Source organism: Salmo trutta, chromosome 12 (assembly GCF_901001165.1).
Source record: "Salmo trutta chromosome 12, fSalTru1.1, whole genome shotgun sequence".
Taxonomy (NCBI): Eukaryota; Metazoa; Chordata; class Actinopteri; order Salmoniformes; family Salmonidae; genus Salmo; species Salmo trutta.
The window spans coordinates 34,993,222-35,250,721 of NC_042968.1; the positions used below are offsets into that span (position 1 = coordinate 34,993,222).

At 42.9% G+C, this 257,500-nt stretch overlaps 7 protein-coding genes and 2 pseudogenes across 11 annotated transcripts in view; 4 read left to right on the forward strand and 5 right to left on the reverse strand.

The window, feature by feature from the left end:
• Positions 1 to 13,294: 13,294 nt before the first annotated feature.
• On the forward strand, positions 13,295 to 36,483 carry LOC115202527 (major histocompatibility complex class I-related gene protein-like; annotated as a pseudogene).
• Positions 36,484 to 40,698: 4,215 nt separating this feature from the next.
• LOC115202528 (macrophage-expressed gene 1 protein-like) lies at positions 40,699 to 42,870 on the reverse strand (annotated as a pseudogene).
• Positions 42,871 to 52,497: 9,627 nt separating this feature from the next.
• Positions 52,498 to 54,961, reverse strand: LOC115202529 (macrophage-expressed gene 1 protein-like). Its single transcript, XM_029766654.1, has 2 exons — positions 54,867 to 54,961; positions 52,498 to 52,984 (listed from the first exon to the last, which is right to left on the reverse strand). The coding sequence occupies exons 1-2, from the start codon at positions 54,959 to 54,961 to the stop codon at positions 52,519 to 52,521; spliced, it is 561 nt and encodes a 186-aa protein (XP_029622514.1). The 3' UTR covers positions 52,498 to 52,518.
• A 31,894-nt stretch (positions 54,962 to 86,855) lies between these two features.
• On the forward strand, positions 86,856 to 130,824 carry LOC115203451 (transmembrane channel-like protein 3). Its single transcript, XM_029768138.1, has 22 exons — positions 86,856 to 87,322; positions 93,819 to 93,965; positions 98,179 to 98,254; positions 100,020 to 100,101; positions 102,360 to 102,466; positions 103,872 to 103,970; positions 105,342 to 105,484; positions 105,926 to 106,073; positions 106,934 to 106,977; positions 112,521 to 112,668; positions 113,837 to 113,946; positions 114,153 to 114,246; positions 114,720 to 114,998; positions 118,414 to 118,542; positions 119,003 to 119,070; positions 121,388 to 121,516; positions 125,257 to 125,367; positions 125,869 to 125,994; positions 126,796 to 126,874; positions 127,092 to 127,134; positions 128,883 to 129,162; positions 129,695 to 130,824. The coding sequence occupies exons 1-22, from the start codon at positions 87,204 to 87,206 to the stop codon at positions 130,716 to 130,718; spliced, it is 3,585 nt and encodes a 1,194-aa protein (XP_029623998.1). The 5' UTR covers positions 86,856 to 87,203; the 3' UTR covers positions 130,719 to 130,824.
• A 3,865-nt stretch (positions 130,825 to 134,689) lies between these two features.
• On the forward strand, positions 134,690 to 146,152 carry LOC115203448 (stAR-related lipid transfer protein 5). The gene is made up of 6 exons (XM_029768135.1): positions 134,690 to 135,266; positions 135,455 to 135,504; positions 137,768 to 137,900; positions 138,645 to 138,762; positions 140,714 to 140,807; positions 142,816 to 146,152. The coding sequence occupies exons 1-6, from the start codon at positions 135,177 to 135,179 to the stop codon at positions 142,964 to 142,966; spliced, it is 636 nt and encodes a 211-aa protein (XP_029623995.1). The 5' UTR covers positions 134,690 to 135,176; the 3' UTR covers positions 142,967 to 146,152.
• A 405-nt stretch (positions 146,153 to 146,557) lies between these two features.
• On the reverse strand, positions 146,558 to 193,539 carry LOC115203424 (pro-interleukin-16). Of its 5 annotated transcripts, XM_029768115.1 has the most exons (26): positions 193,383 to 193,539; positions 187,087 to 187,229; positions 185,021 to 185,189; positions 182,474 to 182,620; positions 181,888 to 181,993; positions 181,135 to 181,283; positions 180,403 to 180,513; positions 179,922 to 180,036; positions 172,371 to 172,444; positions 171,505 to 171,766; positions 171,176 to 171,293; positions 168,663 to 168,795; positions 164,796 to 164,883; positions 163,416 to 163,693; positions 161,958 to 162,104; positions 161,646 to 161,804; positions 159,262 to 159,628; positions 158,314 to 158,887; positions 157,240 to 158,023; positions 153,880 to 154,067; positions 152,890 to 153,058; positions 150,323 to 150,424; positions 149,665 to 149,929; positions 149,249 to 149,348; positions 149,114 to 149,195; positions 146,558 to 148,554 (listed from the first exon to the last, which is right to left on the reverse strand). In XM_029768115.1, the coding sequence occupies exons 1-26, from the start codon at positions 193,476 to 193,478 to the stop codon at positions 148,477 to 148,479; spliced, it is 5,004 nt and encodes a 1,667-aa protein (XP_029623975.1). In that variant the 5' UTR covers positions 193,479 to 193,539; the 3' UTR covers positions 146,558 to 148,476. The 5 variants fall into 5 exon arrangements, with proteins under 5 accessions (XP_029623975.1, XP_029623974.1, XP_029623976.1 ...); XM_029768114.1 differs by lacking the exon at positions 149,114 to 149,195 and having other exon boundaries at positions 149,220 to 149,348; positions 171,505 to 171,763; XM_029768116.1 differs by lacking the exon at positions 149,114 to 149,195 and having other exon boundaries at positions 149,220 to 149,348; positions 159,478 to 159,628.
• A 36,872-nt stretch (positions 193,540 to 230,411) lies between these two features.
• On the reverse strand, positions 230,412 to 235,501 carry LOC115203442 (talin rod domain-containing protein 1). The gene has a single exon (XM_029768128.1). The coding sequence runs from the start codon at positions 233,496 to 233,498 to the stop codon at positions 232,434 to 232,436; it is 1,065 nt and encodes a 354-aa protein (XP_029623988.1). The 5' UTR covers positions 233,499 to 235,501; the 3' UTR covers positions 230,412 to 232,433.
• A 5,708-nt stretch (positions 235,502 to 241,209) lies between these two features.
• On the forward strand, positions 241,210 to 248,671 carry LOC115203445 (LRP chaperone MESD). The gene is made up of 3 exons (XM_029768130.1): positions 241,210 to 241,405; positions 242,033 to 242,265; positions 247,484 to 248,671. Exons 1-3 carry the CDS (start codon positions 241,247 to 241,249, stop codon positions 247,752 to 247,754), a joined length of 663 nt encoding a protein of 220 aa, XP_029623990.1. The 5' UTR covers positions 241,210 to 241,246; the 3' UTR covers positions 247,755 to 248,671.
• Positions 248,672 to 250,431: 1,760 nt separating this feature from the next.
• Positions 250,432 to 257,500, reverse strand: part of LOC115203425 (cell migration-inducing and hyaluronan-binding protein) — a gene marked incomplete in the record, with an annotated part of 60,087 nt that continues 53,018 nt past the window's right edge. The window contains 6 exon segments of the mRNA XM_029768118.1: positions 250,432 to 252,444; positions 254,122 to 254,222; positions 254,390 to 254,547; positions 254,652 to 254,738; positions 255,215 to 255,419; positions 255,585 to 255,770. Coding sequence (XP_029623978.1) covers positions 252,317 to 252,444; positions 254,122 to 254,222; positions 254,390 to 254,547; positions 254,652 to 254,738; positions 255,215 to 255,419; positions 255,585 to 255,770 — 865 coding nt within the window.

Here is a 257,500-nt window from a genome sequence, read left to right on the forward strand (position 1 = left end):
ACTCAGATGAATGAGCACCAACCGCTGAGTGCAGGGAGTCTGGACTGATACTTAGTGGCTAGCAGCTGGAGACAAGTGATAGACAGGTGAAACAACTGACACACACACACACACACACACACACACACACACACACACACACACACACACACACACACACACACACACACACACACACACACACACACACACACACACACACACACAGTTGATCATCACTTTACCTGCAGCTTAAAACCTTCAATCCCTTAAAACCTTAACCTTCAATCCCCATCTAACCAGGTGTCAGGAATTGACATATTCAGATGCAGATGAGGTGGGTGTCAAATCCTCTACAGTACATATGCAGATGATGCATATTTAAAACGCACAGGAATGACATACACAGAAGTAGTTACACGTTCTCATATTGAGGCAGTTTTATCTGCGCCAGCCCTCCCAATAGGCAAAAAAGTCATAATAATCAACTGATTTCTCGAGTATAAACCCTTTTCTGACCTGTAAGGACCAGACATTGAGGAAAGGTAGCAGGTTTTACCGTGTTTTTGTTGTCTTTCAGAATCCAGCCCCAATTTTGCGACCGCTGCTGTTTACAGTATAGAGACACAACATGGTGTAGAACACAGGTGGGTAGTCACTAGATCACATCTATACTAGGTACAGTATCTCACCCCCATAAGATACATAACACGTTTACTCCATTTATTATTATCATACAAGACTAGTCTACTGTACATTCAAAGAAAAAAGGGTTCTAAAGGGCTTCTTCTGCAATCCCCCTAGGAGAACCCTTTGAATAACTATTTTTGGTTCCAGGTAAACCCTTTTTGGTTCCAGGTAAACCCTTTTTGGTTCCAGGTAGAACCCTTTTGGGTTCCATGTAGAACCCTCGATTGAAAGGGTTGAACCAAAAAGGTTCTACCTGGAACCAAAAAGGGTTCTTCAAAGGGTTCTCCTATGCGGACAGCCGAAGAACCCTTTTAGGTTTTAGATAGCAACTTTTTTCTAAGAGTGTACGGAACACGTTCTCTCTCTAAGGACTCTGGCTGAACGCCTGTTAGGGTTGACCATCATCAACTGCATTATCTTCCTTTGTATCCAGGTGTATCTATAAGCATTGACTAGGCTTGAAAGACTGTGTTTCAAGTCGGTGTGTCAGATTGAGGTGTTCAAATGGAAGTAGGCTTTGATGCTGAAATATAGGAAGTGCTCAATCAAGCAATACTATGAAATCACTTTCTCCTGCACACTGGGTCAGCATAGATATGTTAGGAAAGCATACAAACAGAACCAAGGGCCAAACAGATTCCTCCTTCACACAAAACACACAGCTGTTTCCTCCTCTGACTCCCCTGAGTGTGTGTGTGTGTGTGTGTGTGTGTATGTGTGTGCATGCGTGCACTCTCTGGTTCCTGGAAAAGTGAGGGATTGAGTTACACTCTGTGGCGAGGCAAGATGCTGACAACGTCAATTCGTTTTCCATTCAACTCTCTCTCTCTCTCTCTCTCTCTCTCTCTCTCTCAGCCTATTGGCACTCACTACAAAGACCTGTGTTTGTTACAGGTAGAGTTGTCTCATCAGACTTTAACAGGTAGAGTTGTCTCATTAGACTGGTACAGGTAGAGTTGTCTCATCAGACTGTTACAGGTAGAGTTGTCTCATCAGACTGTAACAGGTAGAGTTGTCTCATCAGACTGTTATAGGTAGAGTTGTCTCATCAGACTGTTACAGGTATAGATGTCTCATCAGACTGTAACAGGTAGAGTTGTCTCAACAGACTGTTACAGGTAGAGTTGTCTCATCAGACTGTTACAGCTAGAGTTGTCTCATCAGACTGTTAGAGGTAGAGTTGTCTCATCAGACTGTAACAGGTAGAGTTGTCTCATCAGACTGTTACAGGTAGAGTTGTCTCATCAGACTGTAACAGGTAGAGTTGTCTCATCAGACTGTAACAGGTAGAGTTGTCTCATCAGACTGTTACAGGTAGAGTTGTCTCATCAGACTGTAACAGGTAGAGTTGTGTCATCAGACTGTTACAGGTAGAGTTGTGTCATCAGACTGTAACAGGTAGAGTTGTCTCATCAGACTGTTAGAGGTAGAGTTGTCTCATCAGACTGTAACAGGTAGAGTTGTCTCATCAGACTGTAACAGGTAGAGCTGTCTCATCAGACTGTTACAGGTAGAGTTGTCTCATCAGACTGTAACAGGTAGAGTTGTGTCATCAGACTGTTACAGGTAGAGTTGTGTCATCAGACGGTAACAGGTAGAGTTGTCTCATCAGACTGTTACAGGTAGAGTTGTCTCATCAGACTGTTACAGGTAGAGTTGTCTCATCAGACTGTAACAGGTAGAGTTGTGTCATCAGACTGTTACAGGTAGAGTTGTGTCATCAGACTGTAACAGGTAGAGTTGTGTCATCAGACTGTAACAGGTAGAGTTGTCTCATCAGACTGTTACAGGTAGAGTTGTCTCATCAGACTGTTAAAGGTAGAGTTGTCTCATCAGACTGTAACAGGTAGAGTTGTCTCTTCAGACTGTTACAGGTAGAGTTGTCTCATCAGACTGTTACAGGTATAGATGTCTCATCAGACTGTAACAGGTAGAGTTGTCTCAACAGACTGTTACAGGTAGAGTTGTCTCATCAGACTGTTACAGGTAGAGTTGTGTCATCAGACTGTTACAGGTAGAGTTGTCTCATCAGACTGTTACAGGTAGAGTTGTCTCATCAGACTGTAACAGGTAGAGTTGTCTCATCAGACTGTTACAGGTAGAGTTGTCTCATCAGACTGTTACAGGTAGAGTTGTCTCATCAGACTGTTACAGGTAGAGTTGTCTCATCAGACTGTAACAGGTAGAGTTGTCTCATCAGACTGTAACAGGTAGAGCTGTCTCATCAGACTGTTACAGGTAGAGTTGTCTCATCAGACTGTAACAGGTAGAGTTGTGTCATCAGACTGTTACAGGTAGAGTTGTGTCATCAGACGGTAACAGGTAGAGTTGTCTCATCAGACTGTTACAGGTAGAGTTGTCTCATCAGACTGTTACAGGTAGAGTTGTCTCATCAGACTGTTACAGGTAGAGTTGTCTCATCAGACTGTTACAGGTAGAGTTGTCTCATCAGACTGTTACAGGTAGAGTTGTCTTATCAGACTGTTACAGGTAGAGTTGTCTCATCAGACTGTAACAGGTAGAGTTGTGTCATCAGACTGTTACAGGTAGAGTTGTCTCATCAGACTGTTACAGGTAGAGTTGTGTCATCAGACTGTAACAGGTAGAGTTGTCTCATCAGACTGTTAGAGGTAGAGTTGTCTCATCAGACTGTTACAGGTAGAGTTGTCTTATCAGACTGTTACAGGTAGAGGTGTCTCATCAGACTGTAACAGGTAGAGTTGTGTCATCAGACTGTTAGAGGTAGAGTTGTCTCATCAGACTGTAACAGGTTGAGTTGTCTCATCAGACTGTTACAGGTAGAGTTGTCTCATCAGACTGTTACAGGTAGAGTTGTCTCATCAGACTGTTACAGGTAGAGTTGTCTCATCAGACTGTTACAGGTAGAGTTGTCTCATCAGACTGTTACAGGTAGAGATGTCTCATCAGACTGTTACAGGTAGAGTTGTCTCATCAGACTGTTACAGGTAGAGTTGTCTCATCAGACTGTTACAGGTAGAGTTGTCTCATCAGACTGTAACAGGTAGAGTTTGTCATCAGACTGTTACAGGTAGAGTTGTGTCATCAGACTGTAACAGGTAGAGTTGTCTCATCAGACTGTTAGAGGTAGAGTTGTCTCATCAGACTGTTACAGGTAGAGCCTTCTCACTGCAATTCAGTTGACATGGAATAGCAACTTTTACTATATCTGCAGCAGCCTCACTAGCAGTTCTCTCACGTGTTTGATATTGGCTGAGGCTAAGACAGAGATTTTTTTTTTTAACCTTTATTTAACTATCAATCCAAGATGGCGTAGCAGTTCAGACGTCCTGTCGTGTCCCGTGTATATATATATATATTTACATATTTTTTCATCACTTATCTTTTTACATTTTTTTTAATTCTAAATACTCAACCTCAAAGCACTCTCCTGCAACCCGCCTCATCAATTTAAAAAAAAAAGAAAGTATTACTTACCTCATCTGAATTCCACGACAGAAGCTAGCCAGAGGTTAGCCATTTTCACTGGCTAACGTTGAAGTTCAGCTAGCTACGGTTAGCTGTCCTCAGCTATCCATTAGCTCGAAAAGCTATCGCCAGTTTTTGTATAGCGCGACTCAGACCAGAGCATATCGGACCTATTCTCTCTCCTTTCCTCGATTTCTACCGCAGGCTCTGGACATTTACACCTGGATCTTGCAGCTAACTAGCTGCTACCTGAGTGACTATTGGCAACGTCGGTCACGGAATTTAACACACACTATTACGGAGCTTGCTAGCTAGCCAGCTGAAGAGTTCCGTCAGCCACTCGTGGGCTATTCCTGAGCTAGCCAGCTGAAGTGTCTCCTGGGCTACAACTCACCTATCCTGACCCGTTTTACTGCCGATGCGGAGCCCCATTGGGTCTTCACGACTGGATCACCGACGTTATCTGCCCGAGGGAGTTGTCCAACTGGCCCCTCCGTCGCGACGTAACCTGATCGCCCATCTGCGGCCAGCTAATCGTTAGCTGTCTTTTCGGCTGCGATCTGAATAGGTCTGTCGGACACTTTTCTTGGGCCACTATAACTAACTATTTTGCCAACTTGGACAGGTCCCCCCTTCCACACGGAACCCCACTAACCCACAGACGGAAACGCACGAGGCGGCTAAAAACAGACCTCCCTCCCATCTTCCACCAGCTTGCTACCTATGGCCCGGCTAGCTGTCTGAATCTCACTGGACCCTCTGATCACTCGGCTAAGCATGCCTCTCCTTAATGTCAATATGCCTTGTCCATTGCTGTTCTGGTTAGTGTTTATTGGCTTATTTCACTGTAGAGCCTCTAGCCCTGCTCATTATACCTTATCCAACCTCTCAGTTCCTCCACCCACACATGCTATGACATCTTCTGGTTTCAATGATGTTTCTAGAGACAATATCTCTCTCATAATCACTAAATGCCTAGGTTTACCTCCTCTGTACTCACATCCCACCATACCTTTGTCTGTACATTATACCTTGAAGCTATTTTATCGCCCCCAGACACCTGCTCCTTTTTCTCTCTATTCTGGACGTCACAGACGACCAATTCTTATAGCTTTTAGCCGTACCCTCATACTTATTCTTCTCTGCTCCGCTGGGGATGTAGAGGTGAATCCAGGCCCTGCAGTGCCTGGCTCCACACCTACTCCCCAGGCGCTCTCTTTTGATGACTTCTGTAACCGTAATAGCCTTGGTTTCATGCATGTTAACATTAGAAGCCTCCTCCCTAAGTTTGTTTTATTCACTGCTTTAGCACACTCTGCCAACCCGGATGTCCTAGCTGTATCTGAATCTTGGCTTAGGAAGTCCACCAAAAACTGTGAAATCTTCATCCCTAACTACAACGTTTTCAGACAAGATAGAACGACCAAAGGGGGCGGTGTTGCAATCTACTGCAGAGATAGCTTGCAGAGTTCTGTCCTGCTATCCAGGTCTGTACCCAAACAATTTGAACTTCTACTTTTAAAAATCCACCTCTCCAAAAACAAGTCTCTCACCGTTGCCGCCTGCTATAGACCCCCCTCGGCCCCTAGCTGTGCTCTGGACACCATATGTGAACTGATTGCCCCCCATCTATCTTCAGAGCTCGTGCTACTAGGCGACCTAAACTGGGACATGCTTAACACCCCAGCCATTCTACAATCCAAGCTTGATGCCCTCAATCTCACACAAATTATTAATGAACCCACCAGGTACAACCCCAAAGCCGCAAACACTGGCACCCTCATAGATATCATCCTAACCAATGTGCCCTCTAATTACACCTCTGCTGTTTTCAACCAAGATCTCAGCGATCACTGCCTCATTGCCTGCACCCGTAATGGGTCAGCGGTCAAACAACCTCCACTCATCACTGTCAAACGCTCCCTGAAACATTTTAACGAGCAAGCCTTTCTAATCGACCTGGCCCTGGTATCCTGGAAGGATATTGACCTCATCCCGTCAGTAGAGGATGCCTGGTTATTTTTTAAAAATGCCTTCCTCTCCATCTTAAATAAGCATGCCCCTTTCAAGAAATTTAGAACCAGGAACAGATATAGCCCTTGGTTCTCCCCAGACCTGACTGCCCTTAACCAACACAAAAATATCCTGTGGCGTTCTGCATTAGCATCGAACTGCCCCCGCGATATGCAACTTTTTAGGGAAGTTAGAAACCAATACACACAGGCAGTTAGAAACGCCAAGGCTAGCTTTTTCAAACAGAAATTTGCTTCGTGCAACTCCAACTCTAAAAAGTTCTGGGACATTGTAAAGTCCATGGAGAATAAGAACACCTCCTCCCAACTGCCCACTGCACTGAGGATAGGAAACTCTGTCACCACCGATAAGCCCACTATAATTGAGAATTTCAATAAGCATTTCTCTACGGCTGGCCATGCTTTCCACCTAACTACCCCTACTGCATTCAACAGCACTGCACCCCCCACAGCTACTCGCCCAAGCCTCCCCCATTTCTCCTTCTCCCAAATCCATTCAGCTGATGTTCTGAAAGAGCTGCAAAATCTGGACCCCTACAAATCAGCTGGGCTTGACAATCTGGACCCTTTCTTTCTAAAATTATCTGCCGAAATTATTGCAACCCCTATTACTAGCCTGTTCAACCTCTCTTTCGTGTCGTCTGAGATTCCCATAGATTGGAAAGCAGCTGCTGTCATCCCCCTCTTCAAAGGAGGTGACACTCTTGACCCAAATTGCTACAGACCTATATCCATCCTACCCTGCCTTTCTAAGGTCTTCGAAAGCCAAGTCAACAAACAGATTACCGACTATTTTGAATCCCACCGCACCCTCTCCGCTATGCAATCTGGTTTCAGAGCTGGTCATGGGTGCACCTCAGCAACGCTCAAGGTCCTAAACGACATCGTAACCGCCTTCGATAAGAAACATTACTGTGCTGCCGTATTCATTGACCTGGCCAAAGCTTTTGACTCTGTTAATCACCACATCCTCATCGGCAGACAGTAGCCTTGGTTTCTCAAACGATTGCGTCGCCTGATTCACCAACTACTTCTCTGACAGAGTTCAGTGTGTCAAATCGGAGGGCCTACTGTCTGGACCTCTGGCAGTCTCTATGGGGGTACCACAGGGTTCAATTCTTGGGCCAACTCTTTTCTCTGTATACATAAATGATGTCGCTCTTGCTGCTGGTGAATCTCTGATCCACCTCTACGCAGACGACACCATTCTGTATACTTCTGGCCCTTCTTTGGACACTGTGTTAACAACCCTCCAGACGAGCTTCAATGCCATTCAACTCTCCTTCCGTGGTCTCCAACTGCTCCTAAACACAAGTAAAACTAAATGCATGCTCTTCAACCGATCGCTGCCTGCACCTGCCCGCCCATCCAGCATAACTTCTCTGGACGGTTCTAACTTAGAATTTGTGGACAACTACAAATACCTAGGTGTCTGGTTAGACTGTAAACTCTCCTTCCAGACTCACATCAATCATCTCCAATCCAAAGTGAAATCTAGAATTGGCTTCCTATTTCGCAACAAAGCATCCTTCACTCATGCTGCCAAACATACCCTCGTAAAACTGACCATCCTACCAATCCTCGACTTCGGCGATGTCATTTACAAAATAGCCTCCAATACCCTACTCAACAAGCTGGATGCAGTCTATCACAGTGCCATCCGTTTTGTCACCAAAGCCCCATATACAACCCACCACTGCGACCTGTATGCTCTCGTTGGCTGGCCTTCACTTCATAATCGTCGCCAAACACATTGGCTCCAGGTCATCTACAAGACCCTGCTATGTAAAGTCCCCCCTTATCTCCGCTCACTGGTCACCATAGCAGCACCCACCTGTAGCACGCGCTCCAGCAGGTATATCTCTCTGGTCACCCCTAAAGCCAACTCCTCCTTTGGTCGTCTCTCCTTCCAGTTCTCAGCTGCCAATGACTGGAACGAACTACAAAAATCTCTAAAACTGGAAACACTTATCTCCCTCACTAGCTTTAAGCACCAGCTGTCAGAGCAGCTCACAGATCTCTGCACCTGTACATAGCCCATCTTTAATTGAGCCCAAACTACTACCTTTTCCCCTACTGTATTTATTTATTTTATTTATTTTGCTCCTTTGCACCATATTATTTATATTTTAACTTTCAACTTTCTTCAAACTACAAATCTACCTTTCCAGTGTTTTTCTTGCCATACTTTATTTACTCTGCCACCATGGCATTTTTTTTGCCTTTACCTCCATTATCTCACATCATTTGCTCACATTGTATATAGTCTTATTTTTTTCTACTGCATCATTGATTGTATGTTGTTTTACTCCATGTGTAACTCTGTGTTTTTGTATGTTGTCGAACTGCTTTGCTTTATCTTGGCCAGGTCGCAATTGTAAATGAGAACTTGTTCTCAACTTGCCTACCTGGTTAAATAAAGGTGAAATAAAATAAATAAAATAAACTAGGCAAGTCAGTTAAGAACAAATTCTTATTTACATTGACGGCTATCGGGGAACAGTGGGTTAACTGCCTTGTTCAGGAGCAGAACGACAGATTTTTACCCGGTGAGCTCGGAGATTCGATCTAGCAACCTTTCAGTTACTGGTCCAACACTCTAACCACTAGGCTACCTGCTGGTTACTGGTCCAACACTCTAACCACTCGGCTACCTGCTGGTTATTGGTCCAACGCTCTAACCACTAGGCTACATGCTGGTTACTGGTCCAAAGCTCTAACCACTAGGCTACCTGCTGGTTACTGGTCCAACGCTCTAACCACTAGGCTACCTGCTGGTTACTGGTCCAACGCTCTAACCACTAGGCTACCTGCTGGTTACTGGTCCAACGCTCTAACCACTAGGCTACATGCTGGTTACTGGTCCAAAGCTCTAACCACTAGGCTACCTGCTGGTTACTGGCCTAACGCTCTAACCACTAGGCTACATGCTGGTTACTGGTCCAACACTCTAACCACTAGGCTACCTGCTGGTTACTGGTCCAACGCTCTAACCAGTAGGCTACCTGCTGGTTACTGGCCTAACGCTCTAACCACTAGGCTACCTGCTGGTTACTGGCCCAAAGCTCTAACCACTAGGCTACCTGCTGGTTACTGGTCCAACGCTCTAACCAGTAGGCTACCTGCTGGTTACTGGCCTAACGCTCTAACCACTAGGCTACCTGCTGCATGTGTAAATACCTCTACTATAGTAGATCCTTTCTCATATCAAGGTTGGGACATTTACAGTATAATAAACTCATTATTATTGGATTTATTGCTGTCTACAGCTTTGTTCTTTTAATAATGTTGCCACTGCCAGTCAATACAAAAATCCCCTTTCATTCGTATCAATCTCATTTCAATCTAATTGCCAAGACTAAATGAAGTCCTTTGTTTGAGTCTCTATTGAATAGTAAGGTTTCTTGTTAAGCAATTTTTCCAGGAGGGTTTTTTCAGCTCTATTGGCTACAATCCCCTTCTATGGGGATCATGAAAGGCAATAGTGACTTAAAATTCTGTGAGTGTGTGGTGTGTGTGTAAGCGCGTAAGTTTGTGCGTGTCTATATGTGTGTGTAACCTTGCCCTGAGGCATTACTATTGTATTAGCAGTTGGAACATGTAGCCTTCACCTTTACTCTCGACTCAACGTCCAACATAACACAGACATACTTATAATATACTGCTTCAACTCTCGGTCACTGTCACACCAGCCTTCGCTTTGGCTCCCCCTACTGTCCAGCTCAGGCGTTCTAGTAGCTGCCGAACCTACTGCTGGCAAACACCCTTCACTCATCAACCCTCGAGAGCGAAAGTTGTTGGGTTGGTCACAGGAAAGTCAGGGGAGGTATCTCTCTGTGTCAATCTGTGCCACCTCCGTGGAAAGTCCGGACCAGGCCACCCACGTCCCTATTCCGGAGGAAAACCGAAACCAATGGTGGACTTTTCGAAGACTCGTGCCACGTGCTTGCCCCCTCACCGCCCATGGCACTGCACTATCGATCTACTGTCTGGTTCTGCCCTCCCACGGGGGCACATCTACCCTCTCTCGCATGCAGAGACCGAAGCCATAGAGGCCTCCGTCCAGGAGGCGCTGGCCCAAGGATTCATCTGTCTGTCCACCTCTCTGTCCACCTCTCTGGCCACCAGCTTATTTTTCATGAAGGAAGGAAGTCTCCGCCCCTGTATCGATCACACTGAATAAGGCTACTGTTAAATTCAGTTATCCCTGCCTCTCATACCCACTGTAATCGAACAGATGCACAGTGCTAAGTACTTTACTAAATTGGATTTACGCAGCGCCTACAACCTGGTGCGCATTAGAGAGGAGGATGAATGGAAGACCGCCTTCAGCACCAGCACCGGGCACTGCGAATACAGGGTAATGCCTGACAAATGCACCCTCGGTGTTTCAATCCTTCCTAACGAGATGTTTAGAGATATGTTTGGTCGCTGTGTAGTGGTGTACATAGACGACATCTTGGTGTACTCCACTACACGCGAGCAACATGTCTCTCATGTCAGGTCCGGAGAGGTTGATGGGGCATCACCTGTACGCCAAGACGAAGATGTGCCTTTTCTTTCAGCAGGCAGTCTCCTTCCTAGGCTATCGGATATCCACAGCGGGAGTGGAGATGTAAGAGCAGAGGGTCAGTGCAGTACAGTCGTGGCCTGTTCCAGCCAACATCAAGGCGATGCAGCACTTCCTTGGTTTTTCCAACTATTTCAGGCACTTCATTAGGGGTTTCAGCACAGTAGTGGCCCCTCTCACCTCCCTCCTGAAGGGAGGTCCTCGACAGCTGTGCTGGACTGGGTAGGCCAACAAAGCCTTCCATACGCTCAAGGAACTTTTTACTAACCCACCTGTTCTGGCTCACCCTGACCCGTCTCTGCCCTTCATCATGGAGGTGGACGCCTCCGAGGTTGGAGTAGGGGCTGTTCTCTCCCAACGCACTGGATCGCCACCTAAACTCCATCCATGCGCCTTCTACTCACGGAAGCTGTCTCCTTCGGAGCTGAATTACGACGTGGGCGATCGTGAGTTGTTGGCCATCAAGAAGGCGCTAAAGCATGGCGGTACTGGCTGGACGGTGCTAAACACCCATTCCTTGTCTGGATGGACCACAGGAACTTGGTGTACTGAGGCTGAACCCGCGTCAGGCCAGGTGGGCCCTATTCTTTGCCATGTTTGACTTTACCCTCTCCTACCGGCCGGGATCAAAGAACATTAGGCTGATGCGTTGTCCCGGGTGCATGACACAGATGATCGACGGGAAAAAGTGTCACCCATTATTCCTGTCCTGCATTGTGGCTCCTGTTGTGTGGAATGTGGACGCGGACATCCGTCAAGCCCTACAACAGAAGCTCTCACCTGCCCACTGTCCCAAGGGGCGTATCTACGTTTCCTCTGATGTGTGGGACCGTCTCCTCGCCTGGGCACACACAGCACCTGTGTCGGGGCACCCGGGTATAGCCCGTACTTTCGACTGTCTCTCCGCCAAGTACTGGTGGCCCACCTTGGCCCGGGACGTCCCTGTTTACGTCTCTTCCTGCCCTACCTGCGCACAGAGCAAGACACATAGACACCTCCCTATTGCAAACTCCACCTGCTGCCAGTTCCACATTGACCCTGGTCCCATCTCTCCGTGGACTTTGTCACAGACCTTCCCCCTCGGAGGGGCACACCACCATCCTGGTCATTGTGGACTGGTTTTCCAAAGCCTGTTTGATTCCTCTGCCTGGTCTCCCTAAGGCCCTGCAGACCGCGGAGTCTCTCTTCTCTCACGTCTTCTGGCACTACAGGATCCAGGAGGACATGTCTGACCGTGGTCCTCAGTTCACCTCCCGTGTCTGGAAGACCTTCATGGAACGACTGGGGGTTACGGTCAGTCACACCTCCGGGTACCGTCCCCAATCAAATGGGCAGGTGGAAAGGGTAAATCAGGAACTGGGTAGGTACCTTCGTAGTTACTGTCAGGACCGGCCGGGGGAGTGGGCTACGGAGCTGCCCGCAAGGAGCTGCCCCCAATATGCACAAAACTCCCTCCGTCACTCCTCCACTCACCTCACACCCTTTCAGTGTGTTCTAGGCTATCAGCCGGCCCTGGCACCCTGGCACCGGAGTCAGAACGAGGCTCATGCAGTGGACGATTGGTTCCGGCGTGCCGAGGAGGTATGGAACACCACGCACACCCATCTCCAGCGCATCGTCCTCCGGCAGAAGGCGCAGGCCGATCGTCACCGCAGTGTTGCCCCGGTCTTTCACCCCAATGACGTGGTCTGTCTTTCTACGAAGGACCTGCCCCTCCGCCTGCCCTGCCGGAAGCTGAGCCCGCGGTTTGTGGGGCCGTTCAAAGTCCTGAGGAGAGTCAATGAGGTGACGTACAGATTACAGCTCCCCGTCAAATACCGTATCTCACCCTCATTTCATGTATCTCCCCTCAGGCCGGTAGCAGCTGGTCCCTTGGCTAGTGCTGGACCCCAAGACGCACCTCCCACTCCCTTGGATGTCGAGGGGGCCCCGGCGTACTCCGTCCGTAACCTGTTGGACTCATGGCATCGTGGGGGGCTTCTCCAGTACCTGGTCGACTGGGAGGGTTTTGGTCCTGAAGAGCGGCACTGGGTTCTAGAGCGGGAGGTCCTGGATCATTCTCTCAAATAGGGCTTTGACAGGCATCGTCCCGACCGACCCGCACCGCATCTCCGGGGTCGTCCCCAATCGTCGGCGGTGTCCCACTCCTGGAGCAGCGCCTCAGAGTGGGGTACTGTCACACCAGCCTTCGCTTTGGCTCCCCCTCCTGTCCAGCTCAGGCGTTCGGGATCGCCGGCCTTCTAGCTACTGCCGAACATACTGCTGGCAAATGCCCTTTCACTCATCAACCCTGGACTTGTCTCGTCGTCATTACACACTCCTGGTTCCAATCCCCACTCTATCACTGTATATATGCTCCCTCTGCCATTTGTCTTAGTCGGTCATTGTAAATATTACTTGTTTTCCTGAGAGGAACCTCTCCTACTATTTCCTGAGTACTTTATATTTTTCACTTTGGGTTCGCCCTGTGCCTCTATGGTGCTTAAATAAATTCAGTAGTTCTAAACCTGCTTCCTGCCTACTCCTCTCTACACTAGTGACAGTAACTGGGAGAAAACAACCTTAGGATATCAAAATGGAGGTAAGTAATTTATCAAAATGAATTCTTAGAGAATAAAATAAAATAAAAATATTCTCAGAGAATAAAATGTTTCTTTATAGTCCGCATTGGTGTGTCAAGATAATGGTCAAAATAAAAAAGTTGACCTATCAAAGAATGGAATAAAGTGAAGCGTAAGATAACTCAAAGGGCTAGTTTATATCAGTTTAATCTGGGGATAATGTGAGTGCGCATTATGACTGACCAGGTTTCAAACTTGGCTCATATCCAAAACACAAGCCTGCAGTGTTAAAGCCAAGGTAGTAGCTCTAACATGAGTCTTCAGTGGCTGTATCACTTAGTTATCACTTTTGCCTTATTGGCAAAGTGCTCCATCATGCTGGAAAAGGCATTGTTCGTCACCAAACTGTTCCTGGATGGTTGGGAGAAGTTGCTCTCGGAGGATGTGTTGGTACCATTCTTTATTCATGGCAGTGTTCTTAGGCAAAATTGTGAGTGAGCCCACTCCATTGGCTGAGAAGCAACCCCATACATGAATTGTCTCCGGATGCTCTACTTTTGGCATGACACATGAACTGATGGGTGCGCTCACCTTGTCTTCTCCGGACAAGCTTCTTTCCGGATGCCCCAAACAATCGGAAAGGGGATTTATCAGAGAAAATGACTTTACCCCAGTCCTCAGCAGACCTGTACCTTTCGCAGAATATCAGTCTGTCCCTGATGTTTTTCCTGGAAGAGTAGTGGCTTCTTTGCTGCCCTTCTTGACACCAGGCCATCCTCCAAAAGTATTCGCCTCACTGTGTGTGCAGCTGCACTCACACCTGCCTGCTGCCATTCCTGAGCAAGCTCTGTACTGGTGGTGCCCCGATCCCACAGCTGAATCAACTTTAGGAGACGGTCCTGGCGCTTGCTGGACTTTCTTGGGCGCCCTGAATACTACTACTACTATTACTATTACTACTACTATCACTACTACGACTACTACTACTACCACTACGACTACTACGACTACTACTACTATTACTATTACTACTACTACTACTACTATTACCACTACAACTACTACTACTATTACTATTACTACTACTACTACTACTACCACTACAACTACTACTACTATTACTATTACTACTACTACTACTACTACCACTACGACTACTACAACTACTACTACTACTATTACCACTACGACTACTACTACAATTACTATTACTACTACTACTACTACCACTACGACTACTATTACTATTACTACTACTATCACTACTACGACTACTACTACCACTATGACTACTACGACTACTACTACTACTACTACTACTACTACTACTACCACTACGACTACTACTACTACCACTACGACTACTACCACTACTACTATTAATATTACTACTATGACTACTACTACTACGATGACTATGACTACGACTATTACTATTAATATGACTACTACAATGGCAACGACTATGACTACTACTACTGTTACTACTATTACTATTACTATTACTACTACTACTACTACCACTACGACTACTACGACTACTACTACTATTACTACTACTATCACTACTACTACTATTACTATTACTACTACTATCACTACTACGACTACTAATATTACTATTACTATTACTATGACTACTACAACAGCAACGCCTACGACTACTACTACTGTTACTACTATTACTATTACTACTACTACTACAACGGCAATGACTACGACTACAACTACTACTACTGTTACTACTATTACTATTACTACTACAACGACTACGACTACTACGACTACGACTATTACCATTACTATTACTACGACTACTACAACGGCAACGACTACTACTACTACTACTACTACTATTACTACTATTACTATTACTACTACAACAACTACAACTACTACTACCACTACTACGACTACTACAACGACAACGACTACTACTACTACTACTACTGTTACTACTATTACTATTACTACTACAACAACTACGACTACTACTACCACTACTACGACTACTACAACGACAACGACTACTACTACTACTACTGTTACTACTATTACTATTACTACTACAACAACTACGAATACTACTACCATTACTACTAGTAGTAGTAGTTGGTGGTTGGAGACATCCCTCTAGTGGTGTGGGGGCTGTGCTTTGGCAAAGTGGGTGGGGTTATATCCTGCCTGTTTGGCCCTGTCCGGGGGTATCATCGGATGGGGCCACAGTGTCTTCTGATCCCTCCTGTCTCAGCCTCCAGTATTTATGCTGCAGTAGTTTATGTGTCGGGGGGCTAGGGTCAGTCTGTTACATCTGGAGTATTTCTCTTGTCTTATCCGGTGTCCTGTGTGAATCTAAATATGCTCTCTCTAATTCTCTCTTTCTCTCTTTCTTTCTTTCTCTCAGAGGACCTGAGCCCTAGGACCATGCCTCAGGACTACCTGGCATGATGACTCCTTGCTGTCCCCAGTCCACCTGGCCGTGCTGCTGCTCCAGTTTCAACTGTTCTGCCTGCGGCTATGGAACCCTGACCTGTTCACCGGACGTGCTTGTTGCACCCTCAACAACTACTATGATTATTATTATTTGACCATGCTGGTCATTTATGAACATTTTAACATCTTGACCATGTTCTGTTATAATATCCACCCGGCACAGCCAGAAGAGGACTGGCCACCCCTCATAGCCTGGTTCCTCTCTAGGTTTCTTCCTAGGTTTTTGGCCTTTCTAGGGAGTTTTTCCTAGGGAGTTTTTCCTAGCCACCGTGCTTCTTTCACATGCATTGCTTGCTGTTTGGGGTTTTAGGCTGGGTTTCTGTACAGCACTTTGAGATATCAGCTGATGTACGAAGGGCTATATAAATACATTTTATTTGATTTGATTTACTACGACTACTACAACGACTACTACTACCACTACTACTACTACTATGACTACTAATACTACTCTCTACATTGACCATGTTTTTCTTGATGGACATGAGACACAGCTGATACACTCCCACTGTTCTCAATGTAGCGTGCTACATCGGCCATCCAAGCAGCATGTTAGTGAGGCAGCAACATGCAAGCCTGGTGTATTTAGAACTTTCCATACAATTTGAGTCTTCTTCCAAGAAAAACCTGGTAATGGGTGTACTAAGGTAGCTACTAGGAGTTGAGGTAGCTGTGCAGTATACCACACCTCTCCATGTTATGCGCATGTTTCCTGTTTCACTGGTCAGGTTAAGAATGGCCCATTCATTCATGTAGTCTGCTGGGCTTTCATGTGGCTCTGAAACACGGACCAGGCAAATATTCATAACATCCCATGTTAACAGAGCCTGTCTGTGTGTGCTCCAGCCCTCCGACGTGCAGGCTCACGCACGGTGCTCATGCACGCACGCACGCACGGTGCTCACGCACGGTGCTCACGCACGCACGGTGCTCACGCACGCACGGTGCTCACGCACGCACGGTGCTCACGCACGACCAGGGAAATAATCAGGAATGGCACCCCACCTCTGGCTTTGAAAAAGGTTAGCCAGCTACCATTCCCCCATCAACTCTGAAGGCTTACAACAATAATGTACACACGTGTGGGCGCGCGCACACACACACACACACACACACACTCCCCATTCTTCTATCACCAGTACCGTTAAGTATGAGAGTTTTACATAAATAAACCCAGATCTTTTCCTGTAGCTCCAGTTACATGGGGAGGATAGAGGGGGTTAAAGTGCTGGAAGATGGTTTGATTTAGATATAGTTGGAAAGGGGTGAGGAAGGAGAGTATTGTTTAGATAGATGGTATTTTGGGGATTGACCAAGGGAAGTATTGCTTAAACAGTGCATTCGGAAAGTATTCAGACCCCCTTTTTCCACATTTTGTTATGTTACAGCCTTATTCTAAAATGGATTAAATAAAAAATGTTCCTCACCAATCTACACACAATACCCCATAATGACAAACCGAAAACAGGTTTCTTAGAAATGTATAAAAAAAACTGAAATACCTTATTTACATAAGTATTCAGACCCTTTGCAATGAGACTCAAAATTGAGCTCAGGTGCACCCTGTTTCCATTGATCATTCTTGAGATGTTTCTACAACTTGATTGGAGTCCACCTGTGGCAAATTCAATTGATTGGACGTAATTTGGAAAGGCACACACCTGTCTATATAAGGTCCCATAGTTGACAGCGCATGTCAGAGCAAAAAACAAGCCATGATGTTGAAGGAATTGTCCGTAGAGCTCCAAGACAGGATTGAGTCGAGGGACAGACCTGGGAAGGGTACCAAAACATTTCTGCAGCGTTGAAGGTCCCCAAGAACATAGTGGCCTCCAACATTCTTAAATGGAAGAAGTTTGTAACCACCAAGACTCCGCCCGGCCAAACTGAGCAATCGGGGGAGAAGGGCCTTGGTCAGGGAGGTACATAACTTCAGAGTTCCCCTGTGGAGATGGGAGAACCTTCCAGAAGGGCAACCATCTCTGCAGCACTCCACCAATCAGGACTTTATGGTAGAGTGGCCAGATGGAAGCCACTCCTCAGTGAAAGACACATGACAGCCTGCTTACAGTTTGCCAAAAGGCACCTAAAGACACTCAGACCATGAGAAACAAGAATATCTGGTCTGATGAAACCAAGATTGAACTCTTTGGCCTGAATGCCAAGCGTCCCATCTGGAGGAAACTTGGCACCATCCCTACCTACGGTGATGGGCTTTGCAGAGAAGAATGGGAGAAACTCCCCAAAAACAGGTGTGCCAAGCTTGTAGCGTCATACTCAAGAGTCAAGACTGTAATCGCTGCCAAAGGTGCTTCAACAAAGTACTGAGTAAAGGGTCTGAATACTTATGTAAATGTGATATTTCAGGTTATTATTTTTAATACATTTTTTAAAAAATCTTAAAACCAGTTTTTTGCTTCATCATTGTGGGATATTATGTGTAGATTGACAAGGAAAAAAACTATTTGGAATAGAATAAGTCTATAACGTAACAAAATGTGGGAAAAGAATGCACTGTATATAGTTTTAGGGGATTGAGAAGGGCAACGAGAGCTCGGCATGGAAGAGATAAAAGACAAGAAGCAAAGAATAGGGCTCTGGTCCAAAGTTTTTAAATCTGTAACATTTCAGTCATACAGTCATCTCAAGGCAGCTGTCACGTCCTGACCATGGTAAGCTGTTATTTTCTATGGTAGAGTAGGTCAGGGCGTGACAGGGGGGTTTTCTAGTTTAGTTTTTTCTATGTTATGTTCTAGTTTTTGTATTTCCGGCCCACAGTCCGGAACCTCCTGAGACGGCCCACAGTCCGGAACCTCCAGAGACGGCCCACAGTCCGGAACCTCCAGCGACGGCTCCCAGTCCGGAGCCTCCAGCGACGTCCTCCAGTCCGGAGCTTCCATCGACGTCCTCCAGTCCGGAGCCTCCAGCGACGGTCTGCAGTCCGGAGCTTCCATCGACGTCCTCCAGTCCGGAGCCTCCAGCGACGGTCTGCAGTCCAGAGCCTCCAGCGACGGTCTGCAGTCCGGAGTCTTCAGCGGGGGTCTGCAGTCCGGAACCTCTAGTGGGGGCCTGCAGTCCAGAATTTCCAGCGGGGGTCTGCAGTTCAGAACCTCCAGCGGCGGTCTGCAGTCTAGAACCTCTGGTGATGATCCCCGGTCCGGGGATGCAAAAGTGGAGGGATCAGCGGGTGGAGCGGGGGTTACACCCCGAACCAGAGCCGCCTCCTCTACTGGAGGATTCGCTGGATGATAAGGTTCTGTGTACTGCACCAGAGCCGCCATAGACACTTGTTACCCTCCCTACCCTCCGTTTAGTTTTTTTGTTTTGTTGTTTAGTTGCATTCGGAGTCTGCACCTTTGGGGGGGGGGGGGGGTACTGTCACGTCCTGTCCATGACCATGGTAAGCTGTTATTTTCTATGGTAGAGTAGGTCAGGGCGTGACAGGGGGGTTTTCTAGTTTAGTTTTTTCTATGTTCTAGTTTTTGTATTTCTATGTTGGGCTTTGTTTGAGATTATCTCCAATTAGAGGCAGCTGGTCATCGTTGTCTCTAATTGGAGGTCATATTTAAATAGGTGTTTGTCCCACCTGGTTTTGTGGGAGATTAATTTTGAGTAGTGTATGTTTCACGTCTGCGTCACGGTTTGTTGTTTTTTGTCATTCAGTTTATTTATGTATTGCATAATTTCACAGTATAAATAAAATGTGGAGCGATACACACGCTGCACTTTGGTCCTCTCATTCCTACGACAGTCGTGACAGCAGCTAGGTAATACAACTGCACATCAGTCATAGTAAGTCAAACTTTCCTCAATAAAGCAGCTATCAGCCAAGTCAGTGTTACTAAGGGAAGAAAAGTGCTAGTGTTAGTGCAAGAAAGGCAAGTATAACTTTAAGTTGTTATTTTCTAAAAATGTTTGGTGCACAATATAGGGAATAGGGGTGCCGTTGAGATTCATGTGTTCTTTCTCGTGAATCCAGTATTCCAGGTGATAGAAATGAAATATTATTCTGATTAACTGACTCAGTGAGGTGTTGTGACTGGTTTTGTACCCTGGAACACAACGTGAGGCAGTGGTACAGTGATAAATGACGTCCTCCTGTGATTACCTGTTCCCGTCAGGTGAGTCCCCTGAGATCGGTCTGAGAAAATACCAGCTGTTGTAGTGACTTTCCTCTCTGTGTGTGTCCATGTATTTTATTAATGTCAATGCATATTAAGCCTATTCAGACATCCATAACTACATAATTATATTGTATCCTGTCATTAATTTGATCCATCCATATTCATACATTGTAACATCTGCTTTAACAGCTGCCAAACACTACTGGTTGGTTGCTTTCTTTGGATGATTATAGTAAGCTTAGGCCGCTCTAATGCTTCTTGATGCCTCTTCTTAGCTCTAAGTACATTTCTGAAAACTACTAGTATGTTAAACTTATGACACAAACTAAGGAATATTGGGATGTTAGCTCCAGGTAGAAGTTTCCTTTCTCTAAAAAGTTGCCCTTAGGCATAGATCTAGGATCAGTTTACCTATTTCCCACAAAACTGACCTAAGATCAGAATCAAGGGTTACCCAGATAGCACATAATGTTCTGAGAACCATATATATCTTAGAGCGTGGTTGTCCTATCGTTATTTTGCATACAACCTTCCCACATATTTCTGGGAATGGCGCAGGATAGTTGCTTGGCATTGGTACATTCTTAGCACATTTATACGGAACTTGACAAGAAAACGTTACATTCTTGGTATTTTATTACTTTAACATGGTTACATGTAATTTAAATTTTATTAATGTTCTATGAACATTCTCCAACTGGTTTGACATTGGGAATGTTCTAAATTAGTTCAGAGAACGTTAAGAAACAACGTTCTTCTGTAGGAATTTCAGTACTTCAACGTAACGTTTCCTACAGGTTTCCTTGTGGTTCTATTTAAAGTCATGTTCTCAAATTGTTCTGAGAACATTACGAAAACTTTCCATAAAAAACATAAGAAAACTTTAGTAACGTTCTAAGAATGTTATTTAAAAGAGAGTGGCTCGTAATCCGTGACCAGATCTTTTATTTCTGAGGCTTCATGTCCGGGAGTGAGCAAATTCTCACAGTATATTGCAGGAATTTGATTTCATGCCAAAACCGGATTAGATACATAGCTCGTTAAATCAGAGTTCAATGCCAAAAAAAATTAAATTCCCAAAGTCACCAAAAAAAATAAAATAAATATTTTGTCATGAGTTCAGTACCATTTGCTTGATTTTTGCAGACCCTTGACTATGGTGTATCTTCATTAGCTAGCTAGCTAACGTTAGCATGCTAGCTAGTGTTAGCTAGCTAGCCAGCGCTAGCTACCTAGCTAGCAAGCTCCAGTCTAGTCCAATGGAAATCAATGGAAAATGCTGGCTGCGTAGATGACCAAATCAAATCAAACATTATGTCACATGCGCCGAGTACAACAAGTGTCGACCTTACCTTGAAATGCTTACTTACAAGCCCTTAACCAACAGTCAAGTTCAAGAAGAGTTAAGAAAATATTTACCAAATAAACTAAAGCAAAAAATAATAAAAAGTAACACAATAACATAACAGTAACGAGGCTATATATAGGGGGTACCGGTACCGAGTCAGTGTACGGGAGTACAGGTTAGAGGTAATTTGTACATGTAGGTAGGGGTGAAGTGACTATGCATAGATAATAAACAGTGAGTAGCAGCAGTGTGGAGGGGGGGGTCAATGTAACATTTGATTAATTGTTCTGCAGTCTTATGGCTTGGAGGTAGAAGCTGTTAAGGATCCTTTTGGTCCTAGACTTGGCACTCCAGTACTGCTTGCAGTGCGGTAGCAGAGAAAACAGTCTATGACTGGTGACTGGAGTCTTGACAATTTTATGGGCTTTCCTCTGTATGCGAATTGGAGTGGGTCTAGGGTATCCGGGAGGATGCTGTTGATGTGAGCCATGACCAGCCTTTCAAAGCACTTCATGGCTACAGACGTGAGTGCTACGGGCGGTAATCATTTAGGCAGGTTACCTTTGCTTCCTTGGGCACAAGGACTATGGTGGTCTGCTTGGAACATGTAGGTATTGTAGACTCAGTCTGGGAGAGGTTGAAAATGTCAGTGAAGACACTTGCCAGTTGGTCAACGCATGCTTTGATTACATGTCCTGGTGATCCATCTGGTCCCGCGGCTTTGTGAATGTTGACCTGTTTAAAAGTCTTGCTCACATCCGCTACCAAGAGCGTTATCACACAGTCAATTGCTTACCTCGAAGCGAGCATAAAAGGCATTTAGGTCATCTGGTAGGCTCACATCACTGGACAGCTCGTGTCTGGGTTTCCCTTTGTAGTCCGTAATAGTTTTCAAGCCCTGCCACATCCGACGAGCTTCAGAGCCGGTGTAGTAGGATTCAATCTTAATCCTGTACTGACACTTGTTTGTTTGGTTCGTCTGAGGGCATAGCAGGATTTCTTATAGGCGTCCAGATTAGTGTCCCGGTCCTTGAAAGCGGTAGCTCTAGCCTTTAGCTCAATGCGGATGTTGCCTGTAATCCATAACCTCTGGTTTGGATATGTATGTATGTTCACTGTGGGGACGACGTCGTCGATGCACTTATTGATGAAGTGTCACGTTCATTTGTAGAAACAGACCAAGGCGCAGCGTATGTTGAGTTCCACATAATTTATTAATAGTGAAACTTAAGCAAAGACGAAACAAATAAAGAATAAACAAACTGTGATGACAATGCAGTGCTAACAGGCAACTAAACATAAACAAACAATATCCCATAACCCACAGGTGGAAAAAATGCTACTTAAGTATGATCCCCAATTAGAGACAACGATACCCAGCTGCCTCTAATTGGGAATCATACAAATCACCAACATAGAAAATGAACCTAGAACCCCACATCGAAAATATAAACTAGAACAACCCCCCAGTCAGGCCCTGACCTACTCTACCATAGAAAAAAAAAGCTTTCTATGGTCAGGACTTAACATGAAGCCAATGGCTAAGATGGTATACTCCTCAAAGCCATTGAATGAATCCCAGAACATATTCCAGTCTGTGCTTGCAAAACAGTGCTGTTGCATAGCATCCTCATCATCTGACCACTTCCATATTGAGTGAGTCACTGGTACTTCCTGCTTTAGTTTTTGCTTGTAAGCAGGAATCAGGAGGATATAATAATGGTCAGATTTGCCAAATGGGGGGCGGGGGAGAGCTTTGTATGCATCTCTGTGTGTGGAGTAAAGGTGGTCTAGGTTTTTTTTTCCTCTGGTTGAACAAAAATTTGGTAAAACTGATTTAAGTTTGCATGCATTAAAGTCCCCGGCCACTAGGAGCACCTCTTCTGGGTGAGAATTTTCTTGTTTGCTTATGGCCTTATAGAGTTGGTTGAGTGCGGTCTTAGTGCCAGCATCAGTCTGTGGTGGTAAATAGATGGTTATGAATAATATAGTTGAGAGCTCTCTTGGTAGATAGTGTGGTCTACAGCTTATCATAAGGTAATCTACCTCAGGCGAGCAATACCTCAAGACTTCTTTAATATTAGACATCACACACCAGCTGTTATTGACAAATAGATACACACCCCCACCCCTCATCTTACCAGAAGTAGATACTCTGTTCTGCCAGAGCATTGAAAATTCCTCCAGCTCTATATTATCTGTGTTGTTGTTCAGCCAATACTTGGTGAAACATAAGATATTAGAGTTTTTAATGTCCTGTTGGTAGGATAATCGTAATCATAGGTCATCAATTTTATTTTCCAATGATTGCATGTAAGCAAGTAGATTTGATGGCAGTGGGAGTTTACTCGCTCGCCTACGGATTCTCAAAAGGCAGCCCAATCCTCTTTCCTCCGTCTTTTCATCTCGCAAATGACGGGGATCTGGGCTTGTTACTGCGAGAGCAGAATATTATTCTCGTCGGACTCATTAAAGGAAAAAGCTACTTCCAGTTCTTGGTGAGTAATCCCAGTTCTGATGTAGAGAAGTTATTTTCAGTCATAAGCAGCAACATCATGTACAAAATAAGTTTAAATAATCAAGTTAGCACAATTGGTTACGGGCATGTAAAACATCAGCCATCCTCTTCGGGCGCCACTTTAAGTGGCGCAGTGGTGACAGTGACGTCCATATGAGATTAATATTAAATCAAATCAAGTTGTATTTGTCACACGTGTCAGATATAACAGGTGTAGTAGACCTTACTGTGAAATGCTTATTTACAAGACCTTAACCAACAATGCAGAGATTTATTTATTTGTAAGAAAATATTTGCTACTAAAATAAATGCAAAATTATATAAACTTAAGTTTTTAAAAAGTTATGGGGGTACGGGGGTACGGGCAAAAGTCAAAGTTCAAGGGTACAGGTTAGTCGAGGTAATTGAGGTCATATGTACATGTAGATACAGGTAAAGTGACTATGCATTGATAATAAACAGCAAGTAGCATTAGCGTAAAAAAAGGGGGTCAATACAAATATTCTGGGTAGCCATTTGATTAACTGTTTTGCTTGGGGGTAGAATCTGTTAAGGAGCCTTTTGGACCTAGACTTGGATCTCCGGTACCGCTTGCAATGTGGTAGCAGAGAGAACAGTCTATGACTAGGGTGGCTGGAGTCTTTGACAATTTTTAGGGCCTTCCTCTGACACCACCTGGTATAGAGGTGCTGGATGGCAGGAAGCTTGGCCCCAGTGATGTACTGGTCCGTACTCACTACCCTTTGGAGCTACCCTCTGGAGTCAGATGCTGTGCAGTTGCCATACCAAGCTGTAATGCAATCATTCAGGATGCTGTGGCCTTGTGAATGTTAACCTGTCTAAAGGTCTTACTCACATCGGCTATGGAGAGCGTGCTCACACAGTCATCCGGAACAGCTGGTGCTCTCATGTATGGTTCAGTGTTGCTTGCCTCGAAGCGAGCATACTAGACATGTAACTCATCTGGTAGGCTCACGTCACTGGGCAGCTTGCGGCTGGGTTTCCCTTCGTAATCCATAATAGTTTGCAAGCCCTGCCACATCCAACGAGTGTCAGAGCCATCGTTCAGAAATACCAAAGAAAATACTGTTTGATAAGCTAGCTTAGTTAGCTAGCAAGGTATACCAGTTATCAGAGAAGGCTAGCTAGCTTTGCATGCATGGCAGGACCAGTGTTGTCAAAGATGATAGACTGTCTGGTGTGTTCACATTACAACCAGGATGGACTGCTCTATGGGATACAAAAACATCGGAACATACACAGATGCAGCTCTCATGCAATGATCTTTTATTAGTTGTAGTTAATAACACTAAGTACACATAAATTCACATAGCTATGAGCGAGCATGTTGTAAACTGTAAAGTAGCTAGCTTGTCACGTCCTGACCATAGTAAGAGGTTATTTTCTATGGTAGAGTAGGTCAGGGCGTGACAGGGTGTGTTTTGTGTTTTTCTATGTTTTCTATTTCTATGTTTAAGTTCTAGTTTTTCTATTTCTATGTTGGGGTTTTTGGGGTTGATCTCCAATTGGAGGCAGCTGGTCCTCGTTGTCTCTAATTGGAGATCATATTTAAGTAGGGGTTTTTCTTCCTGGGTTTTGTGGGTTATTATATTTTGAGTAGTGTTTGTTTCTCTCTGCGTCACAGTTTGTTGTTTTTGTCATATTAGTTATTTATGTTTTGCAAAGTTTCACGGATTAAATCAAATGTGGAACTACAACCACACTGCACTTTGGTCTGCTCCTTTCGACAGCCGTGACATAGCTAGATGTGTCATCTCCATTAGCTATACATCCTGCTATCGCATAAAAAATGCATATGACAAAAAATCTCTCAATACATTGCATATTTAAGTGATAATGACAGAGAAGTCAGTGTTTTGAGGATATATTGGTATGGGTGTTGTTAGGAAGTTGAGAGCCGGCAGACCGTGCCAATATATCCTCCAAACACCGGCTTCAAGGGCATTATCACTTTTATGCAATGGCTTACCAACATATTCAAATAATGATTGACATATTTTCATAAAAAATTTATTTTGATGAATTTATTCATACTATTTCATCCTTCCAGAAGATATAGTCCCAACACAAAGCCCAAGCCAGCTGGTCGTCCTTCTATTATCGGTTTGATCGCCAGAGATGCAACCCAGTAGCTCTGTTTTTTTGTTCTGTATCTACGGTATGGACGCGACCCAGTCGTTCGTTCTAAATGTTCCATTGCCATACTGGCTGGCAATGTTCTTATCCCTTGCTTGCTAGCTAGCCAACTACGGCTAATTTATAGTCACATCAAAAAGAGCAGGCAGAATAATAGCAAAGTAGCTGCATTTGCACTTGTTTAAGCTGTTTTCTAGTGACATTTATTTGGATACATCCATAACAATGCGCTAACGAGGCGTGATTTCACCTGGCATAGAAAATTTGCTCACTCGTCAGGACACTGTTGTTCAGAGGAGCTAACCAACAACACAGCTAACAGTCACTTCAAACTGAAGCTGGAAAGACTGCAAACTAGCTGCACTTTGTTTAGTTTTACCTTTTTTCAATTTACGTTTCTTTGTTTATATCCATAAAAACGCCAGCTGATTCATGATTTTGACTGACTGAGAAACGCTGCCAGTCGTCCAGACTCACGACATGTTCATTACTATGGGACAGCTGGAGATAGAATTGGAATATTGAAACAATGTTGCAAATGTTGGAGTCAGACAGCAAGGTTTATACAAATCTCAGCTGTTGAAAACTAAATGTTAGTCTAAAAGAAATGTGAGGTAATGTCTTGATGCTTTTTATAGTACAGATTAAGTTTATAAATAGCATAGCTGGGTTGATGAGACAGTGGATTGCACAGTCAGATGGAACAGAGTAAATAGGCATTTTAACATCACAGATTTAGCCGGTGGTAACTTGTGGAATAGACACCACCTGGAATGCAGTTTTAACCAATCAGCATTCAGGATTAGACACACCCGTTGTATAATAGTCCACATTTTCTCTGACATTTGGCTTGTAGTTCTGGCACAGGAAAAAAGTGGAGACTGTTTTCAGGGACCTACCAGATCACAACAAACAGTGAACAATGAGGGGGATATAAAAATGATGGTTATGGAGAAATCAACCATACAACCACTAGGTGTCATCGTATACCCAGAGATCAAATTGATTTCAAGGGTACTTGATAGAGTCCACTAAAATCAAATCAAATGTTATTCGTGACATGCTTCGTAAACAACAGGTGGAGTAGTTTTTAGGATGATGCTAAGACACTGCCCAAACAAAGTCTGAGCCAGGAGTAAAATCAACTCATAAAAGTTTGCCTCAGCTGGTAATCACGACAGCTTGGTACCGCAAAGAAAAATAGTGAAGATGCTCAATGACATTGTTGCAAATGATGGGGAATAACCTATCGTGATGAGGCATCAACAGTTGTGCACGCTTTAGTCAAAAACAGGGAATATGACTGTACATCAAATATTGCAATGGTAAAACGTTTGACATAATTTTTGCCTGACACGATCACTAATTCTTTGCTAAAATGTTGGCATGCATAAAGTTATTTTTTTTACCAATTCTAATGGTTGTTAAAAGCATAATTTGTATAATATTAGCGTTATATCAACACACTCCTCACTCCCGTTTAACATCTCTAAATCACTTTGGCAGAGTTCGAACCAAATCACTTGCATAAAACGTTTGAAAGGTCTATCATTTTCATCAAACACAATCAAAGTTTAACATGGGCCCTAGATGCCTTCAATTGCCCAACTTTTTTTAGTGTGTTATTGTGCACCAAAGACATAACTTGAAACAACATGATGTAGGTTAATTAAATAATCAAAAGAAAAATGTGATTATTTATTACCCTATGTGGTTATAAGTATTTAGGCATATCATGTGAAATATAGGTCATGTTAAATCATTTTCAAAAGCGCAAGAAATACTGTTGCATGTACAGTAGGTCTAGATTATTTATGGGTTGATCACATAGAAATATCAAAACATTCTTTCAACAACTCCAAAGCAATTGCATGTGGCGAGGGAACCATTGACTCACTGCTTTTTTCTACTATCAAGACACCTGCTGGCAACTCTTAACTGGTTAGATCACCTCATGATATGTTCTAAATATCTGTCGACTAGTTGGGTCTCTTATGACTAAAGGCTTCATGCATAGCTTACATTTTTCCCCATAAGAGTAGGAGACGGAGTAAATGTCTCTATTCTCAGCACTTACGCCAAATGTTCTACTCTGAGACACTTTGTGAATACGGGCCATGGGTCCCTATCCATAAAGCATCTCAGAAAATGTCCAAGGCATCCTTTTCTAAGACTTAAACTTTCACAGGAAAGACTGTGAAGATGCTCAGTAGGCAGGTTTCCATTGACCCAGGTTTATTCAACAAAAGCAATGATGCAATAAAAAAATATTGCGACATGTGTAATGAAAACGGCAGATATAGGATACATTTTCTAAAGATCGACACCATTTTTATCCCTTTCGAAAGGGGTGGATTTTTCTTCTGTCCAACTTTCTTTATTGCGAGAAATGAAGATGGAAACAGTGTTTTCGAATAAATGATGACTGCCAAATCATTTTGAAGGTACGTGGGGAACGTGATGTCACCTCAATTGATTGGACATGATTTGTAAAGGCACACGCCTGTCTATATCAGGTCCCACAGTTGACAGTGCATGTCAGAGCAAAAAGAAGCCATGAGGTCAAAGGAATTGTCCGTACAGCTCCGAGACAAGATTGTGCCGAGGCACAGATCTGGGAAAGGCTGCCAAAACATTTCTGCACCATTGAAGGTCCCCTTTATGGTAGAGTGGCCAGATGGAAGCCACTGCTCAGCAAAAGGCATATGACAGCCTGCTTAGAGTTTGCCAAAAGGCACCTAAATACTCTCAGACCATGAGAAACAAGATTCTCTGGTCTGATGAAACCAAGATTGAACTCTTTGGCCTGAATGCCAGCGTCACGCCTGCAGGAAACCTTGCACCATCCCTACGGTGAAGCATGGAGGTGGCAGCATCATGCTGTGGGGATGTCTAGATCGAGGCAAAGTTGAATGGAACAAAGTACAGAGAGATCCTTGATGGAAACCTGCTCCAGAGTGTTCAGGACCTTAGACTGGGGCAAAGGCTCACCTTCCAACAGGACAACGACCCTAAGCACACAACCAAGATAACGCAGGAGTGGCTTCAGGTCAAGTCTCTGAATGTCCTTGAGTGACCCAGCCCTAGCCCGGACTTGAACCCGATCTAACATCTCTTGAGAGACCTGGAAATAGCTGTGCAGCAACACTCCAATCTAACCTGACAGAGCTTGAGACGATTTACAGAAAATAATGGGAAACACTCCCCAAACACAGGTGTGCCAAGCTTGTAGCATCATACCCAAGAAGACGATGCTGTGATCATGTAGTACCCAAAAAAGTGTTATACAAGTCAAAATATATTTTAGATTTTAGATTCTTCAAAGTGGCCACACTTTGCCACGATGTAGTGTACATGCAAAAATGTTCTGTATTAGCTGATATCCAGTATCTTAACCAGAAGGAGAATCTAGTGACCATGTGTATGAGGTCTATTTATTATTGAAAAGACTTTACAGTGTCTGTGTTGTATTGTAAGTAGTGTATGTTACCCCCAGGCTGTACAATAATACCTTTATTACAGAATATAAAATGTAGCCTAATCGATTAATGCTTTGATTCATGTTAACTACAACATTAACTAAAGCAATGTCAAGTATACCTTAACTTCTCTCAGGAACTTGTTTATCACTGTGGAAGAGAGAGAAATCTGACTCTATTTCACTCCATTTAAGACTGGCATGAGTATTAAACTAAGGTGAATGTTGTATGTATTATAAACAATGAAACAGTTTTAGGATAGGAAGCCTTTCGTGGGTAATGAATCTGTTGGATTGTAGTCAGTACCATGAAAGTCCTGTTCTGTTTAATGTACACGGCTTGTTTTAAACATCGTTTCTTTGTGTCACTTTTCCCCAGTCAAATATTCAGGAAAAAATGTCCACTTCAAGGCTGGACCACAGCATATGGTTTTTTGGTAACTGCGTTCCAAATTGCACCCTATTCCCTAAATAGTGCACTATGAGCCCTGGCTAAAAGTAGTGCCCTATATAGACAATAGGGTGCAATTTGGGATGCAGGTATAATCACTGGCTTAAGTCAATTAAGAATAGGGTGTAATATGAGGTGGCTCTGGTTAAAATGTAATACACCATACAAGGAATAGGGCATAATTTCAGATGGCCCTGGTCAAGAGTATTTCATTTTTACATTCAGTCATACAGCAGACACTCTTATCCAAACATCATGGCTTGGTTTTTTTCTCTTACATGCACTGTCAACTGTGGGACCTTATATAGACAGGTGTGTGCCTTTCCAAATCATGTCCAATCAATTGAATTTACCACAGGTGAACTCCAATCAAGTTGTAGGAACATCTCAAGGATGATCAATTGAAACAGGATGCACCTAAAATCAATTTCAAGTCTCATAGCAAAGGGTCTGAAAACTTATGTAAATAAGGTATTTCTGTTTTTTATTTTGTATAATTTTGCAAAGAATTCTAAAAACCTGTTTTCGCTTTCTCATTATGCGGTATTGTGTATAGAGGGATGAGGAAAAAACATTGTTTTATCCATTTTAGAATAAGGCTGTAAAGTCAAGGGGTCTGAGTACTTTCTGAATGCACTGTATGTATTTTTTTGACTGACAAATAAAAACTGTACAGCGGCAATATGATGAATGGAAAGAGACATTGTTACAAAACACCAAAAAGTTGAATGACATTTGGAGATTGCCAAACCTTTGATACTGGCTAAGCCTACAATGTAGGGAAGGATGAGTTTTCTGTTTGTTGAGATTGGCATAGTCTATTTATTGTGGGGTTGAAAACGCAAACCATGATATTGAAGTGCCCGAAGTCGGTATGTTTTGTTTATTGGTTGTGTGGAGCATTGGCACTGAAATATTGTTGGTGGATTTTAGTTTTTTGCATATATTTTATCTAATTATAAATATGGCATCAAAATGTTGAAAATCTGATTTCCCCTGTCTGATCATTGTCTGCAACCGGCTGTCTTAGTGGAGTAATCAAACAGGCAGGGAGGGTGAGCTTGTCTGTGGAGGTTGGCGAACCATCTGGCCCATAGCCCTGCTATGGGCCAAGTCAAAGTCAATATCCACGTTTATAAACACAGAGTCACTACAGTTAGTTATTTGTGGGTGTAAACATTATTATGAGTTAATTCTATGAGGGGGGAAGGTGTTACATTTATTTTACAGAACAAAGGGGAGGGTCATGAGTTGGACCACCTTGAGTTGGACCAGCCCCTCCCTCCAGTAAATTTCAATCTGTCTCTAATATACTTTTTGGACAATGATGGAACTTTGTCAATTTAGCTCAATTCACAATGAAAATATAACTGCTGGAGCACCTACAGTATGAGGGCATACACAAAATGTGTGAGTATTCAGTTACCCAGCTAGCACATAATGTTCTGAGAACCATATGTTTCTTAGGTGGGAATTTCAGTACTTCAGCATAACGTTTTCTAATGGTTTCCTCATGGCTCTATTTAAAGGTATGTTCTCAGAATGTTCAGAGAACATTAAGAAAGAATGTTCTTCTGTGGGAATTTCAGTACTTCGGCATAACATTTTCTGCATGTTTCCTCATGGTTCTATTTAAAGTCATGCTGTTCAAAAATGTTCTAATAATGTTATTTAAAAACAAATTCTGTTCTCAGCCTCAACAAAACTCTCTCTATCCTCTATCTTGATAAGTGTGTTCAGGTATCTGAGCATTAGGCATTGGTCCAGATTTGCATTTATATACAGTATGTGCTACAAATTTGCATATACCAGTGAGTGAAGTGGGTGAGAAAAGAAAGGTGGTTCCTTGCTGTACTGAAGATTTTACTGTGGCTATTCAAGAAAGAAGTAGGGCCTAGTATCGAGTATGATGCAGGACTTTGATTCCTGAAAATCAAGTTGATTTCCAATGGAAGAGAGCTTTGGTGTGTAGGGTCGTTTAAGTTTTGGTTGATGGTGATAATCTGTCTGTATCAGATAATGAAAGAGCTGACCTGTTGGGGAAGACATTTGCTAATGTACATAGAGGGGTAACTTTGAACAAAGTGTACAAGCAAAGGAGGCGTGAGGTTTGAAATGCTCATACTAATGTGTATAAGAAGAGGGATATTGTTGACTCTTCTTTGGATGCTGATTTTACTTTGCATGAGATGTGATTAGCCCTAATAAATAGACTGTGAATGTATAGCACCAGGTTATGATAAATTATGTTATGCAATGTTTAAATCCTAAATATTCTCCTGGGATTATTTAATAAGTGAAAGGGTTATTTATACCTTCTGGATGGGAACATGCAGTTATATGACCTTTTCTAAAGCCTTGGATCCTTTGAGATGTGGAGATATGTCGAAGACTAACAGATGAACTCTTAGTATACTCTGTTGAACTGTTGGCGATAGTAGCTGCCCTCCAGTGGCTGGAGGAAATTCAACCAGTCAGAATTGTTGTATGCTCAGATTCCCTGTCTGTATTGAATAGTTTATCATCTGGCAAATCTAATAGGAGTTACCTAGTGTTGGAGGCATTAATGTTGTTATGGAGAATCGAGAGATAATTCTGGGCATTTCTGCTGGGTCCCAGCCCCTTCGGGAGTGGGCAGGAAGGAAATAGTAGATCAGGTAGACAAAAGAAAACAAGATATTGATATTTATGTGCCACTGGGTAGAGGTGAGGCCAAATGTAAGATTAGAGACATTATGATAGAAGAGGTGGGACTCATCTATATGCCTCACAAAGAAAGCTTGGTGGTCCAAGATTAGGAAGGAAGAGGTGTTTTTTGCTCAGTTGCATCTTGGACATTGTACTCATCATTATATCTGGTTGGCAAGTACACACATGGATTGTGTATGGTTGATGAAACAGTGAAGCATGTGTTACATTTACATTTTAGTCATTTAGCAGACACTCTTATCCAGACTGACTTACAGTAGTGAATGCATACATTCATTTTTTATTTTTTTTATTTTCATACTGGCCCCCCGTGGGAATCAAACGCACAACCCTGTTGTTGCAAACACCATGCTCTACCAACTGAGCCACACGGGTGTTGATGTATTGTTGTAAAGTACTGGTTTGTGGAAGACAGGGAAAGATTGATGTGTAGAGTTATTGAGGTAGGACGGGAGTGGGGATGTGAAATGGGTTTTGGGGAAAGGGGGCGGTTTTATAATAGTTAGTAGAGCTCTAGTACAGGATTAGATAGGAGGGTTGAGTTTCACGTAATGTTTGTTTCTTTATTCATTTAGTCTGTAAACTGTGATTGACTACACACTCCAGTACAGTACATGGTGGCATGCACCTCTAACGTTTGTTTGCAGACCACCATAATATTAAAGAAGAAGGTAAGCGAAAGGAAAAGTGTCAGACTCACTTGAGAGTTGGGAACTGCTACACGAGGCTACTGCAAAAGTAGTGAACATTTCTAGATCATCGACAAACTGTCTATCTTTTTGTTTGTTCTTTCGTTTTCCACCATTGTCAATGCAGGTAAAATGGACAATCTACTTTCTCTCATTGAAGATAAATGATGTCATAAAATGTTAAATCTAGAGTTTGGGACTATAAGGTTCTTTCTGCATTTTTGTCGAAATGTAGTTATTGGCATAGACTTGTTATGTTCAATGTTCTCTACTTAGATAGTACTCTAAATATCCTAATTCATGATGTTGAGTTCAAAAGAATACAAGATCAGAATTGATGACACCAGGCAGCTGCACAGATAGGGCTCTATCTGTGCAGAGCACATGCCCCTTTGCCCTTCCAGTGTCCTTTTGGGTGGTGGTATAATTTCCCCAAAAATGTTAATTTTTTATTTTTCAAGTTTTGTCATCCCACTGCCCGCAAGCTGGTTGTGCCTGTTGATCTGCCCTGTACAGAGCTCAGCTCGCATGTGTGATCGGTTGAATCTTTTCTCAAGTCTGCCCTGTACAGATATTGCCACATCCGGTATCCAAACATGCATGGCTTGAGAAATACGGTCACCGGTCGATATCAGCAGTACTGCCATATCAGCATAACATTTCATTATCACTTGATAAAATGTTTTATGTTTTATTTCTTTAACCTTTATTTAACTAGGCAAGTCAGTTAAGAAAGAAATTCTGATTTACAATGACGGCCTGCACTGGCCAAACTCTGGGCCAATTGTGTGCCGCCCTATGGGACTCCCAATCATGGCTGGTTGGGATACAGTCTGGATTCAAACCAGGTTGTCTGTAGTGACGCCTCTATCACTGAGATGCAGTGTCTTAGACCAAATCAAAGTAGATTTGTCACGTGCGCCGAATACAACTTACAGTGAAATGCTTACTTACAGGCTCTAACCAACAGTGCAAAAAAAAGGTATTAGCTGCGCCACTTGGGAGCCCATATTTGATTTAGCCTACATCAATATTCAGTCTGGTTGGCTGATACTCACAGCAGAGAGAGGCAGAAAGAAAGAGTTAAATCACAATCAGTGTAAAATAAATGGAGCTAGCTAGCTAGCAGAATAACATCAATGATCCGCTGATAGCCCACCCTCTTTCCTCATGTCAATCACGTCTTTAGGAGGCACTAACTAGCTTAATTACATTTTGTGATGATGAGTGAGTGTGTTTTTTCATTTGGAGCATGTGCCCCTGAAAAGTCTGTGCATGGCCCTCGCTGACACCATTCAAACCAATGAGGGTTTGGAGCTTTAAAGACAATTATCTCAGAATCATCTTTTTGCAGATAGAACCTTATAGTCCCAAGAGCTCAATGTCCATAACTGTTCATAATATCACTCCTCTCTCAGGTCTAGGATCACATTCTCTGTGAGCACTTGCGACATACATCATCGGAGAGACGCCTTTCCCTGAGTTTACGGTTGTGGTGATGTTGGATGATGTTCAAGTGGGTTACTATGACTCCAAAGATAAACTGTCTGTCTACAGGGGATTTAACCCAACAAACAAAATATATGATGACCTAGCTCAGGAAGGACATTCTGTATTTCAAACTATGTACCACGGTATGAAAGAGAGAGCCTTTCAGCTAAAACACCACTATAATCTCACAGGGGGTGTTCAAGTTCAGCAAAGAATGGCTGGCTGTGAGATGTTAGACAATGGTGAACCAGCCATGATCATGTATAAGGAAACTTTCAATGCCATTTATACAGATCAAACAGTAATTTCTAACACAACACATTTTACATATGATTCTGGGAAACTACTACTAGGATGGGATGATGCAAGATTTCAAAAGAACACTTTCTATTAATGTTCACCTTCCCAGGTGCATCAGAACACAGAAGACTCTCCTGAAGAGAGAGAAGAACATTGTGATGCATAAAGTTCCTCCCAGACTCAGGTTGATAAAGAAAGAGGTTTCTGGAGGGTTTCAAGTGAGCTGCCTGGCGTTTGGTTTCTACCCCCGCCACATCAACCTGACCCTGCTGAGAGACGGCCAGCCAGTGGCAGAACAGGAGCTGACAGGGGGGGAGGTGCTGCCTAGTGGAGATGGGACCTTCCAGCTGAGGAAGAGTCTGGAGGTCAGTACTGAGGAGCTAAAGAAGAGACACAACTACACCTGTACTGCCTCTCACCTCAGTCTGGACAACAAGCTGGATGTCAGTTGGGAGTCTGGGGCAGAGAGAGTTCACCTGTCCACCCTCTCAGTTCTACTGATGATGCTGCTGATTCTTATTCTATTGGTCATATTCATTTGTGTCAAAAGGAGGAGACGCACCGCATCAAAGGCATTGTCACAACTTGCAAACGTTGATGCAAAAGTGGCGGAGGAAATGAACCTTTCTTCAGATTCTGCAACATAAAGGGACATATCATAATTTACTGGGTGGAGGGAGGGGATCCAAAAGGGAGGGTTGTCAAACTTCTTATTTTTTGCTTTGGGGAGGTTTTTTTATTGGGCACAGGGGGGGATATGCTCTATTGGGTAAGTAAAGGAAACGAGCTCTAGTAAACTAATATTGTTTGGACTGCGGACTGTATTACTGTATTGTATTGTATGGACTGGAATTACGCACCTTTTTCAAACCATGAACCTAGGAGAGAACATGCATTTCCGGTGCAGGACATGCGGCCTGCAAAGTTATAATTATAGGCTATCAATTTGATTTTAATGTTGAACTATAATAGGGCCTGTTTTACATTTTTATAATTAGTAGGCTGATGCATGCATACCTTTCATAATGTTTCCCCTAATGTTGTGCAACATGCCGACCTTTCATAATGTTTCCCCTAATGTTGTGCAACATGCCGACCTTTCATAATGTTTCCCCTAATGTTGTGCAACATGCCGACCTTTCATAATGTTTCCCCTAATGTTGTGCAACATGCCGACCTTTCATAATGTTTCCCCTAATGTTGTACAACATGCCGACCTTTCATAATGTTTCCCCTAATGTTGTGCAACATGCCGACCTTTCATAATGTTTCCCCTAATGTTGTGCAACATGCCGACCTTTCATAATGTTTCCCCTAATGTTGTGCAACATGCATATTAGCCTGTGTTCTTTTTCCTCGCTTTCAACAGTTAAATATTTAGTTGTCCTGAACTTCATCATTGTAATGACATGATTGAATAATACAGGACTAGATTAAGATGCAGATGGCTTTCTTTTCTCTTCATGAAGATTGGCTGGTTACGGGTCTGAACAAATAACTGCTATAGCCTACAGCCACCCCGAGTTCTCTCTTCTTTCAAACTCCCCAGCCTGTGGCCGTGAGTTCTATTGGCTGCTGTATTTAACATTCAGCCAACAAGAGCTTGCATCCATCCAGCTTCCAATAATGTATTAGTATAAGAAATGCTAAAAATGAATTATTCCCGCAAGCTATTCTGGTCAAGATTTTCCTGGGAGTCCAAGAGCTAAGAAGCGTTTTTGAAGTAGAGGGGCCAACGGAGTGCATGGTGCGTATTGCGCAAGAAACAGGCTATAAGTTGGAACCTTACGCATAGGCCATCATTCATTAGCTACATATAAGGATAATAACTACATTGAGGTGACGCCCAAAGCCACATGGAGATGTGTAAATTAGAGGCCATTTAGTCCTTACATTACTGTAGCATATGCTGCAGCAAATAGTGACCACAATGAAAATAAGTCCCGACTTCATTGTGCAGTCCCAGTCATATACAGTGTAAATAAGGTATTTCTGTTTTTAATTTTGTTTAAATTTGCAAGAAAATGTTGCTTTGTCATTATGGTGTATTGTGTGTAGATTTGTATTTATTTAATCCATTTTAGAATAAGGCTGTAAAGTAACAAATGTGGAAAAAGTCAAGGGGTCTGAATACTTTTTGAATGCACTGTATATATATTTTTTACTGTAAAATAAAATCAATCAATTGATCAATCAATCCAAACTGTACAACGGCAATTTGATGAATGGAAAGAGACATCTGTTACAAAACACCAAAGAGTTTAAAGACAAGGTAGGGAAGGATGTGTTTTCTGTTTGTTGAGATTGGCATACTCTATTTATTGTGGTGTTGAAAAAACGCCAACCATGATATTGAAGTGCACGAATTCGGTATCTTTTGTTTATTGGTTGTGGGGTGCATTGGCACAGAAACCTGTTGGTGGATTTTTTTGTGTGCATATATTTGATATAATTATTGTCTGCAACAGGCTGTCATTATTTTTATGACACCTTGAGTTGGACCAGCCCCTCTCCCCAGTAAATGTAGTCTCTAATATTATTTTATGACACCTTGAGTTGGACCAGCCCCTCTCCCCAGTAAATGTAGTCTCTAATATTATTTTATGACACCTTGAGTTGGACCAGCCCCTCTCCCCAGTAAATGTAGTCTCTAATATTATTTTTGGACAATGACAAAACTTTGTCAATTTAGCTCAATTCACAATGAAAAGATGACTGCTGGAGCAGCTATGAGGGCAGACACAAAATGTGTGAGTGATTCAGTTACCCAGCAAGCACATAATGTTCTGAGAACCATATGTTTCTTAGAGCTTGGTGAGAGCATGGTTGTCCTATGGTTATATTGCATACAACCTCCCACAATGTCCTGGGAATGGTGCAGGATACTCAGCTAGCACATAACGTTCTGAGAACCATATGTTTCTTAGGTGGGAATTTCAGTTCTTCAGCATAACGTTTTCTAATGGTTTCCTCATGGTTCTATTTAAAGTAATGTTCTCAGAACGTTCAGACAACATTAGGAAACAATGTTTTTCTGTGGGAATTTCAGTACTTCAGCATAACATTTTCTGCAGGTTCCCTCATGGTTCTATTTAAAGTCATGATGTTCAAAGAACATTCTAAAAATGTTATTTAAAAACCTATACATTCTGTTCTCAGCATCAAAAAACTCTCTATCCTCTATCTTGTTAATTTTAAGTGTATTCAGATATCTGAGCATAAGGCATTCGACATTAGTCCAGATTTGCATTTATACACAGTTTTTCATATGCTGGTTTAGCTTCCTGGGCCTGCATCCACAAAACGTTCCAGAGAAGAACATTGGTCGTATGTGCTGACAATAGAGACATTTTACTCCTACTCTTTAGTCTTAAGAGTCACTCCTAACCGACCACATGAGCTGTCCTAACCACTTAAGAGTTGCCAGCAGGTGTCTTGATAATAGAAAAATGCAGTGAGTCAGTGGTTCCTTCATCACATGCAACTGCATTTGAGTAGTTAAAATAATGTTTTGATATTTCATCAATCCATAAAAAATCTAGACCTACATGTAACAGTATGAGTACCTCTTGCACTTATGACAATTTCACAAGGCATGATATGCCTAAATACTTATAACCACTAGGCTAATAAATAAGCATGTTTTTCATTAGATTATTTAATTACCTACGTCGTGTTATTTCAAGTTATCCATTTTGAAAGCAAAATATCACAATGTTAAAGAATATCTCTAAATTGGGCATGCCTATAAATTGTGCAATGGAAGGCATCTATAGTGGTTATGATAACTTTGATAGTGTTTGATGAAAATGATAGACCTTTCAAAACGTTGTATGCAGTGCTGTATGCAACATCATAGGCAAGTGACTTGATGCCTACTATGCTAAAGTGATTTAGAGTTGTTAAACGGGAGTGACGACGAGTGTGTTGATAACAGCAATGTTGTGAAAATTCAGCATTTAACAACCAACAAAATGTGATAAATAAAGGTTATGCATGTGATATAGAATTTTGTTATCAATGTTCATAAACTCCAATTAATCTACTCAGTCTGCAACCCAGAGTTTGTAAAGTTCTGGTTAAAATGAAACAGACAGAATTCCCAGCTTACAATAGTCAAAATGTTTATTCACGAGTGCACTCTCCAGTTCATATACAAAGACCTCTATTTTATACCAGGCTCCTTATTCACACACACACACACACACAAACCTTTAGGAGAGTTATCTCCTACTCCAGAGTTCTCAACACTGTATATCACTACCCAGCCGACAGTTCCATTCCCCCAAGATTAGAGAAACCTTGAGGGTTACTCCCTCTCATATCATAAACTCTCAGAGTTCTAGCTAGGTCGGGTCAAACACAGTTTAATGGTTCTCGGTGTTTCCTTAAACACACACACATGCATTCCTCTCTTTCCCAGTCCAACCTAGTTAGACTTATGTTTAACATTTTAATTACTCATTATACATGCTGCATAAACTATATCACTAATAGTTAGGTTTCAGGGTAGAATTATTTAATCATTTATCTTTAAACATATAAATTATTTTTTCAGCATGCCAACATATTAGTCAATAAATACGATTAGGCAAAGTGATTGTGTCAGGCGAAAATGATATCAAACGTTTTACCATTACAACATTTGATGCAAGCATTTCGCTACACCCACAATACCATCTTCTAAATATGTGTATGTGACCAATAAAAAAATGTATTTGATGTACAACCACATTCTGTAGCGATACATCATCATGATTGGTTATTCCTCATCATTTGCAACACACATTTGCAGTTGCTACATGCGTATTTTTGGACTTACAAAATAATGAAATGTACTGATTTGATTCTGGAAGAATATAACTTATAAATGCCTCATGAGCTTAGTCCAACTGTCATACCCCATCAGAACCCCAAATATATAATCTTGTTTTACTCTAATCCCAGCTAGTATAAAACATTCTGAGAGCTTGGTGAGAGTGTTTTTAGTCCTATGGTTATCTTGCATACAACCTTCCCACAACATTCTGGGAATGGTGCATGATAGTTGCTTGGCTTTAGAACATTCTCAGCACGTTTAAGGAACATAAAAAAAATCGATATTTTCTTGATTTTTCATTACTTCAACATAACCTTTCCTAAAAGTTCACACAAGGTTACATTTAATTACATTTTTGGTAATGTCCTAGAAACATTCTCCAACTGGTTTGACATTGGGAATGTTATAAAATAGTTCAGAGAACATTAAACAACTTTCTTTGTGGGAATTTCAGCACTTCAGCATAAGTTTCCTACAGTTTTACTCATGGTTCTATTTAAAGTCATGTTCTCAAAGTGCTTTGCTCAGGTTGATAATCAGGCCGTTGGACAGTAGTTCGGGGGACAGCTCTTGGTTTTGGTCGGAGGGTTCAGTAGAGATGGGCTATAGAGGCTCTGGGGTCACCTCATTGGTGGAGCACCAATAGCTGTCAATTCGAGTGGAGCGGACATGGAAGACGTCTACACACACTCTGTCGCAGCATTTATCGCAAAACATCCTCAATAAACAGTTACACTCATTGCAAATGTCATAGCACTCAATCTTGTTATTGTTCTGATTTAATACCTCACCACGCAACAGGGTGTGTGTGTAGGGATCACGACATGAGTAAGAGCCTGTGTCGGGGTTCATCTGAGCCAGGTTCTGGCAGATTGGGTCTGCATCGTCAGTGTCCAACAATGGCTGCCACCGCTAGCGGAACCATTCATTTCAATGGGATGTTGGTTGGCGAGCCATCGTATCTGGTTGGCGAGCGACGTTAACTGTAAGATGCTGAAACTTGCTAAATAATAAGCCTATGTCTGGTTGAATCAACAATATAGCTGTCCCTAAATCAGGCACATTCAGCATGACGTCAGCGTGCTAGCTCATTTACAACTGGCAGAAATGTCCAAGTGATTCGCAATTGCTGCATCACAATACATGCTGTTCTGGTCCAAGATCTTGGGCCCGCCACTCGGGCAGGTCTAGGCACTCACAAAAGGTGAGGTTGGTGGCCGGACCCTTGCAGCAGTTGTCTTCCACATTGGCTTGAAAGTTGAAGTTCGTGGAGTCTGGGTTGACGCAGCCGGGCGGGTGTTGTTGGTATAATGGCAATGTATGGCTTCACTCACAAACAGTGACAGTTTGCCTACTGTTGGTTCAGGAGGATCAGGCAAGGTCAACCGGTTGAGGAAGTAGTGCAGTGGCACGACTGGTCGATGCCTACCAGGTTGTTCTTGGTGCTCTCCTGCTATTTCTGCAGAGTGATGCCCGGGTAGAAGGGTGCCCCACCATGAAGTAGGTGATGTTGCCCTGATAACTGAGTGAGTCAGATGTCTCTTGTGCACCATTGCTGCCAATGTCAAACTTGAGTTTATCAGAGAAGTTTAGACCTGCCAATGCCTTGACAGAGAACTTGTCTGTCGTGGACACGTAACTGGCACTGAGATAGTCCTCTTGCACTAAGGAGGCACCTGCATTGATGCTGGTTATCACATGGGTGCCATAGCCAAGCACCATCTTCTCAGATAAATACGCTGCCTTGTTTTCTATTGCATCTGCGATCTCCTCAGCCTGGCGGACAAAGCGGCCATCCAGAGTGAAGTCAGGCTGAGCCTGTACAGTGTAGAGGAAGTTGCGCCGCTGGGGGGGAAAGGAGAGGAATTCATCTTTGGCTTGGTGTCATTAGTTCCCTGTGGCTCAGTTGGTAGAGCATGGTGTTTGCAATGCCAGCATGGTGTGTGCAATGCCAGGGTTGTGGGTTTGATTCCCACGGGGGGCCAGTACAAAAAATAAAATGCATGGAATGTATGAAATGTATGCATTCACTACTGTAAGTTGCTCTGGATAAGAGTGTCTGCTAAATTACTAAAATGTAAATGTAAAAATTAGTTGCTGGGGCAGCTGATGCTAAGGCATGTTACAACAGCGCACTAAAATAATATTCAAAAGGCTAAATAAACTACAAACTGAGTATGCCGAAACCCCAATTATATTTAAAGGCATATTATATAGAAATTGCTCCGCTATTATTTGGTTGCTAACATTCTGAAATGTTAGCCTAATTTCAGTTTATGTACAAAACAAGCAATGTATAGTGTAGAGAATCATTGTACAATGTAAACCACTTAGAAATATATTTTCAACAAGCAAAAATGAAACTTAAGGAGGGGAAGCGCAGGTAGAACAGAAATAGAGCACATAGAACAGATCTACCACTTGCTTTCAATCAGAATGGCAAATCTACAACTAACATTTATTTTAGAATTCAGGTTACACACAAAGCTACATAATGCAGCTTCTAAATACTGTAGATATAAACTAAATAGGTTTAACTATATATCTACCTAAAACATATTTTTAATATAAATAACTATTGGGTGATCTGAGTGCACCTTGTCAATCCCCCATTTCACTATGTTCTCCCCAGGCCCCCAATGTAGCAGCTCACCGGTACCTCTCTGATTCAGAGGGGTTGGGTTAAAAGCAAAAGTCAAGTTTTGGTAGGACCTTGTGTACAAATGACGATGAAAATAAATGTAGATGTATGTATTTTCTGACAGCACTAATTCAACAATTCATACTGTATTTCTACATATGCTTGAATGTGATGCAAATGTTAAGTCTGACTCTCAATCAAAAATCAAAAGGAGCAACTCACCTGCACACGAGTAGCGACAGACCTGCTGGCAGTCTTGGACCTGCTGGCTCTTCTATAAGGAAAATCACTGGAGGTGTCTTAGTCTGCCTCCCAAATGTCACCCTACTTCCTATTTAGTGCACTACTTTTAACAAGGACCCCTAGGGCCATTGTATGTCAATATTCCCTAATTTCTTTCATCTCAGTCGTCTGTAAACTACAGGTTTCTGATTAACACAAACGTTCCTGTGAAATGTCAAGTCTCAGTCATCTGTAAATTACTGGTTTCTGACTAACGCAAACGTTCCTGTGAAATGTCAAGTCTCAGTCATCTGTAAACTACTGGTTTCTGACTAACGCAAACGTTCCTGTGAAATGTCAAGTCTCAGTCATCTGTAAATTACTGGTTTCTGATTAACACAAACGTTCCTGTGAAATGTCAAGTCTCAGTCATCTGTAAACTACTGGTTTACGATTTAACACAAATGTTCATGTGAAATGTCAAGTCTCAGTCATCTGTAAACTACTGGTTTCTGATTAACACAAACGTTCCTGTGAAATGACAAGTCTGTCATCTGTAAATTACTGGTTTCTGATTAACACAAACGGTCCTGTGAAATGACAAGTCTGTCATCTGTAAACTACTGGTTTCTGATTAACACAAACGTTCCTGTGAAATGTCAAGTCTCAGTCATCTGTAAACTACTGGTTTACGATTTAACACAAATGTTCATGTGAAATGTCAAGTCTCAGTCATCTGTAAACTACTGGTTTCTGATTAACACAAACGTTCCTGTGAAATGACAAGTCTCAGTCATCTGTAAACTACTGGTTTACGATTTAACACAAATGTTCATGTGAAATGTCAAGTCTCAGTCATCTGTAAACTACTGGTTTCTGATTAACACAAATGTTCCTGTGAAATGTCAAGTCTCAGTCATCTGTAAACTACTGGTTTACGATTTAACACAAATGTTCATGTGAAATGTCAAGTCTCAGTCATCTGTAAACTACTGGTTTCTGATTAACACAAACGTTCCTGTGAAATGACAAGTCTGTCATCTGTAAACTACTGGTTTCTGATTAACACAAACGTTCCTGTGAAATGTCAAGACTCAGTCATCTGTAAACTACTGGTTTCTGATTAACACAAACGTTCCTGTGAAATGTCAAGTCTCAGTCATCTGTAAACTACTGGTTTACGATTTAACACAAATGTTCATGTGAAATGTCAAGTCTTAGTCATCTGTAAACTACTGGTTTCTGATTAACACAAACGTTCCTGTGAAATGACAAGTCTGTCATCTGTAAACTACTGGTTTCTGATTAACACAAACGTTCCTGTGAAATGTCAAGACTCAGTCATCTGTAAACTACTGGTTTCTGATTAACACAAACGTTCCTGTGAAATGTCAAGTCTCAGTCATCTGTAAACTACTGGTTTACGATTTAACACAAATGTTCATGTGAAATGTCAAGTCTCAGTCATCTGTAAACTACTGGTTTCTGATTAACACAAACGTTCCTGTGAAATGTCAAGTCTCAGTCATCTGTAAACTACTGTTCATGTGAAATGACAAGGAGAAACATTCTCATAAAAGTCACATTTACAGATTGTTAAATGAATCTGCAAGTTTCACAAATTTCAACTAAAAACATATAAATATAATCAGTTATTCTTATTTATCCTGCAAAACAAGACTGCTTAGACTGGATTACAGTACCATGTGGCAGACATCATTTTTTTATGTTTTCCAATCAGCTCTGAATTGCTTAGCCCACACAGTCTTAGCAGGATAAATCCACTATTATGATGTTCTATTTGCTTCACACAACCACAACAAAAACAACAAGCAGCATCCTCTATCCAAAGCCGCCAGCACTATTTTACCTCATGTATGCGAGATGCACACTCATAAGCTAGAAACCGTACATCTTTTCAACCATGTGGCATGCAACTGTCAGATCAAAATCATGCTTTGCAAAATGAACATTCTTACAGGAAAGAGTTCACATCAGTCTCTGCTTCTACTCATGAAGGCTTGAATAATAACAGCACAGGAGGTTGGTGGCACCTTAATTGGGGAGGACGGGCTCATGGTAATGACTGGTGTGAAATAGTGCAGTGGTATCAAATAGATAAAACACCCTTTCTCTTTCACTGCTGCTCTTCTTACTCAGAGATGAGTCCAAGTAGACAATCTAAAATTGAGACCCTCGGGTCATTGCAGTTCATCCGACCATTCCCAACAGCATTTCCAACAGCATTTGCAGCAGTAGTCCCATCCACTGGGCACAGTCAGTTCCAGCTAAGGCATGGTTCAACAGAGAAGATCAGAAGGGTACATTGTGTTACATAAGGACATTTGGTCATTATTTAAAGACGAAATCTGTGATATTTACAGACATTTTTGGTCATTTGAACATTTATGTACAGTATAGATTTTTGAAGAGTATAAATAGGCCCCAACAAACTGTCTGTTTGTTGTCTTGCAAGTTAAACTGAAAAAGTTATAGATTTCCTTCCTTTCAAATTAAGGATTGGGCCTTTAATAGAAGTATGAGAATACAATGTTCGCTACAAATCTTTCAAAGAAACTCACCGCCCTCTAAAGTCTATTCCCAGAATGGTCTCTTGTAATGAATGAATGATTCATGTCGTTGTTGTCACCTGACGTCAACAGATCCGACATTTCCTCCACAGGTCTACTTGTGTTGTGATGGAGTGAGGTGCTGATAGGAGTCAACAGTCATTAGCTGTGATGAAGTACCATGGAAACAGCTGGGAAAATATGCAGGTTAAATATAGACTAACCTCGACGCAGGTGTACACACACACACACAAACAATTGTAGCACATACTCACTTACACACACACACACACACACACACACACACACACACACACACACACACACACACACACACACACACACACACACACACACACACACACACACACACACACAAACAGACTATATAGGCTTACTTTATTGAGTTAGGTGTCCTTTTTCAAAGTCTTCCTGACCCAGTGTGTAATAACTACATGTTTCAAGCAGACCACCAACGTCCCTGTGCCCATAAATGGCAAGGTAACCTATCTAAATGACTTTCCCTCCATAGCGCTCACATATGTAGCAATGAAATGATTTTAAAGGCTGGTCATGGCTCACATCAACACCATCATCCCAGACACCCTGGACCCACTCCAATTCGTATACAGCCCCAACAGATCCACAGATGGTGAAATCTCTGTTGCAATCTGCACTGCTCTTTCCCACTTGGGCATAAGGAACACCTACGTGAGAATGCTGTTCATTAACTACAGTTCAGCGTTCAAAACCATAGTGCCCTCTAAGCTCATCACTAAGCTAAGGACCCTGGGACTGAACACCTACCTCTGCAACTGGATCCTTGACTTCCTGACAAGATGCCCCCAGGGGGTGAGGGTAGGCAACAACACAGTCACCACAGTAACCCTTAACACCGGGCCCCTCAGGGGTGCGTGCTTAGTGCCCTCCTGTACATGCTGTTCAACCCCGACTCCAACACCATCATTAAGTTTGTCGACAACACGACGGTGGTAGACCTGATCACCGCCAACGATGATTCAGCCAATAGGGAGGAGGTCAGAGTACTGGCAGTGTGGTGCCAGGACAACATCTCCCTCAACGTCAGCAAGACAAAGGAGCTGATAGTGGACTACAGAAAACAGAGAGTCTAGCACGCCCCCATTCACATTGAGAGCTTCAAGTTCCTTGGTGTCCACATCACTAAGGATCCATCATGGTCCAAACACACCGACTCAGTCGTGAAGAGGGCACGACAGGAGGCTGAAAATATTTGGCATGGGTCCTCAGATCCTCAAAAAGTTCTACAACTGAACCATTGAGATTATCTTGACTGGCTACATCACCCTGTTTGGGATAGGCGTCCCGCTAGCGACAACTTCCGGTGAAACTGGATGGCGCGCAATTAAATAAATAATCATAAAAATTATGAATATTAAACATTTAGGTACATATGCAGTCTCATATCAGCTGAAAGCTTAAATTCTTGTTAATCTAACTGCACTATCCGATTTACAGTAGCTATTACAGCGAAAACATGCCATGTGATTGTTTGAGGACGGCGCCCCACATCAAAATATTTTTCCACCGGCACAGGTTTCATACATTCACAAATAACGATTAAATATTCACTTACTTTTTGAAAATCTTCCTCTGATTAGTCATCCAAAGGGTCCCAGCTATAATATGTAGTGTCGTTTTGTTAGAATATAAAGAAGATTCTGAGCAACAGGCAATTTACTTTGGGCACGTCATTCAGGCGGAAATGGAGAAAAAAGGGGCCCAGCCCTAAGAAATATATATATTATGGCAACTGCTTGGCATCCGACCGCAAGGTGCTACAGAGGGTAGTGCGTACGGCCCAGTACATCACTGGGGAAGAGCTCCCTGCCATCCAGGATCTCTATAGCAGGCAGTGTCAGAGGAAGGCCCTAAAATTGTCAAAGACTCCAGCCACCCAAGTCATAGACTGTTCTCTCTGCTACTGCATGTCAAGTGGTTACTATTGTAAAGTGGTTGTTCCACTGGATATCATAAGGTGAATGCAGCAATTTGTAAGTCGCTCTGGATAAGAGCGTCTGCTAAATGACGTAAATGTAAATGTACCAATGCACCAAGTCTGGAACCAACAGGACCCTGAACAGCTTCTACCCTCAAGCCATAAGACCCTTTTTGCACAATATTTTTTTGACGCATCACATACACTGCTGCTACTGTTTATTATCTGTCACTTTATTCCTAGTTATATGTACCTATCTACCTCAATTACCTATTACCCCTGCACATCAACTCAGTACTGATACCTCTTGTATATAGCCAAGTTATTACCTCATACCCCTGCACATCAACTCAGTACTGGTACCTCTTGTATATAGCCAAGTTATTACCTCATACCCCTGCACATCAACTCAGTACTGGTACCTCTTGTATATAGCCAAGTTATTACCTCATACCCCTGCACATCAACTCAGTACTGGTACCTCTTGTATATAGCCAAGTTATTACCTCATACCCCTGCACATCAACTCAGTACTGGTACCTCTTGTATATAGCCAAGTTATTACCTCATACCCCTGCACATCAACTCAGTACTGGTACCTCTTGTATATAGCCAAGTTATTACCTCATATCCCTGCACATCAACTCAGTACTGGTACCTCTTGTATATAGACAAGTTATTACCTCATATCCCTGCACATCAACTCAGTACTGGTACCTCTTGTATATAGCCAAGTTATTACCTCATACCCCTGCACATCAACTCAGTACTGGTACCTCTTGTATATAGCCAAGTTATTACCTCATACCCCTGCACATCAACTCAGTACTGGTACCTCTTGTATATAGCCAAGTTATTACCTCATACCCCTGCACATCAACTCAGTACTGGTACCTCTTGTATATAGACAAGTTATTACCTCATATCCCTGCACATCAACTCAGTACTGGTACCTCTTGTATATAGACAAGTTATTACCTCATACCCCTGCACATCAACTCAGTACTGGTACCTCTTGTATATAGACAAGTTATTACCTCATACCCCTGCACATCAACTCAGTACTGGTACCTCTTGTATATAGCCAAGTTATTACCTCATACCCCTGCACATCAACCTAGTACTGGTACCTCTTGTATATAGACAAGTCATCATTACTCACTGTGTATCTATTATGACTTTATTATTACACGTTTTACTTTTTACTCAATGCAGGTTAGGAATAAAGAAAGATCTGCATTCTGAGGTAACGTGTTTCTGTACACGGTGAGCTACGTTTTCTATTTGTTGGCTGAGTCCCCTACATAGTTCATCAACAGAGTGGTCAGGTATTGTACTGTATGTCTATCTCTCTCATGTTCTGTTTTAAACATACAGAACAGACATGGACTGAGTCACAAAAGGCACCCATTTCCCTATTTAGTGCACAACTTTTGACCACAGACCGTGGTCAAATGTAGTGCACATTTGGGATACAGGCATGGGCAAAGAGAGAGCAAATGTTCTTGTATTCGTATGTCACAGAAGCAATGGAGATAATAAATAAAGTAATAAAGTAAGTATGAGAATTTCTACAGTATCAGGCTACGATAGAAAGAGCACTAAAGGACGATTTGGTCATTTGACTACAAGAAAGGGTCTTCATTCTTCTTGTGTTTTCATTGAGTGGAGCCTGGCCTGTAATGTCTAAATAGATTTTATTTGTTTCTAGTCTTTTTTCTAGTTTTTCTAGTTTTTTTCCAAAGCGTTCCCCAGAACTGTAGCTGCCTGTCAACTCTAACACAGCTGACTCTACGTTCTGTATCAGTAGCTTATTACTCTCATGTTTGTGTATAGGGCAGGAGAAGAAACCTGCACACACAGTAGCTCTCTATGCAGCAGGCTTGGCCACCCCTACTACAAAGGGGTGTTGGCTTCTCTATTTGTCTACCATTATAGTTTTCATCCCAAACTATAGTGGATTATGAGCTAGCCTAGGGTTTATGTAATTTTTAAGTGACATGATGCCAAGTCGATGTCAACTCAAATCACATTTTATTTGTCACCTACACAGTAAAAGTTGTAGCACAATGCTTGTGTGCTTGCTCACTCAATATTGCAGTACAAGTCAAAAAGAACAAGAAGTATGTATAGTACATTTTAGTAATTTAGCAGACACTCTTATTCAGAGCAATTAGGGTTAAGTGCCTAGCTCAAGGGCACATTGGCAGAACTTACATATAGTCAGCTCAGGGATTCAAACCAGCAACCTTGTGGTTACTGGACAATAATCTTAACCGCTGGGCTACCTGCCGCTAGACTACCTGATATGTACAGTCGTGGCCAAATATTTTGAGAATGACACAAATATTAATTTTCACAAAGTCTGCTGACTCTGTTTGTATGATGGCAATTTGCATATACTCCATAATGTTATGAAGAGTGATCAGATGATTTGCAATTAATTACATAGTCCCTCTTTGCCATGCAAATGAACTCAACTCCAAAAAAAAACAATTTCCACTGTATTTCAGCCCTGCCACAAAAGGACCAGCTGACATCCTGTCAGTGATTCTCTCATTAACACAGGTGTGAGTGTTGACGAGGACAAGGCTGGAGATCACTCTGTCATGCTGATTGAGTTCGAATAACAGACTGGAAGCTTCAAAAGGAGGGTGGTGCTTGGAATCATTGTTCTTCCTCTGTCAACCATGGTTACCTGCAAGGAAACACGTGCCGTCATCATTGCATTGCACAAAAAGGGCTTCACAGGCAAGGATATTGCTGCCAGTAAGATTGCACCTAAATCAACCATTTATCGGATCATCAAGAACTTCAAGGAGAGCGGTTCAATTGTTGTGAAAAAGGCTTCAGGGCGCCCAAGAAAGTCCAGCAAGCGCCAGGACCGTCTCCTAAAGTTGATTCAGCTGTGGGATCGGGGCACCACCAGTACAGAGCTTGCTCAGGAATGGCAGCAGGCAGGTGTGAGTGCAGCTGCACGCACAATGAGGCAAATTCTTTTGGAGGATGGCCTGGTGTCAAGAAGGGCAGCAAAGAAGCCACTTCTCTCCAGGAAAAACATCTGGGACAGACTGATATTCTGCAAAAGGTACAGGGATTGGACTGCTGAGGACTGGGGTAAAGTCATTTTCTCTGATAAATCCCCTTTCCGATTGTTTGGGGCATCCGGAAAGAAGCTTGTCCGGAGAAGACAAGGTGAGCGCTACCATCAGTCCTGTGTCATGCCAACAGTAAAGAGTCCTGAGACCATTCATGTGTGGGATTGCTTCTCAGCCAAGGCATTGGGCTCACTCACAATTTTGCCTAAAAACACAGCCATGAATAAAGAATGGTACCAGCACATCCTCCGAGAGCAACTTCTCCCAACCATCCAGGAACAGTTTGGTGACGAACAATGCCTTTTCCAGCATGATGGAGGACTTTGCCATAAGGCAAAAGTGATAACTAAGTGGCTCGGGGAACAAAACATAGATATTTTGGGTCCATGGCCAGGAAACTCCCCAGACCTTAATTCCATTGAGATCTTGTGGTCAATCCTCAAGAGGCGGGTTGACAAACAAAACCCACAAATTCTGACAAACTCCAAGCATTGATTATGCAAGAATGGGCTGCCGTCAGTCAGCCCAGAAGTTAATTGACAGCATGCCATGGCGGATTGCAGAGGTCTTAAAAAAGAAGGGTCAACACTGCAAATATTGACTATTTGCATCAACTTCATGTAATTGTCAATAAAAGCCTTTGACACTTATGAAATGCTTGCAATTATACTTCAGTATTCCATAGTAACATCTGACAAAAATATCTAAAGACACTAAAGCAGCAAAATTTGCGCAAATTTATATTTGTGTCATTTTCAAAACTTTTGACCACGACTGTACAAGTACACACTGGGACAAAAGGCTGTGGTGCAACATAAAAACAGACACTGAACAATAGACATGTAAATTACACTTCCACTAGGGGCAATGAGTGTGCCTGTTAACATCTAGATTCCTAGTGATGAGCAATGGTGTGGTGGGTGGGCTTGAAGACGAGCTGAACCATGAGCTACGGCCCTAAGCTTTGCTTGTTCAATCCCAGTGTTAGGAACAATTTTTGTTTTTGTTCTATTTAATCCTAACCATAACCACTTGCCTAAAACTTAACCCTCAAAGTTCTTGCATTCTAAAAGTGATAGTTTCGAGGAGTTAATTTTGAATGACAGCACTGTTGGTGCGTGGCTTGACTGACGGCTGACAGAACATGTTGACATGTCGTATTTGGTTTGACTTGGGGGTTCGTATTTACAACAGGAGTATAGCCTACCTGGCTGGCATGAAAATGAACCACAGGAAAAGCATCCTCCATTCGTCCTCCATTCACTAAGTGCATAGATTACATATTTTTTCCCATGTCCCTGTTCAAGACAGGAGCATTATAATGGTCCATTCTAAATCAAAATGAATTTCACACATATATTATTTTTTTAATATATATGTAAAGACATAAGCAGTGCGTGAGTTTCAAGTTTGGGGAAGATATTTGTCACCATAAAAATGCACCTTTATAATAAAAGCATTACATGCAGAATTGCATTTGAGTCACTTTTGATAATGGGGTTTTCCTGCTGATGGAACATTAGCGCTTATAGTCTCCTGCCATGTGCACATTGCTGCGCTTATAATGTGAAGAAACAGCCTTATAGTTTATTAACATTTTAAGCTAAACGTTCGGATCTGTTGAATCAACCTCATTGCTTAAAAATGTTTTGTTGATGCTAGTGGTTGTATTAATTTGGGATCTATCACATCCCACAACTGTCCCAGACTATGTTTGGAATATTTATTTATCACACAGAATAGAATAGGTCGACTTTTGTACTATGGGGGATAGTAGATTGACATAGACTAGTGCTTTGCTGTTCATTAGGTCTACTCATCTTGTTGGCTGACAAATGAAATGTGGACAGTTCTTCCTATATTTCAATGTGCGCCTCAGAATTGGATAAAGGACGCACACAGTTGCGCCCCCGATGTGTCTGTCTTCACTTGTAGCCTAAAATAAATAATGGATTTATTGTGATGGTGTACGCTATATTACATGGATTTATTAGACTCAGGTGGAACCGTTATATGTGTGTTCATAAAATGTAGATGTTACAGCGTCTGCCTCAGTGGCTTGAAGGCTATTCGTGGAAGCCAGGAGATGCTATATGTGTTTATGTTAATTAACGGTCAATTACCTTGAGCCCGGCAATTATTTACTTGACAATCACGGCTGATGAAACTTCATGACCGCCACAGCCCTGTTTGTGACAGATCTGTCTTGAACCTGGTGGGTCTTCACCCATTGGTTCTCAGTGGAGAACTTAGCATTGAGCCCTGGGAGGAAGGACACACCCACATTGATGGATTGAGATGTGGAACTGTGCTGCTCAAACCAATTACTGATGACCTCTGAACTAGTCACAACATCAGTGAACTTCTGGGGGATGACAAACACCTCGTCTGGGATGAGGTAGACCCCGTCCTCCGTGGTCTGGCACTGGGAGTAGCTAAAGTTCATGACTCGTCCCATGTCCATGCTCCTCAGGTTGTCCCATCCCTCACCTGAGAGCACCTCCTGGTCTAGAGCGGACAGGTTGGTGCGGCACTGCGAAGCCTGTTGCTGGGAGGGCTGAGTGGGTGAGGGGCACAGTGGTGGAGCAGAGAGAGAATGTATGCTCTCAGAGCCATGGCTGAGTCAGATGTCACCTCTATGAGGAAAAGGTTAAGAAATATGATCCTCCTCCCTTTCCCTTGTCACTAGGCTGACAACAGAAGACTTACCCGCTCTGAATGTTGATCAATGTTGTGGTTTTGGTAGGTTTCGGTCACAAGACCATGGGGGACCGGGCATTCAGTGGCGCTGCCCCCAAACTCTGGGACTCTCTCCCCCCAGCCACCCGCAACTCTGACTCTATCACCGCTTTCAAAAACTTCTCAAACCCCACCTGTTCAGTCTGACATTCCCCTCAGCTTAGCTCGCCCTTACTCAGCCATAGCCAAGCTAATTAGCTTTTACAAATGTTATTGTCTTATTCTTGTTTTGTTTTATACTCTTTGCTGTTCAGTGTCCTTATTTTTTTTAAAGGCGCTTAAAGTATCATTTATTGTTATTATTATTATCACAGCTTTGCAACTGGACTTTCAGTTCATAGACTTTCAGTTTCATATATTAAATAAAGGTTAAATAAAAAATATATATGCATATCAAAAAGCAGTTACATTAATGTCACATACAACGGCGGACTGGCATTTCAGGTCGGCCCATTTTTTGCCCAGTGGACCTGTCTAAATAGTTGTTGTTTTTTTTGCGCAAAATGATCATTACCTGACTAATACTGGGGGCCTCAAGGAAAATAATTAATAAACAAAAACTGGTAGTGTGAGTGAAAATGATTGATATCAAAATGTTTTAAATACAACACATAGAGATAAACTAAAAAGATGATGGTGACTGAAGGCTCTTTATGAGAAACTCTTTGACCTGACATGTCACATTATTTGCATGGCCAGATCAGCAAGGGAGGATGTTTTGTACAGTTGTTATTTTCATTCAGATGTCTGTACATTACACCTTACACATTACACCTGTTTCTGAGAAAAACACCACTTCCTGCCCACACAGAGAGGAAGTTTCCATGAAGCGCTGCAGTGCATCGTGGTCTCATGGCCTACTCTCACGTAGAACCCGTTATACTGTATGTGTGTTCATTTGAGTCAGATCTTATTTTTACACTCTGAGCAAAAAGGACGTTTTGTGTCTAGGTTACATTTACAACAGTTCAAAACTTGTTAATGTTAAAAATCATGCATGCAAGTTGAACATCAAATAAAATAATATTTTATTTTACACATGCTCTGAAAACAACCTTACCGTGAAATGATTACTTACGAGCCCTTAACCAACAATGCAGAGTTTTAAAAAATGAATTAAAAACAAAATCAATAATTGTAACACAATAAAATGTAAATAACAAGGCTACACACAATTGGTACCGGTACCGAGTCAATGTGCAGGGGTACGGGTTAGTAGAGGTAATTGAGGTAATACGTACATGTAGGTAGGGGGTAAAGTGACTATGCATAGATAATAAACCGAGAGTAGCAGCAGTGTATGTAAAGAGTGTGTGTGTGTGTGTGTGTGTGTGTGTGTGTGTGTGTGTGTGTGTGTGTGTGTGTGTGTGTGTGTGTGTGTGTGTGTGTGTGTGTGTGTGTGTGTGTGTGTGTGTGGCGTAAATATGCATGTGTGTGTGTGTGTGTGTGTTAGCATGTCAGTGTAGTATGTGTGGGTGTGTGGTTAGAGTCCAGTGAGTGTACATGGAGCCTGTGCAAGAGAGTCAGAGCATAAAATAAGAATAAATACTAATAAAATAAGGGTGTCCATGGAAATAGTCCTGGTAGACATTTGATAAAGGCTTGGAGGTAAAGCTGTTAAGGAGCCTTTTGTTGTGCTGTAGCAGAGAGAACAGTCTATGACTTAGGTGGCTGGAGTCTTTGAGAATTTTTAGAGCCTTCCTCTGACACCGCCTGGTATAGAGGTCCTGTGTGGCAGGAAGCGTGGCCCTAGTGACGTACTGGGCCGTACCTACTATCCTCTGTTGGGCCTTGCGGTCAGTTGCCGAGCAGTTGCCATACCAAGATGTGATGCTTCCAGTCAGGATGCTCTCCATGGTGCAGCTGTAGAACTTTTTGAGGATCTGAGAACCCATGCCAAATCTTTTCAGTCTCCTGAGGGGGAATAGGAGGTGTTTTGCCCTCTTCATGACTGTCTTGGTGTATTTGGACCATGATAGTTTCTTAGAAACGTGAACACCAAGGAACTTGAAGTTCTCGACCCGCTCCATTACAGCCCTGTCGATGTGAATGGGGGCGTGCTCGGCCCTCCTTTTCCTGTATTCCACGATCAGCTCCTTTGTCTTGCTCACCTTGAGGGAGAGATTTTTGTCCTGGCACCACACTGCCAGGTCTCTGACCTTCTCCCTATAGGCTGTCTCATCCTCGTCGGAAAACCTAATTATGGTGTTGGAGTCGTGCGTGGCCACACAGTCATGGGTGAACAGGGAGTACAGGAGGGGACTAAGCACGCACCCCTGAGGGGCCCACATGTTGAGGGTAAGCATGGCAGATGTGTTGTTGCCTATCCTTACCACCTAGGGGTGGCCCGTTGGGAAGTCCAGGATCCAGTTGCAGAGGGAGGTGTTCAGTCCCATGGTCCTTAGTTTACTGATGAGCTTGGAGGGAACCATGGTGTTGAATGCTGAGCTGTATTCAATGAACAGCATTCTCACATAAGTGGGAAAGGGCAGTGTGGAGTGCAATAGAGATTGCGTCATCTGTGGATCTGTTGGGGTGGTATGCAAATTGGAGTGAGTCCAGGGTTTCTGGGATGATTTTGTTGATATGAGCCCTTACCAGCCTTTCAAAACACTTCATGGCTACAGATATAAGTGCTACGGGCCGGTAGTCATTTAGGCAGGTTACCTTGGTGTTCTTGGGCACAGGGACTATGGTGATCTGCTTGAAACATACATGTATTACACACTGGCTCAGGGAGAGGTTAGAAATGTCAGTGAAGACACCTGCCAGATGGATAGCGCGTGCTCTGAGTATACGTCCTGGTAATCTGACTGGCCCTGCGGCCTTGTGAATGTTAACCTGTTTAAAGGTCTTACTTACATCGGCTACGGAGAGCGTGATCACACAGTCGCCTGGAACAGCTGGTGCTCTCATGCATGGTTCAGTGTTGCTTGCCTTGAAGCGAGCATGGAAAGCATTTCGCTCGTCTGGTAGTCTCGCATCACTGAGCAGCTCGTAGCTGGGTTTCCCTTTGTAATCTGTGATAGTTTGCAAGCCATGCCACATCCGACAAGTGTCAGAGCCGATGGTTTCAATCTTAGTCCTGTATTGATGCTTTGCCTGTTTGATGTGTTGTCAGAGGACGTTCTTATAAGCATCTGGATTAGTGTCCCGCACCTTGAAGCGGCAGCTCTAGCCTTTAGCTCAATGTGCATGTTGCCTGGAACAGGCTGTTGGGGAGTAGAAGGTGTGTGTGTGTGTGTGTGTGTGTGTGTGTGTGTGTGTGTGTGTGTGTGTGTGTGTGTGTGTGTGTGTGTGTGTGTGTGTGTGTGCGCTTCCTGAGACGTACAGTCAGGCCAGCTGCACGGGGCTGAACCCCAGGGACCAGAGAAGTCAAAACAGAAAGCCTAAAACAGACCCAGGAACAGACGGGGGAGACATCTTAATGGCTGACACAACTGTCTTCTGCTTCACAGCTTGAATTCTACTCCCTGCCATTGTCATTAGCTGTGTAATTATTGTTTTTGCTCCACATTTCAAAGATACAAATCCAATGTAAGACACTCATCATTGTCATATATAGAGATAGACAGACAATGAAAGACACTGATGATACCATTAAAATGTCACCCTATTCCTACATAGTGCACTACTTTTGACCAGAACCTTAGGTAGGCAGACAGACCCACAGACAGACTCACAGACAGACCCACAGACAGACCCACAGACAGACCCACAGACAGACCCACAGACAGACCCACAGACAGACCCACAGACAGACCCACAGACAGACCCACAGACAGACCGACTGACTGACCACATTTAGCTTCACTGCACATGTAACAGATTTGCAAGATATTGACAAAGAGAGGAGAGCTTGTTCAGGCTGCAGCACTTCTCCTCAGACAGAACTCCATCCTGAAGCCTCAGTGAGACCAGCTGGTTTCTGAGGCGTGGAGAAAAGCCGAGCGAACTCTGTTCTCCTGTTAAATCAAGGCTGAGTGAAAAGAAAATTGTATTTTCATCTGGCTGTAATGATTTTTTTATGGGTGCTACTGGCTTCAATTAATAAAGCCAAAGTTTTGGCCTCCGTCAAGGCAAAAGGTATTAAAGCTTTTATATCCACCTTTGTGGTGGAAGTTAAAGTGGCAGTAGTGTGCTCTCTAACCTTGACATCAGGTAAGTCAGGCCAATGCACATATGCCAGGCTTTTCTCTCTCTGTTAATGGCTCTACTCTCTAAATAGACCATTTTTATTGCTGTAATACAATGGGCTTCTCTTTTAAGCCTAATTTATACCTTACAGCAGATGTCGTCAAGAGGCGGCCCGCGTGACAAGACTGATTGTTTTTGACCCCCCAAAGTTTTTATTAAAAAAAATCTGTTCCCAAGTATTCATACGAATGAAGAAAGTGATATATGTGATTGTGTCTTAATGTAATCAAGGTATGGAATGATTGTTATTTTCAAATCAAATTTATTTTTGGGCTTAGTTGGTGTCAATTTGTACAAATGTATTATAATTATGTTCCAGGCCCCCCAATCATCTGCTCCAACAAAAATCTGCCCTTGGCTGAGTCTGGTGCTCACGTGTTTTTGCTACGCAACTACAATTGATTGCGGGTATAAATTTATTTAAAATGTATAGGTATTTTTGTTATAAGTTTTTGTGTTTTATGTTCTTACCTGTTTTTCTTATTGTAAATTATTACAATTGATCACAAATAACAAAGAAAAGAAAGGTACAATACTGTTCCATTTATGCATCAGTATATAAATCAGCATACCGGTATATACACTGCTCAAAAAAATAAAGGGAATACTTAAACAACACAATGTAACTCCAAGTCAATCACACTTCTGTGAAATCAAACTGTCCACTTAGGAAGCAACACTGATTGACAATACATTTCACATGCTATTGTGCAAATGGAATAGACAACAGGTGGAAATTATAGGCAATTAACAAGACACCCCCAATAAAGGAGTGGTTCTGCAGGTGGGGACCACAGACCACTTCTCAGTTCCTATGCTTCCTGGCTGATGTTTTGGTCACTTTTGAATGCTGTCGGTGCTTTCACTCTAGTGGTAGCATGAGACGGAGTCTACAACCCACACAAGTGGCTCAGGTAGTGCAGCTCATCCAGGATAGCACATCAATGCGAGCTGTTGCAAGAAGGTTTGCTGTGTCTGTCAGCGTAGTGTCCAGAGCATGGAGGCGCTACCAGGAGACAGGCCAGTACATCAGGAGACGTGGAGGAGGCCGTAGGAGGGCAACAACCCAGCAGCAGGACCGCTACCTCCGCCTTTGTGCAAGGAGGAGCAGGAGAAGCACTGCCAGAGCCCTGCAAAATGACCTCCAGCAGGCCACAAATGTGCATGTGTCTGCTCAAACGGTCAGAAACAGACTCCATGTGGGTGGTATGAGGGCCTGACGTCCACAGGTTGGGGTTGTGCTTACAGCCCAACACCGTGCAGGACGTTTGGCATTTGCCAGAGAACACCAAGAATGGCAAATTCGCCACAGATGAAAGCAGGTTCACACTGAGCACGTGACAGACGTGACAGAGTCTGGAGACGCCGTGGAGAACGTTCTGCTGCCTGCAACATCCTCCAGCTTGACCAGTTTGGCGGTGGTTCAGTCATGGTGTTGGGTGGCATTTCTTTGGGGGGCCGCACAGCCCTCCATGTGCTCGCCAGAGGTAGCCTGACTGCCATTAGGTACCGAGATGAGATCCTCAGACCCCTTGTGAGACCATATGCTGGTGCGGTTGGCCCTGGGTTCCTCCTAATGCAAGACAATGCTAGACCTCATGTGGCTGTGTTCCCTTTATTTTTTTGAGCAGTATACATTGATTCATACTCAGTACAATCCACATGCACAATTTGTTCGTGTCAGAATGCACTCTTGCTGAAATGTGGTCTATATTGTCTATTCTTATCTCCCTAATTGATAATAGCTTGGTCTATTCTTATCTCCCTAATTACAATGCCTTGGTCTGTTCTTATCTCCCTAATTACAATGCCTTGATGTCACGTCCTGACCAGTAAAAAGGTAATTTGTCATTGCAGTATGGTCAGGGCATGGCAGGGGGTGTTTGTTTTGTGTGTTTTGGGTTTTTTTGGTTCTAGGGGATTTTGGTTCTAGTTTTCTATTTCTAGGTTTCTTTTTCCATGTTTGGCCGAGTATGGTTTCCAATCAGAGGCAGGTGTTTTTTGTTGTCTCTGATTGGAAGCCATACTTAGGCAGCATGTTTTTTCCTTTGGGTTTGTGGGTGGTTGCTTTCTGTATAGTCTATGTACCTTGCAGAACTGTTGATTGTCGGTTTGTTGTTTTCGTTTAAGTGTTCACTTTATTAATAATAAAAGAAGATGAGCACTATACCCGCTGCGCCTTGGTCTGTCCCTTTCAACGCCTATGACACTTGGTCTGTTCTCATCTCCCTAATTACAATGCCTTGGTCTGTTCTTATCTCCCTAATTACAATGCCTTGATGTCACGTCCTGACCAGTAAAAAGGTAATTTGTCATTGCAGTATGGTCAGGGCATGGCAGGGGGTGTTTGTTTTGTGTGTTTTGGGTTTTTTTGGTTCTAGGGGATTTTGGTTCTAGTTTTCTATTTCTAGGTTTCTTTTTCCATGTTTGGCCGAGTATGGTTTCCAATCAGAGGCAGGTGTTTTTCGTTGTCTCTGATTGGAAGCCATACTTAGGCAGCATGTTTTTTCCTTTGGGTTTGTGGGTGGTTGCTTTCTGTATAGTCTATGTACCTTGCAGAACTGTTGATTGTCGGTTTGTTGTTTTCGTTTAAGTGTTCACTTTATTAATAATAAAAGAAGATGAGCACTATACCCGCTGCGCCTTGGTCTGTCCCTTTCAACGCCTATGACACTTGGTCTGTTCTCATCTCCCTAATTACAATGCCTTGGTCTGTTCTTATCTCCCTAATTACAATGCCTTGGTCTGTTCTTATCTCCCTAATTACAATGCCTTGGTCTGTTCTTATCTCCCTAATTACAATGACTTGGTCTGTTCTTATCTCCCTAATTACAATGCCTTGGTCTGTTCTTATCTCCCTAATTACAATGCCTTGGTCTGTTCTTATCTCCCTAATTACAATGCCTTGGTCTATCTGATCTTCCTGCTGCATTGTCATTACAAGTTTTCAGAACGATTTACCTAGTATATCTCCAATCCCAAAGTACACTCAAATTGACAGTTTTACCTCATTTCTCAGCCTTGTCTTCCTCTGTCTCTACAGTTCTTCTTAGTCTCCATCCCAAATAGCATACTGTTCCCTAAATAGTACACTACTTTTGACCAGAACCTATGCGCCCTATGGGTCCTGGTCAAAAGAAGTGCACAATATAGGGAACAGGGTGCAATTTGGGATGCCGACTTGGTCTTTTGGGGGTGCAGATCGCTGATGTATCAGCTTGGCTCCTAATAATGTTCCAAGTCTGTTTCATGAAGGAAAGGTAAGACGCAGGTCAGGATCTAGCTCAGTTTAATGAGCGATAACCCAGTGTGTGTGTGTGTGTGTGTGTGTGTGTGTGTGTGTGTGTGTGTGTGTGTGTGTGTGTGTGTGTGTGTGTGTGTGTGTGTGTGTGTGTGTGTGTGTGTGTGTGTGTGTGTGTGTGTGTGTGTGTGTTAGAGTAGTACTAACAAGCTCTGACTGATCACAAGCATTCTGTTCTCTTACAGCAATGATTGGGCTTCAACGTTCAAAGTTGATTTGAAGTACATGGAACTTCTTCCATGTTTTCAAGCCAAGATTTTATGCTTTTATTTGTATTTATTTATTTAACCTTTGTCTACCACATCAGGAAAATCAGTTCTGTAAGAACAAAATCTTATTATTGTTATGTTACTGGATTAGATAGATCTCAATTTCACTCACAGGGCAACATTTTCAAAGTGCTAAAATTACCATAAACATAATTTAAATTTGGCAGCGTGTTTTGAAACTTTTCTTCAACAATGTGCGATATAAAGAGGTGACTAATTACAATATGTATTGCTCAGTTTACTAAACTCAAGGTTACATAATCACCTTATAACAAACATTGTTGAAGAACAGTTTCAAATGAAATCACACTGTGAGATTATAATTAGGTTTACCGTGTTTCTTGCACTTTGCACTACAAACATGTTAACGTGATATTTCTCCTAGAAGAGCAGTTTAGATCCCTCATACAGACACACTTTCACAGCTCCCCATCCACAGCATGTCTAAAAGCTATGAATAACTGTAGCAATAATGGTGCCTTATGAAATGTTGTGTCATGAAGTTAGATGTGCCTGGGTTCAAAATGGATATTCAGCAGTGGTCAAAATATTGACCTCTCCTCTTCACCAGGCACAATGGATTACTATAGTGTGTGTGTGTGTGTGTGTGTGTGTGTGTGTGTGTGTGTGTGCGTGCGTGTGTGTGTGTGTGTGTGTGCGTGCGTGCGTGTGTGTGTGTGTTACATCCTATACTTAGAACATATTCTTCTATCGCCCCATTGCACACAGGGTCTCCACACTCAACACATATTCTCCCTGCAGAGCAAAGTCAACAGAAACACAACAACAATATAGATTAGAACCACATATGGAATTGTTTTCAGATGGTCATACCATGGATCCTTTAGCTATTTGATTTAGAATTTTAGGACCACTTTAGGTATAACAAAATATATTTAAAAAATATTTGATAAAATATTGAATTTGGCCTTTACTTCTTTCTATAGCCCATAGAAACCATTGAATAACACATTCATCAATGGCAAAACATTTAGACAAGGGACGAGGAATGATATCAACACCCATACATACTGCATGATGAGAGACTGTGTCAACAAGCTCTCACAGTCTCACTGCAGAATCCGATGTTAGTCCATAAACATCAAATTTCAATGGTTAAGTTAAAGGTTAAGATTTGGGATAGGGTTAATACTAAAATGAGTGCATAGCACTGGGATTGAACACGAGACTCTTGGAGCCGGTGCTCGCGGCGTACGCCCATCCGACATCTCCGTACAATACGCCCTAGCAAACTGCAAGCCTACCTGATGGTAATAGTTCTCACTGTTGCCCCTAGTGGCTGATTTGTAAGTCATCTCCTGGCGTCTTGGGTACCTGGACGGACGTTTAATTTCACCTTGGATCTTGAGCGACCTGGCTGCTCTGTACACACACACACACACACTTGCACGGACACATACACACACACACATAATCCTGATGACTCGCCCACCCCATGCCAGCCAGCCAGAGTTTGGGGATTGACCTGAATCTCAATTTGAGGGGAAAGAGGAACTAAGAGGAGAAAGAATCTCAATTTGGGGGGAAAGAGGAATTAAGAGGGAGGAGAAGACATCCCATACACTTTCTCTAAAATTACAGATATCATTTCACCCAATTACATTGAGGAATGATGCTCTAGGCATCTGCAATGGCTCACTCCCCATCTCTCACTCTCTGTCTCTCTCTCACTGTCTCTCTCTCGCTGTCTCTCTTCCTGTCTATCTCTCCCTGTCTCTAGGCATCTGCAAGGGATCCCTCCCCGTCTCTCTCTAATCTCTCTCTCTCTATCCCCCCTCTCTCTCTGTCTGTCTCTGTATCTATCTCTCTCTATCTTCTCCCTCCCTCTGTCTCTCTCTTTCTCTCGCTGTATCTCTCTTTCACACACACACAAACACACGCACACACATGTTTGTTTTACTATCCTTGTGGGGACCAAACAATTGATTCCCATAAAAAAAGAATTTTCCTATCACCTAACCCTTAACCTAACTCCTAACCTTAACCCTTAACCTAAACCTAACCCCAAAGCCTTAAATAGCCATTTTCCTTGTGGGGACCGGCGAAATGTCCCCACATGTCCATATTTTTTACGTTTTACTATTCATGCGAGGACTTCTGGTCCCCATAAGGATTGTAAAACCAAACACACACACACACACACAGAAAAAGTGATCCCCATTACAGTTTGGGTTCCAGTGTGGCTGTATATCATTCACACTGTCAGCTGTGCATTTTGACACGTTATCTAACAGGGATGATTTCAAATCCACCCACTCCTTCTAAAATGAACCCTCGAAAAGCATACACACACACCACACACACACACACACACACACACACACACACACACACACACACACACACGTAATAGCACACATTTTCTCTCGGAGACAGGTGTGCTATTTCATCCCAGTGGTGCTGTGACAGCAGATGATGGTTCTAACTTCCCTCCAGACATTCAGACAGGATTCCTTTGTCCTGTCTGACTCAGACTCTCAAAAGAATAGAATCAAATACAGCATTGTGTAAACAAATACACATATAATAGAAATAAATAGAATATAATAGACTGTTGCCTACAAAATGAATAAATATAATTCATTCCACATATCCAAAAGCCATTTTCAGTGTTCTTCAGAGCCGTCTGGACGATATGAAGAATACATATTCCTCACTATAATCTTACTTGACCTTTCAAGTTGTTTATTAGTCGTATGTACAGGATACACATGGTATACACCGTCCAATGAAATGCTTACTTGCAGGTTCCTTCTCGACAATGCAACAACAGTACCAAATAATAAAATGTAAGACTACTAACAGAAAGTAAATGTCTCAGCAGAACAGAATAAACATTTAACATCAGTATAATACAGGAAGGCACAATTTATAGTACAATTTTTACATATGTTCGGGGGAAGGGGGGGTTGGAGGGCAAGTGTTTAAAACTTCTTAGGGATCAAATCCCTTTAGCGGGATCGATTTGACAACAGCCAGTGAAAGTGCAGGGCGCCAAATTCAAAACAGCAAAGATCTCATAATTAAAATTCCTCAAACATACAAGTATTATACACCATTTTAAAGATAAGATTCTCATTAATCCAACCACAGTTTCCGATTTCAAAAAGGCTGTACAGTGAAAGCCCACCAAACGATTATGTTAGGTCAACACCTGGTCACAAAAAAACATACAGCCATTTTCCAGCCAAAGAGAGGAGTCACAAAAAGCTGAAATAGAGATAATATGAATCACTAACCTTTGATGATCTTCATCAGATGGCACTCATAGGACTTCCTGTTACACAATACATGTATGTTTTGTTCAATAAAGTTCATATTTATATCCAAAAACCTCAGTTTACATTGGCGAGTTATGTTCAGTAATAATTTGCCTCCAAAACCTCCGGTAACTTTGCAGAGAGCCACATCAATTTACAGAAATACTTATCATAAACTTTGATAAAATATACAAGTGTTATGCACAGAATTAAAGATATACTTCTCCTTAATAATGCAACCACTATGTCAGATTTCAAAAAAGCTTCACGGCGAAAGCACACTTTGCAATAATCTGAGTACAGTGCTCAGACACCAAAAGAAGCTATTCAGATACCCGCCATGTTGTGCAGTCAACAGAAGTCAGAAATAGCGTTATAAATATACACTTACCTTTGATGATCATCATCGGAATGCACTCCCAGGAATCCCAGTTCAACAATAAATGTTTGTTTTGTTCGATAAAGTTCATGTTTATGTCCAAATACCTGCATTTTGTTTGCGTGTTAGGTTCACTATTCCAAAAGCAAGGCGCGCGCTTACTAAGTCCAGATGAAAAGTAAAAAAAGTTGTACTACAGTTTGTAGAAACATGTCAAACGATGTATAGAATCAATCTTTAGGATGTTTTTATCATAAATCTTCAATAAAATTCCAACCGGACAATTCCTTTCTCTTTAGGAATGAAAATGAACTCAGCTCGCTCCCAAGGCTATGCGTGTGACTGAACTCATGCCTTTTTCTCAGACACCTGGTTCCATTAGCTCTTATTCTCTCCCCATTCACAGTAGAAGCCTGAAACAATGTTCTAAAGACGGTTGACATCTAGTGGAAGCCTTAGGAAGTGCAATATGACCCCACAGACACTGTATATTGGATAGAGAATCACTTGAAAAACTCTCAAGCCTCAGATTGCCCACTTCCTGGTTGGATTTTTCTCAGGTTTTCGCCTGCCATATGAGTTCTGTTATACTCACAGACATCATTCAAACAGTTTTAGAAACTTCAGAGTGTTTTCTATCCAAATCTACTAATAATATGCATATCCTAGCTTCTGGGCCTGAGTAGCAAGCAGTTTACTCTGGGCACGCTTTTCATCCGGACATGAAAATACTGCCCCCTATCCCAAAGAGGTTTTAAATTGTGCAGTATAAGCAATAGTAAATACGAGTCTGGTAGCAGCAGTTGTGTGTGTACCATGAATGCATGTGTGAACCTGGAAGAGTGGAAAGTGTTTGGCTCCCAAGGCTCAAGGCATTTATAATGAGTTCCAATCAACCCTGAGAGAAAACACTTTCTGCAGGAAATCAATTCAATGAAATAAATCAATTCCTTGTTGTTACTGCCAGCAATTAATTATCTTGAGTCTAAAAAAAGCAACTTCTGTTAAGCCAATTATTATTTAAATGAAAACAGAGCAAACCGCTGCTATTTAAACCATGCTGTCTCTCTCTCTCTCAATTCAATTTCAATTTAAGGGGCTTTATTGGCATGGGAAACATATGTTTACATTGCCAAAGCAAAATAGATAATAAACTGTCTCTCTCTCTCTCAAAATAGACGAACAAAACAAAGTAGGATTTAAAATAAATATGAATGTACTATTATCTATGGTTAGAAGTGTTTGATTGTTCCTGTTACAGGGTAGAGTTATTTGATAAACAGATAGATAGAATACCTGGAGATGATCATCATTACTGTTATCTAAGTGAAACACATGGTTGGGTTCAATTCTTTCTACTTGGTCGATTCAGGAGACCGTTTGAAATCCAATAAATTGAAAATGGGCCATTATTTTCTGTGTCCCTTTCAATCGAGGCCTTGAATTGATTGAGTTGAAATGAAAAACGACCGACATCCCTGCAGTGAAGATGCTGCCCTAGGCCAATTTTCAAAAAGCACCCTAGAGCAGGAGTGGTGATCTAGGATCAGTTTCCGCCTGTCCATATAAATCATTTTAGTTATGAACCAAATAGCAAAACTGGTCCTCTGTCAGCAATCCCACTCCAAGACGCCCTGACCACAATGACCTCAGCAGCTAGCTCTGACCACAATGATCTAAGCAGCTAGCTATGACCACAATGACCTCAGCAGCTAGCTGTGACCACAATGACCTCAGCAGCTAGCTATGACCACAATGACCTCAGCAGCTAGCTATGACCACAATGACCTCAGCAGCTAGCTGTGACCACAATGACCTCAGCAGCTAGCTGTGACCACACTGTTACAACTCTACAATGACCTCAGCAGCTAGCTGTGACCACACTGTTGTGTGTCGACAGTCCCATTGAGAATCAGTGAACCAGGGTGTTAAAGGAGAACCAACATTTATGATGCTCTTTGATCATTGAGGTATGGAGGCAATGATGTTCAGTGCTGCAGGCAGCACTGTCTGTCTGTCTGTCTGTCTGTCTGTCTGTCTGTCTGTCTGTCTGTCTGTCTGTCTGTCTGTCTGTCTGTCTGTCTGTCTGTCTGTCTGTCTGTCTGTCTGTCTGTCTGTCTGTCTGTCTGTGTCTCTGTCTCTGTCTCTGTCTGTGTCTCTGTCTCTGTCTCTGTCTCTGTCTCTGTCTCTGTCTCTGTCTCTGTCTCTGTCTCTGTCTCTGTCTCTGTCTCTGTCTCTGTCCATCCAGTGATGCTCTGAGATGTAACTAGGCCCTTGAAAGTTCCTACACTTGTCTCTCTAGTGGAAGTGGGTCAGTGTGTTATGATGTTAAGCATCCCCCTCATCACCAATGAAGTCTGATCAAAGAGATTGAACGGGATCACAGGCACACACACACACACAAATACACACAAACACACGCACAGACTATCCAAACCCTGGGGGCTCTAGTCTAGCCACTTCTTTACCTAATGTATTTGTTTGGTCATTCATATGTACAGTCTCTCTAGTGGAAGTGGGTCAGTGTGTTACATACAGTATACACATTCATTCACTAGTTCTTTCTTTGTTTCAATTATCACCCAATGATCTAAGTTAAACCCAGTATTACTATAGACAGAAGACCTTTATGGTTGAACACACTAAAACAGACATTACTCTTTGACACAGCACATTGTAAGTAGACTTCTGGTTCTTTTTAGTCCAGTTCCTGTGTCACATGAATGGGGATATTTTATCTTTACATTTCAGCCATTTAGCAGACGCTCTTATCCAGAGCTATTTTCAGGAGCAATTAAGTGTCTCAAACAAGGACACACACACACACACACACACACACACACACACACACACACACACACACACACACACACACACACACACACACACACACACACAGTACCCCACCCCAGACTGAGAGTCTGGCAATGCTGCAGTGAGACAAAGGGGAACAAAGGATTCATAACAGAACATGACAGTATCTCTATCAACCTGATAATGACCTCTAGTGGGGGGACAGAACATGACAGTACCTCTATCAACCTGATAATGAACTCTAGTGAGGGGACAGAACATGACAGTACCTCTATCAACCTGATAATGACCTCTAGTGGGGGGACAGAACATGACAGTTCCTCTATCAACCTGACAGTGACCTCTAGTGAGGGGACAGAACATGACAATTCCTCTATCAACCTGATAGTGACCTCTAGTGAGAGGACAGAGCATGACAGTACCTCTATAAACCTGATAATGACCTCTAGTGGGGGGACAGAACATGACAGTACCTCTATCAACCTGACAGTGACCTCTAGTGAGGGGACAGAACATGACAGTACCTCTATCAACCTGATAATGACCTCTAGTGGGGGGACAGAACATGGCAGTACCTCTATCAACCTGATAATGACCTCTAGTGGGGGGACAGAACATGGCAGTACCTCTATCAACCTGATAATGACCTCTAGTGAGGGGACAGAACATGACAGTACCTCTATCAACCTGATAATGATCTCTAGTGAGGGGACAGAACATGACAGTACCTTTATCAACCTGATAATGACCTCTAGTGAGGGGACAGAACATGACAGTATCTCTATAAACCTGATAATGACCTCTAGTGGGGGGACAGAACATGACAGTACCTCTATCAACCTGATAATGACCTCTAGTGGGGGGACAGAACATGACAGTTCCTCTATCAACCTGATAATGACCTCTAGTGGGGGGACAGAACATGACAGTATCTCTATCAACCTGATAATGACCTCTAGTGAGGGGACAGAACATGACAGTATCTCTATCAACCTGATAATGACCTCTAGTGAGGGGACAGAACATGGCAGTACCTCTATCAACCTGATAATGACCTCTAGTGGGGGGACAGAACATGACAGTACCTCTATCAACCTGATAATGACCTCTAGTGGGGGGACAGAACATGACAGTACCTCTATCAACCTGATAATGACCTCTAGTGAGGGGACAGAACATGACAGTATCTCTATCAACCTGATAATGACCTCTAGTGGGGGGACAGAACATGACAGTTCCTCTATCAACCTGATAGTGACCTCTAGTGAGGGGACAGAACATGACAGTACCTCTATCAACCTGATAATGACCTCTAGTGAGGGGACAGAACATGACAGTATCTCTATCAACCTGATAATGACCTCTAGTGGGGGGACAGAACATGACAGTACCTCTATCAACCTGATAATGACCTCTAGTGAGGGGACAGAACATGACAGTACCTCTATAAACCTGATAATGACCTCTAGTGAGGGGACAGAACATGACAGTATCTCTATCAACCTGATAATGACCTCTAGTGGGGGGACAGAACATGACAGTACCTCTATCAAACTGATAATGACCTCTAGTGAGGGGACAGAACATGACAGTACCTCTATCAACCTGATAATGACCTCTAGTGGGGGGACAGAACATGACAGTATCTCTATCAACCTGATAATGACCTCTAGTGAGGGGACAGAACATGACAGTTCCTCTATCAACCTGATAATGACCTCTAGTGAGGGGACAGAACATGACAGTACCTCTATCAACCTATTAATGACCTCTGATGAGGGGACAGAACATGACAGTACGTCTATCAACCTGATAATGACCTCTAGTGAGGGGACAGAACATGACAGTACCTCTATCAACCTCATAGTGATCTCTAGTGAGGGGACAGAACATGGCAGTACCTCTATCAACCTGATAATGACCTCTAGTGAGGGGACAGAACATGACAGTACCTCTATCAACCTCATAGTGATCTCTAGTGAGGGGACAGAACATGGCAGTACCTCTATCAACCTGATAATGACCTCTAGTGAGGGGACAGAACATGGCAGTACCTCTATCAACCTGATAATGACCTCTAGTGAGGGGACAGAACATGGCAGTACATCTATCATCATGATAATGATCTCTAGTGAGGGGACAGAACATGACAGTACCTCTATCAACCTGATAATGACCTCTAGTGAGGGGACAGAACATGACAGTACCTCTATCAACCTGATAATGACCTCTGATGAAGGGACAGAACATGGCAGTACCTCTATCATCATGATAATGATCTCTAGTGAGGGGACAGAACATGACAGCCAGAAAGTTACATCTTAGATAACGCTGTGAATTGCAGAGTTGGCCTTTCTCATGCATCTTTCTTCTTTATAAGTTGTCTTGTGTGGTTATCATGTGAGGTTGGACAAAAGGGAAACTTTTTATATTCTATTATATTCTACATGTTCCCCCTTTAGGTTTTACAGATGAAGAATAATAAGAAAAAGTCAAGTTTGAGATGTTCGTGTAAGAGTTTCAGTCATGTGGGAAAGAGAAGGGATCATCTCAAAGTCTGTGTCCCAAATGGAACCCTATTCATATAGTGCAGCACTTTTGACCAGAACCCTATGGGCCCTAGTCAAACATAGTGCACTATATAAGGAATAGGTTGCCATTTGGGACGAATCTCATATATGCTATTTGTTCCCAGGTTCTTTCTCCGGTCTTCACAAAGAGTCTTTGTAGCAGGGCAGGATTAGACAGCTGTATTCAGTTTCACACACACACCAGAGAGGTTCCAGCGTCATGCAGTGGTGACAGGTCCAAATTGAGAAAGTAAATAAACACCAGTCAGAGACGTCTTGAGTTCCACAGTTCTCTGGTGATAAAGACCCCAGCAGCAGACAGAGTCCTGGGAAACCCACCTTGCCTGTGTGTGTGTGTGTGTGTGTGTGTGTGTGTGTGTGTGTGTGTGTGTGTGTGTGTGTGTGTGTGTGTGTGTGTGTGTGTGTGTGTGTGTGTGTGTGTGTGTGTGTGTCCAGAGCAACAGGTTAGAAGAACAACAAAGAGCCTGTTTTATTATTCAGATGTGGTTCACACAGTCTGACATTGTATGGTCAGGGTCAAGTGTCTGAGCAGGGGCAGAGGGCTGGTAGAGAGGGGGTGATGGGTTACAAAAGGGGAGTCAGTCATAGCGGAAGTGAGGAGGGGGTGTAGATAATGCCAATGCCTGTTTTGGGAGGTGACAGGAGGTGGGAGGTGGTTCTCTCCCCTGGTTATGGAAAAGGGATGGAGGCAGGTAGGGAGGCGGAGTAAGGGAGGGATGCAGGGAGTAAGGAAGGGAGGGAGGGAGGGAGATTTGCCTGGTGGTTTTCTACAGGGGTCAGAGGTGACTGGGGAAGTGGAGTGTGGGGAAACCTCTTTCTCTTCTCCCTATGTTCTCTCCTCTCTCTGTCACAGTGTAAAGGACCATGCCAGTCAGGACTACACAGGTTCTCTGTGTCATGGGACTTCCAATGAGTAGGATTCAAACACATGACAGAACATGAGAATGTAAATGCGTATTTGTTGTTCCTGAGAGCAAAATAATTAAATGCAAATGGATTGTTTTTGCAAATCAGGAGATTACGATGTGTCAGCACGTTTTATTTACAAGGCATTTCCAGTACATTGCAGTTAATCGACTAGGGGGCATGAGCATGCGTTTCAACAACTCTTCATTTGAAAGTCTTTGGCTGTTTGCAAAAATGTATATGTGAATGTATTCCTTTTGGAGGTTGTGTTGCAGCCGAGCACACTGCTTTCAAAACAACTGGAGGGAATACTGTAGCAGGAATGAGATAATTCATCTCCACTATAAAGAAAGTCTCCCCTTGAGGTTGGAGTCAAAGCTTACCTGTTCAGAAATGTAGTAAATATTGTATCCAATGAAAGGTGTTTATATGTGACATAGAGGAGTAAGAGAGGAACAGAGCTGCTACATCAGCTAAAAACGCTCCTGTGTTTCTTTCAACAACAACAAAAATATGTTCAAAGAAGATCATTCTCTTTCATCTGAGCTTCCCTCCAAAATTGCATTCTCTGCAAAAAACAAAACAATTCTGCACACAATGGATAATATTCACCGTTTTCTTTTAGGCATGATTAACACGATTAACCAAACCGTCAACCAACGGTTGATACTTTACCCGTGGGCCTAATTTGCTAAGACAGTCCTCTAAAAAGATAAACCTTCTGCTAGGTATGATACGTTTGGGCTCAGGGATTTACTTTAATCCCTAATGTTTGAACAGAAGGCTTTAGTTGCTGGCACGCACACTTATAGCAACTTAATCAGCATGAGTCTGCTGCTCACATTCCTATCAATCAATCAAATGTATTTATAAAGCCTGTTTTTACATCAGCAGATGTCACAAGGTGCTTCTACAGAAACCCAGCCTAAAACCCCAAACAGCAAGCAATGCAGATGTAGAAACACATTCCTATGTTCTTGTCTTCTGTCCCTAACATCTCCCATAACATGATCTGATTCCCCAATGGAGGGAGAGAGAGAGAGAGAGAGAGAGAGAGAGAGAGAGAGAGAGAGAGAGAGAGAGAGAGAGAGACCAATAAGCATCATAAGAGAAAAAGAGGAGAGAGACAACAAGAGGAAGAGAGTTGGAGAGAGAGAGAACTAACACCAGCTAATTTGTGTGATGCTCCAGCCATGTGTTTTCAGCGTCTGTTGTACCGTTTGATCCCTGAGACAGAAATAAAGTGAATGGTTTGTATGATGACTGACTGCACAGCGCATCTGCAGGAGGGACATTAAGGAGGGGAAACCAGTTTTGGTTTCTGTGTTTTGGGGTTTCTGCTGACTGGCAGGAAAGGAGAGGGGAGCAGAGGGGAGCAGAGGGGAGGAGAGGGGAGGAGAGGAGAGTTAGAGCATGTATCAGCTCCACACACGAGCGCAGAACTTGAGCTCCTGAGGTGCTGACCTGTTGCACCCTCTACAACCACTGTGATTATTACTATCTGACCCTGCTGGTCATCTATGAACATTTGAACATCTTAGCTGTGTTCTGTTATAATCTACACCCAGCACTGCCAGAAAAGGATCGGCCACCCTTCAGAGACTGGTTCCTCTCTAGGTTTCTTCCTAGGTTCTGGCCATTCTAGGGAGTTTTTCCTAGCCACAGTGCTTCTACATCTGCATTGCTTACTGTTTGGGGTTTTAGGCTGGGTTTCTGTACAGCACTTTGTGACATTGGCTGATGTAATAAGGGCTTTATAGATAAATGTGATTGACACCCTATCTCCTATGTAGTTCACTCCTTTCGCCAGGGCTTGGTCAGAGTAGTGCACAACACAGGCCATTGGGTGCCATTCGGGACGTAGTGAGTCACTCCAATATACAGAATAAGATAGAGACAAGGCTCGCTTCTGCCATCTAGTGCTGATTGATTGACATGTCGGCTACTGTCTGATACCAATTGATTTAATTTATTTGATTGTTAAAGACACACTGTGTTCAAATGAAGGGTGGTTAGTTCTCATGTTAAAACAGTGAATTACTTGAAGTTTGGTCTAGTGGTAGCTCTGCCTACTCTGGACCACACATACCTGCAGGCAACGGGGCCACGAATCCCACCTACCGTAGGCTTATCCAATGGCAACCCGTCATTCAGAGCCGCCCCACCTTTTTGGGTTATTTTGGGTTATTTTAAAGGCAGTAAATGAGGCTGAATGAACTGTTTCGCTGCCAGATAAGGTTCCGCTGATAGCCAGGTGTAGCAGTGGTAAGGTGTTGGGACTGCTGTTGGGACTCTGAGGCTGGGACAGCTTTATGTAGGCTCTAACAGTTTGTGGGCATAACAAATATAGTTTTTTGCCCCACCAAGATTTAGATGCTAAAATCGCCACTGGACCTATCTGTCTCCCTCTCTACCTTCCAACTGTCACTGTCCATAAAAAAAAATATGTAAACAATCAACAAAATGTATACTATTGAACTGTTGGCTATTGCAATAGCGTTTAGAAAACAATGTACTGTAGGCTAGTATCATTAAAGATTGAAAGCATTTTTGTTTTTCTATCTTTGTTTTTTTGTTTTTTAATGACAGCGAACTGGGATGTCCTTTGGTCCACATGTCTGTCTCAAAAGAACAGAAAATCTAAAGATAAGGGAGCTGTGTCACGTTCACTGTCTTCAAACTCCCTATCATAAATAAGCCAAGGCACAGCGTGCATGTACTTCCACATCCTTTAATCGAAGTGAAACCTTACAAAGACAAACAGGTAAACAGAACGTGACGCAACCGTGGCGCACACAAACACACACAGAAATAATAATTACCCACAAACACAGGTGGGGAAAAGGCTGCCTAAGTATGATCCCCAATCAGAGACAACGATAGACAGCTGCCTCTGATTGGGAACCATACCAGGCCAAACAAAGAAATAAGAAAACTAGATTGCCCACCCAAATCACACCCTGACCTGACCAAATAGAGGAATAAAAAGGCTCTCTATGGTCAGGGCATGACAAGCTGTTTGAACTCTGACCAGCCTCTTCAGAAGAAGTCTAAACGGAGTGGTTATTTTCCCTGCAGTCTGTTTCTCCTCTGTTTGGTTAAATCTCTCACATCCAATTTGTCTTCATTTCTCCAAGCTGTTGCTGCAGAGCCTGACCACCTGGGGGTAGAACCAATTACAGTGTTTACCATACGGCTAGTGAGCCTCTCTGGGGAAGGGGGTGGGGGGAGAGAGAGGGAGAGAGGGGAGAGAGAGGGGGAGAGAGAGTGAGAGAGAGAGAAGGAGAGCCTGCAGATGCATCATGCTGATTGAAACTGAGGGGGAATGTTCATTACTGTACCTGCATCTTTACTAGTCCACTATATTATGACCCATCAAGGACATATACAGCATACACCCTATACATCTTACTATACTGAACAAAATATTGAACAAAAATATAAACGCAACATGCAACAATTTCAACGATTTTACTTAGTTACAATTCATATAAAGAAATCAGTCAATTTAAATAAATAAATTAGGCCCTAATCTATTCTGGTTGGGCCTGGCTCCCCAGTGGGTGGGCCTATGCCCTCCCAGGCCCACCCATGGCTGCGCCCCTGCCCAGTTAATCAGAATGAGTTTATCACCACAAAAGCGCTCTATTACAGACAGAAATACTCCTCAGTTTCATCAGCTGTCCGGATGGCTGGTCTCAGATCCTGCAGGTGAAGAAGCCGGATATTGAGATTCTAGGCTAGCGTGGTTACACACGGTCTGCCCTTGTGAGGCCGGTTGGATGTACTGCCAAACTCCAATGTCATTGGAGGCGGCTTATGGTACAGAAATTGCACGCTTCCTCAAAACTTGTGTGACACATTTTAGAGTGGCCTTTTATTGTCCCCAGTACAAGGTGCACCTGTGTAATTATCATACCGTTTAATCAGCTTCACTTGACAGCCACACCTGTCAAGTGGATGGATTACCTTGGCAAAGGAGAAATGCTCACAAACAGGGATGTAAACACATTTGTGCCCAAAATCTGAGAGAAATAATCTTTCTGTCCGTATGGAACATTACTAGGATCAACACTTTACATGTTGTGTTTGTATTTTTGTTCAGTATACATAACGGGCTGAAAAGAGGCCATACATAATACCATCCTGTTTTGAAGGGTGAGCCTGCAGACATGGATTTTGTGTCTGGAAATTAAAGAATGAGCCAACGGTTTAATGAAAGGCATCCGTTGACGACTGATGCCAAACAGAGATGATCGTCCGACAAAACAATGTGCAGGTTTTTGTGCATATGCTACTCGTCCAAAAATAGTTAATTTGACTTGAGGTTTAAAAAACGGGCAATGATGAATGCATTTCGTTTTCATGCCTCTCAGTGCACCTAGTCACCGCTGACGACTGGGAAGGTTCACAAACTGCAAATGTATATCAATCCACTAGGAGGTGCCATCAGGCTGTTTACGAATCCAGACACTGGCCGTGTACAGCTTCCAGAGGGCTATACAAGATAGAAAACCCTGAGATAGAAAACCCTGAGTAATTCTAAAGCTAACAGCTTCAGTTAGCTTCACGTTCCAACTCAGGCTACATTTGGGACGAAATCGAAATGAAATAAAAGTTTATCTTGTAAATTCAGCAGCCTTTGGTGTCACTGACTGGTCTATTCTTTGTATTATGTATCGTTAATGACGTAATTAATGTTTTACTTTGCGTGAAGTTTTATAGGCATTCTGTCATTACTAAACATGTAATGTGATAGGTATTTCATTATTACTATATTTTAACAACAAAAAAAACATTAGATTAATAAAATATTTATTCAGTCGTCTTTCTCAAATGAAGGGGATTTTTGCGAGAGAGAATCTGATGAATCAACTCGCGACTCAGACGCTTCATTCGGGTATAAATTGAGTTCGTCCTAAATTAGCCTGCCCGGAGCAGGTTAGTTCTGAACGATTCGTTGCCGTAGAAATGTACCTGGCTAAAAGGTGAGCCACTTTCGTGTCACCAGTTATCCCGAGTTGAACTCAGAGTTGACCAAAGTTACTTCGCTAACTCCTCAAACCAGATTCATAGAACAGGGCTCTGGTGAGCTGTCTGTAATATTAGTTTAGACTCGATTTGCTGAGGGCACCATTACCAGAGCAGATTAAATGGAATACCAGTAGTAATGACAGCCGCTATAGTCTGACAGCCGCTATAATGTTTAGTTTTAATGCTTAATTGATTCGTGCCGTTCGTCGACAGCCATAGGCATAGCAGAATTATCACCAAGGCATTTTATTTATTAGCTTTTATGACCTAGTGGTGTTTTCACAAAAACATTTGCTCAATTAAACGATAATATGGCTCATTCGGCAGCTGCAAGTTTATTCAAATTGAGGCATGCAATAAGGGGGAGATATAAAGTGTACTTTATGTAAATTACGCTTCTGTTTAAAATAATAGTTTGAAATGTTTCCCTTGATAGTTAAGGCTTTTAAAGTAAATCTTATGCTAATTACCATAACATTGTGGTTGCTGTATGGCGTATTTTTGGGTATAGTTAGTTGAAGGCCTAGTTCTTTCACATGCCATTTGTTTCAGGGTCCAACTGAGGGAATTTAATTGATTTAAGCATGAGTAGTTTTATTCCCAATACTACTATGCTTTTTCATAGGAGAATTTGCCTCCAATCCCTCTCTTATATCTAACAAATTACACTTCTTCCACTTAGATAAAAACCAAGCACACCCATTTTCATCAGAAAATTCAGCTGTTCTAGTTTGTTTCTCTGATATGGTTTAACATAAGCCAATAAAGACATTTCAATCTTGAATCCATCTGATGAAACAGACAAGCCTCATCGAATCAAAATCACATTTATTTGTCACATGCACCGAATAGAACTGGTGTAGACTTTACCGTGAAATGCAGGGTTTAACGATGCAGGGTTTAAAAATAATACAATAGTAACGAGGAATAGAATAAAATACACAAGAGTGGAGCTATAGTACCAGTACCAGATCAATTTGCAGCGGTACGTGGTATTTGTGGTAGATATCTACAGTGCCTTCAGCAGTGGCGATTTTAGCATGTAAATGTTGTTGGGGGAAAAAAACTAGAAATGTGGGATGCATGCCAGCTAAGCCACAACACAACACCAAACAATACATTAATTACACTATACCACTGTTACACCTGGCTATCAGCGGAGCCTTGTCTGGCAGCGAAACAGTTCATTCAGCCTCATTTACTGCTTTAAAAAAAATCAGAGCTGATATGCCTGCCTTGCTTAAACAAATGTGGTTTCTACTGACAATTGAGATGTACAAACTATGGCATAAGGGGACGAGAAGCGGATAAGAGGCAATTCGTAATAGCATTAAGACATTAATGAGAGCGAGCCAGGATGGAAGTAGCACTTTTGAAATATACAGCGACAGAATTCAGAACATGGGCCGTTCTTATGATAAATAAAGGGTGCATCTAAGCAGACAATGAAAGCTCTTACAATATTTGATGATTACATTTCTCAAAAACAGGTTATTGAGGCTACATGTGCACCACCAAATTATTAGGGTGAGGCACATGGAGAGGTCGACCGATTATGATTTTTCAACACAGATACCGACACTGATTATTGGAGGACCAAAAAAAATCGGCCGATTTTTAAAATGTATTTGTAATAATGACAATTCCAACAATACTGAATGAACACTTATTTTAACTTAATATAATACATCAATAAAATCAATTTAGCCTCAAATAAATAATGAAACATGTTCAATTTGGTTTAAATAATGCAAAAACAAAGTGTTGGAGAAGAAAGTAAAAGTGCAATATGTGCCATGTAAGAAAGCTAACGTTTAAGTACCTTGCTCAGAACATGAGAACATATGAAAGCTGGTGGTTTCTTTTAACATGAGTCTTCAAAATTCCCAGGTAAGAAGTTTTAGGTTGTAGTTATTATAGGAATTATAGGACTATTTCTCTCTATATGATTTGTATTTCATATACCTTTGACTATTGGATGTTCTTATAGGTACTTTAGTATTGCCAGTATAACAGTATAGCTTCCGTCCCTCTCCTCGCTCCTACCTGGGCTCGAACCAGGAAGACATCGACAAAAGCCACCCTCAAAGCAGCGAAGCAGCGTTACCCATGTAGAGCAAGGGGAACAACCACTCCCAAGTCTCAGAGCGAGTGACGTTTGAAATGCTATTAGCGCGCACTCCGCTAACCGCTAGCTAGCCATTTCACATCGGTTACACCAGCCTAATCTTGGGAGTTGATAGGCTTGAAGTCATAAACAGCGCAATGCTTGAAGCACAGCGAAGAGCTGCTGGCAAAACTCACGAAAGTGCTGTTTGAATGAATGCTTACGAGCCTGCTGCTGCCTACCATCGCTCAGTCAGATTGCTCTATCAAATCATAGACTTAATTATAATATAATAAACACACAGAAATACAAGCCTTAGGTCATTAATATGGTCGAATCCAGAAACTATCATCTCGTAAACAAAACGTTTTTCCTTTCAGTGAAATACGGAACCTTTCTGTATTTTATCTAACGGGTGGTGTCCCTAAGTCTAAATATTCCTGTTACATTGCACAACCTTCAATGTTATGTCATAATTACGTAAAATTCTGGCAAATTAGTTCGCAACGAGCCAGGCGGCCCAAACTGTTGCATATACCCTGACTCTGCGTGCAATGAACGCAAGAGAAGTGACACAATTTCACCTGGTTAATATTGTCTGCTAACCTGGATTTCTTTTAGCTAAATATGCAAGTTTAAAAATATATACTTCTGTGTATTGATTTTAAGAAAGGCATTGATGTTTATGGTTAGGTACATTGGTGTAACGATTGTGCTTTTTTCGCAAATGCGCTTTTGTTAAATCATCCCCCGTTTGGCGAAGTCCGCTGTCTTTGTTAGGAAGAAAGTCTTCACAGTTCGCAACAAGCCAGGCGGCCCAAACTGCTGCATATACCCTGACTCTGTTGCAAGAGAAGTGACACATTTTCCCTAGTTAAAAGAAATTCATGTTAGCAGGCAATATTAACTAAATATGCAGGTTTAAAAATATATACTTGTGTATTGATTTTAAGAAAGGCATTAATGTTTATGGTTAGGTACACGTTGGAGCAACGTGTACCTAAGCGATTATATGCAACGCAGGACAGGCTAGATAAACTAGTAATATCATCAACCATGTGTAGTTAACTAGTGATTATGATTGATTGATTGTTTTTTATAAGATAAGTTTAATGCTAGCTAGCAACTTACCTTGGCTTCTTACTGCATTCGCGTAACAGGCAGGCTCCTCGTGGAGTGCAATGTAAAGCAGGTGGTTAGAGCGTTGGACTAGTTAACCGTAAGGTTGCAAGATTGAATCCCCGAGCTGACAAGGTAAAAATCTGTTGTTCTGCCCCTGAACAAGGCAGTTAACCCACCGTTCCTAGGCTGTCATTGAAAATAAGAATGTGTTCTTAACTGACTTGCCTAGTTAAATAAAGGTGTAAATAAAAAAAAAGTTGTCGTCCAAAAATACCGATTTCCGATTGTTATGAAAACGTGAAATCGGCCCTAATTAATCGGCCATTCCGATTAATCGGTCGACCTCTACTTACTACACAACATACACTTAGTATTACTTTCTTAGCTACAGTATACATATCCCCTGGCATATTACATAATTTATGCAGCAGCATACAATAAATTGTTGGACTCACCTTGTTGTGCTGTGCTCACTCAGGATGGTGTTGCGGCGGGCCTTCGTGGGAAAATATTGTCTTCAAACTTTGTCATCAAAGTCTGGCATTCTCTGTATTTATGGAGCTTTCAAGACAACTGGGAACTCAAAGTTGAATCATGATGACGTCAGTGATCTTCAGGTCATAGCTCTAGAAAGAAGCCCGAGTTCCCAATTTACAATTCCGAGTTGGATGAAAGTTCAAAAAGTATTTTCCCAGTCAGAGCTCGTTTTTCAAGAGTTCCCAGTTGTCTTGAACTCACTAAAGTCAGATTTTGCAGTTCTGAGCTAACAGTTGTTTTGAGCACGGCACAAATCATGCTTCATTGACAGCATGGCCAATGTTGAATGTTTATCATTTGAAATTACAAAAAGAGACCCTTAATCTTAGACTTGGGTCCACACAGCCACAGCCACTCTACTGAATAGCAGGCTAAGGATTGCTTTGCACTGCTTGCAGTTAGCCACTGATTCCTTCAAAACCAGTCATTGTTGAATTTGCGATTTCCAACTTGTTGTGTAATGTTTATGTCCCAATGGCCGATGAGCACCGATACGTTTTATCTATAATTTCTCTTCATTATTTATCTTCATATGATGAGGATTAAAAAGGATTTGCCAGTAGATTGTCGACTTGATTCATGATGATGACTGCTAGCTAAGACTTTGAAAGTATGATGTTGACATGATCAGTCCAATCAAAGCTACTGTAGATAATGTGATTTGACGTCGTTTTATCTGTGGCCAATGACCTTGAGCCTTCTTGGATGGGCACTTCTAATGTAACTCTATGGCAGCACCCAAGGGTCTAGAATAGAATTGTCTAGGTCTAGCCTTAGACTTGGCGGTGACGTAGTGTCCCCATGAGTGACAGAATATTGAGCCAATCACGGCGCAACGCTCTGTATTTTCTGCTGGCTTGCCCCACCATCACAGAAAGCACTGAGCTAGGCTGAAACACCTGCATTTTGCAGCTGCCCCCCAACTGTATTTTTTTTATTCTCACCCATCTACACACAATACCCCATAAAGACAAAGTGAAACATGTATTTATAATTTTTTGCAAATGTATTGAAAATTATATACAGAAATATCTAATTTATTTAAGCATTCACACCCCTGAGTCAATTAGAATCACCTTTTTCAGCATTTATACAGCTGTGAGTCTTTCTAGGTACACTACCGTTCAAAAGTTTGGGGTCATTTAGAAATGTCCTTGTTTTTGAAAGAATAGTACATTTTGCTGCCCATTAAAATAACATCAAATTGATCAGAAAAAAAACTGTCCTTGTTTACAAGCAGGCCCGGTCCTTGCCCTTCTGCTGCCCTAGGAAAGACCAAAAAATGCTGCCACTGCAAAACTATTATAGTCCCAATAAGCAAAATGACGTTGAAAAGACATGTAAAATACATATTTTCCAGACGTTGAAGTTAGGTTAAATTTAGGTTCTGAATGAAGGGTGAAAAGACGTATTTTCCGTACATTTAAAATACATATTTTCCAGGAGGTTGAAATCAAGTTTATTTTCGGTTCTGAATGAAAGTTGAAAAGGCATAATTTATAGACGTCTGTGTTTGGGCCAAATCAAGGAGACATAGACGTCTATGATATGTTCAGGTTTTGTACGGACCGGACCAAAATCCAATGTCTGTGGATGTGCAAGTCAAGGCCGGTCCGGACTGGACCCAAAAAAAGACATCCAAAAGGCATCGGCGTCGGTCCATGCTTACTGAGGTCTAGCCTACAGTGTTGCCTGAAATTTAATGTTATGAATGCCGATCTATGTGTTTAGCCTAGCGTTTTGTAAAACACCAAAAAAAGAAGTTGGCTCATGCTTACTGAGGTGTAGCCTACCGTGTCGGCCACAATGGAATTTTCTGAATGCTCATCCATGTTGTAGGCCCACCATTTGTAAAACTGTCCGTTTCATTGGCTTTATTAGTTTCCTGTGTGTATCAAGATTGGTCCACCACCCAAAGGACATCCAGCCAACATGACACAACATTGGAGTCAACATGAGCCAGCATCCCTGTGGAATGCTTTCCACATCTTGTAGAGTCCATGCCCCGACGAATTGAGGCTGTTCTGAGGGGATAAGGGGGTGCAACTCAATATTAAGGTGTTCCTAATGTTTTGTACACTCAGTTTATGTAATAAACGTACAAACTCTCCGTACGAAAAAAGTTCAGATAAACACACTCACTCACTATATAAGACAGTTGGGTTGGAACTCGTAAGATGTCGCCCTTCTCCGTCGTCACAATCATCAGTAGCAGAGTCAAAGTTTTATGCACTATTATAAATAACCACAGATTTATTTTATTAGCATATAATTGATTATGGATCAGGCCTGTGGATGTCTCATATTCATTAACAATTGATTGTTCAAATGCTACAGGGATTCAGCATGTCATTCAAAACAAGAAGTGCAGTTGCAAAATGGTTTGTTCTATCAAGGCTATTCATGCAGAGGAGAGAGAACGTATAGGCCCTGTAGATGTTTCTGCTGGCGTAGGAGATTAAAATCTTCATTACCTTTCAGCCTCATCTCCGTTGCATAGATGTTCCAGCGAAACACGCGCTCAGGCATCACTTTCCCGCACTGTGAATCACGCGCCGGCAGATTTAGCACTATTGGCGTGAAGTTCCGGTGAGAAGAAGTCATGACTAAGGTATTCCCGATGTCATTAAAATAGAGAGGAAAGAACTGCCTGACTAGGAAAACACTGTAGACAGGGACTAGTCTAAAACCTGAATTATGTTATTTTCATATCTCAAGTGTATCCTTGCCTATTTCATGTAGCCTAGCCACCTCTAATCAGTCTGAGCCTCCTGTAGCCTAGCCACCTCTAATCAGTCTGAGCCTCCTGTAGCCTAGCCACCTCTAATCAGTCTGAGCCCCCGTAGCCTAGCCACCTCTAATCAGTCTGAGCTTCCTGTAGCCTAGCCACCTCTAATCAGTCTGAGCCCCCTGTAGCCTAGCCACCTCTAATCAGTCTGAGCCCCCTGTAGCCTAGCCACCTCTAATCAGTCTGAGCCCCCTGTAGCCTAGCCACCTCTAATCAGTCTGAGCCCCCTGTAGCCTAGCCACCTCTAATCAATCTGAGCCCCCTGTAGCCTAGCCACCTCTAATCAGTCTGAGCCCCTTGTAGCCTAGCCACCTCTAATCAGTCTGAGCTTCCTGTAGCCTAGCCAACTCTAGTCAGTCTAAGCCCCCTGTTGCCAAGCCTATTAGACCTAATGTAATATTGAACATTAGGCCTAAAAATGAATAAAAATGTGTAAAAAAGAAAAAAGAAGAGCATTAGTCCAAGATGATCAACTGACTACTTTAGACAACCAATCTGCAACCTTTTCTCAATATAACCTAACACAGCAGGCCTAGGCCCAGATGGCCTAGGCCCATCCTCTCTAGGAGTGTGTTCTCTACATACCTCACAACGCCATCCCTTCCACGTCACTCTGTCTCCAGGGTCCTTTAGTTGCGAATCAGCTTCATTACAAAGTAGATAAAACCTGGTATTGGATTTACAGAAGGGGACACTATCATTCAGCAGAGGGGCTACCGCTGCTGCTTCCTTTATCATTACAACTTCATGATTCAATTTCTCCCCGCTTGATTGTCTCACAGAGTTATAGCGCTGGACCAAGTCCCAACTCGGCAAAGCGATCTCTCGGCGGAGATTACATTTTGCTTTGTGCCGCAGCTCTCTAGACGAACTGGCGGTAATGGAGGCTGAAGACTAACATGTCTGACCTTGGTCAGAGTTAGAGGTTATCCCTGTAATTATACTCTCAATGGGAAAACCCTTATAGGCTGTAGATCATTTGGAGCTTTGGGTTTCATGGTTTGCATCCCAAATGGCACCCTTTTCCCTTTATAGTGCAGTAATTTTGACCAGGGCACATAGTGCACTATAAAGGGAATAGGGTGCCATTTGCGACAGATAATGTTAGGCCTATTTTATTTCAAGGGGCTGTGGTCCGCTGAAGGGAGATTTACTTTTGGTTCACTTTGAGATCAGAGAACTTCAAAACCAGTTGTTATGCTCTAAGGTAACTACGAGGTCTGAAGCCTGCTGGTTTTCTGTTCTACCTGATTATTATTATTATTGCACCGACATGGTGTCCCAGGTCTAAAAAACGCAGTGGAACTGGCTTCGAGGTCCAGAGTTGAGTTCGAGGGCCTTACACCCTATACCTTCTACACTAACCCTATACCCTATAATACAGGACACACTTTAGGAGCCCAATCCATCCAGTTATGCTCTAAGGTAGTCTATACCCTATACCATGCCTATAGTGTACAGTATAACATTTATACTAACCTATAACCTTATACCCTAATCCTAAATGATGTGTTAAAGCCATATAAAAAATAAATGTCCCTATTTTCCCATCGTTATCAGAAACCAGTCACACACATCTAAATTCAGGCTAAAGTGTGTGTGTGTGTGTGTGTGTGTGTGTGTGTAATAGATCTTGGCTTTTTTCCCCACAGATCAATCCTGTTACATCTATCCATTTTGTTTTATCATTGTAATCCAGAGACATTACATCAGGCTGAGGAAAATAATTGGCTCCATAAATGTATTTTCTTGTGAATTGGATATCATAAAAGCAGCACAGTGGTATCTTTGGTGACAGAAAATATAGAACATTTTAAATCTGTGAAATAGAATAGGAGGTTCAATATCGAGCCTTCTGTAATGTGAATGTGTTGATGTTCCAACGCTATTGCTTATGTATTACACCAAAATAGGCCTTTTATAAAGGACATCACTGGCACCACAGATGAACAACGCTTTCTATAATCCGTTCCTACGCTCATCCCATTAAACAGAGCTTTAGTATTGATATTTTATGGGCGAGGATTGTCTATATCTGAAATCTGTAATGACCGTTGAGGGGCCGTTTCCCAGACACAGATTAAACCTAGTCCTGAATCAGAAAGCACCTTCAATGGAGATTCTGCTTTTTAATCCAGGACTAGGTTTAATCTGGGTCCAGGAAACTGCCCCACGGTCTTTTAGATTACTGCCATTTTGATCTTGGTCATTTGGCGTGAAATAAATCACAGTGCTGTTTTGTAGAGGACTAGAGGTTTATGGTATTTAACACGATTTCATCCACGGCTCATAATCAAATATCATCCCAAAGTCATCCTGAAACTCAAAGTAGACTCCAGAGGAAAAACTCTTTAAAAACTTTGTGTGATGGTGTCCTATTATGGAAGGTCCATAGAAGCCCCTACAGCCGGAACCTATGTCTCCAAAGACTGGCACAGTGAGATAATGTTGATAAAGCCTTTATATACGCTCCCACAAACTTCTAATTAACCTTTCCTCAAATTAATGTCTCGTGAACTATCGAAACTTGTGTTCAAAGCACTGAAGCATAGCCGACAGCTCTATTGTACTAGTCACAATAGCCATTGATGCTTGAATTACTTGTGTGTGTGAGCTCGGGTGTGGGAGTGTGTGTGTTCGTTGTAAGAGTGTGTAGGGGGAGAGACAGTAAAGTGGAGGAACCCAGTGAGGCAGTACTGCGTAATTACTGTAGATAATGATGGTGCTATTCTTTGATAGCTAGTCTGTCTGAATACGAGATAAAAGCATGCACATCTCTCCTATTCAGCCCAACCACCTTAAAGAGATAGTAAATCTACAAAGCAAGATGACCTAGTGTGGCCTGTCTGCTTTCTGGAGAGATTGCAGTCCATACATAGCATAACCCCAATTCACACCACCCTATTTGGCATGGGATATCATATTGACGTCATTTTCTGGTTTTAAGATGGTTTTCTGGTCAGATAACCAGGTAAAGATGTTGTTTTCCTGTCACCAAAAATAAGTTTAAAAAAATGAAAAAATGATCATTTTAAAACCGGTGTAAAACACATGGTGCTGCAAAGGGCGTTAGCCAGTCATTGCAACCATTTTTGCTTGCAGGCCTGGGTAGTCAGTGCCAGTACATAATAAAATATCACTTTTGTTATTACATATTAAAGCATAGATTTAAAGATGTCGGCCCAGGGTTTTTCACAAACTCTGTCTTACTTCAGCCTTCAATACCTTACTAAAATAACTGGAAATATCTTTAAACTAAAACTAAATGTTTTCATAACATCACTACTTCCTGGATTATGCCCCAAATGGCACCCTATTTTCTAGTGCACTACTTTTGACCAGAGCCTTCTAGGACCTTGTCAAAAGTAGTGCACTATGTAGGGAATATAGTGCCATTTGGGACGCAACCCTGAACTTTTCCTTAAATGTCTTATTAAGCATGCAAGACCACGATCTGACAATTCAGTCTCCAGGTTTTCAGTTAAAATTAAAACTTTTCCATCGACTCCCGCATAGACAATCGTTCCTGTCTGATGTGCTCCATGGAGTCCACTCACAGAGAGCTCAATTAAAAATTGCATAAAAAAACACGTCCCCCCTCGATTGGGCTACGATAACCTTCTGCCTTCTATTCTAAAACGACAGACTAACGATTCCACGAGCCAACTGAACATATGGTCCATTATCATATCATTGTTAACTAGCCGTGGTGTCACTTCTCAGAGAAGAGACATTTCCTTGTATTTGTGGTGTGATTTGATCTGATTTGACTACACCCCAAGGCTTATGAAAGCACCTCTGTATGTGAACCGGATTAAAATTCTCTGTGTGTTCCTGGTAAAAGGTTCCAAAGGGGTTTATTTAATGCTTAGGGTTTCATTTTAGACCTACTTAAGAAAGACACTGAATGAAATTGTAAGAATTACAATGTACACTATATTATTTAAATTATCATATACTATGATCGGTATCCACTATCTACCAGGGTTAGCTCAATTCACTTTTCAATTCAGTCAGTTCATGAAGTGAATTGAAAAAGGTTTTAGATTGTGTTCATTTCACTGGGGTCAAATGGATGAGCAAATTGCTTTTGTCAAGAAAACATCAAGTAAACTCGCCTCACAGTGGCCTATACTGCATTATGGGTTTGATTGAATGGAGTCACAGACTTTACTGTTAGAAGATATTATCACTGATTTATTATTTGAGTTTGATTGGAGAAAAACACACAAACCAACCATAGTTGTGTCAGCCACAAATATACAACTCCCCCATGACAGCCAGGGAGGTGTGGGTGTGTGTTGCATGCACTAGCCCTTTAAGAGATCAGTATGTCTCTGATTGGATCCGAGAAAGAGGCAGGCAGGGCTTGTGCGGCCTAGGGTCTGTCTGATGCTCCAATGAGGTACCACGACTGCAGGTTGCCCCAGCCACTCCCGTCTCTCAGCTCGGACACGCACACACACACACACACACACACACACACACAGCCCCTAGACTTCATTCAGCTTTGCCTCAATCAGTCTGCAGAGAGTCTCAGGAGAGCACAGGGGGATGTGTCAAGTCAGTGCTTTCTGAAAGTTTGAACTGAACTGCACACACACGCGGACAAGCAAATACCACGGAGAACACACACACGCAAGGACACTCGTCATGCACATACTCAGCCTGACCCTAACACACAAACAGATGGACGGACAGAGCTGAAAGTTTAAGCTTGCATACATACACCCACATTCAGAAACACACACGAGTGCTGAATTACGGTCAGTATGAGTGGCGTGTCTGAGACTGCTGTGGTCAGTAGACCCTCGACCACCATGAAGCGACACAAGAGTGTCAGGAAGAACTCCAGGCGGATTTACTCATCTTATCAAGACAACCAGCCAGGGTGAGTTCTACCATCTTAGAAAAAAGGTGCTATCTTGAACCTAAAAGGATTATTCCACTGTCCCCATAGGACAACCCTTTTTTGGTTCCAGGTAGAACCCTTTTGGGTTCCATTTAGAAGCCTTTCCACAGAGAGCTCTACATGGAACCAAAAAGGGTTCTCCTACGGGACAGCCGAAAAACCCTATTGGAACCCTTTTTTCTAAGAGTGTACAGTCTATTCTATTTTGTACTATTCTATTCATGGTGATATTAAATGATGCTTTCCATGTGCCAAATGAATATGCATTGTGTAGACGGAAGACATTATTATTTCTCAGTTTTTGACCTCAACTCCATAGCATCATTTTTTATGACTTGCAAAAGTGTAATTTACAACTGTTGTAGTAGAAATGTATCCTCATCCAGGTTCTCAAACAGGTTAGTGATTGATTGACTGAATTTAAGGTAGAAGGCTGCTCCAGCTGGAGACAACACTACATATATAATACAATATTGATGATAAAACCCAATACAGCCCAAGGGCTTGTTGCCATTCTGGTCCTCCTATTATTTCTGATGTATTCATGTATTTGTCGGGGACCATGTACAACATGCCATTGCACCAGATTTAGCTAGATAGCTCATTTTCATCTGTAGTTCCTGGGCAGAAAACAATCAACATCAATACAATGCTACAATATAACACACTATTAAAATATATATACAGTACCAGGCAAAAGTTTGGACACACCTACTCATTCCTGGGTTTTTCTTTATTTTTACTATTTTCTACATTGTAGAATAATAGTGAAAACATCAAAACTATGAAACAGCACATATGGAATCATGTACTGTAGTAACCAGAAAAGTGTTAAACAAATCATAATATATTTTATATTCTTCAAGGTAGCCACCCTTTGCCTTGATTACAGCTTTACACATTTACATTTACATTTAAGTCATTTAGCAGACGCTCTTATCCAGAGCGACTTACAAATTGGTGCATTCACCTTATGATATCCAGTGGAACAACCACTTTACAATAGTGCATCTATATCTTTTAGGGGGGGGGGTTAGAAGGATTACTTTATCCTATCCTAGGTATTCCTTAAAGAGGTGGGGTTTCAGGTGTCTCCGGAAGGTGGTGATTGACTCCGCTGTCCTGGCGTCGTGTGGGAGCTTGTTCCACCATAGGGGTGCCAGAGCAGCGAACAGTTTTGACTGTGCGGAGCGGGAACTGTGCTTCCTCAGAGGTAGGGGGGCCAGCAGGCCAGAGGTGGATGAGCGCAGTGCCCTCGTTTGGGTGTAGGGACTGATCAGAGCCTGAAGGTACGGAGGTGCCGTTTCCCTCACGGCTCCGTAGGCAAGCACCATGGTCTTGTAGCGGATGCGAGCTTGAACTGGAAGCCAGTGGAGAGAGCGGAGGAGCGGGGTGACGTGAGAGAACTTGGCATTCTCTCAACCAGCTTCATGAGGTAGTCACCTGGAATGCATTACAATTAACAGCTGTGCCTTGTTAAAAGTTAAGTTGTGGAATTTCTTTCCTTCTTAATGCGTTTGAGAGAATCAGTTGTGTTGTGACAAGGTAGGGGTGGTATACAGAAGATAGCCCTATTTGGTAACAGCTCAAATAAGCAAAGACAAATGACAGTCCTTCATTACTTCAAGACATGAACGTCAGTCAATCTGGGAAATTTCTGTAATGTTTTGTTTCCTCAAGTGCAGTCGCAAAAACATCAAGCGCTATGATGAAACTGGCTCTCATGAGGACCGCCACAGGAAAGCAGACCCATAGTTACCTCTGCTGCAGAGGATAAGTTCATTAGAGTTAACTGCACCTCAGATTGCAGCCCCAAAAATTGCTTCACAGAGTTCAAGTAACAGACACATCTCAACATCAACTGTTCAGATGAGACTGCGTGAATCAGGCCTTCATGGTCGAATTGCTGCAAAGAAACCACTACTAAAGGACACCAATAAGAAGAGGAGACTTGCTTTGGCCAAGAAACAAACGCAATGGACATTAGAACGGTGGAAATCTGTCCTTTGGTCTGTAGAGTCCAAATTTGAGATTTTTGGTTCAAATCGCTGTGTCTTTGTGAGACGCAGAGTAGGTGAACAGATGATCTCTGCATGTGTATTTGATGGAGGAGGAGGTGTGATGGTGTGGGGATGCTTTGCTGGTGACACTGTCAGTGATTTATTTAGAATTCAAGTCACACTTAACCTGCATGGCTTCCACAGCATTCTGCAGCGATACACCATCCCATCTGGTTTGCGCGTAGTGGGACTATCGTTTGTTTTTCAACAGGACAATGGCCCAAAAAACACCTCCAGGCTGTGTAAGGGCTATTTGACCAAGAAGGAGAGTGATGGAGTGCTGCATCAGATGACCTGGCCTCCACAATCACCTGATCTCAAACCAATTGAGATGGTTTGGGATTAGTTGGACCTCAGAGTGAAGGAAAAGCAGCTAACAAGTGCTCAGCATATGTGGGAACTCCTTCAAGACTGTTTGAAAAGCATTCCTCATGAAACTGGTTGAGAGAATGACTAAAGTGTGTGCAACGCTGTCATCAAGGCAAAGGGTGGCTACTTTGAAGAATCTAAAATATGAAATATATTTTGATTTGTTTAACACTTTTTGGTTACTACATGATTCCATATGTGTTATTTCATAGTTTTGATGTCTTCACTATTATTCTACAACGTAGAACATAGTAAAAATAAAGAAACAACCTAGAATGAGTTTTGACTGGTACTGTATATACATACAACAATAGTGTCACGTCCTGACCAGTAAAAGAGGTTGTTTGTTATTGTAGTTTGGTCAGGGCGTGGCAGGGGGTGTTTGTTTAGAGTGTTTCGGGGTTTGTTGGGCTTTGTTCTTGTTAGTCTATTTCTATGTTAGTTCTAGTATGTCTATTTCTATGTGGTGTTTATTGGGTTGACCTTCAATTGGAAGCAGCTGCTCCTCGTTGCTTCTAATTGAAGCTCCTATTTAAGAGGGGTGTTTTTTCTATGGGATTTGTGGGTAGTTGTTTCCTGTTTTGTGTTCGTGCACCTGACAGGACTGTTTAGTGTCGTTTTGTTGTTTTTGTATATGTGTTTCTTTTGTTTTCCTTCTTTAATAAATCAAGAAGATGAGTTTACACGTTCCCGCTGCGTTTTGGTCCAATCCCTACGACACCCGTGACAAATAGACACTATAGTTATAATATTACAACAGAGTTTAAATGTCCCTTGTGCCTACAGTATCTGACATCTTAAGAGTCGGAATATCTTTAAAGTCCACATGGCTGGTTTGCTTTTAGCTACTTTTCCAGGTTTGCCTTGAAGCTAGCAGAGGTACCTCACTCTGCCACACTGGTTGGCAGGGGGTTCCATAATCCAGAAGCTCTGACTGAGAAAGCTGTCTGGACAAATTTGGTGGATGTAAACTGAGTTGAGCAGTTTCCTCTGGTTGAACCTCTTGTCCTCCTGGTATTGTCTTTGCAATATGCAACAAAGAGGAGGTGGGGCAAAGTCATGAGTGATCTTAATCAGCAGAGGCATAAGAACCTGTCAAAGCTCAGTAGGTTGTATTTCTTAATGATATTAAGGTGGTGAAAGGTGGGGGGTTTTGTCCAGCACTTTCAGAGTTTGTTTATAGAGCTTTTGAAGTGTTTTTGTTGATGAGATATTAGCTTGTGACCAGGTTGTGACCAGTGGAGGTCAATGCCGTTTTTTTGTTCATGAGCGTGGCCTTATTTCTCATACAGCATATTGGATGACTCTCATTCATATTCCATTCACCCAGTTAAATGTAACAGCGATAGGTTTAGGCGACTACATGATACTCAAGTTTTCCCTATGCCCATCATGAGGTTGCTACATCCTAGCCTATGAATAAAAGTTTACAACGTAGGTGCACACAGGTCGAGAGACAAATTTGAGGTGACAGTCGGTGACATTCAATACCACCTTGTACACTCTTGCCTGCATCTAGCTGATATAGGGTGCAATTATTAGTGCAACAGTTGCAAACAAGAGTTTCTTTTGGACAAATCCAGGTATGTTTATTCCCGTTTTGTTCAGTTTGCTTCCGTTTAAGAAATGTTTTTCAACAGAATCGGCGGAATGAATACACTCCTGATCATGCGTAAACCGAGTTCACTCTCATAACAGCCACGTTGTATTCCTTCTCTTCCATTCACTTGTGGACTTCAATGCACATCACATCAGCTGTATGTGACCAGGTGAAAAAAACTTTCCAAGCCGAACCTCTACAAACAGCCTACATCGTTATCACCATATTAGCTAAAGTAATGTCATAGTCAGCTTAGCTAATAGAAATAACGCGTTAGTAAACCCCCTACAATCATGCAGTAATGTTAGTGTACAGTCAGTAAGCAGTTACACCGGCGGGCCTGGTGGCAATACATTTGTAATACCAAAAGCTTATCTTGACTTGGAAGAGTTCCAGTGTTGTGTTGGAAAGTCATTGCCAGCTATCTAACATAGCATCCCTCTGTTTGAGCAGGGTGTTTCAGTCGGCTAAACTAGCTAGATGTATTTGCTAACTAAGTAAGTGAAAGTGAAAAAATGACAATCTCTCTCTATTTCTCTCTTGCTTCTCCTTCATTTTGGAAGAAATGAATTTGTTCAAAACTGTTCAACTATTGTCTTTCTCTCTCTTTGAGACAACATTTACATTTACATTTACGTCATTTAAGCAGACGCTCTTATCCAGAGCGACTTACAAATTGGTGCACTACTCACCACATGTTATACACTGCAGTGCTAGCTAACTGTATCTTATGCTTTCAGTGCTAGATTCATTCTCTGATCCTATGATTGGGTGGACAACATGTCAGTTCATGCTGCAATAGGCTGATAGGCTGGAGAACGTCCTCCGGAAGTTGTCATAATTTCTGTGTAAGTCTATGGAAGGCGGTGAGAAGCATGAGCCTCCTAGGTTTTGTATTGATGTAAATGTACACAGAGGAGGACGGAAGCTAGCTGTCCTCCGGCTACACCATGGTGCTACCCTACAGACTGTTGTTGAGGATACGGTAGACCTTAGCAAAATAGTTATTTGGTGACCTGATTAAATTTGTATAGTTTTATCTAAAAAGGATAACTTTTTAAATGTTTTACAATTTACATTTTTATGAAATTCCCTCAGGCTGATGGTCTCACTGTTCCTGATGGAAAAATACATGCAGACAGTTTTTGTTACATTCAATGTTAGACATGAATAGTCCAACCAGTCAGCTATTTTTGTCCATTGCTGTTGTAATTTTATGAGCAGGCTGTTGCTTTGTCTTGGCATGTACATACAGTAGAAGACTGCGTCTTCTCCATGCATCTGCATTTATGTATATATTAAATTAAAGTGGGCACAAAATGGATCCTTGAGGGACCCCGACAGAGCAGTGAGTAGATGTTGAAAGTTTGATTTTGGTGCATTGTTTTCTTTTGGTCAGATAGGATTCCTTCCATCTGTTTGCGTGTGCTGATAGGTTGTGGGTTGACAGTTTGGATAGCAGCACATTGTGGTTCACTGTGTCGAATTCTTTCTTTAAATCCAGGAAAACAGCTCCCACAACTCAACCTTTGGCAAATTTGGACTTTATTTCCTTGACAAAGAAGCAGTTTGCCATTTCGGTTGAATTATGTGTCCTGAAACCAAACTGCATTGGATGGAGAGGAGAGTGACCTGAGTGCAGGCTGGCGGTTAATTGGTTGGCCACCACCTCCTCTACCACCTTTGATATGATAAGGGAGAATGCAGATGGGCCTATAATTGGCCACAACAGTTGGATCTCCAGCCTTGAAGATTGGTGTTATGACAGCAGATTTCCAGTCGTCAGGGAACACCTCTTCTATAATTGACAGATTGACCAGATGACTGACTGGAGAGCATAGGGTACTAGAGTTTTCTTCAGGAGGACGGAGTCATTTCCATACACATCCTGTGACTTTGAGTTTTTAAGATTTTCATTATCTCCTACTCAAGCTGAACATTTATATTGTAGGAGTCAAATAATCTACCCAACCATTCCTCCAATACATGTTCATGTCATTCAGTATCTTCAGTTTGATAATTAAGTTAATGTGTATGACTTAAACAAATAGTGATTCAATCTTGTTTTAGGTTCACTGCATTTTCAAATGAAAAATAAACATTGTGTGGATTACGTTGATATTTTAATGTAGGGACTGTGTACATTTACTTTGTGTGTGTGTGTGTGTGTGTGTGTGTGTGTGTGTGTGTGTGTGTGTGTGTGTGTGTGTGTGTGTGTGTGTGTGTGTGTGTGTGTGTGTGTGTGTGTGTGGGTGGGGGGGGCATGTTTGTGTGTGTGTGTCATGCTATGAACTCTTACCATTTGCCTTGCTTGTGAGGAAATTGACTTTACACAGAAAAAAGCAACTATCAACATCCTGCTTCTTTGAGTGTCTTCAGTCACACAGCAGAGCACAGCTGTCCCTCAAGAAAACATGATGACCCCTCTCCTTCTGTCCCCTTGCAGCCAATCAGATGAGGAGGGCAAGGAGGATGAGCATGCGGACAGCAACGACCCAGAGCAGATGTTTCAGAACATCCAGTTTCAGAAGGAGATCATCGCCAACATACGCACCCGAGCCTGGCCTATGAGACGCAAGCTCAAAGCCCTCAAGTAAGGCACATAGATGCATACATACTGAATAGAGTAGACACACATGTACACACCACCACCAACATACACACCCGAGCTCAGCCCATGAGACACACACTCAACTCTCTGAAGTAAACCATGCACACACACAAATACACACACAGTAAAGCCCACACACTGCTGTATTGCTTAATGAAAATGGTCATAAAAAAATGGCTTAGTGAATGTCAATGGACTGTGCTATGTCCACCACCATTGTCAAGCCTGTGTTATGGTATTGTCCACCACCGGAGTACTCAAGCCTGTGTTATGGTATTGTCCACCACCGGAGTACTCAAGCCTGTGTTATGGTATTGTCCACCACCGGAGTACTCAAGCCTGTGTTATGGTATTGTCCTTCACCCCAGTACTCCAGCCTAGAGAGTAGGAGGTGACAAAAAACATTCCAGCTATTCATACATTGCAAATTATACACCTCCGCAGAGGAACAGTAGGCCTTTTAAATTGCATTGTTTTTGTGATTAAACAAAATAATCAAATTAATTACAAAATGGAGGTTACCCAAGAAAAATGTTCCAATAATTACTACTAACTAATTTATGGTAAAATGTATAATAGTTATAATACTAATTCATGGTAACAGGTCCAATAGTTATAATACATATTCATGGTAACAGGTCCAATAGTTATAATACTAATTCAAGGTAACAGGTCCAATAGTTATAATACTAATTCATGGTAACAGGTCCAATAGTTATAATACTAACTCATGGTAACAGGTCCAATAGTTATAATACTAATTCAAGGTAACAGGTCCAATAGTTATAATGCATATTCATGGTAACAGGTCCAATAGTTATAATACTAATTCATGGTAACAGGTCCAATAGTTATAATACTAACTCATATTAACAGGTCCAATAGTTATAATACTAATTCAAGGTAACAGGTCCAATAGTTATAATACATATTCGTGGTAACAGGTCCAATAGTTATAATACTAATGCATGGTAACAGGTCCAATAGTTATAATACTAATTCATGGTAACAGGTCCAATAGTTATAATACATATTCAAGGTAACAGGTCCAATAGTTATAATACTAATTCATGGTAACAGGTGTTGGAGCTCAAAATAACCAAGGCAGAGATTTAGGTACAGCATCTTAGAACGCTCCAAAATTGCACCCTATTCCATATTTAGTGCACAACTTTTTACCAGGGCATATATATGGCTCTGGTCAAAAGTACTGCACTATGTAGGGCAGAGGGGGCCATTGGGGACGCAGACTTAGGTTTCATTCCTTAAGATGGACAGGACAGGTTTACAAATTGATTTATCACAAGATGCATATGCATTTGACCACAGTATAAGAACCCCTATGCATAGTCATGTGCACGTTTTGTTCCCTCTTTGCTGTTGTTTTTCCCCTGCAGTCTGTGGTTATCCAAACCCATTAACATGTCAGATAGGGGAAACATGTAAACACTAGCTCTTCATTAACACCTGAGAGCTCATAAATGGCAAAAAAGCGCTAACTCTCTGTCGCTGATGGGCGGAGGAGCCATCGGAGTGTAAAGCATGAGGTGAAGTAAATAACGATTAACATCCGCCTCTCCCGGGCTCCTCACTCCATCGCCACATTAATGGCTCCTCCCACAGAAAATAAACCAAATTAGCGGAGTAATTATTGTTCAGCTGTTAGTTCGCCTGGTTCCTATTTTTACTGGGGTCAGGACCTCCAGTCCCACACACACACTGATTATACAAACACCATGCGTGTAGAGGGACACACCTGATACATTTGTGCTTGTCTCCTGTTCTGGGGTTTAGGATGCTATTAAATTCAAATCGGAGTCCAGATGTCTCCTGACAACACAGATTAGAAATTTGGACTGTGTCCAGATACCTGCACTTCTGTCCTAAATAGTAGGCGTTTTAGGTATGCGAATATTTAAGTCTTATAGTATGTCAAAATGATCAACTTTAGTATGCTTTAAATGCCAGGATGTCATACTCATTTAGACTTTTTATATAGCATTCTTTCGCTACTCACTATTGAGGAAGAGAATTGAATTTGTAGACCCACGTGTGTTTGACATCAGCTGATAATCGGATAAGGGGATGGGTTGTGTCCCACTTGACACAAACTGGTTGAATCAACGTTGTTTCAACATAATTTGTCAATATACACTACCTGTCAAAGGTTTGATAACACCTACTCATTCAAGGGTTTTTCTTTATTTTTGCTATTCTCTACATTGTACAATAATACTGAAGACATCAAAACTATGAAATAACACATATGGAATCATGTAGTAACCAAAAAAGTGTTAATCAAATCAAAATATATTTTATATTTGAGATTCTTCAAATAGCCACCCTTTGCCTTGATGACAGCTTTACACACTCTTGGCATTCGAACGATTAAGCCAGTGGCTAAGATGGAACTATCCAAGCAGCAGATACATCTCTTTTAAATGTTCATATTTTCTTGCATTGTCAGGCAAACACAATTCAATATGAATATTTGAATACAGTAAATAGCCTAAAGTGTCTCTTTTTTATAACCACACATAGCTGTGATTTGACTACAGCCATTTACAGTATTTTTCTTAAAGAACATCACTTCAGGAGAGCGAGAGAGCGAGCGAGAGCGAGCGAGAGAGAGAGAGAGCGAGAGAGAGAGAGAGAGAGCGAGAGAGAGAGAGAGAGAGAGCGAGAGAGAGAGAGAGCGAGCGAGAGCGAGAGAGAGAGAGAGAGAGAGCGAGAGAGAGAGAGAGCGAGAGAGAGAGAGAGAGAGAGAGAGAGAGAGAGACCTCTTAAGATGTGCTGAGTAGGTTCTAGCCATAGCAGGTTTTATATGGGTGGTTTGTTATTACTGCTCTAGGCTTTATGACTGTCACACGGATGTGATGCAAGCCTGCATTTTACATCCTCAGTAATCTCTGGGTGAATACTGCTGATTAGACCCCCTGCAAAAACACCTCATATTTTACACTGCAAATCACTGGTTCGTACCCCCATTTTCACTTGTTTTGCTTGTCCCCGTTTATCTCGAAGTTCATTTGATTTGTTTTGAAATGGCATACTCAACTTTTTTTCTATATTAAATATTTATATTTTATATTTCCAGTGCATTTTATTTATCTATGTATTTAAACAGCTATATCTTTTAATAGGGACACCTGTACCAATGCAGCAATCAGACAGTCATTACAAACATAAATGATATCAACCATAGAGTTTATCCTAGTAGTACTACCATAACATATATGATATCAACATTACAGTTTATCCTAGTAGTAGTATCATAACATATATGATATCAACAATACATTTTATCCTAGTAGTAGTACCATAACATACATGATATCAACAATACATTTTATCCTAGTAGTAGTACCATAACATACATGATATCAACAACACATTTTATCCTAGTAGTAGTACCATAACATACATGATATCAACAATACATTTTATCCTAGTAGTAGTACCATAACATATATGATATCAACAATACATTTTATCCTAGTAGTAGTACCATAACATACATGATATCAACAATACATTTTATCCTAGTAGTAGTACCATAACATATATGATATCAACAATACATTTTATCCTAGTAGTAGTACCATAAGCAAGTTGAAAGATGAAAAGAGTGTGCAGGCCCAATGGTCTGGTGATGTAGGCACAAGTGCGAAACCATGGAAACCGGAATTCCATTACCGTCCGTCTCCACCCTTCCCGCTTTGGCTCCTTTTATTTAGTCTCCTCTCTTTCTAATATATATTTTTGAATCTGCCCTAAAACATTTTTATTTAAGATGTATAATTTCAGAGGAGCACAGGAGTCTGTGAAAAGCCTTTTGAGAGTAGGCATCGTTGATTAGAGCAAGTGCCACAGACATCTGAACTACCCCAGTGATGGGTTGAGAACCACAGCAGGAATACTCTACTCCCACGCACAGTAAAGCTGAACTAGGACCAGTTTGTGAAATAACATGCAAGGGTTTAACCTGCTGCAAGTTCTTTTTGTCTGAATTTACATCAATCTCTGGAATCATAATTTACATGTCTTTAAAAACGTTTTACTATATCTGATTTATAATCTGAACCTAGATCAGTGTATTGAATCATATTCACTCTTCCAGTGTGATGTGTTTGTGTTTCTACTGACTCTAGATCAGAGTTTAAAAGCCATTGATATCTCCCTGTGTTTGTTTCAGGCAGGCCAGAGAGATTGTCCTGAAGTACGAGGGGAGGCTAACAAGAACCAGAGGGTACCAGGCTGCTGGGGCTGATGTGGGTTCACACACACACACACACACACACACACACACACACACACACACACACACACACACACACACACACACACACACACACACACACACACACACACACACCTGTTCTGATAAACAACACATACTGCAAGAAGGTTCACAAACACACTCATATTATACAACACAATGACTGTACCACTTCAAATGAATCTTCATAGTCATAGTTTCACTTGCTGTAGCACATTTGATTGCATGTGGATGGTCTACTTTGTCCAAAATATGGGGGTTCTAGTAAACAAAGGCAACAGGTTAAGTATTACATTTTGACATCTCATAGCGTACTGTTGTTTTCGAACAATGAAAGAAACTCTGCTGTGCCAGTAATGTGCATCTAGTTTCACAAACTGAATGCAACTCTAATTTCAACACAGATATAAACATGTTAACATTTTTAGGCATATCAATGTGTCAGGCTACTTTTCACATATAATTTAATAGAAAATTAGCTAAGAGAATTAGCTTACTATTTCTCTACTGCAGTGCAACTATCTGATGCCTTTAGCCTGATTGTTACTGTGTCCATTCCCTCTGTTCTGTAGGCTGAGTTATACACTTAACATTGCCTTTCTGTTCTCACTGTGTTTACGAGACCGTGAGGTTAGAGCTCGACACTGCTCCCTCTGCCTGTAGGCTTCTCTCTGTACACACACACACACACACACACACACACACACACACACACACACACACACACACACACACACACACACACACACACACACACACACACACATATAGACGCCCACACACACATATAGACGCACACACACACACACACACACACACACATATAGACACACACACACACACACATATAGACGCACACACACACACACACATATAGACGCACACACACACACACACACACACACACACACACACACACATATAGACACACACACACATATAGACACACACACACACACACACACATATAGACGCACACACACACACACACACACACACACACACACACACACACACACACACACACACACACACACACACACAGACTCAGCAAACCGCAAACCAAGCAAATTTATAGCCTGTTGTTATGGTTTGGTTTAATTAAAATGTTCAGGAGGCATTGGGCAAGGCTACCGAAGTACCATTAAAATTAATTGACTTTTAGAAAGTAGATTGATGAGGAATAATGAATTATATATATATATATATATATATATATATATATTTATATATATATAGATAAATTGTAATTAAGCAGAAGCCAATATATATATATATATATATATATTGGCTTCTGCTTAATTACAATTTAGAATTCACATCCATTTGTTCAACGAATGGACTTATGTGTATATGAATAATCATATCTTGACTTTTGAATGAAGTACCCCTCTGTATATCATGAAATTAATTAAATACAATTTGTATCTATGGTACAGTGGGATCTGTTCATTTGATGTTAAGTGATGGGACTTGACTGGTGTTGCTTTGTATGTGTAGGCTACTGAATCAACAGATCTTCTCTGAGAAAACTAAGCAAAGAGTTTAACCTTTTCCTCCTTAAACACAAATACACACATATGCGCACACACCCTGAAAATAATTGACTGTTTAAGTCCAATAGTTTGGGCATCTGAAATAAGACACGATAATAACAGTAAAGCAATCAATCAAAAAAAACATGCACACAAATATATACAGTATATATATATAAATGTATACACACACACTAATAGAAAACGGTCCTATATTTTCAGCTGCTGAAGAAGGTCTCCAGGTTGCTGTACAACATCGTGGTTCTGTTTATTCCCTGGGAGATGAGGATCAAGAAAATAGAAAGTAACAACTTTTAATAAGATATTTTATTACTTACTTGAACATGTAAGATATTGACTATATTACAGTAAAATATTAGTTAATTTCCATTTACTGTAATGCGTATTTGACTGTAAAATTGTATTGACACACAGGCACACTGTCGCCACACACACACTTCCACACTCATCACAGATGCTGCTGCTACTGTCTACTATCTATCCTGTTGTCTTTATCCCTACCTATATGTACATACTGTATCTACCTCAATTACCTCGTACCCCTGCACATAGACTCTGTACTGGTACCCCGTGTATATAGCCAAGTTATTACCTCGTACCCCTGCACATAGACTCTGTACTGTTACCCCGTGTATATAGCCAAGTTATTACCTCGTACCCCTGCACATAGACTCTGTACTGGTACCCCGTGTGTATAGCCAAGTTATTACCTCGTACCCCTGCACATAGACTCTGTACTGGTACCCCGTGTATATAGCCAAGTTAGTACCTCGTACCCCTGCACATAGACTCTGTACTGGTACCCCGTGTGAGTAGCCAAGTTATTACCTCGTACCCCTGCACATAGACTCTGTACTGCTACCCCGTGTGTATAGCCAAGTTATTACCTCATACCCCTGCACATAGACTCTGTACTGGTACCCCGTGTGTATAGCCAAGTTATTACCTCGTACCCCTGCACATAGACTCTGTACTGGTCACTCGTGTGTATAGCCAAGTTATTACCTCGTACCCCTGCACATAGACTCTGTACTGGTCACTCATGTGTATAGCCAAGTTATTACCTCGTACCCCTGCACATAGACTCTGTACTGGTAACCCGTGTGTATAGCCAAGTTATTACCTTGTACCCCTGCACATAGACTCTGTACTGGTACCCCGTGTATATAGCCAAGTTAGTACCTCGTACCCCTGCACATAGACTCTGTACTGGTAACCCGTGTGTATAGCCAGTTATTACCTCATACCCCTGCACATAGACTCTGTACTGGTAACCCGTGTGCATATCCAAGTTATTACCTCGTACCCCTGCACATAGACTCTGTACTGGTAACCCGTGTGCATATCCAAGTTATTACCTCGTACCCCTGCACATAGACTCTGTACTGGTAACCCGTGTGTGTAGCCAATTTATTACCTCGTACCCCTGCACATAGACTCTGTACTGGTCACCATTGTGCGTAGCCAAGTTATTAGCTCGTACCCCTGCACATAGACTCTGTACTGGTAACCCGTGTGTATAGCCAGTTATTACCTCATACCCCTGCACATAGACTCTGTACTGGTCACCCGTGTGTATAGCCAAGTTATTAGCTCGTACCGCTGCACATAGACTCTGTACTGGTAACCCGTGTGTATAGCCAAGTTATTACCTCGTACCCCTGCACTTAGACTCTGTACTGGTAACCTGTGTGTGTAGCCAAGTTATTACCTCGTACCCCTGCACATAGGCTCTGTACTGGTACCCCGTGTGTATAGCCAAGTTATTACCTCGTACCCCTGCACATAGGCTCTGTACTGGTAACCTGTGTGTGTAGCCAAGTTATTACCTCGTACCCCTGCACATAGGCTCTGTACTGGTAACCCGTGTATATAGCCAAGTTAGTACCTCGTACCCCTGCACATAGACTCTGTACTGGTACCCCGTGTGTATAGCCAAGTTATTACCTCGTACCCCTGCACATAGACTCTGTACTGGTACCCCGTGTGTATAGCCAAGTTATTACCTCGTACCCCTGCACATAGGCTCTGTACTGGTAACCCGTGTATATAGCCAAGTTAGTACCTCGTACCCCTGCACATAGACTCTGTACTGGTACCCCGTGTGTATAGCCAAGTTATTACCTCGTACCCCTGCACATAGACTCTGTACTGGTACCCCGTGTGTATAGCCAAGTTATTACCTCGTACCCCTGCACATAGACTCTGTACTGGTACCCCGTGTGTATAGCCAAGTTATCATTGTGTATTTACTCCTCGTGTTCCAATTTGTTTTCTTTTGTAATTTTATCTATATTTTTTTGTCTTTTGCGTTGTTGGGAAGGGCGCGTAAGTTACCATTTCAGTTAGTCTACACCTGTTGTTTACCAAGCATGTGACAATTTGTCACGTCCTGACCAGTAGAAGGGGTTATTTGTTATTGTTGTTTGGTCAGGACGTGGCAGGGGGTATTTGTTTTAAGTGGTGAAAATGCAAAACTGACCCAATATCAGTGTCTTGGGGTAGCTTCACCGTACACCCCTGTCTCTGTTTCCCTCTTAGGTCACTTTGGGTCAGGGGTGGCCTCCTACTTCATCTTCCTCAGATGGCTGTTTGGTATCAACATAGTCCTTACTGTCATGACTGGAGCATTCATAGTTATACCTGAGGTAACTGTGTGTGTGTGTGTGTGCGTGCGTGCGTGCGTGCGTGTGTCTGTCTTAGGTCCGATGGCTTATCTGGATAAATAAGGGGAAAATCAATCAATCAATAGAAGAACAGGTGATGTTTGTACCATAGATGTGTGTATCATAGATGTGTGTATCATAGATGTGTGTACCATGGATGTGTGTACCATGGATGTGTGTATCATATATGTGTGTACCATGGATGTGTGTACCATGGATGTGTGTATCATAGATGTGTGTACCATGGATGTGTGTATCATGGATGTGTGTATCATGGATGTGTGTACCATGGATGTGTGTACCATGGATGTGTGTATCATGGATGTGTGTATCATAGATGTGTGTATCATGGATGTGTGTATCATGGATGTGTGTATCATGGATGTGTGTATCATGGATGTGTGTACCATGGATGTGTGTACCATGGATGTGTGTATCATAGATGTGTGTACCATGGATGTGTGTATCATGACTAAATAATTAGGTTATTAGTGAAAGGAAGTAAACTGAATTCTCCATGAAACAAAACTTAAAAATAGCAATAGAGTTCAACTTTTGGTGCCAGCAGTCACAAATAATACATAGAGGGCATTGTTATTGGTCTGGGTATGTCGGGAAAAGCAGGGCTGATTTATTTAGCCGGCTGACATGCAGACACAGGCAATTTCCCCAGACATCAGCTGGCACATCACTCACTCCCAATCTCCTCCATTTCATCCCTCCTTCCTTCCATCCATTCTCCAACCAACCTTTTCCCTCCTTAATTTACCCCAACCTCACAGATTGGACTTTTCCTTTGTAGACTGAAGTTTTCAGAGATAAGACTTTGGAAGGGATTTAATCCGATCGCGGGTTGTAGTCTAAGTACCTTTTAGCTTGTATCTGACAATGAAACATTTTACCGTCATGGTGAAGTCACGGTGAAGTCATGGTGAAGCTGGACCTAATTACAGAATGGTTTATGAACTATAATTCAGTCAATATTCCAACATTTTTAAGCGTTGTGTCTTACTCCATTATCCACCTGTTATTTATCAGAACTTACCGTTGCTACTTCATACATATAAACCGATCAATGTTATGGTTGGTTGGAGATCATTGTCGATTATGATCGGAAGAAAAGAGAAAATAAAAGATCTAGGGAACATATTATTGTGTTTGATGCATGGAGTGGGTAGTTAAAGTGTGTGTGTGTGTGTGTGTGTGTGTGTGTGTGTGTGTGTGTGTGTGTGTGTGTGTGTGTGTGTGTGTGTGTGTGTGCAAATTCAATGGTAACATTTCCCTTCCTAATCCATTTGCCCCCACTCCTCCCCTCAAATCGATATGTACTTTATCTCCATATCATTGATTGAACTGGCATAATAATCCATCTGATTTCTCCCCTCAGCTCCTGGCCGGAGAGCCGTTCGGAACAACCCGGAGTAAGACCATTCCCAAGGAGCACCTGGCCTCAGCCCAAGATCTGGACACCATCTGGTCTCTTGGGGCAAGGCAGTTTTATCTCTTAATGTTCCCTCAATATCACTGTTCAATTACATGCATTTTGTTGTGTAGTCCGATTCATCTAAACTATATTTCAACCACTCCTTGTACGATGAGTGATGTTTATGTTGCCAGCCTTCTTCTCAGCATGACATTAAGTACTGAGGCTTCCGAGGATCAACAATAACCACATAATAACCACATAATAACCACATAATAACACATAATAACACATAATAACCACATAATAACCACATAATAACACATAATAACACATAATAACCACATAATAGCACATAATAACCACATAATAACCACATAATAACACATAATAACACATAATAACCACATAATAACACATAATAACCACATAATAACACATAATAACCGCATAATAACACATATTAACACATAATAACCACATAATAACACATAATAACACATAATAACCACATAATAACACATAATAACACATAATAACCACATAATAACCCATAATAACCACATAATAACACATAATAACACATAATAACCACATAATAACCACATAATAACACATAATAACCACATAATAACACATAATAACACATAATAACCACATAATAACCACATAATAACCACATAATAACCACATAATAACACATAATAACCACATAATAACCACATAATAACACATAATAACCACATAATAACCACATAATAACACATAATAACCACATAATAATTGCATAATAATCACATAATAATCCTTACACTGTGTGAATTGGATCAGGATTTGTTTAAACATGATATTAATGTTCCATGATTGCCACTATGGTCAGGGAGAGGACTACATTTTTAGCACTGAATGTGCCAGTAGTGTCTCAACAGTATCTTAGTAGTGTCTTAGTAGTGTCTCAGCAGTGTCTCAGTAGTGTCTCAATAGTCCCTCAGTAGTGTCTCAGTAGTGTCTCAGTAGTGCCTCAGTAGTGCCTCAGTAGTCCCTCAGTAATGTCTCAGTAGTGCCTCAATAGTCCCTCAATAGTCCCTCAGTAGTGTCTCAGCAGTGTCTCAGTAGTGTCTCAATAGTCCCTCAGTAGTGCCTCAGTAGTCCCTCAGTAGTGCCTCAGTAGTCCCTCAGTAGTGCCTCAGTAATGTCTCAGTAGTGCCTCAGTAGTGCCTCAATAGCGTCTCAATAGCATCTCAATAGTGTCTCAATAGCGCCTAAAAAGTGTCTCAATAGTGTTTCAATAGTGTCTCAGTAGTGCCCCAACAGCGTGTTGGTTTTGTTTGTTGCATGCATTTAGTTTCACTGTGTTTTAAAGACCCAAGCCACAGCTTGTTTTGGTTCCCAGTTTATTCCAAATTCTTGTCTTTGTGATGTTTTCATCCACAGGGCTACCTCCAGTACTCGGTGTTGTTCTATGGGTACTATGGCCCAGTGAGGAAGCTCGGCAGTGCCGGCTATCGTCTCCCCCTGGCCTATTTTCTGGTTGGGATGGCTGTTTTTGCCTACAGTTTCATCATTCTGTTAAGAAAGTAATCACAGGAGTCTCTTTAATAAAGCTCATTTATGTGGTTGATATTGATATCAAAATGAAAGTGAAGTGATATTGATATGAATGTATTACCAAAGGTGACCATTGATGTGGCTAGCTACTAGCTACTACTAATGTCAAATATTCTATTTTTTAAGGTGGTCTCAGCGATATGACGTAGATACACAAAGTAAAATGCATAGTGGGTAAATTTTTGCAACAACTAAGAGCATTGAAGTATGAGGTCAAACTTCTCCGCTGTTTTGGTCCCGTGGCTATCACATTGTAACCACCATTGTAGTGATTATATTTGAACTGTTTCTGTATTACCTATAAAGGTGTTTGAATCCTGTTCCATCGCCAGTTTAACCTCTTATTAGGAACACAATGACCTGTCGCTAATCGATGCCATTTTGTGTTATTTATTACAATTTTCCCTCAGGATGGCTAAGAACTCCCGTCTGAGCCTAGCCAGTGCCTCTGACGAGAACTTCACCTTCTGCTGGAGAGTGTTCTGTGCCTGGGACTACCTCATAGGGAACCCTGAGGCTGCAGAGAGCAAGGGAGCCGCTATCGTCAACAACATCAGGGTGAGAGAGACACATGGTGCAAGACTCAGGGCCACATTTCTGTAAACCTCATCTTGCAGTGATTTAATTTTAAAATAATTCTTCGTTACATGTAAACTGAGAAATACGTAAATAGTTGCCTCTTTATGATGCACATTGTTGAAGTAAAGTTTAAAGTGTAATCACGCTGCCAGAATAAAATGAGTTGTATGGTAATTTTTGCACTTTGCAGAATTATTTTTGCACTACGAAAATGTCGCCCTCAATAGTCTGAACGGCCCTCCTCTGCTCATCTCCTGCTTTCACTTATCCTGTGGTTTCAAATCATCACAAATGGAGGAGATGGAAAGAGGAAGCTATGTAACACATTTGTGGTGCACGCTCAATCATCCTAACTGTTTTCCTTTCCTAGTCTCCTCTCCTTCATCTGCACTGAGCCATTGAGAAACACTACACCACTCCACTCCTCGGATTTGATTTCCAACGATCCCAACTTCTTTCATTCACACACAGCACTCTGTAGAGTAGAAGTCAATGTACCAATGAATTACTGCTGATTTTCCTGAGGGCTGATCTATAATCTGTATTCTATGTCTAAACAAGATAGACCTTTAAGCTGCTTGTTGAGTTTCCCTGTACAGTCAGCAAAATGTAAAAGTAGATTCCTCTGTTTCGATAAGCTCAGTTGAAATCCTTAGATGCTTGATACAATACATCGTTTTTTTCTTTCTGTATCCGTATTTAACCTTTATTTTTCAGTTTTGTCTCATTGAGATTTACCATGTATTTTTCTACAGATAGGTGGACAAAATTGCAGCAAATATGTAGTTACACAAGATGGATGACATGAATAAATGCTAATTCCTTGCTCCTTTCTCTAGGAGGCCATTGTTGAGGAGCAGGAGAAAAAGAAGGATACTAGTCTGTAAGTATGTTTATTCTCTTGTCCTTGTAGAGGGTGGCTAAGTTAGCATCACACATTGATATTGCTTTCCTGAGAGTAGCTGGACCCGTTAATGGACCCTTGGCTTTTATGCGTCAGTGGCTTTATCCTTTGCAAAGTATCTTGTGTCATTCATTTTTTATCCCCAATTTCGTGGTATCCAATTGGTAGATACAGTCTTTTGTCATCGCTGCAACTCCCTTACGGACTCGGAGAGGCGAAGGTCGAGAGCCGTGCGTCCTCCGAAACACAACCCAACCAAGCCGCACTGCTTCTTGACACAATGCCTACTTAACCCGGAAGCCAGCCGCACCAATGTGTTGGAGAAAACACCGTACACCTTGCGACCGTGTCAGCGCACGATGGGACAAGGACATCCCTGCCGGCCAAACCCTCCCCTAACCCGGACGACACTGGACCAATTGTGCCCCTCCAGGTCTCTCCCGGTCGCGGCCGGCTGCGACAGAGCCTGGACTCGAACCCAGAATCTCTAGTGTCACAGCTAGTACTGTGATAATGTGCCTTAGACCACTGTGCCACTCGGGAGGCCCATCTTGTGTCATTCTGATTGGTAGAATCCAGGACTGTACCACATTCATTGATGATGCTCTTTGATTTATGGGTCTAGCCTACTGGATTCATGGATGTATAAATGGGGGGGGGGGGGGGGGGGGTGGTGAATGTGGTCTAGTGGGGGGCAGGGGGGTCTTCCTAGTGTCTTCCTGCAGGAAGGGGGGGTCTTCCTTTTGGGAGGGGGGTCTTCCTGGGGCATACATCTACACATCTACATTTTTTTTCCAGTGGCAGCCATGATTTTGCATATGGAGGAAACACTTTAAAAGTCAATGTTTTGCTATGACATGTTCAGTGGAAGTTCATCTCCTGCTATCCCCGGGTTGCTTTTGAGCCTCTTCTACCTGCGTTCTCCACTGGTCTCAGAAAGGACTGATTTACTGTCTCACTCCCAGTCCATTGCTACCCCACAAACAGGCCGACACTTCCTGGTGGCGTAACTCATCCTAACAGCCTTTTACTGTCAGAGATGACTGGCTCTAAATCACCCCTGCCAGAGCATCATCAGACCTGAGTAGACATTAAAGAGGGATTAATACCTCAGGGAACGTTCGTTCACACTGCCCGCGGCCCTCTCCACCACACTATGTTGCCACTTCTTTCAGTCCATTTGAGTTAATGTCTATTCTAACTGGGGCTAATGCTAGGTGGATGCATGCACTGTACTGTATGTAAATTGTAGTTTCAATGGGAGATTTCAACCTAAAGTTCTACTGATTGGTTTGGGAAAATTTTCACTGGAGTTTGAATTATAGTAACGTTACCATGTTGCCACTTTTGTGTGGTTTAGGTGGTGATCTGATGAAGGCTGTGGAATGTCCAATGTACACTCATTTTGGTTTCAGGTAGAACCCTTTTGTGGTCCATGTGGAACCCTTTCCACAGAGGGATTTACATTTACATTTCCACCAGGAAACAGAAAGTGTTTTTACCTTGAACCAAAAAGGGTTATCCTATGGGGACAGCCAAAGAACACTAAGAGTGTACAATACAGGCAGCCAGAGGAGGAAGGACCTCCCCTCTGAATCTGGTTCCTCTTTAGGTTTCTTCCTTCTAAAGAGTTGTTTCCTTGCCACTGTGCTTCAGATTTTGCTTGGGCCTGGGTCTAAGCAGGTTTACTGTAAAGCACTTTGTGACAACAGTAAAACGGCTTTACACAGTGTCACCACTTGACTTTTTTCTGTTATAGCCTGAATTTTAAATGGTTTAAATTGAGATTTTTTTTTGTCACTGGCCAACACACAATACCCCTCAAGTGAATAAAAAATGAAAAACGGAAATGTCTTGAGTCAATAAATATTCAACCCTTTCGTTATAGCAAGCCTAAATAAGTTCAGGAGTAAACATATGCTTAACAAGTCACATAATAAGTTGTATGGACTCACTCTTTGTGCAATAATCGTGTTTAACAAGATTTTTGAATGACTACCTCCTCTCTGTACCCCACACATACAATTATATGTAAGGTCCCTCAGTCAAGCAGTGAATTACAAACACAGATTCAACCACAAAGAGCAGGGAGGTTTTCCAATGCCGTGCAAAGAAGATGGGTAAAAAATAAAAAGCAGACATTGAATATCCCTTTGAGCATGGTGAAGTTATTCATTACACTTAGGATGGTGTATCAATACACCCAGTCACTACAAAGATACAGGCCTCCTTCCTAACTCAGTTGCCGGAGAGGAAGGAGACCGCTCAGGGATTTCATCATGAGGCCAATAGTGACTTTAAAACAGTTACAGAGTTTAATGGCTGTGATAGGAGAAAACTGAGGATGGATCAACAACATTGTAGTTACTCCACAATACTAACCTAATTGATAGAGTGAAAAGAAGGAAGCCTGTACAGAATAAACATATTCCAAAACATCCATCCCACGGCATTAAAGTAATAATAATAAAAATGGCAAAGCATTTCACTTTTTGTCCTGAATACAAAGTGTTATGTTTGGGGCAAATCCTATACAACACATTACTGAGTACCACTTTCCATATTTTCAAGAATAGTGGTGGCTGCATCATGTTATCAAATCAAATCAAACTTTATTTGTCACATGCGCCAAATACAACAAGTGTAGACTTTACTGTGAAATGCTTACTTACAAGCCCTTAACCAACAGTGCAGTTCAAGAAGAAGAAAATATTTACCAAGTAGGCTAAAATAAAAAGTAATAACAGAAAGTAACACAATAAGAATAACAATAACGAGGCTATATACAGGGGGCACCGGTACCAAGTCAGTGTGCGGGGGTACAGGCTAGTTGAGGTAATCTGTACGTGTAGTTGAGGGTGAAGTGACTATGCATAGGTAACAAACAAACAGCGAGTAGCAGCAGGGGGGGGGGGGGGTCAATGTAAATTGTCCAGTGGCAATTTTTATGCAAAGTTCAGCAGTCTAATGGCTTGGGGGTAGAAGCTGTTGAGAAGCCTTTTGGTCCTAGACTTGGCGCTCTGGTACCGCTTGCCGTGCGGTAGCAGAGAAAACGTATAACTTGGGTGACTGGAGTGTCTGACAATTTTATGGGCTTTCCTCTGACACCGCCTATTATATAGGTCCTGGATGGCAAGAAGCTTGGCCCCAGTGATGTACTGGGCCGTTCGCACAACCCTCTGTAATGTCTTACGGTCAGCTGCCGAGCAGTTGCCATACCAGGCGGTGATGCAACCGGTCAGGATGCTCTCGATGGTGCAGCTGTAGAACCTTTTCAGGATTTGGGGACCCATGCCAAATCTTTTCAGTCTCCTGAGGGGGATATGGTTTTGTCGTACCCTCTTCACGACTGTCTTGGTATGTTTGGACCATGATAGTTCGTTGGTGATGTGGACACCAAGGAACTTGAAACTCTCAACCCACTCCAATACAGCCCCATCGATGTTAATGGGGGTTTGTTCGGCATGCCTTTTCCTGTAGTCCACGATCAGCTCCTTTGTCTTGCTCACATTGAGGGACAGGTTGTTGTCCTGGCACCATACTGCCAGTTCTCTGACCTCCTCCCTATAGGCTGTCTCATCGTTTTCGGTGATCAGGCCTACCACTGCTGTGTCGTCAGCAAACTTAATGATGGTGTTGGAGTCATGTTTGGCCACGCAGTCGTGGGTGAACAGGGAGTACAGGAGGGGACTAAGTACACACCCCTGAGGGGCCCTAGTGTTAAGTATCAGCGTGGCAGACGTGTTGTTGCCTGGGGATGGGTATGCTTGTAATCGTTAAGGACTGTGGAATTTTACAGGATAAAAAAGAAACTGAATGGAGCTAAGCACAGGCAAACTCCTACAGGAAAAACTGGTTCAGTCTGCTTTCCAACATACACTGGAGTTGCTTACCAAGAAGACTGTGAATGTTCCTGAGTGTCTGAGTTACAGTTTTGACTTAAATCTACTTGAAAATCTATGGCAAGACCTGAAAATGGTTGTCTATGTAAGGACCGACGCTGGAAACGAGAAGCAAGTACAGGGAGTGAACATTTAATGGAAAATGGACATCAAACAAAACAAGAACAGCGTCTGGACGAGGGGAACAAAATGACATTACGACAATAATGCTGACACAGAGAACAAAACTGAGGAACAGACAGATATAGAGGGGGCAATCAACAACGTGAAGTCCAGGTGAGTCCAATGAGTGCTGATGCGCGTAATGATGGTGACAGGTGTGCATAATGAAGGGCAGCCTGGTGCCCTTGAGCACCAGAGAGGGGGAGCGAGAGCAGGCGCAACAGTACCCCCCCAGGGATGTACCCCCACACACCCCCCCACCCAGCGTCCCGCCTGGGCAAGCCTGAAGGGCTGACTGAGGCGTGGGAGCCCGACGAGCCGGCTGAGGCGTGGGAGTCCGGTGATCCGGCTGAGGCATGGGAGCCCGGTGATCCGGCTGAGGCGTGGGAGCCCGGTGATCCGGCTGAGGCGTGGGAGCCCGGCAATCCGGCTGAGGCGTGGGAGCCCGGCGATCCGGCTGAGGCGTGGGAGCCCGGTGATCCGGCTGAGGCGTGGGAGCCCGGCGATCCGGCTGAGGCATGGGAAATCGGCGATCCGGCTGAGGCGTGAAAGCCTGACGATCCTGTAGTGGCATGGGAGCCTGATGGGCCGGCTGAGGTATGACGTGGGATGGGCGCCTGCCGAGCCAACCGAGGCAAGGAAACCTCTCAAGCCAGCTAAGGCGTGGTAGCCCGTCAAGCCAGCTGAGGTATTCCCCGGTTCCATCGGTGGCAGCACCTGAACTCAATGTCACCACCAAAAACAAAAAACAAGAACTCCCTGATGCTTCAAATAGTGGTGTCAGCATTCTGTAAGGACCGACGCTGGAGACGAGAAATAAGTACCGGGAGTGAATATTTAATGGAAAAAATGCACATCAAACAAAACAAGAACAGCATCTGGACGGGGGGAACAAAATGACATTACGGCAATAATGCTGACACAGGGAACAAAACTGAGGAACAGACAGATATAGAGGGGGCAATCAACAACGTGAAGGAGTCCAGGTGAGTCCAATGAGCGCTGATGCGTGTAATGATGGTGACAGGTGTGCGTAATGAAGGCCAGCCTGGTGCCCTTGAGCGCCAGAGAGGGGAAGCGGGAGCAGGCGTAACAGTCTAGCAATGATCAACAACCAATTTGAGCTCAAATAATTTTGAAAAGAATAATGGGCAAATGTTGCACAATCCAGGTGTGGAAAGCTCTTTGAGACATTGTTTCTACAAAATATTGACTCAGGGTGTGAATTCTTATGTAAATGAGATACTTCTGTATTTCTAAAAACATGTTTTCACTTTGTCATTATGGAGTATTGTGTGTAGATGGGTGAGAGAATGTTTTTATTTAACCATTTTGAATGCAGGCTGTTACACAACAAAATGTGGAATAAGTCAAGAGATATGAATACTTTCTGAAGGCACTGTAAATACATTTGATTTCTTGAACTACTGTTTCTCTGTTTCTCTCTCTGTCTTCCAGAGCAGTCCTGATTAGTCTGCGTGTCCTAGCCAACATCCTGGTCCTTCTCTCTCTGGCTGGCAGCATTTATATAATCTACTTTGTGGTGGACCGCTCCCAGAAACTAGAGCAGGAGAAGCCAGAGCTAACACTATGGGAGAAGAATGAGGTAGCTAGCTACAGTATACATACCAAACATTAGGATCACCTCCCCTGTGTCCCCTTTAAGGTACAGCCTCAGTTTATCGGGGCATGGACTCTACAAGGTGTAGAAAGTGTTCCACAGGGATGCTGGCCCATGTTGACTCCAATGCTTCCCACAGTCGGCTGGATGTTCTTTGGGTGGTGGGCCATTCTTGATACACATGGGAAACTGTTGAGTGTGAAAAACCCAGCAGCGTTGCAGTTCTTGTCACAAACCGGTGCGCCTGGCAACTACTACCATACTCTGTTCAAAGGCACTTAAATGTTTTGTCTTTCCCATTCACCCTCTGAATGGCACACATACACAATCAATGTCTCAATTGTCTCAGTGCTTAAAAATCCTTCTTTAATCTGTCTCCTCCCCTTCATCTACACTTAAGTGGATTTTACAAGTGACATCAGTAAGGGATCATAGCTTTAACCTGTGTTCACCAGGTCAGTCTATGTCATGGAAAGAGCAGGTGTCCTTAATGTTTTGTAAGTAGGCTTACTCTGAGTCCGGGAAACCTGACAATATTGTGTTTAACTTGGTTGATGAATTATAGCTACTGTATCTCATTTTGGGCACTTGATTTCCCTGATGACAAAGACATATGTGACAGGACTTCAATTACATCGTGCCTTGTGTTTCTCTCGCATCATTTCCTCTCAGGATGCTGTAATAAAGGCGTTAATGTGAAACTGGAGACCAATAGGAGACTGCTATCACCAGTCACATGTATCACCATCTGTGCATGACAGCTGATCATTTAATTCAGTTCAGGATAATGGATGTCTGTAGGGCTTTGATAAGATAACTGTTTCCACTACCCTGATGTCACTGCCTGGACTGATGGTGTTTTCAAGACAACTGGGAACTCTGGAGAGAAAACACTGGTCAAATCATGACGTCAGTGATCTTCAGGTCGGAAAGTCAAAGCTCTAGAAAGATGCCAGAGTTTCCGACTTGGAATTCTGAGTTGGACAGCCTCTAGCTCCTAACTGCTTGCTCCTCTGATGCCTCCATATATTAGTGAAAAAGAGAAGAGAAGGTCCTGATACAATGACTCCTTATGATGTCATCAGGCGTATATGAAGGTGTCTATTTTATAACGTACCCAGTGTCTGATGTCATATCCTGTTTCCTGTCCCAGGTGAGTGTGGTGGTGTCCCTCATCACCATGATCGCCCCGTCTGCCTTTGAGCTGGTGGCTCAGCTGGAGATGTACCATCCTAGGACCTCCCTCCGCTTCCAGCTGGCCAGGTCTGACTCTGACAGCACCTCAAATCTCATTTGGTCACACTTAACATTACGTTTCACAGATACAGTAGAGTATCAGTGAAATTGGATTCATATTTTGACATGTAACTACACCGTAGCTGTCCTGTTAGTTAATGTTGCTACTAAATTGATTTTAGCTTGTTTTCTTTCTTTTGTAATGCAGTGAATGTTTTGTCTCCTCGCCACAGAGTCCTGGTGTTGTATCTGGGTAACCTGTACAGCCTCATCATTGCCCTTCTGGACAAGGTCAACAGTATGAGTATGGCGTCAGCTGCTGCAGCTGTAAGTAGTCCTGCTGAGATTGAGGCTTTCCTAATATGGACACCATACAAGCCATGTCACTAAACTCTTTACGTATTGTGCCGTAGGCCCCAATCAATAAATAAATGTTACTGTTATTGCTGATGTTAATGTCAATGCTTTAAACATTTTTAAAAGTACAATTATTATTTGATTTTTTAAAACCTTTATTTAACTAGGCAAGTCAGTTAAGAACAAATTCTTTTTTACAATGACGGCCTACCTCAGATGGCGCCCTATGGGACTACCAATAACGGCTGGATGTGATGCAGCCTGGATGCTACTGTTAACAACGGTCTTGATCTGTCAATGTGGGGAAGGTTTAGAAAACAAAGGAATGAAATTATGGAAATGTTCATACATTTTTAAAGCTTTGATTGACTGATGGATGGATAGACAGACTGACTGGTTGATTGGTTGATTGATCATTAATGGTTTTGATGGATTATTTCCAGGCGGCGGCCTCTGTGGTTTCGGGGAATTTGTCTGACTCCACGGCATTCATGGCGACTATCTCCCAGCCGGGGGAGATGAGCCTCTCCACCCTCGTATCTGACATCTCCATATCTGAAAACCGCAACAGCACCATAGCGACCATCGCCATGGTGCTGGATGTCAACACCAGCATCAGCACTAGCAAGGTCACCATGGCAACCATGTACAACCACACTGGGATGTTTGAGCAGAACAAGCAGAAGAAACCGGACGAGTGCTGGGAGACCTACGTTGGACAGGTGCAGAAGTTCATTCTTTGTCATTCGTTCATTTGTCATTCGCTCATTTGTTAATTTGTCTATTCGTTCATTTGTTCCTTCATTTATTTGTCCATTCATTTCTTAATTAATTAATTTGTTAATCTGTCCATTTGTCCATTCATTAATCTTTTAACGTTAATTGAGCAACACTTTACAGAGCAAGTGTACTAACAACTGTTCCATGAAGGTGGAGACCTTTTGCATAGGCCAGAGTAGAACTGTTACAGGGACACTCCATCATCAACCTGACAATTTACATGAATACATACTGTTGAAGTTGGAAGTTTACATACACTTAGGTTGGAGTCATTAAAACGTGTTTTTCAACCACTCCACAAATTTCTTGTTAACAAACTATAGTTTTGGCAAGTTGGTTAGGACATCTACTTTTTCCAACAATTGATTGCAGACAGATTATTTCACTTATAATTCACTGTATCACCATTCCAGTGGGTCAGAAGTTTACATACACTAAGTTGACTGTGCCTTTAAACAGCTTGGAAAAGTCCAGAAAATTATGTCATGGCTTTAGAAGCTTCTGATAGGCTAATTGACATCATTTGAGTCAATTGGCGGTGTACCTGTGGATGTATTTCAAGGCCTACCTTCAAACTTAGTGCCTCCTTGCTTGACATCATGGGAAAATCAAAAGAAATCAGCCAAGACCTCAGAAAAAAATTGTAGACCTCCACAAGTCTGGTTCGTCCTTGGGAGCAATTTCCAAACGCCTGAAGGTACCACGTTCATCTGTACAAACAATAGTACGCAAGTATAAACACCATGGGACCACGCAGCTGTCATACCACTCAGGAAGGAAACTCGTTCTGTCTCCTATAGATGAACGTTCTTTGGTGCGAAAAGTGCAAATCAATCCCAGAACAACAGCAAAGGACCTTGTGAAGATGCTGGAGGTAACCTTTACAAAAGTATCTGTATACACAGTAAAACGAGTCCTATATCGACATAACCTGAAAGGCCGCTCATCAAGGAAGAAGCCACTGCTCCAAAACCACCATAAAAAAAGCCAGACTATGGTTTGCAACTGCACATGGGGACAAAGATCGTACTTTTTGGAGAAATGTCCTCTGGTCTGATGAAACAAAAATATAACTGTTTGGCCATAATGACCATCGTTATGTTTGGAGGAAAAAGGGGGAGGTTTGAAAGCCGAAGAACACCATCCCAACCATGAAGCACGGGAGTGGCAGCATCATGTTGTGGGGGGTGCTTTGCTCCAGAAGTGACTGGTGCACTTCACAAAATAGATGGCTTCATGAGGAAGGAAAGTTATGTGGCTATATTGAAGCAACATCTCAAGACATCAGTCAGGAAGTTAAAGCTTGGTCGCAAATGGGTCTTCCAAATGGACAATGACCCCAAGCATACTTCCAAAGTTGTGGCAAAATGGCTTAAGGACAACAAAATCAAGGTATTGGAGTGGCCATCACGAAGCCCTGACCTCAATCCTATAGAAAATCTGTGGGCAGAACTGAAAAAGTGTGTGCGAGCAGGGAGGAAAACAAACCTGACTCAGTTACACCAGCTCTGTCAGGAGGAATGGGCCACAATTAACCCAATTTATTGTGGGAAGCTTGTGGAAGGCTACCTGAAACGTTTGACCCAAGTTAAACAATTTAAAGGCAATGCTACCAAATACTAATTGAGTGTATGTAAACTTCTGACCCACTGGGAATGTGATGAAAACATTTAAAGCTGAAATAAATCATTCTCTCTACTATTATTCTGACATTTCACATTCTTAAAATAAAGTGGTGATCCTAACTGAACTAAGACGGGGAATTTATACTAGGATTAAATGTCAGGAATTGTGAAAAACTGAGTTTAAATGTATTTGGCTAAGGTATATGTAAACTTCCAACTTCAACTGTAAGGCATTCATCACATGTGGTATGATTCATAACACCTTTATGAGTGCTGTGGTATCATTCATAACACATGAGTGCTGTGGTATCATTGATAACACCTTTATGAGTGCTGTGGTATCATTCATAACACCTTTATGAGTGCTGTGGTATCATTCACAACACCTTCATGAGTGCTGTGGTATCATTGATAACACCTTTATGAGTGCTGTGGTATCATTGATAACACCTTTATGAGTGCTGTGGTATCATTCATAACACCTTTATGAGTGCTGTGGTATCATTCACAACACCTTCATGAGTGCTGTGGTATCATTGATAACACCTTTATGAGTGCTGTGGTATCATTGATAACACCTTTATGAGTGCTGTGGTATCATTCCTAACACCTTTATGAGTGCTGTGGTATCATTCACAACACCTTTATGAGTGCTATGGTATCATTTACAACACCTTTATGAGTGCTGTGGTATCATTCACAACACCTTTATGAGTGCTGTGGTATCATTCATAACACCTTTATGAGTGTTGTGGTATCATTCATTACACCTTTATGTAGAATTTATAACAACATCCATAACACATACATTCACAAGGAGTCTTCATAATAAAAGTCCCCTAGAAAAGATCTTTATCTATCAAAGGAAACGTATATTACTACTGTCACAGTAATCTATTATGAAACATAACACTGGAGTAGTTCAACCATGTCAGCCTAAGCACTCTGTGTGTACGGTAAGCACCAATAACTATTACCGTTCTAGATCATTCTGTCTGTACACAGACCTAATAATCAACAGTCTCATCCTTCAGACAGTTACCCTTAATACCTCTTAAAGGCATTATCCCCGACAAGAAAAATGAAAATGCCTTGTCCTGTGGCGATTGTTTCCCCCTAAACAATAGATTGAGTATGGATTGAAACGTACCCAGGCAGACATTCAGGTAATGAAGCTGTCACTAGGCCAAGGATGCAAAACGGATGACTTGTTCTTGGTGCAGATCAATAGGAGGGTATATCGTGTGTCGTCGTCTCAGGAGTGGATATTCTCAACAGGAAAATGACATCATATAATTAGCAGAACTGGATTCAAATGATATGTTTTTATATTTTTAAATGCTTGATCGAGCTTTCAACCAATAGTAAAGTCCCCAAAGTGCAAGAACCCAGGTCTGGTAAGTATAGCGTGATGATCCATTTCCCATGAGTTATGTACAGTTCGTTTTTCTGAAAGACATACAGTATACATTTTATTCATTTAGCTGGCGCTCTTATCCAGAGCGACTTACATTCAAATAAGGTAGGTAAGACATCCACATGCCACAGTCACTGCAAGTAAAACTCCCCGCAATAAAGCTGACAGTGACATCAGTGCTAGTAGGTGTTAGCTAGTGTCATTACAGAATGACCAGAATGACCTTAAAGGCGACACAATAACAGATAGTTACCAGACAGTAGCTATAACAGTACGTTTCATTATGCTCATATGTTTATATGTGTTGTATTGTAGGAGATGTTGAAGCTGTCTATCATCGATATGATCTTCACGGTGGCCAGTATCCTGTTGATAGACTTCATCAGAGGGCTGGTGGTCAGGTACCTGAGTGACTGCTGCTGCTGGGACCTGGAGAGCAAGTTTGTACGTACTCAACCTCCATTCAAAAAGTATTTGTTTACTTTCAAATAGTCCAGCTGTGCTTAACTGAGCTTGCTTGGTGCAATGGAATAGTCCCGAAAGTGCAAATACTGCCCATATGGCACTCCAGGCAAGCTCAAAGGGTTTGAAAGAAAACAAATACTGTTTGAACCCAAGGGTGATTGTGACTGTGTCGTTATCGTCTGATTAAAGTTTACGTCTGGATAAGTGCAAACTACGTTGAAGTGCAGTGCGGTTTGCAAGTCACAATTGGATGACATGCTTTTTAATTGCTCCTGGTAACTGCATGTTCTGGTTTAGTCCTCGCCATCACGGCAGGCCCAAGCTGTTGCATCTATCAGGAGTCATCTTTATTTTAAGACATTTGACTAGGTCGTCAATATATTTAACAAAGTAATTAAAGGTTTAATTAATGTCACCCTTTATGTTTCCCACCTGGCAGCCTGAGTATGGGGAATTCAAGATAGCTGAGAATGTACTCCACCTGATATATAACCAAGGAATGATCTGGTATGTCACATTCTACTGGGTTTGTCACTTCATCTATTCTTTATTTTTATAGGACAGTGGAGTTCCACTCAACCTTTCACATTGTTTAAACCCTGGTCTCCAGTGGGGGTGCATTTTACATTGACATTTCTGTCATTTATCAGACGCTCTTATCCAGAGCAACTTACGGTAGCAATTAGGGTCAAGTGTCCTTCTCAAGGGGACACAGACAGTTTTTTTCACCAAGTCGACTCGGGGATCCGAACCAGTGACATTCAGTTACTGACCCAACACTCTTACCCACTAGGATACCTGCCACTCTAGGAAAACGTGCTTATTGCTGGGAGTGTTACCCACCCACTCCACCACGGCTCGCAATGTATTTGTCTCTTCTGACATAAGCTATTGGTCTTTGCTGTTGAGCTTTCAGACATCAGATGCAACATAGACAGTAGATGGAACTAGGGCCCAGTGTTCATCCTCAAGTCACATTGCCAGGAAAAACTCAGGTTAGAGATATAACACACTCTCTCACACACTTCAATTCTATGTTCACTTTATCTAATTTGTTTACAATGTGTGGAAACGTTGTGTAAATTCCTCTGTCTGTATAAATTATGTATATTGCTAGCAGCACCATATCACCAAGTGACATTCTGACTGTGAAAATGTGATTTGGCTATTAATGGTGATTCTGATTCTAATGTAGAAGGTAATGTGCCCATATTAGCTATAATATATAACCCAGTCCTTCTATAAAAGGTAACCTTACTAAGGGCAGGACAGCCCCTGACCCAGAGTAATATGCTGTGCTATGTGTGATATGTCTGGAGGAGCTCCATTAGCAGGGGTGTAAATCTGTCCCTCTCTCTGTGTCCTCTGGCTCCTTCACGGAGTGGGGACATTCTTCTCCAACCCCCCCACCCCTCTCTCTGTTTCCTCTGGCTCCTTTACAGAGTGGGGACATTCTTCTCCAAACCCCCACCCCTCTCTCTGTGTCCTCTGGCTCCTTCACAGAGTGGGGACATTCTTCTCCAACCCCCCCACCCCTCTCTCTGTGTCCTCTGGCTCCTTCACAGAGTGGGGACATTCTTCTCCAAACCCCCACCCCTCTCTCTGTGTCCTCTGGCTCCTTCACACAGTGGGGACATTCTTCTCCAACCCCCCCACCCCTCTCTCTGTGTCCTCTGGCTCCTTTACAGAGTGGGGACATTCTTCTCCAAACCCCCACCCCTCTCTCTGTGTCCTCTGGCTCCTTCACACAGTGGGGACTTTCTTCTCCAACCCCCCCACCCCTCTCTCTGTGTCCTCTGGCTCCTTTACAGAGTGGGGACATTCTTCTCCAACCCCCCCACCCCCCTCTCTGTGTCCTCTGGCTCCTTTACAGAGTGGGGACATTCTTCTCCAACCCCCCCACCCCTCTCTCTGTGTCCTCTGGCTCCTTCACAGAGTGGGGACATTCTTCTCCAAACCCCCACCCCTCTCTCTGTGTCCTCTGGCTCCTTTACAGAGTGGGGACATTCTTCTCCAACCCCCCCAACCCTCTCTCTGTGTCCTCTGGCTCCTTTACAGAGTGGGGACATTCTTCTCCAAACCCCCACCCCTCTCTCTGTGTCCTCTGGCTCCTTCACACAGTGGGGACATTCTTCTCCAACCCCCCCCCCCCCCCCCCACCCCTCTCTCTGTGTCCTCTGGCTCCTTTACAGAGTGGGGACATTCTTCTCCAAACCCCCACCTCTCTCTCTGTGTCCTCTGGCTCCTTCACAGAGTGGGGACATTCTTCTCCAACCCCCCCCCCACCCCTCTCTTTGTGTGCTCTGGCTCCTTCACAGAGTGGGGACATTCTTCTCCAAACCCCCACCCCTCTCTCTGTGTCCTCTGGCTCCTTCACAGAGTGGGGACATTCTTCTCCAACCCTCCCCCCCCCCTTTCTCTGTGTCCTCTGGCTCCTTTACAGAGTGGGGACATTCTTCTCCAAACCCCCACCCCTCTCTCTGTTTCCTCTGGCTCCTTCACAGAGTGGGGACATTCTTCTCCAACCACCCCACCCGTCTCTCGTGTTCCCTCTCTCTCACACTCTTTCTCTCTCTCTCTTTCTGTCTGTCTTTCTCGCTCACTCTCTCTCTCGCATATCATTGTCATAATAGTGACATAAACACATTAATACATTACAGCTGATGTTATCTAATGGTAACTGACTTTACACCGTCACAACACAAACTGCTGTGTAGGTAACCTTGTTGGCTCATGTATACATTATGATAATTCAGCTCCACTTCTCCTCTCTCTCCCCCTCTCTCTCTCCCTTTTCTCTCTTTCTCTCTCTCTCTCTCTCTAGGATGGGTTCGTTCTTCTCTCCCTGTCTGCCTGCCTTCAACGTGTTGAAGCTGATAGGCTTGATGTACCTGAGGAGTTGGGCTGTGCTCACCTGTAACGTCCCTCACCAACAGGTGTTCAGAGCATCCAGGTCAGGGGCAGAGACACACAGTCACACACAGTCACACACACAGGCATGCACACACACACAGTCATGCACACACACACACACAGGCACGCACACACACACACACACAGGCACGCACACACACACAGTCATGCACACACACATACACACAGGCACGCACACACACAGTCACACACACACAGGCACGCACACACACACACACACACACATACAGGCATGCACATACACACAGGCACACACACACAAGCACACACACAGGCACACACACACACACACACACAGGCATGGACATACACACAGGCACACACCCACACAAGCACACACACACAGGCGCAAACACACACACACATACAGGTATGCACATACACACACACACACACACACACACACACACAGGCACACACACACAGACAAGCACACACACACAGGCACATACACACACACACATACACACACACACACACACACACAAGCACACAGGTACATACACACACATATAGTGTACTCGGAAAGTATTTAGACCTCTTGAGTTTTTCCACATTCTGTTACGTTAGAGCCTTATTCTAAAATGGATTAAGAAAATAATAATTCTCATCAATCTACACACAATACCCCATAATGACAAAGCAAAAAAGGGTTTATAGACATTTTTGCAAATATATAAAAATGAATAAATAGATGTAAATAATAAACTTAAGTAAATAATAAACCTTATTTACATAAGTATTCAAACCCTTTACTTTGAGACTCAAAATTGAGCTCAGGTGCTGCCTGGCCAAACTTAGCCATCGGGGGAGATGGGCCTTGGTCAGGGAGGTGACCAAGAACCTGATTGTCACGGCTGTTTAAAGGATCGGACCAAGGCGCAGCATGTTTGTAGTTCCACAATACACCAAATACTTGAAATAACAAAACAACAAAACCGTGAGGCAGAGAGAATACACACTACTCACAAATTAACAACACACAAACACAAGTGGAAAAACCCCCTACATGAATATGATCTCCAATTAGAGACAACGAGAACTGGCTGCCTCTAATTGGAGATCATCCCAACAATCCCAACATAGAAATAGAAACCTAGAAAAAACACATAGAAACAGATAACAAGAAAACCACCCAAAAACACCCCCTGTCACGCCCTGACCTACTCTACTATAGAAAATTACATCTTACAAGGGTCAGGACGTGACACTGATGGTCACTCTGACAGAACTCCAGAGTTCCTCTGTGGAGATGGGAGAACCTTCCAGCAGGACAAACATCTCTGCAGCACTCCACCAATCAGGTCTTTATGGTAGAGTGGCCAGACGGAAGCCACTCCTCAGTAAAAGATTATACAGAGAGATCCTTGATGAAAACCTGCTCCAGAGCGCTCAGGACCACAGACTGGGGCGAAGGTTCACCTTCCAACAGGACAACAACCCTAAGCACAAAAAAACGATTTCATCCATTTTGGAATACGGTTGTAGCAAAATGTGGAAAAAGTCAAGGGGTCTGAATACTTTCCCAATGCACTGTACATATACACACAATCATACTGGACAAGCATGTGTAGAAGACACAGCCACTCTACCATTCACTTCTCTCTCTCTCTCTCTCTCTAGTACTGATGAATCCATAATAAACAGTACCACAAAAGACTAACATTACATAACAGCATAGTGTGAGTCTGATTCACTCTGGGCCTATAATACTGGTTCTGTGGTTCTGATTCTCTGGCTCAGTGGTTCTGGTCTCATTACTCCTCTCCTCCCCTCCCACCGGATCTTATTTTACAGCTCTGTGGAGAGAGAGAACAAAATGAGCACATCTCTGTGATGAGCTACTACACTGCTCCCTCCCTCACACACACACACACACACACACACACACACACACACACACACACACACACACACACACACACACACACACACACACACACACACACACACACACACACACACACACACACACACACACACGGCCTGCAGGCACTCAGCCCACTCTGATTTATGTAACGAGTCTGTTGCTGCCTCTTTCAGGCCTTATCAGTCACTCCCAGATGTACAGGAAAATACATACTTATGAAAGTGCGCACACACACCATACCCTTCACTTGGTTATGTAAAACAGTATGATAAAGAAATAGCATATACGTTTATTAAAGAAATAGAATGATATGAATAAATAGTATATGTGACTCACCACCTGGATTTGGTCTTAATTAAGTAGCAATATTTGAAATTGTGTATTTGACATTGGACAAAATAGAGACTCAGAGCTACCAAAATGGTATATCATACACTGCATTTTTGAGGAACAATGGGAAAGTCATTCTTTGAAAGTTGATCAACTTTGAAATTTACTTTTGAGAAAATGTCATTTTAATGTTTTGATATCAAGTGAAGAGCTCTTCTATGTCTACACCCATTCAGCACCGTTCACACCCTCTTAACCTTTAGCCCCACCCATCTCCTTTCATTCTCGGTGCATTCAGAGCACACACTTGACACTCTGGCCGATGATTTGTTTACCTCTGGATAACATGAAAACAGCCTAACCAGCTCTGCTGGCAACAATTTCATTATGCTTTTTTGCAGACGTTTACTGACACCACCCATATTCAACGGGTGTTGTACACTTTAGCTTAAGACATCTAGCTAGCTAGGTAAACAAAGCTCAAATAGACAGAAGCTTTCTATATGGCAGACCAATCCAAACTCCTCTCTTGGCATGTCCATCCCACTCATTATCTCAGCCAGTCATGGCTAGTGGGACGGTTGCCGCTTTTCCTGTGGCTCAACCAACAAGTCTCGTAATTTAACAATTTTATTTCCATTTACAGATGGCATACAAGTTTGTTATTAAGGCACATGAAAGTATTAAGGCACATGAAATATATGTTCCAGAAGGCATTTCTGCCAAAAATCTTCTTTAAAAAAATGGCTCTCCTGTGAAGTCGTGACTTGCGACATAAGCCTAGTTTCCTGAAACGGGTCACATATGAAAAATATCTTTCACCAAGACCTCTCCATCACAGTTCACAACTCCAGTGTCGCCCTCCCAGAGTGCTAAAAACCTTGGTCGACTCACATCCACTACAAGACCATGGTGCTTACCTACAGAGCAGCAAGAGGAGCTGTCCCTCCATACCTTCAGGCTATGCTCAAACCCAACACCCCAACCTGAGCACTACATTCTGCCACCTCAGGTCTCACGGCCCTTCCACGTCTACGGGAGGACAGCTCCCGCTCAGCCCAGTCCAAGCTCTTCTCTGTCCTCTCACCCCAATGGTAGAAACTTCTACCTGAAGCTAGGACAGTCCCTGCCCGTCTTCCAAAAACATCTGAAACCCTACCTCTTCAAACAGTATGCTTGTCCCCCCACACCCCCTCCAGCTCTGGTTCTACTGACGTTATTGAGGGAAAACATTATTTCGATGACTGTGATATGTGGTTGTCCCACCTAGCTAACTTAAGGTGAATGCACTAACTGTAAGTTACCCCGTATAAGAGCATCTGCTAAATTACTAAAATGTAAATGTCAAAATGTATTACCAAACAATAGTATGATAGTATATTAAAAATATATTCCACCATTCCTATTGTCTCTAACCAAACATGGATTATGGGTTTTGATTATCTGTCTTTGTAAACATATTTGATCAGGATTACAAAGACAGAATAATTTAAAATAACACAGATAAATAAACAATATAGAAATAACAGTACTATTTTATTTCTCTCATTTGTTTCCAGATCAAATAATTTCTACCTGGCTATGCTGTTGTTCATGCTTTTTCTGTGTATGCTGCCCACCATCTTTGCCATAGTGAGATACAGACCTTCCCAACACTGCGGGCCATTTAGGTAAGTGATTGTTCCCGTGAAGCTCTTGAAACGTGGTGTCCATTTTAAAGTTAGCCCTTGTAATTTAAGGTAATGTAAGCCACACTTTCAATAGGGTTGCAGTATACTGTGTGTCTGTGTCTGTGTCTGTGTCTGTGTCTGTGTCTGTGCATGTTTGTAGCCCAAATGAGTGTGTGTGTGTGTGTGTGTGTGTGTGTGTGTGTGTGTGTGTGTGTGTGTGTGTGTGTGAACAAGCTAACTCCTATTGAGAACCTTGAAAATTGCTATAAAACATCAATCCATGATTAGTTTATTATCATCACACATCATAATCTGCTGAAAGCAGTATATGGCCACGAAGAAAAGCCTGTATAGCTCTAATTCTGCTGTAACACTATGCTTCATCCTTTCCTGTAATACAATGGTCAGATTTTGTGTGTGTGTGTGTGTGTGTGTGTGTGTGTGTGTGTGTGTGTGTGTGTGTGTGTGTGTGCGTGTGTGCGTGCGTGCGTTCCCCTGCAGCGGTCAGGAGAAGATTTATGACATCATCTCAGAGACGATAGCCAATGACTTCCCGCTGTGGTTCAGTAAAGTGATGAGTTACGTCACCAGCCCTGTCGTAGCGCTGCCCGCTCTGCTGCTGCTGTTGTGAGTGCACTCACACAGACAGACAGACTCACACACATTCACACACAGACTCACACACATATATACACACACACACACACACACACACAGGAATGCAGACTCTCTCTCACACACACACAGACTCACACACACACACACACACACAGACTCACACACAGACTCACACACACACACACACACTCCAAGTCATTGTGTCAGTCATCTTGGGGTAACTCTCTCTGTGTCTTTCAGCATGTTGATCAGTCATTGTGTCAGTCCTCTTGGGGTAACTCTCTCTGTGTCTTTCAGCATGTTGATCAGTCATTGTGTCAGTCCACTTGGGGAAACTCTCTCTGTGTCTTTCAGCATGTTGATCAGTCATTGTGTCAGTCCTCTTGGGGTAAATCTCTCTGTGTCCTTCAGCATGTTGATCAGTCATTGTGTCAGTCCTCTTGGGGTAACTCTCTCTGTGTCCTTCAGCATGTTGATCAGTCATTGTGTCAGTCCTCTTGGGGTAACTCTCTCTGTGTCTTTCAGCATGTTGATCAGTCATTGTGTCAGTCCTCTTGGGGTAAATCTCTCTGTGTCCTTCAGCATGTTGATCGGTCATTGTGTCAGTCCTCTTGGGGTAACTCCCTCTGTGTCCTTCAGCATGTTGATCAGTCATTGTGTCAGTCCTCTTGGGGTAACTCTCTCTGTGTCCTTCAGCATGTTGATCAGTCATTGTGTCAGTCCTCTTGGGGTAACTCTCTCTGTGTCCTTCAGCATGTTGATCAGTCATTGTGTCAGTCCTCTTAGGGTAACTCTCTCTGTGTCCTTCAGCATGTTGATCTACTACCTTCAGGCCATTGCCAGATCCCTTAAATTCACCAACAACCAGCTGAGGATGCAGCTTCAGACTGTGAGTTATAGACGCTATAGTTATAGTTCTCGAAGTCAGTCACTAATATACATTAAACAAACATACATATGAACTTAGAGTGCATAACAAATATTCCCTAGACAGTGTACTACTTTTGGCTCTGGTTAAAAGTAGTGGAATATGAAGGCAATATGGTGCCATTTGGGATGCCTACTTAGTCTCATGACTGTATGCTGAACAGAAATGTATTTGTCAGGAGAGAACAGAAGACAAGAAGAAGGTATTACAGCTGGCTTCAGGTAAACCTCATCATTCTACTTTCTGGTTGGTTGGTTCTATGTAGTCTATATCTACATATCCCCTAACATCTGACCTTTAACCCTTCACCTCACTTGACTATTAACCTTTACCAATAAAATGTTGAACTTTTGAACACCTAAACTACAGTGAGGGAAAAAAGTCTTTGATCCCCTGCTGATTTTGTACGTTTGCCCACTGACAAAGAAATGATCAGTCTATAATTTTAATGGTAGGTTTATTTGAACAGTGAGAGACAGAATAACAACAAAAAAATCCAGAAAAACGCATGTCAAAAATGTTATAAATTGATTTGCATTTTAATGAGGGAAATAAGTATTTGACCCCCTCTCAATCAGAAAGATTTCTGGCTCCCAGGTGTCTTTTATACAGGTAGCGAGCTGAGATTAGGAGCACACCCTTAAAAGGAGTGCTCCTAATCTCAGTTTGTTACCTGTATAAAAGACACCTGTCCACAGAAGCAATCAATCAATCAGATTCCAAACTCTCCACCATGGCCAAGACCAAAGAGCTCTCCAAGGATGTCAGGGACAAGATTGTAGACCTACACAAGGCTGGAATGGGCTACAAGACCATCGCCAAGCAGCTTGATGAGAAGGTGACAACAGTTGGTGCGATTATTCGCAAATGGAAGAAACACAAAAGAACTGTCAATCTCCCATGCAAGATCTCACCTCGTGGAGTTGCAATGATCATGAGAATTCAGCTCAGAACTACACGGGAGGATCTTGTCAATGATCTCAAGGCAGCTGGGACCATAGTCACCAAGAAAACAATTGGTAACACACTACGCCGTGAAGGACTCAAATCCTGCAGCGCCCGCAAGGTCCCCCTGCTCAAAAAAGCACATATACATGCCCGTCTGAAGTTTGCCAATGAACATCTGAATGACTCAGAGGACAACTGGTGAAAGTGTTGTGGTCAGATGAGACCAAAATGGAGCTCTTTGGCATCAACTCAACTCGCCGTGTTTGGAGGAGGAGGAATGCTGCCTATGACCCCAAGAACACCATCCCCACCGTCAAACATGGAGGTGGAAACATTATGCTTTGGGGGTGTTTTTCTGCTAAGGGGACAGGACAACTTCATCTCATCAAAGGGACGATGGACGGGGCCATGTACCGTCAAATCTTGGGTGAGAACCTCCTTCCCTCAGCCAGGGCATTGAAAATGGGTCATGGATGGGTATTCCAGCATGACAATGACCCAAAACACACGGCCAAGGCAACAAAGGAGTGGCTCAAGAAGAAGCACATTAAGGTCCTTGAGTGGCCTAGCCAGTCTCCAGACCTTAATCCCATAGAAAATCTGTGGAGGGAGCTGCAGGTTCGAGTTGCCAAACGTCAGCCTCGAAACCTTAATGACTTGGAGAAGATCTGCAAAGAGGAGTGGGACAAAATCCCTCCTGAGATGTGTGCAAACCTGGTGGCCAACTACAAGAAACGTCTGACCTCTGTGATTGCCAACAAGGGATTTGCCACCAAGTACTAAGTCATGTTTTGCAGAGGGGTCAAATACTTATTTCCCTCATTAAAATGCTAATAATTTTCTAACATTTTTGACATGCGTTTTTCTGTATTTTTTTGTTGTTATTCTGTCTCTCACTGTTCAAATAAACTAAAAGTATAGACTGATAATTTCTTTGTCAGTGGACAAACGTACAAAATCAGCAGGGGATCAAATACTTTTTTCCATCACTGTAACCCCTGACCTCTGACCCCACCCACAGCGAGGCTACAGGCCCCAGAGGTCCCCGGGGAGGACAGGAAGCCTGACCAGCAGGATGGTGACATCACCAGCCGCGAGTCGTCCATTCACACGCCGTCGCCACGACCCAACGGCAGTGTCACAAACTTCCAGTCGCCCGATCGTCGCGGCAACGGCATCCGCACCATCACCCAGTCGGCATCGAGGGCCGAGACCGCTAGGGCGACATTTGCTGCTGGGGCGTCTAGAAGTCCAACAGTGTCCATACTGCACAAGCAAAGGCTGGAGAACATCCCTAACAGGTGTGTCACACACACACACACACACATATGATGTGTTATTCTGTCTGGTCAGTCACAGGCTTCTATACAGTCCTCTACAGGTGTGTCTACAGGAGGATTAAGGGTTGGTGTCCATGTTGTTAGTCCTAAATAAACCTCTAAAGGGGGACTCCAGTACCTAGCCCAAAGTTTAAACTTAGTCTCTTAACATCAATGCATGTCTAAGTGAAAATTACACTTAAGTGGAAGTCAGGATTCACCCCTAAGAAATTGAATGGGATTCCATCTCACTGCTTTCACTCAAGTCAGATCAGGAGTCATGAAAGGAAAAGTGTAGTTTTCTACAACAGTAGCTAATAAGCAGGGAGTATTTAAATCCTTCTAAAGCCTGTTTGGACATACTATGGCCTGGAGTACTGTCACTACCAAAGGAATCAACGATACACAGTATCAGTCGTATTTGTTACTGTAATGATTCAAGTTGAAGTGGTTTCTCATTACGACCACATACAGTAGTAACATTTATCATCCGTATTTCCCTCTGTCACCACAGACACCCTTCCTACCTGGGAGGCCCTAGCGGTACCTGCAGGTCCAAGTCCTACCACCATGTGGCGTACAACCCCCCGACACGCTACTCCTCAGAGAAGATCCACTCCGACCCAATCTACAGGAAGACCATCAGGCCCATGCACTCCGCAGAGGCAGCTGGGATAGTGACCGCCCAGAACTATGTGGGCCGTCGCCCCTACACCACGCGCTACGTCATCGTCAATGAGCACGAAGCTAGGAAAAAGTTGCTCCGATCAGCCACACGCGTCCCTCGCCACTTCCGATCGGAGGACCCGGTGGGTGAAATCGTGGAGCTGATCCCACGGAATATCAAGCGGTATACTCCAAGGGCTCCGCATCTGCATGGGCACCCACATAGGTCGAATCCGCCGCAGTCACACCTGAGTGATGAAGAGGAGGAGGAAGAGGCAGGGGGGAAGAGGGAGTCTAGGAGGGGGTCGTTCGGGCAGACTCACCGACCCCGCTCACTCTCCGACCTCCACCAGCCGGCTCGCTTCTACATCGGAGAGCGCCTGGAGACCAAGCTACCTGTTGCGTCAAAAGACACCAACACTGCTAGGGGGCGCTACGGCAGTGAAGCCCAAAAAGCGGACTGGGAGGATATGGAGACGCGCTTGCACTCCCTCTCCCAGACCAGCATCAGAGGAGCAGAGCTTCCACCACCAGTCAGGCACACACAGTCCCCAGCCAGACACCCCCACTCCCCGAGCAGACCTGTACACTCATCCCCCCAGGGCCCTGGAAGACGCCTGGAGCCCCAGGTCAAGCCCAAGACATCCAGGTCCAAGCTGGAGCCTTCCCTGACTGAGTCGGACTCGGCCTCTCTAGCCTCCAGTAGCGACCAGCAGAACAGCAGCACAGACCAGTACATCCAGGTCATTCACAACAAGGAGAAGTATCTCAAGTCTGAGGCAAGGCAAGGCAAGCTGGCTAAGAAGAAGTCCAAAGCCAGTATGGATCTCAATGTGCCTGGGTCCAAAGACCTGGTCTGCTCCAACGTGTAGTTGGTGTATTTGTATTGTGAATATATCTAGGTTTATTTAACCTTTATTAATCCATGTAAGTTATTGACAGTAGTGTAAAGTACTTAAGTAAAAATACTTTAAAGTACTACTTAAGTAGTTTTTTTGAGTGTCTGTACTTTACTTTTACTCCACTACATTCCTAAACAAAATAACATGCTTTTTACTCCTTACATTTTGCCTGACACCCAAAAGTACTTGCTACATTTTGAATGCTTAGCAGGACAGGAAAACAGTCTAATTCACACAATTATCAAGAGAACATCCCTGGTCATCCCTACTGTCTCTGATCTGGCAGACTCACTAAACACAAATACTTCATTTGTAAATTATGTCTGAATGTTGAATTGTGCCCCTGGCTATCCGTAAATTAAAAAAAACAAGAAAATCGTGCCGTCTGGGTTAGAGGTCTACCGATTATGGTTTTTTTTTCAACGCCGATACCGATTGTTGGAGGACCAAAAAAAAACGATACCGATTAATCGCCCGCTTTTTAAAAACAATGTGTAATAATGACAATTACAACAATACTGAATGAACACTTATTTTAACTTAATATAATACAAATATAAAATCAATTTAGCCTCAAATAAATAATGAAACATGTTCAATTTGGTTTAAATAATGCAAAAACAAAGTGTTGGAGAAGAAAGTAAAAGTGCAATATGTGCCATGTAAGAAAGCTAACGTTTAAGTGCCTTGCTCAGAACATGGGAACATATGAAAGCTGGTGGTTCCTTTTAACATGAGTCTTCAATATTCCCATGTAAGAAGTTTTAGGTTGTAGTTATTATAGGAATAATAGGACTATTTCTCTCTATACGATTTGTATTTCACATACCTTTGACTATTGGATGTTCTTATAGGCACTTTAGTATTGCCAGTGTAACAGTATAGCTTCCGTCCGTCTCCTCGCTCCTACCTGGGCTCGAATCAGGAACACATCGACAACAGCCACCCTCGAAGCAGCGTTACCCATGCAGAGCAAGGGGAACAACTACTCCAAGTCTCAGAGCGAGTGACGTTTGAAACGCCATGCAGGCTCCTCGTGGAGTGCAATGTAAGGCAGGTGGTTAGAGCGTTGGACTAGTAACCAGAAGGTTGCAAAAACGAATCCCCGAATCCCCCCTGAACAAGGCAGTTAACCCCCGTTCCTAGGCCGTCATTGAAAATAAGAATGTGTTCTTATTCTGACTTGCCTAGTTAAATAAAGGTGTTTAAAAAAAAATGTAATCGGCAAATCGGTGGCCAAAAATACCGATTACCGATTGTTATGAAAACTTGAAATTGGCCCTAATTAATTGGCCATTCCGATTAATCGGTCGACCTCTAGTCTGGGTTGCTTCTGCCCCTGAGCAAGGCAGTTAACCCACTGTTCCCCGGGCGCCGAAGATGTGGATGTCGATTAAGGCAGCCAACCGCACATCTCTGATTCAGAAGGGTTGGGTTAAATGTGGAAGACACATTTCAGTCGAATGCATTCAGTTGTACAACTGACTGGTATCCCCCTTTCCCTTTCCTAAATTAATATAAGGAATTTGAAATTATTTATACTTTTACTTTTTATACTTAAGTATATTTTAGCGATTCACATTTACTTTTGCTACTTACGTATATTTAAAACCAAATACTTTTAGAGTTTTACTCAAGTAGCATTTTACTGGGTGACTTTCACTTTTACTTGAGTAATTTTCTTTTAAGGTATCTTTACTTTTACTCAAGTATGACACTTAGGTACTTTTTCCACCACTGGTTATTGAAAGCAAATTATGTTTTACAATAATGACCTGTCGAGTTAATTGTTTTGTAGTGGGTTACATAAAGTCGTATTGTAAACCACAGAAAACGTGAATAGCCCATTCATGGCCAATGCTATACTTTGTGTGTGTTAACAAACAGCTCTATGTGCATAATATGCATATCATATTATATGCTCACATTGTCATGGATACTGTGCTTGCTCTCAATCAAATAAATATCATGGTCAATGGTCCAAAGCAGTGTACCTAAGCATCAGATTGTTTTGTTCTACTCAAGGTTGTGTATGGCCCTTGATGTTTGTTTTAGGGTTATCACAAACAGGTGTTATATTGGCTATTGTGTGTGTGTACATAACATTGTACCAAGCAAACATGGCCTTCAATTCAGTAAAATGATGATACCGTAGTAAAGTATGATGTGTAACATATATAATATACTCTGCAAAAAAATAAATGTCCCTTTTTCTGGACCCTGTCTTTCAAAGATAATTCATAAAAATCCCAATAACTGCACAGATCCTTGTTGTAAAGGGTTTAAACACTGTTTCCCATGCTTGTTCAATGAACCATAAACAATTAATTAACATGCACCTGTGGAACGGTCATTAAGACACTAACATCTTACAGACGGTAGGCAATAAGGTCACAGTTATGAAAACTTAGGACACTAAAGAGGCCTTTCTACTGACTCTGAAAAACACCAAAAGAAAGATTCCCAGGGTCTCTGCTCATCTGCGTGAATGTGCCTTACACGTGCTGCAAGGAGGCACGAGGACTGAAGATGTGGCCAGGGCAATAAATTGCAATGTTCGTACTGTGAGACACCTAAGACAGCTCTACAGGGAGACAGGACAGACAGCTGATCATCCTCGCAGTGGCAGACCACGTGTAACAACACCTGCACAGGATCGGTACATCCAAACATCACACCTGCGGGACAGGTACAGGATGGCAACAACTACTGCCCGAGTTACACTAGGAACGCACAATCCCTCCATCAGTGCTCAGACTGTCCGCAATAGGCTGAGAGAGGCCGGACTGAGGGCTTGTGGTAAGGCAGGTTCTCACCAGACATCACTGGCAACAATATCGCCTATGGGCACAAACTTACCGTAGCTGGACCAGACAGGACTGGCAAAAAGTGCTCTTCACTGACGAGTTGCGGTTTTGTCTCACCAGCAGCGATGTTCAGATTCGTGTTTATCATCGAAGGAATGAGCATTACACCGAGGCCTGTACTCTGGAGCAAGATCGATTTGGAGATGGAGTGTCCATCATGGTCTGGGGCGGTGTGTCACAGCATGATCGGACTGAGCTTGTTGTCATTGCAAGCAATCCCAATGCTGTACGTTACAGGGAAGACATCCTCCTCCCTCATGTGGTACCCTTCCTGCAGGTTCATCTTGACATGACCCTCCAGCATGACAATGCCACCAGCCATATTGCTCGTTCTGTGCGTGATTTCCTGCAAGACAGGAATGTCAGTGTTCTGCCATGGCCAGCGCGAAGAGCCCGGATCTTAATCCCATTGAGCACGTCTGGGACCTGTTGGATCGGAGGGTGAGGACTAGGGCCATTCCCCCCATAAATGTCCAGGAACTTGCAGGTGCCTTGATGGAAGAGTGGTGTAACATCTCACAGCAAGAACTGGCAAATCTGGTGCAGTCCATGAGGAGGAGATGCACATCAGTACTTAATGCAGCTGGTGGCCACACCAGATACTGACTGTTACTTTCAATTTTGACCCCCCCTTTGTTCAGGGACACATTATTCCATTTCTGTTAGTCACATGTCTGTGGAACTTGTTCAGTTTATGTCTCAGTTGTTGAATCTTATGTTTATACAAATATTTACACATGTTAAGTTTTCTGAAAATAAACAGTTGACAGTGAGAGGACGTTTCTTTTTTTGCTGAGTTTATAACACGTTAGGATATGTATAAAGTACATTTACAAAAGGAATGCCATGTCGATAACTTCTAAACTAAAAGTGGCCTGAGTCTGCTCTGTGGGTGGAGAAAAAAAAACTTGACATATTAACATATGTGTTTCGATAACTGATTGTCGTTGCAGTAAGAACATTGACTTCTATCTGGGGCATGATCTGGTGGACACGTTACTGTCCATTTCAAACTACAATTCCCAGCATTCACTTCAACACCGATCCAAGCTTCCAACGAATCAGAAAGCGTACTTTTTTCACATGAATTTTTTTCATCAGTTGATGGGAAAACGGCTAGCTAGCCTGCTGGCTAAATAAGCTTAATCTTTACTACAAATTCGTGTTAGATGTTTATGACAATCAATATTTATTTTAAGCAAGTCTGAGTCTTACTCACTTCAGGAACCTCGCCACTAACGATAATGCAAGTCTTTCATTCAATATTTTCATTAGCTAACTAACGTTACACAAACGTTAGCTAGCTACTGTAAATTGTCTTATATTGGCTTGTGTGGCTAACTGTTACTAAACGTAACTGTCTCATATTCATAGATCATATTTTATGCTTCATACTCTACGCTAACTTCAGCTAGTTATCTTGTGTGTCAGTCTAAATCCATCCATTTGGAATCACGGCTAATGTTATCTATCTAACTAGTCAGTTAGCCTGACAGCTGGCTAGCTATTGAACAGGTTGCAAGTCCTCCATCATTACATCTGCCAGGCGGACTCAACCAGCATGGATTACCAGAACACAGCGAATGCAGTTGGGGACTGTCTTTTGAGCTACACCAAGGACGAGTCTGGATGGAAAGTCTGCAAGAAATCGGTGCGTAATGTTCTAGGTAGCAATATGAATATTTTATAATTACAGGTGACGTGCCTTTCCGTGCACCGTGTTAACAGCTCCATTTTGCTGTGTCATTGTAAATAACATAGCTAGGTAAATGCAGTCAGTGGGTTGACAACAGCAACCAATGTTTTGTTTTTGACATGGATGTGTCTGTCCATTTTTAGAATGACGTCATCGTGTCCTGGCGGCCATCGACTGAGTTCCCTGGGAATGTGTAAGTATAAGCTATTCTCCTTATCTAGGCCAAATCATTCATTTCTACATTTTGTATAGAAGCAAGTTAGACTAGCTAAATGTCCTTTTCACAAGCTTATCTCCGGAGAGTCTTTAACGTTACTGCTTAACAGCGGTAACCTTGCCATGAACTAGCTATCTCCAACTGAACTGACAGCATCAGTTACTGAAACTGTTGGACTTAAGTTTTTACTAAGGTCATCTTCAGCTGTGTATCATAACGGTCTAAAGAGGGCTACTTTCCCCTCCTCGACCAGTTTCCTTCAGCTGCATTGATATGAAAAAACTGACAAAGAAATATCCACCATCTTGCTTTTACTGTTGCTGTTTTCAGTTCAGTGCAGATGGAGAGAACATGGAGATGAAGCCATGTTCAACTTTTAATTAAGAAAGCACCAATAACAGGCTGGCTTCCCAGACCCAGATTAAGTCTAGTCCTGGACTAAAAAGCATTCTTAATGGAGAATTTCCATTGACAACACTTTTTAGTTTAGGACTGGGCTTAATCGGTCTCTGGGAAACCCGGAAACCGTCCCCCAAGTAGACCTATCTCTACATGTTATGTTTGACGTGTTTTAGGGTTAGTGTTCTGTCTATCTCTACATGTGTTATGTCTGACAGGTACAGTGCATTCAGAAAGTATTCAGACCCCTTCACTTGTTCTACTTTGTTACGTTAGCCTTATTCAAAAATGGATTTAATTGTTTAGTTTTTTCCTCATCAATCTACACACAATCCCCCATAATGACAAAGAAAAAACAGGATTTAAAATTCTTGCAAATGTATTCAAAATATAAAAAAATGATATCACATTTACTCAAGTATTCAGACCCTTTACTCAGTACTTTGTTGAAGCACCTTTGGCAGCGATTACAGCCTTGAGTCGTCTTGGGTATGACGCTACCAGCTTGGCACACCTGTATTTGGGGAGTTTCTCCCATTCTTCTCATAGTTCCTCTTAAGCTCTGTCAGGTTGGATGGGGAGTGTTGCTGCACAGCTATTTTCAGGTCTCTCCAGAGATGTTCGAGCGGGTTCAAGTCTGGGCTCTGGCTTAGCTACTCAAGGACATTCAGAGACTTGTCTCGAATACACTCTTGCATTGTCTTGGCTGTGTGTTTAGGGTCATTGTCCTGTTGGAAGGTGAACCTTTGCCCCAGTCTGAGGTCCTGAGTGCTCTGGAGCAGGTTTTCATCAAGGATCTCTATGTACTTTATTCCGTTAATCTTTCTCTCAATCCTGACTAGTCTCCTAGTCCCTGCTGCTGAAAAACATCACCAATACATGATGCTGCCACCACCATGCTTCACCGTAGGGATGGTATTGGCCAGGTGATGAGCTCTGCCTGGTTTCCTCCAGATGTAACGCTTGGCATTCAGGCCAAATAGTTCAATTGTGGTTTCATCAGACAAGAGAATCTTGTTTCTCATGGTCTGAGAGTCCCCTAGGTGCCTTTTGGCAAACTCCAAGCGGGCTGTCATGTGTCTTTTTCTGAGGACTGTCTTAATTCTGGCCACTCTACCATGAAGGCCTGATTGGTGGTGCTGCAGAGATGGTTGTCCTTCTGGAACGTTATCCCATCTTCACGGAGGAACTTTGGAGCTCTGTCAGTGACCATCGGGTCATTGGTCACCTCCCTGACCAAGGCCCTTCTCCCTCGATTGCTCAGTTTGGTCGGGCGGCCAACTGTAGGAAACTTCATCCATTTAAAAATGAGGAGGCGACTGTGTTCTTGGGGACCTTCAATGCTGCAGAAATGTTTTGTTAACCTTCCCCGGATCTGTGCCTCCACACAATCCTGTCTCGGAGCTCTACGGACAAATCTTTCGACCTCATGGCTTGGTTTTTGTTCAAACATGATCTGTCAAATTATATATACAGGTGTGTGCCTTTCCAAGTAATGTCCAATCAATTGAATTTACCACAGGTGGACTCCAATCAAGTTGTAGAAACATCTCAAGGATGATCTGTGGAAACAGGATGCACCTGAGCTCAATTTTGAGTCTCATAGCAAAGGGTCTGAATACTTATGTAAATAAGGTATTTTCATTTATTTTATACACTTGCAAAAAAATTCTAAACCTGTTTTTGCTTTGTCATTATGGGGTATTGTGTGTAGATTGGTGAGACCATTTTTTTTATTTAATCATTTTTAGGTCTTAATACTTTCCGAATGCACTGTATAAAAGTTAGGTTTAGTGCTGTTCTGTCTCTCTACATGTGTGTGTTGTGTTGTGTCTGACAGATATAAGGGGGAGTCGGTGGTGAAGGGAAGTCCAGAGAAGGTATGGGAGTGTCTGAAGCCAGTGCCAAATGGACTGCGGGTGAAATGGGACAACAATGTCAAGAAGTTTGAGCTGGTAGAGCAAGTCACTGAGGTAGGCTAAGTTTCAAACCAATGGACCGTACTGTAGTCACAGTCAGTCACAATTCAGTTGTTTTGTCCCCATCATCTATGTTCTGAGTTTGCTTTAGAGAGTTGTCACTGATCATATGATTCATTTGTTTCTCCATTGATTCTTTATCATTCCTCACTCACTCACACACCCACAAACAAATCACAACTGAATAGATACTGAATAGAATGTCATCCATTCTTGCTCTATAGTTCTGTCTACTCCCCCAACTTTGTTGATAAGCCTTAGGGTTTTATGGAAGTGAGTTGTACCTGACCTCTATGGGACTTCCTGGTTACGTGACGGTTAAATAAGTTATCCAAGCAACCAAAGTGTGTCATCCAGTTTTTTCATGGTTTTGATACATGTTTTCTAAAGGGCACCTGCCAGCGATCCTTTGTTCTTTATTCCATTAGTCATGTTAATATTTATTTGCTTTGGGACGAACACAAGTTCAGGAACATGTTCAGTAGGAAAACGTAGATAGAACTGATGCCATACCTTATTCTGCAGATCAAAGGGGTACTTTTGTTGTGTCCTGTGCTATCTTGTGGAACGTTGCAGATAGAAATGTCATGGATAGAACTGACGTGATGCCTTATTCTGCTTATCAGAGGGGTTTGTTTCATTCTACATCGTATATTTCTATATGAACATTCCACAACGCCGTGTCCTGCTGAGCGAGGCCCAGTGTTTATCTGCCTAGTCTCTCCCCTCCTCACACAGAACATCACTGTCTGCAGAACAGTCACTCCGTCAGCAGCCATGGGCATCATAGCTCCCAGAGACTTTGTCGACGTTATTCTAGTGAAGCAATACGAAGACGGCACCATTACATCCAATGGTGCGTAACGCCTCTATCTCTCTTCCTTCTGTCTTTTCGCTCTCTCTCTTCGCTTTATGATAAATAGGAGTTCTAACAACAACAAGAAACAGTAGATCTTTAGTGAACAATAGATCTAGAGCGAACGGTAGCTGTAGAACAGTAGTTCTAGAGCGAACGGTAGCTGTAGAACAGTAGTTCTAGAGCGAACGGTAGCTGTAGAACAGTATTTCTAGAGCGAACGGTAGCTGTAGAACAGTAGTTCTAGAGCGAACGGTAGCTGTAGAACAGTAGTTCTAGAGCGAACGGTAGCTGTAGAACAGTAGTTCTAGAGCGATCGGTAGCTGTAGAACAGTAGTTCTAGAGCGAACGGTAGCTGTAGAACAGTAGTTCTAGAGCGAACGGTAGCTGTAGAACAGTAGTTCAAGAGCGAACGGTAGCTGTAGAACAGTAGTTCTAGAGCGAACGGTAGCTGTAGAACAGTAGTTCTAGAGCGAACGGTAGCTGTAGAACAGTAGTTCTAGAGCGAACGGTAGCTGTAGAACAGTAGTTCTAGAGCGAACGGTAGCTGTAGAACAGTAGTTCTAGAGCGAACGGTAGCTGTAGAACAGTAGTTCTAGAGCGATCGGTAGCTGTAGAACAGTAGTTCTAGAGCGATCGGTAGCTGTAGAACAGTAGTTCTAGAGCGATCGGTAGCTGTAGAACAGTAGTTCTAGAGCGATCGGTAGCTGTAGAACAGTAGTTCTAGAGCGAACGGTAGCTGTAGAACAGTAGTTCTAGAGCGAACGGTAGCTCTAGAGCGAACGGTAGCTCTAGAGGGAACGGTAGCTGTAGAGGGAACGGTAGCTGTAGAGGGAACGGTAGCTGTAGAGGGAACGGTAGCTGTAGAGGGAACGGTAGCTGTAGAGGGAACGGTAGCTGTAGAGCGAACGGTAGCTCTAGAGCGAACGGTAGCTGTAGAGCGAACGGTAGCTGTAGAGCGAACGGTAGCTGTAGAACAGTAGATCTAGAGCGAACGGTAGATCTAGAGCGAACGGTAGATCTAGAGCGAACGGTAGTTCTAGAGCGAACGGTAGTTCTAGAGCGAACGGTAGTTCTAGAGCGAACGGTAGCTGTAGAACGGTAGTTCTAGAGCGAGCTGTAGAACAGTAGATCTAGAGCGAACGGTAGATCTAGAGCGAACGGTAGATCTAGAGAGAACGGTAGTTCTAGAGCTTTATGATTAAAATAACATTTTGGAACATTTCTCTAACAATGTATTATTTAACTAAATTTCTCTACTGGCTCAATTCACGTTTCTATTGGAGTGTAGCTCTTTTTGTTCTTTGATCTCTGTCTAGGACTCTCCTTGGAAGACTGCGCAGACCTGTTTTTTAATTAAATGTTAGGCTATTTTTATTGAACGTTGAGGCATTTACAGAGGACATAACAGCACAGACATTAAGAAATATAAAGGAATAAATAGGTATTCTAACAACAACAAAAAACATAATCAATGATATACAAATCAAGCACTGGGCTGCACAGACATACCACCCCATCGGCAGTAGGCTGAAATCAGTAGAGTACAAGAGGAACTATCGTCACTTGTCACTAATGCAGTGCTAGTGTGTGGATGATGTAGCCTAATCATCAGCCCTAACCCTCAGAGAGGCTGGCTGGGTGGGAATCTCTGGGACAGACAACTGTCTTATCCACTGGCCTAGGCATAATCATCCATGTCAAAATGTGGGTTGTGTTCGGTAGGCACGAAAAGGAAGAAAACACTCAAACTGTGATGTACTAGGCCTAGCCTATATGTTCTTGTCCAATAAGAAAGGCTTGGTTATGTATGCCAAGATGAGATTTGCGTTTTACCTTCACTATCAGTGTACCAAGTAACTTTATGTGATTGATTGAATGAAAATAGACTGAATTATATCTACACATATTTGTATCCTCATATGTTCTCTCCCTGTGTTCTGTCCGTTAGCCACCCACGTGAGCCACCCGAGCTGCCCTCCCCAGTCAGGGTATGTGAGGGGCTTCAACCACCCCTGTGGCTGCATCTGTGTCCCCATCTCTGGGTGAGTCACGCGCTGAGACAGACTTCTGTTTCATAATATTGTCGTTGTCTGATAACCTCATCTCCAAAACAAACTTTTCAGGAAATTGAAAAAAATGTCCATATTTTCCTGTTAAATCCTGTTAGGGACAGACGTTCCGCTAGCGGAACGCCTCACCAATATCCAATGGTAGAGCGTGGCGCGAAATACAAATACCTCAAAAATGCTATAACTTCAATTTCTCAAACATATGACTATTTTACACCATTTTAAAGACAAGACTCTCGTTAATCTAACCACACTGTCCGATTTCAGAAAGGCTTTACAGCGACAGCAAAACATTAGATTATGTCAGGAGAGTACCCTGCCAAAAATAATCACAGCCATTTTCAAAGCAAGCATATATGTCACCAAAACCACAGCTAAATGCAGCACTAACCTTTGATGTTCTTTATCAGATGACACTCCTAGGACATTATGTTATACAATACATGCATGTTTTGTTCAATCAAGTTCATATTTATATCAAAAACCAGCTTTTTACATTAGCATGTGATGTTCAGAACTAGCATACCCACCGCAAACTTCCGGTGAATTTACTAAATTACTCACGATAAACGTTGACAAAAAAACATAACAATTATTTTAAGAATTATAGATACAGAACTCCTTTATGCAATCGCGGTGTCAGATTTTAAAATAGCTTTTCGGCGAAAGCACATTTTGCAATATTCTGAGTAGATAGCTCGGCCATCATGGCTAGCTAATTTGACACCCACCAAGTTTGGCCCTCACCAAACTCAGATTTACTATAAGAAAAATTGGATTTCCTTTGCTGTTCTTCGTCAGAATGCACTCCCAGGACTTCTACTTCAACAACAAATGTTGTTTTGTTCCAAATAATCCATAGTTGTATTCAAATACCTCCATTTTGTTCGTGCGTTCAAGTCACTATCCGAAGGGTGACGTGCGAGCGCATTTTGTGACAACAAATTTCAAAATATTCCATTACCGTACTTCGAAGCATGTCAAACGCTGTTTAAAATCAATTTTTATGCTGTTTTTCTCATAAAATAGCGATAAGATTCCAACCGGGCGACGTTGTATTCATTCAAAGGCCGAAAGAAAAAAATGGAGTCGTCTCGTGGATGCGCATCTCCAGTGTCACTGTTCCCTGCCTGACCACTCACAAAAACTCCTGCTGTTTTTCGCCCAGAGACAGCAGACACCCCATTACACTTTCCGGCGCCTTCTGAGAGCCAATGGAAGCCTTAGAAAATGTCACATTACAGCACAGATGCTGTATTTTTGATAGAGATGCCACAGAAGGAGAACAAATTGTCAGACAGGGCACTTCCTGTATGGAATCTTCTCAGGTTTTGGCCTGCCATATGAGCTCTGTTATACTCACAGACACCATTCAAACAGTTTTAGAAGCTTTAGAGTGTTTTCTATCCAAATCTACTAATTATATGCATATTCTAGTTTCTGGGCAGGAGTAGTAACCAGATTAAATTGGGTACGTTTTTTATCCGGCCGTGAAAATACTGCCCCCTATCCCAAACAGGTTTTAATAATGTACACAGTTATTGAACTTCTAAAGCTATTTTGAATGCGTTTTATTGGTCGTAGAGCCGTACAATGTTCAGAGTACATTTCATAAAAAAATATAAATGAGAAATTGAGTTACGGTTTTCATCAGACAGCAACTTTAGATACAGTACACATGCTTTAGTTTACAAACCCATCTGCAACATTCTGAACATTGTGTTCAGTTCTGTCAGAACCAAGGAAGTTTTTGTAGAGACAATGGTCCACCACAGGAGGGCAGTAGAGAGCTAAACTTCAGTGCACTCGGGTATACTAATCTATAATGTGCACAGCAATAGGTTTGGTTTGAGCATTCTCTCTCTCAATAACATTATCTAACATGACCACCTGTCTTGATAGCTATGTAGCTGAAGAAGCACTGTCTAATATTGTTCATACAGTATAGTGTAAATTCAACCCCTCTCTCTCTCTTTCCAAGGGAGCCAAACAAAACACAGCTGTTCAGTTTCTTCCAGACGGACCTGGGGGGCTTCCTGCCTCGCTCCGTGGTCGACTCCTTCTTCCCATCCAGCATGGTGGAGTTCTACAGCAACCTGGCCAAGGCCATCAAGTCCCTCAAGGACCACTGATACACTCATACTATACCTTCCCTTAGCCCTGGTCCCAGATCTGTTTGTGCTGCATAACCAACTCCTGGCGGTACTCAGATCTGGGACCAGCATTCAGCGGGACCAAAAAACACAGAATGATTAGCTATGTGAATGGCTTAGTTTTAAAGAGGCTTTATGGAACTTATCACCTCAGGGGGCTTTTTAACTGAAAGGGATAGATTGATGTAAATGGATTTTAAAAAATCCTTATTAGAGAGCATGGGGCACACCTCCCCAGGCCGTATCTTTCTAGATTAAAATTGTGTTTCATGAGTAAATAAATATTGTTATATCAACCATACAGGCAACACTCAAGCCAAAAATGTAGATAAACAATTAGCAACTCAACTTCTGTACAGCCTCTTTAAAAGAGTGGTCACCTGGCCTTGGCTTGGAGCAAACTGTATCTGAGCTTAAAGGGGGATGATATGAGGGAAGGAAGGAGTGCAGCTTGTTTGTCCCAGCACTAACACAGCTGATTTCAGGTCATTGAGGTCTTGGTTCATTTGTGTAATAATGGTGTGTTAGTCCTGGAGAAAAAAGCCTGCACCCCTGGTACTGTTGCTCTCTAGGACCAGGTATGGTGGCCACTAGTGTAGTCTTACAAAAAGCCTTGAGGGTCTGCTCTAATTTCATTCAACTCTGGGGAAAAATATTTAATATGAATTTCTCATAGAGGTTCATGTGCAATTTTCTTGAGTTGAAGCGATTGAAATGGAATTGACCTTAGCCCTGATGTTAAAGTTGCAATTTGTAAGTTATTTTTCCCCCTATTGTAACAAGAAAGAGTACAAAAACAATCATGATGAACCCACCCAAAAAAACACACGTTACATTATTGGACATAATGTAGTTCCTGTTCTTCTTCGTTTGTTTTTCTTCATGCAGGTACACTAGCAAACACCCTGCCTCTTAGTCCTCGAACCGGAAATCCAACTTACAGACCGCACCTTTAAGCACTCTGGGCCGCACCTTTAAGAATAGATCTAGAGAGGTCAATTTTGCCAAACTCTACTTCCAAAACAATAAATATTTCCTGTACATTTCCTATTTAGTGATGCACCCCCCCCCCCCTACTTCCCACCCCAAAAGAATGAGGATAGATTTGAAATCTATATTTTGTATTTAGTGTCCTAAACACACGGAGGATATGTCCTCCTTCCCTTTTGTACTGTTGCTGTTGAATACAGTCCATTCTGTTACACTGGCTGCATCCTACCTACAGTAACATGCATGTTGCATGGACCTTACAGGAACCCCAGAATGGAATCGGATTCCATTGCGACGAGTCATACCTCATTTTTTGTTGTCCTTTGTATACGGTAGTACTGTACTTGAAATGTTCTGGTTTAACCTGTCTCCACAGCCCTTTAACCAATACCTAAAGATGGAATCCGCAGTAGGGGGAAACGGTGCCACTGGCCGCCCCACCAGCATTGTTATTGTTGTTGCTGAGCTGAGGAGGGTCGTGTAGCATGGTAATGAAATGCAGTACATATTGTGCTCTTCTATCGTGCGTGTGGTGATGTCAGAGATGGAAATAACAGTGTTTGTTGTTTTCAGTAACTGGAAAGCGTTATGGACATGGTTGTTTTACCGTTGAGGATTCCAGCTTTAACCAGTAACCTTTAGAGGGTGTATATACCGGCCCCCCCACTCTATCCTATTCCTAACCTTAACATCTGCCGGATTTATAGACGTCTAACCTCCAAGCAAGGATTCCTGCCTCAGTTACTTTTCTTTATGTAGTATGTAGATGTCAAAGTAAGAACACTGCATTATTCTTAAGCAAAGTTATTTGCAGTATGTATGGGCAAATGGCAATATGAACAGCTTCATCTAATGAAGAATGGACAAAGGGACATCCGCTGGAGTAGGAGAGCTTCTGAAGGATCTTGGGTTTTATTCAGTGGGGTACAACATGGTATGCGTCCCATAAGGCTCTGGTCCAAAGTAGTGCACTATATAGGGAGTAGGATGCCATTTGGGACAGCCATGGATTCCAACCTATTTTAAAGCACAGCAGCAGCATAGGACTGCCATATTCTGGCATCAGTTGTGACTAGTGTCATTTTACACTGTAAAGAAACTTATTACCAGCATAGAGTTGAGAAAACCACTGTCTTTGATATGACACAAGAGGGCATGGTCATCCGTCTAGGCCAGGGTGCGTCTCCATAGCTTTTTTTAAATCTGTGAAGGGAAATAATGAGAGCAAGCATCAATAGTATTGAGATACAGCCCTTTTAGGTGGAGGAAGCCTCCTCAGAGTATTGAGATATAGCCCTAGGTGTCTTCACAGTGCTGTACAGTCAATCATCTGCATGCCTGCTGAGTCCTCTACATGTATGATGATAAGCCATTATATTAATGATGTTTTAGATCAATCTTTTTAGAAGCCTTGTGGTAAAGTTTCCTTTTGAAATGAAAACACACTACTTAACGTCATTTTCTTATCCCGAGTGGATAATAACCTTAACTGACAAACCTTTACAAGTGCATTGCATTCCACCTCATCCACAACCAAGTCCTAAATGCTTGCTTTTTTTATCATTGTTTGACTTTTGTTGGTGTAATACCATGAAGGCATTGTTTTGATGTGTGTTATTGTACTGTACGTGGAGCCTGAAGATCATACCTACCTACAGTGTATTGCTGTCTTAATGTCAGAGTACACACGTTGTCTATTGGTGGCTTGTTTTTAAAATGTACTCCATCATGCGTTTTGGGACAGATGTGTATGTTTTAGGGTACGTGTTGAATGCTGTTTGTTGTCCTCAGCTCCTGATTGGAAAGCACAGCTGCTATGGAAAATGGCTGCTATTGAAATATACTATTAGTTCAGTTGTCAATAAAAGCAACACAGGAAAATAATGTTTTTTTTAGGTCAGGATTAGGGTTATGAAATTCTGGTAATTTTTCAAAAAAAATAAACATTTTCCTGAAATCCCAGTTGGAAGATTCCTGGAATCAGTAGGGAATACACAGGGAATCTGGATATCCTCCAACCAGGATTTCTGGGAAATTGGGGAAAGTTACCACAATTTTGCGACCCTAATCCTGACCTGCACTCTACTGTACCGTAGGACTGTACTGTATGTTCCACCCAGCTGGTTTTGTGTTTCACCAGCATCTGCATTAAAAACTACTGACCGTTACATCCAATGATGTCGTCCTCTCTTGTCGTATTATATTACCATCACCACAGGTAGGAAAATGGCTTTACCCACTACACAAATTCACCGGCTGTTTTTCAAGCACCAGAGAAGAGAAATTAAGGATTCCGATGATGGATGAATAATGGTTACTCAACTTTCCCAGAAGTCCCGGTTGGAAGTTCCCAAAACCAGGATTCTGCAGGGAATGCAGAATCCTCCAACCAGGATTTCTGGAAAACCTGGGAATTTGGGGGAAAATTAAAGGAGTTTTGCCTACAACTTGCATAGTCTCATTAACTGAGTGGTAAATGCATCTGTTTGTTCCATATGAAGTCAAATAACTACATAGGTTTCAAAACATGAATGGTTATTGGCACAACAGTCTTGTGAATAAACATTTGAAACATACAGATTGGGTTAAATTATTTTATTAGTATAATGTATATTACGATAAAGCTTTAGTACCGATATACAGAGTTTTACATTTCTATATTCTAATAGATTTTGGTACAAAATGTTCACACCCTGTGTTTTCCTTAATATCAAACTAGGAGAGAAAACAAGGTGAAAATGTGCTCCGGTTTAGTTATATCTTTGGTTTCACCCAGAGGGAGAATCTCAATTAGACACTCCTCGCCTCCTCAAAACCAATTGGAGGAGAAGATCAGAGGGGCAGGACCTCTGGCTTTCTCATCCAATGGGTTTTGAAAAGGAGAGAGGACGCGAGGAGTTTGCATTGTCATCTAATAAACGAACTAAGGGCTCTATTAAATCCGTAGCTCTGAAGATCCGCTTTATAGGGCGATTGACAATTAAAGGCAATGTTCCCGCGGTCGCGGAGACTGCATTCATGGTAAACGGAAATTAACTTTACCTTTTGATGCTGATCTTCCGCGATATGGATTGAATCCAACTCATAGTCTTTGGTCTAAATAATGATTCCAACATCAAGCACAATACCACAATTCCATGAAAAATGCAGATCCCATTTTAAATATTTTGTATCAGTATCATACTCTTTTGGACTACATTACAGTATTGTACACTATTTCTAACAGTCAAAAGCAATGGAATGTCTCTCTCTTCCTTCATGTAAATACTGTATATCTGTGCAAATCTCAAACTCACTGTGGTCCCTGGTCTAGAAGTTCTGGGTGTAGGAAAGCAGTCAGAGCAAAGCACCTGTAAACTCACCTCTCTCTACAGTAACAGTCCCTGATTGTCATTGCAATATGATTTGATATAGAATATAGATATTATATTCATAACTACAGTATGTTAATAGTGCTTATATGAAATGGTATGATGGCTTGTGGTTGATTTGTGTTCTAGTTGGCCCTGTTTATACCTGGTGCTAACTCTGATCTCGGGCTCTATTCAATCCGTAGCGCTGAAGACCTGCATTTCACTGTGATTGAAATATAAAGGCAACGTTCCTGTGTTCGCGGAGACTGCATTCACGGTAAATTCATGTCGGCTCAATCGGAAATTACCTTTAATTTTCAATCACGCTATAACGCTAAACTTCAGCGATACGGATTGAATCGAGGCCGTTGTCCACATTCTGATTGCGGCCACATTTTTGCCGTCACATCTACACATTGTATTAAAATGTGTCTTATCCATCCGCTGTGTCCCGATTGTGACCAAGATTTACTGGTCCCTCCCTGTATGCAAATTATTCAACAGATATTCTTTCAAAATAATATGTATTTTCTTTATCTAAAGACACATATTGATGCCATAAAACAATGGCGCCACCTGTCAATGATTTTAGAGGGATAAAGATGATTTAAATGGTTTCCCTGTCCACATCCGTCTACACTTGGAAGATATCCAGACAACATGTGTGCCTGACTACCTCCGGTGGTGATCAGGAAGATCTGATCACAATGTAATCACAATAGGTATTTTAATTGCGGACACCTGTCTATAAATGTGGTCACAATCAATATGTGGCCAAATCTTGAGAATGAATAGCCCCATTTATAGCTGGTGCTAACATGAGTCATTTGTCCTGATCTTGTCAACATTCTGATTGTGCCCACATTTTTAAAGAAGTGTAATTGTGATCAGATCTTTCTGACTACCTCCGTAGGTGGTCAGGGACCTATGGTATCTGGAGATCAATTAAGTGTAAACAGTGTAAACTGACCTGAAATCAGTGTCTAGGGGTAACTCCTCAGTCTCCTCCTCCTTCCTCCTCCTGTTAACTACAGTGAGATGTCCCTCAGGCAGACCGTTCTGCCTCATCCTCCTTCCTCCTCCGGATGACTAGAGTGATATGCCCCTCAGGCAGAGCCTTGACGATGTTCCAGGCCTCGAAGCGGCTCAGCTCCTGGAGGGAGGTGCTCTGGACCTGCAGCAGCTCATCGCCAGACTGCAACCCGCTCTGCTCCGCAGCACCACCTATTGGGGAGCAGGAGAACACACTGTCACACATTGGTCTGTCGTGAAGTTTCTCCTAGGTGCAGATCTGGGATCAGCTTTCTCCTCCCCCAACTTATAAAAGTTAAAGCTTATAAAACTGTGCTTCTCTGCGTTGTTTGCATGGTTTCCTATTTTCCGTGACATCACAACTCTTCTAACAATAAAATACATTGTTAAAAGTGTTAAGAAAAGGTCCTGTGTGGCTCAGCTGGTAGAACATGGCACTTGTAACGTCAAGATCGTTGGTTTGATTCCTGCTGGGGTCACCCTTACTAAAAATGTAAGTCACTTGGATAACAGTGTCTGCTAAATGGCACCTAAAGTTCACCCAAATGACAAACTGATATATTGATTTCCTGACCCTGTTAGAGTTTAGGGACATAGTAAGGCAGCAATCCGTGCTTTGGTTTTCTTTACCTGGCCACTGTCTCCAAATATTCCCTTTTTTGTGAACTATCCCTTTTAATCCTGTGCTGCTACTGTACCTTTAAATATCCTGTTGATGACCAGAGGCCTGTCTCCATGGATATTACTGTACCTTTAAATATCCTGTTGATGACCAGTGGCCTGTCTCCATGGATATTACTGTACCTTTAAATATCCTGTTGATGACCAGTGGCCTGTCTCCATGGATATTACTGTACCTTTAAATATCCTGTTGATGACCAGTGGCCTGTCTCCATGGATAGAGCCTTTCCCTCCATCCAAACTGAAGCCCACGCCCCCTCCTCCTGTCTCCAGCTCCACAGTCAGCAAGGCTCCCCCATCCTCCACTACAGACAGATAGACAGACAGACCGAGAGAGAGATGAACAACCAACGTATACATACAGTACATACGCTGTATGATACAGCCACAAATGCAAGCATTTCGCTACACCTGCAACATCTGCTAAATAATGTGTACGCAACAAATAAAATGGGATTTGATTTGATGTACACACACACACACACACACACACACACACACACACACACACACACACACACACACACACACACACACACACACACACACACACACACACACACACACAGTGTTGTGTGTACTGTCTTACTTGGTGAACTTGTCTGACAACCTTCTACTCACCTGTGGGGTTGAGGTCTGTACTGCTACTGCTGACAGAGGAATTATCAGTCTTGTTCCCTCCTCCTCCTCCTCCTCCTCCTCCTCCCTCTCTCCCCTTGCTCACCACCACCACGGCCAGTCTCATGGTGCGGGCCTGGCGCAGCGTGGCGGTGGCGTCCGCGTGTGTCGCACCCCTTAGTGTCTGGCCGTTGATGGACAGCACCTCGTCACCCTTCTCCACGGTCCCCTCTTGAGCCGCCAGGCCGTGGGGGAAAACACGATGCACCTGGGGGGAGGGAGGGAGAAATAGCAGAACATTTACAATTGACATTCCCATTCTAAGCAATTCGCCTTGATTGGTGGAGCAGCTGACAGACATTTTGTAGAGTTGCTACTATCTGGCCATGCTAGAAAGGACAGTACCAGGGCTTTATAGCCCTGTACTATCTTTAATATTTAAGTCCAAAATCACGCTCCTAACTAATACAGACACTGTATTTTGTACAATACAACTTTATTGTCCATACAATATCTTACAGTGAACAACAGAAATGTGTCTTCTGCAGAATTCTCAACTCCCCCAGATAGCACACATCACACAGAAATACAATCTTTAACATAAATTCTGAGGATGTCATCACTTTTCATCTGCTCTAGCATGACCTTTCAGTATACTCACTGTGGTGGCCTTGCTCTCCAGGTCTATCCCACCTGCAATGCTGAAACCCAGACCTGCTCCTTCCTCCTTGTGCAGAATCACCACTTGGATGTGCTCAAATTGCTAGAAAGAGGGAAGGAAAGAAGTCATCTCTTTCATTCTAACATTCAAAATAATATTTTCATGTTTTTCGCTCACTTTACAATGTTACTGCTGGTTCTTGTTCTTATCTATTAAGAGTAGGTCTAGGATCAGGTCCCTCCGTCCATTTAATCTTATTCAATGTGATCTAAAAGACAAACTTGATCCTAGATCAGTAGCCCTGTTACTCTGAGACAATTAATACTTTTATGACGTGAGTCAGACGATTCATGGCCATTCACAGAGATATCTGTTTGATTATTAAACCCCAGCTGTTGTTGACAGTTTCCAGATGATTCTATGTCTGTGAGAGAGCCGAGGGGGACCAAGTGTCTCGCCCTCACCTCCGGGCTTTACACCAGACACACACACACCTGCAGCTGAGCACTCTAACGTAATCCTTAACTGTCCCTCCAGTCCTGTAGACTCACACACACAGACAGACTCTCTCTCTCTCACGCACACACACAGACAGACTCTCTCACACACACACACACACACACACACACACACACACACACACACACACACACACACACACACACACACACACACACACACACACACACACACACACACACACACACACACACACACACACACACACACACACACACACACATACACACACACATACACATACACACACACACACACACACACACCTGCAGCTGAGCACTCTAACGTAATCCTTAACGGTCCCTCCAGTCCTGTAGTGGAGCTCATTCCTACAAGCTTGTTGTTTTGCAGAAGCCAGTGGTGAGTACTGCATGAGAGAGCAGCTCTTACCATGCTTCCCACACAGCACCCTATTATCCAGAGCCTTATGGGCCCTGTTCAAAAGTAGTGCACTTTAGAGGGAATAGCATGTCATTTGGGATGCAGCCTTGGACTCAGGGTTATAGATTACCTCAACCACTTAGAGAGTAGACCAGAGACGAGAGATTCTCAACAGTAAGAGTGGACAATCTGTCATGACTGGATGTTAATGTGGTGTGCATGTGGTGTTGATGTGGTGTTCAAGTGGTGTGCATGTGGTGTTCATGTGGTGTTCATGTGGTGTTCATGTGGTGTTCATGTGGTGCTGATGTGGCGTTCAAGTGGTGTTCATGTGGTGTTCATGTGGTGTCAAGTGGTGTTCAAGTGGTGTTCAAGTGGTGCTGATGTGGCGTTCAAGTGGTGTTCATGTGGTGTTGATGTGGAGTTTATGTGGCGTTCAAGTGGTGTTCATGTGGTGTTGATGTGGAGTTTATGTGGCGTTCAAGTGGCGTTCAAGTGGTGCTGATGTGGTGTTGATGTGGTGTCAATGTGGTGTTGATGTGGTGTTACCGTGGTGTTGATGTGGTGTTACTGTGGTGTTAATGTGGTGTTATTGTGTTGTTGATGTGGTGTCGATGTGGTGTCGATGTGGTGTTGATGTGGTGTTACTGTGGTGTTACTGTGGTGTTACTGTGGTGTTGATGTGGTGTCACTGTGGTGTTGATGTGGTGTTAATGTGGTGTCACTGTGGTGTGGTGTCACTGTGGTGTTGATGTGGTGTTGATGTGGTGTTGATGTGGTGTTGATGTGGTGTGGTGTTGATGTGGTGTTACTGTGGTGTTGATGTGGTGTTACTGTGGTGTTGATGTGGTGTTGATGTGGAGTTTATGTGGCGTTCAAGTGGTGTTCATGTGGTGTTGATGTGGAGTTTATGTGGCGTTCAAGTGGCGTTCAAGTGGTGCTGATGTGGTGTTGATGTGGTGTCAATGTGGTGTTGATGTGGTGTTACCGTGGTGTTGATGTGGTGTTAATGTGGTGTTAATGTGGTGTTATTGTGTTGTTGATGTGGTGTCGATGTGGTGTCGATGTGGTGTTACTGTGGTGTTACTGTGGTGTTGATGTGGTGTCACTGTGGTGTTGATGTGGTGTTAATGTGGTGTCACTGTGGTGTGGTGTTGATGTGGTGTTACTGTGGTGTTGATGTGGTGTTGATGTGGTGTTGATGTGGTGTGGTGTTGATGTGGTGTTACTGTGGTGTTGATGTGGTGTTGATGTGGTGTTACTGTGGTGTTGATGTGGTGTTGATGTGGTGTCACTGTGGTGTGGTGTTACTGTGGTGTTGATGTGGTGTTGATGTGGTGTTGATGTGGTGTTACTGTGGTGTTGATGTGGTGTTAATGTGGTGTTGATGTGGTGTTGATGTGGTGTTGATGATGTGGTGTTACTGTGGTGTTGATGTGGTATTGATGTGGTGTTACTGTGGTGTTACTGTGGTGTTACTGTGGTGTCAATGTGGTGTCGATGTGCTGTTGATGTGGGGAACATCATTATTTGACATCCTAATACAGTCAGCGAGGCCCTTCTAGTGAGGAAGAGGTGGATGGACCTCCAAATAAATTAAAAACAATGAAACAGACAGGCCGGACAGATGGACAGAAAGACTGACAGACAGACTGATAAAGTTTCACCTTCAGTGTTTCCTCATCCAGAGCTTTCACTTCCTGGATCATGGTCTGTATTTCCTGTGGAGGGATGGCTGAGATAACAGAGTGGGCACATGCTGACGGAGATGGGCGTGAGACCAGGTCCCCTCCCTCCTCCCCCCGCTCAATGGTACACTGCCTCAGATCAGAGAGGCTGAGAGGAATAGGGAAGCAAACAGAGTTCAACTCACGCACTGACACTGGTCACATACAGAACACACACACAGACACACCTTCTGTATTACAGGTTTATTGTAGCTACTCTCATAATCATGCATTTCACTGTATGAAAACTAAATAGAGAGTTATGTTTTAGGTTGGTCAATCTGTTACAGACTAAACTCCGAGAGGATTTCAGTCAGATTAACACTTTAGACATAATGTCACATCTTAGAATAGGAATAACACGTGTGACTTCCTTTTTGTTCACTTCCTGTGTTCATACTTCCTCTTACTAAAGATGACACTGCCACGATTGCATTAAGCCCTGTGAAGCAGGGACAAAATACAGAAAAGATTTGATCTAAAATATGCCTGTTCCATCTGATAATATATAATGCCATCTCTACTTTACCGTATCTGACTTCCAGGGAGCAGTGCTATCTTACTTTTTTCATAGCAAGCACTACTACAGTGTAGGTCTATAGACATACTAGACTATTATCAGCTGTTGTGAAATCAGTGTATATTTATACCTTTTCATCCAATCACCTGAGAGGTAGTATGTGTATGCCTGTCTGGTATCAATCATTGGAACAGAAAATATGCTGTATATACCAGGGTAAGGGTCAATTCCATTTCAATTACATCCATTAGGAAGTAAACTGAAATTCCAATTTGAAATTCTTCTCATAGAGAAACATTGAGAAAAACTGGAATAGTAACTTCCTTTACTTCCTGAATTGATTGAATTGTAATGGAATTGACCCCAACCCTGGTATACGCTGTATGTTGATGTTTTCAGAGAGTTTTTACCTGACAGAGAAGCTATTCTCATTGCTGTCGGGGCCAGGGGAGAGGGGGGTGTTCTGGGCCGGGTCGGGCTCCTCCGGGCTGCAAACTAGAGGGGATGCAGGGTGTGGGTCTGACCCGGGGTTACCCGGCCTAGTAGGGCAGGGGGAGGGGAGCAGGGAGTGCATGGAACGCATCAGGGCATGGGAAACCTGGAATAGAGTAGAGCAGAGCAGTTAATAGTAGAGCAGAGCAGAGTAGAGCAGAGCAGATAAGAGTAGAACAGAGCAGAGTAGAGCAGAGCAGATAAGAGTAGAACCGAGCAGAGCAGAGTAGAGCAGAGCAGATAAGAGTAGAGCAGAGCAGATACAAGTAGAGCAGAGCAGATATCAGTGAAAAGAGCAGAGCAAAGCAGATAAGAGTAGAGCAGAGCAGAGTAGAGCAGAGCAGAGCAGAGCTGAGCAGAGCAGGTAAGAGTTGAGCAGAGCAGAGTAGAGCAGAGCAGATAAGAGTAGAGCAGAGCAGATAAAAGTAGAGCAGAACAGATAAGAGTAGAGCAGAGCAGATAAAAGTAGAGCAGAGCAGATAAGAATAGAGCAGAGCAGATAAAAGTAGAGCAGAGCAGAGTAGAGCAGAGCAGATACAAGTAGAGCAGAGCAGATATGAGTGAAAAGAGCAGAGTAAAGCAGATAAGAGTAGAGCAGAGTAGAGCAGAGCAGAGCCGAGCAGAGCAGGTAAGAGTTGAGCAGAGCAGAGTAGAGCAGAGCAGATAAGAGTAGAGCAGAGCAGATAAAAGTAGAGCAGAACAGATAAGAGTAGAGCAGAGCAGATAAAAGTAGAGCAGAGCAGATAAGAATAGAGCAGAGCAGATAAAAGTAGAGCAGAGCAGATAAGAGTAGAGTAGAGCAGATAAAAGTAGAGCAGAGCAGATAAGAGTAGATAGAGCAGAGTAGAGTATAGCAGATAAGAGTAGAGCAGCGCAGAGCAGAGCAGATAAGAGCAGAGTAGAGCAGCGCAGAGCAGAGCAGAGTAGAGCAGAGTAGAGTAGAGTAGAGTAGAGCAGAGCAGAGCAGAGCAGAGTAGAGTAGAGTAGAGTAGAGCAGAGTAGAGTAGATAAGAGTAGAGCAGAGCAGAGCAGATAAGAGTAGATAAGAGTATAGTAGAGCAGAGCAGAGCAGATAAGAGTAGAGTAGAGCAGAGCAGATAAGAGCAGAGCAGATAAGAGCAGAGTAGAGTAGAGCAGAGCAGAGCAGAGTAGAGCAGATAAGAGTAGAGTAGAGCAGAGCAGATAAGAGTAGAGCAGAGCAGATAAAAGTAGAGCAGAGTAGAGCAGAGTATAGCAGATAAGAGTAGAGTAGAGCAGAGCAGATAAGAGCAGAGTAGAGTAGAGCAGAGCAGAGCAGAGCAGATAAGAGTAGAGCAGAGCAGATAAGAGTAGAGCAGAGCAGATAAGAGTAGAGCACAGCAGATAAGAGTAGAGCAGAGCAGAGCAGATAAGAGTAGATAGAGCAGAGTAGAGTATAGCAGATAAGAGTAGAGTAGAGCAGAGCAGATAAGAGCAGAGTAGAGTAGAGCAGAGCAGAGCAGAGTAGAGTAGATACGAGTAGAGTAGAGCAGAGCAGATAAGAGTAGAGCAGAGCCGATAAGTGTAGAGCAGAGCAGATAAGAGTAGAGCAGAGCAGATAAAAGTAGAGCAGATAAAAGTAGAGCAGATAAAAGTAGAGCAGATAAGAGTAGAGTAGAGCAGATAAAAGTAGAGCAGAGCAGAGCAGAGCAGATAAGAGTAGAGCAGATAAAAGTAGAGCAGAGCAGAGTAGAGCGGAGCCGATAAGAGTAGAGCAGAGTAGAGCAGAGCAGATAAGAGCAGAGCAGAGCAGAGTAGAGTAGAGTAGAGTAGAGTAGAGCAGAGCAGAGCAGAGTAGAGCAGATAAGAGTAGAGTAGAGCAGAGCAGATAAGAGTTGAGCAGAGCAGATAAAAGTAGAGCAGAGCAGATATGAGTAGAGCAGAGCAGAGCAGATAAGAGTAGATAGAGCAGAGTAGAGTATAGCAGATAAGAGTAGAGTAAAGTAGAGCAGAGCAGATAAGAGCAGAGTAGAGTAGAGTAGAGTAGAGTAGAGCAGAGCAGAGTAGATAAGAGTAGAGTAGAGCAGAGCAGATAAGAGTAGAGCAGAGCCGATAAGAGTAGAGCAGAGCAGATAAAAGTAGAGCAGATAAAAGTAGAGCAGATAAGAGTCGAGTAGAGCAGATAAAAGTAGAGCAGAGCATAGCAGATAAGAGTAGAGCAGATAAAAGTAGAGCAGAGCAGAGTAGAGCAGAGCCGATAAGAGTAGAGCAGAGTAGAGCTGAGCAGATAAGAGTAGATAGAGCAGAGTAGAGTATAGCAGATAAGAGTAGAGTAGAGCAGAGCAGAGTAGAGTAGAGCAGATTAGAGTAGAGTAGAGTATTAGTAGAGCAGAGTAGAGCAGAGCAGAGTATAAAACATGTCATGGTTAGGGCTCTGCTATTCTTTTCTACCCTTCATCCCACCTCAAGAGGCCATTATAGCACCTTCTTACACCATGGGTGAAACAACTGTCACGTGTTCTTTCTATAATAGTCTAAAGTAAAGTAATTATCCAATTAGTCCACAATAAGTTGCCAAATCCCAACCGGGTGAATTAACTTCAAATGAAATGTCTGCTGACACTCATTCCCATCAGCAGCCTACACTGTAGTAATTATTCATTATTACTATTATTATCTCAAGGACACTAATCAACATAATGAACCACTTAAATCATTATCTGTTCACAACATTATATGAGAATAATAGAAAATGGAGGGGAAAAACAAATGAAAAAGAACAGAACAGCTGAGTTGACTATGTTACGGTGCTTAGTCTGGCTATGGCATCCCACTGGGCACACACTGTTTTAATCAACATTGTTTCCACGTCATTTCAACGTTACAGATGTTGAATTGACGTTAAATTGACGTCTGTGCCAGTGGGATAGCCTATAGTTCATTTGTTCATTTAGCAGATAAGACACGTATATTCCTGTGCCCTTACCACAGTCAAAACACATATATTTTATAGTAAGAATATAATGAAATATAACATTTTTACATTTACATTTTAGTCATTTAGCAGACGCTCTTATCCAGAGCAACTTACAGTAGTGAATGCATACATTTCATACATTTTTTTTTGTACTGGCCCCCCGTGGGAATCGAACCCACAACCCTGGCGTTGCACACACCATGCTGGCGTTGCAAACACCATGCTCTACCAACTGAGCCACAGGGATATCTGACATTTCATACAGTTCATCAGTTAAATTGGACATTTTACAATTTACACTTGGACGATGTGATGTAATGTAAAGTGTGGACCAAAGACGCACCTGGTTACTGAAGGAAAGTATCTTCCCCAGACTCTCTCCCTCCAGTCCTCTTAGAGTTGTTGACCCATCCGGTGAGGGAGAGGCAGGCAGGGGCAGGCTACGCGTCCGCAGGCTGGCCTGCTTGCCCTGAGCATGGCTCTGGTCTCCCTCCCCCTCCTCTGGTGGTTGTAGTGGACCAAAGCTCTCTCCTTTGGAGCTGCTGGACCTCCTGGGCACCGGGCCGGAGGGGGAGATGGAGGCCTCTACAGCCCCATCCAGGGGCTCTGTTTCTGGTTCGGCCTCGGGGAGAGGTGCCTCTAGGGTGGATGGGGTGGTGGTGGTGTCCTCGGGGGATGGCGAGTCAGAGATCTCTGCATTGGGGTCTGTTGTCTCTTCCACTGGGGTCTGGAGCTCTGAGGTAGGGTGGGGGGTCGAAAGAAGAGAAAAGCAGGTAGGAGGAGAAGGGTGGGAGGCAGGAGAGGGCGGAAGGATGGAAGGAGGAGAGGCTGCAGGGGGAAAAGAGGACATCCTCCTGTCCTTGTCAAGGATTGGAGAGGTCACTTTGGCTCCTTTGCCCATGTCATGTTGGATTGTGCCATTCTCCTCTAAGAGAGGGGGGTCACTCCTGACGGGTGCCTTGTCCTTCAAAGGGAGGGAAGTGGAGGGGGCTAGTGGCCTCCTGTTGTTGCCCTCCGTCTCCTGACCCTTACCCTCAGGACTAGAGAAGGTCTCAAATGAATGGATCTTCTGCTTGATTGACAGCTGGGCTGCAGAGGAGGTGGGCCGTAGACGTACCCCGAAGGTGCTGTTGAAATACACATTTTTAAATGTTATTATCTATCCACCTGGATAATTTACATGAGACAGAAATTCTTGTTGGCTTATAACTCATGAACACACAATACTTGACGGACCGACTGGGAATCAAACCCAGGTCACCTATACCCTTCAACACCACCTCAACCGACTGAAATAAAGGCCTACACTTTAGGCACTAACACAAGTCTTCAGATCTCAGGCAAGACTGAACCGCCTCCGCTACATTTTCATAAAACACAAGATAAAGGAGAAATGTTATGGAGAAACACTACGTACTTTCCACCGCCTCTGATGTCCAGGGGTTTGGCCAGCTCAGCCTGGGGCCTCCCATTCCTAATACTCCTGAGGCTCTGACGGTTCCACACAGGCTTGGGGGCAACTGGGGGGCCCTTCCTCATCCCTGGGGGGTCCTCAGTCCTTGGGCTGGGGGTGGAGATTAGGGAGGCAGGGGTGGAGGGGGTGGTGGGGTCTGGGGCGGTGTGGTGGGTGGAAGTACAGTTCAGTTCAGGAAGCTCGGGAAACACACTCGGTTGGCTCATGGCGACTGGGGAGTGTGTGTCGTTGGGGTGTCTATCGGTTTGGGATGGAGTGTGTGTGGCGTCGTGGTGTGAGCTGAGATGGTGTATTTGTTGTTGGTTACTGTGGGAGTGTGTGTTGTGACGGTGTGTGCTCGGATGAGTCAGACTCTGGTTCTGATTGGGGTCTTCAGGACCTCCAAGATCATGGGCGCTGTCGGAGATCCTAACCCAGGGGTCGTGAAGCTTTTCTGGGGGGAGCTGCTCCACGCGGCCCTGCCTCCTCAGGCCTAGCCTCTTACTCTGGGAGCAGAGGAGGAAGGCAGATTCAGCACCTGAACACCGACAACACAGGAAACATAGTCTAAGAGGAGAAGAGATACAAGTACTTCATAATGAGCTAGACTCACACTGCCCTCATTAAAATAATGCATTCATACCTGCACAGCTTTCTGCTTTACTAATAACGTTAAATAGTAAGTTGTGGTGCCATTAAATGTCCCAATGTAAGAAATGACCCTAAAGATGGCGTTCACAACTAAATAACATGTTGACTTTCAGGAAACAAACTGCAAATGGCCCCTATAGGGGCCATCAAATAGCTGTATATTTGACTGTTAGCTCTGAATTTACAAATGGTGTATTCTAAGACATTTTTGGAAATTAAATGTGACCGACAAAAAAAAGTATTCAGCTTCCCATACGATACCTGTATGTAGTCTGTCTTCTGTGCAGGATGAGTATCGAGCTTCCCATACGATACCTGTATGTAGTCTGTCTTCTGTGCAGGATGAGTATCGAGCTTCCCATACGATACCTGTATGTAGTCTGTCTTCTGTGCAGGATGAGTATCGAGCTTCCCATACGATACCTGTATGTAGTCTGTCTTCTGTGCAGGATGAGTATCGAGCTTCCCATACGATACCTGTATGTAGTCTGTCTTCTGTGCAGGATGAGTATCGAGGGCAGTCAGTGATGGCAGCAGAGCGAGCCTCTGAGTGGGTGAGAGTCTCTCCACTTCCCTCTGAGTGTTCTCTCTCTCTTTCTCTCTCTCTTTCTCTCTCACTCTCGACTTCCTGGAACACAGATAAACAGGAAGTTAAAACGTTGAGCGCACCACTCAGCCTCTGACCGCAGAAAGGTGTTGTAATTCACCCTGCATTTACTACCGCTCGTTACCCTCCACAACTTCACATCAACATGCATCCATCCATCACACTCACAACGGCCAGATGCAGAACATAATTGAATCACACACAGTGCCAAAGCAAGGCCATTCTATGATATCCAATAGCTTCATGCCTGATGTGGGTATAACACAAGCATCTTTCAGAATTACAGGTGAATCACTTACAAACACATAAGCAAATACTTCCAGAACGGAGAGAAGCCATCCTTACTATAAAAGCTTGCATTGTGAGACAGGTTTAAGGTTTAATGTTTCAGGGACAGGATACATAGGGAAGAGGTGTCATATTTGTCCATCCATGCCTGCTCAAAGGCATGAATGTATGACATTCTGTAAACAAAAATGTAAAGATATGACTGGTATGTTCATATTTTCTATTTGAAAAAGCACCATTCTCAGTCCAAAGTCATCTCCATGCAAAACATTCACCAAAACATTCAAGAGTATGAAACGGTCCCACATACATTTCTACACAGTAACCTTATGATCTTTCTCAAAGCCTTGTATACTCTGCTAACAAGCTGGAAGCATGTAGATGTGGATGCAGAAACAACACATGGGACAATACACATTAGTTAGAGGCAAATTATATTAGCATACTGTATTTAGTAAATTCAGCATGTTTTAGCATATTGCTTATGGACAGAGAATAAGAAAAACAGTGAGATTATGTCTAATGTTATCCTTCTCTGCACTGTCTAATGTTGTCGTTGTGGAAATTCTTACACAGGGACACTCGAAGTCAATCTTAAGTGAATCACTCTTTATTGTCAGCAGGCTGGAGAGGTCCCAGTCAGACTTAGATACGTATAGTAGCAATCTGAAGTGAGCTCTAACGGGGCAGTCCCATTAGTTCCCTTATGTACTGACAAGTTATGTTTGCATGATTTACCTTATTTATCATTCAGAATTAATGTTTGTTTCATTCATGTGACAACCAATACTGGGTCATTAATGTTTGTTTCATTCATGTGACGACCAATACTGGGTCATGCTTGTGACAGACCAGTACCTCACGAGGCTTCTTCTCTAAGCTGAGACCTTGAAACTGAGATATCATTTCTCTAAACAAGGTTCTGGGCGTACTGCCAAATTGCACATACTGATTCATTCAATCAGATTGAACACGGAAATTGGTTTATAGAAAAGCACAAACAGAGAACATAGAAATTGGTTTATAGAAAAGCACAAACATAAAAATGTCCATCACATTGTCCTGTTGTGTTCATTAGGCACCAAATGGAAGAAACAGGGAGGGACTACCTGGACTTGTCCAATAAGAAACGTTCATTTTCGTATTAAGACGTTTCCGTTGCATGCCTTAATGAACTCGACCCAGCTCTGCAGATCAGCTTCACAGACAATTGCGGTTTCAGAGAATATGCAAGCAGAAGAACCAATGCAAAACAGAATGACGTGTCTCAACCACAGCTGATGCCTGATGCATGGAGACTACGCAACTCTGTTTTACAGAGATTTTGATCACGCCCCCTTCTTCCCTACAGTGGCTACCATTTATGGGCAATAGAAGCATGCAGTCTAGCTCTTCCTCAGATGTACGGCAGTATGAACGACAGCCAGTCATATCAAGCTGCTAACGTCCTGTTGAGATGCATCGATTCAAATTCATTATTTAAAAAAAGTTCAAACCTGCTTACAATATACCTATTCATCCATCCATCCACAGTAATACATGTTTAAGTCAAGATGACTGGTTAGATAAGTGTCTATTTAGTAAATTCAGCATCTTTTAGCATAATATGTGCGAACAAAAAAAATACAAAAACAGTGAGATTATGTCAGATGCTGTCCTTTTCTGCACTAGTGGGTTGTGTTCATTAGGCACCAAATGGAAGAAACCAGACTATCATTGTAAATAGGTGTAAATAATGTTCTCTCCCTACCTGACAGTTGGTATGTGTGGGACTCCATCCGTCCTCTCTAACAGGGGAGCCTCTACTGGAAACATTGTAGTCTTGCAGGCCCCCAGGGGCCCCCTCCTCACTAGTGACGTCCTGGTGTCGGCAGTACCTCCTTGGAGGTGTCAGGGCTTTGGGCCTGTTCTAGGGTCAGATTAGGAAAATATGTGTTATATAAACGTTTCTTATTGGACGAGTCCAGGTTGTCCCAGCCTGTTTCAGTGCATTATTCTTCCATTTGGTGCCTAAAGTGTGGCCTTCCAAAAGCTTGTATGGAAACGTCTGGAGTTAAGCTACCTTATTTCCCCTTGTGGCCAGGTCTAATGTGCGCTGGCTGGAGAGGTTGGCTGCTGGGGAGTTGTAGGGGACGTTGTAGTCGTCATCAGGAACAGGGTAGACCAATGCAGACAGTCTGTTATCACACCAGGGCTCAGGCGTGGACCCCTACAACCATGAGATCAAGACGGATAAGGACCCTAGAACCATGACCCCTTGAACTCTCAGAAACATGAGACAAAGAGGTATTAGAACCCTCGAACCATGACCCCTAGAACCCCTACACCCATAAAATGAAGACGGATTAGAATCCCTAGAACCATGACCCCTAGAACCCCTACAACCACGAGACAAAGAGGTATTAGAACCCTCAAACCATGACCCCTAGAACCCCTACAACCATGAGATAAAGACGGATTAGAACCCCTAGAACCATGACCCCTAGAACCCCTACACCCATGAGATAAAGACGGATTAGAATCCCTAGAACCCCTACACCCATGAGATAAAGACAGATTAGAATCCCTAGAACCATGGCCCCTAGAACCCTTACAACCATGAGATAAAGACAGATTAGAATCTCTAGAACCATGACCCCTAGAACCCCTACACCCATAAGATTAAGACAGATTAGAATCTCTAGAACCATGACCCCTAGAACCCCTCCAACCATGAGATAAAGACAGATTAGAATCCCTAGAACCATGACCCCCTACAACCACGAGACAAAAAGGTATTTGAACCTCTAGAACCATGACCCCTAGAACCCCTACAACCATGAGATAAAGACGGATTAGAATCTCTAGAACCATGACCCCTAGAACCCCTACACCCATGAGATAAAGACAGATTAGAATCTCTAGAACCATGACCCCTAGAACCCCTCCAACCATGAGATAAAGACAGATTAGAATCCCTAGAACCATGACCCCTAGAACCCCTACAACCACGAGACAAAAAGGTATTTGAACCTCTAGAACCATGACCCCTAGAACCCCTACAACCATGAGATAAAGACGGATTAGAATCTCTAGAACCATGACCCCTAGAACCCCTACACCCATGAGATAAAGACAGATTAGAATCTCTAGAACCATGACCCCTAGAACCCCTACACCCATGAGATAAAGACAGATTAGAATCTCTAGAACCATGACCCTAGAACCCCTACACCCATGAGATAAAGACAGATTAGAATCTCTAGAACCATGACCCCTAGAACCCCTACACCCATGAGATAAAGACAGATTAGAATCCCTAGAACCATGGCCCCTAGAACCCTTACAACCATGAGATAAAGACAGATTAGAATCTCTAGAACCATGACCCCTAGAACCCCTACACCCATAAGATTAAGACAGATTAGAATCTCTAGAACCATGACCCCTAGAACCCCTACACCCATGAGATAAAGACGAGGTATTTGAACCTCTAGAACCATGACAGATTATTCTGGGATGCTTGGTTGTGTTGAGTTACCATGGGGATGTCGAGGCTGTGGACCCTTTCCATCAGATTATGGTGCGTGTTGTGGTTGGGTATAGTCAGGGTTTGACTATTAACCAGGTTGGTTCCTGGTCCGGGGCAGCGGTTGTGCTGATGGTTATGATGGTGGTTCTGGTTGTATGTGTTGCTGTCACTACAGGAGCGGGTCATGTTCTTCTGGGCTCGCCGGGCAGTCAGTTGGCTGAAGCTCCTCGCCACACAGTGCTCACACTTCCCTCTGGAGTGGGAGCAGGGGTCAGACCTACGCAGGCCTGGGGTTAAGAGGTCACAGAGAGAGTCCAGATAGAAAGAAAGGTAGGTAGGTAGGTAGGTAGGTAGGTAGGTAGGTAGGTAGGTAGGTAGGTGAGAGAAAGAGATGGGACGTGAGAGAGATTAATTTATCCTGATGAAACACAATGCAGTAATTTTACAGAAGGTAATGTGTGTGCATTATCATCTGGCGAAGCTGAACTAGCTGAGAATTGATAAAGGTTGTTACCGTCTATACTCCACTGAGTTAATAAAGGTTGTTACCGTCTATACTCCACTGAGTTAATAAAGGTTGTTACCGTCTATACTCCACTGAGTTAATAAAGGTTGTTACCGTCTATACTCCACTGAGTGAATAAAGGTTGTTACCGTCTATACTCCACTGAGTGAATAAAGGTTGTTACCGTCTATACTCCACTGAGTGAATAAAGGTTGTTACCGTCTATACTCCACTTAGTTAATAAAGGTTGTTACCATCTATGCTCCACTGAGTTGATAAAGGTTGTTACCGTCTATACTCCACTGAGTTAATAAAGGTTGTTACCGTCTATACTCCACTGAGTTGATAAAGGTTGTTACCGTCTATACTCCACTGAGTTAATAAAGGTTGTTACCGTCTATACTCCACTGAGTTAATAAAGGTTGTTACCGTCTATACTCCACTGAGTTAATAAAGGTTGTTACCGTCTATACTCCACTGAGTGAATAAAGGTTGTTACCGTCTATACTCCACTGAGTGAATAAAGGTTGTTACCGTCTATACTCCACTGAGTGAATAAAGGTTGTTACCGTCTATACTCCACTTAGTTAATAAAGGTTGTTACCATCTATGCTCCACTGAGTTGATAAAGGTTGTTACCGTCTATACTCCACTGAGTTAATAAAGGTTGTTACCGTCTATACTCCACTGAGTTGATAAAGGTTGTTACCGTCTATACTCCACTGAGTTAATAAAGGTTGTTACCGTCTATACTCCACTGAGTTAATAAAGGTTGTTACCGTCTATACTCCACTGAGTTAATAAAGGTTGTTACCGTCTATACTCCACTGAGTTAATAAAGGTTGTTACCGTCTATACTCCACTGAGTTGATAAAGGTTGTTACCGTCAATACTCCACTGACTGGCATCCTGCTTTAGTTGGCTGGTCTCTACAGCCTGGGCTATGGCATCGTTCAGCTGCTGCTCTGACACCTAAAGATACACACAGACACATTGCATTTAACACACACACACACACACACACACACACACACACACACACACACACACACACACACACACACACACACACACACACACACACACACACACACACACACACACACACACACCACAAAAATCGACACACTCCCTCCCCAACACTATACACATGTGCATCTGTACCACAGTAAACTAGTTAATATAAGGCCAGACAGGGTGTATACCATATATTTAACATATTTTCATTTCACCTTTATTGAACTAGGCAAGTCAGTTAAGAAAAAAATATTTTGGCCTACCCCAGCCAAACCCTCCCCCAGCCAAACCCTCCCCCAACCCGGACGATTCTGGGCCAATTGTGCACCGCGTTATGAGACTCCCGATCATGGCCAGTAGTGTCGCCTCTAGCACTGAGATGCAGTGTGTTAGATCACTGCGCCACACGGGAGACCAATAATTAAGGTCAGACAGGGTGTGTATATAAGGTTAAACGGGGTGTGTATATAAGATCAGACAGAGTGTGTATATAAGGTTAGACAGGGTGTGTATATAAGGTCAGACAGGGTGTGTAAATAAGGTTAAACGGGGTGTGTATATAAGGTCAGACAGAGTGTGTATATAAGGTTAGACAGGGTGTGTATATAAGGTCACACAGGGTGTGTACATAAGGTCATAAGGTTAGACAGGGTGTGTATAGAAGGTTAGACAGGGTGTGTATGTAAGGTTAGACAGGGTGTGTATATAAGGCCTGACAGGGTGTGTATGTAAGGTTAGACAGGGTGTGTATATAAGGCCTGACAGGGTGTGTATAGAAGATTAGACAGGGTGTGTATATAAGGTCAGACAGGGTGTGTATATAAGGTTAAACGGGGTGTGTATGTAAGATTAGACAGGTTGTGTATGTAAGGTCAGACAGGGTGTGTATAGAAGGTCAGACAGGGTGTGTATATAAGGTTAGACAGGTTGTGTATGTAAGGTCAGACAGGGTGTATATATAAGGTTAGACAGGGTGTGTATGTAAGGTCAGACAGGGTGTATATATAAGGTTAGACAAGGTGTGTATGTAAGGTCAGACAGGGTGTATATATAAGGTTAGACAGGGTGTGTATGTAAGGTCAGACAGGGTGTATATAAGGTCAGACAGGGTGTGTATATAAGGTCAGACAGGGTGTGTATATAAGGTTAGACAGGGTGTGTATATAAGGTCAGACAGGGTGTGTATAAAAGGTCAGACAGGGTGTATATATAAGGTTAGACATGGTGTGTATATAAAGTTAGACAGGGTGTGTATATAAGGTCAGACAGGGTGTATATATAAAGCCTGACAGGGTGTGTATATAAGGTCTGACAGGGTGTGTATATAAGGTCTGACAGGGTGTGTATAGAAGGTTAGACTGGGTGTGTATGTAAGGTCAGAGAGGGTGTGTATATAAGGTTAAACGGGGTGTGTATATAAGGTTAGACGGGGTGTGTATATAAGGTCAGACAGGGTGTGTATATAATGTCAGACAGGGTGTGTATATAAGGTTAGACAGGGTGTGTATATAAGGTTAGACAGGGTGTGTATGTAAGGTCAGACAGGGTGTATATATAAAGCCTGACAGGGTGTGTATATAAGGCTTGACAGAGTGTTTATATAAGGTTAGACATGGTGTGTATAGAAGGTTAGACAGGGTTTGTATAGAAGGTTAGACAGGATGTGTATAGAAGGTTAGACAGGGTGTGTATAGAAGGTTAGACAGGATGTGTATATAAGGTCAGACAGGGTGTGTATATAAGGTTAGACAGGGTGTGTATAAGGTTAGACAGGGTGTGTACATAAGGTCAGACAGGGTGTGTATATAAGGTTAGACAGGGTGTGTATATAAGGTTAGACAGGGTGTGTACATAAGGTCAGACAGGGTGTGTATATAAGGTCAGACAGGGTGTGTACATAAGGTCAGACAGGGTGTGTATATAAGGTTAGACAGGGTGGTATAGAAGGTTAGACAGGGTGTGTATATAAGGTCAGACAGGGTGTGTATATAAGGCCAGACAGGGTGTGTATATAAGGTTAGACAGGGTGTGTATATAAGGTTAGACAGGATGTGTATGTAAGGTCAGACAGGGTGTATATATAAGGTTAGACAGGGTGTGTATGTAAGGTCAGACAAGGTGTATATATAAGGTTAGACAAGGTGTGTATGTAAGGTCAGACAGGGTGTATATATAAGGTTAGACAGGGTGTGTATGTAAGGTCAGACAGGGTGTATATAAGGCCAGACAGGGTGTGTATATAAGGTTAGACAGGGTGTGTATATAAGGTTAGACAGGGTGTGTACATAAGGTCAGACAGGGTGTGTATATAAGGTCAGACAGGGTGTGTATATAAGGTTAGACAGGGTGTGTATATAAGGTCAGACAGGGTGTGTATAAAAGGTCAGACAGGGTGTATATATAAGGTTAGACATGGTGTGTATATAAAGTTAGACAGGGTGTGTATATAAGGTCAGACAGGGTGTATATATAAAGCCTGACAGGGTGTGTATATAAGGTCTGACAGGTTGTGTATAGAAGGTTAGACAGGTTGTGTATAGAAGGTTAGACTGGGTGTGTATGTAAGGTCAGAGAGGGTGTGTATATAAGGTTAAACGGGGTGTGTATATAAGGTTAGACAGGGTGTGTATATAAGGTTAGACAGGGTGTGTATAGAAGGTTAGACTGGGTGTGTATGTAAGGTCAGAGAGGGTGTGTATATAAGGTTAAACGGGGTGTGTATATAAGGTTAGACAGGGTGTGTATAAAAGGTCAGACAGGGTGTATATATAAGGTTAGACATGGTGTGTATATAAAGTTAGACAGGGTGTGTATATAAGGTCAGACAGGGTGTATATATAAAGCCTGACAGGGTGTGTATATAAGGTCTGACAGGGTGTGTATATAAGGTTAGACAGGTTGTGTATAGAAGGTTAGACTGGGTGTGTATGTAAGGTCAGAGAGGGTGTGTATATAAGGTTAAACGGGGTGTGTATATAAGGTTAGACAGGGTGTGTATATAAGGTTAGACAGGGTGTGTATAGAAGGTTAGACTGGGTGTGTATGTAAGGTCAGAGAGGGTGTGTATATAAGGTTAAACGGGGTGTGTATATAAGGTTAGACAGGGTGTGTATATAAGGTCAGACAGGGTGTGTATATAATGTCAGACAGGGTGTGTATATAAGGTTAGACAGGGTGTGTATATAAGGTTAGACAGGGTGTGTATATAAGGTCAGACAGGGTGTATATATAAAGCCTGACAGGGTGTGTATATAAGGTCAGACAGGGTGTGTATATAAGGTTAAACGGGGTGTGTATATAAGGTCAGACAGGGTGTGTATATTAGGTCAGACAGGGTGTGTATATAAAGTTAGACAGGGTGTGTATAGAAGGTTAGACAGGGTGTGTATATAAGGTTAGACAGGGTGTGTATATAAGGTTAAACGGGGTGTGTATATAAGGTCAGACAGGGTGTGTATATAAGGTTAGACAGAGTGTGTATATAAGGTCAGACAGGGTGTGTATATAAGGTCAGACAGGGTGTGTATATAAGGTCAGACAGGGTGTGTATATAAGGTTAGACAGGGTGTGTATATAAGGTCAGACAGGGTGTGTATATAAGGTCAGACAGGGTGTGTATATATGGTCAGACAGGGTGTGTATATAAGGTTAGACAGAGTGTGTATATAAGGTTAGACAGAGTGTGTATATAAGGTCAGACAGGGTGTGTATATAAGGTTAAACGGGGTACGTACTTTGGGGTCGGGGTGTCGACTGATGATGATCTGGACCGGCCCCGGGGAGCACTGACTCAGAACCGTGTACACATCGTTCAGGACCATGTTGTTCACCACTGTGTTGTTGATCTCCATAATCTCATCTCCACATCTAGGAGAGGAAAGAGGGGGAGAGAGGGAAGGGGGAGAGAGAGGGGGGGTGTGGAGGGGAACAGGGGGAGAGAGAGGAGGGTAGAGAGAGAGGTGAGGGGGAGAGAGTGTGGAGGTGGAGAGAGAGGTGAGGGGGAGAGGGAGTGTTGAGGGATTTGAGTGGGGTATTAGAGAGGGTGTGAAAGAGGGGATAGGAAGAGAGAGAGGGGAGGGGGAAAGAGAGGAGAGAGAGGGGTGAGAGAGGGGAGGAGAGAGGGATGAGGGGGAGAGAGAGGGGAGGGGGAGAGAGAGGGGCGAGAGAGGGGAGGGGGAAAGAGAGAGGAGGTGGAGAGAGATTGGAGGGGGAGAGAGATTGGAGGGGGAGAGAGATTGGAGGGGGAGAGAGAGAGGGGAGGGGACGAGAGAGTAGCGAGGGAAGAGAGAGGGGGGAAGGGGAGATGGAGAGTGAGTGTGGAGATTAAAGTACAGTAACTGATTCAAGTTGAGCATATTGTCATGACATTGCCTTCTTTGGGTACAGCGAGCACTATTTCCCCCTCCCTCTGCACCAGCCCTTTTCTATGCACCATCCCCCTACCTCTGTCTCCCACACCCAGGCTGCTGTGGTCAGAAGAGGTTGTAAATTCCTATGAGGAGATCCTCTCCTCATGGCTACAGTATAGAGAGAGAGTGAGTTTTCATAGAGAGGACAAAGGAATTTCTTCCACCTCACAGAACTGGAGAACCGAACGACATTTATGTTTTGGAGAAGGCATAAAAGGTTTGGTGAATAATCCAGCTATGAACTGGTCCATTTGGTACAGTTTTGTGAAACTCATGAGAGACAATACAGCCACATTACCATAACCATGTTTATAGAAGAGTCTCAGGTATGAGACTTACATCTAATGGTTGTATAAAATGAAGGAATAAGGATGAAGCTATTTGTGAGATGATGGGATGCTATGTAATGATGTTAATGTGAGCGAATTGTATTTCTGTTTAAAGTTTCACTAAGTCCTTGGCACGCCCCCAGGGGCACAGACAGGACCTGGCATCATGAGACAGCCTTTTTGATGTTCCGCATAAAACCCCCACCTAGGTTTTCTATCACCAGACCAGCTTACCTCGATAACGAGAGGGCCAAGGTTTGAGACCATGCATTTCTCTTGCTGAACTTTTAACCATACCACATGGTTAAACTCTTAGACTATCGATACCGACAGAATAAGAACAAGTCTTTGATATTAATTACTAGTCTGCAGCTAGGAATTCGGTATCATTGAACACGAAGACCAACAAGCACAGAAACAGCTATTCTATAACGACATCAATGAATGTTACTCTGAACTATCCATTCTAACCACGACAGAGAGAGAGAGAGAGAGAGAGATAGGGCGGACAGACTCTCCAACAGAAACAAACTTTTCAACAGAGATCACGACGACACACTGAGCGTAAATATATATATTGATTGCAATTGTTCCCGAATGAGTGAGCATTCATGTGCAAAGGATTAGCATTTCAATTGTTATAATATTCAACTCTGTAGTGTCTCGTCAGATGAACCCCCACTCCCCTTTTGTCTAACAAGCCGCAATACCGGTTTAGCCCACTAGGGTACATTCCTCTATCATTTCCTTGTAAACATATCTACTGTTTGTTATGCATTTCTGTGAATTACTTAGTTAGTAAATAAATGATTTTAAGACAATTGATGTATGGATGACTCATAGTGAAGACTGGGTTCGTGCAGATAACCAACAATTTACGACGTTTGGAATGAGACTAACGTGAGGTAAATAATAATTCATTAAATTGAAGACTAATTGATCAGATATTAAAATATCTGAAAGTTATATTAGGAAAATTATAACTTTGTAATCTGAATATTTTCCTTGGTGCCCCGACTTCCTAGTTAATTACAGTTACATGATTAATCAGTTTGATCACGTAATAATAATTACAGAGTTATTTGATAAATAGGTCTTCAGTTTTAATGATGCCAAAGACACGACAATATGCACAGACCATGTGTCAACAATAAACTGCTCTGGATGCCTGAGTCTGCTAAATGACTAATGAAGAGTGGTGATGTAACGTGCTGTACAGAGTCTCCTCCTTCACTCCCTCTCTCATGCATTGAAATGCATTGGATTAGTGCAAGCATGGCATGAGGGAGTTTCCACTACATCGATTCCTTTCGAAATCCATGATAGTGAGGGTACAAGTGCACACTTGGTGGAAAGGTAAAGAATGGGACCACATCCAGGGAGTAAGGAAGTGGGGAGTGTACTGAGGTAAGCCTCATTTTCATGACAAGTTGTGGAATGTTAGCACAAACAGACTGGTACCCAGGCTATGTGTATTCAGCATTTACAGAATGTTTCTTGAATCCTTACCTGAGTCTACTGTCCATGTGTGCCACCGACCCAGGGGAGAGGGTGTGGATATAGACGCCACGGCAACCATCTCCAGACGGCACGCAACACAGCCCAATGCCCAGCCCCACATCAGCCTCTACACACAGACACACACATGCACGCAGGCACACAAACAAACACACAAACACACACACACACACACACACACACACACACACACAAACACACAAACACACACACACACACACACACACACACACAGGAAGACAGATAGGACATTGTGTACGTTAGATGCTCTAGCTCCAAGTCATAATGCAACTTAGAACTTCTTATCTTTGACCCCTGACCTTTGTGCAAGGTGATCTCCATCATGACACGATCTCGGGGTTTGGCCAAAGGCGGCTGAGGTACGGTGTTGGTGTGTGTGTTGGCGGCGGTGACACCGCTGAGGTAGTTGTAGTCCCCCATATCAGTGCTGACCCGGGCCATGCCAGTACTGGAGCTGAGAGAGCGAGACCGACACAGCTGTGCTACCGCTGCCTGGCCACAGAGGGCGCCGACACGCAGGCTGGTCCTCACCACCAGAGTCAACAGACCCTTCTTTATCTGCTGTGGAGAGAGGGAGAAGGAGAAGGCAATGGCGGGGGAGAAGGGAAGGAGAGGGAGAGAAGGCGAGGGAGAAGGAGAGAGGGAGAAGTAGAGCGGGATGGAGAGGGAAAGAGAGGATCATTCTGATTAATAAAGATGGATCTTAGATTTAATGAGCTGTGTTTATTGTATTATAGTCTGTTCGGTTGTTCCAGAACAGGGGAAGACAACCCTGGATCTGGAGTGCTGCAGGCACTTCATGCTTTTGATTAAACCAACCAGGAGGACCAGCTGTGTTGAATTTAGTCAATCAGGTGTGGTGCCTAGTTGGTACAAAATCCTGCAGTACCTGCAGCACTCCAGGAACAGGGTTGTCTACCCCTGTTCTAAAATGTCTTCACTAATCAAAAGGGATCCTTTTAATTCCATCATGTTGTATTATGGCTGTAATAATGTTGTATTATGGCTGTAATAATGTTGCATTATGGCTGTAATACTGTTGTATTATGGCTGTAATAATGTTGTATTATGGCGGTAATAATGTTGTAATATGGCTGTAATAATGTTGTAATATGGCTGTAATAACAGTGTAATATGATGATTTGTTGTGGTGCTGTAGTCTTACTTTGAATCTCTGTAGTGCATCCTGATGAGTTAGTCCATGTAGAGACTCACCATTCAACTCCAGGATCTCATCCCCTAAGAGACAGAGAGACAGAGAGAGAAAGAGAGAGAGAAAGAGAGAGTGACAGAGAGAGACAGAGAGAGAGACAGAGAGAGAGAATGAGAGAGAGAGAGAGAGAGAGAGAGAGAGAGAGAATGAGAGAAAGAGAGACAGAGAGAGAGAATGAGAGAGAGAGAGAGAGACAGAGAGAGAGAGAGAGAGAGAGTGAAAGAGAGAGAGAGAATGAGAGAGAGAATAAAATTATAAAATCCATGTACACAAACAACAAGTGTGTGGTTATAATAGACAAAAAACACACATTTCTTCCCATAGGGCTTTGGGGTGAGACAGGGATGCAGCTTGAGCCCCACCCTCTTATCAACGAATTGGCGCGGGCACTAGAAAAGCCTGCAGCACCCGGCCTCACCCTACTAGAATCTGAAGTCAAATGTCTACTGTTTGCTGATTATCTAGTGCTTCTGTCACCAACCAAGGAGGGCCTACAGCAGCACCTAGATATTCTGCACAGATTCTGCCAGACCTTGGCCCTAACAGTAAATCTCAGTAAGACAAAAATAATGGTGTTCCAAAAAAGGTCCAGTCGCCAGGACCACAAATACAAATTCCATGTAGACACCGTTGCCCTAGAACACACAAATAACTATACATACCTCTGCCTAAACATCAGCGCCACAGGTAACTTCCACAAAGCTGTGAACGATCTGAGAGAGAAGGCAAGAAGGGCATTCTATGCCACCAAAAGGAACATAAAATTCAACATACCAATTAGGATCTGGCTAAAAATACTTGAATCAGTCATAGAACCCATTGCCCTTTATGGTTGTGAGGTCTGGGGTCCACTCACCAACCAAGAATTCACAAAATGGGACAAACACCAAATTGAGACTCTGCATGCAGAATTCTGCAAAAATATCCTACGTGTACAACGTAGAACACTAAATAATGAATGCAGAGCAGAATTAGGCTGCTACCCACTAATTATCAAAATCCAGAAAAGAGCCGTTAAATTCTACAACCACCTAAAAGGAAGCAATTCCCAAACTTTCCATAACAAAGCCATCACCTACAGAGAGATGAACATGGAGAAGAGTCCCCTAAGCAAGCTGATCCTGGGGCTCTGTTCACAAACAAAAACACACCCCACAGAGCCCCAGGACAGCAGCACAATTACACCCAACCAAATCATGAGAAAACAAAAAGATAATTACTTGACACATTGGAAAGAATTGACAAAAAACAGAGCAAACTAGAATGCTATTTGGCCCTAAACAGAGAGTACACAGTGGCAGAATACCTGAACACTGTGTCTGACCCAAATTTAAGGAAAGCTTTGACTATGTACAGACTCAGTGAGCATAGCCTTGATACTGAGAAAGGCCGCCGTAGGCAGACATGGCTCTCAAGAGGAGACAGGCTATGTGCACACTGCCCACAAAATGAGGTGGAAACTGAGCTGCACTTCCTAACCTCCTGCCCAACGTATGACCATATTAGAGACACATATTTCCCTCAGATTACACAGATCCACAAAGAATTCGAAAACAAACCCAATTTTGATAAACTCCCATATTACTGGGTGAAATTCCACAGTGTGCCATCACAGCAGCAACATTTGTGACCTGTTGCCATAAGAAAAGGGCAACCAGTGAAGAACAAACACCATTGTAAATAAAACCCATATTTATGCTTATTTATTTTCCCTTGTGTACTTTAACCATTTGTACATTGTTACAACACTGCATATATACATAATATGACATTTGTAATGTCTTTACTCATTTGAAACTTCTGTATGTGTAATGTTTACTGTTAATTTTTAATTTCACTTTTGTATATTATCTACCTCACTTGCTTTGGCAATGTTAACACATGTTTCCCATGCCAATAAAGCCCCTTGAATTGAATTGAATGAGAAAGAATGAAAGAGAGAGAGAGAGAGAGAGAGAGAGAGAGAGAGAGAGAGAGAGAGAGAGAGAGAGAGAGAGCGAGAGAGCGAGAGAGCGAGAGAGCGAGAGAGAGAGAGAGAGAGAGAGAGAGAGAGAGAGCGAGAGAGAGCGAGAGAGAGCGAGAGAGAGAGAGAGAGAGAGAGAGAGAGAGAGAATGAGAGAGAGATTATTTTAGATTACTGTAGATTACTTTATCGCTGACCTCAACCCAAAGTCTCTCAGAGTGTTCACAGTCAGCCCTCTGACACCCATATCAGATCACAGCAAAATCACAGTCTACTTGAATAGAGTAATACTCAATCATGAGGCATAAAAGCCAAAGAAACTGCATACAGTAATATTAAGAAATGCTATAGATGGAAGGAATGTAGAGTAGAAACCTACCAAACAACAATTAGGCAACAACAAATTAAATCCCTTTTAGACAACTTCCTGGACAAAACGTTCCGCTGTAATAGTGAAGGTGTAAACTTAGCAGTAGAAAACCTAAACAGTATATTTGACCTTTCAGCTTCCCTATCAAATCTAAAAAGGTCAAGCAGACAACCTAAGAAAATTAACAACAATGACAAATGGTTTGATGAAGAATGCAAAAACCTAAGAAAGAAATTGAGAAACCTATCTAACCAAAAACATAGAGTCTATGCCTTCACTATGGTGAATTACTAAAACAATACAGAAATACACTACGGGGAAAGAAGGAACAGCACGTCAGAAATCAGCTCAATGTAATTGAAGAATCCATAGACTCTAACCACTTCTGGGGAAATTGGAACACACTAAACAAAGAACAACACGAGGAGTTATCTATCCACAACATGTATGGATAAACCACTTCTCCAATCTGTTTGGCTCAATAACAAAGAACAAACAGCAAAATGTATACATGATCAAATACAAATTTAAAAATCAACTATTAAAGACTACCAAAACCCACTGGATAACTATTAAAGACTACCAGAACCCACTGGATAACTATTAAAGACTACCAGAACCCACTGGATAACTATTAAAGACTACCAGAGCCCCCTGGATAACTATTAAAGACTACCAGAACCCACTGGATAACTATTAAAGACTACCAGAACCCCCTGGATAACTATTAAAGACTACCAGAACCCCCTGGATAACTATTAAAGACTACCAGAACCCCCTGGATAACTATTAAAGACTACCAGAACCCCCTGGATAACTATTAAAGACTACCAGAACCCACTGGATAACTATTAAAGACTACCAGAACCCCCTGGATAACTATTAAAGACTACCAGAACCCCCTGGATAACTATTAAAGACTACCAGAACCCCCTGGATAACTATTAAAGACTACCAGAACCCACTGGATAACTATTAAAGACTACCAGGACCCACTGGATAACTATTAAAGACTACCAGGACCCACTGGATAACTATTAAAGACTACCAGAACCCACTGGATAACTATTAAAGACTACCAGAACCCCCTGGATAACTATTAAAGACTACCAGAACCCCCTGGATAACTATTAAAGACTACCAGAACCCCCTGGATAACTATTAAAGACTACCAGGACCCACTGGATCTCCAATTACACTGAATAAAATACACGACAAAATATGAACCCTCCCAACCAAAAAGGCCTGTGGTGTTGATGATATCCTAAGTGAAATGATAAAATATACAGACCAAAAATTACAATTGGCTTAACTTAAACTCTTTAACATCATCCTCAGCTCTGGCATCTTCCACAATATTTGGAATCAAGGACTGATCACCCCAATCCACAAAAGTGGAGACAAATTGGACCCCAATAAATACAGTGGAATATTTCTCAACAGCAACCTTGGGGAAATACTCTGCAATATCATTAACAGCAGACTCATACATTTCTTCAGTGAAAACAATGTACTGAGAAAATGTCAAATTGGCTTTTTACCAAATTAACATACGACAGACCATGTACAGTGCATTCGGAAAGTATTCACACCCCTTGACTTTTTCCACATTTTGTTACGTTACAGCCTTATACTGAAATGTATTCAATCATTTTTCCCCCTCATCAATCTACACACAATACCCCATAATGACAAAACAAAAACAGGTTTTTAGAAATTTTTGCCCCGCTGCATTAAAATTTAAAAACTGAAATATCTTCTTGGGAATGCCGGTACAAGTTTGGCACACCTGTATTTGGGGAGTTTCTCCCATTCTTCTCTGCAGATCTACTCAAGCTCTGTCAGGTTGGATGGGGAGCGTTGTTGCAGAGCTATTTTCAGGTCTCTCCAGAGATGTTCGATTGGGTTCAACGCCGGGCTCAAGCAGGGCCACTCAAAGACATTCAGAGACTTGACCCGAAGCCACTCCTGTGTGTCTCGGCTGTGTGCTTAGGGTCGTTGTCCTGTTGGAAGGTGAACCTTCGCCCCAGTCTGAGGTCCTGAGCGCTCTGGAGCAGGTTTTCATCAAGGATCTCGCTGTACTTTGCTCCGTTCAGCTTTCCCTCGATCCTGACTAGTCTCCCAGTCCCTGCCTCCTGAAAAACATCCCCACAGCATGATGCTGCCACCATGCTTCACCGTAGAGATGGTGCCAGGTTTCCTCCAGACGTGACCCTTGGCATTCAACCCAAAGAGTTCCATTTTGGTTTCATCAGACCAGAGAAACTTGTTTCTCATGGTCTGAGAGTCCTTTAGGTGCCTATTAGCAAACTCCAAGTGGGCTGTCATGTGCCTCTTACTGAGGAGTGGCTTCCATCTGGCCACTCTACCATAAAGGCCTGATTGATGGAGTACTGCAGAGATAGTTGTCCTTCTGGAAGGTTATTCCATCTCCACAGAGAAACTCTGGAGCTCTGTCAGCGTGACCATCGGGATCTTAGTCACCTCCCTGACCAAGGCCCTTCTCCCCCGATTGCTCAGTTTGCCGAGAAGGCCAGCTCTAGGAAGAGTCTTGGTTGTTCCAAACTTCTTCCATTTAAGAATGATGGAGGCCACTGTGTTCTTGGGGACCTTCAATGCTGCAGAAATGTTTTGGTACCCTTCCCCAGATCTGTGCCTCGACACAATCCTGTGTCGAGACACAGATCTGGGGAAGGGCACCAAAACATGACGAACAATTCCTTCGACCTCATGGCTTGGATTTTACTCTGACATGCACTGTCAACTGTGGGACCTTATATAGACAGGTGTTAGCCCTTCCAAATCATGTCCAATCAATTGAATTTACCACAGGTAGACTCTAATGAACTTGTAGAAACATATCAAGGATGATCAATGGAAACAGGATGCAACTGAGCTCAATTTCGAGTGTCATAGCAAAGGGCCTGAATATTTATGTAAATAAGGTATTTCCGTTTTTTATTTGTAATACATTTGCAAAAATGTCAACAAATCTGTTTTCACTTTGTCATTATGGGGTATTGTGTGTAGACTGATGAGGGAAAAACAATTTAGAATAAGGCTGTAACATACCAAAATGTTTAAAAAGTCAAGGGGTCTGAATACTTTCAGAATGCACTGTATTCACCCTGCATACCCTAATTGACAAACAAACAAACCAAAACAAAAGTAAAGTCTTCTCATGCTTTGTTGATTTCATAAAAGCTGTTGACTCAATTTGGCGTGAGGGTCTGCTATACAAATTAATGGAAAGTGGTGTTAGGGGAAAAACATACAACATTTAAAATCTATGTACACAAACAACTTGTGTGCAGTTAAAATTGGTAAAAAAAACACACATTTCTTTCCACAGGGCCGTGGGGTGAGACAGAGATGCAGCTTGAGCCCCACCCTCTTCAACATATATATCAACGAATTGGTGAGGGCACTAGAACAGTTTGCAACACCCAGCCTCAACCTTCTAGAATCTGAAGTCAAGTTTCTACTGTTTGCTGATGATCTGGTGCTTCTGTCCCCAACTACAGAGGGCCTACAGCAGCATCTAGATCTTCTGCACAGATTCTGCCAGACCTTGGCCCTGACAGTAAATCTCAGTAAGACAAAAATAATTGTGTTCCAAAAAAGGTCCAGTTGCCATGACCATAAATACAAATTCCATCTAGACACTGTTGCCCTAGAGCACACAAATAACTATACATACCTCTGCCTAAACATCAGCGCAACAGGTAACTTCCACAAAGCTGTGAACGATCTGAGAAACGCCATCAAAACGAACATAAAATTCGACATACCAATTAGGATCTGGCAAAAAATATTTGAATCAGTTATAGAACCCATTGCCCTTTATGGTTGTGAGGTCTGGGGTCCGCTCACAAGCCAAGAATTCACAAAATGAAGTAAACACCAAATTGAGACTCTGCATGTAAAATTCTGCAAAAATATCCTCAGTGTACAACGTAAAACACCAAATAATGCATGCAGAGCAGAATTAGGCCGATACCCAGTAGTTATAGAAATCTAAAAAAGAGACGTTAAATTCTACAACCACCGAAAAGGAAGCGATTCCCAAATATTCCATAACATAGCCATCACTTACAGAGAGATGAACCTGGAGAAGAGTCCCCTAAGCAAGCTGGTCCTGGGGCTCTGTTCACAAACAGACCCCACAGAGCCCCAGGATAGCAACATAATTACACCCAACCAAATCATGAGAAAACAAAAAGATAATTACTTGACACATAGGAAAGAATTAACAAAAAAAGCAGAGCAAACTCGAATGCTATTTGGCCCTAAACAGAGAATACTTGACCACTGTGACTCAAAATTAAGGAAAGCTTTGACTATGTACAGATTCAGCGAGCATTGCATTGCTATTGAGAAAATCTGCCATAGGCAGACCTGGCTCTCAACAGAAGACAGGCTATGTGCACACTGCCCACAAAATGAGGTGGAAACTGACTTGCACTTCCTAACCTCCTGCCAAATGTATGACCATATTAGAGATACATATTTCCCTCAGATTACACAGACCCACAAAGAATTTGAAAACAAATCTAATTTTGATAAACTCCCATATCTGTTGGGTGAAATACCATGTGACCTGTTGCCACAAGAAAAGGGCAACCAATGGAGAACTTTTGTACTTTTACTATATGCACATCGTTACAACATTGCATTTAGCCATAATATGACATTTGAAAGGTCTCTATTCCTTTTGTGATTGTAATGTTTACTGTTAATTTTTGTCATTGTTTATTTCACTTTCATGTATTATCTATTTTACCTGCTTTGGCAATGTAAACATATGTTTCCCATGCCAATAAAGCCCTTTGAATTGAAATTGAATTGAACTGAGACAGAGAGAGAGAGCGAGAGAGAGAGACAGAGAGAGAGAGAGTGCGAGAGAGGGAGAGCGAGAGAGAGAGAGAAAGAGAGAGAGTGAGAGGGAGAGATGGACCACAGTCAGCCAACATGCTGTTCACCATACATATAATAATATGATAATATAATAAACAAAATGATCATTCAGTGGTCACCAACACTGGTCCAGCAGTCCAGGAGGGCTACAGGGTGTGTGTAGGCTTTGTGTATGTTAGTGTTGGACTGAGATCAACTCTGTTGTTGTAGTAACACTTTAACAAAAGCAATGAGTCTTTCTATCTCCTCTTACCCTCCTGTAGTCTGCCATCTGCAGCCGCAGCCCCTCCAGCGAAGATTGTCTTGACGTAGATACCCATGGGTCCGTACATGCTGTCCCTGCCCCCCACAATGCTGAACCCCAGACCCTGCATGGGACAATACAACAGTTAGGAGAGACTTGAAACTACAGATTGCACCTTTAAGGAGGAGTATTCCCACCCTTTAAAGAGGTAATTTGTAGTTTCATTTCTGGTAACGAAAAATATTAACCCGGCCAATAGCACTGAGGGGGTGGTCTTAAAAGTAACTAGGAGTTTTCCCGTTAAGTTATATGGTCAGGGAAAACCCAGGGCCAAAGCAACAACTCATCACTACTATGTTTAAAGATTGGATGCTACTCCATAATACTCCATAGTAGAAGCAAACAATGATACTTTATTATGAATTAGCCCCAGGGCCATGGGCTGCGTTCAAGCTCCTGGAGCAGACGTTCAAACGTGCTGCATAATTACCTTGCCATGGCCCTTCATCAGCACGATGTTACAGATGATGAAGGCTTGGACGTTACTGCAGGAATGGACCAGATGGGCTGAGCTAAGAGAGCGAGAGGGACGGGGAATGGGCTGTGGAGGGGGGAGGAGGAGGGGGACAGACGGGAGACAACACCCTCAGTCAGGTTCCACACACACGAGAGGAGAGGCCTCACGTACACACACACACACACATTGGTTTTACACACACACACTGGTTTCACACACACACATTTTCCCTCGCTCGCTCTAGAGCCAAGTTCTGCAAAGCAGGAAGAAGGCTGACAAATTGAGTTGACTAGTTCCAGATGCTTTTTGGAAGTGATTTCTACACCTGTTTTTAATCTCTCTTCTTTTCCTATTGTTCTGAAGTTCTGAACGGAAATACATATTTTTCTCCTCTCTCCGTCTCACTCTGACGGTCTCTCACTGTATGAGCGAGTAATTGAATTATGTCATGATTATAATGAAAAAGAGGAAATAGTTTAGTCCCCTTCCAAAAACTTCATTGAATAGAAATGTTTATTCTTTTTTGAAAAACCTTCTGTCTGCATGAGAACTCAAATTTAACTAACAAGGCAATGGGAGCAGCAGCTACCGTAGAAATCTCAGGAATGTAATAAGTCAGTACCAATCTGGATTCATTGTAATCAGAGCATTTGCAGGTACAGAAACTCTCAAGGCAGGTAGGCAGACAGGCGTACACACACACACCTGGTTGGGGTTGTGAGGAAACTCCAGCTGCTGGGACTGGGACTTCCTGCTGCCAAAGAAACCGACGGTTCCGTGGGTGTTGCTCCCGCAAAGCTCAGGCGTCTTCAGGATAATGGTGTCCAGGTCTCCAATCCAGTATGGATGGACACCTGAGCACAATTCAATACAATGTCATGTGATTCAATACAATGTCATGTGATTCAATACTATCCAGAGACCAAGCAAAAACCCCAGACACCAACTGTGAGCAACTGTATGGAACCTGGGTTATCTTCCCTCAATACCACATTAGCCCACTGAGCTAAAGCCTACGACATTTTCTCTGGGAGATAACAAGAGGCTTGGTTACTCATCACAAAAGCAGGTCAAAACAGGGAAAGGCTAGTTGCTCACACAGCAAGGAATGCAATTTGTAAAAACAAGTGACTTACAAAACATACCCAGGTCAATTTAAAGCATCATTACATTTAGTCATTTCCAGAGTTTAGAAAACATCTGTGCAGGATGTGACAAACTCAACATCCAGTTAGAGATGATGATGTCCTCATGTTCTTGTAGGAAAGGAAGGAAATCACTTAATAGTATCTAATGATGTACCACAGGAAACTCATGACAACTGCCTTACAGGACTCATATCGGTGTGTGTGTGTGTGTGTGTGTGTGTGTGTGTGTGTGTGTGTGTGTGTGTGTGTGTGTGTGTGTGTGTGTGTGTGTGCGTGCGTGCGTGCGTGCGTGCGTGCGTGCGTGTGTTACTGGTAGAGTTGGAGCGGGTCCTCTTGCAGACCGTCTGTCCCTGAAGACCATGTCCTCTCCTCTCTATGTCCCAACCTCTGTCCTCATTCACCTCTGGGATTGCCAGCTACAACACACAACACACCAGGGTGATGTTCATTAGGCATCAAACGTAGGAAAACACACTGATACAGCGGCAGACTAGGCTGGTTGCCAGTCTGTTTCGCTTACATTACACTCCTTGTACTCCATGTCCTATGCTACCCTGGCGGAGTAGAACGTTAGGAGTAGAACGTTAGGAGTAGAACGTTAGGAGTAGAACGTTAGGAGTAGAACGTTAGGAGTAGAATGTTAGGAGTAGAACGTTAGCTTAACAGACTGGCACCCAGACTAAGGATGGACTACCTGGACTTTTTGTTTTCAGTTTCAAAACGATTTACAATGATGTGCCCTACTGAACTTAACCAAGGTATTCATCCACTCTTGGAGGGAAGTGGACGTTCAAACAACGATTTTCAAAGTTAAAGCCTAAAGATAATGAACATACACAGAACCAAACAGGCTATGAATGTTTATCAAGAAGACTTAGAAGAGTCCTAATTGATACCTTGAGGTGGTTGTTGTTCCCAGTGTGTTCTGTTTCTGTGTAGTTGGTCACTGCCAGGGGTTCTGCCAGGCACAGAGGGGCCGAGTGCAGGGGGGCCAGGGTTAGACCTCCAGGGGACTGGGGCTGCTGCTCACATGTTGAGCTTTCCTACAAAAACACACAGAAAGGACTCAAAGTTGAATCGTTATGGAATTCAATGTTGTACAAGTGTCAATCTTTCTATGATTGGAGAGAATTATTTGGACTTATACTGATTGGGTAAGACACAGAATTATTCCAAATAAAATGTGTGAATATAGTATTTAAATGTTTGGAAGAAATTGGTGGAATTAAAAAGAACTAATAAGCTACTAAAATATCTAAAACTGCATATGACGATTGATTGCCCTTTTAGTTAATAACTGGAATACATTAGTTCATATATTTAAACACCTTCTCACTTCAGTTAGAGAAGTCTGATTTCATTATTGAATTTCCTGTTTTCAATTTGTTCTCCATAACAACACATACTATTTCTCAGTGGTGTAAAGTACTTAAGTAAAAATACTTGAAAGTACTACTTAAGTCGTTTTTTGGGTATCTGTACTTTACTATTCATATTTTTGACAACTTTTACTTTTACTTTACTACATTCCTAAAGAAAAGAATGTACTTTTTACTCCATATATTTTCACTGACACAAAAAAGTACTCGTTACATTTTGAATGCTTAGGAGGACAGGAAAATGGTCTAATTCACACACTTTAAGAGAATATACCTGATCGTCCCTACTGCCTCTGATCTGGAGGACTCACTAAACACGCATGCTTCATTTGTAAACGATGTCTGAGTGTTGGAGTGTGTCCCTGGCTATCTGTGAAAAAAAAGTATTATGTTGTCTGGTTTGCTTAAAACGATTTATATATTTATTTTTACTTTTGATACTTAAGTATATTTACTAGATGACTTTCACTTACTTGAGTCATTTTCTATTAAGGTATCTTTACTTTTACTCTTTTTTCACCACTGCCATTTCTCTGCTAGAGGCAGGACAGAGTATTATAGGAAAGATTTGAAGGAGAGACTGAAACAGTGTTCAAAACACAATCAGCTCTCTCTCTCTATCTGTGTGGATGCCAGTCTCTCTCTACTTTACTTTACTGACTTTATTGTCCCCATAGGGAAATTTTTGTTGCAGTGTCATGTACACGTTTAAAGTGGCTTTTAAAAAACAAAAAAACTTTCATAACAGTTGCACACTAATAAAAAGAGACTAGCCTGCTGGCCTTACTGGGTCGATAGGAACATTAGCCCGAGCTATCACACCTGGCACAAATTATTCTCTCTCTCTCTCTCTCTCTCTCTCTCTCTCTCTCTCTCTCTCTCTCTCTCTCTCTCTCTCTCTCTCTCTCTCTCTCTCTCTCTCTCTCTCTCTCTCTCTCTCTCTCTCTCTCTCTCTCTCTCTCTCTCTCTCTCTCTCTCTCTCTCTCTCTCTCTCTCTCTCTCTCTCTCTGTGTCTCTCTCTCTCTCTGTGTCTCTCTCTGTGTCTCTCTCTGTGTCTCTCTCTGTGTCTCTCTCTGTGTCTCTCTGTCTTGGCTTGGTCAGATATAGTGTAACCCAGCATGAGAGAGCTTCAACATGTCCTCAGTCCAACCTCTGAAAAATGATTACACATTGGATGAGGGAGGAAGATGTGAGAGGGCCTTCCACATAGTGTGAAAGCTGCTTCAACAGCAGTGGGGGAAGTAGAATGAAATCTTAAGCCAGGACTCACACTCTATATCCATTCATGGGATATGACCCTACTGGGAAATGTAATCTCTCTCTCTCTCTTCACCAAAGGGCCGACTGCAAAGTAAGTAATCTCTTCCTATTCAATTTCTGTTTTGAGACTCTTTTCTAGACAGTTCAGCCAAATGAGGATGGGCCCTCATCAATTTGATTGATTGATCATTTGGAACTGTCTCTGTCAATGTTACTACGCAGCTCTTTTTCCCTACAAATATACTGCATGCTGTCAGTGCAGTGACTGTGGCTAGCAAGGCTTTATTGCACTGTTTGCTTTCATTTCAAGTCATTCACTCTCTGAAGCAATGCAGATATTCTGTCCCACAGATTCCATCTGGGCCAAGTGTTGTCTGGTGGGTGTAGGATGGGAATGTGGCTACAGCGTGTGAAGAAATGCCAGACCCACACAGACTTAGTGGCTAGAGGGATGACGGAGAATAAACTACTGTAACACAGGTGGAGTGTCAAATCTGTATTATAGTGAGGGTCCAAAATGGTACCCTATTCCCTATATTGTCAATACTTTGGTCAAAAATAGTGTATTATACAGGGAATAGGGTGCTATTTGGGACTCACAACATATTATGGGATGTATTCATTTAGAATGGCAAACACAGCAGTTGTCTATGGAAAAAAATGAACAGTCCCCAAGTGCAAACCTCTCCCACTGCATGGCACTCCAAGCTGGCTCAAAGTATTTGAAGTAAAACAAATACTATTTGAACCCAGGTCTGGTATGAAGTGCCGACAACAGAACAAGTGGGATGTGAGTGGTGCTACCTCACTGTAGGCTGTTATGTGGCTGTTCCTGGAGGCGGCCTGCCTCCCTCCCTCCCCCTCTGTCCTTGCAGCATGGCCGTTCTTGGCCTGCCTCTCCCCCTCTGTCCTGGCAAGGCCGTTTAGACACTGTCCGTTAAAAGGTGCAAGCTTGTCTGTTCTCTGAAGGTAACTGCTCCAGGAGAGGCAGGAAGAAAGACACAGTTAGACAGAAGCTTCAGGGAAATGTCTTTGAAGCTTTTCTCTGAGAACTAAACATAGCAAAATAGCCGCTGTTGTTTGGCAGTGTGGGTGCATTAGCCAGTACACTTTGGCAATCTGCTGCATGCATTCCCCAAACTGATGTACTCAAGACTTGGTACAGCCATCTTAGAAAAACCATGAACTGACAGGTATAATGCACTATGCTAACAGCCATGTTGAATCAGTTCAAAATGTATTACATAGAAAGCCATAACATAATAATAATAAACCTGAAAGGGATACTTCGGGATGTTGGCAATGAGGCCCTTTATCTACCTCCCCAGAATCAGATGAACTCATGGATACCATTTTTATGTGTCTGTGTCCAGTATGACGCATGCTAGAAGATACCCATAGACTTCCAGTAATTTCACTAATGCTAGTTAGCATTGGCTCGCAAAAGTACCTCTAACTTCCTTCATGCTGGACACAGAGACATACAAATATTATCCACGAGTTCATCTGACTCTGGGGAAGTACCCTACATGACCAAAGGTATGTGGACACCTGCTCGTTGAACATCTCATTACAAATTCATGGGCATAAATATGGAGTTGGTCCCCCCTTTGCTGCTATAAAAGCCTCCACACTTCTGGGAAGGCTTTCTATTAGATGTTGGAACATTGCATTGTTGGGACTTGCTTCCATTCAGCCACAACAGTATCAGTGAGGCCGGGCACTGATGTTGGGCAATAAGGCCAGGCTCGCAGTCGGCGTTCCAATTCATCCCAAAGGTGTTCGATTGGGTTGAGGTAAGGGCTCTGTGCAGGCCAGTCAAGTTCTTCCACACAGATCTCGACAAACAATTTCTGAATGTACCAAGCTTAGTGCAAGGGGGCATTTCATGCTGAAACAGGAAAGGTCCTTCCCTAAACTGTTGCCACAAACTTGGAAGCACAGAATCATCTAGAACAGTGGTTCCCAACCAGGGGTACTAGGACCCCTGGGGGTGTTTGGACTATCCTCAGTGGTTACATGAGAAGACTCATGAGACCATAGGTCTACTGGTAAAATGCACATGAGGGGGTACTTCAGGGGTACTCCGGGCAGAGCAAAATTCAGTTGGTGGTACAGTAAGCAAAAACGTTAGGAACCACTGGCCTAGAATGTCATTGTATGCTGTAGCATTAAGATTTCCCTTCACTGGAACTAAGGAGCCCGAACCATGAAAAACAGCCCCAGACCATTATTCCTCCTCCACCAAACTTTACAGTTGGCACTAAGCATTGGGGCAGGAAGCATTCTATTGGCACCCACCAAATCCAGATTAGTCCGTTGGACAACCAAATGGTGAAGCATGATTCATCACTCCAGAGAATGTGTTTCCACTGCTCCAGAGTCAAATGTCAGCAAGCTTTACACCAATCGAGCCGACTCTTGGCTTTGCGCACGGTGATCTTAGGCTTGTGTGCAGCTGCTTGGCTATGGAAACCCATTTCATGAAGCTCCTGACGAACAGTTCTTGTGCTGACGTTGCTTCCCGAGGCAGTTTGGAACCCGGTAGTGAGTGTTGCAACCGAGGACAGATGATTTTTACACGCTACGCGCTTGAGCACATGGCGGTCCCATTCTACTGCCAATGTCTATGGAGATTGCATGGCTGTGTGCTCGATTTTACTCACCTGTCAGCAACGGGTGTGGCTGAAATAGCCAAATCCACTAATTTGAAGGGGTGTCCACATACCTTTGTATATAAAGTGTATATAAAGAACCTCATTGATATAATCCCGACGTATCCCTTTAAGAAGACATTATAAAGGCCCAGACATGCTTACAACAAGTAATAAAGCACTATAGCAGTTGCTTATATCTGCATGGCTTGCTACCTGTGTCCATCCCCTCCTCCCTTCCTCCCTCGCTCCACACTGGGTTCTTTGTCCTCCGTCTGGGGGCTGCTATCGCCAGTCTGCCGGCTCAGACCCTCCTTACCTGCCCCCGCCGTTACACACATCCTCCAGATACTGCTCTCCTGCACCAATAAGACAGATAGTTAGCACAAGGGGATATCTATGCAGGGGCAGTATTCTCATGTGCCAATAGGACAGATAGTTAGCACAAGGGGATATCTATGCAGGGGCAGTATTCTCATGTGCCAATAGGACAGATAGTTAGCACAAGGGGATATCTATGCAAGGGCAGTACTCTCATGTGCCAATAGGACAGATAGTTAGCACAAGGGGATATCTATGCAGGGGCAGTATTCTCATGTGCCAATAGGACAGATAGTTAGCACAAGGGGATATCTATGCAAGGGCAGTACTCTCATGTGCCAATAGGACAGATAGTTAGCACAAGGGGATATCTATGCAGGGGCAGTATTCTCCTGCACCAATAGGACAGATCGTTAACACAAGGGGATATCTATGCAGGGGCAGTATTCTCCAGTGCCAATAGGACAGATCCTTAGCACAAGGGGATATCTATGCAGGGGCAGTACTCTCCAGTGCCAATAGGACAGATTGTTAGCACAAGGGGATATCTATGCAGAGACAGTACTCTCCTATGCCAATAGGACAGAGCGTTAGCACAAGGGCACCTCTATGCAGGGGAAGTACTATCCTGCTCCATTACAGTCCCAGGAGAGATGAGGTTACAACATGCTCAACTTTGTTTTCTTCAAAACAAATCAAATGTTATCAGTCACATGCGCCGAATACAACAGGTGTAGTAGACCTTACAGAGAAATGCTTACTTACGAGCCCCTAACCAACAATACGGATAAGAATAAGAAAGAAAAGTAACAAGCAATTAAAGAGCAGCAGTAAAATAACAATAGCGAGACTATATACAGTACCAGGGGTTACCGGTACAGAGTCAATGTGCGGGGAAACCGGTTGTCAAGGTAATTGAGGTACATGTAGGTAGAGTTATTAAAGTGACTATGCATAGATGATAACAACAGAGAGTAGCAGGGGTGTAAAAAGGGGGGTGGGGGCAATGCAAATTGTCTTGGTAGCCATTTGATAGGTTGTTCAGCAGTCTTATGGCTTGGGGGTAGAAGCTGTTTAGAAGCCTCTTGGACCTAGACTTGGTGCTCTGGTACCGCTTGCCGTGCGGTAGCAGAGAGAACAGTCTATGACTTGGGGGACTGGAGTCTTTGACAATTTTGGGGGTTTTCCTCTGACACCACCTAGTATATAGGTCCAAGGAAGCTTGGCCCCAGTGATGTACTGGGCTGTACGCACTACCCTCTGTAGCGCCTTGCAGTCGGCGGCCGAACAGATGGCATACCAGGCGGTGATGCAACCATTCAGGATACTCGATGGTGCAGCTGTAGAACCTTTTGAGGATCTGAGGACGCATGCCAAATCTTTTCAGTCTCCTGAGGGAGAATAGGTTTTGTCGTACCCTCTTCACGACTGTCTTGGTGTGCTTGGACCATGTTAGTTTGTTGGTGATGTGGACACCAAGGAACTTGAAGCTCTCAACCTGCTCCACTACAGCCCCATCAATGAGAAAGGGGGCGTGCTCAGCCCTCTTTTTCCTGTAGTCCACTATCATCGCCTTTGTCTTGATCACGTTGAGGGAGAGATTGTTGTCCTGGCACCACACGGCCAGGTGTCTGACCTCTTCCCTATAGGCTGTCTCGTCATTGTTGTTGATCAGGCATACCACTGTTGTGTCATCGGCAAACTTAATGATGGTGTTGGAGTCGTGCCTGGCCATGCTGTCATGAGTGAACAGGGAGTACAGGAGGGGACTGAGCACACACCCCTGAGGGTCCCGTGTTGAGGATCACCATGGCGGATGTGTTGTTACCTATCCTTACCACCTGGGGACGGCCCGTCAGGAAGTTTAGGATCCAGTTGCAGAGGGAGGTGTTTAGTACCAGGGTCCTTAGCTTAGTGAGGAGCTTTGATGGCACTATGGTGTTGAACGCTGAGCTGTAGTCAAATAGAATTCTCACGTAGATGCTCCTTTTGTCCAGGTGGGAAAGGACAGTGTGGCATGCAATAGAGATAGCATCATCTGTGGATCTGTTGGGGCAGTAGGCAAATTGGAGTGGGTCTAGGGCTTCTGGGATAATGGTGTTGATGTGAGCCATGACCAGCCTTTCAAAGCATTTCATGGCTACAGACGTGAGTGCTACGGGTCGGTAGTCATTTAGGCAGGCTACCTTAGTGTTCTTGGGCACAGGGACTATGGTGGTCTGCTTAAAACATGCTGGTATAACAGATTCAGACAGGGAGAGGTTGAAAATGTCAGTGAAGACACTTGCCAGTTGGTCAGAGCATGCTCGCAGTACATGTCCAGGTAATCCATCTGGCCCTGCAGCCTTGTGAATGTTGACCTGTTTAAAGGTCTTACTCACATCGGCTGCAGAGAGCATGATCACACAGTCTTCCGGAACAGCTGGAGCTCTCATGCATGTTTCAGTGTTATTTGCCTCGAAGCGAGCATAGAAGTAGTTTAGCTCATCTGATAGGCTCGTGTCACTGGGCAGCTCTCGACTGTGCTTCCCTTTGTAGTCTGTATGGTTTGCAAGTCCTGCCACATCCAATGAGCATCAGAACCAGTGTAGTACGATTCGATATTAGTCCTGTATTGACGCTTTGCCTGTTTAATGGTTCGTCGGAGGGCATAGCAGGATTTCTTATAAGCTTCCGGGTAAAAGTCCTGCTCCTTGAAAGCGGCAGCTCTAGCCTTTAGCTCAGTGCTGATGTTGCCTGTAATCCATGGCTTCTGGTTGGGGTATGTGCGTACGGTCACTGTGGGGACAACGCCATCGATGCACTTATTGATGAAGCCAATGACTGATGTGGTGTACTGCTCAATGCCATCGGAGCAATCCCGGAACATATTCCAGTCTGTGCTAGCAAAACAGTCGTGTAGCTTAGAATCTGCTTCATCTGACCATTTTTTATTGATCGAGTCACTGGTGCTTCCTGCTTTAATTTTTGCTTATAAGCAGGAAGCAGGAGAATTATGGTCAGATTTGCCAAATGGAGGACGAGGGAAAGTTGTGTATGCGTCTCTGTGTGTGGAGTAAAGGTGGTCCAGAGGTTTTTTTCCCTCTGGCAAAACCTCGAGACTTCCTTAGATATCGTGCACCAGCTGTTATTTACAAAAATACATAGTCCGCCACCCCTTGTCTTACCAGTCGCCGCTGTTCTATCCTGCCGATACAGCGTATAACCAGCCAGCTGTATGTTGATAATGTCGTCATTCAGCCACGACTCCGTGAAACATGAGATATTACAGTTTTGAATGTCCTGTTGGTAGTTTAATCTTCCACAAAGGTCATCGATTTTATTTTCCAAAGATTGCACATTTGCTAGCACAATGGAAGGCAGTGGTGTTTTTTTCGATCGCCTACAAATTCTCAGAAGGCAGCCCGCCCTCCGGCCCCTTTTTCTCCACCTTCTCTTCACGCAAATGACGGGGATCTGGGCCTGTTCCCGGGAAAGCAGTATGTCATTCACGTCGGGCTCGTCAGACTTGTTAAAGGAAAAATAGGATTCTGCCAGATCGTTGTGAGTAATTGCAGTTCTGATGTCAAGAAGTTATTTTTGGTCATAAGAGACGGTAGCAGCAACATTATGTACAAAATAAGTTACAAAATAAGTTACATACAACGCAAAGAAACAAACAAAAAAACACAATTGGATAGGAACACGTAAAACGTCAGCCTTCTTCTCCGGCACCATTCATTAGACAAGGGTGTTATAAGTCAAGGAGCGATACAAGTATGTGAAAAGGCATTCAGTTGATGAAGCCGCATTATGCTGATTTGAATGGTTCATATGGATGGTTCCAACATATAAAAATAGCATAAAATATGTTTGTTCAGAGAGTAAAACCAGGGAAGTTGGGGATGGATCTTCAGAGGGGTTAAGGCAACACATTGCCTGGAATAAAGCTAATTTGACCATTAGGGCCACCGTACAACTTTAGGGCCACTGTACATATACTGCATATGTATCGAGCAGCTCAGAGTAGGAGTGCTGATCTAGGATCAGGTCACCCCTGTCTGTATTATCTTATTCATCGTGATCTAAAAGGCTAAGCTGATCCTAAATCAGCTCTCCTACTCTGAGACATATGGCCCCCCTGGCCTTTTCTTACACCAACACAGTCCAGTCCAGCAGAGCCAACACAAGGGCACCTCTATGCAGGGTTTTAAAAGCCAGCTTTATGACCAAATCAAGACCTTGAGTTAACGGGTTGACAGCTTCAGAACAAATAGCAGAGTAATAGAGCTTTTATAGGTCTATGAACTGTACCACAGTGTGTGTAAGTTAACTTTATGAGACAACCACTAGTGTGTTTAGGCTCCTTTTTAAAGAGAACCATATGATTAACTTAAATCTAACAAGACATTGTCCTTATGAAATGCAAGAGCCATGTTTGGAACCGTTGTAATGGTATTGCCCCACACCCACTATGGCTTTACATTGTTTGAGGTAAAATGCTGTAGTCTGACTGTGGGGTGCAGTGCCTGTGTCTGGGCTGGTGGGTAAAACTGTAACCTGCAGCACAAGGAACCCCCTCTCTATATCCCTTTCAATGTCTCTCCTTCTTCCATTATATATCTCTATCTGAATATAAAGAACAACAACCCAGAGGTATTAAACACACATTCTAATGTGGCACAGGATATAAATACAAAACAATGTAAAAGCACAGTGAATGTCTGCTCACTATTTGTTTCACTTGTGATCTTTTTCCATATATCTGAATGTCTGTTATCGACTGTCCTGTGACATAGCCTTCTGTCAGCTCAGAGTAGTAGGATTGGGCTCAATTCCATTTCTTCTAGGCCAATTCAGGGGTTGATTTGAAAAAGGAATCAATACTTTTTTTCTACGTGAACTTCTCAATTCATTTGTTACCAGTTGGACACTAACAAGCTCTCTCCTCTGTCTCACCCACCAGGTGTGTCTTGTCATAATCAACTGTAGGATGTTTGTATGACATGGACATTCAGAGAGAACCCCAAGGTTACCCTAAAGTAACCTGAACAGAATCAGCCAGGTGAGTTCACAGCTACTGACAGACGTGAGGCTTTTATCTTATAACACATAGTTAGGAGGAAGACTAGCATACCAGTCATAACCTCAAATAGGGGAGGGATGAAGGAACGAAGGGTGCATTTATTCATTATTTGAACATGGCCACATTGTCCCGAGGCTCTATGACATCAGTGCAATGTCCTCATAGCCTTGTGTTAGCTAGTTAACATGTCTCTACTTCCACTGTGGCCTAATGCCTCTCTCCCTCCCCTGGTTCACAACAAACACTGTCTTTGTGTGTGAGTTAAACAGGCCCAACAGCAGCACTCAGCCCTCTGACAGACAGGCCATGTGACTGATGTTATGCATTTGCACAGAAACACAGTGCAGACAGAGATGACTAGAGGAACACATTCCAGACTACATTATGGGTAGGACCAGGAGTTCTTCATACTCTGGACTCAATCTTCACATACAACACTGTGTTGTAGATTTTTTCTCCTAAATGCTTTTCATATTGAGACGAAACCTAACTTGAGATTGACATGCATTATTCCTTTCCCCCTCACAAATCTCCCATTGCCTTCAGTGCATGATTTTTGAGAATGTCCGTGTTTCAAGTGAGTATCTGACCCCTTTTGAGCAACTAACACTCTCTACCCACCACACATAACAAGAAGGAAGTCATATGCTTTTGAAGGCCGGAGTGTTTAGCTTGTTTCCTCCTGGAGTAGCAGTAACAGCCTGAACACGCAACAAGTACAGTACATGAACACGGTATGCTAATCCATCTTGATGCCTAGCTGTCAGCTGAGAAAGGACCAATACACTGCCTGAGGGGCTGGACTGACATACATTTTTTGTTTTTCCAGATTCATTAAAACTTCTTATCCTAGTTAAGTAATACTGTGTATGATGTGCATTAATAATTATTATGTCCATAAAAAATCTTTTCACATTATTTCTACAAATGCATTGATAAAAACAACCAATGCAACGATAGCACTTAGTGCATAACAGTCATAATTCAGGACCAGGAGACATACATTGTTAATGCCACTTTGCAAACAGCAACCCTGTTGGCTTAGCGCCACATTATGTTGTAATACATCATTGAAATGTCCAAACAAAATGCCATAATGTGATATGCAAATAACCCCCATTCATACCTTGATACTGAAGGACCTCCTCATATTCCTCTTGTGTTCTCCTGTAGCCCTGAGTGTGTTGGTGGTCCCTACGGGTGGCTGTGTAGATGCCTGCATAGTTCCTCCACTCTCCTGGGGTCCTTCCTGGATCTTCTTCCGGGACCTCTCCAACTCCCTGTCCCCCTCCCCATCTCTCCCCAAGCCCCCGTCTCCCTCCCAGCCCTCCCCTGGCGGTCTCTCTTCGGGGCTGGGGCAGTCATCACTGGCCCTGGAGTGACAGAGGATCAGGGACCTGGAGGGAAGAAGAAGAAGATGAAGAAGGGAAAAGGAAAAGGTAAACTGTTGCTACTGTACCTCGTATTCCAACCAAAAAGGCATTAGGCACCCAGCGAGGCTGTCCTGTAATTCCGCTACACGTTGGCTTAGACCAAATCAACCAGCCTGACGAGCTGTGTGCAACAAACAGATTCCATACCTGGAGAGCATGGCTAGCTTCTTGGAGCGGTGGCTGTGGCTAGTGTTGGTGTTGTTGGTCTTCCCAGAGTCCCTGCCTCGCCTCTCCATCCTCCGAGCTGCTGCCGTGCTGGCTTTCCTCTTCTGGTAGGAGTATCTCTGGGGCATGGCCGTTAGAGTGTGTGTGTGTGCTGGTGCTAACACACTCTCACACACACTCCTCCCGACCGGCACACAGCCTAATGGAGAGGGACACTCTGCAGGGAAATTCAAAAATTCAATTAGGAAGCCTGTCCGTGTGTGTGTGTGTGTGTGTGTCCGTGCATGCTTGTGTGTGTCATAAGTGTTCTGAGAATCTGCTGAAGCAATGGTGGAGTTAGAGATAAGAGATCTTTTCTTCCCTGAAAACAGCAGCATGTTGCTGCTAGAGCCTCCTGAATATGGCTTAATCAGACTCCTAACATTCACACTGCACACACTGCACACACTGCACACACAGGCACCTGCAAACACAGACACGCATTAATATACACATGTGCACACACATGCACACACGTGCACACATGTGCACGGACACACACACACACCAAAGCTCCTTCCCACGGGATTTGAGGTCACGGATACCATGAACTTACAGTAACTACACTAACGGAGATCTGCACTGAGATTGTTCTGGGCTCACAAAGTGCCTCCCAATTGGCTTTTGGAGCCCTGGTGACAAGTAGTGCACTAAATAGGGAATAGGGTGCCATTTGGAATGCATCATTTAGAACGGAAAACCCCTACATAATAGAGTAAACAAACCGATACACATTTCAACTGATGCAGCTGCTACTGTTAATTATCTACCCTGTTGTCTAGTCACCTTATTCCTACACTCTTAGAAAAAATAGTTCCAAAAGGGTTCTTTGGCTGTCCCCATAGGAGTACCCTTTTTTGTTCCAGGTAGAACCCTTTTGGGTTTCATGTAGAACACTCTGTAGAAAGGGTTCTACTTGGAACCCAAAAGGGTTCTGCCTGGAACCAAAAAGAGTTCTTCAAAGGGTTATCCGGGGACAGTCAAAGAACCCTTTAAGGTTCTAGATAGCACTTCTTTCTAAGAGTGTAGTTACATGTACAGTACCAGTCAAAAGTTTGGACACAGCTACTCATTCAAGGGTTTTTATTCATTTTTACTATTTTCTAAATGGACCATCGTAATGATGGCCCGTCGTTTCTCTTTGCTTATTTGAGCTGTTCTTGCCATAATATGGACTTGGTCTTTTACCAAATAGAGCTGTTTTCTGTATATCATCCTTACCTTGTCACAACACAACTAATTGGCTCAAACGCATTAAGAAGGAAAGAAATTCCACAAATTAACTTTTAACAAGGCACACCTGTTAATTGAAATGCATTCCAGGTGACTACCTCATGAAGCTGGTTGAGAGGATGCAAAGAGTGTGCATTATCAAGGCAAAGGGTGGCTACTTTGAAGAATCTAAAATCTAAAATAGATTTTGATTTGTTTAACACTTTTTTGGTTACTACAGTACATGATTCCTTATGTGTTATTTCATAGTTTTGATGTCTTCACTATTATTCTATAATGTAGAAAATAGTAAAAAATAAAGAAAAACCCTTGAATGAGAAGGTGCGTCCAAACTTTTGACTGGTACTGTAAGTCTACCTCAATGACCTCATCCCCCTGCACATCAACTCATTACTGGTACCCCTTGTATATAGATAGACAGGTTATCATCAACTCATTACTGGTACCCCTTGTATATAGATAACCTGTCTATCATCAACTCAGTACTGGTACCCCTTATAGTTAGTCATTGGGTATCTGTTATTACTTTGGTAGCACTTTCCTTTACACCTAGTGTCATAACACGTTATAACATGATCATAACCATGTCATAATATTTCATAGCACTGTCATTACCCATCTTTTTACACCTGTTGTGACATATATTGTGTTATTTTATGGCTGGTTATGACACCTACATAAGAGTGTCAAAACCCATATTTATTCAAATGTGTTTTTTTCCCTACCAAGAAATGTCCTTTTCGTTTGAAAGTTTGTTCCTTAAATTCTTTGTTGTTGCTGTAGTAAATTCTTCACAGTCATTTGTTTTCATCGTATTTTGAACAACTTGTAGAAAATACACTTTATGACACTGTCAAGAAGCATTATGACCATCATAATCATACAAGCCAGACAGGCCTATCACGTACATGCCCTTATGTCAGTCATCAGTCAAAAAGAGGGTGTCTTGTCCTGCTCCTGAAATCTGCTCCTGCATTCATCCCAGTCATCAGCAACAGAGCATTGGGTAGGTGCATGTCTGACATCAATGTGTGCTTGTTACGGATACAGGTATCCGTAGTGTGTATCCTGTGTGTGTATTTCTTCTCTCCTTTTCCCCTCACAGGTGGCAATCATCATTCTCCAATCAGTCATCAATCTGAAGACACACCTCCTCCTGTTTCCATTAACCAATCACATCCCCTTTCCCTTGGTTTAAAAACCCCGTCAGTTGTTTTCTCAAGAGCTCAATCTCTCTGTTACTCAATCTCTCTGAATCTCTCTCTCGCTCTTTGGAGATCTCTCTTTTGTTTTTGCACCTACATGTCACTTTGTCCGATAGCCTGTGAGTATTGTATTGTTGTGGTGCATGACTGTTTGTTTGTTGGTGGGAAAATGGGGTACCAAGACAAGTCGCCCATGGGCATACATTACCCGTAGTTAAACTTTGTCTAAGAACACTAGTTAGAACTGGGCGGACCACCCACTGTATTTTTGGTTAGTTAACTAGCTGTTCTCAAAGCTGGCTAATCTAGTTTAGGGGTGTTTTGGGATATTTGTTTCTTTCCTTGGGTCCAGCTCAGCCCCTCTTCCCGCCCCCCTTTACCGTGTGTTTAAAAATAAACCTATAGTGTTTGACGGTAGATTTAAGTTGTCTGTGGTTTTTGTTCTCACTCTTCCTGTTCACTACTATAATTTGCATGAGTTATGTTACGGGTCTCGTTTCCATCCCCCCTAGACTGTAGGGCCAAAGGGATTCGTAACAGTGCTCAAGTACAATGATAATTTAACATGGTCAATTTCAGAAAATGTTAGATAACATAGACATACTGTTGTCAAGTAGGCTACGATGCAAAGGAATGTTTTGCCTTGTGTGGTAGGTTTTGTGGGTTTGACACTCTTATGTAGGTGTCATAACCAGCCATAAAATAACACAATATATGTCACAATAGGTGTAAAAAGATGTGTCATGACTGTGTTATGACCATATTATGACAGGTTTGACAAGTTATATCAGCTGTTATGACATATTATGACATAGTTATGACCGTGTCATAAAGTGTTATAATGCTAGGTGTCAAGTACAGTGTTACCATTACTTTTATTATTACGTGTTTAACTTTTCAATCATTTTCTCTGCATCGTTGGGAAGGACCCGTAAGAAAGCATTTCACTGTTAGTCTACACCTGTTGTTTACCAAGCATGTGACAAATAATATATGATTTGATTTACCGATGCATACTTGTAAATGGTATATAAGTGTACTGCTGCAGCAGTAGTAGTAAAAGTGGAGAGTACTTTTAGTATTAGAAGTATAGTCCAGTAGTATAATAGTGGAGAGTACTTTTAGTATTAGAAGTATAGTCCAGTAGTATAATAGTAGAGAGTAGTATTAGTATTAGAAGTATAGTCCAGTAGTAGTAATAGGAGAGTATTATTTGTATTAGAAGTATAGTCCAGAAGTATAATAGTGGAGAGTATTATTATTTGTATTAGAAGTATAGTCCAGTAGTAATAATAGTGGAGAGTAGTATTAGAAGTATAGTCCAGTAGTAGTAACAGTGGAGAGTACTTTTAGTATTAGAAGTATAGTCCGGTACTATAATAGTGGAGAGTACTTTTAGTATTAGAAGTATAGTCAGGTAGTATAATTGTAGAGTATTGTTAGTATTAGAAGTATAGTCCAGTAGTATAATAGTATAGAGTATTATTAGTATTAGAAGTATGGTCCAGAAGTATAATAGTGGAGAGTATTAGAAGTATAGCCTAGTAGTAATAGTGGAGAGCATTATTAGTATTAGAAGTATAGTCCAAAAGTATAATAGAGGAGAGTACTTTTAGTATTAGAAGTATAGTCCAGTAGTATAATAGCGGGGAGTATTATTAGTATTAGAAGTACAGTGCAGTAATAGTGGAGAGTATTATTAGTATTAGAAGTATAGTCCAGTAGTAGTAAAAAGAGAGTATTATTACTACTAGAAGTATAGTCCAGTAGTAATAATTGTGGAGAGTATTATTAGAAGTATAGTCCAGTAGTAGTAATAGTGGAGGGTATTATTAGTATTGGAAGTATAGTCCGGTAGTAGTAATAGTGGAGAGTATTATTCGTATTAGAAGTATAGTCCAGTAGTAGTAATAATAGAGAGTATTATTAGTACTGGAAGTATAGTCCAGTAGTAGTAATAATAGAGAGTATTATTAGTACTGGTAGTACTGGTAGTAGTAATAGTGGAGAGTATTATTAGTACTAGAAGTATAGTCCAGTAGTAGTAGTAGTAAGAGTTGGAAGTTGGTGTGTCTGTCACACTAATAGAAGTAGTGAAGGTCTCCTGACTAACTGCTTCTCTCTCACTATAACAAACCTATATGATGACCCTGCATATGCATTATAGATGTTGCTTTAAGTGGATCTTTGTTTCGCTCAAATCAGAAACACTTATCTAGGTATACAGCAGGCTACATACAGCGGGCTACATACAGCGGGCTACATACAGCAGGCTACATACAGCAGGCTACATACAGCAGGCTACATACATTGTGTACTGAGATTGTGTAAACAAAGATTTGAAGATTTTCTGCACAGTATGTTTATTAGCTAAGCATTCCATTTAAGTGGAATGATTCCAAATTAACTGCCAATATGCCAACATTCCATACAGACAATGCTGTCAGTCCCCAGCCACACCCTGGCTGAAATCAGTTGATGATGGTACTGAGACAAGTTGTAAATGCAACAAGTACTGACTGTCACGTTTGTGTGTAGAGAAGGACCAAGGCGCAGCGTGAGTATCGTTCCACATCTTTATTAATATGTGAAACTATGCAAGACAAACAATAAACTATAAACAAAACAACAAACCGTGACGACAGAGGTGCAACATGCACTAACTCAAAATAAGATCCCACAAACAACAGGTGGGAAAAGGCTGCCTAAGTATGATCCCCAATCAGAGGCAACGATAGACAGCTGCCTCTGATTGGGAACCATATCAGGCCAACATAGAAATAAGTAACATAGATTTCCCACCCTAGTCACACCCTGACCTAACCAAATAGAGAATAAAAGGGATCTCTAAGATCAGGGCGTGACACTGACACTGTATCATATTATAACAAAGTTTATGACAACAGCTTTCCAAGAAAACAAACATTGAAAGGGAAAGGGGGATACCTAGTCAGAATGTATTCAACTGAAATCTGTCTTCCACATTTAACCCAACCCCTCTGAGACAGTTATGGTCTGTTTTCATATATTTTAGAGGCTATTTATACAGAAAATGCCTGTAAAACCTGTATCAACTGTTTTTATAATCATATATTTTAGGTTAACATGGGATATCTATGCTCCTGCCCTATGGGCTGCTCACTTACTTACTTACTTTACCAACAGTATGTCACAATTCCCACCGACGGTGGCGCCCCCTCCTGCTCGGGTGGCGCTCGGCGGTTGTCGTCACCGGCCTACTTGCTGCCACTGATCCCCTTTTTGTTTTCCCCCCTTTAGTGATTGTTTGCACCTGTTCATAGTGGGGGTGATTAGCGGGGCTATAATTATTAGCTGGCCCGCCTTCTCTTTGTGCGGGATTGTTTATTCTGTTGTATGCTTGTGTTTGCGCTTGTGCGTTGGTTTTGCGCCGACTGTGTTTTCTCCTGTGTTTGGGGCACTTTGCTTTGTGCGCGCTTATCGCTGTTTGGGGTGGCTTGTGTTTGTTCGCCTCTTGGCCCATTAAAAGCCACTACCCTGTACTCGCTGCTTCCTGCGTTTGATTCCTCACCCACGACGCCCGAGCATTACACAGTAATACAACCCCACTGTCATGCTTTGCTCTGTATTGTGTTGTTTGCTGTTGACTGTCATGAACAGACCCTTTCTCTGTATTGTGTTGTTTGCTGTTGACTCATGTACAGACCCTTTCTCTGTATTATGATGTTTGCTGTTGACTGTCATATATAGTCCCTTTCTCTGCATTGTGTTTGCTGTTGACTGTCATGTACAGACCCTTTCTCTGTATTGTGTTGTTTGCTGTTGACTGTCATAAACAGACCCTTTCTCTGCATTGTGTTGTTTGCTGTTGACTGTCATGTGGCCTCCAACTGCTCTTAAACGCAAGTAAAACTAAATGCATGCTATTTAATCAATCACTGCCCACACCTGCTCGCCCGTCCAGCATCACTACTCTGGATGGCTCTGACTTAGAATATGTGGACAACTACAAATACCTGGGTGTCTGGTTAGACTGTAAACTCTCCTTCCAGACTCACATTAAGCATCTCCAATCCAAAATTAAATCTAGAATCGGCTTCCTATATTGCAACAAAGCATCCTTCACTCATGCTGCCAAACATACCCTCGTAAAACTGACCATCCTACCGATCCTCGACTTCGGTGATGCCATCTATAAAATAGCCTCCAACACTCTACTCAACAAACTGGATGCAGTCTATCACAGTGCCATCCGTTTTGTCACCAAAGCCCCATACACTACCCACCATTGTGACCTGTACGCTCTCGTTGGTTGGCCCTCGCTTCGTACTCGTCGCCAAACCCACTGGCTACAGGTTATCTACAAGTCTCTGCTAGGTAAAGCCCCGCCTTATCTCAGCTCACTGGTCACCATAGCAGCACCCACTCGTAGCATGCGCTCCAGCAGGTATATCTCACTGGTCCCCCCCAAAGCCAATTCCTCCTTTGGTCGTCTTTCCTTCCAGTTCTCTGCTGCCAATGACTGGAACGAACTGCAAAAATCTCTGAAGCTGGAGACTCATATCTCCCTCACTAGCTTTAAGCACCAGCTGTCAGAGCAGCTCACAGATCACTGCACCTGTACATAGCCCATCTGTAAACAGCCCATCTGTCACGTCCTGACCAGTAAAATGGGTGATTTGTCATTATAGTATGGTCAGGGCGTGGCAGGGGGTGTGTGTTTTGGTGTTTTTGATTTGTGTTCTATGTTTTATATATCTATGATTAAATCTAGTTTTCTATTTCTGTTGGTTTTTGGGCATGACCTCCAATTAGAGGCCGCTGGTTGTCGTTGACTCTAATTGGAGGCCATATTTAGTTGATGTTGTTTCACTTCTGTTTGCCTGGATGCCTTATGGAACTGTTTTTTGTCGTTTGTTTATTTTGTTTAAGTGTTTTCATCGAATAAATTAAGTATGAGCACTATACCGCCTTGGTCATATCCTTACGACGCCCATGACCCCTTCTATCTACCTACCTCATCCCCATATTGTATTTATTTATTTATCTTGCTCCTTTGCACCCCAGTATCTCTACTTGCACATTCATCTTCTGCGCATCTACCATTCCAGTGTTTAATTGCTATATTGTAATTACTTCGCCACCATGGCCTATTTATTCCCTTAACTTACCTCATTTGCACTCACTGTATATAGACGTTTTGTTTTCTTTTGTTCTACTGTATTATTGACTGTATGTTTTGTTTATTCCATGTGTAACTCTGTATGTGTCGAATTATCTTGGCCAGGTCGCAGTTGCAAATTAGAACTTGTTCTCAACTAGCCTACCTGGTTAAATAAAAAAATATTTAAAAAATGTACATACCCTTTCTCTGAATTGTTATGTTTGCTGTTGACTGTCATTTACAGACCCTTTCTCTGTATTATGATGTTTTGCTGTTGACTGTCATTTACAGACCCTTTCTCTGTATTATGATGTTTTGCTGTTGACTGTCATTTACAGACCCTTTCTCTGTATTATGATGTTTTGTTGTTGACTGTCATTTATAGACCCTTTCTCTGTATTATGTTTGCTGTTGACTGTCATGTGAAATCCTGACATAAACTGTAATCTCACATCTCTACAACCGGAAAATCGGTTTACAGACAGAAAAGGGCATCCCATGACAAATTATTGTAGTTTTATATGTTTGAGGGGGTAAGAAAGGTTATTGAGCATGTGTGACTCTTTTGAAAGCATTGCCTCTTCAAAAAACAATCAACATTATTCAGCATTCTTTGAGGGAGTTCGATTAAGTCCATCGGGCTATGGCCTGTGACGTGAATGGGCAAAAGCGGTGAGGAAGGAGCACCCTTCTTAAATCCAACAGTAATCTGCGCTGCTCGGTCATGTTGTCAACAAGGCAGCATGATGCATCGTTCAGAAACATATTTTTTCCATCAAATCTATGTTAGATTTTTTGTAACTATTTTTCATTGGGAAGCAGATAAAGCCTTTTTATCAAAAGCAAACCCGTCTGCATGTAAAACACAGAATCCTACTCATCCACGTGCTTAACCTACGCCACTTTTGTTTTGAGACAACTTTGCAGTCAGCCAAAACGGGGCACCTGGCTCATGTCGAGGAGTGATCCTGGTTCCAGAAAGAATGTAATCAACGCTAACCCTTTTCACCACAGGGCAGGACCAGGGCATAAGTAGAATCCCCTCATTCATCGGGAGACATGAAAGTACGCCTGATTGGTTGGTTGTTGTTCTGATGGTGTCACACAACCAATAAAAATTGCTATCAGTGCCACCTCAAAATAACATTGGGTACTGGATGTTCCCAGCCCAGTGAACTAGATCATTTACAAAACACTTCATTCATGGTGGAATGATGCCTGTTGTTGAGAGCAACTGCAACAATGAAAGAAACCAGACAGCTTGGAATGTAAATCCTTCCATGGAGTCATCTGGAAAGAGAGCAATTCTCTGCAATAATGCCTGTCAATAATGCCCAAGAATAGAAATAAAATATGACAAGTTAAAAAATGTATTAACATAACGATGGAGAGGTAAGACTTTATGAACCCTGCGTCATAAGGGTTACATAAGACTGTCATATCAATGACATAACATGTTATAAGAAATCCTGACTGACTGACAGGTCTCTCTCATGCTGAGCCAATGCATATTGGGTCTTCATTTCCCCCTTACACACACACACACACACACACACACACACACACACACAAAACCCTGTCCCAGCCATATGTCTTTGGTTTCTTCCCTGCTCTCTGTGTTCCCTGGCCAAGGTCCACAAGAGTTGACTTCCACAGGAGCTGTGACTCCACATGCTGACAAATACCTCTCTGTATGGTGGTTGATACAACACTATGTTGTAATGTAACGGATAGGTCTTCCAATAACAGACGGGAGGTTAAGTGGAAACCCCATGTGCCACACAAGTTGTTTTTTTAAAAGAAATTGGTAGCTCTGATAATGGAAGGATGTTTGTCATTATTGTAATAATGAGGCAAGCAGCACACACACACACACACTTGCATGCACACAGTCCCATTTAGTGTGTTTGTTGTAAAGGCTTCAGGCTGGCTAATAATCCCTCAGATCAGATACAGTAGATAGACTGGAGACACAGATCTGCACCATGTTGTAGGTTTGTTGAAGGTCTCCCTCTCTATCTTTCTCTGTTTACTGTTCACTGCTGCCCGAGATCTCTCTCTCTCTCTCTCCCTTCTCTGTCTCTCCTCCCTTTCTCTCTCTCTCTCTCACTCTCTCCTCTCCCTCCTCCCTATCTCTCTCTCTCTCTCCCTTCTCTGTCTCTCCTCCCTTTCTCTCTCTCTCTCTCTCTCACTCTCTCTCGCTTTCTCCTCTCCCTCCTCCCTTTTTCTCTCTCTCTCTCTCTCCTCCCCCTTCTCTGTCTCTCTCTCTCCCTCCTCCATCTCTGTCTCTCTCCCTCCTCTGTCTCTCCTCCCCTTTTCAATCTCTCTCTCTCTTTCTCTCCTCCCGCTTCTCTCTCCTCCCCTTCTATATCTCTGTCTCTCTCTTCCCCCCTTCTCTATCTCTGTCTCTCTGTCTCTCTCTCTCCCCATGTTGGTTTGCGAGCACAGTAAACCCCACACGTACGTGCACATGCACACGCACACACACACACACACACACACACACACTCACACACACACACACACACACACACACACACACACACACACACACACACACACACACACACACACACACACACACACACACACACTAATGCTGACACAGCTCAAGCTCAAGGTCAACTTTCCTCTTCTAGACTGTTGACTTGACTTCTACTCAGGGTAGGGTATTAGTTAGTGCACTAGGTAGATATGAATGCCTTTTCCATTATTTGATTTCAGACAATTGGCTTTACCAAAGTGAAAGTGAAAGAATAGGTCTACAGGGTAGATAGCCTGTGTCAGCAGTGACATGCCTGGGCCTACATTGACTCTGGTCTAGGTTGGCATATGTGACGCAGCATGTGAACGGGGCGGATGCAGGACGTTACTACTTTACAGGACAGCCATTAAAAAAGGGGGGGTTTATCAAAATGCATTTTTTGCAGAAATTCCTTCTTGTGATCTTTCATGTGCCTTAATAACAAACTAGTATGTGAAGTGTAAACACAAAAAAAGATATATATTATGAGCGTAATTGGTAAGAATTTTATCTGAACGTATACCTGCCAAACAAGAGGAGGATGGGCTCCTTCTTTAGATCCTGGTTCCTCTCAAGGCAGTTAGTCTTAGGGAGGTTGTCCATAGCAGCCCCTGTACTGCTGCTGCAACTGCTATCATATCTTTAGGGGTCAGGCCCAGGTTATTGTTAAGCACATTGCCAGAAATACATTTAGGGAAAAGCAATATACACATCTCATCATAGTATCTAGGTACTCAGCATCTACTGGCCAGGTTTTCAGTCGGTTCTATACTCCAGTACTTGGCGCTATTAGGCCCATAGAAATAGAATAACTAGAAGAGCCTTTCTCATTAAAGTCAATGTATCGTGATGGGTGGACCGGCAGCCATATTTAGTGAACCCATGCCAGTCATTATATTTCTAGGCCCTTGCCAGCCACAGAGTTGGTGACTGTGTGTATTTATAGGTCTGTTTTGTATAATCCTCTGGTATAAGGTCACTTGTTTAAAGGACTTAAGGGAGGAACGTTCACTTCTTCCAGCAATGGAACAGCAGCACTACAGAGTGACTCGGAATTTCCTCTGACACGAATAAAGTCTATTGATGTAATGGGACACAGTTGTAACACTGTTTTCAGAAATTTGGATGGGGAAGAGAGAGAGAGAGAGAGAGAGAGAGAGAGAAAGAGAGGGCTGTATATGAAGCTGTTTGTGTGTGTGTGTGTGTGTGTGTGTGTGTGTGTGTGTGTGTGTGTGTGTGTGTGTGTGCACGCTCACTAGTCGTGCATGCGTGAATGCCAGTGCACTCACAGAAAACACATATTCTGCCCATAAGCTGCAGCGGTGAGCTGGCATTACTGAATGCAATAGGACATGATTCAGAGAGGGGGGGGGGGGACCTCTGCAGACGAGGGAGGCAAACAAAGTGTGTGTTGTTCCGTATTTACATGAGATCTTTTTTCCTTCTGAGGGGAGCTTTGGTTAAACCTGTTTGGGATAGGGGGCAGTATTGAGAATTTTGGAAAAAATATGTGCCCATTTTTAACTGCCTCCTACACCAACTCAGAAGCTAGAATATGCATATTATTGTTCAGGTTTGGATAGAAAACACTCTGAATTTTCTAAAACTGTTTGAATGGTGTCTGTGAGTATAACAGAACTCCTATGGCAGGCAAAAGCCTGACAAGGTTTCATGCAGGAAGTACCCTGTCTGACAAGGAGTCGTGCGTCTTGCATCTGTTTATTGAAAAGTAAGGATCTTAGCTGTAACGTGACAATTCCCAGGGCTCCGATAGGCTCTCAGAACCCGGGAAATACCTGAAGGTTGACGAGGCAGCCTCAGGCTGAAACACATTATCGCCTTTGGTAAGTGGCGGATCAGAGGACCTTTGAATGAGGCGCGTGCACGATTCGCTCCTGAGGAGAAATTTAATTCGGCTGTTTAGGCTCAATGCATATTCCCGGTCGGAATATTATCGCTTTTCTACGAGATAAATGGCATAAAAATTGGTTTTAAACAGCGGTTGACATGCTTCGAAGTACGGTAATGGAATATTTAGACATTTTTTGTCACGCCAATGCGCCATGCGCGAGACCGTGATGTTGCATTCTGATAGTGTCTAGAACTCACGAACAAAACGTCGCTGTTTGGATATAACGATGGATTATTTGGGACCAAACCAACATTTGTTATTGAAGTAGAAGTCCTGGCAGTGTATTCTGACGAAGAACAAGCAAGGTAAGAACATTTTTCTTATAGGAAATGTGATTTTGGTGGAGGCTGACCTGGGTGGGTGTCTAAATAGCTAGCCCTGTGATGCCGGGCTATGTACTTAGATTATTGCAAAATGTGCTTCATCCGAAAAGCTATTTTAAAATCGGACATATCGAGTGCATAGAGGAGTAATGTATCTATAATTCTTAAAATAATTGTTATGCTTTTTGTGAACGTTTATCGTGAGTAATTTAGCAAACTGTTAGTAAATTCCCCGGAAGTTTGCGGGGTTATGCTTTTTCTGAACGTCACATGCTAATGTAAAAAGCTGTTTTTTGATATAAATATGAACTTGATTGAACAGACATGCATGTATTGTATAACACAATGTCCTAGGTGTGTCATCTGATGAAGATCATAAAAGGTTAGTGCTGCATTTAGCTGTGGTTTGGGTTTATGTGACATGATATGCTAGCTTGAAAAATGGGTGTCTGATTATTTCTGGCTGGGCACTCTGCTGACATAATCTAATGTTTTGCTTTCGTTGTAAAGCCTTTTTGAAATCGGACAGTGGGGACAGTTAGATTAACGAGATTCTTGTCTTTAAATAGCTGTAAAATAGTCATATGTTTGAGAAATTGAAGTAATAGTATTTCTAACGATTCAAAAATCGCGCCACTGGATTTCAGTGGCTGTTACGTAGGTGGGACGAGTTCGTCCCACATGCGCCAGAGAGGTTTTAAAGGACATAACATAACAATGTTTTATTTTCGATAACTTTACAGTGCCTTCTGTCAAGTCACTCAATCATGGATAATGAATGTATTCACATCCTGTAGCTGGATTTGGTTGGATTAGAATCAACTCCACATTTAAAGGGGCCATCTAGGATTGTCACATCCATTTCTTTACTTTTAAATGAATGATAAACAGCCATTGATTCTTGAAGAATATAACCAGTACATGCCATGAGCTCAGATCAACTATTAAAACGGTGATGTTGTAGGAATCCTAGATAGCCCTTCAATGGCATGATTTCTGGATGTTTACTTAAAGGACAATTCCACCCAAAAACTGTATTTTGGTATTTGTTTCATTAGTCCATTGTTAATATACTCCCAAAGTGTTTTGCATGTCAGCAATACAGTTTTCAAGATAAGATTTTGAAAGTTATATATCTTGAAAACTTTATTGCTGACATTTTGGGACAATTTCAACAATGGACTAATGAAACAAATACCAAAATATAGTTTTGGGGTGGAGTTTTCCTTTAAGTTCAATCTGGATAACTGTCAATTTAAGTTGTGTTGTGTGTTTATGTGGAACGCTAAGTATGAGACTGGACACCAGAGTGTCCAGTCTGTGGCTAGCATGGGCTAGCATTCTTTGGCCAAAAATGTAATGTGTCCCTGTGTGTTAGCCAAAGAGGAAACCTTGCCCATCCACCCCTGTATTCACTTGGCTATTTGTGTTTTTAAATATGTCTTGGAGCTGCTGGACACACACAGTGTTACACAATTGGTCTACTCAGTGAGTGTGTGTGTGTGTGTGTGTGTGTGTGTGTGTGTGTGTGTGTGTGTGTGTGTGTGTGTGTGTGTCCACAAGAATAGTAAACAAACATAAATTTGACGCACTGGGTTAGGAGCTAGGTTTAGGGTTAGGTTTTTGGGTTAGGGTTAGGGTTAGGGTAAGAGTACGGGTTAGGGTTAGGTTTAGGGTTAGGGGTTAGGGAAAATAGGATTTTGAATGGGACTAAATTGTGTGTTCCAACAAGGTTAGCTGTACAAGACTGTGTGTGTGTGTGTGTGCATGTGTGTGTGCGCGTGTGTGTGCGTGTGCATGCTTGTATACACACATCCATCTCTCAAGGCCAACAAGTGCACCATTGAACTGCTCTGCAACCAATTTTGATAGTTGCAAAATATCATCCAAAGTATGTTATGGATCCCAGGACCCCGTGGAATAGATTCAAAACTCTTCCTGAGTAATAGATTCAAAACTCTTCCTGAGTAATAGATTCAAAACTCTTCCTGAGTAATAGATTCAAAACTCTTCCTGAGTAATAGATTCAAAACTCTTCCTGAGTAATAGATTCAAAACTCTTCCTGAGTAATAGATTCAAAACTCTTCCTGAGTAAACTATCTTCATTACATAGACTTAAGTCATAAGTAAAAGAATCACACATTATCAATATGATATTGCTGTGTGAATTACGGTATGATATGGACAGTATTCTCTGTTAATATTCTTTGTAAAACAGACAACATCCGTCTTTCCACTAAGGAGTTATTCAATTGAATTTGGGTAATGGGAAAACCTTTACACCACCTTAGTATGGTAAATAACAAAGAATGTAATATAAATTGAGTCATAAAAATCATTATAGAAAAAGACACAGTATCAATATATTCCAATTCAACCCTTGCATACAACGTGAGAGGTAAAAACTCACCATAGTCAATCATCATCTCTTTCCCACAGCAGCCATGCTGTCCAAGGTTTAACACCAGCGAACCCAGGGTTAGTTATAGTTGTCCAGGGGTTAACACCAGCAAACCCAGGGTTAGTTATAGTTGTCTAAGGGTTAACACCGGCAAACCCAGAGTTAGTTATAGTTGTCCAGTAATCCAAAGAAAGATGCTGAGACAGATGAGATCTCAAAGTAGGAAGAAGTTGCTTCTAGACACTGATCTGAGGTCAGTTTTTGTTAGAAATCAGAGTTGATCCTAGATCTCTGCCTAAGGATTTTTACCTTACGCTGTTTACCTCTGTTTAATACTTCTCTCCTCCACAGAGCAGATCTGACGTTGCTCTAAAAGCATGGTCAGAGTTTTAGTGAGTTAGATTGGGCATTTGTAACTACCGCCCTCCCTCCTAGCCTCCCTCCCTTCTCTCCCTCCTCGTCCGCCCTCCCTCCTTTTCCCAGCTGGCTAGAGGACACAAGAGCTTGTCTCAGAGCTCCAGTCCTCCAAATCATTGGTCTTTTCCTGTGAGCCAAATCCAGAGAGGGAGCACTTAGTACTGTCTGACCTCACACCTACTCTGTGTCGCACAATGCTGCAGTCTTCACCAACTGTGTGTGGGTGTGTTTGGGGAGGGGATTGTGTGTGTGGTTGTGTGTGTGTGTGTGTGTGTGTGTGTGTGTGTAGTTGGATCAGCCAGTGTCTGTTTGGGTATACTTTATGTGGCTCTAAAGATGAATAGACGCTCTTTAGCAAACATGTTCCTTTCGGGAACCACTTTATAAAGTCTAGTTCTAGTAAGGGAAAGATATGCATAGAGTAGATCTGGTTAAAGAAACGTATGCTCAGAAAAGTCCTACAGAGGGAAAGTTATAGTCATCCTGGTGAGGGAAAGATGTACACAGTTCTAAGAGTACTGATAAAAACCATTAAAAGGCATGCAGTTCTAACAGTACCGATCAAAACCGTTAAAGACATACAGTTCTAACAGTACTGATCAAAACCGTTAAAGACATACAGTTCTAACAGTACTAATCAAAACCGTTAAAGACATACAGTTCTGTCACGGTTATCGTAGGAGAGAGAGGACCAAGGCGCAGCGAGTTGCGTGCTCATCATATTAATTTATTAAATAAAGTGAACACGGAAAACCAACAAAACAGAGATCGACAGTTTCACAGGCTAAATAAGAACAGCATCTAATATATGACTCCCAATCAGGCACAACGATGTACAGCTGTTCCTGATCGGGAGCCACACAAACCACACAGAAATAGACAGACTAGAAAACCATAGAAAACCAACACTAGAACAATAACTCAAACCCCAGACTACATAAACCAAACACCCCTTAAATAACACACACAACCCGAACCATATGAAACAAATACCCCTCTGCCACGTCCTGACCAGCAGAGGGAGTAATTGTATTATATTTGGTCAGGACGTGGCAGACGCAACCCGCTGCGTCTTGGTCCTCTCTCTCCTACGACAGCCGTTACAAGTTCTAACAGTACTGATCAAAACCGTTAAAGACATGCATTTCTAACAGTACTGATCAAAACCGTTAAAGACATACAGTTCTAACAGTACTGATCAAAACCGTTAAAGACATGCAGTTCCAACAGTACTGATCAAAACAGTTAAAGACATAATGATATGAGAAGTAGTTTCTCTAACTAACAGGTCATAGCTCATAGTAAATATATTTTTATAATTGTACACAAATATATTTGTCCCCTATGAATGGACTGTTGTTTCATATGTTTTAGGGCAGGGGACCCACAGATTGCTAAATACTGTAAACTACTGTATATTTTACTCAGGGTCAGTGTAGACCAGACCTTCACAAGCATCTCTGCATGAATAAACCTGACCCCAATGAGCTCATGAACAGACAGGCAGTCTGCTAGAATGAATGAATAAAGTCTAACTCGCAGTCCGCAGTCTCACACACTCTCACACCTGCTCATACACACACATGCACACACACAGACACAGAGGGTTCCTCTGTGACGAAGAAGATGCAGGTTCTAAAAGCAACCAATTGAGGGAACGGTGTGTATGAATCATTGGGCACAAGGATCCCAAAACCAACACACAGGTCAGGTTGTGAAGCCTCTCTTCCTGCTACTGGTTGTATCAAGTAGAAGTCAAGGGTCCCTAAAGGACTGTTAACCCTAACGCTAAAATACTGTTAACTCTAACCCTAAAATACTGTTAACCCTAACGTTAAAGGACTGTTAACCCTAACCCTAAAGGACTGTTAACCCTAACCCTAAAGGACTGTTAACCCTAACCCTAAAGGACTGTTAACCCTAACCCTAAAATACTGTTAACTCTAACCCTAAAATACTGTTAACTCTAACCCTAAAGGACTGTTAACCCTAACCCTAAAATACTGTTAACCCTAACCCTAAAATACTGTTAACCCTAACGCTAAAGGACTGTTAACCCTAACCCTAAAGGACTGTTAACCCTAACCCTAAAGGACTGTTAACCCTAACCCTAAAGGACTGTTAACCCTAACCCTAAAATACTGTTAACCCTAACGCTAAAGGACTGTTAACCCTAACCCTAAAGGACTGTTAACCCTAACCCTAAAATACTGTTAACCCTAACGCTAAAGGACTGTTAACAGTAACCCTAAAGGACTGTTAACTCTAACCCTAAAGGACTGTTAACCCTAACCCTAAAGGACTGTTAACCCTAACCCTAAAGGACTGTTAACCCTAACCCTAAAATACTGTTAACCCTAACCCTAAAGGACTGTTAACCCTAACCCTAAAGGACTGTTAACCCTAAAATACTGTTAACCCTAAACCCAAAGGACTGTTAACCCAAATTAACATTCATTTGAGTTGTCTCACTATTCCAACATTCAGGGATGCTGTGGTCCTTACAGAAATGAAATAACATACAATAAGGAGGAAGGAATCACAAAAACAACGCACCACATTAACATTTCAGTTACTTCAATAGGAGTTCTTTGGCACAACTATTTCTAGTTTGTAAACAAACATATAATTTTCTTCTTATTCTATATGTCAGTGGGCTTGATATTGATAACAGATTGCCGAATTGAAATGTAAGCTTATATTGCCATCTAGTGTTAGAAGTGACCCCTCACTACATCCAACTTGTTTTTCCACACCAAGGCGTATTCGATTTTATATTAGATTTTTTTAACCTTCATTTAACTAGTCAAGTCAGTTAAGAACAAATTCTTATTTTACAATGACAGCCTACCCCGGCCAAACCCTCCCTTAACCAGGATGACGATGGGCCAATTGTTAGCCGTCCTATGGGACTCCCGATCACGGCCGGGTGTGAAACAGCCCGGTGTTGTCAAACCAAGGTCTGTAGTGACGCTTCTAGCACTGAGATGCAGTGCCTTAGACCACTGCACCACTCGGGAGCAAAGGCTACGTTTAGACAAAAAAACATTCCACTAGTTGGTCTTTCAGATCAGCTCTGAAAAATATCTAACTTGAAAAGATATGATGTTATTGGTCAAAATACCAAATAGTGGAAAATATATTAGAATTGGGCTTACTATACAATTACAGTACATGTCAAAAGTTTGGACACACCTACTCATTCAAGGGTTTTTTGTTATTTTTACTATTTTCTCCAACAGTCTTGAAGGAGTTCCAACATAAGCTTAGCACTTGTTGGCTGCTTTTCCTTCACTCTGCGGTCCAACTCATCCCAAACCATCTCAATTGGGTTGAGGTCGGGTGATTGTGGAGGCCAGGTCATCTGATGCAACACTTCATCACTCTCCTTCTTGGTCAAATAGCCCTTACACAGCCTGGAGGTATATTGGGTCATTGTCCTGTTGAAAAACAAATGATAGTCCCACTACGCACAAACCAGATGGGATGGTGTATCGCTGCGGAATTCTGTGGTAGCCATGCTGGTTATGTGTCCCTTGAATTCTTAATAGATCACTGACAGTGTCACCAGCAAAGCACCCCCACACCATAACACCTCCTCCTCCATGTTTCACGGTGGGAACCACACATGCGGAGATCATCCGTTCACCTATGCGTCTCACAAAGACACGGCGGTTGGAACCAAACATCTCAAATTTGGACTCATGTCCATTGTCCATTGCTCATGTCCATTGCTAATGTCTAATGTCCATTGCTCATGCACTCTCCTGGTTAAGCATCCACTGGAAAGAACAATGTGAAAGGAAAATATCAGCGTCAGCACAGTATGATTCTGGCCTGGTCGGTTCTTTAGTGTGAAAAGGGTACTAGAAAGGTTATCTACCCTATGAGGAACATAACCTTTTCTATCCTCTCCAGCAGATGGTGCTGTTGTGTCTGTAGTACAACACCCTAAAAGGGCAAGGTTGTAGTACAACCTCCCCTTCCTATTAAGGTACTGGAGAAAGTATTTTCAAACCAGCTTCAATCGCATCTGTCATCTAATAAGGTTTTCAAGTTTGGCTTCCGGCCCTTGCACAGCACCGAAACAACTCTGGTTAAAGTTACCACCGACATACTGATAGCTGCTGGTTCTGGATCTCCTTGCATCCTCCTCCTCTTAGATCTCAGTTCTGCTTTAGTCTCCGTAGAACACATCATCCTCCTGCAGCGTCTCAGAGAGCACACTGCTGTCGCTTGAACAGCACTGAAACAGCTCCTACCCCTCCAATAGGAAGCAATATATCACTATTGGAGAGACCAGATCGGAGGAGTCTGCAGTCACATGCGGCGTCCCACAGGGGTCAGTGCTGGGTCTTATCCTGTTTTTAATTTACATGCTCCCTCTCGGCCAAATCCTCAGTGATTATAACATCAACTTCCACTGCTTCATTGACGATACCCAAGTATACACTAAAATGTGTGGATTTGGCTACTTCAGTCACACCTGTTGCTGACAGGTGTATAAATCGAGCATGCCGTCATGCAATCTCCATAGACAAACATTGGCAGTAGAATGGCCCATACCGAAGAGCTCAGTGACTTTCAATGTGGCACAATATAGGATGTCACCTTTCCAACAAGTCAGTTCGTCAAATTTCTGCCCTGCTGGAGCTGCCCCAGTCAACTGTAAGTGATGTTATTGTGAAGTGGAAACATCTAGAAGCAACAACGGCTCAGCCGCGAAGTGGTAGGCCACACAAATCAAATCAAATGTTATTTGTCACATACACATGGTTAGCAGATGTTAATGCGAGTGTAGCGAAATGCTTGTGCTCCTAGTTCCGACAAGCTCACAACAAGCTCACAGAACGGGACTGCCAAGTGCTGAAGTGCATAGCGCGTAAAAATCATCTGTCCTCAGTTGAAACACTCACTATCGAGTTCCAAACTGCCTCTGGAAGCAATGTCAGCACAACAACTGTTCAGGAGCTTCATGAAATGGGTTTCCATGGCCTAGCAGCCGCACACAAGATAGATCAACATGCGCAATGCCAAGCGTCGGCTGGAGTGGTGTAAAGCTCACCGCCATTGGACTCTGGAGCAGTGAAATGCATTCTCTGGAGTGATGAATCAGGTTTCACCATCTGACAGTCCAATGGACTAATTTGAGTTTTACGTATGCCAGGAGAACGCTACCTGCCCCAATGCATTATGCCATCTGTAAAGTTTGGTGGATCATGAATAATGGTCTGGATTTTTCATGGTTCGGGCTAGGCCCCTTAGTTCAAGTGAAGGGAAATCTTAACGCTACAGCATACAATGACATTCTAGATGATTCTGTGCTTCCAACTTTGTGGCAACAGTTTGGGGAAGGCCCTTGTCTGTTTCAGCATTACAATGCCCCCTTGCACAAAGTGAGGTCCATACAGAAATGGGTTGTCGAGATTGGTGTGGAAGAACTTGACTGGCTTGCACAGAGCCCTGACCTCAACCCATCGAACACTTTTGGGATGAATTGGAACGCCGACTGCGAGCCAGGCCTAATCGCCCAACATCAATGCCTGACCTCACTAATGCTCTTGTGGTTAAATGGAAGCAAGTCCCCACTGCAATGTTCCAGCATCTAATAGAAAGCCTTCCCAGAAGAGTGGAGGCTGTTATAGCAGCAAAGAGGGGACCAACTCCATATTAATTCCCATTATTTTGGAATGAGATGTTCGACAAGCAGGTGTCCACATACGTTTGGCCATGTAGTGTATATTAACACAAAACCAGACACCATCTCTGCCCTTGGACAAATCATCAGCTACCTAAAGGACATCAGGGCATGGATGAAAGAGAACTTCTTCCATTTGAACAGTAGCAAGACGGAAGCTATGCTTATTGGGACACCTAAGCAGGTCACAAGTGCTGGGAACATCTGCCCTCCAATCAATGGCCAGGTCATCTACCTGTCCTCTGTCATATCCAACCTAGGAATCAAGTTTGATCCTTCTCTGTCCTTCGATGCCCACATAAAACAACATAATTTTTCCATCTTAAAAACATTGCCTGAGTCATACCATCATTCCCGCAGCCAGATGCAGAGAAAGCCATCCACGCCTTCATCTTCTCTCGGATCGACTACAGTAATGAGCTGTTTGTAGGCCTCCCAGCCAAATACCTACAGAGGCTCCAACTAATCCAGAAAAGTGCTGCCAGGGTCCTGACCAGGACTAAGAAGTCAGACCACATCACCTCGATCCTGGCCCAACTCCACTGGCTACTGTCCAACTACAGCATCGACTTCAAAATTCTCCTTCTTGTATTTAAAGCCTTGAATGGATTGAGCCCCACCTACATCAGCGACCTCATCTCAATCAGCAAGCCACCTCGCACTCTCCACTCAAACCACTCCCTACTGCTTCAAGTCCCCAAGACATGTCTCCGAACTATGGGAGACCGAGCCTTCTGCTCCGTGGTTCTTCTCCCTGACCATCTGAGAGCCGCTCCATCCCTAAGAACTTTTATAACAGGCCTTAAAACCCACTTCTACAGACTGTTTTTTTCATAGTCCTAGTCCCAATCTAAAATGGATTTAGCACCTAGCCCACTATTGCTATTTGACCTGCCTTAATTCTAAATGTATGTTGTTTTTATTGTATATATAATTGAGCTTTGCGATAACACTGTAATGAAAAGTGCTCTACAAATGTAATGTATTATTATTATTAGTATAGTCCAGTGTTTCCCAACTCTGGTCCTCGAGTATCCCCTACAGAACCCATTTTAGTTTTTGCCCCGGACAAAAACACCAGATTCAACTTGTCAAGGGCTTGATGAATCAGATGTGTTTGTCAAGGGCTTGATGAATCAGATGTGTTTGTCAAGGGCTTGATGAATCAGATGTGTTTGTCAAGGGCCACATAAAAAAAATGTACTGTTGGGGGTACTGGAGGACTGGAGTTGGGAAACACTGCGTATAGTCTACTCTAGTCAGTCTACTCTGTGAAATCATCTGCAAACAGTTGTATTTTTAGGTACAGCTTCACACAGACAGACAGACACACACACACAAACACACACACGTTTCACCTGATTGTAATGTGTCATTTCTGTGACAATACGAGAAAAGACAGTAACTTTACTGGTGGCTGAATCATTCTTGTTTTCTTGATCTTGAATTCGTTTTATGAACAAAAAGCTTTTAAAATCCTTCCACTGAGTTGCTGTACATTGAGTATACTAACTTTCCTGCTACCATGCAGACTGTTTACAGAGGATGTTTTGTCTTTCTCCCTCTGAGGTGTGGCCGTTTCCTACAAACAAATACACACGCACGCACGCACGCACGCACACACACACACACACACACACACAAGCCACAGTTCCTGCTGTATCCGGCCTGATCTGAGGTTGTTCCAAACCACCACTAACAGAGCACACACACTATAGCAGCATTTCCCAAACTCGGTCCTTTTAAGAGCAGTTGGAGGCCACGGAAGGAGTGTTGCATGGCATTGAAGCTCGTTTGGAGGTTTGTTAGCACAGTGTCCAAAGAAAGGCCAGATGTATACAGAATGGTGTTGTCTGCGTAGAGGTGGATCAAGGAATCACCAGCAGCAAGAGCGACATCGTTGATATATACAGAGAAAAGAGTCGGCCCGAGAATTGAACCCTGTGGTACCCCCATAGAGACTGCCAGAGGTCCGGACAACAGGCCCTCCGATTTGACACACTGAACTCTATCTGAGAAGTAGTTGGTGAACCAGGCGAGGCAGTCATTTGAGAAACCAAGGCTGTTGAGTCTGCCGATAGGAATACAGTGACTGACAGAGTCGAAAGCCTTGGCCAGGTCGATGAAGACGGCTGCACAGTCCTGTCTTTTATTGATGGCGGTTATGCTATCGTTTAGTACCTGATGATTAGTTGCTTGATGATTAGTTGATTATTTGAATCAGCTGTGTAGTGTTAGGGCAAAAACCTACATGTGCACCCCTTGGGGTCCCGAGGACCGAGTTTGGGAAAAGCTGCTACCTAGCGGTATGCTCCCTACTCTCTCTGTCCCTCTTTCTTTCTCTTTTGCTCTCTCTGTCTCCCGCTCTCTCACATACACACACACATTTTTAAACAATAACACAATCTCTCTCTCTCTCTCTCTCTCTCTCTCCCTCCCTCCCTCAGTTTATTTAACATTATTGGCATGCTTGTTAAAGGTACAGTGTTGCCAACGCAGTTTATACCACAGTCAATTAGATTACAATAATGAGATTTTCTCTCTGGTCTTTCAACTCTCAGTCACATTAGACACTGAGTGTACAAACATTAGAAATTGCTCCATGACATAGACTGACTGGGTGAATCAAGGTGAAAGCTATGATCCTTATTTATGTCACTTGATAAATCCACTTCAATCAGTGTAGATGAAGGGGAGGAGACAGGAAAAAGAAGGGTTTTTAAGCCTTGAGACAATTGAGACATGGATTGTGGATGTGTGCCATGGGCAAGACAAAAGATCTAAGTGCCTTTGAACGGGGTATGGTAGTAGGTGCCAGGTGCACTGATTTGAGTGTGTCAAGAACAGCAACGCTGCTGGGTTATTCACGCTCAACAGTTTCCCGTGTGTATCAAGAACATCCAGTCAACTTGACACAACAATTGGAGTCAGCATTATTGTCAACATGGGCCAGCATCCCTGTGGAATGTTTTCGGCACCTTGTAGAGTTGAGGCTGTTCTGAGGGCAAAAGGGGGTGAAGATCTTTTGTCTTGCCCATGGCACACAATCCATGGCTCAATTGTGTCAAGGCTTAAAAATCCTTCTTTGACCTGTGTGAAGAGAATGGCGCCGGACGGGGTGGCTGCCGTTTTACGGGCTCCGAACCAACTGTGCTATTTTGTTACTTTTTTTGCATTGTTTGTAAGTAATTTTTTTTAACTTATTTTGTACATAATGTTGCTGCTACCGTCTCTTATGACCGGAAATAACTTCTGGACATCAGAACAGTGATTACTCACCTCGAACTGGACAAAGATTTTTTCTTTAGTCCAACGCGAAGGATATACTGCTTTCTAGGGAACAGCCCCAAATCCCCGTCATTTGCGTGAAAAAAAGATAGATACAAAGGGTAATGGAGGTCGAGCTGCCTTCTGATAATTCATAGGTGAGTGAGTAAACCTCCACTACCATCTGTTCTATTGGCCAACTTGCAATCATTAAAACAAAATGGATGATATATGATCCAGACTATCCTACCAATGGGTCATTAAAAACTGTAATATCTTATGTTTCACCAAGTCGTGGCTGAACAACGACATGGCTAATGTAGAGCTGGCGGGATTTTCCATGCATCGGCAGGACAGAGAAGCTGGGGGTGTGTGTCTATTTGTCAATAACAACTGGTGCGCGATGTCTAATATTAAAGAAGTATCGAGGTATTTCCTGAGGTAGAGTACTTTGTGATCAGCTGTAGACCACACTATCTACCAAGAGAGTTCTCATCTATATTATTCGTAGCCGTCTATTTACCACCACGAACCGATGCTGGCACTAAGACCGCACTCAACCAGCTGTATAAGGCCATAATGTCACAAAAAATCTCTAGACCACCTTTCTCCACACTCAGATGTGCATACAAAGCTCTCCCTCGCCCTCCATTTGGCAAATCTGACCATAATTATATCCTCCTGATTCCTGCTTACAAGCAAAAACTAAAGCAGAAAGTTAGTGATTCGCTCAATACGAAAGTGATCAGATGATGCAGATGCTATGCTACAGGACTGTTTTGCTAGAACAGACTAGAATATGTTTCAGGATTCATCAAATGGCATTGAGGAGTATACCACCTCAGTCATCGTCTTCATTAATAAGTGCATCGACGACGTCATCCCCACAGTGACTGTACATACATATCCCAACCAGAAGCCATGGATTACAGGCAACATTTGCAACGAGCTAAAGAGCTGCCGCTTTCAAGGAGCGAGACACTAATCCAGACGCTTATAAGAAATCCCGCTATGCCCTCAGACGAACCATCAAACATGCAAAGCGTTAATACAGGATTAAGATTGAATCCTACTACACCGGTTCTGATGCTCGTCGGATGTGGCAGGGCTTGAAACTATTACGGACAACAAAGGGAATCCCATTCGTGAGCTGCCCAGTGACGAGAGCCTACCAGACGAGTGAAATGCCTTTTATGCTCGCTTCGAGGCAAGCAACACTGAAGCATTCATGAGAGCACTAGCTGTTCCGGACGACTGTGTGATAACCCTCTCGGTAGTCGATGTGAGCAAGACCTTTAAACAGGTCAACATTCACAAAGTCGCGGGGCCAGACGGATAACCAGGATGTGTACTCAAAGCATGCCAACTGGCAAGTGTCTTCACTGACATTTTCAACCTCTCCCTGACCGAGTCTGTAATATCTACATTTTTCAAGCAGACCACCATAGTCCCTGTGCCCAAGGAAGAGAAGGTAGCCTGCCTAAATGATTACCGCCATGTAGCACTCACGTCGGTAACCATGAAGTGCTTTGAAAGGCTGGTCATGGCTCACATCAACATCATCATCCCGGATACCCTAGACCACAATGCCCTTTCCCAACTGGACAAAAGGAACACCTACGTGAGAATGCTGTTCATTGACTACAGCTCAGAATTCAACACCAAAGTGTCCACAAAGCTCATCACTAAGCTAAGGACCCTGGGACTAAACACCTCCCTCTGCAACTGGATCCTGGACTTCCTGATGGGTCGCCCCAAGGTGGTAAGATTAGGCAACAACACGACTGCTACGCTGATCCTCAACACAGGGGCCCCTCAAGGGTGCGTTCCTAGTCCCCTTCTGTACTCCCTGTTCACCCACAGCTGAGTGGCCAAACACGACTCCAACACCATCATTAAGTTTGCTGACGATACAACGGTGGTAGGCCTGATTACCGACAACGATGAGACAGCCTATAGGGAGGAGGTCAGAGACCTGACAGTGTGGTGCCAGGACAACAACCTCTCCCTCAATGTGAGCAAGACAAAGGAGCTGATTGTGGACTACAGGAAAAGACGGGCCGAACAGGCCCTCATTAACATCGATGGGGCTGTAGTGGAGCGAGCGGGTCGAGAGTTTCAAGTTCCTTAGTGTCCACATCACCAACGAACTCTCATGGTCTAAACACACCAAGACAGTCCTGAAGAGGGCACGGCAAAGCCTATTCCCCCTCAGGAGACTGAAAAGATTTGGCATGGGTCCCCAGATCCTCAAAAGGTTCTACAGCTGTACTATAGAGATCATTCTGACCAGTTGCATCACCATCTGGTATGGCAACTGCTTGGCATCTGACCGTAAGGCGCTACAGAGGGTAGTGCGTACAGCCCAGTACATCACTGGGGCCAAGCTTCCTGCCATCCAGGACCTATATACTAGGTGGTGTCAGAGGAAAACCCTATAAATTGTCAAAGACTCCAGTCACTCAAGTAAGTCATAGACTGTTCTCTCTGCTACCGCACGGCAAGCGGTACTGGAGCACCAAGTCTAGGACCAAAAGGCTCTTTAACAGCTTCTACCCCCAAGCCATAAGACTGCTGAACAATTAATCAAATTGCCACCCGGACTATTTACACTGATCCCCTCTATTCATTTTTACACTGCTGCGACTAGCTGTTTATTATCTATGCATAGTCACTTTACCCCTACCTACATGTACAAATTACCTCTACTAACCTGTACCCCCGCACATTGACTCGGTACCGGTACCCCTTGTATATAGCCTCGTTGTTGTTATTTTATTGTGTTACTTTTTATTACTTTTACTTTTAGTTTATTTGGTAAATATTTTCTTAACTCTTTTGAACTGCATTGTTGGTTAAGGTCTTGTCAGTAAGCATTTCACGGTAAGGTCGACACTTGTTGAATTCTGATCATGTGACTAATAAAGTTTGATTTGAACTCAATACTGGAAAGTTTTCCTAATGTTTTATCCACTCAGTTTATGTAGCTCTGTACTTGGTGGGTGTATCACTGAAGTGATAATTGCCTGTGAAGAGATGTTTGTGGACTGTTGATTTGCCGTGAGTCTGATTGATTTTGGTTGTCTAGTATATATTCTGTAAATGTCTAAAGCTGTCTACTGTACATGCAGGGGTCGGGTCTCCCTTCCTCCAAAACAATTGCTGAGAATCTGCAGACATTACAGGCCTGAACTATAAACCCAAATACACAAACACACAAGTAATGTAATTCAGTTATTATGTGATTGTATAGATATCATTACTCCGTTCTCATATCAATGTTATGATAATGATAATAATGTTCAGTTATGTGAACATAGGTAACGTTATTCAAATACTGTCAACATAGAGGTTATATTACTGAGTTATATTACTGAGTCATATTACTGAGTCATATTACTGAGTCATATTACTGAGTCATATTACTGAGTTATATTACTGAGTCATATTACTGAGTCATATTACTGAGTCATTACTGAGTCATATTACTGAGTCATATTACTGAGTTATATTACTGAGTTATATTACTGAGTCATATTACTGAGTCATATTACTGAGTCATATTACTGAGTTATTGTTACGCTCGTTGATGGAAGGATTGGACCAAGGTGCAGCGTGGTAGGCGTACATCTTAATTTATTAACTGAACACCGAAAAACCAACAGAATACAAACGAAACGTAAAGTTCCGGACTGTGAAACGTCGCCGGAAGCTCTGGACTGTGAAACGTCGCCGGAAGCTCTGGACTGGGAACCGTCGCCGGAAGCTCTGTACTGGGAACCGGAAGCTCTGGACTGGGAACCGGAAGCTCTGGACTGGGGACCGTCGCTGGAGGCCTGGTGCGTGGAGCTGGCACAGGGCGTACCGGGCTGTGGAGGCGCACTGGAGGTCTGGAGCGTAGAGCTGGCACAATGTGTACTGGACAGAAAACAACCTTCGCACGGCAAGTGCGGGGGGCTGGCACAGGACGCACTGGGCTGTGGAGGCGCACTGGAGATACAGCGTGTAGAGCCGGTGCAGGATGTACTGGACCTTGGAGGCACACTGGAGGTCTGGAGCGTAGAGCTGGCACAATGTGTCCTGGACCGATGACCACCCTCGCACGGCAAGTGCGGGGAGCTGGCACAGGACACACTGGGCTGTGAAGGTGCACTGGGGACACAGTGCATAGAGCCGGCGCAGGATATCCTGGACCGAGGAGGCGTACTGGAGACCAGGCACGCTGAGCCGGCACCACCCGTCCTGGACAGATGGCCGCTTTAGCACGCGCTGGCACAGAATGCAAAACATGGTGCCTGACCAGTCACACGCTTCCCACGGTGAGTACGGGGAGTTGGCTCTGGTTCAAACCCTGGCTCCACCAACCACCCCGTGTCCCCCCCCCCAAAAAACAAAATTTCGGGGCTGCCTCTCGGGCTTCCCTCGTGGTCGCGAACCCCGGTGTCGTCGTTGTTCCTCCCTCGCTGACTCCATCTGCTCCCATGGAAGGCGATCCTTTCCGGCCCGGAACTCCTCCCACGTCCAGGATCCCTTACCGTCCAAGATATCCTCCCATGTCCAGGATGTCTGCTCCTCCTGGCCACGCTGCTTGGTCCGTTTGTGGTGGGATCTTCTGTTACGCTCGTTGATGGAAGGATTGGACCAAGGTGCAGCGTGGTAGGCGTACATCTTAATTTATTAACTGAACACCGAAAAACCAACAGAATACAAACGAAACGTAAAGTTCACAGGCAGCGAACCAAAAACAAGTTCCCACAAACAACAGGTGGGAAAAGGCTGCCTAAATATAATCCCCAATCAGAGACAACGACAGACAGCTGCCTCTGATTGGGAACCATATCAAGCCAACCTAGAATAAAGAAACTAGAATGCCCACCCTAGTCTCACCCCGACCTAACCAAAATAGAGAATAAAGGATCTCCAAGGTCAGGGCGTGACAGTTATATTACTGAGTTATAGGTGACATTATTTAGTTTGTGTGTGAGACAGAGAGGAGGGTTGAGACTCGGCATGGGAAGAGATTACATCACACTCCGAGAATGTTCCCAGAGGAGAGGGTTACTGCTGGTTCACATTAGTCTCCTTCACACACACACACACACACACACACACACACACACACACACACACACACACACACACACACACACACACACACACACACACACACACACACACACACACACACACACACACACACACACACACGGCACACTTGTCTCAAAGTCATATCTTTGTGGACATTTATTACAAACGTTCAATGTAGTATTGTTTGCAAAACATGCCCACAGCCAGACAGGAATTGAATGTCTTTGACAGGACGTTACCTGGATATGTCCAAATAATGATCTCTGAATTCTCTCTGCTTAGAGGTGTGAAACTTTATGGAACAGGCAGAACTCTGCTTCCCTACAAGCAAAGTCACTGGTTCAAGTGAAACTCCATTGAATAATACAGTAAGACTGTTCACGGTTAAGAAATACTATTTACCATACATTTCCTGAGCTACACTCCACTGTGTTCCAAATGGCTCCCTATTCCCTTCATAGTGCACTACTTAGCCCACAGGGCTCTGATCAAAACAAGTGCACGATATAGGGAATAGGGTACTATTTGGTACACAAGCCATTCTGTAAGTCATGCTCTGATGACTATATCATCACCCACCCTTCATGTTTCAGATAGGAACAGAATTAATAACAGCACATTGTACCTCTAATGATCCACATTTGTTTGGGTCTTTGCAGGGGTGGACTGGGACCAGAAATCCTGTATTTTTACACACTGGCCATTTGCCCGAACTGCCCTACGGCCAGTCCATTTCTTGGTCTGTTTCGTCAATAGAATAAAGTAACATGTTAGCTACGAGGCTTTCTGAAACTCACCACTGAAATGTCTTTAATATTCTGTCTTCCAGAAAAAACCTCCGGTCAACTTTCCCCTAACCTTAGTTTCTTTGAAACTGACAAACTTACTCAACCAATGTTTTTACTGAACCTTTGATGATCTAGCCTACACCCTGTTTAATCTCACCCTCTGATGACTGGGGATCACCCACCCTTGAGTTAGAGGACTGGTCTCTAGACAAGAGAAATTTACCAGACAAACCACTGGTGGGCCCTGGCTAGATGACTGGTCTCTACACAAGAGAAATTTACCAGACAAACCACTGGTGGGCCCTGGCTAGATGACTGGTCTCTACACAAGAGGAATTTACCAGACAAACCACTGGTGAGCCCTGGCTAGGTAGCAGGGGATATGACAGGTGGTAGGGGACGTGATCTGTGGGAAACTCCATACAGACAGACTCACAGGTGGCTTTTAATAAGTTTTCTTAAAACAATGGAATCAGGGAGGTCAAGCATCAAGCTCTATCCTGCTGTGTGTGTGTGTGTGTGTGTGTGTGTGTGTGTGTGTGTGTGTGTGTGTGTGTGTGTGTGTGTGTGTGTGTCCTGTGGGTCCTGTGGGTCCTCAGTCAGACAATAGCGAGCAGGGTGGGGTCGCCCCGGCTGGGGACAGGACACGGGAAGGGTGGGAAACAGCCCTGAGTGTGTCTGTCTCTCTCTGTGTGTGTGTGTGTGTGTGTGTGTGTGTGTGTGTGCAACCCCTCTGAGTACACTGTTGAAACATCAACCATTGTGGTTCAAACAGAGCCATCCAGTGTCAGTCGCCTAACAGGGGTGTGTGAGTTAATCATGTATTCAGAGCCACACAAAGACACCACTGTCCCATTTCTTAACAGAAACACAACCATACCTCGGTAGGGCCAGACCTTGTTCAGAAGAGTTCAGAGGTCAAACAGGCTCTAACTCTCCCCCTCAGAACGAGACAACGGCAGAGGAAGCGGGGGGCGGGACTGGAATTAAAAATGGACTTGAGAGACAGCCAAGTTTCCATAGAGTTTCTGTGGGTGAACTCTATCCAAGGGTGTTCTCCCTTAAAGCGCAGAGAGCAGCTGTCAGGGTCGGAGTTCAGAGAACAACGATGGGATGGTCACTTAACATCACCTGTAATAACAGCTCAAGGTCAAAGGTCAGGGCAGGAGAAGGACATTAGGGGACGATTAATGTCTTCACATGAAATCTACTCAGTTCAGTTATTATCTGTGGTTCTGAATGGCTCAACTGGTAGGGCATGGTAGAGCACTTGCATCCCTAGGGTTGTGGATGTGTATCCCGCTGTGGCCACCCATACCAAACTGTATGCATGTAGTACTGTAAGATGCTTTGGATAAAAGCCTCTGGCTGCACTGTATATATTATTGTCTCAGTGCATTATCAAAATGGAGGCATTTGTTGTGTTATCATGCCTATCATCTCTATGTGTAGGGAAATCAATATGACTAATGTATCTTTGATCAAGTTATTTATATAGTCTGTATACAAATACATGTACAGTATACATATATGGTATATGTTAGCTTTTCAGTGAAAGTATTTAGTTCAATATAGATTATAACCATTTGATTGTGGATTGTAATTGGTTTCTACAGGCTTGATCCTCCTGACCATAAAATGATGGTTCGTTGTATAGTGACAACCTTTAACCATGAGACAACTGTTTCACATGATCACAGTTGGCATCACTTAGACTTCTGCCTTAAACACTGCCAGGCCTTTGATGTGTAGCTAGCCGTGTAGGAGGATGAAGTCATCATCACCAATAAGGAGAGATGGGGGGGGAGACCAGAAAGAAAGATAGAAGTCAGTGAAAGAGGGAGACCAGAGAGAAAGACCAGAGAGAGAGACACCAGAAAGAGAGGAGGGGTCCACAGAACAAAAAGCATATGAATTGAAGGTTGAGTTGAGTGGGTATGTTGGCTGAATGGGGAAGTATTTAGGCATTTTGGGTGGGGTATCATGTGTCCCAGGGGGTAGGCTTTCACTCACCCTAGCTGTGTGTGTGTGTGTGTGTGTGTGTGTGTGTGTGTGTGTGTGTGTGTGTGTGTGTGTGTGTGTGTGTGTGTGTGTGTGTGTGTGTGTGTGTGTGTGTGCACCCAAGAACCAGCTGCTGCTCTGGCCCACTGATCATACACTCTCTAGGTAATGAGCAACCACAGAGACAGAATCTACAGAGGCAGAATCCCCCTCGTGTCTAAATAAGGCTTGAAGGAGATGTTTCATCATGCCAGACCATAATAATGGAATAGAGATGTGGCAGGTCACCAGGGTCATGTTCAGTAGTGCACATGGTAGCAACACTTTTTGCAACAGAAAACAAAGATATATGTTCTTATTGGACATATTCTGGTAGTACCTCCAGGTTTCACTCTTTAAAAAAACATTTCCTCTCTTGTGAACACCACCCATACTTCCCTCAATATAACCCCTACACATATTCAGTCCCTGTACTGAAAGAGGTTAAAAAGTTAGCACAATGAAATCCTCATCACTCAGCTTCATTCACCCCTCTTAGTTCTAAAACATTTCTCCACCAGGATTGAGGAGGGGAAGCTGATACTAGATCTGAGTCTTTGAGAACACAGCAGTTTACATTGTATTTTTCGGCCATCTTGGATACAACATGGCTGACACCGTAAACAAATCTGCTAGCTCTCAGTCGCCTCCACATGTAATGGGATCTGTTGTGAACAGTTAGACAGGTGGTGTTAGCCTCATGGTAATACTGCCACCTGATCAGGTAAGTCTATCAATAATGTACATGGGATCAACTAGCTATCTGCTAACAGTAAGGTCTGGGGTTACATGTCAGCTGTACTGGAGCAACGTTACTAAACCTTTCCAAAAATAGACTTTCAGATTGTGCTTTCAGATCTGTTTTACCCCAGGGAAGATTAAATTCATTAATCCATTCATTCATTCAGGGGGTTGGTGGCGCTCACTGGACCGTAGAAAGGGTTTTAGGGTCCAACAGACGCTCATGGTGCCACTTTATTCATCTTGTACCATGATGATAATCTTCAAAAGGTGACAACTCACCACAATAAAGATTCCTCTGCAAGAGGTAAAATATGTAACATAAAGATTATCAACATAAAGGTTATCAAACTCTCAACTCAAATTCAATAAAGGCTTGAATCAAATCATTTCTGGGGAGGCTCGGCAGCACAGCAATGCGTCTTCTCTGCTCCCCAGATTATTTTGCACTGCCAAACTGGCACAATCGTTTCAACAGCTGCAGGTGTGCCAGGCCTGATTGGCACAATGTCCTGCAGCTGCGTAGTGGGATGAAGTCTTCACCACAATTCATTCATTCAGTTGTTGGTTCACTCATTCATTCATTCATCTATACATCCATTTATTGATTTGTTCATTCATTAACATGATTGTTCATTCATTCATTTGTTTATTCATTAATCAAAACCATGACATAAAATACTAATAACCTTTACATCTGATTGTGTCTCTCCTAACAGTGCGTGTGAATGTCTATGTGTGAGTGAGTCTGCTCTGTGGGTGAACTCTGAACAGCCACAACACAACAGCAACAGCCTTGCCTCCTCTCCATCTCCCGGTCTGTTACAGACAGACTCTGATGATGTCAGCACTGGGTCAGGCCGGGATGGGAGCTGCTTGCTGTCGGCTCTTGGGGACTGGCTGGGGATTTAGATAGGCAAAGCCTACCCTCCCCAGGCAGGAAATGGGGCGAAACCCTTGCTTGAAAATTATGCCTCCGACATTTAGTGCTGTGAAGGAAAGGAAGCGTCTCCTGATAGCCGGGGCTATTGATTTCCTGTTGTGGACTAACAGTTTTGGGGGCTTCACCAACACACACACACACACACACACACACACACACTCTCACACACACACACACACAGCTATGTCTTGCTATACTTGTGAGGACCAACAATTGATTCCCATTCAAAATCCTATTTTCCCTAACTCCTGAACCTAACCTTAACCCTAACCTTAACATTAACCCCTAACCCTAAACCTAACCATAACTTTTTTGGGACCAACAATTGATTCCAATTCAAAATCCTATTTTCCCTAACCCTAAACCCTTACCCTAATTTTAACCCAAGACCAGAACTGACTTTTCGTAGCAGGTAAGGAGAGCATTTTTTCACTAGATGCTAACCCCAACCCTTTTCCTAACCTTAACCTAATTCTCCTAACTTGCTGTGTAAGTTTAAGATGGCGCCGGAGAAGAAGGCAGACGTTTTACATGCCCCTACCTCAACTAACCGGTTTCCCCGCACATTGAATCTGTAACGGTACACCACTGTGTATAGTCTCGCTATTGTTATTTTACTGCTGCTCTTTAATTACATGTTACTTTTATTTCTTATTCTTATCCGTATTTTTTTTAAACTGCATTCTTGGTTAGGGGCTCGTAAGTAAGCATTTCACTGTAAGGTCTACTACACCTGTTGTATTCGGCGCATGTGACTAATAAAATTTGATATGATTTGATTTGAGGTTCTCCTAACCTGCTACGAAAAAGTCACTTCTGGTCGTAGCTGTATTGAAGTAGTGTGTTTCTAGGGAATCTCCACATACACAGACACACACACAGACACAGATACAGACCTGTGTGTGCACGTGCGTGCAGGCACACACACACACACACACATACCTTTCTCCCCCCTTCCTGCCAGGACACAGACAGGAAGGCTAAAGAATACTAGGTCACTTAGGAAATGAACAGTGCTCACACTGTGACAGTTGGGCTGCAGTGTTTGAAATAATTGGGCACTGTTGTGAATGTAGCCAGGTCACCTGTGACAAAAGTCATTATTCGATGCCCATCCATGTCTGAGGACGTCGGGAGATGACAAGGAAATCTGCCACTAGGGGCAACAGTGAGCGCTGTTACATTAAAGTCGATTTTGGTTTTGCTAGGGCATTATGGACAGGGATGGTGGATTGGTGTAAACAACTGCCACTGATTACAAAGGTTGCAAGTTAAAATCCAGCAATATGTTTTTTTTTCAATATTTTTGTTTTAAGCCAATCCCAAACCTTAACCCCTATCTTAACCATTTGCAGTTAATGCCTAACCTTAAGAATTTGGAGTTAATGCCGAAACGTAACCTTAAACATTTAGATATTTGACGTTTGGAACTACTTTGAAATTTGACATTTGAGAAACATGGATGATCGTCTATTTCTGATGTGAGACTGTGAGAGCTGGTAGTGTGAATGACAGTTAGTCATTTCAGCCATGTACACTCCCAGCTGGAAAAACTGGTCGAAATTACTTTGTTACACCCAGATTATAACCTGTTGTAAACTGGTCGAAATGACGTCATTACACCCAGATTATAACCTGTTGTAAACTGGTCGAAAATACTTCGTTACACCCAGATTTTAAACAGAAGTCAGAAATGTACAGGAACTTGACAACGACCCTTGTGTCATCCTCAACGCAAACATGATCTACTTCTGTTCTTTCAAAATATAGAGATCATGGGCCATATCATCAGAGTGTCTCAGATTAGGAGTGCTGGTCTAGGATCAGGCACCTAATGTCCATGTAATCATATTCATTGTAATCTAAATGGCAAAACTGATCCTAAATCAGCAATCCTACTCTCATACAACTGCATGAGAAATAGTAGTCAAAACATCCCTCAGATTAGAAACAACACAGAATACCACTGAACACTATGATCAATACCACTGGATAAAACCACTGAATGACAGATTGACCTGCAGTCAGTTGGGCTGGTGTGAGTTAGGAGGGGGATTCAGTTAAGACCCATCCTCAGATGCTGAACGCTGCTCGTACCTACATCATAACCTTTTCATTGAAGCAGGATTTGAGAGCTGAGCGTCAGTCAAGAGCACCAGCTTATGGGGTCTTTGTCTCAGAGAGAGGAGTGAGTGTGGTGGGCCTGTGTATCGTGTGTGTGTGCGTGTGCACGTGTGTGTGTATGTGTGTGTGTGTGTAAGGGGACAAAGTTTGGGCTGGGTCAAAGAGGATGCTTTTTCCATATGTGTGGTGGCGAAGGCGAGATGGGGCACACAGACATCAAACACACATGGCCATGGGCTCCCGAGTGGTGCAGCGGTCAAAGGGAATGCATCTCAGTGCTAGAGCCGTCACTACAGACCCTGGTTCGATTCCAGGCTGTATCACAACTGGCCATGATTGGGAGTCCCTCGAGCTAGAGGGGCGAGAGGAGCTAGATGGGCTTATGGTGAAGCGCTACGATAACAAATGGAACAGATCAGGGTCTATCCTGCTCAGTGTTCATACTTGCGTGCGTAGGAAGACTGGACGGGGCCTCTGAGGACATTTTCAAAGGAACAATGAAGCTGACACAACAGAGTGACCTTGAGTTAGATGAAAACTAAAACACTCTGAACGGTAGTTAACACTTGGAGCCAACAGTTACTGTATGACGTACTAACACGTTGATGTGTTGTGAGACATAAGCATGTTATAACCCCATTATGCATTGGAGTTTGATTCAGTAGACCAATTGCCACATAAAAAGTTTATTATAAATCTTTATATTATAAATGTTATCATATTATATGTTAATGCTAAAACACACTAAGAACGTATAAGAATAAATCATATATTATACCTGTTGTCTTTCATCCAAGTGATACTAGCAGGACCGTCACTCTGTCTTGCATAATTGTTCAGTCTATGACTGGTCAGTTATCATTGTTCAGTATCAGGACCAGTATTCATAAAGCAGTTGGGTAGTGCTTATCTAGGATCAGGTCCCCTCTTTCCATCTAATCTTATTCATGATGATGTAAAACTGATTCTAGATCAACAGTCCTACCGTGAGAGGCTTTATGAGTACAGGCCCGGGGCTACACCACCTCATAGTGAATGAAACTAAACTGATTCTAGATCAGCACTCCTACCCTGAGAGGCTTTATGAATACAGGCCCGGGGCTACACCACCTCATAGTGAATGAAACCAAATAGATTCTAGATCAGCACTCCTACCCTGAGAGGCTTTATGAATACAGGCCCGGGCCTACACCACCTCATAGTGAATTAAACAAACCCCAACAAACTGCTGTATTGTACTTCGAAACCCTATGTTAAAGGCTATGTGATATAATTACAATATCTGGCTGACATGGCAACCTGAATTAATTTACATGGCTAATTTCCGTCAGAGTAGCGGGTGTGTTTTCTTTCAGGCAATAAAGACTGTTATTAATCATAATCTGTAATAGTCCCCACTAGCACCTGTTCCTTCATGTTACTACAGACAACATATACATCATGTTAATGGGCCCATATTCTTTCATCATATCAAATCAGATTTCAGAACAAATAATGATGATCAAATCTAGCTATCAATCAATCATCACAATATTTCAAACACATGAGAGAGATCGACACAGACAGAGAGTCAGTCTTCTAACTACTGTGTTTCACCTTATTAAATCATGGTGGCTACACACTGTCTTTATGGTCACTTTTAAACAAGGTCCATCTTGTGAGGGTAAATGAAGCCTTCATAAAGCATTAAGAGGTCTACATGGAGAGCTCATAAATAATGTACAAGCAAATGTCATACAATACCAGGGTGATATAACAGGGCCCTCACATCTAGTGCTTTGCCAAATGTGGCAAACCCTTAAGCCACCCTTTATACAATATAAACATAGTTTATAAGTGATTTGTGGAGAATTTAGGGTTAAATTTGACTGTCTACATCACATAGTGAAGTAATGAATGTTATAACACAGAGTCATTTATATTAACGGTATGCTGACACAAAGACTGATCTGAGAGCAGCGCTTATGAGAAACAACCTTTTTTTAATAATTGAAATAAATACTAATTTATACATGCATGATCAAAAAAAAACAACAAAAAAAACAATACTATGGTAAGTCTGGTAGATAGTGTAAAACCTATGGCACACACTCACAGCAGCTTTTACCCATTTTAAGAATTTCACACATTGAAAAACACAAGCGATGAAGGACACTCTTCTTCTTACTTCCTACTCTCACTAGAGCACATGTACTTCTACTAGAGGTCACCTGGGGGTCCATAGGTCATAGGTGATAGGTCACACACACACGGCAGGCTACATCTATCATTTCATATCTGGCGTTTTCACCATAGCTGAAAACTGAGGTAAACTTTATCAGGTTTTAAGATCATTGTTTGTTTTTGGCAAAGAGAAGGCCAACAGGTGTATGTAGATTGGAGCCTGAGTTTAAGTTGTCCGTTTCTTATGGTGAGGTTCTAGTCACATCCAGCGCAACCAAAACCTTGTTTTCCGATGGTGTTACTTTAAGCTCAGTAAAAGTCCAAACACAGCACACCTATCTCATCCGTAGAACCAGATCCAGACTCCTTCCTTTGTGTTCTCTCTCTGCTCTCACTCGACCTCCCGACCCTAAACGAACAGGGCCAATCCGAGCGAGTCTCTTTGGTGTGCCAAAACAAGGAGCTAGAGATGGGATTTTCTCATCCACGATCACTTCTAGAGTGGGTTTATTTATATTTCTTTATTAAACTAATTCACAGAATGGGAATTAACTGGCGGTAGAGTCCTGGGTGAAGACCTCTCCCTCAGTGCCTGTGAGAGCAGCGTGCAGCCGTCCGACACCGCGCAGGCCGAGTTGCGCAAGCGCTCCCTGTAGTCCGCCATCTTGGTGCTGCTCTCTGGATGCTGGGAGACGTCCCGGAGGCCCTGAGTGAGAAGGACGCACGCTGACACCACGCTCATGGCGCCGCCCAGAACTGCCGTCTGCACACCCTTCCCCTCGGGTGACACGCTCGCCGCCCGGCCTAAAAACTGCGGTTCCGTGGCAAACCCGACCAATGCGTTTACCGCTTGGACCAGCGCCGCGCTGAACAGGACGCAGCGGCTGCGCGTCAGCTCGCTGGGCTGCGTCTTGACTTCCCGGACGCAGGCCAAGAGGGCCGTGCCGCTCGTGCTAATGCTCTTGACGCTGAGCTTGAACTGTTCTTTGGCGAAGCGGTCCTTGGACCTCTCGCTGGCCAGGCCCGAGGCATCTGTCAGGGTCTTGAGGTTGCAGGAGATGTTCTGAGATAGCTCCAGTAGAAGCTGGGGCGTGAGGTCCGGCAGCGGCGTGACCCGGAGGATGCCGCAGCTCTGCTCCACCTCGTGGCGGCACCGTGTCACTTTGTAGCGGTCCACCAGCCCTGGCAGACACGGCTGAGAACCCGAGGTCTCCACCGCCGCTAGGTATGCGGCGTGCGCCGAACACTCGGTCAACGACACCACCAGGTCCCCCATCTCTAGTAAGCGGTCTCCCACCTCGATGAAGCGGCCCATGTTGAGCTGCGACTGGATGTCGTGGGTGAGGATGGAGAGTTCCTTGGTGCGGGCGATGACCGTGTCGCGGCACTGCTCAAAGGTCTCGGCCACTGCCACGCCATCCGCGGTGACCACTGGCCGCGTCTCACTGCAGAGCAGGAGGAGGTCGGCAACCAGCTGCATCTTGCCCTTACACGTGTCACAGATGGACGAGAGCTTCTTCCTCTGCTGCAAGCTGCTGCTCTGTGTGCTGCTGGAACCCTCGCTAGCTGACCTCCCTGAGCCACTACTAGCCATAGTAGGGGGGTCAAGCTGCTCGATTTGTGGGGGGATTTCAATGAGAAACGTGTTTTACGTCGTCACACACTCCATGGTCAGAAAGCGTAGTTTAAGACATTGTTATTAACGATAACCCACACCCCTATAAGTGTAAAACTGTGAGTTTGAACTGGCCAGAGAATATTCCTTATAGTCCTTCAGAGTACATGTAGTCCACCGTATGCGTCAATGTGAGATTGCAAAAAAGCACAGGGCATTGTATTCTCAAAGTAAACATTTGCTGAGATCAAAATAGAAGTTCTATGTCATGGTACTCCAGCTCATTATTCTCATACAAAGTACGGATAGGAATTCTGTTGGGGTTAAATTAGTAACTTGGTTTTGAGCTATGATCTATAAAATGAACTATTCTAAACACTTACTCTTCAATGAGAGTTCCTTCCTTTACATTTTTTTGCGACGAGAATCCCTTCAAATTATAACTTTCCATTTACTCAGTGTTTATAACTTAATCGTTGTAATGTTTACATATTAAATAAAATGCCCTGGAAAAAAACTTCAACCACCTGCTAATATCTATTGTCGTCCCAGGTTTTCGCAAAACAGAAAAATTCACAGGTTATTGTAATAAAATCACACACAAAACTGCAGTGCCACCAAGGTGCCTATACTTCAGGCTAAGTGCAGACTGTACAAAGATAATATTAAAAGTTATGAATTTAATCAAATCTAAAAATATTACCGATCTGATAATATTTGAACTGAAACTACAATTTTAAGACGTGTCCTTTCTTCTGATTAAATGTACTCGAGAACACGATAGGATTGTAAAATACCCGGTATGTGAACCGTATTGTCCGTTGAAGAGTTCCCACTAAATCTGACCACCCTAGTTTGACCGGGAGGCTGGCTCATTCCAGTTACAAGGAGAGCACCACCCAGACACTTCCGTTCGACCACTCCTCGCTCCCTCTGCCTTTCCTGCATCATCATTACATGAGTCTTTCCAAACAGAAGGCTCCAAAAACGCAACAGGCCAATTGCACTGGCCCTCCCGCGACTTTCAACCTCTTCTTTTTCATACACAGTCCCGTGATAGACACTTGTTCGTCCGGCAGGTTCGATTCCATAGGCATATCTATTGTCCATAAGCACTTCTTAGCAAAACGCAGGGCGTGAATGTCTGGTCCGGAATATCATGTGTCGGGTTTCGGTTTTGATATCCATAGCAGTCGTGTCCCTGTTGAAATGATGGCCTAAACTCCTGAACACGTCTGAAACAATCTTTCACAACTAACATGTCGGTCGACCACAAGACATCACTGAAAAATGAGTGGTGGGTTTTCCAAACTGAAAGTCAGTTGTGCTCTCTCCCGCTACATATTCTGTAGTGCCTAGTATCAGGAAGCAGAGAGGGTGTGGTCGCACTAAAACGGCTTGATTGTAGCGAAGTAGCAACGCAGGCAGCGAGGAAAAAAATGATAGCCTTCCGCTGAAATAATATGTCACTTTAAAACTGTGTTTAAGGTCAATCTGGCTCGTCAATATAGAGCAAAAAATCCCGGCGTGTGTTCATCAAATGGTCCAATACGATTCCACAGTTGTCCCGGATAGTTGGCTTTCCTGGTGAGTTTTATGGTCCGGATTTTAGGGCAGACTGCTCCCTCTGCCATGAGCCAGCCCTTCCCGAGGCCCCGACGTGGGTGCATTCGACTACCGGTATAAGGGCAAAGTTACACCCAAAACGCAGTTCTCCAAAATGACCGACAGTCCGCCCTGTATTTCATTTATTTGGTTACCTTAACTTTCCTTCTCAAAATCAATCAAAACGTGTGATTCTCCGAGACCGCGCCGTTCTTACTTATACAAATCCAAACGTATTTTACACTGCTCATATTGACTGCTATAACACAGCTGTTGGATTCTACTGGAACGAGTACCGCCTTTGCTGTGCGCTCATTTGGACTTGAATGATGTGTTTCGTGTTTCCGCGCTTCACGAAGCATAGGCTACGTTTCCACTTGGTGAGATTGAGCTATTTATAATAACCAATGATGTATATAAACCCTGGATCGATTATGCTAACTATTGGCCATTGGGAGGCTTTGAAGGCTCTGTTCGGCCATATTGGCACTCCCCAGTACGGTCCTCCATAGGAAAGAATGGAATTCTACAGTATTTCAAGTTGAAAATTACATATATTTAAGTATTGTTGTTGTAGTGGGGACAGTAACATTAGCCATCTCAAAAAATGTTTTTTAAATTTTTTAATTTGTATGTTTAGCTCACATAACATAATTGAAAGTATGCATTAAGGTGTGTGTAACGAATGCAGACATTAATAAATGCATTTCTATAGCTTTCTAGGTATTTTTTACAATGGTAAACGGTAGGGGTGTGTCAAGATGGAGGCATGGTGGCTTCAACACAGCACATGTAGTGTATCTATAAACAATCTATTACACAGAATCAGCCAGTCTTATTTAACTCACAACTAATGACATTAGGCTAAAGGCAACAATGTATCAAATCAAATTTCATTTGTCACATGCGCGGAATACAACCTTAGAGTGAAATGCTTACTTACAAGCCCTTAACCAGCAATGCTTTAAGAAGTTAAGAAAACTAAATTTAAATAAGTGTTAAGTAAAAAATAGAAAATAAAAGTAACAAATAATTAAACAGCAGCAGTAAAATAACAACCGAGGCTATATACAGGTACAGAGTCAATGTGCGTGGGCACCGGTTAGTTGAGGTAATTGAGGTTATATACAGGCTATATACAGGGGGTACTGGTACAGAGTCAATGTGCGTGGGCACCGGTTAGTTGAGGTAATTGAGGTTATATACAGGCTATATACAGGGGGTACTGGTACAGAGTCAATGTGCGTGGGCACCGGTTAGTTGAGGTAATTGAGGTTATATACAGGCTATATACAGGGGGTACTGGTACAGAGTCAATGTGCGTGGGCACCGGTTAGTTGAGGTAATTGAGGTTATATACAGGCTATATACAGGGGGTACCGGTACAGAGTCAATGTGCGTGGGCACCGGTTAGTTGAGGTAATTGATGTAATATGTACATGTAGCTAGAGTGACTAAAGTGACTATGCATCGATTATAAACAGAGTAGCAGCAGCATAAAAGACGGGTCTGGGTAGCCCTTTGATTAGCTGTTCAGGAGTCTTCTTTTTTATTGAACCTTTATTTAACTAGGCAAGTCAGTTAAGAACAAATTCTTATTTACAATGAATGCCTAAGAACAGTGGGTTAACTGACTTGTTCAGGGGAAGAACGACAGATTTTTACCTTGTCAGCTCAGGGATTCAATCTAGCAATCTAGCAACCTTTCGGTTACTGGCCCAATGCTCTAACCACTAGGCTACCTGCCGCCCCTTATGGCTTGGGGGTAGAAGCTGTTACGAAGCCTTTTGGACCTCGACTTGGCGCTCCGGTAGCGCTTGCCGTGCGGAAGTAGGGAGAACAGTCTATGACAAGGGTGGCTGGAGTCTTTGACAATTCTGAGAGAATGTACTATAAAAATGTTTTAAATTGTATTGAGACTGTCTCGAAATAAGAGAAACAGAATACAGAACTCATGTTCTGTACCATAACAGAAGCATATCATAGCCATGGATTCTTGCACTTTTTAAAGGGTGTGTTGGCCTATTTAATTTGAGTTTAAAAAATGTTTTACTGACCACCTTTCTTAGGTCCAAATGGCACACTATTCCCTACATAGTGCACTACTTTTGACCAGGGCCTATAGGGCACTATATCCAGAATAAGGTACCATTTGTGATACAACCCAAATGGCACCACTCTTACAAATCTCGTCATCATATCTCCAGAACATTTTGGGCCTTTGAATACTTGAAAGTTCTTTATTCCTTGAAAACGATCAAATACTACCCAGTACAGTTTGAGCAGGGTTGGTATCGCAGCATCCCTTGAGAAATATATTTTTATATACTTCAATAAGACAACTAACTGACATTAACTGAAGGAAAGTTATGTATTTGTGTCACGTCAATCTTATTATTTACAGACCTACATTTGGTAATGAATATAATATAGATATGTTTATCACGCTGAAGGCTATGACTATTCTATATTTTTTTGAATGTAAAAATAATATGAATTGAATGTTTTCTTGTTGTTGTCATTCTTGATATAGCTGATATCTCATCATGCTGGTTTTGTGCATGTACAAATACATGATAGTACATATATAGGTTTAATGTTATTTACTATGCAGATGGTGCTAATGGATTTAAAAAATATAGAAACCCTACTGCCTTATGCTGTGCTCTGAATAGTCCAAGAGCCACAGTATTTACTATGGACTGCGAAATCTGACTCTTCTCTCTGTTAATGATAGTGACATCACTGACATTGTCCACTCACAGAAGACAGAGAGGGGAAAGCTGGGATGTGAGGGAACCAATAGGAAAATGGAGAGTGGGACTAATACCTAAAGCACTCTAACCGGTAGGCTTGAATGGTTGTGTACTTACAAGAGCTGTGAGTCACAAGGAAGTAGAATACCTGTACTGTTTGTAAACATAGTGTTGGATATATTAGCTCTAGTATGATTGTGAATGATTCAAAAGAACCAAAACCAAGAGTACGGTATGACTCAACAAGTCGTATTCTATTCTATTCACAGCATTCTTTCCAGAGTTCTAGAGTCAGATAACAAACAAGGAATACAATACATGAACCATCACAATGCAATACAGTGTGTGTGTGTGTGTGTGTGTGATTCACTTTTCCCCAGAGTCCTATAGTTCTGTGTATACTCATCATAATTCAACATAAAATCTTTAAACACATATATAAATATTTAATTTTATACTACACTATGGTCTCACTATCAGACAATAAGTGTGGCCCTTTTTGTCTGAGGAGGTAGTTTACTACAGGGAGTCTAAATAAGGAAATACAGTATTCAAGTCACTAACAGTATCCCACTCAACCCCCAGCCCATCTGAGCAGCGCTGTGTGTGTGTGTGTGTGTGTGTGTGTGTGTGTGTGAGACTGTGTCCATGTACGTGTGTGTGTGCCTGCATGTGTGTGTTTATGCGCGTGTGTGACACTGTGTCTGTGTACGTGTGTGTGACTGTGTGTGTGTATTGTGTGTCTTGGAAGCAGACAACCTAGCTTCTGCTGCTAAGGCCACAGGTTGTGCATTGTCAGTCTCTCTCACACACAGCTGCACAGGGCACGGTGCCATTGGGTGGAGTAGGCCGGAGAGGAAACGTTTCAGTTCATGTGGACTGGCCCGATCTCTGCTGAAGCACTACTGACCCCATGTACTGTGCTATAGAGGGGTGTGGTTAAATGCGGAAGACATTTCAGTTGAATGCATTCAGTTGTACAACTGACTAGGTATCCCCTTTCCTTTCCTTTATAGCCTGCACACTACAGGAGCATTTAAAAGAACAGGCATCCATCCATCCAGTGAAGAGTGAAGTTGTAAGCTGAAGGGTTTGAATCATACAATGACACAATCTTGGGGTGCCCAAGCATTGATAATAGTGGGTTGGACCCATAGAAATGGTGTCACGGTTGTCGTAAGAACGGGACCAAGGCGCAGCGTATGTAGAGTTCCACATCTTTTTTCCAAAGTGAAACTTCAAGCAAAAACAAATAAATCAAATAAACAAACAACTAAACGTGACTACGTGGTGCACAGGCACAAACACAAAACAATATCCCACAAACACAGGTGGGAAAAATAGCTACTTAAATATGATCCCCAATTAGAGACAACGATTACCAGCTGCCTCTAATTGGGAATCATACAAAACACCAACCTAGAAAATATAAACTAGAACACAACATAGAAATATAAACTAGACTACCCCCTAGTCACGCCCTGACCTACTACACCATAGAGAAACAAGGGCTCTATGGTCAGGGCGTGACAGTACCCCCCCCCCCCCACACACACACAAAGTAAATTAAGCAATAAGGATGTCATTTTCCTTAAAGTCAAGTTTTTTAGATGACTAATGTTACTGTCCCCGCCACAACAACAAACAATACTTAAATACATGTTATTTTGTTCTTGAAACATTTAATTGAAATACTGTGGAATTCTATTCATTCCTATGGAGGACTGCTTTTCCTGGGGAATGCCAATATGGCCGACCAGTGGCTTTGAAGCCTCTCAATGGCCAATATATAGATGGATTAGCTGACAACGTCACAAAACCATGCTCATGCTTCAATTGGGCAGAAGTCCATGATTTGTTGTGATTCTGCATGTCCAGATAGCTACCAACAATGACAGGAAACTGCCATGTTGGGAATCGGAAGTGACTTGTTTAAGCTAGTTTGATCTTGTTCTTTATATCATGTCTTGTGAGGTGTTGCCATATTAGCATTGACTAATTTCATGTCAATGCTAATATGTCAAAAATGTGCAGGCTAGCTAACCAACAACTGAACCGATGTATTTGAGAGACAACAGTGGCATGTATTAATGGATTACAAGGGATGCCAGGCTTCCCCCCAAAAATTACCAATAAAATATATAATTCTCCTTCAATTTGCAAGAGGCAAAATTTATCTCACCAGAGAAAGCATCTGAGCGAGCGAAACAGCGCCTCTCCGTCTTTGTATGTGTAGCCCATCTATCTGAGGCTGTCTAGTCAAAAAGAGTATGACATTGTTGCTGCCCGTAGAATTGAATGCAAGAGAAGCCAGCGAGCATTTGGCCTCCCTTGAGAAAGAAGTATTGAATAATAGCAAATCAGCGTTGAGCTAAACTGAGTGAGCTTAACTGTGAATGGTCCTGGCGCACCAAAAAAAAGGGAAGACAGTTTGGATTTGGCTTCACACCAATCACAACACATTGAGAGCAAAACATCCTTGACAGAAATCATTTGAATTGTTGAATCTCATTGTGTTGTTGTCCTCTGGTGGCTAGCTAGCTAAAATTGTCCCTTTCCTAAATTAGCAATGGATGGAGATATGGATTTGGACTTGTGGTTTTACTTAATTCTCCGTACTGGCCAATGATTATAATGCAGATTCTGATCCAACCATAAATTCATACATTGTGCCCCTGGCCTGAGAGGATGGAAGTTCAATATGTAGCTAGATGTAGTAGGCTAATGTTAACTAGCTGGCTCCTCATTGCCCATTGAAGCAAGTTAGGCGAGAAAGCATTTCAGCCAGGAAGCCTAGGACAACAAAAACTAAAAGTGTGTATATGACAGAGTCATAGACCGTTTCATCAACATAAAAGAGAGGATGGCATTGACGTTTCTCTACAAGTAGGGTGAATCAACATGTTTTTTTCTACTTGCACACACACACACACACACACACACACACACACACACACACACACACACACACACACATCAGAACCATGGACAGCCACATCATATTCAGATTACGTTGATTGGACTACACTGTTTTTGGTATCTTTTAGTTGTCACTGTATTTAGATTAAGCATAGGTGATTTGATGATGTTGAAATGTTGAAGTTGAAATGTTGCTGGAATAATGAAGGCAGCTCCTTTTTTCTTTGCGACTTGCGATAACTCTGTGGTTCTAAATCAGTAGTTGTTTAGTAGTCTGAAAATGTTGGAAACTGTAACTTCCTTGACCATGCTGTATATCATGTTAGATGCAATATTTGTTGACTTCACGGGTTTATATACGTGACTTTATTGTAACCAATTCCCCTTTCCTTCGTCACGTCCTCTGAGGAAAGACTCTCAGCCAATCACCGTTCACCATCTGTAAGCATGGCGGCGGACTTCAGGTGGGGATGTGTTGTGCTTTTGCTCTGTACGTATTTGATATGTATTTTAGCAACGGACGGTCAAAATAACAAGCCCAAGAAGAAGAAAGATATCCGGGATTATAATGATGCTGATATGGCACGGCTTTTGGAAGAATGGGAGGTAAACAACACGTTTTTAATTCGGTTAATAGCTGTTTTTCAGTTACTCAGACAGCTGGCTAGCAACTCGGCTAACTAAATGGCTAATCAGAAAGCTAGCTAACTAACGTGCACAACATAATTCCTGTCTGCTCTCAATGATCTTCGTAGCTTGCTAGATAGCTACTAGCCCCAAACTATTGCTCCTTCCTGATAAGGTATAGCTGTCATGCAGCATCATAACTATAGTCCATTGTATTATATAACGTAACTAGCTAACCTTGACCTACTAAGTTAGCTATATGTTAGTTAATGAGTGAACTAGCTAGCTAACCAGGAACTCATCCTGTTTCACGTGATATCCTTTGCAGCAAGGTATCCATCCATCAATCAAATGTATCAGCAGATGGCACAGTGCTATACAGAAACCCAGTCTAAAACCCCAAACAGCAAGCAATGCTCGTTGCACTCTCCACACCAAACTTTCTTTGATGTCTATCTAGCTAACTAGTTAACTAGGATAGCCAATTTACTATTATGTTCCTATTTGAATGAATAGCTTTGTTGCATTACTGAAGTACTTGTCAATGATGTCATTCATTGTGTAATAGCTAGAACTCAGTCATCTCTTCCTCCCCACTTCTTTCAGAAAGACGATGACATCGAGGAGGGCGACCTCCCTGAGCACAGACGGTCCCCCCCGCCTATCGACTTTTCCAAGGTGGATGCTTCCAAGCCTGAGGAGCTGCTGAAGATGTCCAAGAAGGGAAAAACTCTGATGGTGTTTGCCACGGTGGCGGGAGAGCCTACGGAGAAGGAAACTGAGGAGGTGACCAGTCTGTGGCAGAGCAGCCTCTTCAATGCCAATTTTGACATCCAGAGGTAGGCCTATACTTTAGTCTAATGCAGCATTTCTCAAACCCTTCCTATTGTATAATGGCCTGCAAACCTACTGTGCTGGAGTGTGCGCTATTTACATTTACATTTTAGTCATTTAGCAGACGCTCTTATCCAGAGCGACTTACATTTCATACATTTTTTTTCTGGCCTGGCCCCCCGTGGGAATCGAACCCACAACCCTGGCGTTGCAAACACCATGCTCTACCAACTGAGCTACAGAGAAGGCTATTTCACGGTTGGCCTAAGTCTGTACTACTAAGAACATTTTTATATATAAACAAAAATCCCTACTAACTTATAACAAACCCTCCCAAACTCTTCAAACTTTCTCTATCTAGCATTTCTAAAATCATGTTGACCGTAACATCTGTTAACAACAACAATAGCTCTGTTGTCATATCCACAATAATCTTCAACCTGGCATTTCTGCTTTCCACAATCTGAGTCGTGGTGATAACCTTTCCAATGAAAGCTATGAAGTCAGTTTGATTTACTATCAGTGTCCTTTGACACAGCACAGTAGGATTCTTAGGCCATATTGTCATTATTTTTTTTGTATCAAATGTTCTCAAAATGGCCCTATGCAGGTCAGTCAAATTCTTCCACGCCGATCTCAACAAACCATTTCTGTATGGACCTCGCTTTATGCATGGGGGTATTGTCATGCTGAAACAGTAAAGGGCCTTCCCCAAACTGTTTCCACAAAGTTGGAAGCACAGAATTGCCTAGAATGTCATTGTATGCTGTAGCGTTAAGAGTTCCCTTCACTGGAACTAAGGGGCTTAGCCCGCACCATGAAAAACAGCCCAACCATTCTTCCTCCACCAAACTTTATAGTTGGCACTATGCATCCGGTCAGGTAGCGTTCTCCTGGCATCCGCCAAACCCAGATTCGTCTGTCGGACTGCCAGATGGTGAAGCGTGATTCATCACTCCAGAGAACATGTTTCCACTGCTCCAGAGTCCAATGACGGCAAGCTTTACACCACTCCAGCCAACGCTTGGCATTGTGTGCGGCTGCTCAGCCATGGAAACTTCCAATTGAGAGTTTCCATTATCAGAATCTTCCCCTGCTAAGCATGGCTAGCACAGAATGTTAGCAGTCTATCATTTCCAATGAACCGGGCTAGTTTGACTTCCTCTCTCTTTCTTTACGGCATTGGTTAATGGGATAGGGTGTCACATCAAACACTACCACAACTTTCCACTTCGACACATCATTACTCTTGTTCCCTACCTTCACCCTCTTCATGCTCTCTGCACTAGAAGCACCACTGCTTTCAGTAGCATGGTCTCTTTTTCCTGCTACTTTCCACTACAGACCATTCAGGTCCTTGACCCTCATCCTCCCGCTTCATATCATCAGAACGGTCACCCATATTGATCACATTCTAGTGCATCTGTAGCTTCGCCAACCTTCTCTCCATTTCCTTCATCGCTGCATCCTCAACACTCGCTGCCATCACTGCGCGTCGCTCCGAGTCTGGTTGGTTCCATCAAGTCACCATGTGGGGAAGGCTAATCCTCTCACCTGGCTGTGCTTCATAGCAGTTCATGCAGCTGCTGCTTCTTCTTCTTCTTCTTCCCTCCACAGTGGGAGAGGCTATACTGATATGCCTGGTGCCCTCCTTTCCACCTCTATGCCCCTGGCATGTATTTGGTATATTCTAGAGCTAGCACACCTGATTCTAATGGTCAACTAATCACCAAGCCATTGACGACTAATTCAATCAGGTGTGCTAGTTTAGGGCTACAACCAAGTAGTCCATTTTGACATCGAGGTAGGCTCTAATGTTAAAAAGGACAGCTAAAGCGGTGAGCCTTAGTTCTGCTCCTGGAGAGACTGCCATCATTGACTGCTAGTTTCGTCCCAGTTTAGTGCCATCACACCTGATTAAACTAATCAATTGATTAGTTGAATTGGGTGTTTTTACTGATGAACAGGATTGAAGCTCTCTGAACAACACATTGATTGTTATGCTCCTAGGAAGTGATAGGCCGAGGTATGTTTGATAGAATGAGCATTGCACCATCCTGAGAGCTCTTTATAAAGAACAGAGGTGTGATGACATCCCTGTCAGAGGTGATATGATGGCTAAAGAGCTGTAGGTAATGTAATCTTGTTTGGGTTGGCACACACTAGTATGTAACCAAACACACTAATACGTAACCAAACTAGGGTTGCACATTTTGGGGAATATTCGGAGGTGGAAACTTTCTGTGGGAATATATGGGAATTAACGGGAATATATGAAAATTAATACCATTTAAATGTAGATGGGTTTTTTTTTGCATTGGATATATTTACCATATCATATGGAGACAAAAACATAAACCTTTTACCTTATCATAAGTAAACATAATTGCAAATTATTATATCCTTCCAATAGAAATGTTAAACTACTTAGTTACGAATTGAACTTTAATTAAATTAGTTGACTCTTCACATGGGATGATTTCACTGAACAACAAAAGAAAGGGAATATTGAATGATCCCCAATGATCCATCGCATCTCCCAAAAATGTTTTCAACATCTGTAAAATGATAGTCTAGAAACTAAAGCTTTGGTTGTCTTCCATGTCTTCTCCCTGGACCTCCTCAATGTCCACCTCTTGAACATCAGACTCTGAGGCCTCATCTTCACTGTCACTTTCCAACCTTGTTGAGGATGGCTCGTTGTCAGGCTCAAAAAGCCTCAAATTTGTCCGGATGGCCACCGATTTTTCAACCCTTGTATTGGTCAGCCTGTTGCGTGCTTTGGTGTGTGTGTGTGTGTGTTCCCAAACAAGGACCAGTTGCGCTCTGAGGCGGCTGATGTTGGTGGAATTTGGAGGATGATGGAGGCAACAGAGGAAAAGAGCCTCAGATCCACAAAGTCCCTTCCACCAGGTGGCTGATGAGATATGTTGGCACGACTGCCATATTGCATCTCCATCCCAAAGCCCTTGCTTGGAAGTGTACTTCGCCAGACTGCCAAGAACCTTGCCCTCATCTAGGCCAAGGTGGTGAGACAAGGTAGTGGTGACACCATAGGCCTTGTTGATCTCTGCACCAGACAGGATGCTCTTGCCAGCATACTTGGGGTCCAACGTGTACGCTGCAGCGTGTATGGGCTTCAGGCAGAAGTCTGCACGCTTTTTGATGTATTTCAGAACTGCAGTTTCCTCTGCTTGGAGCAACAGGGAAGTCGGCAGGGCAGTACGGATTTCTTCTCTTACATCTGCAAGCAGAGTCTGAACACCCGACAGGATGGCATTTGTCTCCCTCAATCCGTGCAATGGCTACTGCTATAGGTTTCAGGCTGCTTATAACTCTCTCCCAAAATGCATCATCCAAGAGGATCCTCTTGATGGGGCAGTCCATATCGGAATAATGTAATATGGTCATTTCTTGGAGAGATTCCTTCCCCTCCAGGAGACTTTGACATCATTTGACTCAATTGGAGGTGTACCAGTGGATGTATTTCAAGGCCTACCTTCAAACTCAGTACCTCTTTGCTTGACATCATGGGAAAATCAAAAGAAATCAGCCAAGACTCAGAAAAAAATTGTAGACCTCCACAAGTCTGGTTCATCCTTGGGAGCAATTTCCAAATGCCTGAAGGTACCACATTCATCTGTACAAACAATAGTATGCAAGTATAAACACCATGGGACTATGCAGCCGTCATACCGCTCAGGAAGGAGACGTGTTCTGTCTTCTAGAGATGAACGTACTTTGGTGTGAAAAGTGCAAATCAATCCCAGAACAACCGCAAAGGACCTTGTGAAGATGTTGGACGAAACAGGTACAAACTTATCTATATCCACAGTAAAATGAGTCCTATATCGGCATAACCTGAAAGGCCACACAGCGAGGAAGAAGCCACTGCTCCAAAACCGTCTTAAAGCCAGACTACGGTTTGCAACTGCACATGGAGACAAAGATCATACTTTTTTGAGAAATGTCCTCTTGTCTGATGAAACAAAAATAGAACTGTTTGGCCATAATGACCATCGTTATGTTTGGAGGAAAAAGGGGGAGGCTTGCAAGCCGAAGAACACCATCCCAACCGTGAAGCACGGGGATGGCAGCATCATGTTGTGGGGGTGCTTTGCTGCAGGAGGGACTGGTGCACTTCACAAAATAGATGGCATCATGAGGCAGGAATATTATGTGGATATATTGAAGCAACATCTCAAGACATCAGTCAGGAAGTTAAAGCTTGGTTGCAAATGGGTCTTCCAAATGGACAATGACCCCAAGCATACTTCCAAAGTTGTTGCAAAATGGCTTAAGGACATCAAAGTCAAGGTATTGGAGTGGCCATCACAAGGCCCTGACCTCAATCCTATAGAAAATTTGTGGTCAGAACTGAAAAAGTGTGTGCGAGCAAGGAGGCCTACAAACCTGACTGTTACACCAGCTCTGTCAGGAGGAATGGGCCAAAATTCACCCAACTTATTGTTGGAAGTTTGTGGAAGGCTACCCAAAACATTTGACCCAAGTTAAACAATTGAAAGGCAATGCTACCAAATACTAATTGAGTGTATGTAAACTTCTGACCCACTGGGAAAGTGATGAAAGAAATAAAAGCTGAACTAAATAATTCTCTCTACTATTTTTCAGACATTTCACATTCTTAAGATAAAGTGGTGATCCTAACTGACCTAAGACGGGGAATTTTTACTTGGATTAAATGTCAGGAATTGTGAAACTGAGCCAAATACATTTAAACTAAGGTGTATGTAAACATCCGACTTCAACTGTAGACCTTGGCTCAGACAGTCCAGTAGTGTGGGCTCAATAGCATGTCATTAGTTTGCAAGATCTTGAGAATCAGCTGTACATGTGATAGAAGAGTGCACTGTGCATGCAGAGGGTTGCAATTCCATTGAATAGTTGATAGTTTAACCAAAATATGCCACAAAACCTAGAATTGCCTTATGTGTATCCCACAAAAAGGTCCACTGTTATAAGCTAACTTTTTTTGATGAATATAAGCAAAAATCCCATGGAAATTTTGCGGAAATTTCCCGGAAAGTTTCCGAACCTTTGCAACCCTAAACCAAATGCACTAATACTGTACGTAACCAAACAAAATGTTGACAATGGATTAGTTCATTATTGTAAAAAATAAATGTTGTTTTTGCGTGTTTCTTTTTTCTTTAGACTTTGGCTAATGTCCCATGTTGTCCCTCCTCTCCCCTCGTACTGTAGGTTCGTGGTGGGCTCCAACCGGGTCATCTTCATGCTGCGAGATGGCAGCTTCGCGTGGGAGGTCAAGGACTTCCTGGTGGCCCAGGAGCGCTGCGCCGAGGTCACCGTGGAAGGCCAGGTGTTCCCCGGGAAGGCCGCCAAGAAAGATGACAGCGCCAAGGCAAAGCAGCAGAACGAAGTGAACACCAAAAAGAAGGGCAAGAAGAAGTCGGAGGGCAAGAAACCCAACCTGGACGGCAACAGAGCGAGTAAAGACAAGCTTGAACTGTGATTGGCTGATGATGGGATTGGCAGAACAATCACAAGGCCCGTCCAGACCAGCAACAACACCTAGCTTCTTTCACTTTAGTATTTGCAGATCTGAGGCTAATGGGTAGAAGAAAAAATGCATCTGACTACTACCTAGCCTTTCAATCAGGCTTTATGGAGCTGCTACAGATCTGCAGACACTGAAGTGGTAGAGGCTAGGGGAAGGGACTTGGAGAGCGGTTCAACGGTGACTCGGCACAAGACAGTTTTGTGGCACTGTGTACTCTATCAAGCCTATTAAAGTCAGGGTCAATGACTGACCTCAGAGCAGATGTTAAAGTGTAGCTTTGAGGTTTATGTTTTTTTTTACACACCTGTCACTGAGTCTGAAGATCAACATGTTATTTTGTACGGCCTGTCGATGACTTGTCTCTTTTACAATGTAGGGGATGTGTCAGAGAATGTGACATTTTTTATTTTGAAACAATTTATGAATCCAACCAGTGCTTCAATATTACTTTTTGTCATTGTTTTCCACTATATTGTTCAACAAACAGTACATTTGTTAGAGGCATTGTATTTCATTATTCCGATAAAACATTTAAGTAATACAGGAAGTTATTTGAGCACAAACTGATTTTCCTACATGTGCCAAAACCACTGATTTAGAATTGAGAAATGTAAATGTGTCCCTAATGGCACCCTGTTCCCTATGTAGTGCACTACTTCTGACCAGAACCCAAGTACTGCACTACACAGGTAATGAGTTCTATTTGGGACGCACACATAGATGACTGTAATTATTTTTGATTGTTGATTTCTTGTATTCACCTTCAATAATACAGTTGAGTTCAGTATTGACTTGTAGCATACAATTGCAGTGGTCACGTTGTACATGGATTTTCAATAACTTACAGAATAAAATGATTTTCTTTGTCATCCTGTTAAGTTAATGGGTTGCTTTTAGGGGGAGTAATATGTGTGAACTGAGACATCATTCCCTCTGCTCATCATCCTCTTTCACTATTTACCTATTTTCCTCCCCATCTTTCCATTTCTCCCACTTCTTATTCTGGCATGGCTGTCTGACACATCCCTGAAGGGGGGGGTGTGTGTGTGTGTTTGTGAACAAATTAATCTTGGATGGAGCAACAAATGTTGAGTCCACCACATTATGGGGCTATCAGTCTGTAGGGACAGGCAGAGTCATGTAGAGTCCACCGCATTATGGGGTAATCTGCCTGTCCCTACAGACTGATAGCCCCATAACGCGGTGGACTCAACCTGTCCCTACAGACTGATAGCCCCATAATGCGGTGGACTCAACATGACTATCAGTCTGTAGGGACAGGCAGATTACCCCATAACGCGGTGGACTCTGCCTGTCCCTACAGACTCCAACTGTTGGGATTTGTATTGTCATGTTCTGTATATCCCGTCTGGCATGTCTAAATAATGGTGTTAAGCCTAGATTCAATCAGTTCAGCATTAACCAATAAACCTTCTGTTTGTATTGTTCTGATATAATACTTGGGCTAGATTCAATCAGTTCAGCATTAACCTGCTATAACCAACAAACTTTCTGTTTGTGTCACGTTCGCTATCTTCAAACACCCGATCATAAATAAACCAAGGCGCAGCGTGCATGGAATTCCACATCTTTTAATGAAACTCAACAAAACAGGAGAAAAACGAAACGTGACGTTCTGGGGCTGCTCACAGGCAGCTACACAAATACAAGATCCCACAATCACAGGTGGAAAAAGGGCTACCTAAGTATGATTCCCAATCAGAGACAACGATAGACAGCTGCCTCTGATTAGGAACCATACTCGGCCAAAAACAAAGAAATACACAACATAGAATGCCCACCCCACATCACACCCTGACCTAACCAAATAGAAAAATAAAACAGCTCTCTAAGGTCAGGGCGTGACAGTTTGTATTGTTCTGATATAATACTTGGGCTGGATTCAATCCCTATCATCGAATATAGCAGAAGATCCACGTTAAAATGTAAAGGTCATTTCCGATTGAGTGAACATAAGCAGCATTTACCGTTAATGCAGTCTCCGCGACCGCGGAAAAATTACCTTATAATTCTCAATCGCGCTATAAAGCAGATCTTCAGTGCTACAGATTGAACAGAGCATCTGATATTTCCTTTACGTAAGCCGACAGAGCCCCAGTCTTGTGGTGTTTTACAGTTTTAGAGGGTTACTGAGGTCCAGAGCTGGAGGCCTCCACTTAACTAGTAGTCTCTAGCGCTCTCTCTCTCTCTCTCTCTCAGCATGTGAGCATAGCTCAGCATTCCACAATGATTTATAATGGGCCTGGGTGCCACACCCTTTATGCTGTGCTCACACACGCACACAAAGGAACCAGCACATGAGAACCAACGGGGCTGGAGCCAACCAATGCCCCTTGCTGACAGTAATTCCAACCTGCAGAGCCCGTTAACTTCTCCAATAACGCTGCTAGGATAGCATCCCAAATGGCACCCTGTTACCTAGTGCACTACTTTTGACCAGGGCTCATAGTGAATAGGGTGCCATTTGGGACAACCCCAAACCAAAGTGTCTGTTCAAATGTGTTGGCTAATGGTTGAAATGTGGAACTGATGTGTTTCTTGGTTCAAACAATAATTGGATAACAGGTAGTAGAACATCAGAAATGTGTTACTGCAACGTTAACTGGTGTTTCTGTGCAGAAAGTCTTTATTGGGGTACACACACAGGCTTATAAATTCAGTTATTCATTTATTTCTGTACAAAAGTCATTCAAAGATTTTAAGTCATGAGATTGAATTACTTTACAACCCCAAGTCACGTATAATACATCACATCCATTTGGTGTAGGGTTAAAACAAAACAACGCGGTAACTACGATGAGTCATATTATGCCATAGCAGTGTTTAGTATGATTGTTTTGAAATGTTATAGTATTATTATTCTTACATACAATTCAGGACCAGAATACAATACAACTCAAAAGATGTCCCTTGTAGATTTTGTTCAATTATGTCTGTACAATAAATAAGTATAAAATATATCTCTGTTATCAATCTGTGGAATTTTTAAAAACACATTTAAACATACAAAACACTAACAACTACCACGTCCGAAAAAAGACCAGCTATTTCGGGCAAAGGGAAACATTTATCTGATTCTTGCCAGATTTGAAGAAAAATCACAAATTTATAATCAATTTATAAATTGCTTAAATAACATTTAAAGTTTTGATTTGGGAGTATTGTCTAAGACCAGAGAGCACTTTAGAAGTGACCAAAAAATGTCCTTGGATATATTCAGGATCATTTTGGGGTTTCTTTACATGCTGGTATGTTTAATAAAACACAGACCGATGGACCACAAACGTTGATATGAACAGTTATATGAAACCAAACATTACACAATATCAAGTAAGCGATCTAGAGCCCTCACATAAAACACGGGGAAACAGCTTCTCTGGAATGGAATCTTCAGGCCAGATGGACTAAATGTTTGCACCTGGTGCAAAGTCTGGCGCAATGTTTGCACCTGTTTTTTATTCAGTAGAAGGGTAAAAAAGAATTATCTTAATATACCTAGAAGTTTTTTCCCAGTTAATCTTAAAAAGGTCAAATGCAGCCATTTTTATCTCAATATCACATCATTTCTGGGTAACAATTAAGTACCTTAAGTGATTGTTTTTAATTAAAATGGTCAAAAATAAATACAAATAGCTTCTTAGCAAAGAGCAATTTCTCAAGCAAGGATTTAGCTAGGACTGGCTGGGAGTGGTCTAGCTGTTATTGGCAGAGAGGTTTGGAACTCTCTTCGTTATTGGTCTATTAACTAATGGTGATGTCACCAGGCAGGCCAAAACTCCATCCCACCAAAACAGGCTGAAATTTCAGGTGGTCTTTTCAAACAGCTCTTACACTAAAAGGGCATTATCATAATTTCACACTATTATTCCAACCTCAGTGTGGAAATATATATAAAACACCGGAAAATCATGTTTTTGACCACACTGGGCCTTTAACCTGTAATTGACCTTTTGGTTCTACTTTTAAAGTCACTTAATCTCTCTCTATCTTCTACTTCATTGGTCTACATTTTTGTTCTATTGTGTTAAACGACGTTAACTTCCCACTGGAAAACACAGGTGCAAACATTTAGGAAATCTTGTCTCTGAGAAGGATGAAAAACAAGAAATGTTTGTTGGTCATTTTTTCTCTCTTCTCGCGTTTTAAAAGTCAAGTATAGTCAAACGAACGATACAGTCGAATCACTCACATAGTCAACATTGTCACATAAACAGAGACCTGCATGGCGGGAAAGTTGATAGGTGACAGAAAAACGCATGCGTTTGATTGGCCGGCCCACACTCTGTAGCACCGGGTTGAAACCGTCCCTAACCACAGATCTAGGATCAGATTACCTTAATTCATCTTTAGTGGTGAAAAACATCTGATCTTGGACCAGTAGTTATAGGTACAACGTTTACCTACTCCAGTGCTTAGGGGCAGTGTGTGTGTGTTGTGTGGGAGGTGTAGTCTCGTGTGTGCCCCCCACTACGCCTGGTTCCTCCTCTCTCCTCTCATAGCTTAGTCTTCTTGACCACAGGGATAGGGAGGACTTGATGGATCTTAGCTCTCTCCTCATCCACCTCCATACGGACCCAGTCAGGTCGAAAAGTGCCCTTGAAGCCTACAAACGTTAGCTTGTCTGAAACACAGAGAAATAAAGAAACGCTGGCTCAATGTCAGCTGTTCACATTCTGAGTATACACAACTATTTCTCTCTCGTCAACAAATCCACAATAAATACAAGAAACAAACAACAACAAATAACACAAAAATCACCCCCAAAATATTCCTAGAAGGACAGAGCATGAAAGGGGGAGAGGGGAAGAAACAGGGGAAAGAGGAGGGAGAAAGAAAGACAAAGCGAGCTAGCTGGCATTCCTCCTCCTCCATTCTCCAACACAGCGCATACCACTGAGGCGTCTCACCCTATCCAGGAATGATTTCTACACAAATAGAACATTTGTCGTCTCTGGAATTACACCCCACAGTGAGAAAAATGTGTCCCGCAGCCTGCTCCGGGATGTCTAGGGGCGTAGAATCTATTTAGTAGAATGTACTGTATGATCTAAAATTAGAATCAGAATTTGGAGAAGGATTTCTGAATTCCAAAATGTGGGTTGTGTCATGTGACTTGAAGGGGAGAGGGGTTAAGTATGGAGGGATGGAGAAGAGGAAGGACCCTGCTGCTCTGGCATGCGGCGAAGTATTGATTATCCTCCACACAAACACACACACACACACACACAGAGAGAGAGAGAGACTGAGAATAGCTGAGTCATCATTAAGAATCAGGAAGGCTATACTTTGTTACATAGGCTACTATGAATCAGCATTTATGAGAGATTGTATGTGAAACACTGTCAGCCCTGAACACTAAACACTGACAATCATTACAAGCCAGATCATTTTGAATGAATGAATACACCTTTAGTAAAAGTTGTCTTACTGTATTTGATAAACAAACAGCAGCAGTTTAAAACATTCAACAGGGTTTACAAAACGTTAGTTTCTGAATCACAACAGTATACCAATAGCACCCTCTAGTGTGTGTTGGTTGAAATCTCCTCTAGGAACTATTCCTAGAAATCGAGAATTTGGGATTAGAATGGTTCTATCTGCATTTTTAGTTATTAACACAGCCTTGTCCTAAACACCCTGATTCATGTTGTTAAGTTAAAAAGCGAGTTCAAAATTGCTCACACCATTCAAACCAATGAGGGTTCAGAACTATAAAGCTAATCATCTCAGGATCCTATTTTTTCAGATAGAACCTTTTAATTCCAAGAAATAAATAATTGTTGAGCCAAGCCAGACCTGTTACTCCTCAACTTGAGGGTTTGGTCACCTCTAAGGAGCTACAGTAGTTAGTTAGTTACCTCTCAACTTGAGGGTTTGGTCACCTCTAAGGAGCTACAGTAGTTAGTTAGTTACCTCACAACTTGAGGGTTTGGTCACCTCTAAGGAGCTACAGTAGTTAGTTAGTTACCTCTCAACTTGAGGGTCTTGTCAGCTCTAAGGAGCTACAGTAGTTAGTTACTTACCTCTCAACTTGAGGGTCTTGTCAGCTCTAAGGAGCTACAGTAGTTAGTTAGTTACCTCTCAACTTGAGGGTCTTGTCACCTCTAAGGAGCTACAGTAGTTAGTTAGTTACCTCTCAACTTGAGGGTTTGGTCACCTCTAAGGAGCTACAGTAGTTAGTTAGTTACCTCTCAACTTGAGGGTCTTGTCAGCTCTAAGGATCTACAGTAGTTAGTTAGTTACCTCTCAACTTGAGGGTTTGGTCACCTCTAAGGAGCTACAGTAGTTAGTTAGTTACCTCTCAACTTGAGGGTCTTGTCAGCTCCGAGGAGTTCCAGTATTCTGGTCCAGGGACCCCGAGTCACCAGACGACCCTTAGACGTTATTATGACGATAGAGCTAGAGAGAGAAAGAGAGAGTGAGGGAGAAAGAGACAGAAGTGAAAGAGAGATGGGGAATGGAGAAGAGGAGACAGAGAGGCAGGGAGAAGAGAGAGTTAACTTTGTTCTTCTCAGTGTCTTCCCATTCTAACATGAAAAAGTTAGTGTGTGTGTGTGTGTTCTTACAAGTCTGTCAGGTTGTTAACATAGCTCTCTATCTGGGCAGGTACACCCTGCAGTATGGAGTTCCTGAAGCCTTTGCTCTCCACCAGTCTCCCATCATGGCCGTCCATCACCGTCAGCTGCACCCCATCATCTGGCTGGTACAACTTCCTGCCGTTAACCTGCCCGGCAACCACAACATCCAATCAACCATTAATGACATTATTGAATAACTTATTGAATAACTTTTTACACACAGAGAAAGCAAACACACACACAAACACACCTCTGTGTAGGCAAAGTCCTCCTTGATGTGGAAGAAGCGTGTGTTGTAGGACTCCAGCTTGACCTCCAGGAAGTGGTCTGTGGTACGCTGTGGAGGAAAGAGAGAGAGGAGAAGATAGATAGATAGATAGATAGAAAAGAGAGAGAGAGTGAGAGAGAGACCGCGAGAGAGAGAGAGAGAGGAGAGAGGAAAGAGACAGAGAGAGAGGAGAGGAAAGAGAAAGAGCGAGAGAGAGAGCGAGAGAGACATTTTAAGTGACTGACACTGGTATAGAAATGTCAATCCTATCCACTGCTGCAGAGATTTATTGATGAGATGCCGAGACTCTTTCTTCTCTTTCTTTACATGACTGTATCAGTAACACTATATAGAGAGGTTGTAAAGGGTTTCAAACACGGTGAATATACTATGAATAATAGGAACTAGTGTAATTAGAATACTATGTACTAGTACTATGAATACTATGAATCAGTAATAAACAGTTTACATAAGTGTTTGATTAACTATTTTACAAAACGATGCACAGTGCCATTTGTGACTAACAGACTGAGCTCTGTCCTCACCAGCTTGGCGCTGGGCAGTTTCCTTGGCATGGGCACATCTACGATGGGCATCTCTGCATGCAGGGGGTAGGCCTGTGTCATGCAGTCACTGGGACTGCTGCCCTTAGGGATAACGGCTGTGATTTTAACCCTCTCACAGCCCTTCACTGAACAGAAGGCAAAGTCCTCCTTCTCATTGTGGGCCTTCACTCGGAGGAACAGCAGGCTGAGAGGGAGACAGGGGAGACTAAGAGTTAATAAGGATTCACTGGGAGGAACAGCAGGCTGAGAGGGAGACTACCTACTGTACTCATCAACTGCACATTCTTCCCTTCTCTCCCCGATCCTTCCCTCCTCACCCTCTCTCCCCCCTGCCTCCCACCCTCCTCACCCGGTATCTTCCTCCCAGTAGTAATAGCCTCGGGACAGGTGAGACTGGTTGATCTTGTCTCTCTGTGTGGTCCTCATGAACACACCGGTCTTCCTTGTCTGCTTGGTCAGACGGTTGTGGATGTCTGAGATGATCGTGAAGGTGGTGCCTGGCGGGTAGCAGAAGCCCACGTTGATCCAGTCGTTCCTGGAACACACACACACACACACACACACACACACACACACACACACACACACACACACACACACACACACACACACAGTTAATCAAGTATATCAAAAAGGACATTTTACAGGAGGCAGCCCAGCACTGAGCTAGAGCTAAACAACTACTCCCACTCACCTGTCATATTAATTAGTAAACACACCATGGACAAGTTCAGGTTAGTCTCTCTCTGTTTCAGTCAGCTTTCTTCTGTTTGGTGATAGTGAAACTAGAAACTAGTGAATATGACTCTGCAGTCCCGTGTAGCTCAGCTGGTAGAGCATGGCACTTTCAGCACCTGGGTTCGATTCCCAAGGGGGACCAGAATGAAAAAGTATTGGATAAGAGCGTCTGCTAAATGACGCTCAAGGCACCACAGACAGTAGTCCGTACGGCCCAGTACATCACTGGTGCCAAGCTTCTGGCCATCCAGGACCTCTATACCAGGCGGTGTCAGAGGAAGGCCCTAAAAGACTCCAGCCAACCCAGTCATAGACTGCTCTCTCTGCTACCGCATGGCAAGCGGTACCAGAGCATCAAGTCTAGGTCCAAAAGGATTCTTATCAGCTTCTACCCCCAAGCCATAAGACACCTGAACAGCTAATCAGATGGTTACCCGGACTATTTGCATTGTCGTCGTCCCCCATTTTATTGGTCACATACACATGGTTAGCAGATATTAATAAGTGTAGTGAAATGCTTGTGCTTCATGTTCCGACAGTGCAGCAATATCAACAAGTAATCCAACTCCACAACAACTACCTAATACACACAAATCTAAGTAAAGGAATGGAATAAGAATATATACATATAAATATATGGATGAGCAATGACCGAGCGGCATAGGCAAGATGCAATAGAAGGTATCAAATACAATATATACATATGGGATGAGTAATGCAAGATAGGTGAACATCATTATTAAATTGGCATTAATAAAGAGACAAGTGATCCATTTATTAGAGTGGCCAATGATTTCGAGTCTGTATGTAGGCAGCAGCCTCTCTGTGTTACTGATGGCTGTTTAATGGTCTGATGGCCTTGAGATAGAAACTATTTTTCAGTCTCTCGGTCACACACTTATCAACAGAATACGTGGTCATCCCTATTGCCTCTGATCTGGCGGACTCACTAAACACAAATGCATCGTTCGAAAATGATGTCTGAGTGTTGGAGTGTGCCCCTGGCTATCCGTACATTTTTAAAACAAGAACATGTTTCTGTCTGCTTTGCTTAATATAAGGAATTACAAATTATTTTACTTTTGATACTTAAGTATATTTAGAACCAAATACTTTTACTCAAGTAGTATTTTACTGGGTAACTTTCACTTTTCCTTGAGTAACTTTCTATTAAGGTATCTATACTTTTACTACATATTACCTCAATTACCTCGACTAACCTGTGCCCCCGCACATTGACTCTGTACCAGTACCCCCTGTATATAGCCTGTATATAACCTCAATTACCTGGACTAACCTGTGCCCACGCACATTGACTCTGTACCAGTACCCCCTGTATATAGCCTCACTACTGTTATGTTATAGTTGCTCTTCAATTATTTGTTATTTTTCTATTTTCTTATTTTTTACTTCAGTTTATTTTAGTAAATACTTTCTTAACACTTGTTTTTCTTAAAACTACATTGTTGGTTAAGGGCTTGTAAGCATTTCACTGTATGGTCTCCACCTGTTGTATTTGGTGCATGT

Excerpts from the sequence above, each read along its gene's own strand:
- LOC115203442 (XM_029768128.1), bottom strand. The coding sequence starts at position 233,498 with ATGGCTAGTAGTGGCTCAGGGAGGTCAGCTAGCGAGGGTTCCAGCAGC.
- LOC115203448 (XM_029768135.1), top strand. The coding sequence starts at position 135,177 with ATGGATTACCAGAACACAGCGAATGCAGTTGGGGACTGTCTTTTGAGC. Across the intron at positions 137,901-138,644 it reads TGGTAGAGCAAGTCACTGAG|AACATCACTGTCTGCAGAAC; the intron begins GTAGGCTAAGTT and ends CTCCTCACACAG. Across the intron at positions 140,808-142,815 it reads ATCTGTGTCCCCATCTCTGG|GGAGCCAAACAAAACACAGC; the intron begins GTGAGTCACGCG and ends TCTCTTTCCAAG.
- LOC115202529 (XM_029766654.1), bottom strand. The coding sequence starts at position 54,961 with ATGGAGAGCATCCTGACTGGAAGCATCACATCTTGGTATGGCAACTGC. Across the intron at positions 52,985-54,866 it reads AGGATAGTAGGTACGGCCCA|CCATGGCTCTGAGAGCATAC; the intron begins GTACGTCACTAG and ends CATCTGACTCAG.
- LOC115203451 (XM_029768138.1), top strand. The coding sequence starts at position 87,204 with ATGAGTGGCGTGTCTGAGACTGCTGTGGTCAGTAGACCCTCGACCACC. Across the intron at positions 106,978-112,520 it reads AAAAAGAAGGATACTAGTCT|AGCAGTCCTGATTAGTCTGC; the intron begins GTAAGTATGTTT and ends TCTGTCTTCCAG. Across the intron at positions 127,135-128,882 it reads GGTATTACAGCTGGCTTCAG|CGAGGCTACAGGCCCCAGAG; the intron begins GTAAACCTCATC and ends CCCCACCCACAG.
- LOC115203424 (XM_029768113.1), bottom strand. The coding sequence starts at position 193,478 with ATGCAGGCATCTACACAGCCACCCGTAGGGACCACCAACACACTCAGG. Across the intron at positions 159,629-161,645 it reads CCACACATACCAACTGTCAG|GAAGTCGAGAGTGAGAGAGA; the intron begins GTAGGGAGAGAA and ends TCTGTGTTCCAG. Across the intron at positions 158,888-159,261 it reads AGAAGACAGACTACATACAG|GTGCTGAATCTGCCTTCCTC; the intron begins GTATCGTATGGG and ends GTCGGTGTTCAG.
- LOC115203445 (XM_029768130.1), top strand. The coding sequence starts at position 241,247 with ATGGCGGCGGACTTCAGGTGGGGATGTGTTGTGCTTTTGCTCTGTACG. Across the intron at positions 241,406-242,032 it reads GGCTTTTGGAAGAATGGGAG|AAAGACGATGACATCGAGGA; the intron begins GTAAACAACACG and ends CACTTCTTTCAG. Across the intron at positions 242,266-247,483 it reads GCCAATTTTGACATCCAGAG|GTTCGTGGTGGGCTCCAACC; the intron begins GTAGGCCTATAC and ends CTCGTACTGTAG.